At 43.3% G+C, this 237,496-nt stretch overlaps 3 protein-coding genes across 7 annotated transcripts; all 3 read right to left on the bottom strand.

The window, feature by feature from the left end:
• Window positions 1–6,843: 6,843 nt before the first annotated feature.
• Window positions 6,844–29,147, bottom strand: LOC118090129 (MARVEL domain-containing protein 3-like; the record flags this gene model as incomplete). Its single annotated transcript, XM_060278025.1, has 4 exons — window positions 6,844–9,265; window positions 21,958–22,124; window positions 24,977–25,110; window positions 28,689–29,147. Coding segments are annotated over 4 exons (1,446 nt in total), but the record flags the coding sequence as incomplete, so codon positions are not given.
• A 15,403-nt stretch (window positions 29,148–44,550) lies between these two features.
• Window positions 44,551–191,683, bottom strand: BCL2 (BCL2 apoptosis regulator). 5 transcript variants are annotated; one of them, XR_009558063.1, is made up of 5 exons: window positions 190,636–191,263; window positions 189,409–190,306; window positions 51,855–61,084; window positions 48,971–49,167; window positions 44,555–45,030 (listed from the first exon to the last, which is right to left on the bottom strand). XR_009558063.1 is itself a non-coding variant. In XM_035126345.2 (3 exons), exons 2-3 carry the CDS (start codon window positions 189,967–189,969, stop codon window positions 60,950–60,952), a joined length of 696 nt encoding a protein of 231 aa, XP_034982236.1. In that variant the 5' UTR covers window positions 189,970–190,306; window positions 190,636–191,263; the 3' UTR covers window positions 45,753–60,949. The 5 variants fall into 5 exon arrangements, 2 of the variants coding, with proteins under 2 accessions (XP_034982236.1, XP_034982235.1); XR_009558061.1 differs by having other exon boundaries at window positions 44,551–45,030; window positions 48,971–61,084; XR_009558062.1 differs by having other exon boundaries at window positions 44,551–44,975; window positions 48,971–61,084.
• Window positions 191,684–206,051: 14,368 nt separating this feature from the next.
• Window positions 206,052–228,772, bottom strand: KDSR (3-ketodihydrosphingosine reductase). The gene is made up of 10 exons (XM_035124974.2): window positions 228,535–228,772; window positions 224,733–224,822; window positions 222,295–222,351; window positions 218,455–218,520; window positions 218,216–218,311; window positions 215,865–216,056; window positions 213,263–213,346; window positions 210,674–210,757; window positions 209,309–209,410; window positions 206,052–207,692 (listed from the first exon to the last, which is right to left on the bottom strand). The coding sequence occupies exons 1-10, from the start codon at window positions 228,661–228,663 to the stop codon at window positions 207,582–207,584; spliced, it is 1,011 nt and encodes a 336-aa protein (XP_034980865.1). The 5' UTR covers window positions 228,664–228,772; the 3' UTR covers window positions 206,052–207,581.
• Between the last annotated feature and the right edge of the window lie 8,724 nt (window positions 228,773–237,496).

Raw genomic sequence — 237,496 nt, 5'->3', positions numbered from 1 at the left:
GAGTAACTGAAAGAGAGTTTTCAAAAATTAGGATGGTCCCAAAATGACGGGCGAAAGCCCTACAGACTCGGCAGTGGAAATTGGAGTTTGTACAACTGTGTGTGCGTAACGTATGCCAGGAAATGCTTGTATATCCACTAGGAGAGTTTGCGTTTAATCTTCTTTTCTTTTTGTAACGAGGATCACGGTTCTGTCTTGCTTGTTCTTCATAGACAACTATACAGTCACCGTGAAGGATTCTTGAGCTGTCTGTAGTTGCATCTCACTCTGGAGCCGGTTTTTTTCTGCCCGTTTCATCTTCCTCCTCACTGCAGCTGCTTGCACTGCTAAAGAGGCAATCTGCTCTTGGATTTATTGGGCCTCTGCCTCTTGTATAACCAGTGCTATTTTTCTAGAAAAAGAGGTGCTGGAACTAGCCACAAACACCTCCTTCGTTTGTTCTCTTAGAATGGCAATGGCACCCACCTGAGAGAACTGAAAGTTCTGGTTGGGGGGGAAAGCCCTGGTTCTACATGGCAGCCCAAGCATCAGTTTATTCAATCATCAGATTTTGTTTCCAGCAGCTACGTTCAGATGGTGGATTGTTTTGTTTTCCCGATGTTCCCTTACCTGATCATATTGTTTTATTTGTTTGTTTGCATGGCATAAAAGTCGTTTCTGCAAATCTAGTGGACTATGGTGGAGGTTCAGTGGTACTTCCCTTGTTAATTATTTCTGGGGGGGGGCAGGAATCTGATTGTAGGATTAAAGTGATGAAATCTGTGGCATCCCACCCTTTTCAATGTGTGGATCATGGGAGGAGCAGAACTGCACATGCACAGAAAGCACGTGGGAGGAAACACGTGCCAGTGACATTTGTTGGATGTCACTGTGCCCAATAGGTATGAAGGAAATTCGATGCGACGTACCAGTGGATTACTCAAAAAACTGTAGCCCCCTAACACAACAGTATGAAAAATTTGGACAAGAGTGCTGCCATTACAATCAGCAAGAAATGCCATGTCTGAATGCACAGTGTCTACCTCACTGTATCACAAACTATGGAGGCCCAATTTGAGATTCAGAAATGAACTTTGAAAAGCAGCTTCCTGCTTCTGCCTGTAGTGGAAACCTTCGAAGAAGCCTGCCGTTATGTTTCCCTTCAGATGAAAATGAACCAGTGAGTGCTGTCAAGCCTTGGGCCACAGCTGAAGAGCTTTTCACCCGTGCTGTACAAGTATTTTAAATCATCATCATACGCGTTCAGGTTTCAGAAGTCATTGGGAGGTGGGTGGAGGTGCATTGCTGAGCTGGAAGAAGCTGTTAAAAGCCCAGAGAAGCAAGCAGGTGGTGGAGACACTCGACTTGCATGCTCAGCCGTAAATCGAAGTGCTTGAATCCATTTCGTTTGTTTACAAGGAAGAGGTTGCATTTGCTAAAGCAAATTCTTCTTAAATGTATTCCTTAGTGGGTGATGGATCATAAGCACCCTGCCTGCGCACTCAAAAAATGTGACATACTAAAAAACCCATCAGCCTTTCGTTTGTAAGTAATGAAGTCATTTCCATCGCTTGACATGATTTATCACTCCCAGCAACAGCCAAATAAATCTTCCTAGAATTTATTGTGTTGCGGTAGCACTAATGAGAAACGTTATCGAGGCTTGGGCCTTTGCCAGTGTTTTCAGATCATTAATGTGGCCTAAGCGCCAGAGGTTTTTGCCACTTTCCACTTGCTTTTGTGTAAGGTTTGTTGCAAAGGCTTAATAACTACATTTTCATACACATTGAATAGGCAGGTGTCAAATAGTGATGCCCTATCTTATACATGCTGAAGTTTGTCAGCCTACCTGCTTACAGTTGGTTCTTCTTTTCTGGAGGGTGTATTTACATGTTGTTGTGCAATGGCTTTTCATTTACTGGTATTTTATAATAGCTGGCCCGGCCACGCGTTACTGTGGGTTATCCCTGTGACTCCCCACACCTTGTCCTGACCCATGAGCTATTCTGTCCCTTCCTCCCCTCACCCCCTGGTCCATCCCTGTGATTGTCCCCACCCTGTCCCTACCGATGAGGTATCGTTTTCCCCTCCCCACCCCACCCCGGTACATCCCTGTGAATGGTCCCAGTCCTCTCCCTGTACCCCCCCTCCCCTCCCCTCACCCTTCGGATCATCCCTTTGACCCGACCCCCCTGGTAGGCCTTGTTCTATAGACGGCGATGGCGGACAGTGGATCGGGGCGAGGGCTGGCTTTGTAGGTGGCGGAGGGGGGGATAGTGGATCGTGGCCTGGCCTTGGTCCGCAGTCGGTGGTGGCGGGTGGCGGATCTGGGCATGGGCAATACTTATTGGTAGAGAATTTTCCAATACTTGTTGGTAGAGATTTTTTTTTTCATCGGTTGTGATGGTTTTGTTGCTGCTGCTGTTGTGTATATTGTTGAAGATGCTCTGTATCCGGGTACGCATTGTTGTGGGTAAGTGTGTTAAAATTGTGCTTTGCCTCGCAGGGTTAGTTCGGTGGTGGTGGGGTTTGTTTTGTTTTGGGGGGGCAGGGACTGGCCTGCCCTGTGGTGTTTATGGTTTGTTGTCACTGTGGGGAAATGCAGAATTTTAATTTTAAAAAATTTATAATCGAGTAAGGGAGATTATTGTATATTATTGTTTGTTTAAGGCAGGGGACTCCATTTTGGGGGTTGGGGTTGGGGAATGAACGAATTCCTGTATGCTTTTTTATGTTTTGTTTTGTTTGGTTTGGTTTTTTTTTTGTTATGACTAAGTGTTATATGGAGTTGGGAAGGGGTTTGAATGTGGTTGTTGTGTTTGGTTGCATGGAGGTTTTTTAATTAGGTTTTTATATGTTTTGTTTTAGCTGGTTTCTTTTCTCTGGATTTTGGGGGGGTTGTGGGGGCTGGTGTTGGTGGGTGGTTTTGTGTGTACAGTGGTGTTTTTTGTGGTTTGTGGTTTTGCGGGAGCGGGTCCTGGCCTGTCGTGGGGTTGGTGGTCTGGCGGGGAGGTCTGGCTTATGGTGGCGGCAGCGGTGGGCCCGGGTCCTGGCCTGCCACCGGGTTGATGCTTTGGAGGTGAGGTCCTGCTTCAAGCGGCGGGGGCGGAGGGTCCTGCTTTGGCTGCCGTCGTTTTTTCACCGGTGGCAAGGTGGTTTTTTTGGCAGTCGGCAAGTGGTGCGGGGTTGGACTGTAGGGGGGCGTGGGCGGCGGCAGCAGCGTAGGCCGTGGGGTATGGCCTGCCTTGCGGAATTTTTGTTTCGATGGTGAGGTGCGGTTTGTGGGGGTGGCGAGGGGGGTGGGTTGTTTAATGGGGTGTTTGCGTCGGAGGTTCGGTTTGTGGGGGTGGCGACGGGGGTGTGGGTTGGCTAGTTGCTGGACTCAATGTATCTCCCGTCTGGCTTTGAGGGGTAATGGCCGTTTTGGCAGTTATAGCATGTCGGGGTGTGTGTGTGACGTCGTCCTGCCCTCAAAGACGCACCTTTTTTTCTATTGGATGTCTATTGGAGTCTTCAGAGTTTTTGCTGGTGACCTCTAATAGGGGCACCACTTTTTGCGTTTAATCATTATTTTAGGTATGATAGGTGTGGTTTTTTGGGAAAAAATTATGCCAGATCCCTCCCTGATGGGCATGGAACGTTGTGTTCTAATTTGATGCAACTCGGTTCAGCGGTTATGGAGGAAGGGTGTTACATCCGTGCACGCAGTGTGAACATTTCTTTATATATAGATTCTTTTAAGAAGATGTATAGGCTGCTTTACATTTTTTGCCCAAATTCCTAAATGGTTTACATAAATTATAAGATTAAAATACAATAAAATCTGAAGGCTGAAGTATAGAATCATAAAGTTAGAAAGGACCCTGAGGGTCATCCAGTTCAGTGGTGGCGATGAGACTGCAACCCCAAACCCACTTATTTATCGCAATGTGCCAACATGGCAATTTACCGTATTTTTTACATGTATAGCAGTTGTTGAGCTTTTTTGGGGAGGACTACCCAAAGTTGATGAGCTTTTTGGGGGGGAGGGTTGACCAAAGTTGTTGAGCTTTTGGGGGCGGGAATTTCCCGGGGTGGGGAGGTGCAGAAAATCACTAACCAAGAATGCTGAAAGTCGCTTGCGTTACCGTACGCTCATCATGCAGGTTTACACGAAATATTTAATCAGCAATGTATATGGTATTGTAATCTTCTCTCTCACAATACATGCATTTTTCTGCCCTGCAGCTGTTTTTTTTTATTTACATTCTCTGAAGCAGATTCCTCTCCAAGGAAAGGAGATGAAACACAAATTGGCATGTATCTGTGGAGCTGCTGCTGTTTCTTTGGCGATCACTTGTAGCTGAGTAAGATTGTCTTCCATGCGACTTGGGACCCTCGTACCTACGGGACCGCCTCTCCTGGTATGCCCCGCGGAGGACCTTAAGGTCCACAAATAATAATATTCTGGAGATCCCGAGTCATAAGATGGCTAGATTGGCCTCTACTAGAGCCAGGGCCTTTTCAGTACTGGCCCCAACCTGGTAGAACGCTCTTTCCCAGGAGACCAGGGCCCTGCGGGATTTGTCATCTTTCCGCAGGGCCTGCAACACAGAGCTGTTCCGCCTGGCCTTTGGGTTAGACTCAGCCTGACCCCTGTGTTTTCCTCCCTCATGGCTTGGATTTATGGCCTACTTGAAATGAGGCTGCACTTTAAATTTTAATACTGTATTTTAATCTGTATTTTAATTAATTGTTTTTATGTCTTATTGTGGTTCTGTTGGTGTCAGCCGCCCTGAGCCCAGTTTTTGACTGGGGAGGGCGGGGTATAAATAAAAATTTATTATTATTATTATTATTATTATTATTATGAACACGGTCTTAACAGTGAGTCTGTGGAGTGACTGTGGAGGCCAATTCTGGATCCACACATCCTTCCACAGTGGGGACATAGGTTTCTGGATGGGAGTTGATTACGGTGAGGGCTTGCCAAACGTGCCTCCCTCTTAGCACCTTTAATCCTGAGTTTGAGCATCAGGCACATATTGGCTAGTGCCCCTTCCCCCTTCCTTTGCAGCCCCAGAGCACTTTTTAACTTTATTTCCTATTTTTATAAGGTGAAGGATGAATACAGTAGGTAGGTAGGTAGTATGCATGTCTTTTTAATAATAGCAAAAAGAGGGTGGGCTGAACAATTCTCACACCTTTTCAATATTTTCCTTGTTAAAGCCAGTTTGTTATTCTACTAAAGAGTGTTTCTGCTGCTATCAGCCTTTGACTTACCAGCTCTTGAAACTGAAAAGCAAATCCCTTCCCTCCTATTTTCACCGTATGAAAGTCCAGCCAGGGAAGGTGGATTGGGCCAAAGGCAGTGATTGGGGCTACTTCCACAGTTGTTCCACAAAACCATTGTCTATGTATGGTCTTAGTGTCAATAGCATCTTCTATGAAATATAATGATGAGGCTCATCTTTTGCCTAGTTCATTGTAACTCCTCCTTTGGCATAACCTATTACTGCAAGCAGGCTAACAATGGGATGATCTTGCATAGGGGTTGGAGTTTTATTTATCCCTGGCAGAGAGTTTGAGAAGTTGTGTAAGAATTAGATGGTTTAATAGATTTATAAGGTTGTCTCTTTCCCATGGAATTGATGCCCTAGTAGTGTTTGACTAATGAGGGATGTTTGTCATGGCTGTCAGGAGCAATTGTGTTTCCAGCTGTCTGCCCTTGCTTGCCTGTGATTCCTTGAATCTTTTGGGGGTTTTTAAGATTCAGAAATCTTCTGTGTGTGCCATTCAGTAAATGCACGTTGCCTTCAAGCAGACCATGCCTGTCTCTCCCAAAATCATATGCCACAGGTGGGCTCTGATTCCTTAATAACAAAAATCAGGAAAGGTCAGCCTTCTGGAGCAGAGAGCCTGGCACTGCTGCTGCATAATCTAATTCAGGAGAGGGTGAATGAATGCAAATTGCAAGACACTGCTTCCATGCTGAGCTATGAATGATCCTCATGCATCGAGCAATTCTATACAGTGGTGCCTCGCTAGGCGAAATTAATTCGTTCCACAGGTCAATTCGTGTAATGAATTTTTCGTCTAGTGAGTCACGGTTTCCCATAGGAATGCATTGAAACTTAATCAATATGTTCCTATGGGCTCGGGGGAACTGGCGGCGGCGGAGCTTGCTCTCTTGGCTCGGGGAAGGCAGACAGGCGCTTGCTCTCTTGCCTGCTTGCCCTCCCTAAGCCAAGAGAGCAAGCGCTGCTGCTGCCAGTCCCCGAGCCGAAGCGCGAGGAACACAGCGGGGATGGGACGGGGCTTGAGAAGCCTCGTCCTCTCCCCGCTGTGTGACGGGGGGTAGCAGAGGAAAGATCCTGCGCTTTCCCCCCACCTCGCCTGCGCTTTGGCTTCCTCGGCGAAGGAAAGCGGGCAGACAGCCCGCCTGCTTGCCTTTGCTGAGGAAGCGGCAGCGGCGCTTTCTCGGCAAAGGCAAGTAGGCGGGCTGTCTGCCTGCTTCCCTTCACCGAGGAAGCGCCGTCCCATGCCGGCAGTGTGCGGCGAGGGAGAGAAGTGCTTCTCCCTCCCGCCTGTCTTCCCAGGCATGGGACGGGGCTTCGAAGAAGGTCTCCGAAGCCCCATCTCATGCCGGCTGTGTGCGGCGGTGTGGTGGCTCTGGGGGATGGAGCTGAAGCGCAGCGGGAGCTGCTTGCCCCTGCCTGTCTTCCCCGAGCCAAGGGCAGCCACCACACCGTCACACTTCGGCTCCGTCCCCCCTGGCAAAGGAAGATCAGCTGACAGCTGATCTTCCTTTGCCACTTTCTATGGCCGCGCTTCGCAAGACGAAGCGGCGCTCATAGAAAACCTTGTCGTCTTGTAAATGCCTCGCGCAACGCAAAACTCTTTCGTCTAGCAAGTTTTTCGTTGTGCGAGGCATTCGTCAAGCGAGGCACCACTGTACATGCAGGCAGAAGGATTTTATCTCAGTGGCAAAGAACATGCAATAGGTTTTTTGCTTCAATCCACAGCACCACCCAGCTTGGGCTGAGAAAGACATCTGGGGTCTTCAACGCCTGAGGAGCCACTGCTAAATAGTCCCAACAATACTGAGCTCGATGGGTAAATCCTATGTTCTGCGAGCCATTTTAATGATTCCCCGTCCTTTCTCTAGTTACAGGTTTGAATCCTTATTGGGAAGGGAGAAAAATATGCACTTATTTATTACAAACACCATTTAATCCTTCTTTTGGCCAAGGCACCAAAAAAATATATCAATAGAAACGTAAAAACAGCCAGTGAGCAGCAATGCATTAAACAGCAGCAATCAAAAACAACACGCAAATAGCAGTGGGGAGTCCTAAAACAACTTGGCAATAAAATCATAGTATTAAAAGATTTCAAAAGCGCAAGAGAGAACAATAAGAAACCCATGAACACAGGTTGAAAAGCATGGCAGAAGGGGAAAATCAGGGGGCGAAAAGTGTCTCCTTGTGGAGGGAGTTCCAAGGGTCTGCTCATGGTTACTCTAAAGTCCCTGCCCTTTTAGTTTAGTGTGCAGATAATCCCAGCTTCCATCTCTAGCAAACTTCCGGTAGGGTTGGAAAAGCTCATGGCTGCAATGCTGGACAGTCAAGTGTTGGATCAGGGATGGGGGGAAACCTGTGATGCTCTGGTTGCTGATGAACTCCCAACTCCTTGACCAGTGGCCGTGGTGGGTGGACCTGATAGGCATTGGAGAGTCCAGCAATATCTGGAGGATGCTAGATTGGAGAAGGCTGTTCTCCAATGTTAAATAACACGTGGTTAGCTAGTAAGCTGTTGGCAATGAATTTCAATCCCAAAAGGAAAGCAATGTCTCTCTCCTCAAGGAATCCATTGCTATGGGATCTTGAGATGGCTGCTAGCCATCTGCTTCCTTTTTATATATAAAAGGCAAATCTTGGGAGGGGAGGTAAAAGCCCATTAATTAAACTTGTGAGCAGTAGTATACCAATGAGTGATAGCTCCAAAAGCAGTATTCTCCCCTCCTTGTGCCATTTCTTAGGCCAGACTGACTACGCTTGGGGACAGAGGAATGAGCCTATAGCCAGAGACTGCATTGGGATTCTGATGAGTGGACCTGAAAGCCCACAATATTCAAAGCAATGTCATTGAGACTATTGCACTCGAGGCCTCCATTCTTCCTTCTCTCTTGGCCAGTGTGCTTTGTAGACCCCAACAGCCCCCTACCTGCTTACCTGCCTTCCTTCAACCCCATTTCCTTAAGTGATCAATTTCCAACCTCTTGTGGGAAGAAGCCCTGTTTCTCCTGCAGGTGCAGTCCGGACGCCTGTCGCAGGAAACCAGCGGTAGCATCACTGAGCCTAGTAAAAGCAGTCCTTATTAGACCAAGCCCCAGCAGCGATGCAATTAGCCCGTTTAAAAACAAGCCAATCAACACAGAAAGGAAATCTAGAATTACTTGCACAAACACTTCCTTTTTTGCACAAAAAATATATATATTATGCTGCCCGACTTAAAAATGCAGTTTGGCAACTGCGATTGATGGATAGTCTAGCTAACTTTCAGCTGCAGGAAAACAATCCATCCCAATGTGTTTCTTCACAGTGTCGTCCTAGCGTTGGCTACACCAGGGTGGCAAAGGTCCTAGCCCCGTCAATGCTTTCTGGCCTCTTGTAGGCCTTGTCTCCCTCGCTGTAGGTCCTTTCAAGGCTGTACTGCACCTTCGCCGCCTGCCTCTGGAACTCCCGTACGCTCCGAATGGTGAGGAAACAGACCACAGCGCTTGGGAAATACAGGCAAGCCACCAGGAGGCCAAAGAGAGCCACAGAAGCATCTCCGCCTTGCACGCTGCAGTTCATGGATGTGTAGCCTCGCCTGGCATAAAGCCTCTCTCTTTTCTTGCACACCTCCGTCGCATTGACTTGCAGGACAAAGTGGAGGTAGAGGCCCACAGCCACTATGTACGCCAGGCAAGCGAGGACATCGAAGACGCATTCCGTGACGAGAAAGCGGACCGAGAGGCGATGGACGGGCTTCCCTCCGGCGACGAGGAAGAGGATGGTAAGGCACAGCAGCGTTAGGCTGAAGGCCACGCCGCCGTAGACGCAAGGAGCTCTCATCTGGTTGAACTGCATGTCCAGGTCCCTCACCTCCTGCAACTCTACCCCTTCAAAGGGGCTGTAGGCGGAATTGATGTTGAAGGAGCCCAGGCCTCCCATGGAGGTGAAGCCGGAAATGGATGCCTGAGCTGCTCCTATGCAGACCAGCACCAAAATGTTAAGTGTGATTTCAACGAACTGCAAGATTCCTGCAGAGAAAGAGAGGGGAGAGTTAATATTCCTTGTATAAATCCATGAATAGTTTTGCTGCAGAAAAACTCATGTCTGTGTGTTTATTTATCGGCTGCCTTTAAGCGTCAAAGCCCTCCTGTAAAATAAAGGACGCAAGCAACGAGGCCATCCATGGGGTAACGTTAACACTAAATCCAAACCACACATAAGACTAAAACATAAATCCAGTTTGGTCAAATATCCCAGTGCCATCATGCAGACTATGGTTACCGATTGATAAAAACCCACCATTTTACCGGAGTGCACAAAGGTTTCTGGGATCTGCAGGGTAGCTGTGTCTCAGGCTTGGATTGCACTCACAGCTCATTGCATGGTAAAATTGTTCCTGACCTGTTGTACTAAAGTTGGAAGGGTTATTTTATAATGGAAAACTGCCCCATATTCTAAGCAAGGAAGATGGTTCTAGCCTAGCCTTCTCCCTGACATCATATGGGAGAAGAGACCTGCAATGGCATATAATTCAACCGGCTGAAGATAAGAAAAGGTAAAGGTAAAAAAAAAAAGGAAAAGGGCCCCTGGACGATTAAGTCCAGTCAAAGGCAATTATGGGGTGTGGCGCTCATCTCATTTTCAGGCTGAGGGAGCCAGCGTTTGTCCACAGACAGCTTTCCAGGTCAGGTGGCTAGCATGACTAAACCGCTTCTGGCACAACCGTGACGGAAACCAGAGCACATGGAAATGCCGTTTACGTTCCTGTCACAGCGATACCTATTTATCTACTTGCACTGGCATGCTTTCGAAGTGCTACCGGTAGGTTGACAGGAGCTGGGACTGAACAATGGGAGCTCACCCCGTCGTGGGGATTTGAACTGCCGACCTTCCGATCAGCAAGCCTAAGAGGCTCGGTGGTTTAGACCACAGCTGCTAGGTGACTATCCAGCCTCTGCTTAAAATCCTCTGCTGAAGGGGAGTTTGTTGCCTTACAGGGCAGGCTGCAGAGTGATGCTTTCTATTGGAAACCATTCAGCGATACAAAACTGCACAAGCCATGGAACAGCTTTACGACATAAGACACTCTTTGTCTTGGGGTCCTTCCTACGAGACCCATGCTGAGCCAAATCTGTAACAATAATGGTAGCTGTTGTCTAAATTTTCCATTCGTCCATCAACAGCCAACTAACTGCATTTAGTCATGCTATGTCTGCAGTTATCACAAGATAGCATGGGCATTTTGAAGCTTTCACCATAGGATAACTTATTTTTTTAATGGCTAAGCAGTTTTTATGTACTTTACTCCCGCACACCACACCACAGCATATTACAAACAAACCCAAATGCAATCACCAAAAGCAACCCAGTTTGCCATAATTAAACAATGGAACAGCAGAGAAAATGTAGATTGCAGACCCAGCCGCTTAAATAACATACAGCTCAGGTTGCTATGTGAAAAGTAACAAATACTAAAGACATAGCAAAAACAAAACAAAAAAGAGTTTTTGTAAGTGTTGAAAGGAGAGAAAGCATTGAGGTGAAGCTGCCTTGTGGTTCCACAGTGTGGATGCTGCCCCTGAAAAAGCTGCTCCATGAGCCCACCCATTGGTGGGATAGAGAATAGGGTCTTCTCAAAGGATCTTGACCAGTCATAGAATCATAGAGTTGGAAGGGACCTTGAGGGTCCTCTAGTCCAACCCGCTGTTATGCAGGAATCTCAACATGCAGTCCCTCATCCAATTTTAAGCGTTGCCAGGCCCTGCTTAGCTTTACAAATGTGCTAGCAGTTTTATTGCTGCACCACTGGGAGGAGTCAGGGTATTGTGTGGGAGAAGGCAACCCTTTAAATCCCTAACAGGTTGTGACTGGGAAAGTTAAAGGGACTGACTGGGCTCAGAAACAACCAGAAACCAATGTAGAGCTAATAATAGAATCGTAGACTTGGAAGGGATCTCAAGAGTTATCTAGTCCAATGCAGGAATTTCAACTAAAGCATCCATGACAGATGACCACCCAACCTCTGCTTAAAAACCTCCAAGGAAGGAAAGTCAACAACCTTCCAAGGGAGTCCGTCCATTCCACTGCCTGACCGCTCTTACTGTCAGAAAGTTCTTCCTGGTGTTTGGTCAGAATCTCCAGTAACTTGAAGCCACTGGTTCATGCCAAACCCTTCAGAGCAGGAGAAAACAAGCTTGTCCATGTGACAGCCCTTTAGATAGTTGAAGATGGCTATCAGCTCTGTCTCCTCATTTCCAGGCTAAATATACCCAACTCCCTCAACCGTTCCTCATAAGGTTTGGTTTCCAGACCCTTAATCATCTTGGTTGGCCTCCTCTGCACAGGTTCCAGCTTGTCAATATCCTTAAAATTGTAATATCGGTCATGTGCTCTGCAAAGCAGGCCTCTGTTGCTGCTCTGGGGACCAGATCCCCCTTCTGCAGGAACTGGAGCACCAGATAAATTTCCTGCCAACAGGATAGAAAATCAAGAGTATGACATTTTCAATGTGAACGGGGCATTTGGGGGTGTGTGTCTTGAATACCCTTTGTCATCCTCTGTAAATTATGCAATATTCACCAATGGTTACTAGCCATAATTGCCTATATGCTGCAAGGTTGCATGTCAGTCGCTGGTGTACAGCAACAAAAAAAGGGGGTTATTGCCTTCATCACGGCATGGTTGTGGGCTTCCCCCAAGGCATTGGTTTGACCACCGTAGGAGTCCAGATTAGGGTTTTAATGCTGTTAGGTTTGACTTCTTGAAATATTCCAGAGTCCAGATTCTCTTAAATGAGAGTGCTCCTACCACGAAACAAGACAAGAGGAGAGGAAGGGGAATCAAATTAGGTCTGCTCGCACACTGTACAGAATTTGAAGAGTCTAGTGTTGTCTGTTTGTCTGAAACAAATAGGCCTTTGCAACAGCCATTTGAAGCCTTTTTAGTACGAAGCTTACAATCCTCCCAGCTGCTAGAAGGGACTTGAGGCGGTTGCCATGCCTTTCAGTGGCAGAACTTCAGTAAAACAGGATGCATGGAGGACCTTCTGAAGTCATTTAAGAACTTCTTCCAAAACAATTTTTGGTGGGGTGAATGATCTCTGCCAGGAGTTCTGAATCAGCACCCACTGGGATTCCAAATGAGGCAAGAGTGTAAGGCCCAAATATTAAGCCATCTCCCCCCCCCCCAAACACTGATAAAACAGGCCTTGAGTACATTTGACCTACATTATTCCGAGGAGTGTTCTTAGTAAGTTATTTTTGTACTACTGTGCCAGAAAGAGTAAATCAGCGATGGGCGTTTGGGAAGGTGCTATAGCTTAGGCCTTGTGATGCTCGCACAATATAGGCTGGGGCTGCCAACATGGTGTGATTCAGATGCTGCTGCTGCTCCTCCTTTTACCTTAACCACCACCCTGTTCCAGAACTCGCCCTATTAAATACCTTCCAGGCCAACAACACACAAGCACACTACAAGGAACTCATAAGTCACTTACTTTCAGTAGCTAGAAATATCATAACTAGACACGGGAAGGGCCTATCAGTATGGGAAACCACCCTACTAGAAAACTTAACCAACAAACGCAAACTAGCACTGGAACAAGCTACAGCGGATGCCTTCACCCCAGTGTGGTTCCCCTTTATTACACACGCAGCACAACAGGGCAATGGCCTATTCCTTGCAACAGCATATGAATCAATACAACACAACCTTGGGACATAATATAAACACAACCAACCAAGCTTGGGAACCCCTAACCTCTCGCTATATCTACCTACCTACCTACCTACCTACCTACCTACCTACCTACCTACTGTGTATGTATGCATGTATACACACACACACACACAGAGAGAGAGAGAGAGAGAGAGAGGACCTACCATGTGATGCTGACACAACCCTCCCTACACTAAGAATAGACAATAGAACAAAAGAACAATATCCCCATTTCTACCCCTTTCCCCCAACTGAAAGTCGTCTATGACAATAATGTCTCTCACCAAACGTAAATGAACTGTGAAAAAGATTATGAACTGAAAGTGGAGAAAGTGTTTATCTGTTTGCTTTGTAACACAGAAACCCCCAATAAAAAACTTTTTTAAAACAACAACATTATGAACAAACCATGCTGTTGGGTAGAGTGACTGGCCCAAACTCGCCCACCGAGCTTCATGATTGCGTGGAGATTTAGCCCTGGTCTCGCCACATCTCAACTAGCACTCCCAACGGCTACACCAAACTGGCTCTCAGACCACGTTCTTTGACACTGGATATTTTTCCATTTAGGTTTAGTTGCAGAAATGCAGCTTGGTACTCCAGACACAATATCTGGTGTCAAAAAGGGGTTAGGTATACACACAAGTGCAATCTTTCCCCGTTAGTCTGGTATAATAAAGGCCTCTCTCTTAATGCAACTATCTACCTGTTGTGCAACCACATACGCTTAAACCTTTCTATCATAAAAATAGGGGTGCCCCATAGTGATTACTATTCATACCGCATACATCTTAATTGGTTTGCCCTAGCACTCTGGGTAGCTTCCAACATACATTAAATAATAGGGAAAAAAACTTTCCCTATACACGATAGTCTTCAGAAGGCTCAGGGTTGGATAACTCATGCTGGCCACGCCGGCTCCCTTGGCCAGTAAAGCAAGATGAGCGCCGCAACCCCAGAGTCGTCCGCGGCTGGACCTAACGGTCAGGGGTCCCTTTACCTTTAAGGAAAAGTGGGGACATTACAGGATCAAATCAGAAACCAGGATGGCTTCTCTAAATCAGGGACATCCCCGGAAAATAGGGACACTTGGAGGGTCTGCAACCAACTTAGAGACATAAAATATATATCATTAAAGAAGTGGGGAGGGGGAGGCAAGGAACCACTACCACTGTATTTAGAAGAAACACTCTCTAAAGAAACAAAGGTCTTGATTAATCTTCTGAATGTTGGTAGAAATGTGCCCAGGGAGACTTCACAACCTTGCAGTTTGGAAGTTGGAAAAGCCTGAGCAAAACCAGCAGAAAGTCCCTAGTGAGAAGAAAACAAACGAGTATGCTGTAAATTTGTATTGTGGAAAGCTAATTAACTTCTCTATGCCCCTCCTCAAATATAAAGGAAGACTCAATGGCTGCAGAAAGTAAGTTTTAAATGCAGTTATGCACAGTGCAAGTAAATGACCAAGGCTTCCCTAAAGCAATACCAATTACTTACTTAGCCACTTGGGGGCAGGTTATACTGCATAGTTTGATCTCCAGCACCACCTAACCGCCTTGTGTTCTGCTTCCTGTGGAGGAAGCCTCCCTTACTAGCAGGCGAGGCTCCCAAATACCTGCACGCTTGGGCGGAAAGTCTGCGCAGGTGGAATGACACAAGCAAGCAGAAGGCTGACTCCACTCAAAACTAGCCCAGAGTAAGGGGCATTTGGGTTGCAGCTTTAGTCTGGATCCAAGATTTTGTATACTTACAGGAATGCGTAGGCGATGCCAACAATCCCAAGCAATCTGAAATGACCCAAAATACAAAACCTGGCTTCCCTGAAGGCCTGCAGAGTTTGACCTCTCGCAGAGAGATTTTTAACAAAGTGCACCACCTAGAAGTTAACTGCCGGATGTACCTGCCTTCTGTTTTGCTTCCTGTGGAGGAAGCTTGGAAAACCTGTATTGTATTTATATGAGCTGCTGCAAAGTGAGAGGAGGCAGTCAGTTGCTTGGTTTGTTTTATCATATTAGGGCAATGTTTGTATTAGGCCTGCGTACCTTCATAGATGTGCCTGAGTTCTCTACAACTCGAGCAGTGGATGTTTTTATTTATTTTAAAAAGGGAAACTTTTTTAAAAAAATTATCCAGTTGGACTCCTTTCCTCCAGCTTAAGTTTCTACCCTCCCTTTTATACTTATCCTAAGTATAGACCAGGTCCAATCACCGCGCCCACTGCCTTAAGATGCATAAATATATATAGGTAAAGGTTAAGGGACCCCTGACCATTAGGTCCAGTTGCAGATGACTCTGGGATTGCGGCGCTCATCTCACTTTACTGGCCGAAGGAGCCGGCATACAGCTTTCGGATCATGTGGCCAGCATGACTAAGCTGCTTCTGGCGAACCAGAGCAGTGCACGGAAACGCCGTTTACCTTCCCGCCGGAGTGGTACCTATTTATCTAGTTGCACTTCGTGCTTTCGAACTGCTAGGTGGGCAGGAGCTGGGCCCGAGCAATGGGAGCTCACCCCCGTCACAGGGATTCAAACTGCTGACCTTCTGATCGGCAAGCCCTAGGCTCTGTGTTTTAACCCACAGCACCACCCACATCCCTTTTTTTTATTATATGCTTGAGTCCAAAACAGAGAAATTCTGGGTAGATGAGTCTGCAGGAATGTCAAGGTGCTAATATTACAGAGAAGGGTAGGTCTTCAGCCCATGTCCCTGTTGATCCTCCTTAGTTGCTTGGCAATACCTGCAAACACCTATCCAATACTGTGGTCGCAAAGCAGTAACGAAAATGTAAGCTAAGTTTGATATACAGTGGTACCTCGGTTTAAGTACACAATTGGTTCCGGAGGACTGTACTTAACCTGAAGCGTACTTAACCTGAAGCAAACTTTCCCATTGAAAGTAATGGAAAGTGGATTAATCCGTTCCAGACGGGTCCACGGAGTACTTAAACGGAAAGTACTCAAACCAAAGCGTACTTAAACCGAGGTATGACCGTACTTATTACTATTATTATATATATATAGCAGCACACTGAAGGGGGAGGATTTTTCCACTCTAAAAGCAGCCACGTGAATAAGGCTAAAGTGAGCATTCTAGCTAAATGCAAACCTAGCTGACCTCAGATATGTGCTGTTGCACGCGGCTGAGGTCATCTCCCAAACACCATCGTGGCCCTCAATGGGTTTATTGGGTCCCTTGGGACAGAAGTGACTTGGCCACTGTTCCCCATGCTCTGGTAGCCTCCAGGCTGGACTATCCCAATGCACTCTACGTGGGGCTGCCCCTGAAGACTTTTCAGAAGCTTCAACTGATCCAAAATGCAGCCACCAGATTATTGGTTGCTCACATAACCCCTGTTTTGAAACAGCCTGCACTGGTGGCCAGTGCATTTCACATTATGTAAGGTTTAAGGAAAATCTTAAAAATAAATTGTAGGAGGGTGGTAAGGGACGTGAGGCTACCAATAGCAGCCAGCCAGCATGTTGCCCTATCTTACTTCTTTGAGCCTCAGTTGAGAGGAAATGTGGTTCGGTTTTTCTTTTACCTGGAGTCCCAAGAGTTATGGGGTCTCCTCGACTTCTTCTACCCTGCCTGTTAGTCCTCGCCTCTTCTCACACTCCTGTAACTTTTCTCCGAAGGCCGATTCCCCAAAGAGGGCAACACAAAACTGAACAGCATCCCTTACTAGCAGGCAAGGCTTTCATCTACCTACACGTTTGGCCAGAAAGTCTGTACAGGTGAAGCAAGGAGAAGGAAGTCTCCACTCAAAACTAGCCCAGGCTAAGGGGCACTTGGATTGCAGCCTTGGTCTGGATCCAAGCCTGTCTCAGCTGTATTCTTACAGAAATTCTTACGATCCCAAGCAATCTGAAATGACCTAAACTACAAGACGATGCTAGCTTCCCTGAAGGTTACAGAATCCAACGGAAGGCTTCTTTGCTCCTCCAGCTCAAAATGAGTTCAACTAAGGCCTAAGCATGCCGTAACAATAGTTCCAATATTCACCCCACAGCGATTTTTATCGGTATCAAAACACTTGCCCGATTCATCAGAGAGAAGTAACAAAGATGCTGTGTACTATGAGGAGTGGAATTTAGAGGATTTTAAAGGGAAACCCGAAAGCGCTGAAGCTGTGGTTGTGAGGGAGGACCCTAGAGGAGCAGTGCTCAAAAGGAATGAAGGAAACAATATTTAGTTATTTTCACAATATCCTGGCTTTCCTCAGAAGACCTAAAGGCAGCATTCATGGGTCTCTCTCTGGCTCGGAGGACTTTCGTCACTGGAATTGAAGAAAGAAAGAAAATTCTCCATCCAAGAGCCCTTTCAATTCCCTTTTTAAAAAGCAGCTGAATTAGGCTAGTTGAATTATCTTTTTGCCCCTGAGCACTGTACTGGGATGAGGGTGTGTGTGTGCAATGGAAGACAAGATAGGAGAAGGTTGCGGAAATCTAGGAAAAAGATGTTCAGGGCATGGACCGTGGTTTTTGCTGAGATGATGGAAGAGGAAGAGCCGTATTTCTGCAGCTTTGTAAAGGGAGAAGGGGCATAAATCAGTAACAAAGGGAATACAGGAGACAAGGGGGAGAAAGTGGTCAAAGATAAAGCCAAGGCTACATGCCTATGAGAAAGTTACATTTCCATACCTCCTTTCATCAGAGAATAAAATAAAAATACAGTAACCATCTAGTACCCTATGAGGGTGGATCACAAATTAAACAAAACAAGGGAATAAGCACAACATGTATGTATATATATATATGTATATATATGTGTATGTGTGTATGTATATGTGTGTGTGTATATATATATATATATATATATATATATATATATATATATATGCTTTCTACATGCAGGGAAATATCTCCTAAGTTAGAAATATAGAGATGCTAGCATGTTTCCCTAACTCCATTAAAAAGCAAAGCAAAACCCTGAAACATAGATAAATGCATATTGTATTTATATGCACAGTCCATTCTCATATATTTGCAAGTCACAGAATTTGATTGTTTTTTTAAAGGCAGAGATCTGGTTCGTTTTGACGCAGCACCTTGATCCCAAAAATAAGGATGCACTTCTTCTTAGGACAGTATGACCTCTGTTCCAGTTCCTTTAAGATTCTGATTAAATGTTCTGGTTGTTGAGCGGGGACGGGGAAGAGTAGCTTTCAGACACACATGAATTTATGCTGGTTTATTAATGCATGAGCATATCCAGGGGGAAGGACCGGGATGGGGGGGGGGGAAGGAATCACTTTATAGCTATATCCTAATTTTATTTGCTGATGGGATTCAATTTAGTCTCTTGCTAATTTGCAAATGGGAAGTGCCCTTGTTGGAGGCACACAGGTGACACTGAAGACAGAAGGCAGGGGACAGCCGTGGTCAAGGAAGCAAGGTGCTTGCTTTGTGAAGGAAGAATGGCAAGGAAGCTGGCACATATGTGTGTGAGTGAATAATCTGGAAGTGCCATATTATTATTATTAACAACAACAACAACAGATGTCAGAGATTAAACATGGGGACTTCTGCATGCAAGGAAGGTCTTCCCCCAAGTCATTTCAGCGGGGGCATTCACACAACAGAATTATTCTATACACATTTATTCAAACTTAAGTTCCATTGAAATCAATGGCACTTACTCTCAGGTAAGCAGACACAGGACTGTAGCCTCAGAATCAGAAAATGTCTGCAGAACTGACTACAATTATTTGGCTAATGGTAACAATTTGGTCGTTTTGTAAAATGCCATCCTATTTCAGTGTTTAGCTCTCTCTGCAATCCTTTTCAAGACCAACTTTTACTCTTTCAAGATCACAATATTCCCTGAAGGCTATCCCCCCCCCTTTTTTCTGTCAAACTATTGAAAGAGTTCCATTTATTCTTGCCTTCCACCTGTAAAGCACACTCAAGTTTGTGCTCATTCTATCAAAAAGAGGTTCTCCGAGTAAACATAATTGACATATGCTTGACTTTATGAAACAATTAATCTCTCTCTCGGTAGATCTAGTTGTTCAAACATGGAAAGCAATGCACCATTTAAAACACACACACACTCCTACCTGTAGACTGAAATAGCTAAAAATGGTACTGAAAAACAGCAAGACCACTTTATCAAGTCCAGAGGTCCACCTCTAATAAGGTCTAGGCATACCACTGATGGAAAAATTTACTGGGTATTTTAGTATGCCAGATGAATTCATATTAGCCACAAAAAGGTCTTCTTACCCATTTGATATCTGATTGTATCCACAGGGAGAGCTATTTATTAGGTAGCTGGATAATGCGGATCCACAGCACAAGTCTATACAGGTGTGCTCAGAAGTAAACCCCATGTACTGCAGCCTACGACAAACATCACATTTCTGTATGGTCATGAGAACGTGATAATGCTTAGCAAATCAGATAACTCCTCTCTGGTTGCAGCTGCTCTCCAATGACATTAAGGGTGCTTCCAGGAGAACAGGTGTTTGATATTGCAGACAACTTATTTTATCAGATTTTCCACATAAAGGGTAAATCCGTATTGGGGAAGGAAAGACAGGCTGGTATTTAGATACCAATCACGTTTTTTAGGACGCTGCAAAAAACTTTCATGCAAGAAGGAGCACTGATCCCAAAATCCACTTCTGTGTGGAAGCACCCTAAGCAGCTACCATATCGCAAAAGGTTGCCAAATCCACACTTCAACTGCTTTTTGTTTTGCTTCAGGGCCAGGTAGGTCTGATTCAGACATTCATTCCTAAATACTCACAGGAGTTGTCCTCCCCAGTTGGTTGGAATTTCTAGGAATCCGATCCACCGCATTCTTAATATTCGACAGCGAAAAAGAAGCCAGCTTGTTTACCTTCACCCCCACCTTGTCCACTCTCCAGGAAGTGAGGAAGAAAGAGGAGAAGCTACCACCTACCTCTACCCAACAGTAAACAACCTTATGGGTGTTTCTTTAAAGCTCAATATTTGCATAGGCCGGCCCTGTCATTGGATAGAGTGAGGCATCTTCCCCAGGCAGCTGATATTGGGTGCCACGAGGGCAGTACATTTAAATAGTTATTTAATTTATTAATGGTGCATTGTTACCGCTAGCAAGGAATGTGGGGGAGAGGGGTTTGTGGGGTTTTTTTTCCATCAGGTCCCAGAATAACTCAATTGATCTTGGGGGTGTAGGTGCCATTTGCCGCAGGCAGCAAAATTTATTGGGCAGGCCCCGATACAGGATGATCACAAGAAGATAAATATGTACTTTTAAAAAAAGATGACCACAACTTCTGAGGACCCAAGCAAGAGCTTGATTGCGCTGGGGTGGGGGCAGGAAGCAGAAAACAGCTTGTAATTCTCTTTAGTTTCCTCCTGCCAAGTGAGCATGCTGGTTAGAAGCCAAGGCCACAAGCCTTTTTAGTTGGCAGTTCCATTGAACAAATGGAACCCACTTGTAAATAAATACAATAAAGCCCAAGAAGTGGGCAGCTCTTGCTTCCGTTGAGAAGGTCCAAGGGGAGAATTTGGGGAGAGGACAATAAATGCCTGAATGCCTGTTAATAAGCTCAGAATGAGCTGCAGGAAACTTCACTTTGCTGTATACAGCTTGAGATGCCTTGATGTCATATAACATTAACAAACTGACAAGGAAAAAGTAGCCACACACACAAAATGCCGACGTTCAGCTGCTGCCGGAAGCTGAACTTCACTTTGGCTGAGGTCACACTTCAAAAAGGGCAAAGGGAGTGGAAGGCTGAATTTAATGCATGAACTAAAAATAGCTGGCAAAATCCGAAGCTGAAAGGATTCTAGTGAGATATATTTAAAATAGTCCTATGAGGTGAATTTTTTTAAGAAGCTCGTGATGATTTATTTTGCTGAGGTGTGGGGTGGAGAATCAGTATCCTAAAGGTTCTCTCAAGCTTACAACTCGCGACACAATCTCATAAATTGCGTTATGTGCCGAGAATGAAACACAAGTCACGAAATGTTGAAATCTGGCTACTGTGCTGGAAACTGAATGTTGAGTAAATTTGGCCGTGCGTAATCCAAGGTAAGGGACCCAGGTGGCGCTGTGGTTAAACCACTGAGCCTAGGGCTTGCTGATCAGAAGGTCGGCGGTTCGAATCCCTGTGACGGGGTGAGCTCCCGTTGCTTGGTCCCAGCTCCTGCCAACCTAGCAGTTCGAAAGCACGTCAAAATGCAAGTAGATAAATAGGAACCGCTACAGCGGGAAGGTAAACGGCGTTTCCATGTGCTGCTCTGGTTTGCCAGAAGCGGCTTTGTCATGCTGGCCACATGACCTGGAAGCTATACACCGGCTCCCTCGGCCAATAATGCGAGATGAGCGCGCAACCCCAGAGTCGGTCACGACTGGACCTAATGGTCAGGGGTCCCTTTACCTTTACCTTTAATCCAAGGTAAGCATTTAAAGGTGTGCTTCATAGCTTCAGACTGAGCACCTGTTTCCAAGAAACGGAGCCAAATACACAACACTGTTAAAAAACAGGCTGTGATGGCCAAGGTATCATTCTCCATTGCCTTTACAACTTTTGGCTAGGAATTTGGGAAAGGGGACACATACTGTTATTTAATCCCAAGAAATGAAATCGGCCGAGTATCATGATTATCATCCTTTCAGCAAGGGCACTGAAACATGTAGTCATGCTGGATTCTCCAAATAATGGAAAAAACTGAAACATTTGACTCCTTGGGGTCACTAAAGATGTATGTGAAAACCTGTGGCTCTTTAAACCTTTATCAATAACTATTTGATATGCTAGGAGATTGCTAGCCAGGTGTGGTCAGTAAGTGCCCCCATTTGTTATAAAATTGGATTTGGCTGCAAGCTGTGAATTTAAATTACTTGATCTCCTCCTGTTCTTTTGTTCTGCCTGAGGAAGAGTTCAGAGGAAGCTGAAACCTCTTATTCTTTCTGCTCCCCCAACAAAAGATCCACTTATACTCCTCTTTAAAAAACTTTGTGGCTCAAAGGATGCAATTGAGTGGAGTAAGACAAATGTTTGCATACCTCTTCTTGAACACAGGTTTGAGCACTTCTCAGAAAAAGTCTCTTTTCGAGGATAAAACAATGGGGGTGAAGAATCAACGTATTCCTGAGCTGTTCCTGGGTTGTTTTGGTGAGGGTCTGCAAAAGCTGTGGGATATCTAGGGTTTCCCGTTGTTCCTTCTGATGACCTGCAGGTGGAGAGGAATAAAGAACTGATAGCTTAATCATTGCCTTCTTAAAACTTACTTTACTTAAAAGTGATTTCTATGCCACTTTTCAAGGTCACAGATTCTCCCATATGTTCCCAATACTCCCTGTATCGTTTGAAACCCTGCTCCGGAATCCTCTGCGGTCCAACACCGAGAGGACATCAGCAAAAGCGGGGACATCTCAGTGATGGCACCACACTGTGGAATGCCCTTTCAGTGGAGACTGGACACACCTGAAGACTTCTTATGGTTTTAAATAGTTGAAAAGGTAAAGGGCCCCTGGAGCAACTATGGGGTTGCGGCGCTCATCTCACTTTCAGGCTGAGGGAGCTAGCGTTTGTCTACAGACAGCTTTCCGGATCAGGTGGCCAGCATGACTAAACCGCTTCTGGCACAACGGAACACCGTGACAGAAACCAGAGCGCATGGAAACGCCGTTTACCTTCCCGCCTCAGCGGTACCTATTTATCTACCTGCACTGGCATGCCTTTTAATTGCTAGGTTGGCAGAAGCTGGGACAGAGCAACTGGAGCCCCCATCGCGTGGATTCGAACTGCCGACCTCCTGATCAGCAAGCCCAGGAGGTTCAGTGGCTTAGACCACACCGCCACCCGTGTCCCCTTTTAAATAGTGGTAGGCAACCCCTAACCCACCTAATTAGGGCTGGTAGACCCTACTTGGCCTGTGAGGCCATTTTTTTTTGCAAGCCATGCCCTGCAAACATGTCAGGTGTGGGTCAGTTGAAGACATGGCTCCCTGCTGAAAGATGAGTTTGCAGGCACTGCTGATAAGTGGTACCTGTAAATTCTTGTTTCTTTGCAAGCACTGACAATCGGCTGATCCCCAGCCCTTGCAAAGAGCTATGCCTTTGCTTGCATGGTTTGATTTAAATTGTTTCGACTGACATGATGTTGATGTCAGGTTGTTGACAAGCAGGTGGCCCCATCCACCTGTCTAAATATAATGTGGGACTTGGAAGGGGCTGAACCACCTGGCCTGCTTGTCTGGAAGCTGTTCTTCATCCAAGATTATGAGCACTTGGGTGATTTAAGGTGGTCTTCAGCAGTAAATAAATAAATCTCTCTCATTGTTATGAATATGTAAAGGCCATTTCCTTTTTGTGTGTCTTCACTTAGGTTTTGGGTTTTAACACGGAATATTAACAAGGCTCTGTGCATGGGGGGGGGGGGTAGTTCCCCATTATTTAAAAGGTACTATTAACAGCATTTTAGGTTCCATAACAGCTATCATGTTTGCCCTTGGTCATATAGGTTACTACAGCCCTGCAAACTTGTTTTCAAAGTTTACTGAATTACTGACCTTAACGCTGCCAGACTGTTACTGGCTTTCGCTTAATGTTCTTCGGATTTCTTATTTTAATTATTATTCCAACCCTAAGCCAGCATTTATTCACTCAATTAGATTTTCCAGTCCTAGCATCTTTTGCATTCATCTGTTCTCATTGGCAGAATTACAAGTACACCAATGCAACTGTAATCAGCAGACATTAATTACCGTGGTCCTGCATACGAGCTACACTGTCACCAATTAGAAGCATCACCCATTTTGCCACTGGCTTTTCTCTTCTAATGAATATGATCTATAGGAACAAATTAATCAATTGGTTGTAGGCATAGGTGCCAAGATGTTAAAGTCTGGCAAGGCAGTAACCCTTTCTCCCCACCCCACCCCTTGACCTTTAGGTTTTGTGTTTTGTGCACTGAACAGCTGTACAACGTAAGCTGTGTGATTTACAAGTCTTTCTACTAAACAGAGAGCAACAGCAATGCAGCTGCCTCCCTCTTTTAAACAAGCCACATGCCAGAAAATAAGAGTGACGGTGATCACAAATGTGAGCTCTGTCCCAACAACCATGGTGGTTGGCTGTTTTTCCAGAACCAAGTTGATCTGTCCTCTCTAGAGAAAAGAGTGTTCCAGGAAGACTTTGAAATTGCCTCATTTAAACGCTTGACCAAACTGCGGGAGGCAGTGGAAGACAGGAGTGCCTGGCATGCTATGGTCCATGGGGTCACGAAGAGCCGGACACGACTAAACGACTAAACAACAACAAATATTTGATGCTGATGCTGCTGCTGCTGCTGCTGCTGTGTGTGGTGTGTATGCTTTAGAACAGGCATCCCCAAACTCGGCCCTCCAGATGTTTTGGGACTACAGTTCCCATCATCCCTGACCACTGGTCTTGTTAGCTAGGGATGATGGGAGTTGTAGTGCTAAAACATCTGGAGTTTGGGGGTGCCTGCTTTAGAATAATGCAGCCTCATTAGTAGATTGTAAAGAGAGGGAGGGCATATTTTTAATGCAGTGTCCCTCCCCTCCCCCATGGAAGTATCTAAATGGACGCTCACATGAATATTAATAAGCCAGCAAAATATAACCATGACTTTGTATTGTGTTGCACTGGAATGTTCTCAAATGGCTCAGCTACTCCTTTATTAAAAGGAACCAAAAAATACGAGCGAGTGCCAATTTATGTGTGTGCACAGGACAGCAGCCTCAGTCACCTTCGTTCATAAGAATGCCATCCTTTCCTAGTACTCAGAACTATTGTAATGTCATGCATGGAAAGATACTGGAATGAGTTGTTACTCCCTGTCCCCATGGTGATGCCTTTTCTGACTTGGATATCATCCATGAAGATGGCGCCATCTGCAATACCCTTAACAAACTACAGCTCCCAGGATGCTTTGGGGGAAGCGACGGCTGTTTAAAGCGGCATGATGCACCCCAAAGAGTGGGAGAAATATGACATACTGTGCGTTATTTGGCTTTCTGCTTCCTGACTGTGTCCCGTTTTCATTTTTTAAACTTACCTTCCATTTGAAGGATACGGTTTCCTATTTCTTTCTTCAATATATCGGCTGGACCTTGGACTCTCCCTCTGTCTGTAATCTGTATCGTGACGAGGTCTCTCCGAGTGAGGCATCTTCTGCCTTGCTGAAGTTGTCTGCGGGTATAGAAAACACAAAATCTGTTGATTCAATTGGCTGAATGACTAGCGTTTGCAAAACAACATTACATTTACAGTCATACCTCGGTTTAAGTACGCTTCGGTTTGAGTACTTTCAGTTTAAGTACTCCGCAGACCCATCTGGAATGGATTGATCCACTTTCCATTACTTTCAATGGGAAAGTTCGCTTCAGGTTAAGTACGCTTCAGGTTAAGTACAGACTTCCGGAACCAATTGTGTACTTAATTATTATTTTATTTATTTATTTATTTATTTATTTATTTATTTATTTATTTATTTATTTATTCCCCGCCCATCTGGCTGGGTTTCCCCGGCCACTCTGGGCGGCTTTCAACAAATATAAAAATACATTAAAATATCACAGATTAAAAACTTCCCTAAACAGGGCTGCCTTTAGGTGTTTTCTAAATGTCAGGTAGTTGTTCATCTCCCTGACCTCCGATGGGAGGGCGTTCCACAGGGTGGGCGCCACTACCGAAAAGGCCCTCTGCCTGGTTCCCTGTAGCTTTGCTTCTCGCAGTGAGGGAACCGCCAGAAGGCCCTCGGCGCTGGATCTCAGTGTCCGGGCTGAACAATGGGGGTGGAGACGCTCCTTCAGGTATATAGGACCGAGGCCGTTTAGGGCTTTAAAGGTCAGCACCAACACTTTGAATTGTGCTCGGAAACGTACTTAAACCGAGGTACCACTGTATTAATAAGGAAGACAAAGGAGGTATATGTGGGGGTGGGGTGGGGCAGCTAATTCCATGTAAGCAAATTGCAACTGTAGTCTTTTTAAAGCTTGTGGTGTCATATGTGTTAAAGTGAGCAGAGAACCTACCAAGCCCTCAAAGGTAAAAAAACAACAACCCTCATATAGACTGAAGCTGTGAAAGTTAGGAAAAAGCTAATGGGGGAAAATAAAGAGAAATACTAAAAACAAATGGAGGGGGAAATCCTGCTTTATTTTAAGCATCAGCAAAACCCATACATGGAAATGAAATGAATAGAGAACTCTATACCCAGTTCCAAAATAATTCATTTAAAATGTGCAACCATCACAAACAATGATAAAAACCTACTGTATTTTTCTGTGTATAAGACGCCCCAATGTATAAGACATTTTTTAAAACCCAAAATTAAGAAGTTTAGCTTTTTGGGGGTGGGGGAGGTCACTTCTGCCAATTGCTCACCCGCCTGTCTGCCACTGACGATCGCTTGCCACAGCCACTGACGATCACACACCTCGCTGCAGCCGCCAATTGCCTGCCTGCTCACCGCCACCAACAGCCTACCCACCCACTTGCTGCAGCTGCGAATCGCCTGCCCAATTGCCACAGCCAATTGCCAGCAGGCCTTGCCGCAGCCACCAACCACCTGCCCAGTCGCTGCTGCGAATCTCCTGCTTGCTGCTGCCATTAATCGCACGTCCCCCCTCTGCATTCACTATCCATGTATAAGACGACACCCTATTTTTGCCTATTTTCAAGCAAAAACCATTGTCTTATACATGGGAAAATACAGTAATTCCCAGAACTGCAGCTTCTTTAATTCTGTACCTCCCCCCCCCCGAAAGTACAGCTCACCACCAGTTTACTTTCTTCAGCACAGCCAGCTAAAATCTTCTACAGACTGGTTCATACATGCACATCAATAACTTGACCGTCAGCTAAATTGCAGTTAAATGGGCGAAGCCATTCAGTTGAAAAGGGCCGTATCTGAGGTCACACAAGCTACTGTTTACAGTCTTCAAGGTAGAATGACTCGTTCACATATACAAGACATACATAAAACTCTTTTCTCATGGGCTCCACCAGGCAGAGGGCCTTCTTGGTAATGGCACCCACCCTGTGGAATGCCTTCTCATCAGATGTTAAGAAGATGAGTAATTATATACCAGTAACACTTAGTAAACATCTGAAGGCAGCCCTGTGTAGGGAAACTTTTTAAGGCTTAATGTTTCACTACGTTTTTATATATGCTAAAAGACGCCCAGAGTGGCTGGGGCAACCCAGTCAGATGGGTGGGGTATAAATAATAAATAAATCATCATCATCATCATCACATGGGGAGTTAAAGCCTGCTGCGCTTGCTGCTGTAGAAACTAAGGAATTGTTTTGTTTTGGGGTTTTCCATTAGTAACAAAAAGCATGCACTGTATCAGGGTAGTTGGATAGAAAGGACAGATGGAGGAGCCAGGGAGTTGGGTGGAGGAGCCAGGATTCCAACCAATGAAGTCTTCTTCCAGCCACTCCTGTTGTCACAGATCTCTGTCTTGCCTTATACCCCTCAGACAGACACGAGTTCACCCAAGGGCCTCTGTTATGGAGCTGCGGCTTTAAGCAAGGGCCCAAGTTCAAAAACGAGCAATTGCGACAGGAAAATAGGAAGCTGCTAATTATACAGAATCTAAGACTAAGTCAATTCTGTCCAAGCTGATCAGTAGTGATGCTCCAAGATCAATTCCTGGGTATTGAACTTGGGACTTTTTTTGCATGCAAAGCAGGTGCTCTGCACTGACCTATGGCCCTTCCCCCAATGATGGGAGAAGCTGCCTTCTTCCTTCTACGCAAGAGCTCCAAGAATGCTGCCCTGCCCTGCCCCTGGCAGTTCGGATTGCAGGCTTACCCCCCCCCCCCAAGTCTGCAAATAAGACTTCTTTGCAAAGTTGGGTTTGTTGAGTTTTAAGAGTGCAAAAAATAAATATGTAAATGCATCCAGTTTTGTGTTGTTTTTTTTGAGGGGGAGGAGCCGCTCTCTCCTTCTCATTCTCTGCAATCCAAAAGCCTACCCGAAACTCCCAAAAGAACTCTTCCCAGTTGCAGGAGGAGGGGGCACAATATTTAATGGGATCCCAGTTGTGTAGACACAGTGAAGTGTCAGGTGTCTATTGGCATGGGTAGGGCTGCTACCTTTGTTGTGGGAAAATACAGGACAGGGTGGGGCAGTTGGAGGGGAGATTCCCCCCCCCCAATCTGATGTTGAAGTGACTTCAAAGCAACCCATTACAATCTATCGCAGCCTAACAGGGTGGGCATGGGTGTAGTAAAGGGGGGTGTTGCCCCCCTAAATCGTAAAAAATCATTGAAAAGCATCAAAAATACTAAATTAACCGAGGTTCTAATCCTCCCCCTAGCAGAAGACTGTCCCCCCGCCGCCGCCGCACCCCCCAAAAGAAAACCTGCCTCCCTTAATGTCCTCTTTTATGGGGGATTTTTACCCGTGATCTCCCCCCCCCCCAAAAAAACTCACCTCAACTAATTTTGAGAGTGATCTCGTTTACTGTGTGTAACCTGTGCTGAAACCTTTCAAAAAACCTGCGTTTGGAGAGGACCCCTAACTTGCCAGAGACTGAGAGAGAGCTGAAACACAATACTGTTATCAATGCAGGACGCAGCATTTCACACTGAAATACAGGTGGCAACCCTAATAGCGGAGAGGAGGCTGGCATGAAATCCCCGAACCTCAAACTGGGAGGGAATTTGCAAAGGTTTTGGGGACCCGCCCGCCTGCTCTGAAACCACACTGGTTTCCACATGGTTTGGCGTATATCTCCCATTTCCCTGGGACTCACCTCTGCGCTGGGAACGAGATTCCTCTGCAAGGCCCTTCCAACAAGCTCAGGACCTTTGCGCCGTCGCTGGAGGCTCGTCGGAAGAGAATTCGGGCTGGAAGTGGGCGAAGGAGCCTCCTCTGTTTCCTCCCGAGAGGCTCTCCGGAGACCAGCAGGGCGGCATTTCCTTGTTTTCTTTGTGTGTGTGAGAGAGAAGGGGGGCAGAGAGAGAAAGAAAGGAGGGCGGCGGAGGGGGCTGGCGGGAAGGGGAGCGCGCGCAGGTAAGGAGCTCGCCCGGGTCCCGCCCCCCGGCTCTGCTTCTTCCTCAGGGGAGAGGCGGGTTTCGCTTGGCGCCGCCCGGAGTTTCACCGGCTCTCGAAGCTCCGAGAGGAGTGACCTGCGGAACCTGAAGGCAGCTGCGGGAGGGGGCGGGCCCAGGAGGACGGAGGGGCGCGGCCGGCGAGGGGCGAGCGGGTGGGGGCGGGGAAATCAGCCCCAGGAAAGGGAGCAGGTGCAGCAAAAGGGCGAGGCTCCTGTGCAGAAAGGGGGTTTGCAAGAAAGGCAATGCAGGTGGGGAACGCACCTGTGGGGAGAACGTGGCCCTCAGAGAGAGAGAGAGAGAGAGAGAGAGACGTCTGAGAGCAAAAAACCGAAGAGCTGATTTATGAATTGCTTCCCATAAAGCGATTTAACGCGGGGTGGGATTCGACATTGCAACGGCTCCATTTGCCCAAGCATTGTAGTTTGCTAGGTGCAATGATTCTCCACAACAAGCCATAAGTCCAGATCTTCAGGAAATGTTTTATGTTCCCTTGATACGTGTCATCTTCGAGACCCAACTGCATTTGTAAAAGGGCAAATTTAAGCATGCTAGAGATACACGGCACCGTAGGGACGTGGGTGGTGCTGTGGTCTAAACCACTGAGCCTCTTGGGCTTGCTGATCAGAAAGTTGGTGGTTCGGATCCCAGTGACAGGGTGAGCTCCGTTGCTCTGTCCCAATTCCTGCCAACCGAGCAGTTCAAAAGCATGCCAGCGCAAGTAGATAAATAGGTACTGCTGCAGCGGGAAGGTAAACGGCGTTTCCATGCACTCTGGTTTCCATCACGGTGTTTTGTTGTGCCAGAAGCAGTTTAGTCATGCTGGCCAAAGCTGTCTGTGGACAAAGGCCGGCTCCCTTGGCCTGAAAGCGAGATGAGCACATAGTCAAATTTGACTGGACTTAACTGTCCAGTGGTCCTTTACCTCTATATTTTGTATATGTGTGATTTTGGCTGGAAAGAGAGAGAACTGACCCCCTCAGCTGAAGCAGAGCAGAGACTGTGGTGTCTTTGTGATATATGGTTTATTTACACATATATTCAGCCCGACTGCCCGAGCCTGTGATGGAGGGGTTCAGAGCATCAACATTCCATGTGGTGTCAGCGTCGCCCATAAATGCAGCAACACCCTTGCTCAGCAGCTTGCCTTCCTTGCTCACATAATGGCCAGCTTAATCAACTTCCTAACCCACTAGTCTCTAAGTTTAGCTCTGCAGAGGGAGGGAGGGAGAACCCCCTTCATTTGCATATCAAACGGTTTCTTTGATCCTGTGTTGTGCTAACGGATGATTACCTCAAACGAAATTAGCCTGACTCAATTAACACTTACCACTCACGTTGATTCTCTAGGATTATCGTTGTCTAATACACACCTTAGGAAGTTTGCCTGGCTTAATTGCCTTTTAACACATGCTAATTAAAGGATTAGAAGCCTCTAGAACACAGCTCAAATATACACATGGATCTATCTTAAATACATACAAGTCTGGCTGTTTTAGATACATCTATCTATCTTAAATACACATGAGTCTGGCTATTTTAGATATATGGGTCTATCTTAAATACACACAAGTCTGGCTATTTCCCAGTTTAAATACTCCAGGGCTTTATTAATTCTAACACTATTGGTTCAGGGACTTTAGGGTGTCTTGCACCCTCTTCTCTTTGGTGATCACTCGTAGCTGAGTAAGATTGTCTTCCATAAACATGGTTTTAACAATGGGTCCGTAAGTGACTGTGGAGGCCAATTCTGGATCTACATGTCCTTCCACAGTGGGGACATTGGTTTCCAGGTGGGAGTTGATCATGGTGTGGATTTGCTAGGCGTGCCTTCCTCTTAGAACATTTCTCCCTTGCGTCCTGAGATCGAGTTTCTTCAAAGCCCATAACACCTTTGGTAAAGGCTGTTCTCCAATTGGAGCGCTCACAGGCCAGTGTTTTCCAGGTGTTGGTGTTTATACTACGCTTTTTAAGATTTACCTTGAGACAGTCTTTAAACCTCTTTTGTTGACCACCAGCATTACGCTTTCCATTTTTAAGTTCGGAATAGAGTAGGAGTAGAGCACCCATCGACTTATACCGGTAACAGTACCATTCCTAATAGTCACTAGGGCTACAGCCCCAAACCCACTTACCCACAGAGAAAGCGTCACTGAACTCCATAGGTCCAGTTTCTGAGTAAACACATGTAGCAGGTGTGGAGAACTTCAGACCCAGGGGCCAAACGTCCAGCCCGTTTTACTCTCCCTGAGCCATGCTTCTCACTGGCCCTGCTCTGCACCCATCTTGTGTGCTTATGCCTGGCTGGAATGTGCCCTTGAACTGTGCAAATGCCTTTTGCTTGCCTGGGTGGAGGATGTGCAGAAATTTCTCCCTTTGGCATAGCTGGAATGTACCAAGGTAAGAGTCACATCTATTGCTCTTGGCCTGAAAAAGGTCCCTCGCCCTTGATGGTGCAGGATTGAGCTGTTAGTAGACCAGTTTTACTATTTCCAGACCCCTTGGTTCCGCTTTTGAAATGCAGTTTACTAGAATATTAGCATTTTAAAACAGTCATTATATTTGTAAAATTAGACTACTGGTCACGCAGCCTGGCAATGGCTGCTGGATAAACTCCACCCCCCCCAAAAAAAACACCCTTGCTGTAATAGGGCATCAGAAAAATAGTGGATAATATGCTCAACTTCTCCATGGTCACAGTGCAGAGCTGTAAGTTCAATAGAATATCGTGGTTATCTTCCAGCTAAAATGGTAGAGGATAATTTAAATTGAAGAAGGATAAACACATTTCTCAGGATTCATTTGCTAATGTCAAACAGTTGTCAAATACACGAGCCTGCAGGATAGCTCAATTGAGCATGAAACTTGTAATCTCAGAGCTGTGGGTTCGAGCACCATGTTGGGCAAAAAAAAATTCCTGCATTGCTGGGGGTTGGAGTAGATGACCCTCATGGTCCCTTCCAACTCTACAACTCTGTGATTCTATCTCAAGGGACATTTAGCCAAAAAAGTTGACTCTCAGCCTATTTTCTAAATACTGGCTATTCACGCATTAAGTGGCTCAGCCAGTGTTTCTCAAACTTGGGTCTCCAGCTGTTGTTGGACTACGGCTCCCATGATCCCTAGCTAGCAGGACCACTGGTCAGGGATGATGGGAGTTTTTCTTTTATTACTTTTAAAATTGAATTTATATATCACCCTATACCTGCAGGTCTTAGGGTGGTTGTGGTTCACAGGATAAAATCAATATATGAAATCCCAAATACATAATCAAAACAACAACCCTATAACCCGCCCACCCCCAACAACAGCTAGGGACCCAAGTTTGAGAAACTTTAGCTGCAGTGGGCTCAGAAAAGCGAGGGAAAGCTGGTGCTAACTCAGCCGCAAATCTAATTTAGGGGAGAACTTCCCCTATCAGTGTAGACCAGGCACCCCAAACTCGGCCCTCCAGCTGTTTTGGGACTACAATTCCCATAATCTCTGACCACTGGTCCTGTTAGCTAGGGGTGATGGGAGTTGTAGTCCCAAAACAGCTGGAGGGCCGAGTTTGCCAATGCCTGGTGTAGACAGTACAGCACACCCTTCACATGTTTTAATGTGCTGCAGGCATTATAATACTCTCATTCCCATCTTACATGGGCTTAGATGTTCTTGAAACACTTGCTAAATTGGAGTTTCTGTGAAAGAGGCTTCAGATAGAATGAGGTACAGTCAGTACATGGTCCATACGTGATGCAGCTCTGAGCTAAGGTCAGTGCAAGGAATGCAAAATAAATTGGGTGATACTCAAGCCGCATTCAGAGAAGACCCATTGAAGTCATGGGACTTCAGTTGCTTTCTCATGCTACTTTATGACTAATATTGGATATCACCCATTTATTCTAGAGCAGTTGTTGTGGCTCATGGATACAAAAAACCCCAAACAAGCCCTATGGCATATAATAAGTTTAATGCAAACATGAACCCAACCTTATAGTTTGTAGAAGAAGCAGGGGTTAGGGAGAGAGAGAGAGAGAGAGAGAGAGAGAGAGAGAGAGAGAGAGAGAGAGATTCTGTGACTTCCTAATCCAGTATGCTTTCGTTCTAGCTTGGACTATAGACAAACGAAATACAATTCTGACATCTAGTGTCTTATGTGGCTCATAGCAATAATTAGTCCACTTTTCTTTCTATTTGTAAGGAAGTCTCGAGGTTTGGTTCATGCATACTCATCACTTGCGATGTCTTGCATGCATGAAAAGGCTGTCACAGATCTAATACCAGACAGAGAATTTCTCTGGCTCCTCACATCATCTCAAACTTCGGTGGAGTAAGTTAACACATTGAGCTGCAAGCCGTCAGGTTTTAGACAGCTCCAGTCATGTCTGCATATGCACAGATCAGCCCTTTAACCCATAATAAAAACTAGCTTATTCAAAAGTTTTCTTTTTACAAAGCTCCAGAATTCTTAACTTGCATCAATGTACCAATTATTCTAATAGGGCAAGATTTTTATGTTAGGATAAATGTTGCAATAAAGTTTAATCTCCCAGAATGAAGTACTTAACCCCTAAAGGATAATATTCATAACTCACTATTAGGTTAAACTGCTTCTGATTTACAGGCAAGAAAATTACACCCCGCTCTAATCTATTGCCCAAAATAACTGCTTTGGATTCTGGCAGGGATGAGATTTGAATCCAGTCTGAGCCTCTCTTCATTGCTATCAGCTCCAAGCATATGAGAGAAAGAGATAATGAGAAAAGTGATCATGGACAGGTGTGATGTGCTTCTTCTACCTGTCCAGGAGGGCTTAGGTCCAGGAGGGCTTCCAACCTTTGTGTTTGTGTGTGCATGAAATCAAAGAATTGCCAAGTTGGAAGGGAACCACAAGGGTCATTGAGTCAAACCACCTGCAATGCAGGAATCTTTTGCCCAATGTGGGACTTAAAACTCACGACCCTGCGTTTTTTGTCTCCTGCTGTACCGACTGAGCTATGCATGCTGGAACCCAGACAGATTGGAGCCTCAGCATCTACCCGGTATTTTTCTAAGAACTGACCACTGGGTTCTCTTGTTAAATATACTAAACTTGGTTGGGAAATTGATATGGCGTGGGGTTAATGTCAGAAGCAGAGCAGTTTGCCAAATATGAACAAACATACCCCTCAAGTCCACAGTACCTTTGCCGCCAGTAGGTGCACAGCTGGGCTGCATCCAACTAAGTGCTGCAGAAGAGAAGACCCATTGGAATGAATGGACCTATGTTAGTTAGGTGTGTTAATTCTAGTGGGTCTCCTCTGAGCAGGATTACTCTATGTCTCTCTGCGTTCTTCTCTTAGTTCCCTAGGGGTGCAGTTGCTGCCAAACATGTGCAGTGCATCCTGAATTGGGAACATCCCTTCTGACAAGTTGTAGCTGTTTGGGGATGCACACATAGAATAACAGAGTTGAAAGGGATCATACAGTCCCAACTGCTTGCAATGCAGCTGTCCCTTATAGGGATCGAACCTGAAACCTTGGTGCTGTTAGACCACACTCTAACCAACTGAGCTATCCAGCTGGAGTACACACAGCATGCTCTTTGGCAACAACCAGACGCTTCAGAGATCAGCCTTTCTCCAAGTAAATTATCTTAGTGAAGCTGCTGGGGAAGGCAGAGGGGCTCATGTCATGATGATGATTTCAGCTCTAGACGTGATACACCCAAATCACAGGGTAGACACATGCACCAGTGGAAGAACAATCAGTTGCACCCTGCTGGAAAGCTTAGCAGGGCATTTTCTCCATATTTGCTGCCATTCATAGTGTCAACACGAGGTGGCAGTGGGCTTGTATCTGGATGGAGGCAGCAGCTTCCTCGCCTTGCAAGAGTGAGATTTAATAAATTTATTTATTTAATAAATTTGTTTATTTAATAAATATTATAAACTCTGTAAATCAGGGGGAAAAAATCTTAACCCCTGTACATAAAACAGTAATATCATTATAATTTATATTCAGATGCAATCAGTAGAATTTTTTTTAAGTGCATATGACTAAATCATGTGTCTGCTGAAATAAAAATAAAATTATTACCAGGCATCTTGTTGTTGTTGTTGTTTAGTCATTTAGTCGTGTCCAACTCTTTGTGACCCCATGGACCATAGCACGCCAGGCACTCCTGTCTTGCACTGCCTCCCGCAGTTTGGTCAAACTCATGTTGGTAGCTTCGAGAACACTGTCCAACCATCTCGTCCTCTGTCATCCCCTTCTCCTAGTGCCCTCAATCTTTCCCAACATCAGGGTCTTTTCCAGGGAGTCTTCTCTTCTCATGGGGTGGCCAAAGTATTGGAGCCTCAGCTTCAGGATCTGTCCTTCCAGTGAGCACTCGGGGCTGATTTCCTTCAGAATGGATAGGTTTGATCTTCTTGCAGTCCATGGGACTCTCAAGAGTCTCCTCCAGCACCATAATTCAAAAGCATCAATTCTTCGGCGATCAGCCTTCTTTATGGTCCAGCTCTCACTTCCATACATCACTACTGGGAAAACCATAGCTTTAACTATACGGACCTTTGTAGGCAAGGTGATGTCTCTGCTTTTTAAGATGCTGTCTAGGTTTGTCATTGCTTTTCTCCCAAGAAGCAGGCGTCTTTTAATTTCGTGACTGCTGTCACCATCTGCAGTGATCAAGGAGCCCAAGAAGGTAAAATCTCTCACTGCCTCCATTTCCTCCCCTTCTATTTGCCAGGAGTTGATGGGACCAGTGGCCATGATCTTGGTTTTTTTGATGTTGAGCTTCAGACCATATTTTGCACTCTCCTCTTTCACCCTCATTAAGAGGTTCTTTAATTCCTCCTCACTTTCTGCTATCAAGGTTGTGTCATCTGCATACCTGAGGTTGTTGATATTTCTTCCGGCAAGCTTAATTCCGGCTTGGGATTCATCTAGTCCAGCCTTTCGCATGATGAATTCTGCATATAAGTTAAATAAGCAGGGAGGCAATATACAACCTTGTCGTACTCCTTTCCCAATTTTGAACCAATCAGTTGTTCCATATCCAGTTCCATATCCAGCCATCTAGAATAGTATAAAGAAGGTGTCTGCCTAATGTTAACACCACCAGCAACCTCTCAGAAAATTTGTTTCAATTTGGTTTCATAGGTTGATCTTACAGCAGAGATGGGGAACCTCTGGCTCTGCAGATGTTGCAGGACTACAACTGGCCATTGGCCATTGGCCAGATGTCTAATGACATCTGCTCCTCTATCCCTGCCTTAATAGTAAAGGGCCATCTGGTCAATTTGCACCTGGCTATCGGCCACTTGCAACCAAGTGAAGATGCCTGGGCACCAGGATGTCGCTGGACATCTCCGCCACCTGGAGTTGCGTGCCTGGGGATCCTTGGATCTTGACTGTTTTCACACATTAGAAACATATGCTGCAGAATTCTATCCATTATGTTTTATCTGCACAATCACAATGAATTTCAGGAACCAAAATGTAATATAGGGAAAAAAAAGACTTTTGAGGCATCTGTCCCCAAAATGTCAACCAGGCATTCCATTTTGGCAGCTACAATCCTGGATCAAGGAGCTATGTGGCACCTAACTCATATATCTGAGTTTCTAACATTGTTTCAGAGGTAAAGGTAAAGGACCCCTGGACGGTTAAGTCCAGTCAAAGGCGACTATGGGGGTGCGGTGCTCATGTTGCTTTCAGGCTGAAGGAGCCGGCATTTGTCCATAGCTTTCTGGGTCATGTGGCCAGCATGACGTAACCGCTTCTGGTGCAATGGAACACCGTGATGGAAGCCAGAGCGCATGGAAACGCCATCTACATTATTGTTTCAGAATAATGTACTAACAAACAAAAAAGTGTTTGCTTCTCCCGTAAAAAAATGCAAGTGCTGCTGTTATAGTATACAGTGTTTACTTCTGATAGCTAGGCACAGACACAACTGTTAAAGTCATAATTCTTCTCTTATCATATGATGGCTACTTGGTCTTTTTTAAAAAAAAAACACAGCTAAATATACGGATTAGATTCTGAAAGCAGTGTTCATCTTCTACAATTGTGTATATTACCATTTCATGAGGGTTTACATATATTTTTAGCCTGCTTCTACTTTGACTTTCTCTGTATGATCTATTTTCTTAAAATTTGCACATTTGCCAATCAGCGAAGCAGCATTCACCTTTGGAAACTGGTCATCCACTTCAATGCACTTATATCTGTGAGGGCAGAATTAATAGTACGCTTATCACAGCTTGTTGTTCATCCCCATGTAAAATTCAGTCTGTGATTTGGGACAGGAGAACACTGTTAACTGCTGGAGGAGAAAAATATGAAAGAGATTTGGAATGAATTTCTCATCCTTTGCCATAGTAGGAGGACTCCTAAATGATAGGAGTTAAGTGTCGTGCAGATAGTGCCAATATATGCTTTAGTCACCAGTTGGCCCTGGACTTATGAAGCCCGTTGTTTCTGGTTACTTCCTTCCTTCCAAGAGATGCTAAAGTTGTTGGCTAGCTTCCTGACTGGTTTAAATGGTAATGGCTATTGGCTTCAACATCTCTGAGTGAATTGACTTTAGTGAAGTCAGGGAGCATCATGGTCAGTATTAGTTGACCTGAATGCATCACCCGATTGCTTCTGTGTGCACCCAATGCAGCATGGATATGAATGAATCTTCACCCAACCATGGAGTTCAGGCCAGTTCACACACCAGCCTGGTTTGCAGATTTTACATGAAGTGGGGCATGGAAGAATGCCTTGGGCTTGTACATTTCTCCCCGTCATCTAGGAGTCATGTAGTATTCAAGGCTGTGTGTATTCCTGGGGTGTGGGACCCCAGTCCTTTATGCCTTACTGTTTGGTACCAGGAGACATCACCCTTGAGAGCTTTGGCCTAACTAAAATGTGACTTTGAACTCTAAAAATGTCATACATCTGATGGGGAGATGGATGGGGCGTTTCTGTAGAAATTTCCAAAGGTTTGCATGGCTGGAATGTAACCTACTGTACAAAGGCAAGAGCCACTTCCATTGCTTTGTCCTTTTTTGGCATCTGGCCTCACCAGCTACCGGAAGGTTGTCCACAAGGGAATGTGGCCCTCATAACCTGTCACATAACCTGTCATTAACAGGGGCAGGTGAGTGAATGATAGATGTGAGTTGCGCACATGCATGGATGGATAGATGCAAAGCATGACCTTCATGTAACAGGTCTACATAAGCCAAAGGATTTGCTCCCCTATTACTCCAGAGTGAGACTTTGTTTGCATTCCTGGTGCCTCTTTCTCTCCCTTGCTTAGCTTAGCTGATTCTGACTCTTCATGATGGCATGAAGCTGATGAAGAGCTGCTCTGGTTTTCTAGGTTTTGTAGTATCATATCAGATCTACTTCCTTTCTACTACTGGTTTTGTCCGGCTTCCTGTTTCCGCCATGGGCAACTAGATCCATAGCTGCCAAGTTTTCCCTTTTCTCGCGAGGAAGCCTATTCAGCATAAAAGAAAATCCCTTAAAAAAAGGGATAACTTGGCAGCTATGACTAGATCCTCTTGGGCAATAGTCTTCAGGCATGCCTGCTTCTGAGATGATATACAGCTCTCGTGATTAGTAGCTGTTGATAGCATTCAGTAATTGGTTGGCTTTGGGTTTTGTTTTGTTTGTTTTTTAAGTCCTCTGGAATCTTTATAGCAAAAAAGAATTTTATAGAAAAACTTTATAGAAAAACTCATTTCCAACTGGGGCGGGGATGGATGCATAGCAAGTTCTCCCTTTTTTTTAAGGGAAATTCCCTTATGCTGAATAGGCTTCCTCGCAAGAAAAGGGAAAACTTGACAGCTATGGATGGATGGCTTCCTAGCCAAGTTTTATTCCTTGGCCACCGAGATACAGCCTCTGTGTTTAAAACACCACCAGCTGAATGGGCGATGTGGCTGCTGAGCCTATTAATCCTACTCTGGAGGCTATAACAGCTGGGGATTATTTAAACAAAACAGTTCACATGCATGAAAGAAAAATTAGGGAAGAGACACTCTAGAGTAAACAAAAACTATATCACCCCCCACCCACCAAGCTCCTCTGTGACATAGAAAAAGTGGGTCACAGACAACCCTCCCCCCACTCCCCCAGATCCTGTCAGAGTGATTTGAACTTCTATTGAAAACATTACAATAGGAAAGTTGGTTCCCATGTTCACTAAGCAAAACTGGATTGTTTCTCGGACAAAAGCACCAGATGATTTTTGCACGTTAATGCAGCAGCGCTGTGCTGACTGCAGTGAGCAGGGGTGATCCAAGATGACGGTTTAATAGTTCACTTTGAATTTAATGGCAAGCTGCAGCTTCTGTTTGCTTTCCCTTTTCAGTTTCACACTAAGGTTAACCTTGCGGGATGACTTAATATCCCAAGCACTTGAGCAGAACAATGGGATTTTGCACAATGGGGAGCAAGGTATTGTCCACTTCTGTTACTTTTGCCAAAACTCCACACACAAAAAAAATTCTGCTCACAAAATGTTACCTTGATTTAAGGGCCTTCTTACTCAACTGCTTTGGGGTGCAATAGTCGCGGGGGAAAATCTTATACATGCAGGTTTATGATATTTATTTAGGCAATTTGTATACCAATCATAGAATCGTAGAGTTGGAAGGGACCCCATCGGTCATCTAGTCCAACCCCCTGCAATGCAGGAATCTCAGCTAAAGCATCCATGACAAAGGGCAGGCATCCCCAAACTTCGGGCCTCCAGATGTTTTGGACTAGAATTCCCATCTTCCCTGACCACTGGTCCTGTTAGCTAGGGATCATGGGAGTTGTAGGCCAAAACATCTGGAGGGCCGCAGTTTGGGGATGCCTGACAAAGGGCCATCCAACCTCTGCTTAAAAACCTCCAAGGAAGGACAGTCCACAACCTCCCGAGGGAGACGGTTTCACTCAGTTACAATAATCTCCAAGAGGTGCGCAAAAAACTCAATGCAATGGCAGTAATAAAAAAATAAAAACCAGTTAAAATTATGCCCGCTGGAATAAAAATAGAAATGTCTTTAGCGGGGCCAGAAGTTCAACAGAGAAGGGCTGTCTGATCTCAATGGGAAAGCAGTTCCAAGAAAATGGGGCCCACAAGCCTGAACAGACGAGCTCTGCACCCAAGCCATGGAGGACTACTAACAGTGATTCATCAGTGATCAGCCAGGGATATAAGGAATCAACCCCTTGAGGTAACCTGGACCCAAGCTGTTAAGGGCCTTACAAATAAATACAATAACCTAGAACTTGACCTGGTAGCATATTGGCAACAAGTGCAAGTTTTTAAGCACTGGAGTTACGTGCTGGTGATACGTCTGTCCCCATCAATAGTCTAGCTGCAGTGTTTTGTACCACATGGAGCCTGTGGAGCAGGCTCAAGGGTAGCCTCGCATGGAACACATTGCCATAATCGAGTCCTGAGATGACCAATGCATGATCTGCTAGCTGTGTGCATTGACTGCCATGCAAAGGATCCAGCTCTTGATATTCCACTCCAACTGTTGACACTGGTGATTCTATGCAAATAAATTGGCTTGTGGAAGATTTTCACGAGCTTCCCCCACAGCTCCCAGGCACTGCACCAGTGAGCTTTTTTGTTGCTAGGTCTCTGATGTACCTACACACAGTTTTTAACCAATAAAGCTTAAAAACAAAAAACAACACACCCTTTCTTAGCATCCAACTATGACACTCCTTCCTGATTGGTTGGCTTAGAATCAAGTTGACCCATTGATTTCAAGTGGTCTACTAGGTGGTCTGGATCCAACTTTCAGTGGGCAACAGCAGCACTGCATGGATTTCTGAACTGGTTCTTGTTTGGTTCAGTTGTGCAGCTCACGCTGTGTTCTCTCACAAAACTCCCATATTTCAGATACTGCAAGACCGTATTTGGGTTATGTTCTCCCCTGACCATTAAATTCTCCAATTGCACATTGTGAAAATCCACAGATCTCCTAAAGTTAGCTTTCAAGGCATGCACAATTTCTTCCCTAAGTCTTTCCATCTTGTATGAAGCCTGCCTGATCCATAGGTAGGATGCGGGCTCACATCTCCTTGATGTGTTGTCAGCACATTTGCAGGGATATTTCAATATAAGATATTCATTTCCATGTGCAGAGCTGAGACTGTACAATCCCAGGCAGGACTTGGCTCCATGGAGCTGGGCATGTTGCAATGTCTTGACCGTATCTCTAGATTCATCCAGATGGAGATAGAGAAATCGAACTGCAGCATATGTTTAGAGCCTTTCTAACAAATCATTTTATGAGGCCGAAAAAAAGAGATAAAAGTACAGTTGTTGATTATTTTTTGCATCCTTTGGATGAGAGCTAGCTACATTCTTCCGAGGAAGCATTTCTATTTGATAAACAAGTATATTTATCCCGCGCTGAAACTGCAGCACATTGTCAGACTAGGAAGGCTCTGTTCTTTCCCCCAGAAAGTGGAGCCACAGCTAAACTTCCATCCAAATGGAATGTACCGTATATGACTTTCCCATGCCTGAATACTTGTGGGAAGTCCTGTACATCAACAGACAGATAACAATGTGTGAAGGGTTAAGCTTTTTGTTAACTGCTAGGACCTAGGGTCTTAACAAGTCAGATTTGTTGAGAGTAACCTTGCTCTCCCATTTTCCAATAAAACCACATTTAACTAATCCATCTGGGTTCAGAAAGACATCAAAATCCTTTTAAACCGGGCAAGGGGAGGAAATGTGCAGAGATAACCCCCTACTGCTTGTTGAAACTCAGCAGCAGAATGGCAGTTCCCATCTTGCCATTAAAGTTTATCGCTAGCAATTTCTGCCCTTGGCAAATGCATTATCTCAAATAATCAAATTAGCGCATGCAGAAAATGGGTTTCTGACAGAATGCTATTTCTTAATAATAATGTGTGGACCCAAACACGCAGATGTGTAGACATAGAAAGTATATTTGCAATTAGCTTCTGCTCGAAAGTTGGATGAGACCTTTTTTGATTCACCAGAGGCTGGCAGCCAAATCAGTTATCTAATTGGATGGAAAACTCCTGCTTTCTTCAATTTGGACGACGTCTGCTTTTGCACAAACTCATTAAATGCAGCTGCGCTTAAATATATAACAGCAGCCGCAGTGAAAAACCCCCAAAACCCAACAGTCTGAAGTTAATAACTGGTCTGTCTTCTTCTCTCTGATCTTTCAGACCTCTTTGATTATGGTTGAAACGTGCCCAACTTTTGTTGAGTTTTTTTCTCTCCTCTCCTTGGCAATCCACCATCTTTCCCCTCCTTCCTTGCAAGCTGTCCTGTTTACTGTCAAGCTACAGTTTTTTTATTCCACACCGCCACCCCTACGCCTAGCTAAAGTGCACAGCACCTTTTTTGGAAAAAGATAAATTCCAATCAGTTAGCTGCATCTCTAATGACCTAAGCAGGCTTGAATGCTTTTTGTCCTCGTAAACATTTGGGAAGGACTGAGTGCAAAGGGGGTTTCTTTGCTTGTTTTTAAATGATGGGGTTTTGCGACTTTTGACCAGGGAGGCACGTGGATGGTCATATCCAAATCTGTGCCAGGAGGGTGAGAACAAACTGGAAGAAGAGGGAGCAGAAATCCAATGACTGGCAGATACTACTGTGTTGGCCAGGCCTCCATACAGGGGTATCTTACCCATAGAGGCTAGTGGCGCAGGGCACCAAATTCTGGAGGGTGCAAGGGAAGAGGCGGAGGCTGGACGCGCGCCTCCTGGCATCAGCTCGCCGCCCTCACCCACCTCCGCCATGCCGCGCCGGGAGTCTCCGTCTGCTGCGGCCACCGCGGCACAAAGCAGCCAGCTGAGCCGGGAGGCGCCGTGTCCAGCCTCCACCTCTTCCCCACTGGAGCCACCCTCCAGCCGCTGCCTGCCTCCTCCAGCCCCGCCGGCAGCGCCGTCCTCCCTAAAAAAAGGTAAACAACTCTGGGAAACCGGGGGGGGGCACCGGAAGGAACTTTGCACAATGGCGCCGGATATGCTTAAGACAGCCCTGCCTCCATACCCTCCACCACCCCACGGATCAAAATCGGGACGGTCATTTTTTTGGTCCCAAGCTCTCATGGGAGCTAGCTGACACATGTAAGAGTATGAGACAAAAAAGAAGAAGGTATTTTGGTTTGGTGAAAGTCTGCTGACTCTCCTGAGAGTGCTGGACCAAAAATCAGGACATTCCGGGATCCAATCAGAAGCCAGGATGGCTTTTGTAATTCTGGGATGTCCCACTCAAACTGGGATGGTTGATCGGTATGGGCCTGGGCAAATGCCAATCACCCAATTTTTACACCAACCTGGCCAATCCAGAGGTTTTATATTGGCTGCCAGTTGCAGGGTCTGATGTTGTGCACCCCAATTCCTTGACGTAAGCCCTTCAACTTTGCTTGCATATCATTCTTTTAGCCCCCACCAGATATTCTCAGCCATTTTGCAACTTATAAGCCTTGCAATGGAATAGCTGGTGAATACAAGTAAGTACTAGTGATGTATGGAAGTGAGAGCTGGACCATAAAGAAGGCTGATTGCCGAAGAATTGATGCTTTTGAATTATGGTGCTGAAGTAGACTCTTGAGAGTCCCATGGACTGCAAGAAGATCAAACCTATCCATTCTGAAGGAAATCAGCCCTGAATGCTCACTGGAAGGACAGATCGTGAAGCTGAGGCTCCAATACTTTGGCCACCTCATGAGAAGAGAAGACTCCCTGGAAAAGACCCTGATGTTGGGAAAGATGGAGGGCACTAGGAGAAGGGGACGACAGAGGATGAGATGGTTGGACAGTGTTCTCGAAGCTACCAACATGAGTTTGACCAAACTGCGGGAGGCAGTGGAAGACAGGAGTGCCTGGCGAGCTCTGGTCCATGGGGTCACGAAGAGTCGGACACGACTAAACAACAACAAATACCAATCTACCTCCTTAGGGGGTTGGACTAGATGATCCTAGGGATCCCTTCCAACTCTGTGATTCTATGATTGTCCTCCCTCCAGCCCTGTTTGCCTTAATAATTTTTGTGTACTGTATCTTGAAACAATTCTGGGGTGGAGGTTTTTTTTGGGGGGGGGCGGTGGAATCCACCAACAAGTTGGCCTAGTAAAAGGTATCACCTCAACCTGATTTCTGTTGCAGAGTTGTTCTCTTGTTAAATAAACCGGCCTTTTGACCTAAACACAAATGTGGCGGCTGCAACTCCAGTATAATTGGCAGTGATGACTCCCAGCTCCAGTTAAATACCAGATTCGATGCAAGAGACACGAGTCTGAGAAATTGTACTGCATTTGCAATTACATGTGTTTTCTGCATTTCCACCGGGAGGTTCTTCCAATAAAATAAAATAAAACAAAAATAAGAAAAGCACCGAATCCTGGTCTGGTCATACAGGCATGTCTGCACAGAATGCCACTGACTGGATAGTTTCTCTTATGCCTAGAAAACGGGGTGCTGTGTAGGCCTAACTGCAATGTTTTATTTTTAATTAATTAAAAAATTGTATCTCCCCTTTCCATTAAATTTTGTGCTCTCAGTAGCTCACTCTCCCGCCCTCCCACCACAACTAAACAACTATTTTAAAACTTTTTTAAAAAAAAGATTAAGATGTACTTAAAAGTTCTCCGTCTTTCCCCCTGGATATTTCTTTGGAAGCAAACTGGCAAGAGTGGCATGTGTCCCAATTCAGACTCTGAAAAGTCTGCGTTGTCTCTCCTAGTTTTGACCCTGCTAAGTTGTTTTCCTCTACAGAGACCTCTTCGGGGAGTTTGTGTCTCAGATTCCAAGTCCGGTGGATTTGGAGGCCATGATACCTATTGGGCAAACGGCCCCAGCTCAGAATTAGTCCTATGCTTACTTACCTGGGAGTAAGTCCCATTGAACTCAGTGCGGTTCAGTCTCCGAGTAGGGCATGTACATGGTTGCAGAAGCAGCTAGTACTGGAGTCACAATGGTAGGCCAATCTTTGTAAAATGACTGTTGCTGATGTATAATCCTCTATACGTCTACTCAGAAATAAAGAAACAGGCATAAGGTTGGTGCCTTATGTTATTTTCACAACTGAAAATAAAAATATATATATAGGGTTAGTGCAGGGGTCAGCAACCTTTTTCAGCCGTGGGCCGGTCCACCGTCTCTCAGACCATGTGATGGGCCGGACTATATTTTGATTTTTTTTTTTTAAATGAACGAATTCCTATGCCCCACAAATAACCCAGACATGCATTTTAAATAAAACAACACATTCTACTCAGGTAAAAACATGCTGATTTCAGGACCGTCCGTGGGCCAGATTTAGAAGGCGATTGGGCCACATCTGGCCCATGGGCCTTAGGTTGCCTACCCCTGGGTTAGTGTAAGGAGGGGAAAAAACAGTGTTTGGCCTGGCCAGTATCTTGAAGCCAGCCTGCTTGAGAATTCCACGTACAGGCATACCTCGGAGTATTGTATGCTCCGCCACATGGGATTGTATGGACCACCACAATAAAGCAAATATCACAATAAAGTGAGTCACACAATTTTTTGTTTTTTTGTTTCCCAGTGAAAAGTTATGCTAAAACTATACTGTAGTCTATTAGGCCAGCCCCCCTGGCTGCAGGGGTGAGAGGGGGGAAACCCGGATCCATCCCTAGCCATCTCCACTCCCCTTCCTCCACTTGGAAGTGTCCTGAGTGCCTGCAGTTGCACCTGCATCCTCATAAGGAGGCACAATAAAGTGAGGTATGCCTGTACAGTTGTACAGTGGTACCTCTACTTACGAATTTAATGCGTTCCGAATGCACATTTGTAAGTCGAAAAAAATTGTAAGTCGAATCCCTTAGGAATGCATTGGGAGAAAAAATTCTTAAGTCGAAGCAACCCTATCTAAAAATTCGTAAGTAGAAAAAATCTAAACTGCATCCAAGATGGCGGACGGAGCTCCATTCGTAAGTAGAAACATTCGTAAGTAGAGTTATTCGTAAATAGAGGTACCACTGTACAATGGTTTATGAACACAATTGGTTCTGGAAGTCTGTTCATAAACTGAAGCGTTCATAAACTGAAACAAACTTTCCCATTGAAAGTAATGGAAAGTGGATTAATCCGTTCCAGACGGGTCCGCGGAGTACTCAACCTGAAGCGTACTTAACCCGAAGCATGGGTGTAATTGGTTCTGGAAGTCTGTTCATAAACTGAAGCGTTCATAAACTGAAGCAAACTTTCCCATTGAAAGGAATGGGAAGTGAATTAATCCGTTCCAGATGGGTCCGCGGCGTTCGTAAACCGAAAATTCGTAAACCGAGGTGTTCATAAACCGAGATTCCACTGTACCTTGGATCCTGAACGCCTTGGTATTTGGACATTTTGGCTCCTGAATGCTGCAAACCTAGAAGTGATTGCGAACTTTCTTTTGGAACCGGAAATGTCTGACGGGGCTTCCATGGCTTCTGATTGGCTGCAGTAGCTTCCCGCAGCCAATCAGAAGCCGCACTTTGGTTTCCGAACGTTTTGGAAGTCGAACAGACTTCCGGAACGGATTCCGTTTGACTTCCAAGGTAAGACTGTTTATCACCCTTAGTGCGGAGGGCCATATGTTCCAAATGCAACAAACGAATGGATACACTTGTAATTTGGAATGTGCCAAACAACGAAATTGCTCTGTTTCAAGTAGCAGTGCTGCTGATCCGAAAACAAGGGATCGTGTTGGAGTGACTTGGCCTGAAGGCATATTTATAAAACAAACAAGAGCACAAGACACACTACATACATTCAAGGTGAAACCAGTTCTGCCCACAGTTTATTTAAAGACAAAGAAAGATTAGAGAGCAACGGGAAGGGAAGTCCTATCAGGGAAAGCCCAGGTGAGAATTTGTATCTGAAGGAGGTTCTTGAACATGATAACAGAAGAAGAGAGTTGGATGACCAGAGGAAGGAAATTCTGGTGCTAGGCAGCTGCAGCGGAAAAGCAATGTGCAGGAACAGGAAAGGTAATTTTAGATTTGTTTACTTAAAATATATGCCTATCCCCAAATTAGCTCAAAGCAGTGCATAAAAATAAAGTAATGCAATTTTAAGATTGCAAAATCCCACAAATGGAACATAAAAAATAGCATCCGCTGCTCAAAGTAAAAGAGAAGGAGGACTCAGGCAACTAAATACTAAGTGAGAAAAGAGGATCTTAGAGCTCTTCAGAAATCCTCATAAGAAGGGTAGTTTCTTAACCTCATCAGGTGATTCTGAATCTTTGGAGCCTTCACCAAAAAGGCCCTGCTCCCAATTGTCATCATCTCAACCAGGCTGTAGATTTAGGGCAGTGAAGCCTGCTTGATAGGACTGCCTAGGCAAGCTCTTTTAGGGATAAGAGTCCCAGGCTACGAAGGTCCCAGACCACAAATGGCTTTAAAGGTTAAAAGCACAGAACGAAGGTTTTGAGGAGGAACATGCGTTTTGGTCATCTCTCGAAAGGTCAAGTGGCCAAGCAAGCAACATTTCAGGGGTTTTATTCTGAGTCGTACACTGGGGGAATCCAAAGTAACTAGAACTACTGGTCCAAGGAATCTTCATATTTGCTGATAATCTGAACCTATACATTTGAAACTAAGGAGTATATCTCTCATCCAATAATCTAGAATAAAGAAGCTTGCATGTACTGAATGCAGCAATGGGCTGTATAGTCTTCCAGGGGACAAGATAGATTAATTTTCTCTGTAGACAACCTAATGGCTTCATCCTGCAAAACCTCAGCAATCTGCCTTTTGTCCCTTGACATTAAACTCAGGTAAGGTGACTTGCATTTCTGTAAAAACCATCCCATGCTGCAAAAGTCAGGTAGTTTGGTATTATTCTTTTTTTAAAGCCAACACTGAAGAAGACTAGCTATCCTATCAACAACCTCTGGTTTTCTCCCTTCTTAATCCACAGGAATAAAATGCGCAAAATGTCTATTTTTGCCTTGCATAGTTCCGGTTTGCTGGAGGGTGGTTGGGGGGGGGGGAAACGGGAACAATCTTCCCTTTTGTACTTATTTCCTATCCTTCTATCATGAGCAGAAATCAAAACTGCTTTCAGCCATGACCCTGATGGGATATCCCACATGACAAATCAGGGAGAGTTTTGGAAGTTTCGCAGCTGATCTGTTCCTATGCAGCTCTCACTGCTAAAACTGCACAGAAATCATAAATAAGAGGATTAGAGAAGAGAAGGTGTCTGTGCTCACTGGGAAGTACAATAACCATAATGAATCCAGCGGAGATTCCCGTGAAAAGCTGAGGAATGACCTGAATAGGTGGCAACATCTAAATCCAAAGGGTATTAAGCATAGTAGCCGGGAGGCTGAATGCTGCAGTAGTCGACTTGAGAAATAATAAAATTGTGTATTGAAAAGTTGGGAGTCTCTCTAAATAGAAAAGAGCAAATTCCTTGCTATATTGATTAGTTGAAAGTGGAAGGACTTCGCAACCAGATGGGACATATTGGGGGGGAAGAAGAAGTAAACAGTTTCTCAATATTTTGATCTTGAGAACAAAACAAAAACAAAAAACCCACAAACAAGTTAAAGTGATTCTGTTGAGAGAGGCTGAGGAACATGAAAACTCAGAATATTGGTTTTGGCAGAGTTTTCAAGGGAATTAGGCATACAATAGAAAGTTGGGTAAGTGAAGAGAGAGAAAGGTAAGAAATAGTAGTATTGTAAATCCTTAGCGCAAATGTGATATTGGAAGAAAATTAGTGGATAGCAAAAGCGAGAACATAAATAATATTTCATAGTGAAGGATGAGCCAGTCACTATAAGGTTAATTCTTTTCTTTTTCTTTTTACACTGAAATTCCATTCTCTTTGGAAATATCTATGCAGCTTACCTGGTGGTATTCAAGTCCACATTTGAAATCTGCTTAGCTTAAGAGCATCATACGCCCTCATACATTGAGCTGACTGGTGCAGCTGGTTTTGCCTACATTATTCCAGTCTTGAAAGAGGTTCGCCCTACCTGTTTGCTTTCAGGGTGCTGTTTGGTACTTACTTTCAAAGCCCTAGATGGCTTGTGACCCAGCTTTGTTGGTTAAGGAGTTATCTGTCAGTTTCATCTGGTGCTTTTATTCTGGTTGTGTTTTATTGTATTGTTCATTTTTTTCATGTTTGTACAACTGCTCAGAAATCTAGTACGATGAAGTGTGGTATGTAACCGTTTTAAACAAACGAATGACGATGTGCCGGAGGCTACATGGGAATAAAGACAGAGAATTCAGATGATTAAAGTTGCAAAACAAGTTCCATTATGGTGTTGTAACAAAATTATGTCAAATATACACCTTTCTCACGTCAAGCCATGTTTAAATGTTTAAAGTCTAAGAGCTTTTTGCGAGGGAAGCTGATGTGAGAAGCATTTGTGTTCTGTTAACAACTGAATTATACAATGGAAAGTGCATGGCGACCGGGTGGTTTTTTGGGGGGTGGGGTGGAGAGAATGTTCTTTTGGAGAAATAACAGCTGGTTTTGTGAACACAGAAAACTGACGAGTAAAGAAAACCTGCCTTGTAAAATTCAAGGGCTCGGACAGGAGGAAGTCAGTAATGAGGAGAGGATGTTAAGAAGGGAGAAAAAGCATCACCTGCTTTATCCATACATGTTGAGGGAATTCAAAAGTTTGGACTCCAGATGTTGAGCAAAACCCCAATTTGCAGGAGTTTCCTGTCAGTTTCCACTAGTAACGTTAATTTACAGCCACACGAGAGAGCACTTTGGTCCGTCGCCAGTTCTATCTTTGCATAACTGCAAATGGAAGGGAAGCTCTTGCAATCAAGCAATCCCTTCCAGACGAAGATTTTAGATTAGGAGATATCATCTGCCTGGTAGGATTAGTCAGCTCACACTGGCGGGAGCTGAAATGCAAAATTCTCCCTGCATCCAGCTAGTTTCCCATAAAATGGGGTTGAGTTAGGGCTCCATATTAAAGGAGATGGGTGGCAAGGGATGGGACCAGTTTTAAGCAAGTGGCTTTCATATTGGGGAGAAATGGTGGCACGGCGACAAGAACATATAGTTTGCATGCAGGTTCGATCCCTGGGATCTCCTTTAAAGGCTCAGCAGGCAAGACTGGTTGATAGATGGACTACTTCTGGGTCTGTAACCCGAAGCGTTTGTAACCCGAAGCGTTTGTAATCCGAGGTATCACTGTATAGAACAATGAAGGTGGCAGATGGGCCTCTGTGGGGAGAGAATTCCACAGCTTAAGGGCTGCCCACAGAGAATGTCCTGCCCTGGGTTGCCAGCCCCCAAACTGTGCCCAAGAACTTTTTACAACATGGCAAGGTTTTCAAGGTGGCCATGCAGGGCTCCCTCCAACAGCCAAGTTGACATGGGAAAGGCTCCCTCAGCATTTGAAAACCACTTTTCTGTGCTATTTATTCAGAGCAGATCCTGGTGACCAAAGGTTAAAGTAATTGTGGGAATGCCACAAAAAATTGCTTCCCCATGTAAGAGCTTTTACTGGGTTTTTTTTTATTACAAAAACCAACAACTTTTTTTTACACTAGCCTGATATTTTACACCAGCCTGATATTTTGTGAGAGGGCAGGTATATAAATACTTTTATACATGAACAAATAGTCCTTGACATTGGGCCTTGCGCCAGGGCCCACTTGTGCTGATGCCTCATCTGGGTCCTTGCTGGAACATACAGTATGTTTCAGAGGAACACTACAATGAGTGCTCCAATATATTGTGGGAACTTAAGATGGTGGCTTGCACGGTAGCTACTAGGCAAGTTTGTGTGTAGTGGGGTGGTGGTGTCCCATTGACAAAGGGTGTCCCTCAAAACTGCAGCCAGCCCTTACTGGTGTCTAGCGATATTTAGTGTGTGAAACTTTGCCATCACATAGTGAGTCTTCTTCATGTCTTGGCTGTACATTCCTAGTGACCTTTGGGGGTCATGAAAAAACTGTGTTAATTAGCCTTAAAAGGAGATCTTGGATTTACGGTATCCTGGATATTCTAGCAAAGGAGATGGTTATCTGCCACTGTAACTCCCATAGAAAACTCTCCTCCTCCTACGCTTGTAATGTCCCAATGTGCTATTTTTTTGCTCAGCCTGATTGCATCGCATGGGTAGCTGCTGCAGTTATATTTAAGGATGTTGCTGGCCAGCAGCCAGTGGGTGCTTTCACACAGCAGCTTGTTGTGGACTTTGTGCTGCTTATGTGCAGAACTCTTTCAGTGTGTCCACACGAGATCATCAAAATGCCCGCCTGCACTTTGTTTAATCTGGATTTTCTCTTACCATGCAAAATCTGATAAGTAAGCCTAACCAGTTGTACATTTGCAGTCACTCCTGGTATGGAATCTCTTGAGGACATTTTAGGGTTGTTTATGGAGGGGGGCATTTGTCATCCATGTGGTGATGTTTCAATGGGTGGCCTGTATGCTCCTCACGTGAGATTTGTGCAAGGCCTGTAATCATTTGGGCTGCTTAGTGCTCTGAGTCATATGTGTGTGAATCATTCTTTCTCAGTCTTCTTTCCCAGCTTTCTCCAGCTGATACTCAACTTCAGCTAAGGCACCCAGGGATCGAGGGGGGTGGATCAAATTAGGCTTGTGCCTCTTCTTGCTGTTTTTCCAAGCTTCCACAGGAGTAGTGATGGATAAATCTGTCCATTTTGGTTCTCAAAGTTTCCCATTTTTTCCAGGATTAAGTTCAGTTCTCCACATTTTTTTTCAGCTACTTGATTCTGGTGAACTCCTCATTGAAAATTCATCAGCATTTGAAGTGCAAATTTCTCCTAATAAACACATTTTTTTGTATGCAGCTTTAACTAATGTGCACTTCTTTTGCAAGCAATTTTCCCCAGTACATGTTATTTTCATTTAACATATGCTCTTTTATGCACACTTAAACCTAATATACGTACTTTTGCACATCGTCTTTGATTGGAGATGTGCAGAATTCAAAGGAAAGCTGTGTTTCGGTTTGCATATTGGTTTGAGAAGTGTGAGTTGGGTAGTTTCTGATTAAAATGCAAACAAACAAAAAAATCAAATCTCTTTTCCATCCCTACCCAAGAGTCCCCTGCAAAGCCCTGCTGCCCACAATCAAGTGAGAGGTAGCACCTCTGGTCCCCATCCTGCACTCCACCTTTGGTCCCCATCCTGCACTCAGCTCTCACCTATGGCTCCTAGAAGTTGTCAGTATATGACAGTGGCCACACCCCAGCTTTGACTGGCTGGCTAAACCAGGTGAGGGTCGCATATGGCTCTCAAACCCTCAGTGAGTTAGGGATTTGCCCTGCATATGAAGACAACCTCTGGGGGATCGAGTGATTGAGACCAGTAGTGGGTCCAATGGTCAAGAAGGCAGTTTCTGCAGGTGCTTAGAGGGGAGTGAGGGGCAGATGGGGCTCATCAACCTGGGAAGGTAGCCCATCTAGTAGGAGGAAGAGGCCAAGACCTCTATACACACTGCCCAGGCTTGCACCCTAGGGAGATCACTTTGGTGCTGTTATTGCAGTAGTTTGATTTCACCCCCGGAGTGGCACTCCATTGTATCTTGAGACTGTATAAGGAAATAAGAAAACTGACCAAAGCAGAGTGCAATATTAGTAATGCAATATATTTTCCACAGGTTCAAAAAAAAATATCTGATGATATTGCCAAGTGGAAATGGATGTTTTGGCCTCGCTTTAATTATTAGGCCACGGTCTATGGAAACAGCACGTTAATTTTCCAGTACTCGGAATCAAACCAAAAGCCGACATCTCACAGTGTGCTTTATTTTATTTCTCTCTCACACAAAATTAGCTGAAGACATGGAACGTTTAACGGCAGCATGATTTACGTCGACTTTAAAATAAAACGATGTGATTATTTTAATAAATGGTAATATACAGGCAAACAATTTTTTTTAAAAAAACAAAACCATTACATACAACATCCAAAACATGGAAATAAACTAGACCTGTGTATTACAGCAATGCTGGTGCTAATTAAAATCGAAACAGAAGAAAAATACGAGCACGGTCCACTTGCATGGCTAATTTGCACAGCTAACCTGCTTGCAGTGCAGTGGAAAAATGAGAAGTAGCAACTGTGCAAGAGGCTCCAATTTCATCATCAAGCCTTCCTCTCTGCTCAGTGCAAGTTACTTGTGCTTGCAAGTAAATGTTTGCAAGGTGCATAGAGGGATGGCTGGGTGGGGAGATGAGAGAAACATACATAATGTCCCATGATTGCTGCCTGCATGTGTGTGGATAGATGGAGAGGGAGGGAGGTGGTAGCAGGAGCCCTGCTTGGAAGAAGAAGAAGAGTTTGGATTTGATATCCCGCTTTATCACCACCCTAAGGAGTCGCAAAGCGGCTAACATTCTCCTTTCCCTTCCACCCCCACAACAGACACCCTGTGAGGTGGGTGGGGCTGAGAGACTTCAGAGAAGTGGGACTAGCCCAAGGTCACCCAGCAGCTGCATATGGACGAGCGGAGACGCGAACCCGGTTCCCCAGATTACGAGTCTACTGCTCTTAACCACTACACCACACTGGCTTGGAACATCTGTGTATCACTGTTGCGGCAGCCCTTATGAGTGGACCGTGCCCTTCCTTGATGGTTTAACTGAGGGAAAAGTACGTAGACACCTTTGCAGGATTAAGGGAGTGTTCCAGCGTGGCTGGAAGTTGTGTATGGATGAAGCTGCATTAACTTTAAGCATTTAAAAAACAAACAACCCCTTCCCCCTGCTAATTAAATTAACTCATCTTTTGTTTTCTCTCAGTCCAGTTAGAAAAGAAAATGTTGCTGCTTTCAGAAATGTTTCAGCCTTCCTACTGATGCAAACCCTGGTGGTTCTCTTTGTGGAATGAAGCCCTCTTGCGTCACCCACTGCCTCTGAACATGGAAGGTCTGTTTAACTTCTCCTGCTAGAACCCAAGCCATGTAGCACCACTGCATGCTGCTTCCATTTTGCTGCTGTTGTTGTTTAGCACTGGAAAGTAGTTAGTGGCTCATCATACCGCAATGCTCCGGGGTCAAATGGAACCTATTGAAAAGGGGCTTACATAAACCACAGCTGCATAGCCATTCGATATCTGCAGAAACAAATTCCCAGTGCCACGTCAGCAAACACTTCTGAGCTACACCGGAGGTCCAGGGTCAAGCTGTTTCTTCTTCTGCATAACGGCTCTGGCCTCGTGATCAGGAGGAGGACAGTGGTGCTCAGGGAAGGGGTGGTGGTGGTTAACTCTCCCCACCTGCCGTGTTCCCAATGGAAATCACTCCTCAAAATCTGCTAGTAGAGTTGGCAGGGAAGCTTCCATACATTGGCACTTAGTGGAAGCTTTCCTCCTGGGGAAAGCAGCTGTAGATAGGGGTGGGACAAGGCTGTCAGCTCTGATTTCCGTTTCTTCCTTTTCCAACCTTAAGTTCAGTATGTCACATTGATACATCTGAGATACTTTTAAAAGTCCTCGCAAATATTCACCAGCATTTTAGGGCACACTCCTCCTAATGTACATGTTTGTTTGCTTTCCCCTAACATTCTACATTTTGGTTGGAGACGTGTGAATTCTGAAGGATAGCTTGCGTTCCAGTTCCCGTATTGTTTGGGGAAGTGCAAATTAAAATGGAAAAAAGCAAAGGGGAGTTTCTCTCTCATCCTTAGCTGTGGGTTAGCTATTTTCATCAGAACCATGGAGGGGCAGGGAATGGTTCACTTTCCTCCCCATCCCAGTATCAATCAAAAATACCTATGTTAAATACATTCCAACAGTTAAGATCATTTATAGTTTGGTCCTTAGTAGCCTATATGGGGTGAAACAAAAACCTCCAAAAACAAAGTTGAAACCCAATGCACTCCGACCCACTTGTCGTTGAGAGCCGCTCTGCCATCTTTAGATGCTGGCTTTATTACACCTGAAACTGATGCAGAAGGGAAGAGGGGTGCCTGTGTATTTTGCTTGCAGCTCAGTGTTAATACTGGAGCAGCACAGCTTTGGAATATGAGCACGCGAAACCTAACCAAATTTGGGGGTGGGGTGCAGTCACTGAGGATTCCAGTGTGTGTGTGTGTGTGTGTGTGTGTGTGTGTGTGTGTGTGTATTTGGGCAGGATAGTTTGGTCCATCTCCCATAGCTCTTTTTTTCTTGGGGGATCTTCAATGCTTCCTAGGAAGCCTGCACACAATGTATTTGGCCATGGAGGACTGTTCTGGAGGCATTTTCTTACTTCTTCCCATTCACAGATACCGCAAAAGCTTCACTGTTAACTACCTCCCATCAGTTTCACATGGTAGGAGGACCTGTGGCACGGTTAGAGCATGGTGCTGATAACGCCAAGGTTGCAGGTTTGATCCCAGTATGGGACAGATGCATATTCCTGCAATTCTATGATTCCTTCTATGTGCAGTTATTTTCTCAGCACTCTCATTTTTTTAGAACTGGCCCCTCAGAACTGGGTTATTATGCACAAGGTTAATGAGAGCCAGCTTGGTTGAGTGTATAAGTATAAATGAGCACACAAGCAAGAGACTCCTGTGGAAACGTCAGTTCTGCTGTGGAATTATGGCATGGCCTAGGGGGAGTCACTTGAGTCTTGGTTCCTTGTGCAAGGGCAAAGTGCTACTGATTTGATGTTTTGCAGGGCTTCCCCACCCCTAAACCAAAACAATGTACCAGGTGAAACCAGGAAAGGCTGCCAGTCACAGTGAAAAAGCTCAGGGAAAGGGCAGTTTCAGGCTTTTATATACATTCAACCTTTCTAAATATGTTTAACATGACTATTAGCAGTATCAACTGTCCTTATAGCTAGTGCAGCCACAACACTGTACAATTCTGCAGCAAAGATGGGAAGAGGGAACACCGATGATCACCTGCATAAAATATAGACTACCAACAGCACACCTGACCTTCTCTGGCAAACACCTATTACGATATTGAGAAGCCCAGCGGACAGAGACACAATAAAACATCAATTGTCAGCATCTACCTAAATGCCTGTAACGTGACTACTTCAAATTACACCTAAAGCAGCTTTGAAAAGTCTCGGAACTGGGTGATGCCACAAAATAAAACTTTGTTCAAAGAATCATGGTTGAATAGCAGCACAGACATATAGTTCATTCTCATTACCATTTCATTTTGACAATTGTAAACCTTCAGCTAAAAAGGAAAAAAAAAAGACCCAATTCTTTGTTGCTGGTAATGTTTGAGGCCCGTAACCCACTATTTATGATGAGGAGTTTGCAGTTACCATTTGAAGCGTGCTAAATAGAGAGCTTGAACCTAGCTCCATGTTGCATTGCTTAGGGTCAGGCTGCCCAGCCTATTTGCTGGCTCAGAACAACGAAAGCTGCTGCCGTCTTGACCCATGCATAATGGTTGCCTTGCACAAGTTGGGAAGTATGGCACCAGATTCTCTGCCTGCCAAGCATGTTGCAACAGTTCAAGGGCAAGGGCGATCGGGAGAAAGTACAGATCTTGGACACAGGATGCCCTTTCTTCTCCCATGTCGTACTGCAACACGTCTCAGCAGGTTTAGGATATGGTGCAGTACTGGTTGTTCCCATGCTGCTATTGTTCCTCATCACGCCCTTGCGACCCCTGGGCACCATTCTAGGGCAGTGTCTTCAGCCCTGGGTCCCCAGATGTTGCTGCCGAATGGTCAAGAATGATGAGAGTTTTGTAATACAACAGTATCTAGGGACCCGAGATTGAAGGATGCTGTCCTAGGGTATGTTTGCACCGAGAGTTGAACGAAAGGGCTACTTCAAACACATATGACCATTACTTATTGGCTGTGACGATATATGTGCATACTCGCCACTGATAGAAATTTCACATCACTTGATGCCAACCCAAACAGTACTTTACAACAGAGACAGGTTGCATATTGAACGTGAAAGCCTCATCTTATGCAGAGTTAGGCATGCTTAAACCACTAAACGCACCTATCCTAGCATAGAACCCCTGGGCTGTGAGAGTTGCTAAGTACTAAGCAACCAAGTGAGGAAAGATCAAGTGATATGTGAACCAGCCCTTGGTGAAGTTATTGGAATAGAATAGAATAGCATGCAACACTGATGAAAATCATTTAATACTGCAGCTTCAATGGCGCATGGAAAGCTACCGTATGTGTTATGCAACACATAGGTACCTCCTTTGTAGCGTAGTTACTTGGGTTCTCAGAAGGGTGTGGTTTGTTAAACAATTGATTCCTACCCCCATATGTTGTTGTGTTGTTGTTTTTTACTCTTCGGACAACGCAGTAAATTTTAGAAATGTTTAAAGCCGTTGAGTCCCCTAGGATGAAGGTGTGCCTAGCTTCCTCTGAACTGCTCCTTATAAATGCACAGTTTTGACATTCATTCATAAGCATTTCAGCTTTTGCAAAGCTAAGCATTTCAACTTGGTGAAGTTAACCCATGGTATCTAAGGTACATAAGTTTGAACAAATGCCTTTATACATTTATTTCTGCCGTGAAGCATAAAAGCTTAGTTTACTGTCGCACCTGAAATGACGGGTACAAGTGCCATAACTGCAGAGTAGCTACAGCAATGCTGAGATGCATTAACACACTGGGCACACTCCCCAAGGAACTTTTCTCGCACACGCTCCATTTAAATGACTGGGAGCTGGACAAGAGTGGCTCCTTGGTGGATTCTGCCCATCTTTTAAAAAGCAGCTTTGAAGACATAATATAAACTACAGCCTTAAGCAATGAAAATATTACATTCCCTAGATTTTTTTTTGCATATAATGCCACAAAATTAAGATATTTCACTCAGATCTGATAAGCTGTCTTCTTTCTTTCTTTCTTTCTTTCTTTCTTTCTTTCTTTCTTTCTTTCTTTCTTTCTTTCGCTTTATTTATTTATCTAGCTATGTCATCTTAAGTGTTAAAGCAACTGTACTTCAGTCCAGATATTTATTATTGGATGCATATTAATGTATAAAATCCATTTCTGTACAGTTTTATAAACAGGGGAGGTTTTTTTAAAGATGGAAATTTTTACAGGAGTCAGACATGTCCATCACATCTAATTTAGATTTTGTTCCTTTGGGGCATGTATTGTTTAAATAAAATAAAAATAAAATAAAAAGCCCTCGCATTAATATGGCCCGAAACTCATTGACTGGATCCAAAGAACTAATGGAGAGTTGGCTTTTTGTATATGCTGAGACTTTTCTGGCTCCCCACAGCAACATCACAAAACTGCTCATGAGGGCTGGTGGGGCATCACCCCTCCCCCGCCCCGTGCAGAATCCCAGGGCAGATCTACACTCGTGGTTTATAATGTTAAAAATGTGTTATTAAAATGTGCCACCAGAGGGTGCTGCAGAGCAGTGAACCACTGGCAATGGAAAACTGCACTGAACATTACGTAACGTTATATTTAGTAACGTTTAACAGATCTTTGTAGATCCAGCCCTATGCTGTAATAAGAGCTGATGCTAGAGGCAAAAACTGTCCTGAGCATGCAGGAAAGCATTTGATGTACTGTATGTATGGGTTTCTTTTGACCCCTTGGCCTCCCCCCCCTTAATGTATTACACTGATATCAACAACTGGCCATTACGGCAAAGCATCCAATCTAGAGTTGCCTTTGTTAAAGTGGTAGATATATTTGAATACATGACCAGAGGTGCTTCTAGGCGGGAGCTTAATTTGCTAAATGTTATTGAGCTATCACAAACATGTCATTACCAACAGGTTTTCCCCCCCTCTCCTATTGGACTTTCCTCAGAAGGGGTAAATCTCTCTCTCTCTCTCTCTCTCTCTCTCTCTCTCTCTCTCTCTCTCTCTCTATATATATATATATATATATAGATGGGAGTGAATACAGACATGTTTGCATGCATGTTTGAGAAGCACTGAACCCACTGTAAGGACCCTCTTGGAAGCACTGGGGAAGAGACCACCCTGCCAGTTCTTTTACTTTAGGGGTTGAGTCCACCTCAGGCAACCCAACCCCATTCAGCTGTAACTTGCTCTTAAGTACCTTCAGCAATGAAGATTCTGCAACACCAGCCTCATTAACAGCTTGCCTGGTCAGTGTAGGTGACCAGGAATTCCCTATAAGCAAGTCAGTGGCCTGGCAAAACAAGGACAGCTCACTCCATCAATGGTCTACTTGGGAGAAGGCTATTCATTTTACTAGCTTGCTGACTGGCTAGTATAGCATATGACCCTCCCTCTGCAGCCAGCATGGAAGAATGGGCTACTAGCCCCTTTGTAAGCTAATGCTTTTTTATTTTTTGGCAGGCTAGTAACTTCTGTTATTTACAAAGCTGCAGTACACCAAGAAGCCCTCAAGGGACCCACATCTTTGAGGAAGCCTACCTCCTTCACCACTGCCCATTCAATTTCCACACACCTGCCCCAGAAGGAGAAGGCCAAGGGAAGCGAATGGTGCTTCTTTTTCTTCTGTTTGCACACTTGTGAGGACAGGTGAGCTCGCAGCAATAGCTAAGTATAGGGCCCGGGGGCTCTGGTGATCAGCAGTGGGTCATGGCAGGCTCTCAGCGATGCTCAACCACGATGGCAGCCGTGCTTCTAGCGATCTATCTCATGCTACGTGTTTAGGATTTTTTAAAAAATAAAATAAGGTACTCTCAGAAAAGTGGTCTTATTAAGTACTCTGCTTTCATCTTATTGAAAAGGATTAAAAACAAGGATTCCCCTCTCCCTCCCCTCTTCCTCCCCAGGTTTCCGTACAAAAGGCAATAGGCACCTTAGGGAACTGGATGATGTCTGTGAGCCTATGCAGATGGAGGCAATGGATGCATTCCTGATCCTTTTGAAGACGGCCTTAAAGAAATAACCAGGGCGCAATACTATTGAGGGGAATAAAGCTCCACTTAAGAGAAAAATAAAATGGAAAGAACTTAATTTGGGTGTGGTGTGTGTCTGTTTTGATAAAAAATGGCAGATCCGAGCTAATCTCTGTCACCTGATTTCAATTCTTGGGCCTCTCTTGGCTTCGAGATGCATTATTCAGCAACCAAAGTGAATTGCTTTTAAGACCACCACCCCAGCCCAGCCCAGCAAAGAAGAAATCAGAGAGTAAAAGCAGGATCAGCTGTGGGTAGACTCTTAGCTCCAGTGGGGATGCGAGCCAGAACATCCAGGCTCCAGGTCCTGCAAGGCAGGTGCAGGCACTTACGGTTTCCTGATGGCTGCGTGGTAAAAGTGAGGATTGAAGAATACACTCTATAAACAGAATATTTGTTCTGCAGTTCCGAAGTTATTTCAAATCGTTTCAAATCGTTGCTTTGAGGAGGCACAAACGGTATCCTCCCAACGATGACCTACGGTGGTGTCGAGTGGCACAAAACAGTACATATATCGGGATGCTTCACAAGTTGGGATGAAATCGTATTCCCAGATGTCAGCTTTGCGCCTGAGCTGATGAGCTACATGGGCTATATTACTGGCCTGAACCTCGCGTTGTTTCTTGCTCTGGATAGGTACCATGTCGAATTGCTATATCCCAAAGGCGTTACTGGCTTGAAATTGCTCCTATCTCATCCATGCTGCGATTTAGCTTCCTCCTTCAGTGGGCAGAGCGAAAAACTGCAAATTTACACCTCTGCAAGTAGCCCATTTACTGTCTTTCCTGCGGATGAAACACCTCGGTCTCTTGTGCCCTATAGTCCAATGTGATAAAAAATAGTCTTGTCCAGCGGCATTTTGCAAGAAAGCTGAAGATCTTTGGAGTGTCCTTGAACTTCCGTTGTAAAGATGCACATGGGTATAACTTGCAGAATTTCAGGAAAATAGCAGGTTAAATGTAAAATATCTTTAATAAATAATTCGTCTCCTGCATTGTAAAAAATAAATGAATATTCCCTTTGGCAGTAATAGCTGATTTAATATTTAGACAGAAAGATACTTGGCTCATAAAATAATAGCATTATGCTACAGGAAAAACAAAAGCAAAAAAAGCTCTCATGCTTTCTGATCCTCTCTTTTCAATTAAAAAAAAGACTTTTTCATCAGTTCGCCACAAGTTGGTTGAAGTCACTTATGCCCCAGATAAGCTCCAAGGGTGATGCAGGCGCCCACAACAGCCAGACTCAAGATTGTCTTCAGAGGCAGCCATGAGAAATCGAACAAAGGCCTCATGTTGTTGCTGTAGAGCTCCACAAAAGCATCCTAAAGTAAAAGAGAGAGAGGGCAGGATTATTTGTTTATTATTAATAGTCATAACATGACTTTTCACCCTGTAATCCCAGGGTGTGTTACCTGCTGGCACAACAGAGCAAGTTAAGTAATGGGCTATGTACAGTGGTACCTCGGTTTACAAACACAATTGGTTCCGGAAGTCTGTACTTAACCTGAAGCGAACTTTCCCATTGAAAGCAAATGGAAAGTGGATTAATCTGTTCCAGACGGGTCCATGGAGTACTCAACCTGAAGTGTACTTAACCCGAGGTATGAGCATAATTGGTTCCGGAAGTCCGTACTTAACCTGAAGCGTACTTAACCTGAAGTGAACTTTCCCATTGAAAGTAATGGAAGGTGGATTAATCCGTTCCAGACAGGTCCACGGAGTACTTAAACTGAAAATACACAAACCGAGGTGTACTTAAACCGAGGTATGACTGTATACAGAAACGGCAAAGCTGACAACAAAATCAAGAGACAAAAATGATGAACTTTTTAAACAGAAGAGTTGGAGGCCTTTGGTGAAGTATTTGGAAAAGTGGAATCGCAGGCAGGATCCGGGATATGAGCAGCGGAAGCAAGATGACAAAATGATTGCATTAGAGCAGGCATCCCCAAACTGCGGCCCTCCAGATGTTTTTGCCTACAACTCCCATGATCCCTAGCTAACAGGACCAGTGGTCAGGGATGATGGGAATTGTAGTCCAAAACATCTGGAGGGCCGAAGTCTGGGGATGCCTGCATTAGAGGCATTTTTAGTAATAAATAAGAGCTTGAGATACAATGCAGTAGCAAAAGGTTCAAATAAAAATGCTTCAGAGGTTTGGGTGGTTATTCAATATATGAAACAAAGATGTGTGATATATATATATATATATATATATATATATATATATATATATATATCAGCATATTGCAGGAAACTTCAATGAAAGCAGTAACTTAAAAAGCAATTGGAAATAACACCAGCTCTACAGAAGGAGAAGCATTCTGTTGAACTCCATTCTACAACCCCACCTTGCCCAAAGATCAGAAGGCCAGAATTCTAGAACAGAAAATGGTGCAAGCATCCACAACAAACCAAGGGATTCTTTGACATCAGCTGAACTATAAAACCAAACCTGTCATGAGGTGGACTGTTGCCTTGCCTCGGGATTGACTTTGATGTGAACCAACAAACTGAAGTTCAATCCAGGTAAGACTGAGGTACTTTTAGTGAGTGGTTCCTTAGACCAGATGGCTGGATGGGATGTTGCCTGCTCTTGACGGGGTTACACTTGCTCTGAAGGAGTCAGTGGGCAGCTTGGAGCTACTCCTGGATCCATCGCTGTGCCTTGAGGCTCAGGCAGCCTTGGTGATGCAGGGTGCCTTCAGCCCAGATGTTCCCCTACCTGGACAGGGATAGCCTAACTTCTGTTGTCTATGTTCTGGTAACCTCTAGGTTGCATTACTGCAACGTATTACACTGATCCTGGACTGACTGCACTGGCTGCCAATTAGGTTCTGGGCCCAACGCAAAATGCTGGTATTGACCTATAAAGCCTTAGATGGCTCAGGACTGCAATACCTCAAGGACAACTTCTCCACATATGAACTGACCTGGACCCTCCAATAGTATTCATCTCAATACTTTATTCGACCAATAGTCAGAAACAAAAAAACATTTCTCAATACAAAGATAAACATATAAAACTGAAGGCATCAGAGGGATACATAAAAATATAAAAATATAAAACTGAAGGCATCAGAGGGATACATAAATGGGGTATGACCGCGCTACTAAACCTCCTACAGATAACCCACATCAAGACATTCGATTATATGTTTCTGACACTTGAGCGCCAGAAAGAGGAATTTAGCCACTGAGAAGGTTATTTTCCCAGTGGGCTTGTTGAGCAAATATGCTGCCTGCCGTTCTCTTGGTCGGGAACTAAACTGAGATAAATACGGGTCTATAAGATGTTGCCTTAAATCATTATAAAAGGGACAACTCAGTAGAATGTGTTCTGTGGATTCTACCTCACCCAAGGCACAATGGCACATTCTCTGACCGTATGGGACTCCTCCAAATCTTCCCCTCAAAACCGCCAAATCAAGGACAAACCCTCCAATAATCCTCTGAAGCCCTTCTTCATGTGCCTCCTCTACAAGATATCTGGAGGGCGACAACATGAAAATGGGCTTTTTCTGGGGTGGCTCCCCGCCTGCTCGTGGAATGCTTTTCCCAGGGCGGCTCGCGTGGCCCCTTCATTACTTATCTTTAGGTACCAGGTGAAAACGTTTCTCTAGAACCAGGACTTGGGCTGATTAAACCATCTATGCCCTTTTAAATGTGTTTGTGGGAGGTAGGTTTCGTTTTGTACTTTGTGATCTCGTTTTGTATTTGTTGTTGTGAACTGCCCTGTATACAAATTCAATAAATAAATTAACAGTATAAGTTGCAAATGAAGCATTTTGGTAGAATCTTTTCCCTCTTCCCAGTCTAGAACTCTGGGCACGTTGGACTTCTGCACACGCACAGGGGTCTATCGCTACAGTGCCTCCCAAAAATGATGGGTGCTACAAATTCAGCTTACCCTGCCAAGCTACTCCCACCAGCAAGTTAAGGATTAGGAGGTGCAGAGCTTGGTTGTGTCACAGGTACAAAGTTATAAACCAGGCATAGGCAAACTTGGCCCTCCAGATGTTTTGGGACTGCAACTCCCATCATCCCTAGCTAACAGGACCAGTGGTCAGGGATGGTGGGAATTGTAGTCCCAAAACATCTGGAGGGCTGAGTTTGCCTGTGCCTGTTATAAACAATGGTTGAAGCCAGACATCTGATTCTGGATACAGCAATTATTGACACATCTAACATCTGACACAAGATGGCGCATTAGGCTTCTTACATTATGCAACTCAAATCCTGTTCAGCTGAGACAAACAGGGAAATAGTGTTAACTTCCACAATTTATTTTCTACAAAAAGACAGACAAACAAACAAACAAACAAAACAGACTGGCTTATATCCTATTGTTTCTATTATTATCCTTTTAACATAAGCAAGTACGAACTGCCTTTAATACAAAATATAAAAGTTATTCGCCACAGTCCTACACGTGAGTCTGCAGAAGTCAGGGTTAGATATCCTCAACTGAAAGAAACTGCTTCAAGGCTGCCTTATTTTTCTTTTGGATTACAAAGAAAAATGAACTGGCATAAAAGTTTTAATCTTTTGTACAGTATTTGGAATTAGTTAAATTACATTATGTTCCAGTTAGTTAAGATGTATCATTAATAAAAACAATCAAAAGAAGAAAATGTCTAAAATAGAGGAAAAAGCTAACAACACGTTTCTATACTAGCCCTTCATTTTATCTGCTGTCAGGTTGCAACCCAGAGTGTTGCTGAGTTGTCTTTGCCTGCGCATGTACAGACAGTATCAACAAGGCAGTGGACAGGTCATGGTTCAAAAGGCAGCAACCAGACTCTTGTCATCTCCTTGGTCTCCTCACCTTATGTTGGGGGGAAATGGTTAAACATGTGCTTCTAGAGTTACAAGGAAATAGCCTTTTAAATGTACAGGGTCTTGTATACTCCACTGGTCCCTAGCTTTCTCCTGAAATGTTGGGCAGGAGGGGAGATGAGGGACAACTGGGCATGGGAGAACCATCTACAGTGTTGATGAGCAATGGCTACAAGATGGCTGAAGTCTGGGCCACAAAGGGACTTGCTTGGTTAGATGTGCGCAGGTGCTTCGCATCTCCTCATAAAGGTGTGTAAGGACTTCGCCTCATATATCTTAGCTGTTATTGGAGATAAGGAGCTCATTCACACATGTGTGTTATTGGAGCATACTTGACAGCTATGGTGTTGAGGTGACCTGCATATGATCAGGTTTCCACATCACCTCAGACACCGGCTGTCCAATGGAATCTTTCCTCGTATTGATGAGCAAGTCATCACTGGTTACTGGGAGGCTTCCTGGTTCAAGTCAAGATGTTGCCTTTGACCCACAAAACCCTAAACGCCTTGGGTCCTGCGTTATTTCCAATTCAAAGGGACCTATGGTCCTACTTTTTAGAGGCGAGCCTGGCCTCTACAAGGATCACAGGTATGGACCATTTCTTCCACAGACTTTTTATGGACCTTCCTCTCAACAAGCAGGGTGAAGGGTTCCTAGTCCAACATGCCTTTGGTTGCTTGTTCGTTCTTTCAGTTTATTGATTTGCGTTGTTGTTTTTTAATGCCAATTAAATTGTTCTATGATTTTTAACTGCGTTGGAGCTGCTTTGTGAAAAGCCCTATTCAAGTCCGGGAAATAAATACATAATCAGTGAAGTGTTGAGCAATCTAGTGACAAACAGGACATGGGTAAAACTGCCCCAAAGAAAGTCCTTTTCAGGATGAGACAACCAAAGAAACCACCACAATTTTGTGTGTGTGTGTGTAACGATAGCCTTAATATTTGGCTGCACTAATGCTGGACTGTAAGTCATGTACTTTCCTGCACTATTTAACTAATTGAGTCACACACACACCCCAAAAACCCAACACTTCTGAATAGGTAAAGGTAAAGGGACCCCTGACCATTAGGTCCAGTTGTGACCGACTCTGGGGCTGCGCGCTCATCTCGCATTATTGGCCGAGGGAGCCGGCGTATAGCTTCCAGGTCATGTGGCCACCATGACAAAGCCGCTTCTGGGAAACCAGAGCAGCACATGGAAACGCTGTTTACCTTCCCGCTGTAGCGGTTCCTATTTATCTACTTGCATTTTGACATGCTTTCGAACTGCTAGGTTGGCAGGAGCTGGGACCAAGCAACGGGAGCTCACCCCAAAAAACCCAACACTTCTGAATACTATACAGTATATCAGCACTATAATGTGGACTGCAAGCAAACCTTGCAGAACTCTGATATCATTGCTGCAGAGTTTTCCTCTTGATCTTTTTAGCCAATGCTTTGCTTTGGGAACAGAGTAGACAAGTTGGATTAAAAAGAGACAGCCAAATGGCAACTGAGATGCAATTCCAATAAGGTTATTTTTAAAAAAATAAAGACAGAGGAAATGCAAGTATTGGTGCTCATCTATGGATTTCTAAAGCTACGGAAGTCAACAAGATGAAGTCATTGCAAAATTAGATTGACTTGTTTTCTGATTTGTCAGTTTTGCCTCCCCCCCCCTTTAATCTCATAGGTAGTGGGTTGTCTGTGCTAAGCATGAAAGAGGGCAGACCGAGCGAGGGTGGGCTACAGTGACACTGAGACAATGTTAAAGCTCTGAGTTATGGTGACGGGTAAAGAAACATCAGCAGAAAATGCACAGCGGGAAATCACTGTTCTTGTTGAGACTATGACAACAATAACATCAACGCCTACCTTATGGCGACTACGCCATATATTCTAAGTAACTGTTTTATGGGTCCTTTCCTTTCCTCTTTGGTGCTTTCTCAAACATCCTGATTAGACTTATTTCCGAAGCTTGTTTGAACAGCCTGTCACTATTTGTTTAAGTCTGAAAACCTGATTTAAACAAACACCCGGACCCATTTTACGCACTAAACCAACAGGGAAGCGGGAGGTGGGCAGCTGAAAAAGACCCACTGATTTGCATAGGTGATGTCTCACAGAGTCTTTGGGAGGGCAGGGTTGAGGAGGGAAATGTTTGGGGGAACAGATCAACCAGCTACACACTTGGTGTCTCCCTCTTCTGTCCCATGGAAGGAGAGGAAATGAGCAGACACAAACCATTGCTGACTTCCTAGACTGATCCCATCAGAACATATGAAGATGCTTTATATCAAGTGAGGTCATTGGTCCATCTAACTTGGTACTGCTCTTTTCTGATTGGCATTGGTTCTTCAAGGCCTTAGGCAGAGAGAAGGTTGATGTTAGCCGCCTTGAGCCCGACTTCGGCCAGGGAGGGCAGAATATTATTATTATTATTATTATTATTATTATTATTATTATTATTATTATTATTATGTTTAGTTCCAGACTTGAGATCCTTTAATGGGAGATACCATGGGCCCAACCTTGGGTTTTCTACATACTGTACAAAGCTTTCAGCATTGCAGGAATTGACAAACCTGTCCGTTTCTGTTTCTCATTATTTCCAGTCTCAGATTCAGTTCTCCACCTTTCCACATCAGTTTGCAATTAAAAAACCAAACTCACGAAAATTCATCAGCAGATTTCTCCTAATTTTGGTATGCATTTTTTGCCCAATATACATACACATATTTGCAAAGCAATTTCTCCAAACATAATATAAGGATATGATAGGATAGAATTAATAATAAAAAATAATCCACCCTTCACCCTATAGTGCTAGGGAGAGTTACAATAGTTAAAACACAATGATAAAAACCATTCATTTATAGCTTGCAGTAGCAAAAATAAGGCAGGTCCTAAAATGTCATCAACCAGGGCAGTTCCAATTCCATCATCAGACCTGAAGCCAGACTGGAATGAATCCAAGTAATAACATACTTTTTGTATGTTATTTATACTAATGTGTGCATTTTTATGCACACTTTATCCCTGTACAGGTATATGCCTTTTCTTTTGCACGCACAATTCTTGGCTGGATAACTGCATTGCAAGATTTAAAGAAGTGTGAATTTTGAAGGGTGGCTGTGCAACAGTTTGCACACTGTTTTGAAAAGTGTGAATGGGTAAGTTTGCCTTTAAATGCAAACTGAGTCTAATTTCTCCCCCATCCCTTGAGCTGTGGTCCACCACAACTATTTATGCTGCTGGAGCTGAGGAATATCTGGCGCAAATGTTTTGGCTTGAGTGCAAGCACAAAGCCTAAAGGCCCATGAGAGAGATGTGCATTACAGTCCTATGCTGCCTACTCAAAAGTAAGCCCCACTGAGTTCAACGGAGCAGCTTCAGATGTAAAAGATTTGTAGCTCTCCAACAGCTAACGGCATATTTGTTTCCTAAGTTTGGCTTGGCAAGCCAGCAGGGGCTTCGCAAGGGAAGGGTTATGGAACAGCTGAACGATGGCTCTGGGAAAGCCAGGAGAAAAGGTTTCGAAACGGCATTGCCTCTGGCCACCTAATTCATATGTTTGACAAATGGAATGTTCTAAAAAGGACAAGGTGTACAACCAATGCAGATCTGAGTCATGGTTCTGAGAGACCCAGCCCTCTCCTCTGTCTCCCAGGAGCCCCCCACCCCACCAGCCTCTAGCTTAGTTTTACATTGGCATTACGGTTAAGGTCAATTAATGAGGTTCCCTCTTAACTATGGAAGGAGCCTCAAATCCTGGTTTCAGATCTTGGTTAAGGGAGCCTTGGTTAAGCCTGACAGGAGAAATCCGAGCCAAATGGAAGGCGTATGCAAACCCACAGCTCCCAACCTTTAATTATTTGAGATGCTGCTTTTTTGTAAGCTGCTGTTGGTTTTTGGATGGTAGCTTTTCAGACTGTATTTTACTGATGTACGGGTTTGCATCCCTGTTCTTAAATATATTTACTCGGAAGCACAGGCACAATTTGATGTGGTGCCTTCCTCACGCATCACCACCATTAAAAAACTCTTTTCTGTTGAAGCCCTCTTATGCTAAGCATCACATTTAAAGGGTGATGGAGCTACATCGGTACAGGTTTGGGGGAAGGGATGTTTTACACGGCAGGTGTCACATCTAAAATTAGTCCCTATCCTCAATTATTTCCACACAATTTAGTTTTACTTAAATGAGGTGTCAAAAAAGAGAGACGTGCATGTTCTCTGTAGGCAGTTCAAACCCTGGCATCTCTGTTTGAAAATAGGCAATAAGCTTGGAAGACCTATGCCGATTGGAACAGACAGCAGAGGCATAGCGTGAGGAGGGCTAATGGGGCAATTGCCTCGGGTGCAAAAGAAAATTGGTTAGGGGCACACCTCTGCAGCTGCCATCCTGCCCACCTGCCTCACTTGAGCAGCACACCAAGCAAGAGCTGGGAGAGGATGGTCCCTGGCATCCATTGGCTGCACAGTGCCCCCCACCAGCAGGGGAGGTGAGCAGACAGCGGGACTCACGGTGGTGCCCCAGCCCAAGGAGGCACACATGCATGTCCTGCCGCTGCTACATCTGGCAACAGCAGCAGTGCCAAATGGAAGCACCCTTTAGGGGGGCACAATACTTGCCTTAGGGGGTGCAATACCGTATTCACTCGAATGTAATGTGCACCTCTTTTTGGCCAAATTACGTAACGGAAATTAGATTTGACGGCACATTTACATTCACCAGCAAATACTCTTTTTGGTTTCAAGGTTTTGCAAAATGAGGTGCACATTACATTCAAGTAAGTACAGTATTTTCCTTGCGAGGGGCACTGGCAACCCACACTATGCCACTGACAGGCAGCACTACAATAGATCAGTGGCAGCAGCGCCCTGTTCTGTACCATTGGCAACCATGGACTAAAATGCAGCTCCTATGCAGCAAAGACCTAGAACTTCCTATTTGCTCTAGTTCAGCGCTCTGTTATTGATCTGTGCTGCATATAAAATAGGGGAGTGAGTGGTGTCTTTGGTGCTGCACTTTGCATTGATGAGTGAGGGGGTGGTGGGCAGAGTGTACACCCAGAGGAAGTCGACTTCCTTTTTTCTCTTTCTCTCTACCTGAATCAAACAGCTGGTGAGGAAGTGATTTTATTTCCCTTGTTATCACTGGTCCAACAGGATATCCTCTTCAGCCACACTGCACTGAATGAAAAGCTGGCAAGTCTTCCCAAGGCTTGGCGGAGAGCAGCTACTCACCTTGCTGCTCTTTTATGCTGCCCTCTGCATGACTCAAGTCACAAAAGTAAATAATGCTAATGCCAGCTTTTGAGGAAACTCATGTGACGTGGCTCTAGCTCACTTCATAATAAGGCAGAACTAGTTGTGAGTGACAGAATAACAGCTTATGTCTCCTTCCTCTTTCCACCCTCTTCCTCCATAATTTCGTATAGGAGAAGCCTAATTATAAAAAATAATAATCTCTGATTGTGTGTAACTGCATTTGAGATGCTGCATGGTCTTTGAAAGCTACTGTTAGAACCCCCTGGGCCGGGAAGTTTTCAGTGTGTAATGTATTATGTTTTTACTATTTTTTTCTTGGGAGCTGCCCAGAGTAGCTGGGGCAACCCAGTCTGATGGGCAGCATATTATTATTATTATTATTATTATTATTATTATTATTATTATTATTATATCTAGCCCACTTCCCCCCACCTATCCTGATTGGCACCTGCTCTCCAAGGCCCTGCAGAAATCTTTGCTACTAGAGATGCTTTAAATTGGAGACCTAGAAAACTGAGCAGGACACCTTCTGCCAAGTGTGGTCCCTATCACTGAGCTGCAGTTGTGCCATTTTAGAAGCAAAAAATAAACAATACGAGCAGTGGGCCCACGTGACCTCCCCTCAAATAGTAAACGAGTTCAGAAATGCTTTTTGCTAGGCGGGAAAGCTAGCTTAGTAGGATGCTGCCTTTATGGGCCAAAACCTTGGTTACGTCACACCCTGAAAACGACACACTTGTACTGGGAGCCAAGTGTTGCTTTAAAAATAATTTTTTTAAAAAGCCTACGTGGTGTATGTGTGCATTTTTAAGGCAAATATACCCCTCAGACTTTGTGTCAATTAGGATCCGACTGCCTGACATTGTGTTGTGCTTGCTCTGGTGTCTCATAATTCTGATATTCACAGAGAACCGATTTGAGTCACACCTCAGTTACTCTGGATGCCAACACCTCAATTACTCGTTGGCATGTGTCTGTCTTGGGAGACCATGAAAGGAGCAGGGGGCATTTGGGCATCGTCCACTTTGAAAGTAAGTGAGGCATGCACGTGCGTACACACACACACAGAGTACATGTACCAAGTATGTATGCACACATGTTCCTTGTCCTTAAAGGATTTTTGAAAGACCTTTTTTTCAAAATGTTGCGGCTCCATAGAACAGGGTAAGTAGCTCTACTTAATATCAGTGTCTGCTTTATAGCTCAGATTTTGAACTAGCAGCTTTTTAGTTCACATACATTAGGGCAATGAAATTCAGCGAACAGGCCTTTGTTGTTGTTGTTGTTGTTGTTGTTGTTGTTGTTGTTGTTGTTGTTGTTCTGTTAGGTAAAGGTAAAGGGACCCCTGACCATTAGGTCCAGTCGTGACCGACTCTGGGGTTGCACGCTCATCTCGCATTATTGGCCGAGGGAGCCGGCGTATAGCTTCCAGGTCATGTGGCCAGCATGACAAAGCCGCTTCTAGCGAACCAGAGCAGCACATGGAAACGCCGTTTACCTTCCCGCTATAGCGGTTCCTATTTATCTACTTGCATTTTGATGTGCTTTCGAACTGCTAGGTTGGCAGGAACTGCTGCCAAAACATCAAAGCAACAAAGCAGTTTCTGTTTACAACTGCATTTTGATGCAACCCATCTTTTTAATTAAATATTGATCCAGATATTTAGAATGTCATTGATGTGGCTGATTGATGCATTCAGAAGAAGAAGAAAAAAGATGGTTTAGGCCTCCTGAGATTGTACCCCTCAGCATAAAACCAGAATATTAATAATTGGCAATTTTTAGCTATCTGGTTGACGCAAAGCAAAACTTCCATAGAATCATGGGGTTCTACAATTGAAAGGGATCTCAGAAGTCATCTAACACAACCCTCTGCTCAAATCAGGACTTGCAAAGAAATCCAAGTATAGATTCCTTGATAGTCATCTATCTCTGGCTTAAATACTTCCGATAAATGAGGATACACCTCTCCTCCAAAGACAAGTTGTTCCAGTGTTGAGCAACTGTCTGTCTCTGTCCCCTCTGGGCTTAATTAAAACCTTACAAGCTTCATATGATAGCAACCAACAAATGCTTTCACACTTTGTTATTCCACACCAGGGATAGGGGAGAAATCAGATTCAGTTCAGCTGAATCTATCAGATTTGCACTTTCCAAAACAACTGAAACACACCTGAGGGATAGTTCAGTCGGTAAAGCATAAGACTGTTTATCTCAGGGTCGTGGGTTCAAGTCCCAAGTCTGGAATACATGAATCCTTGTGGTTCCTTCCAACTCTACAATTCTGTGTTCTATGACAGAGGTGAGAGAGTGAAATCCATCCTTGGAATTTTGCACTCATCCAAATGTTGTGATTGCAGTTCTCCAACCAAACAAGGTTTGAAAAAATGCCTATGTTAGGAGGAAATTGCCAACCACAGAAAAATGCATCTATTAGTGAAAATTAGCACAGCAAAATGCATTTGATCAGGAGAAACTGCTTGCAGAAAATGTGGACAATAGTCAAAAGAAGTTATGATAAAATGGGCTCAGGATATTGGCCGTACGATAATGATAGATGAGTGGGAAACCCTCTGGAAGAACAACATGGAATTCACTGCATTGTATTCTATTAAAGAAAATATGTTCAAAATGTTTTACCGCTGGTAGATTGCGCCATCCAAACTTTCTAAAATGTACAAGAGTATATCAGATCGATGCTGGAGGTGTGGAGAAGCTAGAGGAGATTTGATACACATGTGGTGGGGATGCCCTATTATTAAAGAGTTTTGGAATTCAGTATACGAAGAAATGAAAAAGATCTTATGAACAACATTTATAAAAAGACCTGAGGCTTTTCTCCTAGGAATCTTGGGAAATGATATACCTGCCAAGTATAGGGAGATTTTCCGATATGCGACTGCCGCAGCCCGGTTGCTAATAGCTGCAAATTGGAAAGGGGATAAAACCCCAACAGTAAAAGAGTGGCAATTTTTTTTTTATTTTTTTTGTGGAATTGGTTCAACTTACAGATAACTTAAGGGGGAATACTAAACAGGCGTTTGCGAAAAAGTGGGATATGTTTAAAAAATATTTACACGAAAACAAAAACAATAATGTAGTTTCCATGGTAGCCTTGGAATGACTGGCTTATTGAGTAAATTCATAACTTATAAGAAAGGTTGGTTTTTGACGTACAAAAGAGAAAGTAAGAAGACGAAGAGGAAAGTATGTACATTAGCAACAAAGATGAGGCACACTTCAGGAGGTGACGGGAAGTCAAATTTTTATTTGGTTTTTTTGTGTTTGCTTTTGTTTTTGTTGTTTTTGTGTGTGTGTTTTTTACACACACACACACACACACACACACACACACACAATTTTACTTTTTATTCTTATTTAATTGATTAACTTTTATTCTTATTTAATTGATTAACTAAGAAAATTTGATCTATGTATGCATGATTCAATATTAAAATATGCGGTAAATATAACAAACGTCTATGGATATTTTTGGATACTGGAGTACTTATGTTTATGGTTATAAGACTGTATAAGAAATAACACAATAAAGATTATTTAGTCTCCTAAAAAAAAAGTGCATACAAAATGTGTTTATCAGGATAAAGGCTGGCATGCTAATAATAATAATAATAATAATAATAATAATAATAATAATAATAATAATATTGCACTAAAACACTGAATAAATTTCATGGGAATTTTTAAATAAAAAAATCACAAATTGCTGCAGAAATGTGCAGAACTGAATTTAAGCTTAGGGAAATGAGAACCTAAGAAAGCGGAAATTGACAGATCCTTCTACTTCATTGCCACTTGCGGCTTACAGCATCTCATTGGCAGCAGGTGCTGGTGAGCACCCTGCACCCAAGTGGGCTGACACATCTGGAGCACTGCTGCAAGGACATAGCTTTTTGGCAGAGCACTGCCATATTGAAGTATCTTTTGGAAAATTCTACATTGTTAGAACAAAGGAGCGGGGAACATTTGCATCATTTTATACAACACACACACACACACACACACACACACACAACAGCCAACATGCATAGCTGTGTCTCCATGTTTCCTGCCTTTCCTTCTAGCGCAACTGCATTATGAACCAAGAGCCGTGGGTTCCAGCCTACAACTACTACAAACTACAACTAATCCAGAATGCAGCAGCTAGACTGGTGACTGGGAGCAGCTGTCGAGACCACATAACACCAGTCTTGAAAGACCTACATTGGCTCCCAGTACGTTTCCGAGCACAATTTAAAGTGTTGGTGCTGACCTTTAAAGCCCTAAACAGTCTCAGTCCAGTATACCTGAAGGAGCATCTCCACCCCTATCCTTCTGCCCGGACACTGAGATCCAGTGCCGAAGGCCTTCTGGCGATTCCCTCACTGCGAGAAGCAAAGCTACAGGGAACCAGGCAGAGGGCCTTCTCAGTAGTGGCGCCCGCCCTGTGGAACACCCTCCCACCAGATGTCAAAGAGTAAAACAGCTACCAGACTTTTAGAAGACATCTGAAGGCAGCCCTGTTTAGGGAAGCTTTGAATGCTTAATAGATTATTGTATTTTAATATTCTGTTGGAAGCTGCCCAGAGTGGCTGTTGGAAGCTGCCCATCTGGCTGGGGTATAAATAAATTATTATTATTATTATTATTATTATTATTATTATTATTATTACTCTGGCCTTGTGTGAGGCAGGTCAGCTCCACTTGAAATGTGACCTCAGCCACAAGCTTGCACCATATTTCAGCTTCTACCTCCTTGCCTGCATTCAGAGGTTAACAGGAGTGTCATAGCAGAGCTACACCGATGTTATTTCGGTGTCTTGCCCCAATAACTCCATGTTGCCTGGGAGCTATCAGAAATTACCAGTGTGGTGGAAGCTTAAGTCATAGATTGGGAAACATTTGAAGCCTCTGGTCGCATGACAAGAGAGAACTCCTGACCTTGTTCCTTGGGAGCAATGCTGGAAGGCTCTGGGGTTGCGAGACTGGCAGGGAATGTCTGCAGGGACTGAAATACTTTCCCTTGATTAAGAGGCGGGGCTATTTATATGGCAGTCTGGGAACACCCGGTCCATTCTGGGGCTTGCTAAGCTTAGGCCCGCCTGGGAAACGTTATAGCAATTAGTCTTGGCGTCTCCGACTTAATTCACTTACACACTGTTTTGCAATAACGCAAAAGACAGCTCCTGTGGGGGTTGCTTTTTTCTTTTTGTCTCCATTCTTTGACAAGCCAACTCGAGAAATAAGGCTATGCATCTGACACCGGCGTAGCAGCTGCCAGTGGTGTTACAAAACCAGCAGTTAATCATGGTTGTCCGAGGATGAAAATTCGCTTTGGTGAAATCAGCATGAACCCTGGGGCAGAGTTTTACCCCAGGCGCACGTTTCGTCGCAGAACTTACACAGGAAAAGACCCACACCATAGTCCTTCCAGGACATTTTGTCACCTGCGCAGTAGTAACACAAGGCCATCAAATTTCAACCACTTGCCATTTTAAGTTTTCTTTCTGGAAGCAAAAAAAGAGGCCAGGATGTAAAACATCCTAAGAGATGTATTGCCTTTTGCCGTTGGGGTAATGTAAAGTATTGGGGTAAATAAAGAGGTGGTGGTGGGGACGACAAAAGAAAACAACCAATAACCTAATCCAGGGAAGCAGATTAAAGTACCCCACACAGAGTTTTATTTCAGAAAGCAAAAAAAGAGGTCAGGACATATTACATATGTTGTGCATTGAGTCAAAGGATTTTATATCTGCATTACTATTGTCTGTATGTGCTTTAGGGTAAAGTAACTGCCTTTTGGTTCCAGAAAGTACAGCTACTATTGGTTCATTAAGCTGCTGTATTTGGATCCTCTGTCTTATTGCTTTCCTCCAAAAGGCAGCACTGTGATTGCCTGATATTGTTCCCTCCCAAATATATCCCTTTCTAGCTAGTTCCCTGTCCCTATAAATGTAGCCTTCCTGTCCTCAGAGTCAGTCCTGTTTTGCCCTAAATAAAGAACTGTTCTCTTGAAGATGTGTATCTGGACTTCTTAAGCCACGACACAACAACATACCCAATAAATCTATTGATGTTTACCATTGGGAAGATTTTGTGCCCCAGCCAATGGAAAGTATTGGAGAAAAAGTAATGTCTCATGGAGTTTTTCAAACACAATTGATTCTGGGAACCCTCTAAATACTTCTCTTCTGACACCACACAGGAACAACATTTTGCTACCCTGAGATATCGGCTCAGGATAGCATAATACCCTCAAAACTGTTGTTGCATGAGTCAACTGCAACAACTACCATAACACACACACACACACACACACACACACACACACACACAGAGGGAGGGAGGGAGAGAGGGGGGGGGACCAAGACTGCACCACTAAAGATAATTTCCAAATCAATGCTGAAGTGTTCGTTTGGTTTCTTTTTTTCCAGATGAGGAAATGCAGGCAAAGTGTGAGAACCTTTCCTGCATTCTGTTGACCAAACACAGAATATATACACTCCGAGTGTCAGTGCCTAGTACTTTTAAACCATCATAAAATGATTTAATTTACAAAGCAATTTGAGAATTAGGGACTGAAGGCATCCATAACGGCAAATGCCCCAAAGGCTGATTGGATTCGATGTTGCCCCCAGTAGGCTGTTTCTACAGAAAAGGAAAAATATTCGTTAACTACATCCAGTATTTATATCAAGCGAATGGCTTCAACTGCAGACTATTCAATACCTGAGAGAAGAAAATAAAACCTTTGCAAGCCACCTTCATGGGGACTAGTGGCGTGCCCATGCAAATAATTTTTAGAATATTCTACTTAAAACAGAATTTTCTTCTATTTACGCATCTTTCTAGATTTCTATTTATTACATCTCACATCTGCAATATTAAAGCTTTCGGGCTTTTCATTTTGTAAAGCTATTGCAATCAAGACACAACTGTCCTACAATATATTTTCAAAATTTTGGAAGCTGTGGCATGTGAAACACCTGAACAAGTTGATGAGGCTGTGTTCCCAGGTACACCTGGCAGACAAGCTCCGGATTCTGCTCATTCCAACAACAGGGCACACATAATTGAAGTATAAGTGTCATCCCTACTCAACTAATGAATGGTTTGTGATCTGTGGACACAGAATAAGGTTTGATTAAAACAAAAAGAGAGGGAATACAAAATCAATGCAAAAGAAATCAGCGCCTTTTTTGGGTTCCTCATCGGAAATTGCTGAAATTGGACTCTGAGCCAGCACTAATAATACGGACAGTGTGGAACAGAAACAGTCTGAGCAGGAATGAATTATTAGCTGAGCAGCATGAAACTCCTGCCTTGCATTCTCTACCTCTTGATTCTCTGCGCTGCTCCGGTTAAATGTTTTCTCCTCTTGTACTCTGATGTGAGTTGCCTTGTGAAAGGGACAACTTCAACCCACCCCAACACTCTTGAGCAATAGGCCAACCCACAACTAGCTTTGAGACTCTGATTCAGAATATCCTGCTTCTCCTCTGTTGTTGCCTGCGGAAGTTGAACAATAAAATTTGTATCTCTGCCTTGGAAATATACCACCTGACTCTGCAATGATGAAAACCAAGACCATTCCAGAGATCACTTTAGGAGCTGTACAACTACCCACTCTTGAAGGTTTGTCACTGATATATTCATTTCTTCTATAATAGCCTGTCCTCTGCTAACTTAAACACCAGACAGTTAGTTAGTTAGTTAGTTAGTTAGTTAGTTAGTTAGTTAGTTGTAAAGATATATTGTAGGGCAGACATGTATTTTTTATATTAAGTATTTCCAAATTTTCTGAAGTTGTAGTATGTTATATGCTAGGCATGGTGCCTAAGGTTCATGCTGACAGTGCAACCTAGAAAACCCCTGGTTCATAGAATCATAGTTGGAAGAGATCCCAAGCATCATGTAGTCCGACCCCTGGCAATGCAGGAATATAAACATATCATCTTAGGAGCTATGAAGAATTTGCTAGTCACTATATTTTGGCCTCAGCATTCCCCACGTCTTTTCTGTAATATGGGGATAAAAGCACCAACCTAATTCATAGTGTGGTGTAAAAGTTAAGGTGTTGGACAATGACCCGGGAGACCAGGGTTCAGCCACGAAGCTCACTGGGTAACCTTGGGCCAGTCACCATCTCTGAGGCTAACCCACAACAACAACAACATTCTGAGGATTGTGAGAAATGTATGTGGAGTGCTTTGAACACTCTATAGAACTATATAAATATAAATATCACATGAACTAAATAAGTGCTTATTATTAATGTAATTCCGTTAAAGGATTCCGGGGGCGTTGCTTGGTCCTGAGCCTGGAGTTGCCTGGGCCGTAGGGCACGCCCTTTCGGTGGCCACAGGAGGAGCTCTAGTAGATCTACATCGCGGGGCTCCTTTCTGGTGGTTAACTTCTCAAGGACTCCAACACACGGGTTGGAGTCGGATATAGTCTGTTAGGTTCCAACGCCTAAGCCAATTCCGCTCAATATGCTTATCAATAAAGTTGTGGCCTTAACCACCCCAATTAAATCTTAAACTCTGTGTCACGAGTCTTGATTACGTGGGAAGGAGGGACATTGCCACACAAAGCCACTTCCGCGCCTGCGACGGAAGTGGCGTTGTGGGCCGACCGACTGCACCACCGCGTAGGGGCTGCGAGTTCAGCCCCTACGCGATGGTGGCTTCCCGCCTGCGTCATCCCCGACCGGCCAATGAGAACGGTCGGGGCGGAGCCAGCGGATTTAAAGCTCCCCGCAGGCGGGAAGCCGTCCTCTTTATTCCCTTGTTCGCCGGAGCGAACAGTTCACCCGCCCACCCACCCCTTAAAAAGAGGTAAGGGGACGCTGCTACGGACGGGAGTCGGTTGCCTGGTTAGTCAGCGGGCCGGGTAGGATTTTTCCCATACTGGGCTAGCCATGGTGGGTTTTTCGCCTACCCCGTAGCATGTCGTCACAACTTAGGTTAGGCGGTTAGGCGTTGGAAATTTGCATAACAATAAAGGAGGAGGGGCAGATTACGTCAACGGCTGCCCAATTTTGGAGAAGTAATTCCGTTAAAGGATTCCGGGGGCGTTGCTTGGTCCTGAGCCTGGAGTTGCCTGGGCCGTAGGGCACGCCCTTTCGGTGGCCACAGGAGGAGCTCTAGTAGATCTACATCGCGGGGCTCCTTTCTGGTGGTTAACTTCTCAAGGACTCCAACACACGGGTTGGAGTCGGATATAGTCTGTTAGGTTCCAACGCCTAAGCCAATTCCGCTCAATATGCTTATCAATAAAGTTGTGGCCTTAACCACCCCAATTAAATCTTAAACTCTGTGTCACGAGTCTTGATTACGTGGGAAGGAGGGACATTGCCACACAATCATCCTTCCTACTCTCCCCACCCCTTAAAAAACCGACATAATCTACATTTGAAGCTTCACCATTTAATTATTTAGCTTGTGGCCTGTGCTGCTCCTTTGGCTTTAAGGGGGCAAATGCATTTTTAATCTTTCATCTTTTAACATCAAACCCTGCCAAGTTACTGGTGCAACCTCCGTGGAAAAGCAAAGTTGCTCACTTGGCTGGTGAGCATCCCCAAAATTTGCTCTGACAATTCTATAGCCTGGAGTGAAACAGCTGAATGACCAGGCTATTGCATCAGGCACAGCGATACCTCCACACACCTTGCTTTTTGGATTGGTTGTGTGCAGGTTTTAACCCTACAGATGCAATTGTAGTTTCATTTCAAAGACATTTGTTATCCCTTGCTTCTTAAACAACAACAACAACAACAACAACAACAAAACAGATACCTGTAGTATCTGAAGAAGTGTGCATGCACATGAAAGCTCATACCTATGACAAACTTAGTTGGTCTCTAAGGTGCTACTGGAAGGATTTTTTTATTTTGTTTTGACTGCGTCAGACCAACACGGCTACCTACCTGTAACTTGTTACCTGTAGTTTGCCTTATGTGCCAACCTAACTGGAAAGGGTAATCTGAAACCCTAATTGATCTTTCCCCACCTGCCGCGTAGGAACAGAGCAGATTAGAGCTCACCTCTTCGTGGATTCACTTCCAGGTGCCTGTATGTTCTAACTGATTGTAAACATCGCTGTACCTCTGGAAAGCCACTAGACTGAGGTCATGTTTCACAATTTCCCCAGAACCAAACTCCAAAGGAATAGTTAGAGACAGAGCCTTCCTGACCTACTTTCCTGTTCTGGGTTATGATTATGATTCTCTAGCTCCAGGTAAAGATGTGATTGGGAGAGAAGCATTTGACTCTTCCCAAATGGATGGAAAGGAATGGCAAGAGGTGTGCTGAATAATTAAGTAAATTAAATGCAAAGGTAATGGACCGAGCAGTACTGGTAAAAAAAATATATTGTTTGCTAGAAAGGTGGAGCAAATCCTGCCCTGTCAGTCAGGAAACATACCAGGGGTGCCAACTTGAATAAAATACCGGTAGGCTACTGTATTGTGGGGACCCAAGTAAACCCCACCCTGCATAATTAATCACATGACGCAGTGTGCACACACCATTTGAATGAGAATGCCCAGTGCTTTCCCCCCTAAAAAATGTTTAGGGGTACTCTCATTTTCCTACTCATATTGAAATACTACCCCTCAATGATGCCAAACTTAGATTCACAAAATGTTTAGGGGTATGCGTACCCCTGCATCCCCCCACAAAAAAAGCACTGAGGAGGCCCATCAATATTTGGGGGGGCTTGGCCCCCTCAACCTAGAAGTTGGCTCCTATGCAACATACTGACCACATTGTGGTCACTACTGCCGCTCCTTGAGGATCGAAATACAGGATATAAATCTTCGAAGTAAATACCCTGTAATGTCAGAGTACAATAAACATGGAAAATGAGAAGTTTCAATTTGTTATTAAAATACTTCCAGTCATTCATCAGCACCTTGAATTGGTTAATCTGCATCTTGCACTGGTTATGACAGCTGGATGGATGCTCTCCAAGATGAGTGAGCTTTGAGCTCTGCTTCTGCATTTGCATTTGTTGGTCAGGAACAATACAGATTGTTCCTCAGTATTTACTCACTAGTCTTTCATACAATGAAATCTATTGAGTTTTTCCTCTATTATTTTTTGTGTGCCTTTTTTTTAACACCAGCACTCCAATCTAGCAGAGGAAATATGCAAGCAGCTTCTGTCTGCATTCAGACATAACAGAAAATCATAGTACAGTGGTACCACCTCCATCGTTCTGCCCGGACACTGAGGTCCAGTACTGAGGGCCTTTTGACGGTTCCCTTGTTGTGAGAAGCCAAGTTGCAGGGAACCAGGCAGAGGGCCTTCTCGGTGGTGGCGCCTGCCCTGTGGAACGCCCTCCCATCAGATGTCAAAGAGAAAAACAGCTACCAGATTTTTAGAAGACATCTGAAGGCAGCCCTGTTTAGGGAGGCTTTTAATGTTTAATTGTTTTATTTCATTTTTCTGTTGTAAGCCGCCCAGAGTGGCTGGGGAAACCCAGCCAGATGGGCGGGGTATAAATAATAAATTATTATTATTATTATTATTATTATTATTATTATTATTATTATTATTATCATTATTATCATTATTACTACCTCTGGTTACAGATGCTTCAGGTTACAGACGCTTCAGGTTACAGACTGCGCTAACCCAGAAATAGTACCTTGGGTAAAGAACTTTGCTTCAGGATGAGAACAAAAATCGCGTGGCAGTGGCGCGGTGGCAGTGGGAGGTCCCATTAGCTAAAGTGGTACCTCAGGTTAAAAACAGTTTCAGGTTAAGAACAGACCTCCAGAATGAATTAAGTTCTTGACCAAAGGTACCACCGTACAGTGCAACACAAAGAAGCCATGGGTTTTGGTGCTTCCCTTATCTTTTCATCCTCTGGTGCATCCACAGAATCATAGAACTGTAGAGCTGAAAGGTACACCAACTATCATCTAGTCCAACCCCCTGCAATGATGGGTTTAGAAGCATTTGCTTCCATTTTCAACTAACTACACTTTGTCAGTTTGTATGTTAGTTTTAACCGCAGTTCATCTAAATAAGCCAACTTTGAGTCCTGGTTTCTGATCCTGGCTTGTTTGGGTAAACCCCAGTTAAACCTAACCACAGTTTACCATGTTCAGACAAAATGGTAAACTGGGATTAGTTGAAAATGGAATTTGATGCTTCTGATCTTCTCCTTACGGTTGTGCCAGACGAGAGAGGTGGAAAAGGTTCAACTAGGTGCTGCTGCACAAATCCAAAAACATTAAACCATTCTGTATCCTTGTACTTTAATGATAAAAAAGATTCATATTTTAAGTGATAGTGAAGTTGAATATTGGGGTGGTGGTGACAGATTTTGTACTACTTTGAATGTTGTGATGCAGTTCTCAACAGTTTATACATGTCAAAATATGTGTGTGTGGTTTAACATACAGTGGTGCCTCGACTTACGAATTTAATTCGTTCTGAAGGCACCTTTGTAGGTCGAAAAAATTCGTAAGTCGAAAAGCGCCATTGAAAACGCGATTTCCCATAGGAATGCACTGTAAACGGAAAAATTCATAAGTCGAAGCAACCCCATCTAAAAATTCGTAAGTCGAAGCAACCCTATCTAAAACCGCCGCAGTTTCCATTCGGATGTCGAGAAATTCGTAAGCGTTTGCCCCACCCGTAAGTCAAAAAATTCGGTTGTCGAGTCGTTCGTAAGTCGAGGTACCACTGTACTTAAACACATTTTTAAATAGTATACAAATACATACTTTGAGATTTCCCCCTCTGCAGTTTTATGCAGAAGCAGAACCAAAGTACGGGGAAACAGATGAAAGTGAGACAGACAGAAAATATAGTCACCCATCCCAGGATAGAGGCAAGCTAACACCAATTGCATTGAAAGGCAGCTATCTGCATTACTCAATGCATACATATAGAGGTGTTACCAGAGCAGGCCTTTGGTGTTGATGCCCAGCAGAATGAGAAGGAAGGCCCCCAAATGGAGCAGAGTTGGCTTACCATATAATGAAGTAAGTGAAGTGAGACTCATTGCAATTAGAGAAGGATGAGTGTAAGGCCGTGAAGTCAAAAGTCTAAAATTTACCTAACTGCACTAAGGCATGCATGATTCTAATCCCTGGTTGAGGAAAGTGCAGTTCTGTACGAGAGACTACCTTCCTATGAATATAGTGCCTCTGCTTCTTAAAAAGTTGGGATAGCACTGACCGTCTTAATCATGGGTAGGCAAACTAAGGCCCGGGGGCCGGATCTGGCCCAATCGCCTTCTAAATTTGGCCCGCGGAAGGTCCAGGAATCAGCATGCTTTTACACGAGTAGAATGTGTCCTTTTATTTAACATGCATCTCTGGGTTATTTGTGGAGCCTGCCTGGTGTTTTTACATGAGTTGAAAGTGTGCTTTTATTTAAAATGCATCTGTGGGTTATTTGTGGGGCATAGAAATTTGTTCATTATTATTTTTTTCAAAATATAGTCCGGCCCCCCACAAGGTCTGAGGGACAGTGGACCGGCCCCCTGCTGAAAAGGTTTGCTGACCCCTGGACTCTTAATGGATGGGCCCTAAGTTAGGCCGTAAAGTGGCCAATTATACTGTATGGAGGATAATCCTCATATTAAAATGCTATGCCAACCTATGTCCTCTTTTTTCGTTGATGAATTTCTTCTTTTCTGACCATGTGTCCCCCTACTAGGCTGTCACAACGCTGGACAAAAAATGCTAGCTGTGAAATGGGGTCCTTGGCGAGACAAATCAGGGGGGGGGGATACATATAATATTATCTAAACCTGCCATTTCAGTTGACTTTAACTATCCTGTCGAGAGAACACGGCATAATTTATCTCATTTGTCTGGCTTCTACCACCGTGAATAAATGATTAATACTAGATATCAGATCAAAAAGAAGGCGAGACACAAAGAACCAAGAATAGCTCAAAAACCCAGCAATTAAAGAAATAGATATATGGCATGTATATCAACATAGTGTCAGATGCGGTTTCTGTACTACATGAACAAACACAACTTTACAATTTCAAGCCATCCATCAAGATACTTCAAGTGCTTCAAGTCTGCATAGCTAATTCCTATTTAACCTTAGTACCTTGTTCTCTCTCTCTCTCTCTCTCTCTCTCTCTCTCTCTCTCTCTCTCTCTCTCGTAATTTATAATGGGCACTAATCCACTGCATTGATTTCTATAGTATCCAATATATATTGTATACTACAGTATATATAAAGACAAACACATACCTGAATGTGTATCTCAGAAAATGCCAGCTGGAGTCTTGTAATGTAAGTCAGGCCCCAGAAGAAAAGCAAATTTTGATCAAGTGTGCCTGGGGCTGGGAGACTATTTTCAAAAGGGGCTATTTTGTGTGTAAGGTAAAGGTAAAGGGACCCCTGACCATTAGGTCCAGTCGTGACCGACTCTGGGGTTGCGGCGCTCATCTCGCGTTATTGGCCGAGGGAGCCGGCGTACAGCTTCCAGGTCATGTGGCCAGCATGACAAAGCCGCTTCTGGTGAACCAGAGCAGCACACGGAAACGCCGTTTACCTTCCTGCTGTAGCGGTACCTATTTATCTACTTGCACTTTGACGTGCTTTCAAACTGCTAGGTTGGCAGGAGCTTTGACTGAGCAACGGGAGCTCACCCCATCGCGGGGATTCGAACCGCCGACCTTCTGATCGGGAAGCCCTAGGCTTTGTGGTTAACCCACAGTGCCGGTTTATATAAAATACAGAAAACAGACAAGATTCAGGAGTTCCATTCTGCTCCAGCCTTGAGAGGTATCCTGCATTTTATTATTACTACTCTCTTTAGTTGGCCACTGTTGGAAACAGAACATTGAACCAAAACCAAACCGCTGTGTTGCAATAACAACTAATCACAACACTACAAACACAACACGTAGGCTAATAGTTAGTAGAAAATATATAATAGGATAATGATATCATGCAAATTATAGGAGTAAGCCAATCAAAGTTCATATATACAATACAGGTATAACAGAGTGGTAGCGAGGACTGTCAAGCCGTGTGTTCAAAACAGATGTAAGGACAGTCTCACAATAGTCTTTCAAAAGTATCAACAGAAGACGTCTCAAAAGTTTCAAAAGTTTCAGCAGAAGACGTCTCAAAAGCCTCAAAAGGACAGTGTCTCCGGAATGATACTACTATTTCATAATATTTTTCATCAGCCGATATTTTTCAACAGAATATGTAAGTAAGATTCATGCTGAGGATCAGTTCTCACTAGATAGTGTAATTTGAATGATATCATTATTCTATTCTATATTTTCTACTAACTATTAGCCTACGTGTTATTGTTGTGGAAACAGAATATTGGGATACATCAGGAATAGAAACCTATGGTCCCTGAATTCCCATCCTCTCTATTGGCTATGTTGTCTGGGGCTGGTGGAATTAAGAGCCCAGCGTTTGGAGGGCTACAGTTTACGCATCCCTGGACTGCATGGACGTTAGTCTGATTCAACAAGGCGATTCTCGGGTTTCTGATGCTCGCTGCGAATTTATTATAATGCCAAGTTTGTTCTTTGCAGTCCGCTATCAAGCATTCCATTCAATTAACTAATGTGTTTCGTATTTCACAAGGACAGAAAGCTATTTGTGAACTCAGATGGGCAGTGATATAATGGAAGCACTTCAGAATCTAATTTAGACAAGGAATAACAGTGGATACCTTAAAAGGAGGGGAAAAAATGATCTGCCTGGCAGCATTGTTCTGCACAACTTACAACAAAAGATGTGTTTGTTCTGCCAAGTCTTTCCCCCTCCGTTCGGCATTAATCATGGAAGCAAAATTCAAAACATTACACTCATTCTTTGCAGCTAATTAACCATTCATAAAGATGATTATATCACTGTCTGCTGTGCAAGCACCTGTAGAGACAGAAAACAACATCCACGGACAATAAATTTAGATTTGGTTTGGAGACTGGATAAAGATTTCTGCCCATTAAAAGCCATGCATGTCTGAAACATTTTCCGTAGAGATAGGAAGGCAAGGGAAGCAAAGAATCATTATGGCTTCACAAGACACAACTGGATTACTCTAGGAAAGACTTTTCTTTCTTTCATTTTTTTAATCTGGTGCCTACAAAAGCTCATGCCACAGTATATAGTTTGGGATAACTATGCCACGGAAGCTAAACAGGAGTTCTGCAGAATCAAACCCACCCCACCCCCCACTGAAAACAGCAGTATTCACAGGTGGCTAGATCACATGGAGATCAACAGCCCAAGTATGCGGCAAGTTTAACAGCAGTCTGATAAATTTGAGAAGAAAAAGGCAGAACTGATAGCATCACTGCAGGCTGGGGCATGTATCATGTGAATAAAGTGCTTTTGCCAGACAGAAGCAGCAGCACCAGGGGGGAAAGCTACTGCGGACTGGACCGCTGAAAGTTAAATTTATCACTTGCTTTGCATGTTGCAAATGAAAAGCTGGAGGGAAGGGGGATACTGTTCTAGAATTTCTGAAATGTGAGGCAGTCCCACTGAGGGCATCAGCATAACTCTTTTCACCTTCCTGGCCAAATGGAAATGTATTTTCGTGTAACCACCTGCTGAAAATAGGTACAGTATTTGTCAGCATACACAGATCTTTGTACGGTACGTCCTCTTCAGGGGTGCAGGGTTAGTCCAAGACGTTTTGCTGCTTGAGGCAAAGGACTAGATGATGCCTTCCCCCATTTGTGTTTATAGAACAGGTGAAATGCATATAGAATGCCAGGCAGATCACCAACTTTGTTAGTCTTGATAACAGCTAATTAATTTGGTGGTATACGGTATGCTGAATTAAGCCTCCTGCCTCCTTTCCCAAAGATGTAACTGTCAGCAATCATACATGCAAATCTTTGGATCGCTGCTTTTTCTCTACAGTTCCGTTAATCTGACCACTAAGTTACTTCACGGGCTGCTAGGAATGCTCATTTGTGCTTTATGATTTTATACAGACTAATAGGAATGCACACGGGAGCAGGTGTTGTACAGTTCCTAAGAGCCTCTGGCCAGCAACAGATTTTAAACAGAAGCCATATTTGAAATGAAGTAGGCCAAGGAGCAGCTTCATTGGCTGCTGCCACAGATGAACTCCCAAAATCTGAGACACTAAGAGGGATTGTAGTGCCCATGCTGTAGCCAATGCTTCCAGATAATTTGGACCACAACTGTCATCATCTGCAGCCAGCATGGTCACTGGTCACTGGATGATAGCAGGGTTTGCTAATCTTGGGTCTCCAGTTGCTGTTGGACTGTAGCTCCCATCATCCCTGACCAATGACAACAGCTGGAGACCCAAGATTGAGAAACAATGGATGATGGGAATTGTATACCCTACATCTGGAGGGTAGCAGGTTGGCTAGCCAGGTGGTATTTATAGTGGTATTTATTCAGACAACAGTCTCCTATGTTCCAAAGGACTCTTTGACCTTCTCCAGTGTAAACACCAGCAGAGACCTGGAAGAGCTCTTCCTTAAGGTACCTCAGCTTCCCACCGATGTTTTGGGTCTTTGCTTGCACACAGGAGAGAGTGGCAAAGGTGTGTAAAGGAAGGACTCTGGTGGAACCACTGGGGAAGGGGATTTCTTTAAAAAAAATGGCTGAGGTGCAGAATGGCATGGGTGACACTGGATCATGAGCTATGCTAGGGACTTCTGGCTATTGGGCAGCAGGGGAATATAACATCAGGTAGGTCTTTAGTTGCTCATCCCAAGTGAGTCAATAAATCCCTACCTCAATTTTCATTCCAGCCACATGAACTTAACTGGGTGGTCTTGGGCAGGTTTTTAAGTCAAACTCAGAACCTGCATCAATGTGGGGAGGATTATATCATCATCATCCAGCATCATCTCTATTATCATCATCTTAACTGAACTGTTGTCAGCATAACTGAGATAATGTATCTGCCTTGAATGTTTAAAAAGATGTTGCTTCAATGCTAAGGTGTTTGTTTTTTTTTAGCTAATTTAAAACCAAAGTCTGGTTTGAAGGGTGCTTATGACACCAAGCTGATTTTCCCACTCACAGGAGCAGGGCCGGTGCGTCCATAGAGGCGAGCTAGGCAACTGCCTAGAGCGCCGTCATCTGAGGGGCGCTGCCAGCCTGCCGCCCGCTCGCCGCTTGCCGCTTTCCCTCCTCCCGCTGCTTGCTGCTGGCTGCAGAGGGGCTTCCCTGCAATGCCCTGCAGGGGGCGCAGGGCCGTGCAGGCGGGGAGGCGGTGGAACCTGAGCGCGCGCCCAGCTCCTTCCCCTTCCTCTGGCCGCGCTCACTTCCTCTGGCCGCGCTCACTTCCTCCGAGTCCGAGGCGACGAGCAGCAGCTGCAGCAGCGACGACGACGCCCGCCTGGCCGAGCACCATGTGCCCAGGTGGGTTAGGTGTCTGGCTCCCCGACGGGGCGAACCCCGCACGCGGCACAATGCTCCCTTTCCGCAAAGCGCACCCAGGAAGAGGCGCACCCCACGGGGTCCAGGCACCTTTGCCCTCCCCAGGTGCCACTTAGGCGCTACAATGCCCAGGGCAGGATGCCCCGGGGCATGGGCAGAGTGCGCGCTGCTTCTGGGCATGTTAAAAACCAGTTACCAAATAAAGCAGAAAGCCAAACAAAGTTCAGATTATAGATAAGGGGAAAAAACCCAGCCCATTTTTATTTTTTAATTAATTGGGGGGGGGCGCCAGAAGGGCGCACAAAACCCTAGCACTGGCCCTGCACAGGAGAATGAGCCAGAACATGTGTTTGTTTAACCTGGATTTACGATTTGGGTCAGGAACTAGGGCGAGTGTTTCTGAGTAAACAGTGGGTGGTAGCAGGCAGCAACTCGCTGATAACAGGCACATCCAGATGGATGTGTTTTTATTCAATAAATACATTTGCCATATGCTAAGATGATGTATTTTAAACCTGCTCCAGTTTCACATTGCACTTTGTACTTTAACATGCGTTCATTATTATAGCATTATAACTGTTGTTGTTGTTGTTGTTGTTGTTGTTGTTGTTGTTGTTGTTTTTTTTTTTAAGGCTATGATCTGGTCAAAGTACTTTTAAGTTTCATTGACTTAAAAAGGCAAGCGATTCACAGGCCGGCATACTCTCCACTGTAATCAATGGGGCTTAATAGTGCTTAACTTTGCTCACCATGTTTTAAAGAAACGCAATATGTTGGAAAGAAACACCAGAAAGAAGCCCCCACCCCCTTTTTTTTACCAGAGTAGATCATGTTAATAAGTGATTTGTTTTTGTAGTGAAACCAGTGCAACAAGTAACCACGGTAAATTAGAGTATCTGAAAAAGGGGGATTTCCAGCAGCCACTTATATTAGCAGTCTTTCTAGTTTCAAAATGAGAGTATTTTAAAAGGCTGATTTGTCATTAAAAAGAAAGAAAGAAACTGCCTGAACTAATTTGCAAATTGCTGCATACCAACCTAGGGGATTCCCATGTCTGCAAACAAGCCTAAAAAAAAAGTCCCCCCCCCTCCCCTCTGGCCACAACAAACTATATTAACTGTTGCATTTGATTCCTTGTGTTTGCTTGCTCTCCCTTTCAGTGTATCTGACATGTTTGGGCTGATATAAGTTGCTTGAACCAGACTGGTTTGAAGGTTGCAACTCTTCCAATCGGCATGGGAAAGCACGGATGAGTAAGGGTTCCAAGGATTCATGTGGGATGGTTTGGTGATTGAGGACTTCAAGGAGACCACCGTGGGTTTCTTGAGTCAAAGAGGGAAGTGGTATTATTTTAGAATCCACGGTTGATGGATTCGCACTGAACTGGTAAACTTCCCAGTGTTGGGCGCCATGTGCATCTGAATACCAACGGCTGGGAATCGCAACTGGGGAGAGTGCTGCTGTATTCAGGTCTTGCTTTTGGGTTTCCCAAGAGACATCTGGTTTGCTACTGTGAGAACAGGATGCTGGACTAGATAGGTCTTGGGCCTTTTATGTTCTTACGCACTGATGCAAAATTCAGCTGTTGGTATATTTCAGAACTGCCTTAGCCAGTCATCCAGTCCTAATTTACACAGCTATGAGTCTTGCTCCCTTATAATTCAACTATTTAATTTATATAATATTTATATAATTCAACTGTATTTAAAACGGGGTGCTATCAATAAGCAAGCAGAAGTCATTCTTGGAGGCTACTCATGTCAAACATGAAGGGAGATTTTGTTCCTGTTTGGGTCACTTGTTTGAAATCTTTGGCTTGTATTCCACCTGGGATGTGCAGGAGACTATAAAGACTTATTGAGAAATTAGAATTGTGGGGGCACAGTAATCACATATGCATGGGTGAAATTGCATTATTCTCATGAGCTAAGCTTTAGGAAAGCTTTACATCAATCTCAAAGCACTTCCATGCTTCGCGAAGCTCTTGTGTTTGCCAGAGGTCCACACTGTTTCCTACAGTGAATACACGAAGTACGAATGAAAGGAACACTTCCGGAAATGCATGTACCCAAGACTGGATCATAGTTCCCTTCCACGTGTACACAAGTGCTTCAGGGTGTTTTTCTATTGTTCATGCTTTTATGATTCTGCTGTGAAAATTGTAATGCCCATTTCTTTGTGGCAAATGTGACTGCCATAGTGGAGAAAAAGATGACTAAGGAGAGATATGATAGAGCTTTATAAAATTGTAGGGATTGGTAGGGAGAAAGAACGCGTCCCCCCCTCTCAGCACCCACTGAAGTTCAGGATCACCCATTGAAACTGATTGTTAGTAGATTTGGTGGAAGGCAAAAATGGTACACATAAAATTAAGGAATTGGTTGTCATAAGATGTGGCGGTGGTCACTGCCTTCGCTGAATGTAAAGGGAGATGATACAGATCCACTGAAGGCTTGGGTTAGATGGCCATTATCCACAAAAGCGAAATATTCAGAGACAGAGTCCTTCTAAACACCAGTCATGCAGTGGAGGAGTCACAACAACAAAGAAGGACTGTTGCCCTCATGCCCTAGTTGTGGGGTCTCCAAAGGCATCTAGCTGGTCATTGCCGGAAATGGTGTGTGAAGACTGCTAGATGTTTCCTTGGTCTGATAAAGGTGTGCTTTTCTCATGTTATGTTTAAGCTGCTTGAGGGTCTCCTCTATGTGGAGACTGGCTTGAGGGTCCTCTGTGCATCAAACCCACCATGTGGTGTTGCCAGCTGAATCACCCCAACTGCAGATAAAGGAGGGGGATCACATGATGTAATGCTCCCCCCAGCTGCAAACCAACCCCTGAACATAAAAAGCATGCTAAGCACCTTCTTTTTTCCCACTCCTAAATCCAGCCTTCCAAGTTGTTTCACATACCTGCACATCATCTATTATTTGGCCCCACGATTTGAAAAATGAACAATAAAATTCATTCTTAGCATTCCCTAGAGCAGGTGTGGGAAACCTCCCCCCCCCACATTTGTTGCTGAACTACAACTTCCGTGATCCCCGAATCTTGCTGGGGAGTTGTAGTTTAGGAACATCTGGAGGGCCAAAGGTTCCCCACAGCTGCCCTAGAGGAAGTCTTCCCTTCCTTATTAAACTCTTTATTTATGAGAAGAAGGTTGCATTTCAGTGGCAGGGTATATGTGTTTCCTGCAAAAAGTTCCCCGGCATCTTCAGGTAAGGCTGGGGGGAAAACCTGCCTAAAGCCCCAAAAGAGCCACTGCCAGAAGTGAGACAGAACAAACAATGACCCGTAAGAAACCTTTCTGTGCTTCTTTGAGAGAAACCAGTATTGATTCTATGTCAAGGGGAGATTTAGATTTAGGGGAAGAACAAGGACCAGGTCTGCTGCAGAGAAAGACTACTACACACTGCAGCAACACATCTAAGCAAGGCAATGTCCTTGAGAAACCTTGCTCATGCTTCCTAGCCCAAGTCTCTCAGAAGAGCCCCTCAGGAACTTTTGGTGATCATAACAATGTGGTTTTCAAACGTGTTGCTTTGAAAGGTCAGCTTCATCATCAGCCACCCTCCACCCCTGAACATTGAAAGCATAGAGGACACACATTGACTCATACGTATTGTGCATTGTCTCATTTGCATTTGGTGAAATCCCTGCGTGGGCCCAATTTAGTAACCAAGTACCAATTATCTCCCTAGGCAATACGTACTTTCTAAATGCAGCTGCTGCTGCGCTTTTCTAAAACAAACACTCACCCCATTCTGCCTTGCTAAATCATCCATGGTGCGACTTTTGCTGTTATAAACATGTGGGTTAGCACACGTTCGGAAGAAAAAGAAGAAGGGGAGACAAGCAGCAGCAGATAACTGCCGGGCGAAAACATCCTTCTTCTCCCAGGCTTTTGGCTAATTAAGCAATCAATGGCCTTTTAAAGTGGGTAATGTTTTGTTTGTCATTATGTATTTTTGTGTTTTTATACTGTAAACTGCCCTGCAATCCTCCGCCGAAGGGAGGTATAAAATATACATAGAGACATTAGTCTCTGGTACATTTCTTTTCTTGCCTCCTCCCAATAGGAAATATAATCAGATAATCAGTAGTGAAAGGATGCTAATCTAACTGAAACACAAGGGAACAGCTGTTGCGTCATTTTAACAAATCCTTGCAAGCTCTCTATACTGAGCACTGAGCTGATGCCTCCACTGGCCTTTCATTCATGCTAAACTGATTTACCAAAACTGGGCACAACAGGGCTGGAGACCTATGACCCTGCAAGTATTGCTCGGCTGCTACAGCTCTGACCATCCATGGTAGGTTCCCTACCATACCAATTGAACTAAAGGGTCAGTACAAACAACTATTAGCCGGGTAACAGAGGGCATGTAACCGCTCGGTGTGCTGTCCATCCAAGCACAACCAGGCCACAATTTCACCACACACCTGCACCTCCTGTGAGCAGTGCTGGCCCACCCAATAGAAGAGGTGAATCCCTTGCCTCAGATGGTGGTTCAAGAGGAGCAGCAGATCCGTATCTCCTCGGCCTGTGCACCGTTGCCTAGCCTGCCCACAAAGATGCCCACTGCTGCAGCTGCCACTAACAGTGAAGCATTGTGGGCAAGGTGGCCTTAGTTGTCTTATACACAGTACTGAATCATTTTATTTTTATTGTTTTACATACTGTGGGTTGCATCTAATGTCATACAACCCACATGTCCATGAATTTGAGTGCATCTGCTTCCCCCCCCCCCCAACAAAAAGAGGTGCCAGGACTCACCATTAAGTTGTGACAGTAAGTGCCACACTTTTTAACAACAACAAAAAGAGAGGTGCCGGTACTGCCTACCCTTGAGTACCCACTGGGGGGAAAACCCACAGCATGTCATAGTCAGAGGAAGATGGACTGAAATTCCTGGACAGGTCTAACTTAGGTCCATTAAGTTCAATGGGTCCACTGTCTGCGGACGTTAGTTGGGTACAGCCATATACTGTCCAGTTTTGTTTCACTTTTCTTTATACAGCGCTTTGGGGGGGGGGAGCCATACAATTGCTTTACTCACTGATAACAATTTGTTATACACTTTAACATAGGCTAACACTAGAAGCTGTCTTAGATGTTCTTGTTGCTTCTCTGGGGACAGCACCTAATCGTGGGGAACTTTGTAGTTTTTTTTGAGATCCCATGATTAGCGGGGAAGCAGCACACACATATCTAGATTTGCAAATGACGCGTCTATGACCATTACACATTTCCCTCACCCGTTTCAGTCAGTTAGGAAAAGCATGAGGTTGCTTTGTGGTCCATAAACTCAGAACATAATGAGCGTTAGGGGAAAACAAATACATGAAACCCTCACCCGTATGTGGGGTGTGTGTCTGTGTCTGTGTGTGCATGCCATTCACAACAGAGCCCAAAGACAATACGATTTCAGGACAAGTGGTCCAATGTAAACTAAAAAAAAAACCCTACCGTATCTGTCAGCATCATGACAGTATCATTGAGGATCGGCTTTGCCTATTCCACAGAATGTTAAGGCTCTCAAAATGGGCAAAATCTAGGCAAATGTAAGCTCCCTTTCAACATGATGCTATCTATGACTTCTCAGATGTAACTCCCACTAAGCCAAATGAGACTCATGCCCAGGTAAATGTGCATAGGATTGCAGCAGTTGAGTCCCACTGATTTCAATGAAAATGTAAGCATGGGTTTGGGCTTCTCTCATTGAAATCAGTGGAGCTTTATCTGGGCTACATTGTGCAATGTGTTCTGAACAGGTGTCTTGAGAAAAGGAACAGATTGGATGGGGGCCAATAATCAGAATCTGAACAAGTTAAGAGATTTTGATGGTGAATTATGGTCTTGCAGAGGAACCCATAGAGGCAAGGCAGCACGAGAGTTAACAACTTGTTCTGACCAAGAATCGAGGTGGAGTGAAGCCTTTTGAGCTTCTGCATCCAGTCCATGTCTCCTGGGCTCCATACCTTTTTGAGAACTACAATATTTAAAGGGCCTACAGATGGGTACTTCTTCTGTGCTCCCTGTCTGGTGCACTTCCTGGTACAACTTAGTTGAATACCAGCCTCTGAGATTAATTTTAGGTGGTGTACTAAGTGGGAAGAGTCAATAGAACCTGAATTAGGTAGTGGTTGGATGGAATGTACCACCAATGCAGACCTTATGATTTAAATACCTCTCTATAACTCTTCTCCTCCCCACTCCCTGCTTTGCTTAACATCAACCCTTGTGAAGAATTCAAAAGAACTTAGAAGATTGCTCATTAGTTAGCCTAATAAAAGGCATTGGCCTACTATGAATTTTGGAATACTATGAATTTTGGAGGACAAATATCCCAATATTCTTGACGTAGGGAATGAGGGTTTGGGTCAGAGATAGCAGCTTTCCTAAGGACATGTTGTGGCTACTACGGCATAACATATTTGGTGTAAGAAAAGAAAAGAAAAAAGGTTAAACTAAAACCATGCACAAGCTAAGCTGCAGTAGAATGTGTGGGTTTGTATATATACAAAGTGTGTAGGAATGAGGAGCAAAGACAATTGTGAGTGTATTATATATAGCGTATTGTTTTGTAGAAGGGCATACCCATTCCCACAAGAATGGGAATGAGACAACATTTTATTGGATCCACATGTGGTTTAGCTACTTAAAATGCTACATTATGTCGAAGAGAGGAAGTGCCATTGTTAACAATATTCAGTCCAGTCAGCTGGACTCAATAAAATAAATTAAAGCAAAACCCCAACTTAAGCAATGTTTTTTAAGTGAATCAAATCCTTAAACATGAAAAGAATTCTTTCCAACTGGTTCATGATGTATTCCAAAGACACTGCGTTAAACCAGCAATGCTGTGCGGTACAAATTTTACAACCATGCAGGTCTTTCCTGACCAATGTTTTACTCGCAATCATGATTAGATATAAATTTATACAGTACTAAAGAACGTAAAATCTAGTCAACCGCTCTGATGAGCTGTACTTCCTGCGGTGTTCATGTGGAAGCTACTTACACATACGGGGTGCCCCATTTATGTCAACAAAGGGCAACTGGTTCCGTCATACAAAGGAGCGTCCATAGCTGCGCCCCCACTGGAATGAACAGAGCAGCCTTCACAGATGGGTGGTGCTCTAGACACACACCAGAGTCGCTGCACTGGGACGACTGCCTAACATTTCAATTTCATAAAAGTCCAATTTAGGAGCCATTCCTGTGAAGTCAATGAACTGAGAATCTTTAATGCATACCTTGAGCTTCAGGGATGTTGCAGATGGAGAGAGAATCCCTGCAAGACTCCAAATACCTAAGCTCAGTGGAGTCAAAGATTCATGCTTATTATTATTATTATTAATTGAATTCATATTGAGTAAAATGAAATCAAAAGAAGAAGCTGCTGTGAGCACTGCTTTTTCTGGTTCTGTTAGAATCAGGTTGGTGTTAGTAGACTCCTAACCAATCACATTTTCTTTGCCTGAAGTCTTGATCCCGAGGATGAAGGAAGAGGAAGAACCACATGCTAGCAGCTTGCATCCATTTTAGCTTTTATTTTGAACCACACATACAGGTCCCTTGGAGATCCAGTGTTTTTCTCACTACAAACAACTGGTAGGGGATGGGGGTTGAATTTAAACGAGAGGGACATAGAAAGCTGCCTTAGCAGGTGAGACTATTTGCCCACATAGCAGAATTGCCTGCCCTGATTGATAACAGCTCATCAGGGTCTCGGGCACTGGTTTTTTCCCCATTGTCTACTATTTGGTCCCTTTTTTGTTTGTTTCGTTTGTTTTAACACAAAAATGAGAAATAAAAGAAGTCAGAGGTTGAACCTGCAAGCCTTCTTTGTGCAAGAGAGCCCCTGATTCAATCCCTGGCGCCATCAGTATTATTATTATTATTATTATTATTATTATTATTATTATTATTACTACTACTATTATTTTATTTCTATTTCGAAAAGATCAGTTAATGGAGGGATGGAGAATTGGCAATTACAGAAGAGGACGTATACTTTAAGGTGGGCCAATCTCGAAGGCTTTCCTTACCGGTAGCAAACTACCATCGTGACACACTGTGTCTGAGACCAGAAGGCCATCAAATTTGGTACAATGTGTGTTTCTAGGGCAGCACCTCTTTGCTTCCTCTTACCCTATTGTGCTCTATCCTCACCCCCCCTTTTTTTGTATATATTCTGCCACAAAAAGAAATGCATCACTACCTACCGTGTTTCCCACATTTTAAGACACCGTCTTATATTTATTTTACCCAAGAAAACAAGCCTATGGCTTATTTTCGGGGGGTGTCTTTTTTTAAAAAAAAATACTGTACACGTTGCTGCTGCTGGGTCCCACGGACTCAGGGCTCAGGACGTGCAGCAAGCCTCCTTCTCCTTCTGCCACGTTGCTGCTGCTGGAGGCGGCCTGCCGGGTTGGCGCCCAGCTGCGCTGGCACTGGGCATGGGAGAGAGCAGGAGACTGATCAGCCACTGCGGCATTGCACTGCCAGAGACTTGCAGCCACTGAGGAGCTTGCGGCACTGGGGCTTGAGGGCGGCTCTCGCCTTGCCGCCCTTTCTCCCGCTCCAGGGGGAGACACGGCTTCCATCCCCCGTTGCCAAGGAAATGGCCCAGGGGAGAGACGCCAGAACGGAGGGGCCGCCCGGCTGTTGCCACCGCCGAAAACGGCAATGCTTAGGGCCGCCTCCTCCTCGCGCGAGATGAAGTAAGGCCCCTCGAGCGGTCTAGGGCTCGCTTCCGAATGCGCAGGGATAGGGCTGCGCCATTAAACTGCTTGCAAACTCCTTGGAAAAAAGAAACGTGTCCTGCAGAGCGCCAGATCAAGGAGGTGGCCTGTGGGGTTGTCGCCGCTCAGCACCGCGCAGAGCGCCGGATTGAGGAGCCGGTCTGCAGAGTCGGCGCCCAGCAGTGCGGCGCTGGATTGGGGAGGCGGTGCTTCATGCGGAGCTGCTGGGCGCCGACCCTGCAGACCGGCTCCTCAATCCGGCGGCCTGCCGGGTCGGCGCCCAGAAGCACCGCCCAGAGCACCGGATCGAGGAGCCGGTCTGCAGGGTCGGTGCCCAGCAGCTCCGCATGAAGCACCGCCTCCCCAATCCAGCGCCGCACTGCTGGGCGCCGACTCTGCAGACCGGCTCCTCAATCCGGCGCTCTGCGCGGTGCTGAGCGGCGACAACCCCACAGGCCACCTCCTTGATCTGGCGCTCTGCAGGACACGTTTCTTTTTTCCAAGGAGTTTGCAAGCAGTTTAATGGCGCAGCCCTATCCCTGCGCATTCGGAAGCGAGCCCTAGACCGCTCGAGGGGCCTTACTTCATCTCGCGCGAGGAGGAGGCGGCCCTAAGCATTGCCGTTTTCGGCGGTGGCAACAGCCGGGCGGCCCCTCCGCTCTGGCGTCTCTCCCCTGGGCCATTTCCTTGGCAACGGGGGATGGAAGCCGTGTCTCCCCCGGGAGCGGGAGAAAGGGCGGCAAGGCGAGAGCCGCCCTCAAGCCCCAGTGCCGCGAGCTCCTCAGTGGCTGCGAGTCTCTGGCAGCGCGATGCCGCAGTGGCTGATCAGTCTCCTGCTCTCTCCCATGCCCAGCGCTGGCAGGCGGCGGCATGGCTTATTTTCGGGGTATGGCTTAAATTTTACAAAAGCTTTCAAATCCTGCCATGGCTTATATTATGACTACGTCTTAAAAAGGGGGAAACACGGTAGTTCAGTGTATGTCTACATTTTCTCTGAAGAAAATTATCTGAAGAAGTGTGCATGCACACAAAAGCTCATACCAATGACAAACTTAGTTGGTCTCTAAGGTGCTACTGGAAGGTTTCTTTAAAAAAAATTGTTTCGACTACATAAGACCAACACGGCTACCTACCTGTAACTACATTTACCTACAGTTAACATCTTTCATATTATAACCATCCCACATACACAATGGGGGGGGGGAGGAAATGGCTTCTGATGTCAAGCAAAGCACGCACCCTCTTATGGAAACCAAAGAGGATTCAAACAAAGTGTCCAAAAGGGGGGGTTAAATAGCCCACTGATGTTTTTCTGTACTGTAGGATCCATTCAGTTCCTGTGTGTTGCTGGTGTGAACGAAAGAGATTCATTGCTCAGCAAACAGATAAGGCTGAGATTGCAGGAACTGATCAATACCTTGAGATAGGGCATGATGAGAATACCTAGCAACCTCTGCCTTTCTCAAGGCCTGGGAGATGAATGAATTAGGAGGGGGTGGAGGGATGTGTGTGTGTGTGTGTGTGTATGGCAGGTTAACATCCTGCTTTAATTTAGTACGTACTTAGTACAGCAGAGTTAAAGAGAATGAACTGTGAGCCAGGAAGTCTGTGGTTTTTTGAATCTCACCTCAGCCATGAATTCACTCAGTGGCCTTGGGGAAGTGGCTTTAGCACGCTTTATACATTTATGGCGCATACGGTGAATGAGCGTGAGGAGGGGAGAGGATCACAGTGCCAAGCCCTGCTCCCAACTCACATGCACTGGGGTTGGTTTTTTTTGGGGGGTGTGTGTGGAAATGCAGATGTCTTTACTGATGTTATTATTATAGTACAGTATTATGCTTCGTGTTGAACACCGCCTTGTTATATTTTTTTCTGAAAGTGTGATTCCTAAACATTTTAATAAATAAGTAAGCATTCGCTTATATGCATGTATAAACTGTAAAGACACATTCTGGTGTGCTCTTTTTTCTTTTGCTTCCCTTTTTAGCAACTCATAAAACCTGATGAATTTAGGGCAGTTGAAGTGAGGTCATTTCAAAATAGCATGATACAGCCATACAACAGGGATGTCTAAGTCAACTGCAGCCAGACATTGTTGGGAACTCCTCTCAGACCTAGCCAGCATGGTCAGTGGTCGTGATGGATAGCTCAGTCAGCAAAGCATGAGACTCTTAATCTCAGGGTCATGGGTTCAAGCCCCACGTTGGGCAAAAGACTCCTGCATTGCAGGTGGTTGGACCAGACAGGCGTTGTGGTCCCTTCCAACTCTACAGTTCTAGGATTCTGTAGTGGAATCTGTAGTACAACAACAAAGGGAGGACTAAAGGTTCCTCCTTCCTGCCCCCCAAGTGAGTAAAAAAGCAGCCGTTGAAACTACTACCTCACTCAAAGGCAAGATTAAACCAAACATTCCCCTATTACCAAGGCTACCAATCATGAATATGGTTCTCTTTTGATCACCCAACCTACTTGTCTCTCATTAAATAGAGATTCACTAACAATGAATGCGATCTTTATACCCACCAGCATAGGGGAAACTAGGACACCCATTTGGTTATAAAACAGCCTTTGATGAAGGAGCTAGTTTTGTTACCAGGGCTGTGTTGAATTGCCCTCTGTGTTTTATTTCATACAGAGGCTGAAAAGTTTAAAATAATAGAAGAAGAGGGCCTGTTTTTAGTGGAGACTGGAAACTAGACTCTACCTGAACGTTCTGTATCCTGGACTTGGCTTCATTTGTCTGTTTTTCTTAGCAAATCTAAACAAGCTTTTCCTGTTCCTCATGTTTGTGTATATAAAATAGGGGGGGATTCATTTTTTTATAAAGAAGAAGAAGAAGAAGAAGAAGAAGAAGAAGAAGAAGAAGAAGAAGAAGAAGAAGAAGAAGCTGACATCACAGAGAAAATATCTAGAATTACTGAGTTAAGAGTCATTTTTAATCCAGCAAACAGAAATGTATACAGGTCTGCTTTAAGACCCTTCTCTATTCTATATCATGAGTAGCTAACATAGTGCCCTCCAGACAATCTGGACTATAACTCCCATAAGCCCCAGCAAGCATGAGACAGGCAAAGTACCCCTTGTGACTGTCATTGGCTTAGTGTTCAAATCCCCCCTAAAGGCAACACAAGCAAAAGAAGAAAAGGGGAAGGAGAGGAAGCCACAGATCTGGGATGAGGGGGCTAGGAAAGGAAGGTTAGATCATGGCGCTAGAGGAGAAGGCTACAGAGGGGAAATGAATCTGGGAGGGCAAACAGGCAAAGGAGATGAGGTGTGTATGACCTGGAACTGCAGGGGGGAGGAGGACTAAAGTTCACAGATTGATTTGAAACACCTAGTGGAATTTTTGTTTGCAGGCCTCTCTCTTAAATCATGGATAACACCTCTGGTATAGGGCACTCACCTGATGCTATCTGTGAAAGGTTGCAACATTTGCTTTGGAGTTTGCTTTGGAGGTGCAATTTACTTTCGCACACAACTGGGCAGGTGGAAGATAGCCAGAGGTCACCAGGTCCAGGCCCATACAGTGCCTCCTTTATATCTATATCCAAATGGCACTAACAGAAAAGCCTCCTCCAGCATCGAGCTTGTAGTGCACCAGAATCAGAGAGTAAGAGTGTTGCTAGAGAAACTGGGTGGCAAAAGTGTGTTTAAAGAGAAAATACCTGCATGGCTTGTGCAAGAAACCCAGGGGCAAAGCCAGCAATAGAGGAGGCAGTTCTCAAGTCTGCAAAGAACATTGAATGACCCCACAAGACCATGCATGTTTAAACAATTCAGGATAAAGTGGATATCTTGTGTACACTTGCCTGTGGAGTAAGTCCCTTCTGTATTCAAAGAGGCTTGTGCTACATGCTGGTTGCACTTAGGTCCCATTGAAATCAAGGTCAAGAGCTAGTCCCAAGGCACACTGATTTCAATGGGAGCTGACTCATTTTGTCTGGATCCAACACTCCAGAAGCAACACAATTCCTTACCTTATTCTAGTTGCACCAGCTTGTGCCAATATCATGCCAGAGGCACAGGCCTCCTCCACGTATTCAAAAACCACAAGCCGGCTTCCCTCCTAAAAAATGAGGAAATTAAGGGTGCTTCCAGACATTGACTATTCAGTAGCCCTCAATCACTGCTGTTCTTCTTTTAGCTAGAAGTGGAGCATCAACTCCATTTCCAGATTTCTAATGGCCCATAGTAGGCTAGGTTACTTGAAAGACCGCCTTCTTCTATATGGGGACAGTTTTGGTGGCCCTGTTCCAAAATCACCAGCCAAATGAAGTAAGTCTGCTAACCACCAAGGAAAATGGCTTTTCAGTAGGGATATGCTGGTTTTTTGAAAAGTCTTCACTGAGGTCACCTGGCACCTTCATTCTGGTCTTAATGGCACCAGGTGATGAACTTTCTGTTCACCCACACCTTTTAAATAACTTATTTAGTATTGACCTCTCAGTATTTATGTCAAAACAAAATTTAAAAAATCCTTCCAGTAGCACCTTAGAGGCCAACTAAGTTTGTCATAGATATGAGCTTTCGTGTGCATGCACACTTCTTCAGATAGCTCATACCTATGACAAACTTAGTTGGTCTCTAAGGTGCTACTGGAAGGATTTTTTAAATTTTGTTTTGACTATGTCAGACCAACACGGCTACCTACCTGTAACTAGTATTTATGTCAGTGCTTTAACTTTGGGGTTGCAGTCAATTTTGTTTTCTTGTTGTATTTATACTGTTTATGATTTTACGGGTTTAAGCCACCCATCGATCTTTATGGAGTGGCATGCAACTACCTTTGCAAATCAAAAAATGAAGTAGGCAGCCCTCCTTTTCCCAGCCACATAAATATTGTGCGTGGGGAAAAGGATAAATATTGATGACACTCCCAGCCATATTCCCAAGCATTTTTTTTGTTTTGTTTTTGGTATGGATACATAGGCAATTCTATTTGGTAAGGGAAGGGTTAAAGGGATAGAAGTGATAGGTTAAAGCTGATTCCTAGAGAGGAGAGACAGGTCACAGAAAAGGAAATGGGTAGAGAAATCAGAACAGCAGCAAGAAAGGCCATCTGTACCTGGGGAAATTCCACAGATATGTCATTGAGCTAAAAAGAAACAAACAAAAGTCAGATTTTCTGAGCTCTGAAAAGGAAATGGAAGCTGAACAGGGAAAACGTGAGACGGGGAAGTTTTCTTCATGATATCACGCAGATGCCCACAAAAGGTAAGTGAACAAGGAGTAGCCATTCCTCTGTACATGCTGAGTGTGGAAGCAGCCTAGCATACAGAGAGTTGACTTTATTTGCCTTCTCATTTTTAAATGTTTCGCTTACACCTGGGTCAGGTTTTCCAAGTTTTTCTTGGCAACCATGAGGTCAAGGTTCTTAAAAGGGAAAAAAAGAAAGAAAACTCATAGTTCCACCCAATTATATAACTCCAGGAATTAAGGCTAAAAGAATAGCATTAAGCATCATGAGACTCAGGTTAAGATATTTGCCAGCACTGCTATTCCTTGGCAAATAACTTCAAAGTGTTTCAGATCTACCTATGACTACCATGAACTAGACTTCGGAGAGCTACACTGCCAAGTGTCACAACAACATCATTCACAGAGGCTCAAGGCAAAACCAAAAAGGGATTATCTTAACGACCTTGTGCAGGTTATTAACTGTACTGTCAGTGTGTGTTTGGATCTATGGGTGTGAAATCCCAACCTTATGACTTTTAGTCAACATAAGTTGAAACAACACAACCATAAGTCTTCCCCCTGCCTCCAGCAATACCAAACGCTTGGATTTAGTAGCGACCATTAGCTCTGAGATTTTACTATTGTCCCATTCTCATTTAGGGAACAATGACTGCCAGCTTGGTCAATGTTCTGGCAATTGCTTTGTGTCGCCATGTATCCAAGCAACAATGCCACACTGTGCAACAAGCAGTACACTACCAATGAGGTTTTAATGCTTTTAAGTTGCTACCCAGCATCTTGTATTTTTGCAAAAATGCACTTAGCTGCCTGAGAAAGCCCCGAGAATGAAGCTAGAAGCCAGATACCAAAAGCTAATGGTATAACCTTAGGCATATTTAATCAGAATTAAGTCTTACTACACTGGATGGTGCTTAAGGTTGCTAAGCCCCCTTTCACACATGATTCACACGAAGAGGCAAAGTATGTAGAAAGGGGCTTATGGGGTCATGCCTTGAGCCCTGCCACCAATTACACATGGCTCCATCTTGTCCCACCTGCATGTGCAGGTATGGTCACCTGAGGTGGGAAAACTTCAGTCACAGACCCTGGATCCCGAAACACTAGTCTTACTTTGACAACAGCAGTCCCGCAGTGAAATAAGCAAAATAACCTAGTGACTTCTTCTCTTTCCTCATGTGAAACATGGAATCTCCTCATAGTAGGGTGTCCATTGTGTCTCTGTCTGAGTCACTGAACTGATTGTGCCTCCTTTCACCCTGGAGGTGTGCCCAGGATCATGACTTATGCCAAATCACAGGGATGGTGTACTGGTTACAGTTTCAGACTAGGATCAGGGAGACCCAGATCTCCATTCAGCCACAAAGCTTGTTGACTGTCCTTGGGTCAGACACCATCTGTCAGCCTATGCTACCTCAAAGAATTGTTGTGAGGATTAAATAGGAAGGAAGATGAACTGTGCACACCACCATATTTTACATATACATATTTGGAGCTTTTTTTAGCTGGAGCTCACTGGAGCTCAGCTCCAGCACCTCTCAGGTGGGTGCCACTGCCATTCTAAGAGAACAATAGAGAAGTTCATGGTGAGCTCCAACACCTATTTTTCTAGAATTTTAGCATGCTCTATCTATCATCTATCTATCTATCTATCTATCTATCTATCTATCTATCTATCTATCTATCTATCATCTATCTGGGATGCGGGTGGTGCTGTGGTCTAAACCACAGAGCCTAGGGCTTGCCGATAAGAAGGTCGGCGGTTCGAATCCCTGTGATGGGGTGAGCTCCCGTTGCTTAGTCCCTGCTCCTGCCAACCTAGCAGTTCGAAAGCACGTGAAAGTACAAGTAGATAAATAGGTACCGCTCCAGCGGGAAGGTAAACGGTGTTTCCATGCACTGCTCTGGTTCGCCAGAAGCAGCTTAGTCATGCTGGCCACATGCTCGGCCTGTAAACTGAGATGAGCGCCGCAACCCCAGAGTCGTCCGCGACTGGAGCTAACGGTCAGGGGTCCCTTTACCTCTATCTATCTATCTATCTATCTATCTATCTATCTATCTATCTATCTATCTATCATCTATCTATCTATCTATCTATCTATCATCTATCATCTCTGTCTATCATCTCTCTATCATCTTACCACTACTCCCACACTAAAAGGTTTGTCTTTAGCATAAGAGTGAGCTATGCCTCCAATTTCACTTGAGGGGAAAAAACTGCCCTACAATTATAAGTTGTTTTGGAAATGCTACCATAAATAATATATAAAAGTGACATGATTTAGGAGCCAGGTTTCCTGCAGTTTATAGACTGGATCTATAAACAAGCCCCTTCTCTCTATATTTAAAGTCAGGGGTTGCCTTAAGTCAAGACACGCCAAACTGCAACTTATACTTGCCATACGTAACTTATGTTCCAGGTGCCATTGTTTTGCTGGAAACAAAATAGGTGGCAGCACATCAAAAATGGATATGTTAACGGCTGCTTTGTGTGCCTGACTTCAAGAGGGGGAGCAACAGGAAGAAGCTTGTCTCAAATGTTCCAACCTTCTCTACTAAAGAGAGAGAGAGAGAGAGACTCCCTAATCATTTTCTCCACCTATTAAATCATGCCCGGGCGAAGAAACGTCTGTGTCCTCCCCGAAAATACATTGCTTGCAGCAGTTTTGTTGAAAGCCCCTTGCTGCTCACACACCCAGTCAGGTCTGTAGTAAAGCCTGAAACTGTGCCTGTTTATAGTGGTTACCTTCCCTTCAAGTTGCATTTACCATGGCTGAAATGTATAATTGTGTAATAAAATTATAGTGCATTTAGGAAACATTGTAATTTTGACTCTTAACTTGCATCCATGGTGACGTTATTACTTACTTAGCCAAGAACACCACACTTAAGTGTGCAGTGGTACCTTGGTTTACGAACTTAATCCGTTCCGGAAGCCCGTTCTTAAACCGAAACTGTTCTTAAACTGAGTTGCGCTTTCCCTATCAAGGCCTCCCACTGCCAGTGCCCTTCCACCATTCGGATTCCGTTCTTGGACCGAGGTAAAGTTCGCAAACCAGGACATTACTTCTGGTTTTGCGGAGTTCATAAATTGAATACAGTACATACCTGCCAAGTTCCGGCCTGAGAAATAAGGGACTTGACCGGAAGTAGCAGACCGGAAGTAGCTCTGCCGCCATTTTGGAACTGGGCAGAGCATGCTCAGAAGCGACTTTTGATGCTGCTCTGCCCTGTTCCAAAATGGCCGCCGCACCAGAAGTCGCACTGCAGCCATTTTGGAACTGGGCAAAGCAGCATCAAAAGTCGCTTCTGAGCATGCTCCGCCCAGTTCCAAAATGGCCGCTGTGCCAGAATAAACCGGGGGGAAAGAAAAAAATCTGTTTTTTCGGCTGGGGACAGCCGGAAAAATGGGGGTTTCCCGGGGAATACGGGAGACTTGGCAGCTATGATACAGTAGTTCGTAAACAGGGCTGTTCTTAAACTGAGGTGGCACTGTACTGAAATGCACACTCACTATTTTTATTTGGCATGAATGTGTCCAGTGGTTAAATCAGAAGGCTGGTGTCTGAGCTGGGTTCTGATGAGATAGGTTCCATATCTCTGCTCATTATTTTGCATATATCTAGATACTGAGGTGGTTTACGTAGCTTCTGCAGCAAGAAGAACTATATAAAACTTTTTAAAAATCACTTTAAATAGCCTTTTTACTAAAGTTCCATGTTTACCTCAGAGGTGGATTATGGCAACTGTTTCCCTCCTCACAAGAAGAGGAGAGGGGAACCAAAAGTGATAGATAAAGCTAAAACAGAGACCTCTCAGCAGCCCAAATGGGAGCCATATAAACTAGCTGTTGAAAGAACAATGGCAACAAACAGAAAAGTTTTAAACAAAGAAACAATAGTCATTTGTTTCAAATCTAATTGCCGGGAAAGAACAGTGTTAATCCTACTGGCAAACTTTGGGCATAATCCAGTCGAAGTTAAACATTCTGATTTTACACATTGCCAAAAATATTCTGCTAAGAATGCAGCTGACTGATCCGCTGACAAATGACGCTGCAGGTTTTGTTGAATTGGAATTACAGTGGTACCTCTACTTACGAATTTAATGCGTTCCGAACGCACATCTGTAAGTCGAAAAAAATTGTAAGTTGAATCCCATAGGAATGCATTGGGAGAAAAAATTCGTAAGTAGAAGCAACCCTATCTAAAAATTCGTAAGTAGAAAAAATCCTATCTAAACCACATCCAAGATGGCGGACGGAGCTCCATTCGTAAGTAGAAACATTCGTAAGTAGAGTTATTCGTAAGTAGAGGTACCACTGTATAGTCTTGACAACAAAGTTTATAAATTCTTATTTCAAGATTTTGGTTGTTAAACTCTCTCTGTGCGTGTGTGTGCTTTGTGCATTGCCTTGGGCACTTGATAACAAGGAAAGGGGGTTTATACGTATTTAAAATGACTAAAATATATGACTGAAGTGAGAGAATGAGTTAAGCAGGAAAGCCAGTCATCCTGCCCAATGGAATGCCAGCTCAGGGTACGGACAGAAATACATCAGGGCACTCTGAATGCATGTTCTGAATATCACTCTCAGGCCCTAACAAACACCCTGGGAATGATCTTCATGCTTACCTGCTGAAACACCCTGAAAAACCAAGACTATCTCATTCCCTGAAATAGGACTGTTTGGATAATTCTTTTTATATTTTGCTCCTTGTTTTGCTACAGACACCTATAAAAATGCTGTCCTTAGCATGACTTAGACATTATTTTTATCCAGCTCTCTAATGTTTCCCCTTATGGCTGCCACAAAATGCAGCCTGTTCTTCTGATTTATTGATATATATATATTTTAAAAAAGAGAACCCATCACCAGATTGATCGAAAGCCTAGCTATGCATTCTCAAAACATATGGCTAATTTCACCCCCATAATTTCACTTCAGCACTTGATATCAAGCATTATCCCTCCCACCACACAGTTTTAAGTATGTGTTAGAACAGTGCATTAACAGTCTATTTTAGGTTCAAGCACTGCGGTATCGTCATGTGAAAGTTTCTGAGCCACCTATCTTCAGAACAGGTGATTATCTGGACATCCTGATAGTATCAAACACCACCCTTCTCCCTTTAGTCCAAAGTTTGTTACAGTATACAGTCATACCTCAGTTTAAGTACGCCTCGGTTTGTGTACTTTCAGTTTAAGTACTCCGCGGACCCGTCTGGAACGGATTAATCCACTTTCCATTACTTTCAATGGGAAAGTTCGCTTCAGGTTAAGTACGCTTCAGGTTAAGTACGGACTTCCGGAACCAATTACACTCAAACTTTGGGTTAAGTACGCTTCAGGTTGAGTACTCCGCGGACCCATCTGGAACAGATTAATCCACTTTCCATTACTTTCAATGGGAAAGTTCGCTTCAGGTTAAGTACGCTTCAGGTTAAGTACGGACTTCCAGAACCAATTACACTCAAACTTTGGGTTAAGTACGCTTCAGGTTGAGTACTCCGCGGACCCATCTGGGACAGATTAATCCACTTTCCAGTCCTTTCAATGGGAAAGTTCGCTTCAGGTTAAGTACAGACTTCCGGAACCAATTGTGTACAGTACTTAAACCGAGGTACCACTGTAATTCTTAACAACTTAAGACAAGCCAAAGCACCAAGTTAAAGGCATCTTTTGAGCTTCTATAACAAGCTTCCTCAACCTCAGCCCTCCAGATGTTTTGAGACTACAATACCCATCATCCCCGACCACTGGTCCTGCTAGCTAGGGATCATGGGAGTTGTAAGCCAAAAAGATATGGAGGGCTGAGGTTGAGGAAGCCTGTTCTATAATGTGCCATCCTATAAATCCAGCTGCTGGACTTCTGGGTAAAAAAAAGCAACCAGTGGGCACCTAAACACCTAAAAAAATGCATCTCATTATTCTTTTTTATTTATTATTTTATTTCTTCCAACAATTTATATACTGCTTAATTACAGTTGTCTCTAAGCAGTGCAAAAGAAACTCAAAACGAAGCAAATAAAAAAACAACACCCACTGTAAATTATTAAATTATAAAACCAGAATTCGGTTAAAATGCCTGCTGGAATATTTAAAAAGTCTTCAGTAGGCGCCAGAAGTTCAACAGGGAGGGGGCCTTTCTAACTTCAACTGGAAGGGAGTTCCTTAAAATTGGGCCCAAAATACTGAATGCAAAGTGGAAAGAACCATGTATCACAGTCATGGGGGACCACTAACAGTAAGTCCACATTGATCGGGCAAAGATATAAGGGATCAGGGATTTTTTTTTCTGTGAAAAGCAGGGACTGAAATGCAAAGTTCTTGAAAAATCTACTTTCACACATAGGAACACGGCACTTTATAAAATTAAACATATGTCAAGGATGACCTTTGTTCATATGTAGTGTTACAAATGACAAAGTGGGTAGAAACAAGAAACACTCATGGGGGGAAATGCTAAGGGAGGGAAAAAAGAAAACAATTGTAAGTGCAATGTGGAAACAATCTTTAATAGACGTTTCTGAGAACTATATTATTTTACTGTTTTCTTTTCCTTGCAATAAAATGCACACATTGAGCTAATAGATATGCACAGTATAGATTTTCTGCTTGTTCTTTATTGAAATGTTGGGGATCTGTTCACTTTTTTTCTTCTTCATATGATGTTATTGGCTTCTCTTGGCTTGAGAGGAGCGAAACATATACTTGACTTTGATTAGTTTATCTGGACCATTGACCTAGACCAGGCACCCCCAAACTGCGGCCCTCCAGGTGTTTTGGCCTACAACACCTATGATCCCTAGCTAACAGGACCAGTGGTCAGAGATGATGGGGATTGTAGTCCAAAACATCTGGAGGGCCGAAGTTTGGGGATGCCTGACCTAGACAGACCTAAAACAATGAAACCCAAGTTCTCTAATACATAATTAGATACAGGTGGAACCCCAACAAGCTACAGGAAGAGATAGGGAACCATTCTGGGCGACCTAGAAAGAGGTACTTAAATGGAAAGAGATGAAACCAACACACGTACCAAGAACTTAGAAAGCCATGTTGGCAAGATAGTTATTATATGTCTGGTCTAAGCAAATTCATCATTCCAGACCATGGAATCTTCCTTGTCTCCTGCTCAAAAAGCCTTGGCCACTGCTGAACTATTTCTCTGCTCTCCATTCTCTCCTCAAGCATCCTGTGTCTTGCTGGTTCTCTCCACAGCAGAGACCAGTGCCACAGGAGAGACCAGCGCAAGATGCTTGCTGCCTGAAGCGAAGGACCAGGTGGCATGGGGCGCCGGGGCGGCAGGGGGGCGCCGCGCGGCGGAGCCCCGTGGAAACCATGCTGCGCGCTGCACCCGCCCACCAGCCACGGGAAGAAATGGGGCGGGGCGGGGGCGCCAGAGCAATCTGCGCGCCAGGGCGCCCGACCTGCTTAAGACGGCCCTGACCCCCTGACCCTCCGGAGACCAGCAGCTGAAGCTCACTTCTACAATGGAGATGGATGCCAACGACTGCTACTATGACACTCTGTTTACATTTTAGAATCTTTAACCTAAGAAATTGACTGAGTGCAAACAGGCACATCACAGAGTGCAAGTTAAAGAACGCATTCATAGAAACTTCGCATCCTGTTATTGTATAGGTTGTTAGGCAAAGTGGGTTAACATTGCCATTGATCTCTCAGTAGTCCTTTGGGGATGACACAATACCAAAACACTATTGGTCTCTGGTTTAGATGCCCCTTGCTACCCCCCTAAAGGGGAATTTTAGTGGAATTTTCCTTCCCTGCGTTTTGTTTCTTTGTAAATTTGTAGCACCGTGTACGCATCTTGTAATTTGTTCTGAGTGGTTAATACGTGTTAGTTATGCAATTTTGCATTGCGTTCTTTTTGTACATTGTATGAAAATGCAAATAAAGAAATTTATTTATTTTTAAAAGGCAGCAGCCTCCAACCACACCTCAAAGTAGCAGGCTAGCTTGGTGTGTGTGTGTGTGTGTGTGTGTGTGTGTGTGTGTGTGTGTGTGTGTAACAGGTATCATGGATAGATGTGGTGTTGTTGTTGTTGCTGCTGCTGCTGCTGGGGCACTGGTTCATAAGGATGGAAGCACCCAAGGTGCCTCAGGAGGATCAGCCAGGGAGTGGGCTGCTGCCACCTTCTATAATCTTCAAAGTGAGGCAGCTGTTTCACTCTGCCTAATGATAGGATCGGCCCTGAAGATAACACATGTGCTCAATGTACTCAGGGCTCATCTGTTTCCAATGCCAGGGATCAATCCTTAGAATCTCTGAAATAAGCATAAATGAATGTGCCCCTGAGCAGGTACAGAGTGCATTCCCTCCAGTAACAATGGCTAAATGCATTGCCCAGCCATTTGAGATTAAGGGGAAGGGCTTCAAGGTCAAACGTTTGTGGTCACAGCCAGTCTTCGGTCCCATCATTTATATTTTCTAGAAATTAAACACCAGTCGGTTCACTTTTGCAATGAGTCTTTGGCTTAGGAGTATAGAAACAGAGCACAGACATGTGTTATCAGTTTCTGTCTTACTTAGACATTTTCTTTTTCTGTTTCTCTCCCCCACTTTTTTCTTTTTTTAAAGAGCAGGAAGCCTCAATAGATGTGGCAGGATGATTTAATTCTTAGAACGTAAATATACACCACTTGATTTAATTCCTAGAATGTAGATATGAACCACTACCGGTGTTCTTGGAGTTCAGAGTATTTCACTGAACAAATATTGTATAATGCAAGACACATTTTCCCTGGAACTGTAGTTTATACTCATTAATGCATTTTCCTTAGAGACAGGAATGAAATGTATCAGAGAGAGATCAACAGACAGTCAGCTACACGGGGATTTACTAATTTCGGCTGCATACAACATACAACATTCAATTTACGCTCGGGCACTCTGATTCGTTCTAACGTACTCTGAGATAAACAGGTTGTAGATTAATTGCAGCTTTTAAAATATAAAACTGTGAAGAACTGGGGGGGGGTTCTTAACTACCTCACTAACTCTGATCCTTTTGGGGGCTTTTCTGCAGAGCTCCACTACTTACCCCCCCAAAAAACTTAACAGAACTGCCGCCAAATCATCTTATAAAAATATCACACACTCCCTCAATATTTATGAGGAGTCCAAATGCAGGTAGCAAATGACCAAAGCAAGCATGGGTAGAACGAGGTATGGAAGGACCTGGGGAGCCAAGTTATAAATTTACTTAAAGAAAAATAGGAAGGGGATTTAAAAGTAATAGGGGAGAAAGCTTCTAAAAGATAAAACACAATATTTGCACTGTCTGCATAGCTGTTGGGCTACAGAGAGTCTCTTGAATGTGTGTATATGCACCCTCCCCCTTTATGAGCTGAAGCCTGTCACACAGCAAAATCATCCCACCCACTCCTATTAACCTGTTACTTAAATAATACTAACTCATTTAAATGCCCTGCAAATGGAACTTCTTTTTGCCTGGCGGTTATGTCCAGAGAGATGCAAAATGCCTGGTAGCCAGCACCCCTTAGTCAGATGAATGGCCAAGCCCCATGCAGTGCTCACTTCAGCTTCCTGCTCAGAAAGAAATAATCCTCCTCTCTGATTGGTTGGTATAAATAAGCCTTGCCTACCTCACTTTGGCTGACCCAGATTGGCTTAAATCAAAAGTGGGTTTCCCTATCAGATTATTTCTCTCTTTTCAAAGGTTGACCCGGGAATTTCAAAGAGAGTCTTTGTCTAGATGAATGACCTGCCTCTTCTTGCTTCTTTCTTCTGAGAGGACATGTGCTTGACTCTTTTTTTATTTTTATTTTTTAGAATGGAGTAAACAAACGAAAAATTTCTGCAACCAACCAAGGAAGCTGTGGAATTTCTTGGCAAGGTAAGAATTTGAGTCAGGTAATGTGGGAAATCTGCATTTAGATGCTTAAATACAATTGCCAATTCGACACCCCCATTCGCAGATAATATTGGTTTTTATTTCTTCTTTTTATGAAACATGTTTCTGGGTATGATAAATATCCATAATAGTGGCGGCGGCGGCGGCGGCGGGGGGGGGGTTATATGGGTTTTGAGCTCTGTGATAGCCAGGAATAAACTTGGGAGAAGGGGGGGGGAGATTTCAGGAGGGAAAGTTGTAACTTTGAACCTCCAGGTTTGTCACAGGAATAGAGGAAAAGAAGGAGAAAATAACTACCGGTATAGCTGGCCAAAAATACAGAAGCGGGACGGTGGAAGCAAGATACCTGAAAAATCTAGGTAATGATGGGCAAATGTGTATAAACGATGATACAACTGAGGAGGAGGGAAGCATACAAGTTTCCAATTTATAGCTGGATAGACAGAGCATCTTTAGGTCGGGCAAAGAGCTTACATTAAACCAGTAAAAAAGGAAACAATTCCACCTCCTCCTTCTTTTATTATTATTTATAAAGTGCCTAATACTTTGAGTGGTTTAAAAAACCAGGCAAAAGATTGTGAGTAAAATTGACTTATTTCACAAGGAGTTCTTTCGGAAATAAAAGTAAGAGGTTTATTGAAAGATTGCCCTTATGTATAAAATACTGAAATAACATTTTGTGTGTGTGTGTGTGTGAGTGAGAGAGAGAGAGAGAGAGAGAGAGAGAGAGAGAGAGAGAGAGAGATTTAATCCTTTATGTAGCACATTTATGAATGCAATAAAAAAATTAAAAATTATTAAAAATAAAATGCTTAATATTGAGATCATTGGGACACAGGGTTTTTGTTTATTTAATGTCCCTGCCTGTGACCTACAATTCTTAAGCAGCAAAATACAGAAGGGAGGAGACATGCTAAGGCATAAATAATGTGAATTTTCTATTTTAATTATTTTATGCTCCATGCTAAAATGCTTCACATTCGAGACACCTCTGAGGCTACAATTTTCTTCCCGCTTGCCCGAGAGCAAGCCCCACGAACTCTAATGGGTTGTATCCAACGAAGTTGTCCCATTTAGCACAAATTCCATTTCTGCAACAGAACATCCCCTCCTGTGCCTTCCTTAAATCTGCTCTGGAAGGTTGGGGGCAAATCCAGAACACATTTTGCAGGCAGGGGAAGGGGGAACTGGGCAACAAGGGCAGGGGAAGTTCAACTGCACAAATAGAAGTCCTTCCACTAAATAAACGACTTCATTGAATGCAACCCACTGGAACTTACTGAGTAGACTTGGATTAGATTGCACTGTAAGTTTCAGAAACAGCTTGTTTGTTTGTTTATTTGCTGCTTCCCATAAGGCACCCTGAAGCGATTTGACAATAAAAACACATGTAAAATGCGTTCAAGAGTATGGACTGGGATAAAAGTATTATCGGAAAGACTGAGGAAATAGTACTGCATCTGTCTGACAGGTAACAGGAGTTCCAAGCGTAGGTGTTGCCAGACTAATGGTCCGATTCCTAGGTACATCCTATGGAATGGGATTTCTGATGAGATTGCATTTGCAAGAGACCCCTCTCCTGCGGAGCACAGTGGTCAGCTGGGTACAGAAGGGGTGAGGCAATCTCTGAAGTCTCCTAATCCCAACCTGTATACATCTTTGTACATTAGAACCTATCCTGGTAACTAATTGGCTTCGAGGGATTTCAGCAGCAATGAAATTCTTCCCCCTGTGAACAGCTGAGCCGCTGCATTTTGCTGCATCAGAAATCAACCTCAGGGGGCAGCTCTACATGAGTGCATTGCAGTAGTCCATTCTCGAAGTTACCACCGCATGGATGGCAGCAATCAGGCTTCGCAGGTCCAGAAAGGGCCATAGTTTTCATCAGCCCAAACTGGTAAAAGACACTCCTGCCCACAGGCCACCTGGGCCTCTAGGAACAGAGAGGGGCGCAATATGGCAGCATGCATGGCAACTGCTGTGAAAAGAAAAGCAAGCTTAGAGACCTCTATGGCTAGCAAGACTAGTTTTATGGCCACTACGCTATTTAAACTTAGGCTTATATATGCGAAGAGAGGTTCAAAATTCTCCTTCTGGGAAAAAAAAGTCAAAGCAAGTTTAAATGTTGACCTCTCCTTGCCCCTTTCCCTGCTGGTGAGCGACAGAGATGCTGCTCTCAAGAGGCTACTGCTTGTGTCTCCACCCCACCAAGGCGAAACGCTTCTGCTGTTACGGATTGTTGACCTATTCAATGTTCTTACATAAAAAGTTTAGCGAACCCAGATCTAAACTTCGTCCACTTAATATTTAACTTGTTAGATCTCGGTCTGCTTCTTATCATGGGATGAATGTGGGCAATTCAACCACACACATACACATCAGAAACTAATTTTCCCTTGTTGGAAACAAACACAAACATTCTGGCAACACACATTTCTTTCTCTTAAATGGATATGATGTAACGGCATATACACCCTTTTATTTCCTGATTTCTCATCTGGAACTTTACCCTCCATAAATGCTGTTTAGTATCAATAGCGACTGGTTTTGCAGTTTATTAAAACATAACAAAAAACAGTGTCAGTTTCTCTCTTAGTCAAATGGTGTATATTTTTAAAGATGAGTAAGGGATTTTAAAAACTGTTTCATTCGGTCTGTGGTTTCAAATCAGCCAATTTATTTTCGCATGAAAATATGGTTTGTGTGTGTGTGAATAAAAAATACTGTGTGATTTCCCTGCAAAGCAAACGAAGCTGCGCAGCCCATTTCTGCTAAGAACAGAAAACGGAATGACCCACTTACTGGAAATAGGACAAGGGAATAGCAGGTATACAGATTTTTTGCTGACTTAATAAATGGAGGGGATTTATTATATTTTATTTTGTACCATAAACACATGGTGTTCATGCTCCCAAGCGGAAAGCTTGTCTGAGGGCCTCATTTACGGACCTAGAAGGACAAGTTAATCCCTTATCCTTGCTGCCAGTTTTAGCCACGCTTGCATTTTTCTTGGCATGTGCTCAAATGTAATGTTGGTGTCATGTGCTTAAATGCTGCTTCAGTCAATATAATTTCTGTCCGGGTCACCTGCAGTGTGAATTGAGGGACTGTTTGGCCTTATTACCACCAAACAGTTATTTTAAACCGTAATTCTCTCACAGCTGACAAACTGATAGAAATAGGCCTTTGGCAGCAGGAAGAGACCATATTCTTAGAAAAGCATCCTCCTCAGAAACTGATAAACCACAACAGCTACTGAGTTTAGATTACTCTGCACATTAAACCACAAGAATGGGATTGGTATACAACAAGGTCTGAAATCACACTCCCCCACCTTACTGCCCCCAGTTTAAGCCTCCATAAATCAGCTAAGAGCAACTTACATCCAGAATTCAACTCTTGCCCCATCCGTCTTCTTCTCAAAAGGCTCATCATCAATTACTCCAATAATGTTAGATTTGTCCTTCCGCTATTTAATGCCGCTGTCGTTTGTCATCATCATTACCGTTTGCTTAACAACCACACTAAGAAATCCCATTGGGGTATGTTCTCAGTCTAAAAGCATCTCAAAGGCCCCATGGTACTCCAATGAGCACATGGAAATCGCTGTAAACATGGAATTTATTGCATTTATTGCAATGTTTGCAGCACTTCCATGTGCTCAAAGGGAACAGCAGCACCCAGCTGGCACTGCACTGAAAGGAAAGCCCCAGGAGGAGCTCCTATAAACTCAAGGGTTCTTTCAAGTGGGAATAAATATGCAGACCAGATCTAGTATTCAAAGCCAGTGATAACTTCCTCTAGCAATTCTATACGTCTAAGGTATCAGGCAACAACTGCAGCATTCATCTGAATAAGATAAACTGTGTCCGCTCATGAGGACAACTATCAGTCCAGCCAGAGAGAATAAGCTTTTGCTCCCAATTTCATAGAGCCCAGGGAATAGACAAAAGGTACAGGATAAGCCCCATTAGTTGAAACTAACTCAATCTAGCCCAAACAGCGCCTCAGTAGCAAACTTCCTGGAGACCACATGTGGTCTGCTCAGTGCTTCTTGGAGGAAGAGTTGTGCATCATAATATACACTTTAACTCACACAAGTCACTCACACTCTGTTAACAGTTAAGCACTGTTGTGAAGATTATTTATAACAATGCTCATGCCTGAAAACCAAGAATAAGCAATATAAATGGAAAAGTATTGTGAAAACAATTTTGAATGACGTATTGATTTTTTATTTTGCATGATCCTAAAAATCAGCACAACCATAACTGCTTGCAGTGTTGCTGACAACAATTCCATAATTTTCTGAATACACATCAGTCCCAGTCAGCATGGCCAATGGCCAGAGATGAAGGGAATTATAGTCTAACAATATCTTGAAGGTCACAGGATCCTCCACATTGCACTATGTGGCTTCTGTTTGGCCTTTTAAAATAGTGGTGCAGGATATGACAGGCCATTAGCCTAATACCTCTCTTGGGTTAAATGAATGGAAAGCATTTTTTAACTTTGTTCAACATAAATAATGAACCTAGCCCAGGAAAAATGGCTTCTGCCTTCCCGAACTTTTAGAATATGTCAACAAGCAGGGAGATAGGTAGGCATTCTGCACCTGAACTTCCAAAAATCTTTCATCAAATTGAAGTAAACTTATTGCATAACTGTAAAGTTATGAATGGTCCTCTTGTGGATTGGTAAGTAGTTAAAGAACAGGAAGCAGAAAGTGGAAGAGTAGACAGCTTTCACAACGGAAGGGAAGGAAGCACTGAGATCTCCTAAGGATCTATACTGGGGCTAGTATTGTGACTAGTATTAAGTTTATCCCTCTTGGGACTGGTATTAAATTTATGCATATATTATCTGGAGGCGGCAGGGAGTTAGCAAAGTCTGCTGATGGCGTCAAATTTATTCAGATTGGTGAGAACCTAAGCAGCCTGCACAGTTCTTCCAAAAGCTTATCTTCAAAGTGAATGAGTGAGATCTAAAATTGGTTCAAGTAATTGTAAATCGATGCATATTGGGTATGTATGTGTGTCGGGTGGCGAGGGGGTGAATCCTAACTTCAGTCTCCAAATGCCAACTGGCAGCAATTGATCAGGAAAGATTTGGGATTGTGATGGCCAGCTCCATGAAAACACAAACTCCTTGCTAGGAGTTGATAGGGAAAAAACAAAGCAGCTGGTAACGTAATGTCATTATCAGCATCTATGGTGCAACCACATTCGGTATACTGTGTAAATATCTGATTGTCCCATTGCAAAGAAGGATGCTGTAGAGTTGGTGCAGCAAAGGTGCAGCAAGAGGGCAGCCAGTATTCCATTAACTGGAGCACTTTGACCACAAGGGAAAGCTAAATCATTTGCAGCTTTTTTTAGTTTAGGGGAAAAAAGATGACTGGAAGGGGACACAGATGGACATGATAGAGGTTTCTAAAATAAAAGGCTCTTTAAGTTAGGCGTGGACACTCCGCAGCCCTAGGGTTGTTTCAAAAAGTCCTCCGAAAGCTATCAGTTCAGACTTCTGGCAAGAGCAATTCATCCACTTCAGATGGCCAGCTGTGGGGTGAGGAAGAGAGAAAAGGGGTGACCCATCCACTTTCCACTCTGGCACTGCCCAAAGAAAGGTTGCCCACTCCTGCTTTAAGTGTTCCATGTATGCCCAATGTCTAGGCAATTTCGGTCAACATCCTACCAGCTGTAGGTCTCAGAGATTAGCCTTTTATTCACCCATGTATACTACTCATTTACATTTTCCATACTTAATTATATGTTAATCCTTCAAATAACCCTATCATTCTAATGCCTGCCTTTCTTTCTTTTTATTCCACCCCCCCCCTCCTTCACATAATGAATTTTGGAGCTCAAAATATTCCACTGGAAAATAGCTCCGGGCTTCTGCTGTTCATAGAATTAAGCTCTGAGCTTCTAAGCCAGACCTGTACAACTCGTGACCTACCAAGCCAAGCAAAGCCCACCAGCATGGAAGCTCAGTGGGGGCTCAATAAACCTCCTGGTTTTGCCCCCTACTTGGAATTGTAACACACACACACACACACACACACACACACACACACACACAGGTGTTGTTGTTGTGAAGCAGCACATTACATAGCTGGTAGGGTGCATTCAACCTGGTGGGTGCAGGCCGGTTCACAGCGATTCGCCCCATAAACTTTAGTTTTAATCAATGTCTGTTTAGTTTTAATCAACACCTGCACTTCTTACTTCAAACTTCTAAGGTGGCTTTGGAAAACTCAGAGGGGCTCTTACAGGAGCTCGATTAGTCATCCCAGGGGCTCCTGCCAGAATTCGCGCCTAGGTTTGATTAGAAAATTTCCATTAATTTGCAAAGTCTGTCTTTGACTCCATCTTAGGACACTGAAGAGGAGCGCTTCCACCTCCACCCCAGTAATTTTACTGGTTAGGAATCCTCGGACAGCTATTATTATTTGTTATTATTTTAAACAGAGATGTGGCTTGGATCTGCGGTGTTGAACGTTGAAAGAAAAGAAAAGAAATCCAGCTTCTTGCAACGGTTGCAATTCAAAATCCGTTACTTGGATTAAAAATTTAAAAACAAACACAAAAACGAAGTACAACCTACTCTACTTTGTACCAAAAGAACACATGCTTCAAGACTGTTCCCGGTGGCTCCCACCCCCACCCCGGCTTAAACAGTGAATGGCTGAGCTCCGAGTCTGAATAAACAGTGTGGGAGGTGACTGTTCTGTGAGGCCCATGTAAAGGATGCAATCATTCTTCTTACTTAAGTCTGTTCAGTATTAAATCATGTGAAACGAGCTCAATTACTACGTGTGACATTCACACCACCAGTGCATGGCCAACATAACAGGTATTGTTTCCTAAAGAAGTGGGGGTGGTGGGGTGGGGGTGTGCACACAAGGGGAGGGAAAAAGAAATCTTCTGTAGCAAATTCTCCCAGCTTCTGGTATTTAATTGTGTATAAAGTTCATTGACTTGCTGGTTGCTGTCAGATGATCTTGCTTAAAGCCTATGAAAACATCTCAGGAATGCAGTGATGTGGGTAGGAACGAAGTGAGTTCATGCCACAGGCGGCTTTAAATGAAACAAAAAGTCAACAAGCCAAACCCCCCCCCAACCCCCAAAGAGGGAATCTCACCAAAGAGAGGGCTGTGGGATAAGCACTGGTTTAACCTCAGTTAAATGCTCCAGAAGTTATTATAAACCAAATTTTACACACACACACACACACACACACAAAACCACTAGCTTTTTAGCGAACTGGCTGATGAACACATGAAGGAGTTCAGCTTCTAGGTAACCTGCATTTGGAAGGGTGTGTTTGTGGAAGGAGACCACCAGAAGGAAAATTGTAGAACGCATGGTTTGGAGAAGGTTAGCTTATGGTGAACTCGGAAGTTCCTACTACCGTACAAATCTCAACACATACACCCTGATGACCTCAGGCAAGTCAGCCTCTCTAAACCTCTTACTTCCACCTATAATATGGGAACGCCATCTATTGTTGTTGTTGTTGTTGTTGTTGTTGTTGTTGTTGTTGTTGTTGTTGTTTATATACTGCCCTATACCCGGAGGTCTCAAAGCGGTTCACAGAATGAAATCAAAATATAAAATCACAAAACACATAATCAGAATAAAAACAACAACCCAATAACCCCTCAACCCCCCCAAAAAAACAGATTTTAAAAACGGCATAGGATCCTCACAACATTTAAAGTAAGACAATTAACAAACCTGGACAAGAGCCACTCATTGGAAAGCGTGCATCTAATTGCATCCCACACCTCTGCCAATCTGTCTGCCCACCATTTGCTACCAAACCATGTTGCCAGCAGGCACAGTGTTATAATAACAAGCCACCCAGAGCCTACTAGGCTGTTTAGATTACTGAGGACTGAAAGAAGCTCTTTGAACTTTGTGTCAAGAGGCAATCCCACCAAGGCTGCTTCCCACTTTACTCCCTGGTACTCTAGGGAGCTGTGGGCAATGAAACAGGAAGCAGAATGACTGGAGCACAGATGGTGTGAGTCTCTGTCTGTAGGAACAGCAATTGGAACACATAAACCAAACACAGGCTATGGCACAAAAGTAGCTTCCGTTGCATCCTCAGGTAGCTGCCTGGAGCTTTTCCTAGGTGCCCCATGTCTTCCCTATCCCTTGTTGTATGTTTATATCACAAGTCCAATTTCATTATTACTTTGCATTTTTTATGCACGTCAGATATCCTGGCTTGCTTATTTTGCACATCTCTGTTCTACTAGATCAATGAAAATATGCATCCTGATGAAAGTGTTGTACATAAAACCCCCATAAAATTAAAAGTAAAAACATTAAAAACAACTATCAGAAGAACATGGGTCATATGCCAGTGTAATCCTGTGTAAATGAGTTTTTATTTACATTTATTCTGCCTTTGATACTGTGACCCCAAACACTTTAAAGTATATATGGGCTGTGGGATCGAGATGTTTTCCCTCATCAAAGCACTACTGTGCCACTCGCAAACTCATCATTATTTTCTACTGTGAGGAATTATGTTATTCTCCCTCCCAACTTGTGTGCCCTTTACTATCATGAATGCTCCATTGAATCTGTTTTCAGGAATATTTGGAATCCCTATTCAGTGGTGGCGTTCATGCTTTGCACCCAGGAAGTCCCACTAAAAAGGACCAGAAACCAGGCGATGCAAAAGACCAGCTGCCTGAGACCCTGGGGAGCTGCTGCCTGTCAAAGTTGGCAATACTGGGCTGCATGGACAAGCTGTCTGACCAGACAAGGCAGCTTCCACTGTACTAGGTGGTGCTTCTGACATCAGTAGTGAGGAGTGACATAAATTCTTCGGGGCTCACAGCACAACAAGGTCGGTTTTAGAGAGTCCTCTTTATTTATCTAGCAATGTTACTGCAGCAGTAACACCCCAGTGGAGAAGCACTTATCCAGCTCGTCTAAGGAACAAAGTGGCAAAACAAAAGCAGGAACCCTGCTACAGCAGCACTGCAGAATTTCGATGCCTCTCATCTCCAGCATCAAACACACATCAACACCGATTGTTGACAAATGTGCAAACAGCAGTACATGTACCTTCTCCCCACACTCAAGCATGGCTATTCTTTCTTCCACTATGTTCAGACTAGACACCATGCTATTGCCTTTCAGCCACTCTTTGTAGGAAAGTCCTGGAAGCCTAACACACAAGCTGAGTGATCATCCTCAAAATCTCAGTTTAGTTCCTTTGCTGCTCATTTATATGGCACATGTTGGTGGCTACAGTAGGCTTAGATTATAACTTCAACCATCTGGAACATAATCTTCTTCACAGACAGCTAAAACCAGATCACTGCCATATTAAATTTTAAATTGTGGTATATTAAATTATAAAACGTTGCTTCAAAATATGATCAGTTTAAGAAAAGCTGCAATATTAAAAAGTGTACTGGGAAAAAAATGCATTCTAGTTTCTTTCTCTTTAATCTGATCCACTTAGGGCAGACTACAATCATGTCCTTCATTTGTTTGTGTGTGTGGAATAATCTTTACCGTATTACATAGTCCATACATTACTGAAAATTCATTATGCTTTCCATTTCCACTGCTAACGCTACCTCATGGACATATGGAACAAGAACTGAAAATAAAACTTGTGAACTGCTGCTCCTTCCCCACAATTCAACAGCCTTAAAAAATAAATCCATTCCAAAACTTTTCTGCAGCTGAATTCACACTGGAAAGCAATGTACTGAGAACTAAAATGCATGTGATTCAAAGTTGCAAAAGCCTGAAAAGGTTGCAAAACCCAACAAGAACAGAGTATCTTCAAAACAGTACTTTCTGATACATGAAATAAAAAATGGAAATATTTGCACATCATAAACCTCAATCCTAAACACAGGGGGGAAAGTTACCAGTGTACCAATTACATAGAATTAAGTACCACATAGAATTAAGAAAATATGTGAGTGAAACATATTTTCCACATGTATCTGATGAAGAACAATGTTGCCTATGAATATTTGTTCAGTAGTAAACATCTATGGTACATTTTCAAATGTGCTTAGACATTAGTTCAATTGTCATTAACATGCCTAAGTCTCATAGATAGATAGATAGATAGATAGATAGATAGATAGATAGATAGATAGATAGATAGATAGATAGATAGATAGATATCACATCCTAAGGCTTCATTCACCCATTTTCAGAAATGCGTATGATCCCATTCCCCAACCCAACAGTAATTTTTAATAGCTTCCAAAGTCTGCCGTAAGAATGAACAGTTTGGAGAAATTCGTTGGGCTGATGTGGAAAATCTGTTTAAATGGTGTGATGTTCACATAGCTTCCTAGCCAATGCCTGCAGTCAGAGCAGGATCACAGGAAATATTAACATGGCTGAAAGAGTAAAAATTCACACTTTAGACCAAGAAGTTCCAGGCGCAAATACTTCACCACAGATTTCAGCCAACATGACAAGTTCAAACTAAAGTAAGACTTCAGTTCTGCTCAGACATACACTAAACTAAGCCATAGGATGATAGGAAGCAATTATTATTTTCTTTTTAAAAAAATGTTATTAAGGTTTATAGAGAAAAATAAAAACTTAATATACCCCCCCTTTTTTAAACCAAACCAAGATTTTTATCTAGATACAATAAAAACACAAAAAGGGGTTGAGAGAAATATAAAAAGAAAAAAGAGTGGAAGAGAGGTTAAAAGAGAGAGAAAACAAAGAACTTCTAATTCTTCATCTGTCCACTATAAAAAACAAGCTCACTTCGTGCAATCCAATATAACACCCAACAAAGCCACTTTCCTCAAATCCAGGTATCATTGTTTCTTTTTCACACAAAAAGTCCATGAGAGGTCTCCAATCCTTGACAAATGTTAACCATGACTTTTCTCTGATTAAACATGTCAGTTTCAAAATTGACACATTACTGTGCCAGACCATTGGTCCATGTAAGCTCAGTATTATGGCTGTGACTCTTGGATTTCATAAAGAAGTCTTTCACTGCCATACCTAGAGAGGCCAGGGATTGAACATGTGATCTTCTAAAGCTGAACATGGGAAAAAATAATGAGCCTGATCTATGTGGAAGATGTACTGCTATAATTGGCATTTGTCCCATGTAGCACTGCAGAAGAATCTATGCATGTCATTGTACATATGATGTACAATATGATGTACACTGTCTTGTTGTATTTTTATGAAAGTATAGAAATAATTGCTATGAAAGTATAGAAATATAAAGAGGTGATCATGTCTGGAGCCAGGCATGGGTTCCAAGGCCTCCCCACCCTCATTCCACAACAAGCTGGAGCTAGCAGCCCTTCTGAAAGACATTCTCTGAAGCTTCCCATGCTTGTCATGAGCTGCTAATATTATGGCTGCACAAACAGATATCAGAACCACTGAAAGTACAAAAAGGCTAACCTTCCATGCGTTGAGCTGCACTCTAGCAATGATGTTTCCTAACCTGAAACCGTATTTCTAGTTACAGGTAGGTAGCTGTGTTGGTCTGCCATAGTCGAAACAAAATTAAAAAATTCCTTCCAGTAGCACCTTAGAGACCAACTAAGTTTGTCACTGGTATGAGCTTTCATGTGCATGCACAATTTTTTTTATTTTGTTGAAACCATATTGTCCAGCATAGATATCTGATAAACTAAAAACAAGTATCGCTTTTTTAATAAACACAGATATGTCTAAGTTTCTGCTTTTACATTTTTGATCATGTGTAGTGTTACATGTGACATTGCTTCATATGCTTGTATGCATTACAATGGTTTCCATTATTATTCAAAGCTATATTTGTGTTTTATGAACCGTGATAAGAACTTCTCGCTTCATGTAAATCACTGTGTAATACAATGAAACACTGGGCAGTATTCAACTAAATAATTGCATGAGTTCCACTAGTGCACAGGGACTTTTCCACTTTCTCTTCCTCCAATGTTCCTTAAAGGTAAAGGGACCCCTGACCATAAGGTCTAGTCACGGACGACTCTGGGGTTGCAGCGCTCATCTCGCTTTACTGGCCAAGGAAGCCAGTGTAAAGCTTCCGGGTCATGTGGCCAGCATGACTAACCCGCTTTCTGGCGAACCAGAGCAGTGCACAGAAACGCCACTTACCTTCCCGCTGGAGTGCTACCTATTTATCTACTTGCACTTTGACATGCTTTTGAACTGCTAGGTTGGCAGGAGCTGGGACCGAGCAACGGGAGCTCACCCCGTCGTGGGAATTCGAACTGCCAACCTTCTGATCAGCAAGCCCTAGGGTCTGTGGTTTAACCCACAGTGCCACCCGCATCCCTCCCATGTTCCTTACACAGTCCTAAATCTGTTCTAGAGGTTTGGGGGGACTCCTTCAACAGATTTAGAGGGAGTGCAGGGGAAGGAGAAGGAGGAACTTTTGCATTAGGCTCTGTTGAATTCCACCCTTTATCATGTGTATGCAACTCCACAGGCCCTAATAACTGAAAATTATCAGAATGCATTCCTCAACCAGTTGTGTAAATTTGGTCCTTTTCTGAAAATGTGCATGACTGAACGGCTATGCCGCCATGCTAACATAATCCTTAATAGCACTATTCTGAAAATATCAATTTTCTTACTGTGTATATCTATCATGCAATCGGGAAATCTGGCCCATAAAGCAAAAAACAAACAAACCTGGACTTTCAATGAGCTTTTCTATTTAGACCGGATTACAAAGTTACAATTAACACGTGGGAAACGTGACAATATTTAAGAGAGTGAGAACATACAACTTTTGTCTGGCCCTCTGGTTTTAATCCATTTTCCAGGTCTGCGTAAAACGAATTGTGATGAAAACTTTATAGCGCTTAGGCTTTAAGCAGTCTTTTCCATTTTAAAGCAATACATCTTCTCTGCCTGAAACCTGCACTACACACGCACACTCAGACGTCAGTATACTCTCACATCTGAAAAGAAAAAAAAGAACACTTCCAAAGGGAAGAGAAACGATTAGGTATTTGAGACAGAGAAAGAGTAAAGATTAATTGAGCAAGAAGAAGGAATGATTAAATTGAAAGCCCTCCTCTGTATGTTTGCACCAAAGATTAAGTGTGTTTAATCTTTCTGAACTGGTACAGTGGAAAGAGTGATAAGAGAAGCCTAGCCTGGACTGGAAAATCTTACTGATTTTTCCTCCCAAATAAATTGGTCAGGGGAAAAAGAATACTTTCCATCTAACAACAATACTAGGACATAGGTCTTATATAGCAACTTCTATCGAGAGAATGCCGCACTCTGCTTCACGGTGAAGCATCTCTATTCTCTCTGTGTGCTTTTGCTAACCTAAGTGGCAGTTTGGATGCTAGAATAAGCAAGCCCAACAACTTCCATGTGCCTGGAGAAATATTTTTCCCCTCTGAACAGCAGATCCACCCCCTCACCTTTTCCTATAATGCATGTTGCTTTTGAAACTCCGGTCACTTTCAACAACTGTTCCGTTTATCATGCATCATGGGGAACTGTTGTCCAGGATACCAAGAGACAAAAATCCCTCTTGGCGTAATGGAGCTAATAGGAAGGAGCCTGCTGCCTGGCCATTATGGCTTCTATAAAGCTTACAAATAGCCCGTGTTGATGCAGGATTCCATGCATGAAAACAAAGTGAGGAATTCAACGTATCGTTAAGCAGGTCGCACCATCAGCACAGTATTTCTGCTTGTCTGATGGAACTATCTGCCCACTCCTCCCCCATCACGCAGTTCCGAGGTTCTTCTGACAACCCCCCCCCCGAAATTGGAAGGAGCACTCCGGGGCAGGAGAGGGGAGAAAGCCCTGTTGTGCCAGCAAAAGTCTTCATGTTGCCTTCAGCTGGTGGGGCGTTGGTTGAATCCTGCCCAAAGAGCTTACCGTAGTGGTAACATAGAAATGTAGAAATTACATGAATTTTCTTTTTTGCTACTGTTGACTTTGTATATGTTTAAATGCAAGTCTTTTAGCTGTTTTTAATTGATAATTTTAATGTTTTACTTTCTTATTTTTGTAAACCGCTTTGAGATTTTTGACTATCAAGCGGTATATAAATTTTGCTATATATATATATATATATATATATATATATATATATATATATATATATATATTCCACCACCCATTCTGCTAGCAGAGTTTTCCCTCCATGCACATCTTCCAGAGAGAAGTAGGTTAAGCTAATGAAAGCTTGAACTTGATCTGCTTCCTTCACATGGAATTTCTACCAATGTAGTTTTCTTGTGAGTTCAGCTCTGGGCTGTAGTAATCTCAACCTTAGCAGCCAACAAAGTCCAAAGATATAAAAAAGAAAAAGTCAAGCATAAGGATGACACTTCCCCACTCTGAATACCATAATCATATCAAGTACTTTCAAGTAGATTCTTTGCATGAACAAAGCAGAAAACTGCATTACAGTTCTGTTATAATTTGTCACAGGGAATGAAAGAACTCTCCCAGGCTATGATACCATTCAATCCTATACATAGATTGCAGGGAGCGTGACATCCTTTTAAAATAAAACAAACAAACAAACAAACAGATCAGATTGTTACAAATTATTCAGATCTTTTTTAAAAAAAAACAAAAATAAAATCAAGTATATTTTTAAAGAACCTGGTTTAAAAGGAAACTTGACTCTTAATTCCAAAACAAATATGTTAAAGCCAACGCTAATAACACATCTGAGATATCTTCAATCTTTCCAGACCCAGGACCCACTTTTAACCCAAACATAAATTGGAGGAGCCGTCTCTTAATCCTCTACTATAGATATTTGCATGGTTGTAGTGTTCCCATTCCAACCCACCTTGGATCAGGCTGTAGGATCCCAACTCACCAGCTGAAGACCAGTGATCTATCCAACACTGAGTTGCTTTTCTGTGTAACCCCATGCAATTCTCACTTAACCTTGGAACTAGAATGTCATCAGATGTCACAGATGTCCAAGAGAAGCCATGTTGTACCTGGCAAAGATTATCAACTAAGCCCAGATGAATGATCGTGTCCTCTTGATTCTATGGTCTCCAACTGCCTGACCAGCATTTAGTGCTATGTGTTTAGTTCTCAGACTATGGATATTTATAATTCTACTCACCAAATGCAGTGTGAAAACTATGTAGCTGCCATAGCTAAAGGTTTAGAATCATGCCTGTGTTGTATTAAGGCGCTCGTTAGTTGCAAGCCAATATGTTTTAAGTACTATAGCAACCTGTACTTATGTGTGTTTGCTGTGGAAATATATGACATCCAAAATGGAAAACTTTATTTGAATCAGCTAGAGTTATAGCAATACACTATATATCAGGTAGGAAACGAGAGAGGCCTTAGTGTTTATTTACATGTGCCCCAAGGAGAGAAAGGTGCTCTAACTGCACCAGCCTCCACAGTAAAAATAATTGCTTGGACCCAGAGTTCATGTGTACAGAATTCTGCTATTTAAAAAAAAACACCCTATTGGCTTGCAACTAAATAGAACCTTAATACAACCTAGGAGCATGATTCTAAACCTTTAGCCATGCAGCCAGAGATTTTTGCACTGGACCCAGGTGGCGCTGTGGGTTAAACCACAGAGTCTAGGGCTTGCTGATCAGAAGGTCGGCGGTTCGAATCCCTGCAATGGGGTGGGCTCCCGTTGCTCGGTCCCAGCTCCTGGGACTGCTCTGGCGGGAAGGTAAACGGCATTTCCGTGCACTGCTCTGGTTCGCCAGAAGCAGCTTTGTCATGCTGGCCACATGACCCAGAAGCTGTCTGCGGACAAACGCCGGCTCCCTCGGTCTATAGAGCGAGATGAGCGCCGCAACCCCAGAGTCGGACATGACTGGACCTGATGGTCAGGGGCCCCTTTACCCTTTTTATGCTGGAGAGAAAAGACTATTATCACTTGATTCCTCCTTTATCTGCTCTGGAGGGTCCAGAACAGTGTGGGAGTAGGGACTGGATAAAATCATCTCTCCCCCTTGTTTCAGTTTGAGCCTCCATAGAATCATAGTCCCATTATGTGTATGGAAAGAGTCCTTCCATTTGTGGGAGGGAAACTCGGGATCCAAACAATCTACTGGAATGGCTGTCCATTGTTATGGATTTTCAAACGTTTAGAACTGACTCATGCATAACACAAATTATCCTTACTATGCAGTGGGTAGGGAGCAAATAGCAAACATTTTTTGTGGTTAGCCCCCCAAAATTGGTCTTAACTTCTGCAATATTGTCTGGACTTTAAAACGGTGCAGCTATTGAAACATTACTTCTTTTGTGTGTTGAAATAGTTTCTGGGACAAGCGCCCTTTATTTCCTTTTTTTCTTTGCTACACAAAAATATAGCCTTTTGTGTAAACAGTTCGTGCCTCATTAGCCATTCATATAAGCCGCAACAGTGAATAAAATTCATTTAAAATGCAACATGTACTTTACAGTTTAGATTTCAACAGTCCAGCCTTCCTTTTCTGCCTCAGAAGAATATTCCTTTCCTTCCTCTGTGACATATATAGAACAAGAAAGTCTAACTTCTGCTTGGATGCAGTTCAGTTTTTCTACAAATGAATTCTGCTAAGACCATTTTCCATTTTATACATTCTGAAAGGAGAAACTAATTCTTTGGAACATAATCAACAGTTATATTTATATTCAGAACCAAGGATGCATATATAGCCATATCTCCACGATTTCACCACACAGATGTGGGACAAGAATACAGTGGTGCCTCGCTAGACGAAATTAATTCGTTCCACGCGTATTTTCTTATAGCGAAAAATTCGTCTCGCAAATCCCATAGGAATGCACTGAATTTCTTTTTTGAATTTTTTTTGCCCATAGGAACGCATTAATTGAATTTCAATGCATTCCTATCGGAAACCACGATTCGCTAGACGAATTTTTCGTAAAACGCATTCGTCTAGCGAGGCAACCTCCGTTCGAAAAATCCCTTCGTTGAGCGAAAATTTCGTTAAGCAGGGCATTCATCAAGCGAAGCACCACTGTATCTTCTTTCCATGTTTTTTTTGGGGGAGGGGCATTTTGTAGCCAATATATAGGGTTAAAATAGACTTCACTAACAAAATGCATATACAGTAAGCCTGCAACTTGCACGCACTTAGCTTGTGCGCATTCAGTGTTACATGTGTGGCAAAAAAATAAAAAAGGTGGTGGGATTCCAGGAAAAATGACTTGGGCAATCCCACCCGCCACTGAACCCAATGGATTTTTACTATATGCATAAGTTTTTGGTGTACTATATATGCATCCAGTCCTTTCTCCAGGAAATTCAGAGGCCATCCTAGGAACTGACAATAACACAGGAATATAGGAAGCTGACTTATGCTGAGTTAGACCAGTGGTCCATCTAGGTTAGTATTGACTGGCAGTGGCTATCCATGATTTCAGACAGTGTTCTCTCCCAGTCCTACCTGGATATGGACTTGATGCTAGGACCTTCTGCATGCAAAGCAGATGCTCTGTCACTGAGCTATGGCCTTCCTCCAATCTTATGACTCAGGTTTGGGTAAGAGACAGGGACTTTCCAGGACCACCTATTGAACTTCGGCACTGAGTAAGGATTTAAACCCAAGCTGCTTCCATTCAGACCCAACCAATATTCTGCACCGACAACACAAAACATGGACTGGATCCTAGCCGTCTTTTTGTGATCAGAACACAGTTCACACTCTCAGTGCAAGACTTTCCCACCTCTCCCAATCCCTCCTCAGTATCACCCTTTGGCATCTAAATGATTGTTCCTGGGGGATGGAGGAACCTTGGCAATGGCAGAGAAAATGGTTCAGAGGGCAAAAAGGGAAGGGGGAAGTAAGTGGAAATTCTCCTTCTTTATTTGAACAGAGGAACAGCTTAGGATCCTAGCCAATGTTTGATGAACGCCCAGAAACGAAAGGTGGAATTGGCAGGTGTCCAGCAGTGAAAAGGTTTGGGGCTTCTATGGCGTTCACTCCCAAAAGAGGCAGTGATGGCCACCAACTTGGATGGGTTTAAAAGAGGATTAGACAACGTCATGAAGGATAATGCCATTGATGGCTACTAAACCTGATGGCTTTGTTGTATTTCCACTATCAGAGACAGAATGCCCCTGAATGCCGGCTGCTGGAAACTGGGGAGAATGCTGTTGCACACAGCTTCTGCTTGTGGGCTTCCTCTAGACATCTGATTATCCACTGCAAGAATCAGATGTTGGACTAGATAGGTCATTGGCCTGATCCAGTTGAATCTTTTTATGGGGTTAGTACTGCATTGTCCTGCCACAACTGCTGCCCACCCAACTGCAATGTCCAAGTCCTTCCCTTTCTTTATTGCCATCATCTATTGTTAAAAATCAAACCCTTGAGAATTCTCCTAGAACTATTGACTCAGCTTCCTATGCTTGTGAACGATTGTGAGAAGAATAATTAGGAGAGAGTGGTAGCAATTCTCAGTTAATAGCAAATGCCCGTATTTTTCCACTTGCCTGTATTCCACTCACTCCTTTGGAGAGCAGCTTCATTCCCACGTCTCTCATCTAATGTGCACATCTGTACAGCAGACCGAAACCACTTTTAAACTTGTTTAACAGTCTTAACTTCCCCTAAAGAACTCTAGGAATTACAGTTTTGAGTAGTTGCTGAGAGTTCTCAATGCTATCACAGGGTTATAATTCCCAAGGTTCCTGAGGCAGGGGAGGGAGGGAGGGATCAAGACTATTTTAAAGTGATTTAAGCATGTAGTGTAGAATTTCCTCAGGCTCCGTGCAGCTAAGTGTTTGTGTTAATCAGGAACACGTGGAGGCATTTTACTTAGACTTGAAGTGTGTTATATACTTCTTGTACAAGAGGTTGAAGAGGACATACAGCCATTCATTTAGCAATACCTGGTGTTTGGCTCTACTGATCTTTGTATTATATGAAATTACTGGTAACATATGGGGGGGAGCCACAAGTACAAGATGTTCCATTTCCATCATCTGCTCCAAAAAACATGCTCAGTTGGGAAAGAGCACCAACAAATGAATAATATACATGTTCATAGTTATTTGATGGCATGTGTTCATGATTCCTACATATTGTTCATAACCATCTAAAAGATCCCCATAACCACAACCTCTTCTTTGGCCCTATATATATATGGATAGGCTCCCCATTGGTGGCTTACTGCACTGAGGGTGCTTTTGAGTTAATTTGACTCACCTCCATATTCTCATACTCTTTGAGAATACAGCATTGAACCAACGAGATCCCCAACGGAACTAATGCTTAAAAATCTGGCTGTGGGGTTGCGATTGCCGTCTTTCCAGTCCTCCCCTATCACGCACGAATTTCAACACTCATCCACACTTTCCCCAAATGTTTTCTTTCTTTCTGTGCCTCTGTCACCAGCTTAGGTTAAAATAGAATAAAGTATTACTCCTAAGCTCACTTTGAGAACACAGGTTTAACCAGTGTTTCCAAAGCAAGAAGAACCCCCATTCTTGACAAGACAACTGTGTTTGAACTGGGTACACCTGATATAGTCCACATGAAAAGTGTGAATGATGGGTATACACATATAAACATATGTACATGTACATACATATGCATCTCAGAGTTCCAAAAGATACCTAGATTCACTTTAAATCAAGTTGGCAGTAGTTGCATATAACTTCCCACCTGGGCAGAGGGAGCCAAGGGGAATATCTAAATAGCAGGAGATGGTTGGAGGAATGCTACAACCAATTCCATGGGCTGATCCTAATCACGAAACCCTGGTTTTGTACGTCTGCACCAAACCACAGGTATTCAGAAGTCTGCTTACTTGCACAGACTGAAATACTGTATTCATTTCCTTTCTCACTAACATCTTATGCATCAGGAAGTAATACAGAATAAACTGCTTATAGGGAATGAAAGTCAAGATTCTAGCCCGGCGGGATCAAGGCTTACCTACCAAGCGAAGCTACTAATTCTGTAAAATCATGCAGTTTTAAAATGTTGGCTGAGGCAATACAACCTCATTCTCACACGGATGTTCTGGTAGTTTGAGGCAATCACTCCCATCCTAGATGTTTTGAACTAAAACTTCCATTAGCACCAGCCAGTACAGCCATGCTTGCTGAGGCTAATGCAGTCTAAAACATTTGGAGGAACCAAGGTTGGAGAAGGTTGGTTCAAGGAATGGAAATCTGATAGGATGGTTTAAAGGAGCAAGGCTTGAATTAAGTCTCCCTCCCCCTGGGAAATGAAAAAAGTGTTTTATACAAGTTCAGCAGAAATCTATGGGTCAGTCTGAAATACCAGGTACAGCATGTTGTATGTAACCATTAGAAAGTTTAAAATGTTAACAAATTCATTGTGGGTTGTTATTAAGCATTCAGGAAATGTGATGTTATTAAACGGTTTCATGTCTGATGAAAAAGACTCATAAACAAAGAACATATGGGTACACAGTGTCTCTCTGCATCCTGCACTATGGAAGTGCACAAAGTATTATCTGGGCTAATGTTTCATCTGCTTTCAGGCATGAGGTGATCACTGCAGTTTTGCAAACCCACTTTGGGAATAACAACTGCATTGATCTTCTTCTTCTTTGGCGATTACTCATAGCCGAGTAAGATTGTCTTCCATAAACATGGTTTTAACAATGGGTCCGTAAGTGACTTTGGAGGCCAATTCTAGATCCACACGTCCTTCCACAGTGGGGACATTGGTTTCCAGGCGGGAATTGATCATGGTGTGGATTTGCCAAGCGTGCCTTCCTCTTAGCATGTTTCTCCCTGGGGTCCTGAGATCGAGTTTCTTCAAAGCCCATGACACCTTTGGTAAAGGCTGTTCTCCAACTGGAGCGCTCGCAGACCAGTGTTTCCCAGTTGTCAGTGTTTATACTACATTTTTAAAGATTTGCCTGGAGACAGTCTTTAAACCTCTTTTGTTGACCACCAGCGTTACACTTTCCATTTTTAAATTCGGAATAGAGTAGTTGTTTTGGAGGATGATAATCAGGCATCCATACAACATGACCAGTCCAATGAAGCTGATGTTGAAGAATCATTGCTTCAACACTGGTGATCTTTGCTTCTTCCAGTACACTGATATTAGTTTGCCTGTCTTCCCAAGTGATATGTAAAAATTTTCAGAGACACCGTTGATGGAATCTTCCAAGGAGTTGGAGATGGCGTTTCTAAGTGGTCCATGTTTCACAAGCATATAGTAAGGTTGGTAGTACAATAGCTTTGTAAACAAGCATTTTGGTTTCCCTGCAAATGTCCCGGTTCTCAATCACTCTGCGCTTCAATCAGGAGAAAGACGCACTCGCAGAGCTCAGGTGATGCTGGATTTCGGCATCAATGTTGGCCCTTGTGGAAAGGTACATTTCCGAGCACAATTCAAAGTGTTGGTGCTGACCTTTAAAGCCCTAAACGGCCTCGGTCCTGTATACATGAAGGAGTGTCTCCACCCCCATCGTTTAGCCCGGACACTGAGATCCAGCGCTGAGGGCCTTCTGGCAGTTCCCTCACTGCGAGAAGCAAAGCTACACGGAACCAGGCAGAGGGCCTTTTCAGTAGTGGCGCCCGCCCTGTGGAATGCCCTACCTGACATTTAGAAAACACCTAAAGGCATCACTGTTTAGGGAAGTTTTTAATTTGTGATATTTTAATGTATTTTGCTATTTGTTGGTATTTGTTGGAAGCCGCCCAGAGTGGTGGGGAAAACCCAGCCAGATGGGTGGGGTATAAATAATAAATAACAATAATAATAAAGGTAACTGCCTAGGTAGGAGAAGTGATCAACATTTTCCAACGTTACACTACTGAGTTGGATTTGTGGTGCTGCAGAGGGGTTATTTTGTACTTGCTGCAGTCTGCAATGTATTGTGGCAAAACGTTGATGTCCTTGCTGCGTGTGTTTGTGTTTGTATGGAGTGTTAATGGGCTTACTGATGATGATGATAATAATAATAATAATAATAATAATAATAATAATAATAATTTATTATTTATTATTTATACCCCGCCCATCTGGCTGGGTTTCCCCAGCCACTCTGGGCTGCTTCCAACAGAAAAATAAAACACAATAATCTATTAAACATTAAAAGCCTCCCTGAACAGGGCTGCCTTCAGATGTCTTCTAAAAGTCTGGTAGTTGTTTTCCTCATTGACATCTGTTGGGAGGGCGTTCCACAAGGCAGGCGCCACCACCGAGAAGGAGTGAGAGAACAAACCAGCCCTGCAGATGTCTCACCCAGATAATGACACAGGATTTTCCAGAGGTACGCATAATTTAGTATGCTACTATTAGTACACAAAGGGGAGTAAGCTGCTCACAAAGATAGGAAGCCCTAGCTGGCACTGTTGAAACATGCCTAGGGAGAGAAGAGAATTCAGTTCATACATTTCGCACCAAAGGGATGACGGTTTCACTTTAAAACTTGTGATTGCTGGGTTTCTATCATTAGCATTTACGTTCCTTTTGTATTTTAACTTTACATGGAGTGCCCTAGGAATTTTTATAGAAAGGCAGTATAAAATATGGTGAATAAATAAATACACACAGGAAATTACTAAGCTCTGTGAAAAATAGTCTTACATAAAATCAAATTGATATCTGACCTAAGTATACTCCTTGAACTGTCAAATGTTCACCTGAAAGGCAGAATCTGCTTAAAACAAAACGAAAACCAACCAACCCCAAAGAACAACAACAAAGGAAGCTGGCTTGGAATTTATTAACATCGGCCAATGTTTCGTTTATGCACAGATGGTGCAATTCTGGAGTTCTCACTCAATCCAAATGATCCAAAAGAGTGAAATTTACTGAATCTGTACAAAGAAAGGTCGGCAACATACCTAGACCCCTAATCTTCATCTGAGGCCCTCTTCCAGGTGCCTTCTCTGAGGGAGGTTTGAAGGACTGCAATGGGAGAGAGGGCCTTTCCAGTGGTGGTCTCCGCTTGTGGAATGCTCTCCCCAGAGAAGTCCACCTGGCACCATCATTAACACCTTTCCACCAGGTAACAACTTACCTTTTCTATTTATGGTGTGTTTCTGCAGTTAAAGTTTCTATAGCTGTTTTATTGGTGTGTGTTTTTAATAAGTCACTATACAGCTATCATTGAAATGCATTGCTCTTTTTATGTCAAGCGACTAATAAACTGAATTACTATTATTATTTTGCAAAAGTGTGATCTGTATCTGATAGTCCCCATTTGTTAATCGCTGGAGAGGAAAGCAAAACACGAAAGCTTTAATGGATACTGACCTTCGCGATTCTGAATTTGATGGTTATATTGCTCAATAGCAGATAAATTTAAGACCCTCTTTGTTCCACCAATTTCAGTGGAAGAGATTTGAGCATGTGCTCAAAATCATTGGGCTGAGAAAGGTTTGGCTTTAGCTAGGTTGTCCTCAAGGTTTAAAATGTCCTCTCTTTTTTATTCACTTCTTTTTTTTCTTCCCTCCTAAAACAATGTATAGATATGACCAGTGTACTCTCACCAGTGAACTAACCAAAATCTAAGGTTGTTGTTGTTTAGTCGTGTCCGACTCTTCGTGACCCCATGGACCAGAGCACGCCAGGCACTCCTGTCTTGCACTGCCTCCCGCAGTTTGGTCAAACTCATGTTCGTAGCTTCGAGAACACTGTCCAACCATCTCGTCCTCTGTCGTCCCCTTCTCCTAGTGCCCTCCATCTTTCCCAACATCAGGATCTTTTCCAAGGATTCTTCTCTTCTCATGAGGTGGCCAAAGTATTGGAGCCTCAGCTTCATGATCTGTCCTTCCAGTGAGCACTCAGGGCTGATTTCCTTCAGAATGGATAGGTTTGATCTTCTTGCAGTCCATGGGACTCTCAAGAGTCTCCTCCAGCACCATAATTCAAAAGCATCAATTCTTTATGCTACTGCTTTTAAATCTAAGGTAGGCAAGCATTTTTCCTCTTTCACACTGGAAGCCATCAAATAACTTCTGCCTCTTAGTACCCCAAATCTGTTCTTTAAAAAAAAACAAAAAAAACTTTCTCCCACACTTTGATTTTGTATGGTGCTAAACTCAAGCCACATGAAAGCCCCAAGAAATCCTACACATGTGAATCCAAGTTTAACCAAAGCTGGGGGAGGGAGAGAGCTCAGATTTTTATGATGTGAACTTTATTGGAACATTCCCTTCATGTCCCTCCATTCAGGAGAGAGTCTGGATTCAGTTACAGCTGCGCTGACTCTCACACATCTGCTTTCTTATTGTTAGAATTACCTTTCTCTTACTAGATACCTTCTTTAAAAATAATAAAGATCACCTTTAGATACATGATGTTGGAGATCAAACACTTGGGCTTCAGATGTTCCAGCAAAGATACATGACGATGTATATCAGCTATGCTTTGAAGCTGCTTCAATGTTTCTCATCTGATTTTGTTTGAAAACTAACAATGCCATGTAATTACTTTGTTTTGTCCTATCTGCCACAGAGGGCTGTGTGCAGGAATTCAAATTCTCCAGCAAAATTAATCCTTTGCATCACCACGGGAGGAGTATGAGGTGTTGCAGAGGATAATATTTGATGCACTGTGTTCTGTACAAATTATATTCCAATTGCTATGCGTTCAGAGTGTCCATCTACACAAACACATACAAATATGGCTGTTACTGCAAGTCTGCAAGTCATTTTCTACGAAAGCCTAGACTAGAGGTACCATGCAAGTTCCCTAGCAACATTCTTACAAACATAAAAATAAACCTTGATTTTCCAAGGTTCAAATTTGCAGCCTAGGTTGTTTCGCAGGCTGCACAACAGAAAGCAGCAGATATTCCAAACCTGAAATGCATTGATAGTTCAGTGCCATATGTGTCTACTCAGAAGTAAACGCCACTGAGTTCAATCAGACTTATTCACAGCTAAACAGTTTTATGAACCCCCCCCCCAAAAAAAACCCCTACATTCAGTGAAGGGTTAGAATTTGAGCAAACTTATAAATTCATGAATTCAACAAGGGCTGGAAATAATATTGGCTAACCTCCTCATGAAACCAGCCTGGCAACGGCTTGCTGGGGGGGTGGATGTTGAAGAAAAAGGCTGATAATGGCTTATTTTGTTTGAATTGCCAACAGCAAAGAGCTAAGCATCTAAAACTCTGTACAGTGGGGGGGGGGATGCTTCATATATGCAAACGGATAAGCCATTGTGGTACTCTGACATGAATGTTGGGTTTAAAAGCAGTAGCATAAAGCATTTGGATTTATGTACAGAGTATCTAAGAATAAGAATTACTGGTCCTTGCCCCCAGAGTAGTCTACTCTTTGTGTACACGACTCTGGCAGAGACACCAAAAGCAGCCATCTTGGTATAATCTTTTATCCACCCCACAGGAGGGGAAAACCAACAATGAAATTGTCTAAAGGATGGGGAGTAATTTCAACATAAGTGGAACAATCCAGCTGAAGTCAAATACCTTACGCCCCACTGGTTTTAGTGGGTGGGTTATATTACATGCGTAAAGCTCTCTTACTGAAATCTATGGAGCTTTAAAATATTTAATTCTGACTGAATTGTGTGGTTAGTTTCATGTACAACTGATCTAACAGCACTATTCTGTGCAAAAAAATACCCCCACCCCACTAATATCCCACATTTGCTTCTTCTAACATAGAATCCCTGGAAAAAGACCCTGATGTTGGGAAAGATGGAGGGCACAAGGAGAAGGGGATGACAGAGGATGAGATGGTTGGACTGTGTTCTCGAAGCTACGAACATGAGTTTGACCAAACTGCGGGAGGCAGTGGAAGACAGGAGTGCCTGGCGTGCTCTGGTCCATGGGGTCACGAAGAGTCGGACACGACTAAACGACTAAACAACAACAACAACAACATAGAATGCAGATTTTGAGAGCCAATGGGATTTAGCCAAAATGGGGCGCAGAGAGAGACAGAGTTGGAGAAAGGTATCCGTATGCAAAACAGATGGCGCAGGAGAACTCCTTTTAGAAGGAGGGCACACTGCAACATTTTATCAGTGCTATTATTCTAGAAAAAGAACTCACCATGAACTCCTCCCTTGTTCTCTTATAATGGCAGTGGCACTCACCTGAGAGGTACCTGAACTCGGTTCCGACAAGTTCCGGCTGAAAAAAGCCCTGCTTTTAGTCAAGAAGTCATGATTTACATCTGGGGTCTTCTGCATTCTCAGTGAATATTGTCAGATGTAGGCTGCTTTTTTGGTGCAAAATTTGGTTGTTATCTCACACTTTCTAGTGCAATTATCCCATCACCTTTCTAACCGCAAAAAGTCCAGTAAGAAAAGTAATGGAACGCTGCAATGGAAAGTGTGAGATAACAACCAGTAGCTGGCAGTGTTGTATAACCTGCACAACATACCAAGATGAATGCTCAATAAACAGGTGGTGTTGTATAACTTCTGCGCAGGTTTTTTTTGCAAACAGATACCCATGGTTGCTCAATAAATTGTTGCACTGGAAGCTCCCAGCCTGTACTCAAACACCAAACCATATCCCTTCTCTCGATGTCACAATTCCGCTAAAGATAAGCACATTTAAGACCCAATTATGTCAATAAAAAAGTGAAGCATGCACTCGAAGATCTGCCATTGAGCTAAAGAGAAACACAGAAGTGCCTAATGGAATGTACTCAAAGTAAAGGGAATCACAACAGTCTTTTCCAAGACACACACAAAAATTATTTTAAACAGTCATCTCTCTCTAACTTGTGATCCACTAGCAAATGTGCTAAAAATAACTGGTGGATTACATACAGCATTTGCCTCTCCTTCACTAAGAAGAAATGCAGCCAGCTCTGTACCAAATGCAGGCAATTCTTTCATACCAAGTACATTTTTATGTGTTGCTATAGTGCTTGGATTCGATTCCTCCCCCCCCCCTTTGTTTTAAGTCGTCATATTTCCATGGAAAGATACGATGATCCAATGTTATGGAATTCCTCCCACACTTCCTTCCTTTAGCCAGCAGTAGCAAGAGAGGGAACAAACAGTACGCCACTGTAAATCAATACTTCAATGTGGTTTGTTTCAGCTCTTAAGTTTTGGCCTCCATGCCAGCCCTCTTTGTCCTTTTAGCTATGATGCTGGAACATCCATCTGCCTCATCTCAGCTTGGGGAATCAGGGCCATAGCTTGGTATGGGAGCAACTGCTTTGCATGCAGAAGGTCTTAAATGGTGCCAACACAGGAGAAAACGGCTAGTATTAAAGTGCCCAAAGGTTCGGCACAGCTCTCAGTGGTTATTTTCGAACTCTCAGCAAGCAGCATTTGGGCCAAACACCAGTTTGCCATCCCTGTGCTATGGCGTTAGATTTTTAGAAAGGTTAAAAAACCACCATGACACAACCCTGGATGGGTCCCATCACCCAGATCCCAAATTTCAAATGAAAGTCTCCTCGGATACATCTGGCAGCAACCTGCGCCAGTGCATAAAACTGCTTGTGAGAGGCCTATGTATCCTTTTAAGCAGACTACATCGGTTTACATGTCCTCCTTCTGAGATCATCCCTAAACACTAGTCTGATGGAAGCTGGAAATGATCAAGGGAGATTGGAGAGTTCCATTAGTGCCCTACACAGTTACAGACTTCCTCTGCAGCACCAGACATTGGCCATGGATGAAAACAGATGGCAGGCTAGATAGCCCAGCTTGTTGTTGTTGTTTTTAATCAATTTACAGTCTGATCTGCAATATCTCAATGTGGAAGTTAAATGGAAACCGCTTCCTGGTAAGTACTGTTATAGATTGGAGGGGGAGGAGACCTCCCTAAACCCTAGAAGTTAATAAATGGTAGCATTTTTTATTATTTGGGATGTAAAGGGAGAAATATAAACTGCAGAGGAATTCCTGCGCTAGCCTATGCCAGGGGTCCCCAAACTAAGGCCCAGGGGCTGGATGCGGCCCAATCGCCTTCTAAATCCGGCCTGCGGACAGTCCAGGAATCAGCATGTTTTTACATGAGTAGAATGTGTCCTTTTATTTAAAATGCATCTCTGGGTTATTTGTGGGCCATAGGAATTTGTTCATTTTTTTCCTTCAAAATATAGTCCGGCCCCCACAAGATCTAAGGGACAGCGGACCGGCCCCCTGCTGAAAAAGTTTGCTGACCCCTGGCCTATGCAAAATGACCTCGCCAAGCTAGGGCCATTAAGAAACAACAAAGGGCCATTGAGGGCCATTGGGAATGCAAGGGAACTGTCCTTCTGCACCCACCCACTTGCCCTGAGATGTGAACAGAGAAATGGGTTTGAAAGGTTGCCAGGCTAACTATTTCTGAGGTGACAGGAAAAGGGAGACTGGTAGCAAGGGGTTCTGGGAAAGAGAAGGAAGAAGGTCTGGGATCCACCTTTGGGCAGGCTGGCTGCAGAGCTGACTGGGAGAGATGCCTTGGACTCCAGAACTGCACTGCTGTGGGGTACATGCCCGTCTTGAAATGACCATGCTGTCAGATCTGGCCTTCCTCCATGCAGACTGAAGCTGTAAATAGGTGAATAAACTCTATTTCTTAAAGCTATGAGTCTTCTCCAGGTCTCAGTTCTTGAAAGGAACACAGACCTTGGAACCCCCTGGGCTCTGCCAGCACTCAGCAGAGAGAGGGGGAGACACCCAACTTTTGTAACAGTACACTTAGGATTCCAACCAAATGCTTACTGGATAAATCTCAGAGGATAGCAATGTCGAGCCTCATAGTTTTCAAACCCAACAGACTGCCCTCCCCAGTGCTTTTTTTCTAGAAAAATAGGTGTCGGTACTCACCATGAAGTTGTTACAGAAAGTACCACACTTTTAAACAACAAAAATAGGTGCCAGTACGGCATACCCTTTAGGACCACACCCCCTGAAAAAAAAGCACTGGCCCTCCCCATAATGCTGTAATGAATTTCAGTATGAAAATAGGATGTTTTGGAGTGTTTGTCTCAAAACTCCCCCAATCCTAATCTCTAAATGTCAGTTTCCTGGTGTTTACCACCCTAATACAGCTTCTGCTTCAGCTCCAATTGCTTAAAAAGTTGGCTTTCTACTTCCTACATGATGCCAGTAGCTAACATCATTGAGGGGAAATGAAGCTACATCAAAGCCAAAATAACTGGCTTTCTCCTTCCTACATGATGCCACTAGCTAACATCGTTGAGGGCAAATGGAGCTATATGCCCATGGCTTCAATTTGCCCTTGATGACGATGTAATGTAGCCAAATCCGACTGGCTAATGAAGTCCCAATTTGTTTTTTAAATGGCATGGAAACTGTAGTTGGGTGCTGAAAATGTATTTTAAGAAGGTACCAGAAATGGGAGAAGGGAAAAGCTGTGGGCGACATGAGAATGGGTAACAAGCTGAAGTCAAGGGGCTTCCGGATTCAGCGCCAGCGTCGATCGGCGGGGTTTCGTCTCGTCTCCGAGACGGCCCGTCTCTGCTAGGAGTGGGGAGGGCAGCGAGAGCAACGCTGCGCCCCTTAGAACCTCGGGAAGGGCGTCCCGAGGGCAATTTGCTCGGCACAGACCCAATCCGGACTCCCCAACTCTTCGGTTAGCTCTAATAAGAGCTCCGGAGCGAGGAGGGTAGAAGTCGCGGGGGCCATTTTGAGCGGCAACGTTATTCTAGCAGGGAGAAGCTTCAAGCCGAAGGCGGAGAGCGCTGGATTCTTCCGAAAATAAAACGATTGGAAAAGACTGTAAGTAACCTCACGATTTGGATTATAAAACAATTTGGTCTGGGAGAGAGGGGAGAAAAGAGGAAGCCACCCCCCCCCACGGCAACAAAGAGACAGTAAATAGAAACCCGAAGCCATAAACAGAAGATTTGTAATTCAAAAGGATCCCTCAAAGGCATCAAAGAGAATATCCCCTTTGATGCAGGGTGAAAAGGGGAGAGAGACTGTGGTTTATGACTGCCCTGCAGCAATGAGGTAAAGCCTAAGAAAAACCTTTCTTTCCCTCGGGAGCCGGCAGCCTAGGCAATTCAGTGAGTTGATCAGGATTTATAAGTCAATTTTTACTTCACTTTGTATTTCTGGACTTTGTGGAATTTCTTTTTTGGCTTAAGTGCTTGTGAAATGTGAGTTCGAACTTTATTGTTAACAAGACTTGAAGAATGCAGCCAGCTTGTTAAAATGGAGTCGAGAAAATAAACTGTGATCATATTCCACCCCACGTGATAAGTTTTGACCTTGGCAGGACTGAAATATGTCAACAAAAAAGTGTTCCCCTGAGTTCCAGCGGTCTGTTTTGACCTTAATGTGGGAAACAAGAATAGAGTTATGTCAAGAGGAGACACGACGACAGGAGTTACAGCAGAAATTTCAGGAGGTGATGGCGGAATATGATTTTCTAGGAGATGAAGCTTTTGACACTGAAAAAGAGCAATGTGAGAATGACAATGATGGGGAAGGAAAAGATGAAGATGAGGACTGTGATGATTCAACACAAAATGAAACACACCATGAAAAAAATGATGACTCTACTCTACAAAAAGTTGGATGGAGTGCCCTGTCTTTGAGGGGGGCACGATTGGTATTATTGGAACTCCAGAACGCCCACAGGGAAGAAGGAAAAAATATGCAGAGAAGAGAAGAAATTCAGGGGTCCTGTATGGTGACCTGGATGGCAAGAGACTGTAAACAGGGGGTGGGGTGAAGGGAAAGTGATGTTGTGATTATAAGGATGGATTAACAGGTTTATAACTGGTCTGCTGATTTTGGAATTTGCTGGATTGGGGGGGGTGGAGCCGGTAATCGGGGATGTAAGGTTAAATTGAGAATAGTTATAGTTTTAAAAGTGAATGGATTTTGGAAAATGTGAAAATATGGAGGCTTATAGAGGGAGAAAAAAAAATTAGGCACGGGAAGAGAAAATGGGAGTTTGAATTTTCAGTGATTTGAATATTAGATGAAAATGTTAACAATTGATTTATAAGTTGTATAAGATACAAAGGTGTATTTTTATAAAGTAAGAAACTGTTGCAGATGATAAAAAAGGGATGAAAACCGGGGAAGGGGGGGAGGGGAAGCCCATAAAATATGGTTTTTCAACTATGAATGCAAGAAAAATTTTTCTGTTTTGTATTGTTTTTTTCTTTTTCTTTTTTTTCTTCGCCCTTTCTTTTCCCCCTTTTTTTCCTATTTCTATTTTTCTCTTTTTTTGGTATAACAATAGATGGTTGGATGGATGTCCTCCTGCGTACTGCCCTGGTTTGCTGGAGCTCCCTGGTGGCAGGGGGGGGCTTTGGGGTCAGGGGAGGGGGAGGAGGACAGAAATCCAAGCATAAAATGGACCATTTCTGACTGTTCACAAACATGGGATACTTCTGTGGCAGGGGAGGACCCATGTGGGTGGGTAGGAAGGAGGTGGAAAAGGGGTTTAAGTATGTACCGTTTTTTTGTTTTTTTGTATTTTGTAAAATTAATAAAAAGTATGTTTAAAAAAAAAAACAAGCTGAAGTCAAGGGGTGGCATTTTAGCTTCCCGTGCTCAAATTGTGCAACAAGGACAACACCCACTTCAACTTAACACTACAATATCCAAGCCCAGGGTTCTGCCACAGAACTGTCTCCCTTCAAGAGGAGTGAAGTGCACAGCCATACAAACTATAGATAATAGGGAACATGCTTTTCAATAAAAAATACTTGGACATTATTCTATTTCTGATTTGAGAGCTGGTGTAAGTCTAGATTCTAGAAGCTAAGAGTGTTTACACTGAGGAGAGTGTTCAAATCCCACCTCAGCCATGAACTCACTAAAGGATTAAGAGTTCCCTCCCCAATGCAAGGATTCTGATACTGGTCTACTTTGCTGGGCTCTTTGAAGGATTTGTGAGGCAACGTACTATTTCTTATACAGTGGTACCTTGGTTTTCGAACGTAATCCGTTCCGGAAGACCGTTCAAGTTCTCAAATGTTCGAAAACTCAACAGTCGACAGCTAGGCCTCAGGTTCTTGCACTCAGCAGAAGCCACGTGGCATGTTCGACTTCCGAGGCGTGTTCGAAAACCGAAGTATTTACTTCCAGGTTTACAGCATTTGGAAACCGAAATGTTCGTCAGTGGAGACCTTCGAAAACCGAGGTACCACTGTATTTGCACCCCACCCTTCTTCCAAGGAGATCCCTTCCTCCATTTTATCCTCACAAGATGCTGGTGAGGTTGTCTGGCACAAGGCCATCCTATAAATGTCTGGAGTCCCCTTATAACACATCTTTTAAAAAACAAAATGAATTCCAAGTGGCTTACAAATTAAAACAGAGAAGAGGAACCTGAGAGCCACCAGATGTTGTTGGATTCCATTACCCATCACCCCCAGTCAACAAAGTTAATGGTAAGGGAAGATGGGAGCTGTAGTTCAATGACTGCATCAGACCCAATGGTTCCCCCACCTCTGCATAAAAGCTGGCTTTCCTATATAAATGGTAGGTATTATTATTGACGGAAGGAAGCTCGCACAATTGCACCCAGATATTTAGCCCAGAATTCGCCATAGGTTGTTGCAGCTGACAAAGTGGGAAAGGCTAATAGAATCAAATTAAAATGTCATACAGCATTAATTTTACATATTAGAGCAGCAAGTAATTACCTTTTTTTCTACCACTTGATCTTCAGTTCTCACTGCTCTAAGCCAACTTCATCCCACCATGGTTAGTGCCAGAAAAGATAAATTTGGCATCTTTTTCATGTCTACTTACAAAAAAAGCTGTGCTATAATCTGTCAGCTAGTCAGGTTATTAGAAGATAAGTGCATTTTTTTCCTCTTGTAGTTGAACAATATTCCCACTGAGCTACTGTTCTCCGGCACAAAAAATGTTCTCATTTTGTATGAAATAAATCACACGCCTGCTCTATGGGATTAAATTTACACACCCAGAGTTAAATGTTCCTCCTGAAAATACAAAGTGATTTCCATTCCGAATGTGCATAATGCAAAGCAATTCAAACAAAAATCTATAGAATTATTCTTGTATAAAGACGTGCCTGCAATGGTTCCCCCCCATGCACGTGGGATATGTGCCAAAACTTATTAGGAACAGCTAATGCAGCCTGGCCTCATTCTGGGTTGTATGCCCGTACAATAGAGAGTCTTGCCAGATGAGATCTACATCCCTCTAGATCCATTTTATCCATTTCTGGTCTTACTGGAGGAAGTCAACATCCCGGCAATGTTCCATACAATGTCTAGATCTGGACATATATCATGCATAACATTGCTCCCTGCAAGTTTACTCTGTAAAACAGCAGGTAGGAATCCTTACCCATAGCTAGGCCTTCTCGCAGGTAGGCACTTTAGGTGTGGGTTGATATGTCTACCCACAAGAAGATCTACTCGCAAGTAAACCATTCAGCCTGCTTCATCAAGTGGCAAGACAGTGCACCTACCCACAGGCAGATTGATCTACAAATAAGTGTCGCTGGCATGCTGCAGGATGAAACAGCAGGATTGTGCATTGATCCTCAAGCTAAAACGGCAAGCTTGGTGCTAACTTGCACACACTTTGGTCCTGATTTTCATGCATGTGGACTGCACACGCGTAAACAGCAAAGCAGGAAATAGCTTCACTTTCTTTGCTACTTGTTCAAAAAATAACCAACTTATGGCATCAAAGCCATAAGGTGTGTTGGCGTCTAGTATCTCAGGTATTTCCCAACGTAGTGCCCTCTAGATATTTTGGATGACACCTCCGATCAACCCCAGTCAGGATGGCCAACATCTGGAGGGAACTAAATTGGAAAGGGTGGACTAGGCAGATTCCCTGTGGACAGGTTTAGAATCAATGATGAAAGCTAAGACGCAACTTAAAAAATTGAGATCCTGGGTACAAAACAACAGGGGACAGCTACCATCATAATTCCCTGACTGAAAGCTTCCAGAGGCTGCTTGCTTTGAAACAAAACTCTAGAGTAGGTGCACCCTGGTCTGGCTTAGCAGGGTATGACTTCAGGCATATCCTGTAAAAGCTAACTACAAAAGCCCTAAGACTTGCAGTTTTGGGGAATAATAATAATAATAATATAAAAATTGCTACATGTTGAAGTTTTAAGCCCACTTGTTTCAAAGTTCAGCTCTAATAAAATCAATTGAGCCTACTTCCCAATAAATGTGTCCTTCAGTCGTGTAAAACTGGGAGAAGGACTTGGCGGCCCCCAAATTCATACCATCTTGCCCAGCTGAGCACCTTTTACAAATAATTTATCAGAATAGCCCTCTTTTTATTATGACTTGTGACTTTTTTGCAATACTGTACGTTGTTATTATTACCTTTCCCACACAGTTTGTGTTTACTGTTTATTTTTTACAGTTTAGTAAAAAGTATATTCTTGAAGCATGGCGTTGATTCTGAATTATTTGAATCTCTATAAGACCACTTTTGTGTGTGTAGATTCCCTATGCATCATTCATTTGGTTTACCTTGAGATTCTGGTTCGTTTTCTCTTAGCATAAAAGCCCTGTAGGGTCAGACCAAAAGCTTGTAATCCAGTCCAGGAATCTCTGTGGACAACCAGAAGCTTGTGAGAAGATTACAAGGAGGCTAGGAAGACCAACAGCCCTAATCCAGGATCAGAAACCCACTGCTAACTGATTTCAAATCCTGGCTAAATTAGCTTTGTAGTTAATCATATACCCACAATAAGCCTTGATGCTGAAGAGCTGTTTGACAACAGCAAAGTGGGAGGGGAGTCTCTGGGCAGCAGAAGCATATTCCCAATGCTCTCAACTTGTCAACCACAGTTAGGAGGGAGCAAGCAGCATTATGTCTCAATTCCTAAGTGATGGTACACACTGTACGGTGCTTTCCAAACCTTCATATTGCTTCACATACATCATCTAATTGGAATCATAACAGCAACCTCATCACATAAGAGCATCTCTAAAGCTGGCTGAGAATGAGTTGTCTCGGGCCACCCAGAGAGCTCGCAGCAGAGACGAGATCTGAATAGAGACATCTTGATTCACGGCTCAATCTTATGATGCATTTGTACTGTTTTCTATTATTGTTCTATTATCAAAAACTGTTGGGGGGAATGGTTTGTTCAAAATACAGGCTGCCAGGGTGCTAACTGAGACCAGGTGATGGAAATGTGTATCTCACCAAGGATGAAAGGTTCCTGGTATATTTCTGGGCACAAGTTTGTGTGCTTGCTTTCAGTGCTCTACATCAAGCTTCCTCAACCTTGGCCCTCCAGATGTTTTTGGCCTACAACTCCCATGATCCCTAGCTACCAGGACCAGTGGTCAGGGATGATGGGAATTGTAGTCTCAAAACATCTGGAGGGCCGAGGTTGAGCAAGCCTGCTCTACATGGCCTGGGTTCCTACCATGAGCATCTCTGTACGCTGCAGTCATCTTAGGAGGAACCCCTGTATGACCTGAGGAAGATGGTGATGGGGGAAGTGGAGAGGGCCTTCTTTGTGGTGGTGCTCTGCTGTCAAGGCATTCTGATCTTCAACATTTCCACTGCATTATTTTATTCTTCTTTTATCCACTATTTTTGATGCTACTGTTTGTTGTCTATATTTTATAATTCTAACCTGTAAACTAACCTGAAAATTTGTGTATTAAAGGGTGTGGATATTAAAGGGTGTATTTTTAATACATATTTTTAATCAAGATTCTAAGACACAGCGCTTGTGCCAAACCGTGGCATTCAAGTATCAAATCTGTATGCATTAATCAAGCCAGCAGTCCAATGGGCTTTTGCTAAATATTTTGAGCGTTAAAGATTTAGAAATGAAAGTGCAAACAGAGGTGAAATTTGTTCATTTTGACCCAATCTCATAGGTTTGCAGTTCTACAACTGGTTGGTAGATGATGATGAAATAACAAAAAACTTTCAAACTCATTCTGCATGGTAGCATTTGACCATTAAATAAACCCCTTGACTCTATCAGACAGAGCTTATGTCTGTCAAAGCATATTAAATTTCCAATTACTTTCCTATGCCTAACGTTTAGGTTGGGAAGCTGGTTTTAGAGAAGTTATATTATTTCAAAATGAATCAAGAAAATGCATCCCCAAATGGCCACCCTTTCCCAAACTGCTGAATATAGTCCAAACCCCAATGGGCAGAACAATGAATTTTCTGTGTGAAGCTACCAGCAACCTAGGAGCTTATGTGAAGAGACATGAATGCAGGACACAATTCTTGAGTTATGGCAAGGTTGCCAGAAATCCACAGTGCAATGCCTTACGGATGAACAGAACTAGCAAAAGCGTGGAAGCAATTGCAGACGCTGGCTTCCCTAATATTTTCTGGTAGGTTCTGGGATTCAGAACAAAAACCCCTCTTCTCCAGCTCCCATAGAAATGGGCATAGAAATCATTAACATGAGCAGTTTAAATGTGATGGTGATGTTTAAATGGTGAGGTCTCCAAGAGTCAATTTTTTCAATCTGGCCTGGTGAACCAGTCTTATGAAAGCTCCAATGAAGTGTTTCAACTGTATTCCCTGGAAGAACCGCAGCGCTCCCACTGCCCCCCACCCCCGGTCCCCTTTCCTCCCTACCACTGATTTTCTCTTTAATTTGCAGGATTGGCCTGACCAGTAAACATTTTCCAATATAATGCAACTATTTTAGTGCAAACTATAAATATTTTCATGCATGACATCAGTGCTGTATGTTTTCCACTCATGTTTAGATCTTCTTAATTAGGATGGGGCCTTTGACACTCAAGACTTGGCAAGCGAATTTATCCTCTTTCAGTGCACTCCTCTTTTTCCTGCAGTACACATTTTCCTTTTCCCTTTTTCTTTTTGTTATTCACTGTCCTTGAGATTGGCCCCATCTTCTTTCAGGAGATCTGATTATCATGGGAAAAGGAAATAAAGCATCTTTTTTAAAAAAACCATTATGGAATTTATTTTACATCTCTGAGTCAGAAAGGCAGTGAAAATAACCAGAAGGATGAGATAAGTGGTAATTCTAATCTGAGTGATTTTAAAAAACCCAAAAAAACCACCACTTAAACCTTTAGTGATGATGATACTGCTCTGAACTGGAATTATTTATGACCTCTTATGGTGGAGTCTATGCTTAAGGCAGATGCTAATTATAAAACGAAAATAAAAACGCTTATCTTAAAGCATCTCTGTAACTTTGAAGCTCAGTTCCCAGAGAAACCAGTGGCAAAGCGCTACTGAAATCCATAAGAATATGGACAGATTACAGTGGTACCTTGGTTCTCGAACTTAATCCATCTCGGGAGTCCGTTTGACTCCCGAAACCGTTCGGAAACCAGGCACGGCTTCCGAATGGCTGCAGGAGCTTCCTGCACACAAGCAGAAGCAACATTTGCAAACCGGAACACTTACTTCCGGGTTTGCAGCGTTCAGGAGCCGATTCATTCGACAACTAAGGCGTTCGGGAACCAAGGTACCACTGTACTATGTCACCACAGCAATGTGGGGACCATGTCTCTGTAGCTTCTGCCCACACTGCTCTGATAGCATTTGGATATAGCAAACAGATGAGCATAGCAAGAGATGCAGCTCTTTCCCAAATGAGCTGCAACCATGGCTGAAGGGTCCATGTGGCCATCAAGAAACTCAACCTGCTCAGCACAGCTGCTCAGTGGGGCTTGCCTGGAAGAGGAGGAGGAGTAGTTTGGATTTGATATCCCACTTTATCACTACACGAAGGAGTCTTAAAGTGGCTAATATTCTCCTTTCCCTCCCTCCCCCACAACAAACACTCTATGAGGTGAGTGGGACTGAGAGACTTCAGAGCAGTGTGACCAGCCCAAGGCCACCCAGCAGCTGCATGTGGAGGAGCGGAGACGCGAACCCGGTTCCCCAGATTACAAGTCTACCGCTCTTAACCACTACACCACAGCACAAAGTCCCATTGGAATGAATGGAGGATGTACTCCCAAGCAAGCCATTTCCCAGACCATCTCTAGAGCAGAGCTTCATGACTCAAGCTTTGAGGAGATTAAGTAGGGAAAACCTTGCTGCAACCCATACGTCAATAAGTGCAATGTCTGGGTACTTTCCATAACCATTAATAAATCTATATTTTACCACTGCAGCTTAGTAAGAAATTATGTACAATTTAGGAAATGGTAGGGAAACCGGGGGGAAAGCCACAGTGGGGGATGTCCCGTGACAAGCACTAGCCTACAGTTCTGATTGCTCGTTTGCGCTCAAAACACATTATTAATCAAACTAAAGCCTGAAATGAGTCAGCACCTGAAAACACGGTAAGATGTTAATTGGAGTGAAAATACATCAATGAGAAAAGGAGGTGCAGCGTGCAGATGCAAACCCATTTTATAACGCAATGAGTCAAGGTCAGCTTGTCTCAGACCAAACTAATTTAAGGCTGTAAATCAAGACTCATCGCCAAGAAATGCTTTGACTAATCTAGGAGGACGTTTTAAGAGAAGTCCTAGAAACAGAAATGTACAGGTCAAGAGCAAACGCGGAGAGAATCATATTTCTTTTGGTAGAATCCTGTGAAGGTCTTTAATGATTGGCTGGGACTGAGTCCCAACAATACCTGAAAGCCCACAGGGTCAGCATCCCTATTTTAATTTCCCTTGAACTTTAAGGATTCCCACCATCACCTTTAAGAAAATGGTGGGTGTTAGTATACTGTTGCACTACTGAGAAAAAAGAGCTCCCATTGTAGTCAAGCCATGTATCAAAATGGGCTAACTTTTAGCATCTGGACCAACCTTTAGCAAACTGGACCAACCTTTTAGCATCTAAAACTGCTACACCACTGGGTTTAACTCAGCAGCCTTAGGGCAGAAGTCTGAACTAAGGGATTAGTTTACTTAACTGAGGTATTGGAAGCCTTTCCATTGGTTTTGTGTTCAGCAGAAGAGGTTTCTTTGAAATTACACTCAGTTAAATATTATTTGTTATGAATCCAGGCTGCCTGGCAACTTTTTGTAGGGTAGTAAAAAAGAAGAAGATATATTCATTTTTTGTATGCATCTGCACATGCACAAAATGAATGCTGTTCACCGATTCTATTTCATCAAATTCCCCTTCTTTTTAGAGTCTGGGCTGTCTTGGGGTGGATTATCACCCTCATTACTTTTTTATGATCTTGGATGAAGGCAGGAAATATTTTTTAGGAGACAATGAGAAATTGGATTGGGAAACCCTAATTGAAAAATGGTGGCCAAATTACATGTAATGCATGAAATACAATCTAAGAGGTTTTAATAGTTTCAGGAAAAAATAAAGATGACAAAAGCAGCTGGAAGGATGGGCAGATGAGCAGCACTGATAAATTGTTTAATCCTTTTATTCTGGAATTTAAAAGGGATTAAATAGTTTAGGCTGTCTGGTGCACTGTCTAAATTTTCTACAAATAAGTCTGGAATAGTATGTTCACTGACATTGATTAATATGGTTGGAAACAATATGCAATCCAGCCCATTTATTGGTGCTATTGTTACCATAAGACAGGGCATGCAGACCCAAATTCAATTTGTTTATTTTTCAGAGAAATATGAGTTTTCTGAATGAATATAAGATCTCTCTCTCTCTCGATCTCTTGATCTCTCTCTCTGTGTGTTGGGTGTGTTACACATAATTACTGTTGGTTATTGCAGGTAAATTAAATTTCCTTTCTTTTTCTTCTTCCAGTAACAGAGCATAGCAGTAAGTGTGAAACTGCAAAGAATGGAAATGGGAAAAATTGTAGGGAAAAGGGAGAAATGGAGAACACGGAAGATTGAACCAGGAACCTTTTGCATGCAAAACTCTTAACACTGAGCTGTAACCCTTCTCCACTCCCAGTGGCCTAAACAACACATGGAAGCTCATTCATCTGCCTTATAAATATAAAGCATTTAAAAGTGAGATAAGGTACACCCAGAATTGCGGGGCGGAGGGTGGGTGGAGTGTCTCAGTGTGCTAAGCAAAGTTGTCTGGGGAGAGGAAAAGGTACATGCTAAATACTAGATGCAGCAAAGGCAATTCTACAGTAACCCCAAGTACTTTAAAAAGTTTACGTCTGTTCAATAATAGCTTTGAAATAGCACAATTATCGCAAGTGTAGCCTGTTTCCTATCGCTTTTCCCCACCAAAACCCACCTTGTCCTTTATCATTCCTCAGGTATGGAAAGTTTTATTTACAAGGTTCCTCCATGGATCTATTTCTATATCTCAGGGGTGGCCAACTCCCAAGGGACTGCGATCTACTCACAGAGTTAAAAATCACTGGCAGTGACCTACCCCCTTTTGGGGGGTTCGGGTCAAAGTTGTTGAGCTTTTTTAGGGAGGTGGAAAGCCCCATTTTTAGCGGTTCAGGTCAAAGTAGTTGAGCTTTGGGGGGAGCCAGTGATCTACCAGTAGATCATGATCTATCTGTTGGATATGCCTGCTATATCTAAAATGCGTGTTCAGGATAGGCAACCTGTGGCCCTCCAGAGACTCTTGGGACAGTAACTCCCACTCACCCTTGTTCACTGCAGCTTATGGAAATTGAAGTCCAACATCTGGAGGGCCAAAGGTCTCTCACCTCTACTATATGTTCCAGGTCGGAAAGCTCAGTTGTTTACAGCGTGGTGCTAATAACGCCAAGGTTGCAGGTTCGATCCCCGTATGGGACAGCTGCCTATTCCTGCATTGCAGGGGGTTGGACTAAGATGATCCTCAGGGTCCTTTCGACAAATGTCTCCCAAAAGGACTGTGTTTTGTTGTTTACATATGAAACTACTCAAGTGTATTTTTCTTTCGTTGCTTTAAATAATAATAATAATAATAATAATAATGAAATGATTTAATAACTAAACCCTGGTGTTGCCCTCTCCTCTGTCCTCCTCACCACCCCAATTTTAACAAGCTTGCTGTGTTTTAGCAACACAGTATGGGTCACTAAAGACACAAGCATAGATTGGTTCTATGCTTGTGTCTTTAGTGACCCATACTGTGTTGCTAAAACACAGCAAGCTTGTTAAAATTGGGGTGGTGAGGAGGACAGAGGAGAGGGCAACACCAGGGTTTAGTTATTAAATCATTTCATTATTATTATTATTATTATTATTATTATTATTATTATTATTATTTAAAGCAACGAAAGAAAAATACACTTGAGTAGTTTCATATGTAAACAACAAAACACAGTCCTTTTGGGAGACATTTGTGCACGGTGCACAGAACAATATGTAGTTTTCCCTTATTGTTTTGTAGTTCCCAGCTTAGAATTTATCCAATTATATATCTATTGTGTGACGGGCCTGGCAAGAGGGATTCCATTTACAGGAAATATTTCTGAGATCACAAACACTCCAGGCTATATGCAAACACTGGAGCAGATGGTAACTGATTCAGTAGGACTGTGCCTTGGGGTTCTAGAAGGGGGAAAGTCTTGGAAAGTAAACTCTGCTGACAAAATAACCTTCTTATTATATAACAGGAGAAAATACAGCTTAATCAGGCCAGTCAGTGGTCAGGGACTCAATAACACAACAACACAGTTTTGCGAACTTCTTTTTCTGAAATATTCAGAAAATACAAGCAAATGTGAAAGGATGGACCTGCTCCTTTACACTGCAGAAGTTAAGTCCCATTGATCTAAGCAGAACTTACTATAACCATTGGGGAGTTTTTAAAGACTTTGTTACCTGGATGATAGGAATGAGGAGAGGAGAGGAAGTGTGAGCGAGTTGCACTTCCGGCTTTGCATGGCTCATATAAATGTTCCAAAAGGGAACATGCAGAGGAGAGGTGCACAAGATCTGGATGTGGAATCAGCTTGCACATCTCTGGCTGAAGTTCCTTTTTTAATGTTACACCAGCTGTATCCAGTAACATGAGAAGTCAACTCCAATGAACAGACTAAGGCTGCTTCAGTCCTATGAACTAGGAATGGCGAAGCTGGGGTCTTCCAGATGTTATTGGACCGCAACTTCCATCAGCCTTACTCAACATGGCTAATAGTTAGGAATGACAGGAGCTGTAGCCCAACAAGATACGGAGGGCCACGTTTCCCATCTTTGCTATACATACTTACCTGAGACTAAGCCCCATTGAACACAGGGCCCCTCCAGACTATAGAGTAGTGGATTTATAATGTGCAAAAAGCACATTAGTAGTAGATTTATAGTGGACTGTCCACACATCATTCTGCTTCCTTAGCTGTTTTGCAATCCTCTCCTAATGTTACCACAGTACCACCATCTGAAGGGTGCAACAAAAGAGGAATAATTGGGGAGAGCAGAACTTTCATTGATCAGGGAGGAAGCCAAGACTTTAGCAAATGCAAAACAGTATTAAAAATGGGGTCATGTATAACCACAATAACATCATGGACACAAATTATGATGAATACTCAAGAAAAAGGATGTCAGAAGGAGTCCATAGCGTGACCTTCTGAGTAAACATGCATATGGTTGTGCTGTAGTGCACTCCTTTCCATGTGGTCTCTTGCTGCTTTTCAGAAAAGCTAGCCAGATGCCTTACGTAAAAAAAGCTAAAAGGTAAAGGACCCCTGGACAGTTACGTCAGTCAAAGGCAACTATGGGGTTGTGGCGCTCATCTCATTTTCAGGCCGAGGGAGCCGGCGTTTGTCCACAGACAGCTTTCCAGGTCATGTGGCCAGCATGACCACACTTCTGGCGCAACTATGACGGAAACCAGAGCACACAGAAACACCGTTTACCTTCCTGCTGCAGCGGTACCTATTTATCTACTTGCACTGGTGTGCTTTCAAACTGCTAGGTTGGAGGAGCTGAAACAGAGCAATGGGAAATCACCCCATCACGGGGATTGGAACCACCAACCTTCTGACTGGCAATCTCAAGTAGCTCAGTGGTTTAGACCACAGCACCATCCACCATATGGCATGGGAAGGCCACAAGTAGGACATAAGCACAAGAGCACTCTCACCATTTCTGCTTCCCAGTGATTGTCATTCAGGGACATACCTCTTCTGATACTGGAAGGAATACACAGCCATAGTGGAGAGCAGCCATAGTATTTATCCTCCATGAATTGGTCTAAATGTCTTTTAAAGATATTCAGGTTGGTTGGTCATCACTACCTACATCCTGCGACAGCAAAGCTCACAATTTAATTATGCACTGTGTGAAGTACTTCCTTTCATCTATCCTGAATTTTCCAATGTTCAGACACACACACCCCGGGCCGTCTCTAGTTTTATAAGAGAAGGGAAACCTCTTTCTGTCCGCTTTCATCACATGCATTTTACACATCCATGGAGTGCTTGTGATGGACAAACTCGCAACTCCCTTACAAATGTTCCAAAATAATCCACCAGCATTACAATTCAGCAGCTGAGCCAATTTCAACCAACTGATGCCACTCACAAAAGATAGTAATAGGAAGAAGAAGAAGAAGAAGAAGAAGAAGAAGAAGAAGAAGAAGAAGAAGAAGAAGAAGAAGAAGAGGAGGAGGAGGAGGAGGAGGAGGAGGAGGAGGAGGAGGAGGAGGAGGAGGAAGAAGAAGAAGAAGAAGAAGGGCAGGGATGTCAGAATGTTGCCAGAGAGGCGTGCTGATGTAACCATGCAGTAATTCTGAACCCATCTCCCAACACAAATGTTTGTCCGCAGGCACTTTGCCTTGAAACTGAACTATGACTTTGTCCTATGCACAAAAGACTCCGTTCATGTACAATTATGATATCAGATTTAATGCACTCCATAGAACCAGTAGAGTCAAGGGGTGTGATCCAGTTCTGCTAAAATGATCCAACTGTGCACAACCCACCATCTATTTAATAAACTTGGCAAAATTCCCTTTTTGTTATATTTATCGCATTCGGATCCCACCCTTCCTCTAAGGAGCTCAAGGGAGTGTAGTGAGGTTATCTCATTTCATCCACACACTTTATCCTCATTGGCTAATAAGCGGTGACTTGGCCAAAAAACACTCAACGAGATTTTCGGCTAAGCGCGGATTTGAACCTTGAGTTGCTTCCACATTCAGACCTTTTCTCTGGGACTGATATCCTTCGTCCACTTACTTTTTGCGGGGAATTTACAGGATGTTGCTGTTAAATCACTGTGTTCCAATGTCTTCTGAGTTCTCTCACATGCTTTCATATGAGATTTCTGACACTTTCCCACAGATAAAGTGCAGCTACAGCAGCAGCCTGCCCACTAATGGTGTTATGACTTCTGCAGTGAATTGTTCCTTTAATTTGAAATCCACCTGTTTGCAGGTTCAGCCTATTGTACATAGCAGCACTAGTGAATCAGATCATTGGTCCATTTTGTTTACATTGGCAGGCAGTGGCTCTCTGTGGTTTCAGGCAGGGATCTCTCCCAGCCCAACCTAGAAATACTGGGGATGGATCCCAAGACATTTTTCATGTGAGACAGATAACTACCACTGAATCCTTGATCAGCATGGCTGGGAGATTAGAAGAGGGCAACCAAAATGGTCAAAGGCCTGGAAACGATGCCTTATGAGGAACGGCTTAGGGAGCTGGGTATGTTTAGCCTGGAGAAGAGAAGGTTAAGGGGTGATATGATAGCCATGTTCAAATATATGAAAGGATGTCATATGGAGGAGGGAGAAAGATTGTTTTCTGCTGCTCCAGAGAAGCGGACACGGAGCAATGGATTCAAACTGCAAGAAAGAAGATTCCACCTAAACTTTAGGAAGAACTTCCTGACAGTAAGAGCTGTTCAGCAGTGGAATTTGCTACCAAGGAGTGTGGTGGAGTCTCCTTCTTTGGAGGTCTTTAAGCAGAGGCTTGACAGGCATATGTCAAGAATGCTTTGATGGTGTTTCCTGCTTGGCAGGGGGTTGGACTGGATGGCCCTAGTGGTCTCTTCCAACTCTATGATTAGAGCTGAACTGTCCCTTAACCGAATTTTTGGTATAATGGAAACAGAAGAGGTAAAAAAAAGGGGGGGGAGATATGAGTCATTTAATAGTTTGCACTCACACACTAGCAATCCATGACTAAATAAGTGGAACTGACCAGGGAAGAAGTAAACAGGCTGAACCTGTAACTACAAAGCTTCAAATTACCATTCAAAAGGTTCTTTGCTGAACAGGACTTAATTGCAAATAGACCGTGGGATCCTAGTTAATGCAGTGGTTTGTTTAATGCTGTGAAGCGCCCCAGTGAACTGCAGAAAAAGCAGTGCCTCATCATTACTCCAGGGAACCTTGCTCTCCCATGTGCTCTTCTTCAGGCAGCTGCCCGTGATACTACCCTGTTTCTCATATTTTAAGACATACCCATAAAGTAAGCCATAGCAGCATTTTTAAGCATTCAAGGAATATAAGCCATACCCCGAAAATAAGACATAGTGATAGGCGCAGCAGCAATGCCGGCCGCGGCAGGAGGAGGAGGAAAAAAAATAAGACATCCCTTGAAAATAAGCCATAGTGTGTTTTTTTGAGGAAAAAATAAATATAAGACGTGTCTTATAATATGAGAAACACGGGTAGTGAAAATTGCAAGTATTGCCACAGACAGACTTTCGACTTCGGAAAGTATGGAAGAAAACGTGGCTGCAAAACAAGAATGTCTATGAGATTGTCTATGCTGGAAATGTCTATATATTGATTTGTGTATTAAAGCATCCAGGGTTCAGAGAGCCAGCGTGGAGCAGTGGCCAGAGCGCTGGGCTTTTAAAGGGAACAACACTATGCACAAGAAGCTGGTGTTAAGTTCAAGTTAAAGGTAAAGATAAAGGACCCCTGACAGTTAAGTCCAGTCACGGACAACTCTGGGGTTGCAGCGCTCATCTCACTTTACTGGCCGAGGGAGCCAGCGTACAGCTTCCAGGTCATGTGGCCAGCATGACAAAGCCACTTTCTGGTGAACCAGAGCAGCACATAGAAGCGCCGTTTATCTTCCCGCCGGTGGTACCTATTTATCTACTGCACTTGCACTTTGACATGCTTTCGAACTGCTAAGTTGGCAGGAGCTGGGACCGAACAACGGGAGCTCATCCCGTCACGGGGATTCGAACCACCAATCTTCTGATCAGCAAGCCCTAGGCTCTGTAGTTTAGACCACAGTGCCACCCGTGTTAAGCATGTGTAAAGTTGAACCCAATCCATACCCTGTTCAGCAGTGGGGATGCTCAGTGGCGGAGCTAGCTTGGAGAGACGCGTGGCTTGGGCACACTGCAGGCACCGCGGTAAATGCCACCCACCGTGGTGTGGCAGTGCACCTGTCCCCCCCCCCTCGCTATGCCTCTGGGGCTGCTGCTGCTATGCCTAAGCTTGGCAGAAGGAAAAGAAGCCTTTAATATAGCGATTTGTTCCATGTTTCCACATCAAGTGACCAAGCTAAATGGGTTTAGATGCTGCCTATGCCCATGCCGGCTGTGGTTCCACAATTGCCACACACCTTTTTTTGGGGGGGGGTTATGCTACCCTTGGCTTGGCCAGCTTTCGTTCAGCTGAGCCAGGATGAGCTGGTGTATCTTTGAGCTGGGGTTGGGGACTTAACACTGGCTGAACCAGAGATCTGCAGTACCCAGAGGAATCTTGCCATAGGATTGCCCCCTAGGACCTTGAAGACTAGGGTTGAAATTCCCACTCTGCCATGATGCTCACTGAGTGACCTTGAGCCAGTCATATCTCCCAGCCTAACCTCAAAGAGTTGTTCCGGGGATAAAATTGGGACAAGGGGAGAACCGTACACACTGCTTTGGAGAAAAGGTGAAATATAAATGCAAACATAAATAAACAAATATTTTTGCGTCTTATTTTAGTGCTTCCCCCTACCAAGTCCTTTAAAATAACCTATAATCTACAGAGCAATCCTATGTGCATTTACTTGGAAGAAAGCCCCACTGCGTTCAATAAGGCTTTCACCGGAGGTAGCGTGCTTAGGACTGCAGCTCTAATCTTCTATTTACTTAGATGATAGTTAAAAGCTGCAGAGAATCAACTATTTTTTGAAAATTGACCAGCACTTCTCACATTCTAATCTCCGTAGAGTGCTTTTAGAAGCGGAAAAATCACTCGGTGATTTTGTTGGCAACAGATTTACAGACGTGACAAAGAGCATGATATTCCGTATTCTATGTCTGATGTTCTATGCATATCTGGCACCAAAAAAAAAAAGCAAACCTTCTACAAACCTTCAGAAACACTAAAGACCCAGCTGATGATCTAGGAATAACAGGGGGGGAAGAACATTAAGTGAGCACTTCTGATGTTCTATTAGAGCAGAAGAACTGGGTAGATTCTGGTTTCTCACAAAAGGATGGCAAGCATCACATGAGAGCAAGATTGCTTGAAACTTCCGTTGCGTCACCTCTTTCCATCGTGAACATGTAATGCCCATTGATAAGGAGGGAAGCTAGCATGCAAATATCATCACATGAACCACTTGTTCCATCCATCCTCAGCAAGCGTGATCTGGCTATATACAATTAGCAGATCTGTTATTGTCCTCTTTAGGACTTATCAGCAAAACTTTTGCCTTGCTTTAACAGGGCAGCTCAATGAAATACGCACGTATGCAAACCAGTTTAGCAAACATCTCTGAAAGCCATCGGACAAGTTGTTTCATTACAACAATGACTGCAATTAAGTCTGTTGTGTACACATCGTAGCTTTGATACACAGGAATGGGTTTTTCATATTTTCTTTTCTAATTCCTACATATTGTTTACATCATGAAACCAACAACAACAAAGTATCAGCTTTTTAAAACAAACTCAATGGGGGTATTTCCCACTGAACACATCTAAGGGTTACTCCTGTATAAACTATATTATGAATTTAGATTGTGGCAGGGGAGAATAGTAGGTGTCCAAATAAATCACTATTATGAATGCATTTAAATGACACCTCTGATTTGCCTCCCCATCCTATCAAGCCACTTTTACGATCATGCATGATTATCTCTAGTAAAAAGGAAGTATGCTTCTAACCATTAGAGTCCATCTATAGCAGTGATACTGGGGATTAATGCCTCTCAGCTCACAGGTGAGGGAAACAAGAAATATTTCAGCCTGAACTGCTTTGAGATCCAGAAGATACAAAAAGGCCAGGGGAAGGAAGGGACCTTTGAGATCAGGAGCCAGGAAGATGGAGTAGCTTCTGTTTAGACTGCCATGGAAAGAGACAAAAGTGTATTCTCTATGTCAGGTTACAATCACAGGCTTCTTCCCAACTGAGAGGGGCCAGGAATCCATAGCCTGGACCTCACCTCCCCAATATATCCCCTAGCTTGGCACCCCTTGTTTGACAACTATCTGTCCTCCAAGCACAAAGTTTTCAAAGGATCCAAGTCATTATTATTTAACTGTGGTTAGTGTTAACTATTCTTTGTGAGCCGGGAAGTTGGCTTGTCTGGGCAAATGACTGTAAACACTAACCAGAGTTTGTCAGACTTAACAACACACCACGGTCAGTTTACAAACACAAAGTGAGTGCTTCTGATCTCCTCGCAGCTATGCCAGAGAAGGACTGGAGACGAAGGTGTGATAGCCCATAGGTTTCCCAGACTCATCCCTGAAGCGCTAGACTAGACTATGGCTTGGGGCTACAGCTATCTGCTCAGTGCCAGCTTCATCCTGCTTATGATGTCTGTTAAGAGGACTGTACAAGGGTTCACCAGCACTTAAGCAAATACAGCTTAGTTTATGAACAACTTAGATTAAGAACGCTGCAAACCCAGAAGTAGGTGTTTTGGTTTGTGGACTTTGCCTTGGAATGAGAACAGGTTTTGCTTCCTGATGAATGTCTTCCATTTGTAAATTGAGTCCTCCGCTGCTATGGGAAAGCACGCCTTGGTTTAAGAACGCTTTGGTTTAAGAACAGACTTCTGGAACGGATTAAGTTTGTAAACCATGGTACCACTGTAGAATGCCATTTGCAATGGGCCTGATTGGACAAGGAAGTCTGCTATGTGTTCATAAGAGAGGAATGGTATTTCCAAAACAAACTCTTCTAATGCATGTGATTTCCTTTAAGCATGTAGGGGGCAAATCACAAGAGCAAAGTACTCCTTTACCCTGTTGTTTCTACATCTATCAAAAATGTGTGACACAGAAGATGGAGTGCATCTTGTTGCGTGTGTTGCCCTGGGCTTCCTTTTCCCTCCTTCCCCTTGGGTAAGGCAAATGCCAAACAGTGTCTCACCTGCAGGCTTCTATGGAATCAGACAACAAGACAACAAAGGCTTCCTGAATTAAAAGCATGGAATGAGGCCTAACAACTGCGAGCTATTTTCAACTCAACAATAGGAGGAAAACAATCAACTTAATTGTTTCTTTGAAGACAGGCCATCCTTTTCCCTGCAGCAAATGAATGAGACGCCTACTCGTGACTCAACTGTCATCACTAGCAATGCATTTATCATGACTTAAAGCTGCCTTTCAAGCTGAATGTACATTTTCAATAAATGGCTTACAAACTGGGCAGGGGTGGTGATACCGGTACATGCATGCCTTTCCTTTCTCTGGTGGAAAACACACCAAGCATCTGATCTGAAAGATTTTACAACAAGACTGTTATGAGAGTAACTGGAGGACGCACATTCTCATCCAACATGTAATATAAACTCCAAATTTTAACGTAAATATATTCAAGACCACAGGCACTTTCATGGCAGCCATGAGAACTGCTGCAACCCATTTCTTAACCTGAGTGAGGACTGGTTGACTCCACGAGCAGCTAGGAGGCAAATGTGCCTGCTGGTCCCTTCTTCCTATGACCCTTGCCCACTTGAGCCAGTCCCAGCATGGCAGTTTTCATGGTGCTGGGCTATGCTTCTCCTGGCTGAGAGGAAAGGAGACAGGAGGGGGGAAGAGACAGAGGTGATATGAACAGGAGATGGCAACTATTCCCTCGCTATTAATTGCAAGGCTCTTTTAATGCACTCTGGTTCATTACAAGATGCCTGCAAATCAGTAAGCACATCTTCAGAATGCCAAACTATGACTTTAAAAATGCTAGGCATCCTTCCAGTTCCGATTAAGGCACAGGACGTTCTTGCTTGGTCTATGTTCTAAGCTGGAATCCCTTGATGTCCCTCAATGTGACAGTCTGGAGCTTCTTTTGAAAGAAATTGAGAGAGAGAGAGAGAGAGAGAGAGAGAGAGAGAGAGAGAGAGAGAAGAAGAAGAAGAAGAAGAAGAAGAAGAAGAAGAAGAAGAAGAAGAAGAAGAAGAAGAAGAAGAAGAAGAAGAAGAAGAAGAAGAAGAAAGAAAGAAAGAAAGAAAGAAAGAAAGAAAGAAAGAAAGAAAGAAAGAAAGAAAGAAAGAAAGAAAGAAAGAAAGCTGGTGCTATGGATATAGATTACAGTGAGTCAAAGGAAAACAAAGGAGGAGGGGTGTTGAGAAATGATGTTTTTCAATGCTGCTACTACCGGTACTTAAAAGTGGGAGAGAAACAGACAAAAATGTGGTGGTAGCTATTTCCACACTGGGGGTCCTGCCATGACAAAGACATAAGTGTTCACCAGCTGGTCTTTAGGCTAAGGGGCAGTGTGGTTTTTTTGTTCCCCCGTGGCTCTATCCCCTGGGATTGTAGAACATTAAGACATATTTGCAGGGAGGGAGCTGAAGATGTGGTTATTGCCCACAGTGGTATCACGCTACCTGCAGGAAAAGTGCAAAGCAAAGACAACAAAGAGCCTTGTGGCAATAATAAGGCATTGTGGCATAAACTTTCATAGACCGATAAATGTATTCGTCTTGAAGACTCTTTGCTGTTTTTGCTGCAACTGATCGTGACACTTACCTCTCTACAGATGGGAGAATATCCCATGTGATTTCACTGTTTTAGCATTATTCAAGGATGCAACGATCTCCAAACAAATGATAGAGCCTGAGCACAGGCAATCCCTATTCTAAGACTATTCAGGCCTAACGCTATTCAGAGACTTTAAAACCAAAATTCCAAGTTACAGGAACTCTACTCCTGCTTATTATTCAGCCAATTATCAGATTTCCTGTAAACTCCCATCTTGTTAATCTGGTTCATCCTGTAGTGTATCTATCTCTGCATATCTCTGGTTCATCCTGTAAGTATATCTCTACCTCATCATCGCCTCAGCCTATTTCATGCCTCTAATAAGAAATGTTTCCTACGAAAGGTTTTGTCACTCTACATCTAAAATACCACAGAACTTTTAGTCTCTCCACCCATAAGAGGGCTGCTTAATCTGACCAGTGACCCATCTAGTCTAGCATCCTGTACTCACAGAGGCCAACCAGATGTCCCCACAAACAGGACCCAATTGCACTCTCCCAAATTGAGGTTTCCAGCAGCTGGTATTTAAATGCTTGCAGCTTCTGACAGAAGTGGTAGAACATAAAATAATTAGCTAACACTAATGGCTAACACCCAAAGAGGCAAAGGCATATTTTTTAGAAATGTTTGTATGTTCAGCAATTTCACAGCAAAAACTTATCAAGTTTAAATCAGCGTTCCATCCAGCCAGTTTAAAGCACTTTTAAATCCCATTTATTTCTACTGGAATGTTTTAAGCACATACTTAACTCCCCAGCTAAATCAAACAGGAGTTTAAAAGTGCTTGACTTGGTTGGGTTCTGTCCAAACTCATAAACCTTTCTGGTATGAAATAGGGTGTCTGGAAATCAATTTTTGAATAAAAAATAAAAATGGAGAGAGCACCGCTATTTGTCTCAGAATCAGTTTGGAATAGGGCATGTCCACCAACACTAATGCTTCAACCTTGTGCCACCACCCTAAAATGGGGCTATAACCTCTATCCACCAGAGGGCAACAAGAACACACACGATACCTTACTATCAAACCATAGTTTGTGCAGTTACACTTCATCAAGAGATTGTAACTTTCTCAGCTGTGTTTGCTGCTATTTGGAACAAAGGGCTAAGGAGACTAGGACAGAGAATGATAGTACAGATTGCCTTTCTATCTTGGGAAAGTGCCCTCCAAAGGGTCACTCCTATGCTCTGGGTTCCCCCAGGTTTAGGGTGGTCAGACAAAACAGAGGACAAGGGGTCCTTCACCTTTAACTGTTGTCTTTATCAATGACTTGGATGATGGGCTTGAGGGCACCTTGAGCAAGTTTGCAGATGACACCAAATTGGGAGGGGTGGCTAATACCCCAGAGGAGAGGATCACACTACAAAATTACCTTAACAGATTAGACAACTGGGCCACAGCAAACAAGACGGATTTTAACAAGGAGAAATGTAAAGTACTACACTTGATGAGGTGTAGTACTTTACATTTGATAACATGATGAGACCTGGCCTGTCTAATTGGGTTGCAAACAGTTAAAGTTTGATGAGGCAGAGTTGGGAGGAAGTTGATTTCTTGATGCTACCTATATTCTCCAGAGAATAGATCTGTGGTTTTTCTCTTCCAAACAAGCACAAACCTTGGTTACAGCTTCTGATTTGTGTGGACAAAACCCATTCCTAGGTAAGAACATAAAGGAATGCAGCCGTTTTCTCCAACTGAAATTAGTGGAGCCTAAATATGCTTAGTTTTTGCTAGATTATATGCCCTATTTTAACACAGCTAGAAATTCATTTTAAATTCAAAGATCTGAGTTCAAATATGATGGCATTACAGTAGAATCTCGGTTTATTAACACCTCGGTTTACGAATTTTCGGTTTACAAACGCCACAGACCCATCTGGAACAGATTAATTCACTTTCCATTACTTTCAATGGGAAAGTTCGCTTCAGTTTATGAACGCTTCAGTTTATGAACAGACTTCCGGAACCAATTACACCCATGCTTCGGGTTAAGTACGCTTCAGGTTGAGTACTCCGCGGACCCGTCTGGAACGGATTAATCCACTTTCCATTACTTTCAATGGGAAAGTTCGCTTCAGTTTATGAACGCTTCAGTTTAAGTACTCCGCGGACCGTCTGGAACAGATTAATCCACTTTCCATTACTTTCAATGGGAAAGTTTGTTTCAGTTTATGAACGCATCAGTTTATGAAAAGACTTCCGGAACCAATTGTGTTCATAAACCGAGGTACCACTGTACTTAGTAGTCAGAAGAACTTAGTGGTGTGAACTGTGATGGGACAGAGACTCTGCTTGCCACAAGTGGGTGGTGGGATTCACTTGTGTTGCCCCACCTCCAGCCAGAGGAACCTTCAGAAGGGAGTTCCTGCCAGAAGAACAGCTGTGAGGGGTGAGAGACTCTGTGTTGGCCATTAGGCTGATCTCGGACTTCCTCAAGTTGGAATGGACCTATCAAGGGCAACTTGAGTGAGTTCCTCCTCAGTGGTGCCTGGGCAAGCTACCCAGAGCCAACATCCACCTTACCATCAGTGATAGGCCTTGAAAGGCCCACTGTTACCACCATGGACCACTACGTGTGGACTCCAGCATTTTGGCTGAGCTGGCTTAAAAACGGGCATTGTGTGTATGTGTATTTTAATGAAGTGAATAGAGTACAAGATTGGGGTGTGTAGAGTTGGTCTGCCAACAGGCCTGGTGCCTGAAGCCATTTTCTATGCAGTAGATGTCACTGAGAAAGGAGTGTGAACATGATGGGAATGTGGGCTTGGGAGAGCACGTCTTTGTTTAATACTCTTGTCCTGCCATGTGGTGCCCAGAATCTTCCTGACATGGCACATATGGAAGGCAGTGAGGTGTTGCACCTGGCGGTTGTGTAAGTTGCCCACAACTCACTTCCATAAAGCAGCGTGCTCAATACACAAGTCTGGAGGACCTCCATCTTGGTATTAGACATTCTGGATTATTGTACTGTAATGTGTCAGGTGCATTACAATAAATAGCCATGTCCTTCAATCCATATTCTCTGATTCCAGCAAAGCAAAGTAACAAGATGAAGAAGTTAAGAAAAAAGCAAGGAAGCAAAGAACACGGCATGTTTTGACAAACTTTCTTTCATCCCACGAAACATCTGAAGATGCTGCCTTTCTAGAACTGTCTGGAATTGCCACTTCATCTGTTCAGAATAAAAACAATATCCCTTAGTCATTACCAAAATGCCGCACCAAAGGATCGCTCAACACCCCTTCATTTTTATTCAGATTAAATTTACAAGGAATCTGACAGGCACCTCGAGGCCTTAGATCAAACATTGTCCTCCACAAGGCACCGCCTTCTTCAGCTGAGAATATCCCAGCATCCAGTCGCAATACAATGAAGGCCTCTCAGAAAAGCTGCCATGGGCACTAACTGAAACATGGCATGGGAAAAAAGGGCTTCCTGTAAACATTGGCAAGAACACACTGTGTCAAATGTGCTCTTTTGGGTAAGACGTTCCAGAGACACAGTTTGTTTCCCTTTCCTCTATCCCTCTTTTGGGACTTGGAACATGCAAAGCTAAGAGGGGGAAAACATATATCCTTGTTTAGCTACAGCTAGTTAATATTTTTCTTAATTCATCCATTAACATTCAAAAGGAAATTAAAAAGTACCAAGAGTGGGAAAGTAATGGCTTTTAGTCAACATCCCAGGCTGGAAAATAGTTGTCTTTATTGGCACATGTGCAAACTTTAAGGTCCAGGTTAAGAGCTGCATTAGCAGAAGCCATTCCTATACAGTTCCAAAATGAGGCCTATGTGCGTTTTTAAAAACACATTTCACTCATCCTGCTTTGGAGCTTGACATTAACTGCACTCACAAGTTACCCTTAGGAGGCCACCACTACGGGAATAAGCACAACGTTTTACTACATACCGTAATTATTACAATTTCACTGCCTCAAAATGCACCACTGGGATCTCTTGACTGTTTCTAGTCTGCCTCGTAGTAACTACCAGTGCCATATACGTATATCTAAATTGCTTCGACACATCTGAGCATTTCGATTTCTCTAGGGACTATGCTAAACATGGCATCGCTTCTAGACTGGTCCCTACATGGCCAGGGCAAAGAGACAAAACTTACTGAATTTTTAATGTAGTTTGAGAGAGGAAATGTCCTTGCTGACGAATCGCCACAACCCCCTGATCTAGAAGTAGCTGCAGATAAACAAGATCTTAATGGACATGTAAATGAAGTGTCCTAGGTAAGTGATGGGGATGTGCAATTGAATGCAGAAACTGCATTTTCCTTTCTCAGGTGCGCATTTCGAAGCATATCTGAAATGCCCATCTGATTTCTGCCCATGTTGAACATTCAATAAACTATATGTACAAAAAAAAAACCTGCACAAAAATAAATTCATGAACAAAATATTAAAACAAGAATGGAATACAAGAAAATGCAACACTCAGACTCAATTAAGCAAAGACCAGCAGAATATCCAGTGGAAAAATTCAACTGGAATTCCTTTTCCCCTACCTCTAAAAAAAGCCCTTTGATATTTAATTGCCTTCACTTGGTGCCTGAAAGCTCATGGGGGTGAAATTTCCCTTGGAGCTTTGACACAGTACAGCAAGTGATGTACTTGCATATTGCATTCGTCTGCCTGCATGCATGTGTCTCCTTATTTGGGTCAGGCAGCATGATATTACAATGTTCTGAACTGATAGTGGATCCTGATCCGGGACTAATATGTGGAGTGTATCCCAACCAAGTCACACTCAGAGTAGGCCCACTGAAACCAATTGACAAGTTAGTAGTGACTAGTTTAAGTCAATGGCTCTACTCCCTTGCCCACAATCTCATAGCTTCCTAGACTCCAGCCCTTGCCTGTCAACTTCATTCCTGCCCACAGCACTCAGCCTGTCTCTAGGCTCTGCATGAGATTTTTTAAAGCCTTCCCACTCCTCATGTCCTCATTGATATACAGCACAGTCCATATAAATTCTATTGTGCTTTATTCATTTTGATTCTAATTGGCTGCTTATCTTCCTATCTATGGCAAGACTGGGCTAAATAATATGGCATGCACAGTTGGCGGTAATTATCATTGCATTTTAACTACAGTACATCCATTAACAGCCCGAGCCATAATATGATCCGCTGTTGCAAATCCAATAAAATAAACAAATTCCTGGAGGACTGGATTCTTATTTGGCCCCTAACGTTAGCACAATAAACATATACATGATTGGGAAAGACAACTCAAATTAATGTTGTAGTCCAAGCTTACTGAACTGAATTTAACCTGAGTTCCACCCCAGCAAAAGGCAAAAATGGAACAATAAATTTTGCAGCTTGTTTGTTTTTAAATCCTGTTGAAACTGACTGGAGAGGATATTTCACTTGGCTTCTCATTAAGATCAAATTAATTCACTGTTTGAAAGTCATTCCAGGCCTAATCCAGAATCCCTTGGAGATTAGAGAAAGGTTCACATTGATTTAGTGGGCTATGAACTAAGCTACCAAGAAAGAACTTCTTGCAGGAAAAACTAAAAGCATAGCTTATAGCCTGCCATAATCTGTACAACCAGTCCTTCATGTAGTTAGTTTTGAATTCACATTCAAAACTGTTTTAAATAGAAAAGCACCTTGCCCATTTTGCTGGGTCACTGGCTGCAGGGGGGGGGGGGCTTCCAGAACACTTTTATTTGAGCACATACTTCTCCCTTGGCTACACACAGTTGCAGCTTTGGTCTTCTGAATCCCTTATTCTCAGACTTTATTATATATGGCCCAGGAGACTGCATACTTTTCTTCTATATTTGTGACAAACTGAAACATAAAACAGGGTGCAGGATACAAACCAACAAAATGCATGCGCCTAAACAATTGTGATTTCCTGGCTTGAAAGATCAATACTTAAAGCTTTCAGGTTCCCTCCCTCTGTGACCCAAGCCAGCATTTATTTATTTGTGCTCTAGTTATCTCCCGCTTGGACTACTGCAATGCGCTCTACATGGGACTGGTGACTGGGAGCGGCCGCCGAGACCACATAACACCAGTCTTGAAAGATCTACATTGGTTCCCAGTTCGTTTCTGAGCACAATTCAAAGTGTTGGTGCTGACCTTTTAAAGTCCTAAATGGCCTCGGTCCTGTATATTTGAAGGAGCGTCTCCACCCCCATCATTCTGCCCGGACACTGAGGTCCAGTACCGAGGGCCTTCTGGTGGTTCCCTCGTTGCGAGAAGCCAAGTTGCAGAGAACCAAGCAGAGGGCCTTCTCGGTGGTGGCGCCCGCCCTGTGGAACGCCCTCCCACCAGATGTCAAAGAGAAAAACAGCTACCAGGCAGCCCTGTTTAGGGAGGCTTTTAATGTTTAATAGATTATTTTATTTCATTTTTCTGTTGGAAGCCGCCTAGAGTGGCTGGGGAAACCCAGCCAGATGGGCGGGGTATAAATAAATTATTATTATTATTATTATTATTATTATTATTATTATTATTTATTGGGACCCAGGTGGCGCTGTGGTTAAATCACTGAGCCTAGGGCTTGCTGATCAGAAGGTCGGCGGTTCAAATCCCTGTGACGGGGTGAGCTCCCATTGCTTGGTCCCAGCTCCTGCCAACCTAGCAGTTCGAAAGCACGTCAAAATGCAAGTAGATAAATAGGAACCGCTACAGTGGGAAGGTAAACGGCGTTTCCATGCGCTGCTCTGGTTTGCCAGAAGCGGCTTTGTCATGCTGGCCACATGACCTGGAAGCTATACGCCGGCTCCCTCGGCCAATAATGCGAGATGAGCGTGCAACCCCAGAGTCGGTCACGACTGGACCTAATGGTCAGGGGTCCCTTTACCTTTACCTTTACAAGGGTTGCAGAGTACCACATACTTTAAAAACAGTAAGCAAGATGATAAGAATGCAATAGAAAGCATTAAAAGCACAGGAGCAACAGCCATGAAAATCAGTACAATCCAGCAGAATTATAGAAGCAAAATGAAAACGAGTTGTAAAAAAAAATGCTGGGAAGGGCTGGACAACAAAAAACACCAAATAAAGACATCAACACCAAAATACCACCAAAATAGACATCGGATTTGGTGACAGGTGAACTTCTTTGGGGAGGACATTCGAGATGTGAAGTGATACAATAACAGGACCTCTCCTCCCAATCATTATATGCCCCAGTCTAAGTGGTGGAAGGACCCAGAGGAGAACCTCCTGTGGGAAAGGACTGGAGCTCAGACGCAGAGTGACTGCTTCAGATGCAGGACGTCCCGGGTTCAGTTCTTCGGATGCTCAGAGGCATGGCAGGGAGAGACCTGTAGTTCTATGGATGGTCTCTGCTTAAAACCCATGTCAGTGTCTAGAAGGCCAATACTCTGAATAGAATCTATTGCCTCTGAAGAGAATGGGAGTATTCGACCACTTGATGATCCCACAATTTCAATTAAGTTATCTGATTCACATCCTAGTAGCAGGGAATCCTTTGGCTAATTTAGAACCAGAATTCTAAATACAGCTGCAACCTGTATTCCGGTTGGCACAACGATTTGAAATGTGCTGGCCCAAGGCGTGAGATCCCAACATTTTAAAAGTTGCATTCACACAGTATACTGGTGCCTGTTGGATCAAAAATCACCAAAGACTTGGTTCGGTGGTGCCATCTCGAAATCAGGTATGCAAGATTTAGAACTTAGGTCTGTTACTGGCTAGAGCCAACATAAAATTGTTTAAAAAGTAACATAGGTTAATCAGGGCTATGAAGCTCAATCCAATAAACAGGTGAATTAACCGATTAAAACACTTTTAAATTAACTACAGCACATCTCTGACAGGCAGCAGATTTAAAAGAGTAATACACAGAACTATTGATGAAACTAATGATAAAAACCTACAATGGCAAGCAACTTCTTAAAAGAGAAGTTCTCACTTCTCTTATACTGTACACCAGTCAGAGTAGAATGACTTTGCTACAACACATATGCAACAGTCTAAAACCAAGAATCCCCACACATCTCGTTTCAGAAATATTGATTTACACATGCAGTTTTAAAATAGAAAGATCTATGGACTCAAATATGGGAAGGATTCACATTTCTTTTTAGTCTCAATTTTAAGAATATCTGTTGTCTTACTGTTTTATACCTATTAAAAATGATTGTAACACAATCAACACAGGTCAGCCAGCCACCTTGCTTTCTTATGCCAAGTGATCTGTGTTTTGGTATCACCTCTGATAAATATTTCATTGTTGTAATCCAGATGCTACTGGATTACACCTCTCATCATTTCTTCTCATTGGCTGTTCCAGTGTTAGAAACTCAGGTATATAAGCTAGGCGCCATATGGCTCCTTAAACTAGGGTTACAGTTGCCAAAATGGAATGCCATGGTTGCCATTTTGGAGCCAGGCGGCTTGAAAGTTGTATTTTTCAATACAACTTTTTGGTTCCCGAGTTTCATCCTGATTGTACAGACAAAATATAATGGATATAATTCTACAGGATGTGTTGCTAGTGTGTGAAAACAGTAAAGATCTAAGAATCTCCCGACATGCACCTCCAGATGGTGGAGACGTCAGGCGCCATCCTGGCAATCTTCACTTGGTCACAAGTGGCCAATAGTTAGGTGCAAAATGTGCCTGGCATATTTTGAACTCTGGGCCATTCTGGCTGGGACAGATGGGACTTGTAGTCTCCAACATCTGGAGGGCACCGTATTGGTGACCACAATGGGCACTCTGTGTAGAGCCAGCGAGGTACTCCTGAGAAATAATTAGATGTTGTCCAAAAAGAGTTTTTTTAGACTGCGTATGCTATTTTCTCAAGGTATCAAAACTCTCTAAACTAAGACCATGGCATGCATATTAAACAACAGCTGTAGGTGAAACAGAAGTCTTAACATGATTTCTAGGAAATGATCAAATTAATCTCTAAGGGAAAGGAGTTCCACAGCTATGCAACAGAAGCAGCAGGAACAAAAAATAATGTTCTTTCCTGTTCATACTTGGCAGGTTACTCAAGAGGTCATTCTTGCCTGACTCTACGGATATAATGGGACATAAAGGAAAAAGCAGAAGAAACAAGAGGAGGAGGAGGAGGAGAAGCAGCAGAAGTTCAGATCAACGAATTAAACCTATGATGAAAACACGGCACATACACAGGAAAATACAACCCCATCAAATAAAACTGCGTAATTAAAAACTGAGACGCAGAAAGTGATAATAATCAAATCACTGAATAAAGTGGAGATAGGTGAGAAAGTACAGCCTTTGAGGGGAGGGGGAAGGGGAGATGGTTTATCAAATCAGGAGGAAGGTTTCACACAGATCCCTGAAGAGCTCCTGGGGGAGGGAAAATATCAAGGGTGACTTGCCAGCCCCAAAGGATGGTTCAGTGCCAATGATGGAAGCACAATCTGGAATGATCTTAGAAGAAAAAAGCAACCAAGACTCCTGTAGCAGGCGCAATGCTGGTAGGAGTGAAACAATGCAATGATATAATACTGAAGAAGGATGTGGAATGTATGGAATGGGAACCCTGCGTGAAATTTGGAATCATCTCAGAAGTGACCATGCCGCCTGCAGTACTATTGAAAAAAGAATGGAAATATAGGAAATGGAAAATTATAATCTTTCTAACTGACCAGGACAGAAGACCATTGCAAGAGGAAAGGGAATTGGAAAACATGGATACTTTTGGGGGGTGGGTGTTGTTGTTTAGTCGTTTCCGACTCTTCGTGACCCCATGGACCAGAGCACGCCAGGCACTCCTGTCTTCCACTGCCTCCCGCAGTTTGGTCAGACTCATGTTCGTAGCTTCGAGAACACTGTCCAACCATCTCATCCTCTGTCGTCCCCTTCTCCTTGTGCCCTCCATCTTTCCCAACATCAGGGTCTTTTCCAGGGAGTCTTCTCTTCTCATGAGGTGGCCAAAGTATTGGAGCCTCAGCTTCAGGATCTGTCCTTCCAGTGAGCACTCAGGGCTGATTTCCTTCAGAATGGATAGGTTTGATCTTCTTGTCTACATAATTCAGAATTAATGATGGATACTGTCCTATTATATAAACACAGCGAAGAATCTCGTGAGGAATAAATAAAAAGGACTGAACGTTGGTTTTTTTAAAATAATAATAATAATAATAATAATCTGGAGTTGTGAGGTTGGATTGGAGGAAGAGTAAGGCTGGTTCTTATAATGAAAATTGGAGAACCACTTCTGGACCTCTTGGAATGAAAGGAAAAAGAACGAACCAGAGATGCCAGGACTGAGCATTGGGAAAACATCAGCTAGCAGAGGGAGGAATAACTGGACACCACTGGATTGAACATTGGGTTATTGTGAGAACTCTTGCAGCTTCAACTGACAGAAGGATACTTGGAAGACACTTTTACTTATATCTCTTCCTTTTTTCTTTATTCTGTTATCTCTTTGCTTGCTTGCTCTTCTTTTCACTCTCCTCCTTTCTTCTTTTGTTTTTTTACTGTATGTTGAAAGGTCTCAATAAAATTGTAGTAAAAATTATTTAAAAATATAATAAAAATATAATAAAAAGCAGGCAAAATCAAAATTAAGCCACACCTGACTAGTAACAGATTCGACTATAAATACCACACCATAAATGTCTGCTTTAATAATAAAACCCTCCTGAACAGTGGCTCCGCAGATCTTTAACCAGAACATCTAAAGGCAGGAATATAACCTAAGAGAAAATTTCCATGTTACATTATCAGCTGTCAGAATCACTGGCACTCCTTTTAATCTGCACCATAAATGTAGCACCCACAGTGCTAACAGATGGGTCTTGTTCATGGTTAAATTCTTGTCATTTCAAAGCATGAATGTTAACTACAGACGAGGTCACTGGACATTGTAGTTACTGTACTCCCTCTTCCCAAGGAACCTCTATAACTGTAATTCCGTGAGGGAGACTAGTAAAGATGGCCTGGAAACGATGCCTTATGAGGAACGGCTTAGGGAGCTGGGTATGTTTAGCCTGGAGAAGAGAAGGTTAAGGGGTGATATGATAGCCATGTTCAAATATATGAAAGGATGTCATATAGAGGAGGGAGAAAGGTTGTTTTCTGCTGCTCCAGAGAAGCGGACACGGAGCAATGGATTCAAGCTACAAGAAAGAAGATTCCACCTAAACATTAGGAAGAACTTCCTGACAGTAAGAGCTGTTCGGCAGTGGAATTTGCTACCAAGGAGTGTGGTGGAGTCTCCTTCTTTGGAGGTCTTTAAGCAGAGGCTTGACAGGCATATGTCAAGAATGCTTTGATGGTGTTTCCTGCTTGGCAGGGGGTTGGACTGGATGGCCCTTGTGGTCTCTTCCAACTCTATGATTCTATGATTCTAAGATTTAGCAACATCCTCACTAAACTACAACTCCCAGGATTCTTTTGGGGCGGAAATGATGACAGTGAAACAAATATACACTCACTACCCTGTTTCTCATATTTTAAGACATACCCATAAAATAAGCCATAGCAGGATTTTTAAGCATTCAAGGAATATAAGCCATACCCCGAAAATAAGACATAGTGATAGGTGCAGCAGCAATGCCAGCCGCAGCAGGAGGAGGAGGAAAAAAATAAGACATCCCTTGAAAATAAGCCATAGTGTGTTTTTTTGAGGAAAAAATAAATATAAGACATGTCTTATAATATGAGAAACACGGTATAAATTCATAGTGGGGATTGTTGTTGTTGTTGTTGTTGTTGTTTTGTCCCAGTGCTTTAGATGTAGCATTTTCAAAGAGGATTAAGAAGCATACCGGTAAGTGTTCTTTGCACTTGCAACAAAGGGTCTGAATTGGTCCTGAGTTATTATGACTAATCTTGTATGCATTAGAGTGGATCCAAATTATTTTTTGCACTACAAAGTCTTAGTATTTCAACAACCCCATTATACTCAAGTTTAGGATTCTTCCCTTTTCCAGGGCTAAACTCAACAGAGTGGCTGGGGAAACCCAGCCAGATGGGCGGGGTATAAATAATAAATTATTGTTGTTGTTATTATTACAGTATTAACAGCTGATGCACCAAGATTCAGGTGCAAGCAAAAGTGGCCTGCACCTTTGCTTTCTGCCACCTTGAAGTCTATGGCTTGAGAAGATCGGGGCAAACTGCTTTCCTCATCTGAAAGCAGTGGGTGGGGGACAGTACTGTTTGCAAAGAAAAAAAACACCCAACAATATAATGAAAACCCATGAGGCATGTAACAGCTTAGTTGCAGATGTTTCAAACCTTAAGTCTTGATTGTTTAAAATGTGTCTAGGTTTTCCCTTCACAATTTAATTTCCTGGCAAATGTTTAAACTCACTTTCGACCTGCATGTCAAACATTGCAGGCATCCTGCTGCAAATGATTTTATGGAAATAGTACACTTTTATATGCCAATTCTGACCAAAATTAAACCAGGCAAAATGGAAATAATTCTGCTGGATAGGTGGGGATTACACGTGGTGCCTTTGTTTACGAACAGAGTAGCAGGATAAAAATAGACATCAGAATATTGTGAACAACATGTCTTTGGGCCTCTATGCACAGTGGAAAGAACATGAAGGGTGTGTCTAAAATAAGAAAACAGCCTCTTTTAGAGGTAAAACAAAAAATATCCCCCAACTTTAAACAAATGACAGCCTGCTTGAGCTGGTATTTGCATACACCCCGAAAAACTTCAAGATAGTTCAGCAATTCAATCTATTCATGTTTACAGTTTATTGCTCTGCTCAGTAGAAGGATAAAACAAACTGCTCTGTTGCTTATCTATTCCCAGTTCTCACAGTTCATTCTTCATGAATATTAAAGGATTTCTTTGCTCCATACTCTAAATCTTAAATGCAAATCACCAAGTGCTTGCTTGTAATTTATCATATGATAAACTCTGAACTTTGCAATACATTTCTATTATCAATAATCAAGTCAAGAAGCAACATAACACAGAACCACCCAAGTTCTATAACCTAAAAGCTAGGAAACCCAAAAAACCCAGCAGAATAAAAATGGTAAATGGTCATGGGTAAAAAGATTCCTGCTTTGCAGAGGATTGGACTAGATGACCCTTGTGGTCCCTTCCAACTCTATGCTTCTGTGAGTCTGTGAAAAAGCACATCAAAGCATGGGTGCCAGCCCTAAGGAGGCCCTTCGTTTCACTCTAGCAGTTGCCTTTATAGCAAGCAGAAACAATGAGGGAACGCATGAAGTCATTCCCAGATTCTAAAACTGTCCAAAGCTTGAGCATTTTATGGGACAAACAGAAATACTGCAACATGTTCATGGAAAAAAATATTTCAAGCAGGAAGACAAGAGCTCAAAAAACCAGATTAAGGAAAAATTCTGTAACCACAATTTTTAGCTTTCCTTTTACTTGCTTTTAGGGCCTTACATGCATTCATTAAACACAGCCTTAAATATTGAACGGGCTTTTGAAAGAACAATTCTTATGAATCTCAAAACCTCTGGATGAGAATTGAGGCACAGTTATGCAGTATTTAAAATATATACCACCGGCATGAGAATGCAGTTTAACTGTTTATAAGCTTATAAATCCATGCAATTCTTTCCTCAATTATACTTTTATTCATCCTTTACATAAAAGCACAGTTCTATCTAACGGTCTTATAAAATCCCCCATCACTGCAAAACTGTAGAGACATCGACTGAATAGGAGGAGGAAGGGGTGAGTGGGAATAAGAATTAGCAGGATCTAGCTAACATGAAATTCCCTGTAACATGGGATTCCTTTATATATTCAGTCCCTGACATGGTACAGTCTTCCCACGCGATGGTACTACATTGAATCGTCTATACCTGCTTTGGTTTGAAATAAACTCTACATCAAACACATGAACCTCAGGAGAAGCTTTACCATCACAAAAAGGTTTCATGTGGGGTATGCTTTTGATTAGATTAGTGCAAGAGAAGACTGTACCACATTCAAACAAATCAATAACCTTACAGAGTTTTTAAAAAACAAAAACAACAAAAACAAAGGCAAAGCCATCCATGAAAAGTGAGCAAATGGAATTCAATTCTAGCACCTTAACTATAGCTCCAAATCACCAATTGCAGCAATACAGTGCAATAGCAGAAAAGGGTAATCAAACCAATGCACCTTTACATTGACCATGGCAACTGTGAAAGTTGAGAGCACCCTAACTATTAGCATTCACCAACATCTGGCCGATTATATCTTTCTGTAGGCTGGACACCATAAAATCAGAAGTACTGTAATGTTTTTTTAGACAGTATATTTATGTGCTCAAGAATCCTTCATCTGACACCTCATGAGTATGTGGTTGCCCAGGAACATCATTTGTGGCAGGCTTACAATTTGGGGGTCAATTTGTTTTTGCTTGCTTGTTTTATCGTTCTTGTTCTTTCTTTTTCTATCAGATCACAAAAACAATTTCTAGAAGGAAATCTCTGCACTTTTCTTATTGGACACAGAAATGTAAGTTTCTAACAATTAATATTTTTTAAAGAATAATGTTTTTCTGCTGGAAGTGGGAACTGTTACCCAAAACTATTACTGTGAGCGGGCGGGATGACACTTGGAAAACCCGTAGATACATAAAGATAAATAGCATCTGTTTTGACATGTTCCTGCCTTGCTTGCGCCACAGAGCAGTGGAGGAAAGTCATATGGATCTATCTCATGATCATGAAGTATGGGTAAAAGGTCATCAGCTGATTATTAAGGACAAGGGGGAAAGACAACAAGCACAGTTAAGTCTGGAACATAAAATGGGTTGGATACAGACTTTGCTCCTGCCAGCAAGAATATCTCCTCTGGGGATGCTTATGCCAGTGGAAGGGATACTTTTTCCAATCACCCCTGCCCTCTCTGCAGCCCTGGCTTCACCAGCCACACTGTTCCAGAGGATTGGGAGGCTATCCAGATCTGTATGGGAGTGATGCTAGAGGTTGCAAGGGGGAAAGGAATCAGCAAAACTCTGCTGGATTGAAAACCTTCTGTAGATAGTAGGAGTCTTTTCATACGCCAGCAGTGAAGTCTATATCCATTCCCAAAGAAAGCAGCAATCTGAGTTATTCTATTAAAATCCCACAAACAAATAATTACCAATAATTTTCTGGAGGAGGTATGTGTCTCCCCCCCTTCCCCGAGCTTTAGGGAATCCAAACTATCAATTCGAGAGACAACAAACAATGCAACTTTTGCAATACAACTACATACCACAGGCCAATCCGTTCAAAATACTAAAATTCATTCAGTAGCACCTTAAAGACCAACTAAGTTTTTATTTTGGTATGAGCTTTCGTGTGCATGCACACTTCTTCAGAGCATGCACACGAAAGCTCATACCAAAATAAAAACTTAGTTGGTCTTTAAGGTGCTACTGAAGGAATTTTTCTATTTTGCTTCGACTCAGACCAACACGTCTACCTACCTGTTCAAAATACTATTACTGTCATTACTGCTAACATTATCATTTGCTTGCCCAGGCAATTCAAATATTTTAGTTAATAAGGAGGCAACATCTAAGGATACAGGGGATCTCCAATTCAGCCAGCTGACTCCCAGCTAAGCCAGGGTTAAGTCCCTAACCCCAGCTCAGCCGAATAAATGCCGGTGCAATTTGCTCAGCTAAGCTCAGCCTTATGCTGGCTGAGTCAAGGCCAGTGTAAGCCCTAAAAAGGGGACATTCTGGGGGTGTGGTTGGGCAGAACTACAGAGGGAGAACTTGGGCTGCATCCTAAGCTTGTTCAGCTCAGTCACACCACCTGGAAACCTGGTAGGATACTACAGTATTTTTAATGCCAGGCTTAGGTACAGCAGCAGCAGCCCCCGTGCTGAATGGGTTTTGGATCCGGTGCACTTTATGCTGGCTTAATTTATACCATCTTGCTTTACTCCAGCTGTCCAGTGTTCTGTGGCAGCTGTTACAATTGTTTGATGAAGGGTTTAGGGTTTTTATTGCTGTGCATTATACGATTTTTGTTTTATTTTATGCATTATATAGATGAAGGGCAGGTGATAATTTTTTTCAAAGAAATGACTAAATATTCTAATATAGTGTTACTGATGGTTAAGTAGCTTGGGGTCCTTCTTCCTTTGCATATTATTCTATTTCCAATGTCAAGGCCAGCGACAGATTCCCATTTAAAACAACGATCCATTCAAATACCATGAGCAGCTTTCCTCACTTGTAAAAGTGATCCGGCGTCGAAAAGTTGGCAGGACCAGGTTTTGCTTTTCATTCCAGAAGCTCAGAAACGTTGTTGCCTTGGTTTCATTCAGTCTAATTCTCAGGCTGCCTTTTTTTTACCCATCAGACTGTTTAAGCAGCCAGATTGCAAACCAGCAAAACATAAAAAGTAGGAAGTAATCAGAGTCGCTGCTTTCCATCTTTGCTTCATTCCATGAGCAGAATTTTTTATTCACTCACACCACAACTGCATCCAAAGTTAACAAATTTTTTTTAAAAAAAAAAGCAGAACACAACAGCTGGCGATATTCCCTTACACTTTTCCAGTACGTCACTATGGTATGGATTAATTTAAAGAAGTTAAAAGTGTAGTTGTGGCGTTTATATGCCACATTCTACATTTGGTCAGCCCTGTTGCTAAAGGACAATCCACTTCACCACCACTGTCCCATAGCTCATCCTTGGTCAGCCTGATGCCATCCAGTTGCTTTGGATGACAACTCCCTTTGGCATGGGCTAGCCAGGATCGATCTGAGTTGTAGCCCAAAACATCTGGACTCCTTTGATTATTTAATTTCCATATTCAAAAACATTTCTAAGTGACGGACAATTGACTGAAGCAGCAACAGACTTAACTTAAAACAAAATATTACAAAAATACACAGTTACATTTACAAATGTGACACTAATACAAAGTTACTAAAATATATCAATCAGTATCGATTCACTTCCCTTCTTGACATACCCTTCACCTCAGCCTCTGGGTTCTTAAGTCTCTAACTCTGGACTTGCTTTTTACAGGCGGACCCAAGGTGGATGGTGTTTCCTCAGGCTGCCAACAGGTGCGTCCCATTCAGCTGCTCTCCCCACACCCAGTTTCCCAGAGGGTCCAGAGGATGGGGAAAGGCTCCCCCTCCACTCACAACTCTTTCTTCACCATCAATCTTCCTCCTCTAGCTCCTATACCCAGTAGGTATAGGGTTGCAACCTTAAGCATTTAATGATCCACTGGTTTCTTATATTCCCTAAGGCAGAGGTTTTCAATCTGTGTGCCTTGGCACCCTTGGTTGATTGGGTCAGACGTAATTGGTCAGAAGAAGGGCTCTCCTTCTCTCTCTCCCTCTTCACGTCAACTGTACTGCCTGCATATCTGCAAATCTTTCTGTCTTGATCTGCCTGTCTCTTTTCTCCGGTCTGGCCTGAGTCCTGCTGCTCCCACTTAAATGCACACCAAAAACTGCACCAGAAAGGGGGTGGTTGTGGGCCAGAATGGGGGGCAAAGCGAGGTGGGACTGGTGCAGAACAAGGGAATCCCTGCTTAAACACGTGCTGTAATGGAACCCCAGTATACATGGCTCCCACACGGTCAAGGACATCAGCGTGGACTCAGAAAGGTTGAAAACCACTGCCCTAAGGTAAGAACTGCATGTTAAACTATCAAACATGTTTGTTGCTTGTATAGGCTATTTTGTTTTTTAATGTTTGATGTTTTGTTGTGTTTTTATATATGTTGTAAGCTGCCCAGAGTAGCTTGGGAAAGCCAGCAAGATGGGCGGGGTATAAATTAAAACATCAACTACTACTACTACTACTACTACTACTACTACCATTATGATTATTATGATTATTAATTATCCTAAATTTCCAATTTCCTCACACCAAGCTCTTTCTGGTCTCAAAGTCTGGTTAGGGGGAAACAATTTAAAAAACCCAGCCCTGTGTGGAAGCCAATTCCCAGGGAGATTTAACATTACAAGGGGGTAAGAATGTGTTTGCTTTGTAATACGTAATTCTGCCCTCAGGTGCAACTAATTTTCCTTGCATCATAGACTATAACTACACACTGCAAACCTTTTTATTTAAAATTTTGTAATTGTCACACTGGGTATCCTGTTAGACTGGTTAACTGTTAGTTACTCTATATAAACTTCTTCTGAGTCATAATCCATCCATAGGGCTCAGAGTGGATAACTACCATAGAACAAGGATTTAAATATTGTACCACACACATTGAGATACATTTGATGTAAAATCCAGAGTTCCTGTAGTTTGCAATTTGTTAAAAAGAAAAGAAAAGAAAAGATGTTTGAATAATAGCAACTGCGTTTTGAGAAGTGGGGGAAACTCAGAAAGTGCTTATCTTTCCTGACTTTGACATACAGGTTTTCAACATATTAAAGGCACCGCACACAAACCGGCAACTTGGCTATGTCACTCTCAGTAAAATCCCCCAAATTTCGGTTTCCAATTGCAATGTTTCTGCCATCAACATAAAGACAATTATGAGAAAGATTGTCAACAGAAAGTCATTTGGTATATATTACTGCACAAGGAAGGTAGCTTGAAAACTTAAAAAAACTGTTCCCCATGTCAGCTATGTGTTGGTCAAATGTGTTATTTCTGTATGACCATTTATCTATGACTTACACGGTATGTTATTGCCCTGTAATGTGACTAGCCTTAGAAGATGTTCTGAATCAGAGATGAAAAACTCTCCCCACCCCTTAAGATCGAATAGCAGTACAATTGTTTTCAAGGGAACCACTAGTTTAAGAAGGGTCTTTATTACATGTGCATCTCCTCTGAGAGTAATTTCCCCTCCCAAATTACACCCACAAAGGGGGAATGTGGCAGGGAGGGAGTAAGCTTTGATCAGAAACTGACAGTAAATAAATTTCTCATGTGAATAGCTTGGCTGAAATTGTTTCGGCCTTCACTGTTTGATTATTAACAATTCCGAGCAGGCAGATTTCTAAACATTTGTTTTTTGGAGTTGTCAGAGCGGCAGCCTGAAAACTCTTTTCCCCTTCAAAGCTGCCGACATGGCCACTGATGTGTTGGGTGGGAGGCAGGAGTCTTGGCTGCCACTGCTAAGCAAGAAGCTATGGAAGGCACCAAGTCCTCACTGGACAGCACTGAGAGGCAGATAGGGATGGAGGAGAAACCTGTTTCAAATGGATTCATATATAAAGGTTGGCACTTCCAACCTGATCAGGCTTTGACTGCATCAGACTGCCTCTTCCACTGAGCACCTGCTTATGTCTGAGGTGCTCATGCATTTTCCTTTTGGGGTGTGTGTGAGAGAGGGAGAGGGAGAGGGAGAGAAAGTCCAGCTAATTCTACGCAAAATTGTATGCAAAAAAATACAAACTTTATACATACCCAAGAGCTGATTCCTATACTTTCTGCAGCATAATTTTATTAGTATACATGAGTGTTAGTATTTTTATACAGATTTTATACACTGTTGTATGCACCTGTTTATATGCTAGTTACTTTAGGAAACCCTAAAGGGAATGCATGTATAATAGGAAACATGCATGATGTTGGCATCCATCTGTCTCAAGAGACAATGGAGTGTGCCTCCGGGGGTGAAAATGAGTATAATTCTCTGCACCCTGAGCCCCTCATCCGTCATCCCAGAGGATCTCACCATAAGATTGTCCCCTTAGTGGAGAATAGGGGGGGGGGGAATTCTATCATTGCTCTAGTCTAAAGCATTTCTATTCCTTCATTCATGGACACCAGTTAAATATTATTATTTGTCTCACAGGTACACCTACATTACAAATGTAAACTATTGTCCATATGGGATTCTCCTAAGAGAAAAGCTAGTTTCTGGAGACTGCTGAAAATGTTTTTTTATCCTTAGCCCATTGGGGGAGTTATAATAGTTAAAACAGATCTGAAACTGTTTTAAAATATATATTGTATACACTGCCAGTCTTTTACAGCTAGCTTAATGTATACAACTGCAGAAACCTGAATCAATCTTAAGAGTCACAACTTTGGTACTCTATTCAGCTAGTATGCTTAAATGTTCTTAACTAATACTGAAGCATTTGCCAATGGACTAGAGTCGATATGAGCTGAAACAAGTATTTCAAATAATTCAAATCACCTAGCCTTGATCCAGAGATATGTGTACTGTCTGTACACTACTTTCTGAATGCTGCCATATAGGTCTAGTCTCTGAAACTTTTGGCATTTAAAAAAAAAACCTGAACTCTTCAGATTCAGTGAAAATGAAGTTGTCTTGAACCATAGGTTGGATTCTGACTAACAGTGAAATCCTATACATGTCCATTCAGAAGTAAGTCTAGTTGGATGGCAATGACTCCCAAGTGAGGTTAGGATCACAGTCAAATAATTAATTCAACTTGGAAAAGTTGTCAAACTGTGTACACTTTCAGGAACCGAGTTCTAAAAATCAAATTGTTAATGAAATCAAAAGACAAATCCCTAATCCATCACCAACATCATTCTGCATTTGCCAAGTATTCCTATATGCTATTCCTGTTGTGGAGAAGATTTACAACTTCGTGAACCTCCATCTGTCATATTGTTATACACGGAATGAAAAACACTGTCCCAGAACTGCTCTCAGAAATATGTGTGCTGTGTTGCCAGTAAGCTCAACTCCCTTCTAACGGATACGGTATTTATTGCTGTTTGGCCACAGACCTCCAGAACCAGCATTTGCTGCATGGAGATATGAAGTGAAGCATAAACTTTCTTTCCCCATTTGTCTGAGAAAAGGAGGATATGTAGAACAGTTCAGGTCCCAGCTTGCAGAAAACAAAAGGAGGAATTTGTCGCTCGGGTTCAGTGTTTGATTGGTAAATGCCTACAAATAATTAGCAGACACTTTATGCCTGGGTGGTTAGATGCTCCTCTGTCCACTTTTCCTCGTGTTAAATAATCTGCCTGAAAACAAGTATTTGCTTTCAAGAGTCGCTTGCATTAAGCTGGAATCAATTGTTTTGAAGCAGCATGCATACCCTTGTTCCCATTGCAAACGAAACACTTTCTTCTTCAATGAGAAAGGTTCATTGCCTGGTCAAATACACCAGGATGAACCCACTACAAGCAATGTGTTTTCCAACCACTGAGATGAATTCAAGACAAAAAAACAATATGCAAGCAGCCCTCTTTATGCCTTTTGAAACAAGACCTCAGGCCTACGTCTCCTCTGCTGTATGCCAGTGTTAAACCTATTAGAGTCCTAATCATACCTGACAGTTATCTTTAAACCTTATACAATTCACCTCTGAAAGAAAAGGTGATAATAATAAACAATAATAGTATCATTCTGTTATTTCTGTACTGCTTTAGTTGCTCCTATTACATTTAGTAGCTCACCTTGAGATATGTACGCGGAAGGCGATTAATAAATAATGATAAGAGGAAGATAACGCAGCAAAGGCACCTGTATTTTCTTGAATTGTTGAAACACTTTCAAATGCATTGCAAGACTGCTCAACTTCAGATACAGGGTTCAAATGAAGAGTGTATTAAAATATATATTCAAGTCTTTAAACTCAGCAGTCCCACACATTGTGTGTGTGTGTGTGTGTGTGTACGCGCGCGCGCACTTGTGTGCAATTATCTAGCTACAATCTAAGATGGGGAAAAAGAAGAGGGGGGGAACTGATGTTACAGCTGCCGTTTCTGAAGGGTTTCTGGTACTCTGTGACCACTGACATTTAGGAGACTGGAACTGCGTGCGTCAGTGACTAGAAAGCACAACAGAAAGTTGGAGAGCACATTAGGCAGCCAGTCAACTGGAACAAAAAGAGAACTACAGTTTAGTAACAGCGGAATAAAAGCATGTAAAAACAGGCCAAACATAAAAGTCAGCAGGATCAGCATATGACTCTAAAAGGCACTTTTCCATCAGAGAGCTTCTCTCTCCCTCGCCCCCCCCACACCCATAAGCACATCCAAGCACAACCGTTGCTTATAAAAATGCATGTCTTTGTTAAAAGCCTAATTCCCTTTGATCAGAATGATCCCCAACATGGTGCCCTCCAGATGTTTTTTGGACCACAAAATGTGGCAGCCAGAATAGACAGTTTACTCACTGGAGCTGAAAAAATGGGATTGTGTGCCACAAGCCTTTAAAGCTCTGCACTGGTAGCCAGTTTGCTACTGCACCCAGTTCTATATAAAGCCCTACACAGTGGGGGGGACGGGACTGTTTGAATGGAGTACCTCTCCATTTCCTGCTGGTCTGGGGGAGAGGATCTGCTTGTAGCTCCATTGATAGCTGTAGTTTACTGACTGGCAGAGCAGGTCCCTTTCTACTATGGACCTCCCACCGGATGTGGAACTCCCTCCCATTGGAGATGCACCTGTCCCCAACATTACCTAAGTTAAAACACATTACTGTTTGTTTTTTCTTCAAGGCTTTGGAGATGGCCAATTTAAGAACTGGGCTTCCCCACCCCGACCTCGCTCCCAGGCTGCAACTTATAGTATCTATTGGTTCTGTGCCTTTTGCGTGATATTGCTGTGGTGCCAATAAATTGTTAATATCAATAAACTGTTTGTGTGCTGCTGCCCTGGGAACCTTCGGACTGAACTGCAAAGGTTATGAATAATATATAAAGAATACAACTCGCATCAGCTGCAGCCACCATGGCCAATGATCAGGGATCATGGGAATTGTGGTCCGAGACATCTGAAACAGACTGAGGGAAACCAAGGCATGGCTTCCAATGGGCTGCAGGAGCTTCCTGTGCTCTATCGGAAGCCACAGAAGTTGCGTCGGATACTCGGCTTCCGAAAAACGTTCGCAAAACGGAAAACTCATTTCCTGCTGTGCGGCATTATGAAGCCAATTTGTTCAGGAGCCAAGCTGTTTGAGAACCAAGGTACCACTGTACTATCTTCAAGTGGTTTACTAGTCACACTTTCTTCCCAGGAAACCTTGGAAGCAGTGATGTGGGATTTCTGGAAAACTTCTGAATTGGATTTGTTTTACCCACTGTACATAAATATATAGGAAATCTTCTGGTGTTCTGGAGAATAATCTAATTTAGCAAGTGGAAGCTGCCAGACTTGTCTGAAAATCATACATTGTTCCTAACGAAACATACAAAACTGAAAATTTTCTATGGAAAAGCCCCACATCACTGTTAGGAAACTGCAGTTTGAAAGGATCTTTAACATTCTCAGCACCTTCATCAACCTACAATTCCCAGGATTATTTTTTTTGGGGGGGGAGGACCGGGGACCGTAAATTCCTGTAGATATATCTCCTCAACGTGCCAAAATTCTATTCCAAAGACAGAATAGATGGTGGCTCTGGACACAGTATAGATGTTGGCTTTGTTGCTTAACTTATTCCATCAAGTTGTTGCTTGGTAAAAGAACTTTGCATTCACCAAAGTGCTACAAACAGCAAACAAGTGGTGCCTCCACCAAAATCTGTAGAGGGCTGTTCCAGCCAATCGATTCCAACTCCTGTTCCAGCATGCCCAGCCCTCATTGGGTTGTCTTTGGGATTCTTCCCACCTGAGTTGTTTGGGAATTTTTAAGTTTACAAGCCTTAGGGCAGGCATCCCCAAACTTCGGCCCTCCAGATGTTTTGGACTACAATTCCCATCTTCCCCGACCACTGGTCCTGTTAGCTCGGGATCATGGGAGTTGTAGGCCAAAACATCTGGAGGGCCGCAGTTTGGGGATGCCTGCCTTAGGGATTCCTGCAAACCAGCTGGCATTGTCCTCTTGTGCATGGATGATGCTATTTAAGGAGCAGTGTTAAAGAACTGAGGTGACTATCAGTAGATAAAAAAGATACCCCAATGAGATCTGAAACCAATAAAAGTAACCAACACTTTCTTGTTTCTGCTTGTGGGTTTCCCATAGGAACCTGGCTTCTCACTGTGTGAAAGGTGTTGGACTCAATAGGCCTTTGTCTGATCTGGCAGGGCTGTTTACTCACTAGTAGGTGTGTTATTAGTAAAGTATTAGGTACTCATGCAGTTATCTTCTAGCTAATATCTTCCAGCTAAGAAATATTCCAAAGACTATGCCATGTAGGCAAAAAACAACCCCCCCCCCCACAATGTAACAGGCTACTAATACAAATGTAGACTTGTTACTTAACTGCATCAATATGCTTAAATGTACTGTATATTCCTGCGTATAAGACTACTTTTTAACCCAGGAAAATCTTCTCAAAAGTTGGGGGTCGTATTTTTTATATGGCGAGTATATCCCAAACTCTATATTTTAACTGGAGAAGTTGGGAGTCGTCTTATACGCCCAGTCGTCTTATACGCCGGAATATACGGGTATTTCTGTGTTGGTTTTAAGGTTACTTCCCCCCCCCCTTTGAACACCTCAAACCCTTAAGAAGAGCCACATGCTGGGCTCTGAAGAGCAGCACTCAGAGAGTTGCCGACATGCAGTATACTCAAGCATCTCCACACTTGAGTTGCAGAGGAAAGCGTCTTCCAAGAAACATACAAGTTTGCCCAAAGGTAATCACCTTTCAGATCAAGTCAGATTCCTAATTCATGAACAGCTTGTCTGCTTTCATCACTTCAAAAGAAAGTCACTCTCTATTATAAGCATATTTGGGGGGTAGGGGGAGGCGGTAGACACTGGAAATTAAAATGAAACTGTCCGGTTGGGAAATGTACATTTACTGAATACAGGGAAAGCTACATATTAGTGCCTTGCACTCCATATTAAGTTTCTACTGTGATTTATGTCTTGTTTGCAAGAGCAATACTGTGGTATTATAACTGGCATGCAAATCATTTGTGTTCTCATGTGCCACCCAGAAAGTGAGTCACATGTTTCTCTTTCCTCTGGTGAATAATAACTAGTTTGGGGTGGAAGGAAGAATAAAAAGAAGAACTGCTCTCTAGGAGAAAAACATTTCCAGAATTTAGAGTTGAGGCATACTAAGTACTGTATAGCCGTTCTGGATACATTTAATTTAAAGGATCCTCTTTATTCCAGAACACATCAACCTTTCTTGAATAAGGGGAGTTTATTTTGAAAGAAGGCATTTATTTCAAAATTAGGGCACAGTCCAACATGCATGTATGTGTATCACTTGATTACTGTGCATCTGATGTTTGGCAGCTAAAGGTGCGAACCAAAGAGAATTGTGTTTGCGGGGATGTGAGGAGACAGCGAAGTGTCCTCTCTGGTGGCCTTTTCACACATAAGGTCAATGTTAGGTTCTACTCTGTTTTAAAATGATTTATATTTCTTTTTTATAATAATAGGAGACATTTGCAGAGCATATATCTTTGTCTCTCTCAACAACAGAAAATGGGGGTCTATACAATTAACATGGCTTGACTTTTTATGAAGCGTTAGTTCATAAACAAAGTATTGCCCACCCTTTGGTCTCAGTCTCATACACAAAAGTTGCCCGTCCTTTCCCTCTGTGTTTCTAGTTTTACTCTGTCTACAACCCCATTGTTTCTACCATGAGGACACCTCACTAGTGTGCAGCCCAACCCATCAGTTGGGAATCACTGGTTTAATCTGATGATGCAAAAAGATGAGACATACTGGTTAACTGATTCATAAAACAATTATGTGCACAGAGATGCTTGTTCGAGATGGGAAAGGATTAGGGTACATTGTTAAAGACAGGTGAAAAGACAGCATATGATCTTCATATGGCAGAGTTCACCCTTCCAGAACACTTCCACTTTCTCTGCCATCGCTAATTTCTATACATAGATTTCAATTTATTTAAGAACCACACTCAGTGACAACAAAAGTCCTACACTTTCCAAGAACTGGTCGTGAAAAAAACCTATTTGCAGATTTCCTAAAAGGTGTTCATTTCTTCTTTCTCCTTCAAAGAACTCTAGAGAATATTTTTTTTAGAAGAAAATAAATAAAAAACTTATTGCGTTATATCCGCTGTTATAAATATATATGTAAATATATCTTTCCTTCTTGTAAAAACTTTACCCATCAATACAAGTGCCACCTGCTTAAACTGACTGCGCACCATATGCAAAGATATCCATGTAGAATTTCATTTTTCTCCCAAATAGAAAGATAAACAATGGAAGTGTTGTGAGGGGTACGTGCAAAGGTTGTGGCAGGTGCGCACACACACACTTGTGCAAGCCATGGTCTAAAATAAACAAGGTGCAGATAATGAGGGTTCCACTGTGCTATGTAGTCATAATACAGTTTCAGTAGCATTTTTCCTCTTCAAGCACAACCAAGAAATAGGCCACACATGACGTGAATTAGCTGCCCCCTCATCATTAGTTTTCCTCTCTCATGCTTAAACTGTGACCTCATTTTACCAGCAAATTTCACACAACCTATGAATGACATCAGCGATTAAACCTTGATTGAAACAAGATGGGGAGTTCTCGGTGTAACCTGAGAGAGAGGAAAGCGCAACACAGTCACCGACAGGCTAGAGAGATTTATGGGAACTTTATCACTGCTGAAACACCTCACTTTTTAAACATCTACTTTTAACATGGCAACTGACTTTTAAAGTCTGGCGCACTGGAGATAGGAATGATGCAGTGTAGGGCCTCTTCTATCGAACACCTGGCAGGTCTATGATAAGCGGTTATCACAATTTGGGCCAGGATAAGCAAATTGCCAGAAACAATTGAGTACCAGAGTCTGTGAATTCTACTGGCGACAACCACGCTTGGAAAACAGCTAGCCAGGCAAGCTAACTTTGACCCCCACTGCAAACACATAGGTAAGGTGTAATATTGAAATAGTGGTAACGAATGCATTTGAAAATGGAAACACAGAGAAAAACATACCCAGCCTCCATTGTCCTGGATCCAGTTGTCCAGGTGCCTGTTCAGGTACTCAGTCATCCACACTGTGATATTGTCCACAAGGGGCGACATCTCCCGGCTGACGCTCTCCACGCACATCATGCCACCGAACTCAAAGAATGCCACAATCCTCCCCCAGTTCACCCCGTCTCGGAAGAGCTCTTCCACAACTGCCGCAAAGCGAGCTCTGGCAGTGACCGGGGTCAAGTGCAGCTGTCCCGACATCTGAGCAAAGTCCCTCCTGTAACGCCGCGAAAACTCATCCCCGGCTTGACGTAAAGTCGTGTGGACAACCTGTGGCACAGGGTGTGGTCCGTCAGCCGGGGCCACATTACTTACAGGCAGCTCGGAAGGATGAGATGCCAGCCTAGCAAGGTTAGGGAAGGTCTCTGCAGCAGCAGGAGGAGGAGGAGGAAGAGAAGAAAGGTCTTCTCTGTCTTCACTGGCAACCCAGTCATATCCTTTCTGCGACAGCTTGTAATGGATGTACCTCTGCACTATCTCTCTTGTGTCGTAACCTCTTATCCCAGTATGAGCCATCATTTATAACAAGGAGTAGGGGAAAGGAGGGGGGGAAGAAATGCAGAAGCTGATGGAGTGTGTCCCCCCTCCAGCCCCCCCAAAAATAAAGCAGCCAGTAATAGTAAGTGCCAGTGTTTATATATAATCCAGTTGTTTTATTCGATGCAGTTCCATTGGTTGAGGTGTGGGGGAGTCCTCAGGGTCTCAAAGGTATTTCCGCCTTCCCAGCGTTTCCCTCCTCAGTTTGTGATGCACGGTGAAAACCGGATTTAAAATGCAGCAAATGCTGTATTCCACATGTAATATTTATTATAAAGCCTATTTGCAGAGGCGTTCCGTCCTCTGTGTTGAAATGCATCTGAAATAAGAAAATCAGATGCTTATTCAAAGTCAGGTGCATTTACACACCCACACACACACACCCCCCTACATGCTGCTATAGACTACCGCACACATGAATGAAGGAGCCTGCTGGGCACACATTCCAAACAAAAACAAACAAACCCTGACATCCAATATGTGATTTACTAAGCAGAGCAACCTCTAATGCAAATTCATGCAAAGCACATTCAACTAAAGACCCTCAACCAGTGCTTAAAAGGGGGGGGAACCAAGCACCACCACCATGAAATGAAATAAAGTTACCCAAAGCAAATTGCCTGTGCAAAAACAAAACAAAACACTTACTTGAATTAAATCTACTTTTCTGTCAAGTTTCCTTTGCAGGGAAAATAAATAAATAAATCCAAACAGTTGCGGGTCCTCCAAAAGATGAAACTCAATACTGTAGTTTCTTTGATGATTCAAAAAAATAAAATGAGGGGGGGGAAGGGAAGAGTGTGGGTGATCTTCAGATACCGTTGAGTTACTATGATTTCCAGAAAGACTCACAAGGCTCCCGTTTGAATGACATTTCCAAAGCTATGCCCAAGTCTCAGCAATCCCTGCCGTTGAACTTCAGGAAAAGCCCCAGGACGAAACCGAGTAAATTTCTGAAAAACATCATAAAAAACCTCATGTTTAAATCCCTGCTGTTTAGATTTCTTTAAAAAAAAATAATGTTTCATTCAGACGCGGTTCTCCCTCCACTTGGACACCACACGCGCAAATCTGGAATGAACCACCTTTTCTACTGCTAAACTCCAGATGGGGAGAGGGCGCCGGGATAAAATACAGTACCCCCCCCCACAAAAAAAGCACAGGTTTTTTGTGTTGCGCGCGCGCGTGTGTAATATATAGGAGAGGAGGAAGAGAGATCCCAGGAGGCAAAGGGGCGTGTCTCAGAGGTATTAATTGATCCTGGCCACCCCTACCCCACCCCACCCCCCAGTGCCCTTGCTACCCTGGGCAGCCGTGCAACGCTTCCCAGTCACGAGGCGCCTCCTCCTTCTCCAGCGAGGGCTGCAGATTGGATGCGCTGGCTGAGCTGCCTGCGTTCGGCTCGGCGCTCCAGCGGCGACGGCGGCTGTTGGGGAGGTCCCGGGGGCAGGGGAAGCGCACTCAATGCAGGAGCACAAGGAGGCGGAGAGTCGAGGCGAGCCGCTCTCACGCTCCGGGGCTCAGCAAATGGGGCGGCTTTCCTCTGGCCCCACCTCGCCGTTCATTCAAGAAAAGGGGGGGAAGAGAGAAAGAGAGAAGGAAGAAACAAACAAACCAACCCATTTTTCTCATTGTGTTTGCACTCGCTCGCCTCCTCCGAGTTGCGTCTTGCTTTTGCACCCGCATTTTCGGGTGCATGTCGAGGAGGGGGGGGGGAGTCTGAGGGTGGGTGGTCCACGGTGGGGAAAAGGCGGCAAACCTGCTTTTTCCCGCGCGCACTCTCTGGATGTTTTTCTTTCTTTCCTCCCTCTTTCCCCGCCATTCATTTTTCTTCTTTTGTTTTCATGGGCTTTTTAATTTTTAATTTTTTTTAGGTTATTCAACGGCTCGCCTCGTCCCGTGCTCTAAGGCGCCCTTAAGAACCATTTTGAGAGAGAAATGGGGTTTCCGACTGAAGGGGGGGGGGAAGCGCCTTGCAATAAAATACTCGTTTACAGATGGGGAAACTGAGGCAGCAAAAGGATAGGGAGCCACCCAGAAAGCCCATGCATGAGGTGGAACTGAACAAAAATAATAATATAAAATTCAGCGTTGTGACAACCGCTGACCCACGGAAAGAAGGGAAACAGGATGGCGTACCCTTTTCCTCCTCTTATTTGGGGGGGGGGGAGACGTGAAACTGGATTTCTCCCTTCTGCCTTGGTTTAGGGAATTGTTTTGTGCATAAAAAAGAGGGACTTTTTTCAGTCCACCCACGGCCCGAGAAAATGTTGCTTCTTGCAAGTTCGAGGCAGAAGCAAGGCCGATTTTAAAAGCAACCGCGTCACCTACAGTTTCATTCTGCAAGATCTCATGCCACGCCGCGGGGGGCGAGCAGCCAACTTGCCCGGGGGTTTTAGCCCGTTTCCCGCCAAGAGCCTTCGGGCACCCCCTGGCTCCCCATGTAGAAGTGGGGTTTTTTAAATAAATAATTTTTTAAAAAAAACTTCCCGCTTAGGTGGTCAAAATTGAAGGGACCAGCACCAGGCCATTCATTGCCCGGGTGATGTGTCTGAGAGCGCGTGTCTGAGGGAGCCTTAGAAGTGGTGTGTGTCTCTGGGTATTTAAAAGAAAAGTGGGGGGCTTACACTTCTGGCGGCAAGGCTGCCCCCCCCCCGACTTGCAACTTGGACGGCTCCACGCGAGCCTGTGGAGCAATTTCCGCGTTCTGCATCCTGAAGACGATTTATTCCCGCCTCTAGAAAGCGCCACTCGAGGGCTCATGGCGCGCTGGTGAAGGGGAGAGAAGCGGCTCAAAAGTCCCGTCCCGTCCCCTTCCTCATCCGGGGTCAGGGGCAAGTTGAGAGTCGGTTGTGTAGCCTCGTTTACCCGCTTTCTGCCTTTTAAGAGGTTATTTTGCTTCTTTTTTTTGTCTGGTCTGTGCACAAATTCATTTTTATTTTTTTACAACATGCAAAACGCCCGTTCTCAAAACACCTCAGTTCTCAGGACTGAACACCCTCCAACGAAAATAGGGACACCGTATTCTTCTATTATTATTATTATTATTATTATTATTATTATTATTATTATTATTAGCTTTTTTGAGTAGGAACGATAAAACTAAATAATAATAGTTACAGGTAGGTAGCCGTGTTGGTCTGCCGTAGTCGAAACAAAATAAAAATCCTTCCAGTAGCACCAACTAAGTTTGTCAATGGTATGAGCTTTCGTGAAGAAGTGTGCATGCACATGAAAGCTCTCCTACCAATGACAAACTTAGTTGGTCTCTAAGGTGCTTCTGGAAGGCTTTTTAAAATTTTGTTTCTAAATAATAATAATAATAATTTTTTTCTGGTGGGTCTGGAACAAATTTCTGAGCCAGAAATCCACCTATATCTTTAATCAATAAAGTTGTGGCCATTTCTAATCCAGATCATTGTATGCTTGAGTTTATTAATCACATCTTACATTTAGCCACTGCTTGGGGGTGGAGATTACATGCAGCGCCGCAACTGGGCTCACAAGAAATAAAACAAACTTCATGGTGAGTTCCCCTATTTTGTCACAGAAAAAGCACTTCTTCTTCTTCTTATTATTATTATTATTATTATTATTATTATTATTATTATTATTATTTTCCATCTGACTTGGTTGCCCCAGTCACTCTGGACAGCTTCCAACATATATATAGAAACATAATTTAACATTTAAAAAACTTCCCTATACAGGGCTGTCCCAGATTAGTCTGGGGTCGCATAACTCCATACCCGGCCCAAAGCATCTCTGGATACCATGTTGTCTTACATTGAACGTAACCAAAAGTCTTTATAATCTGAACAACAAAGAAAGACATTACATGTTCTTTTGTAATTCGTGAAAATCTTTAGACAAAATTTTTAACCTTAAAATAGGGTCATCCTACCATAACCTCCAACAAATCTTTGAAGAAAATAGGGACACCCTAAAGAAAAGCGAGACATTCCGGGATCAAATCAGAAACCGGGACAAGCTTCTGTAAATCCAGGACTGTCCCTGGAAAATAGGGACACCTGGAGGGTCTGAGGACTTCACCACCATTACATATTGCTGGCTCCCCAATTCCTCGGGTCTATTCTGCTGCAGAATGCCTAATTTGTCTTGCTCTATTTTTGATAGAAGCATTGTTTATATTCTATGGAAGTTGCCTGATTCCAAACTTTCGTTTGAAAAAATAAAACAAACTTCCTAATGTTTGTAGAACTTGACAAGCATACTGTATATCTATCTATACAGGATCAACAGATTTTGACCTTTGTTTTCCTCCACTTCCAATGTTTAGTTTTAAAAGGTAATATTGTTGTGATTGCATTTTTTTATTGTAAGCTTTAAAAACAGTTTTAATGTTGTGTTTTAAATAACTGTAACCTGCCTTTGTGACCTTAGGGTGAGGGGTGGGTAATAAATTAAATTAAAATAATGCTGCTGGTAAGGATATAAAGTGTCTCTAGACCGAGCAAATAGAATGCCCTATCTTGAAACAGCATATGGTAAATACACAAAACTCAAAAATATTATTATTTTTTTGCCTATCATGAGGTTTCGTGTAATTCAAAAGTTTGCTTTTACTGGTAAGTATGAGTCTTATAAAAATAAGATATGAGTGAAATAAAATATGCAGCTTTGTTAAGGATGCTGGGAATCATAACTCTGTGAGGGGGGGAGCTCCAGTTCTCATGACTTTTTAAGGGAAGTCATGTGTTTTAAATGTGTGTGTGCTTTAAATGTGTGTTGTGAATCTGTAATATCAAAAGCTTGCTGCATTAAGCAAACTTTTGAGCCATTTTTAATCAAATGTTGGACTTTTGGTCCAGTAATATGCTTAGAAGCATTGGGAAAGTAACTACCGGTAACCCTGTCTGACAGAATGGTTAAAATCAATTCATTCAAGAACTGTCAGAAAGAGGGCATACCAAAATCCCAGTCATTAATACAGTTATCCTAGAGAGATGACACTGAAACATTTTTTTAAAAAAATAGATTGGATAGATTGGATTCCAAAGCACTGTTGGAACATAAGGTACCGTAGATTGCACCCATGATATGAGTGCATTATCTCTACCTACTTTAAAACAAATGTTCCCGAGGTAGCTTATAAAGTTCAGAAGTTTTACGCCTCAGGCTTACATGTTAAAAGCCACAACACCATAAAAATAAATGGGCAGGGATACTGTACAGCTGATATTAAAAAAATATGTTGATAAAGGCAAAAGATAGGATGGAGCAACAGGAATAATACTTGCATCCAGAAAGAAAATGTGGATACTTTATTCAGAAACTTGTCTTCAAATCATTTTTCCAGTAGTGCAAATATTAAAGGAGGAATCCCAGGCATAAGAAAAAGCAGGCATAAAGCAAGCCAGTGTAAGCTAAGCTGTTGTAAAGTTGCACCAGATCCGAAGGGGCTACCAGGGGCGTACCCAGAATCAAAACCAAGGGGGGCAAGGGCAGGGCTAAGGCACGGGAGGGGAGGGGCCACAAAGTGGGGCCACAAAGTTGGGAAGAGCGGCCAACTCAACTAAGAGCCGCTGCTGTCGGCAAAACTTTTTTATTATTTTTCACAGGTACGAGAGGAGAGCGTGGGACTTCCTGCCTGCGCCACGGAGGTCCCAACCAAGTGCAGGGTCCCCGCGGCGCTTTCCCACCAAGAGCCCTCCCCACCCCACCCAAACTAAGCGCAGCCGATCACCTCATTTCGGCATGTGCGCGAGGCGAGGCCGCCCCACCTGAAAAAAAGAAGCTCCCTCCGCGACGTGTCTCCTCCTTCCAGGACTGAGGCGGCGAGGGAGTCCCGACGCGGAGCCAAAGCGCTGCCCGGCGGGAACTTGATCTGCTTGCCCACCCCAGCCCCCAGCCCTCCTCCTCCTCACCGCTCCATGAGCCCAGCGTCACCGCAGTACCTTCGGCCCCACTCCGCTGCCCTTAGCGTCGCCTCCCTGAGTGGCGAAAGGCGAGGCTGCCTCCCCACGGGCGCATGGCCAGATGGCGCCACGGCCGTTGTCAAGCGGCAGCAGCCGCTTGGATTTTCATGCAAAGGGCTGAACCCTGGCGCCGGAGCAGAGGCACACCTGGGGCCGCCTCCGCTGCGCCTCTCGTGGCCTGGTGCCCTGCGCCACCGGACCCGAGCCTAGAGATGGCCCTGCCCTCCTCTCGCGCCGCACGGTGGCTGACTGCAAGTTGCACAGCGCTACTGCTCCGCCACCGGGCTCTCCCGTGCGCAGCGGAGAGGTCCAGGCCGGCTTCTAGGGGGGCAGCAGCCCCCCCTGCCCCGTGGTGGGTACGCCTATGGCTACTGCTACTCTGCCAAAGCCTGGATTGCAGAAAACAAGCCTTTGAACTGCTATTCTGTGTTGGTATATATAACTGAGCTCAATGGGTTTAGGATTCAGCCTAAGGCCCCGTATGGTCACACCACACCCAGAATGCCCCTTTTGGGGGCTTAATCCATCCTTAGCTCAACCAGATTCAGCCCAGCCAGCTGCACTAGGTTGAGCAAGTTACAATGGCGTATTGGGGCTTAGTCAGGGTTGGGAACTTAGAATCATAGAATTGTAGAGTTGCAGGGGAGGTATCTTTTGCCCAATTAACTGGGTAGCAACACACATGCACTTATAAAACTGCAATTGGTAGCACCTTCTTAACGTGGTATTCCCTCTTTTTTTCTCACAGAGAATAATATATATACGGTATATTTTTCTAAGAGGTTGCCTACTATGACACGTTTGCACCTGAAAACATTCATATGAATTTATGCATCTTGGCTGATTTAAACTAAGATTTCTTGATTACTCTAGACAAGGCTCATTTCAATGTTGGTCAGGAAGCTGAAATAAATTAAACTGAGTGGCCATTCTCACAGTTTTTACCTTGCTAGTCACCAATTAACACACTGATCACTTTGCCGGAAAAAGTACGGTAATATGAAATCCCTACAAAACCAAGGGAGGAAATCTGCCACTTATGCCATTTCTGCATTTATCTGTTTATGGTGCTCTCATCAATGAGGTTGATGCAGTGGGGCAGGGAATGCTAATTGTTCGAAGTTTTGGGGACCAAATAAGTATGGGCAAATCTGTCAATTTAAGTTTCTCTTTTTTCTGTGATATTCAGTTTAGTTCTCCGTTTGCCCATCAGTTGCAGTTCTGTTTAAGTCCTTATGAAAATTCACCAGCAAATTTATCCTAATACAGTATACATGTGTTTGCATGCACATTTACCTAATATGCACATTTTTACAAAGCAATTATCTCTTCATATAATACATTTTCAACCTATGTGCATTCTTATGCACACGTTACCTTTCCATATGCATTTTTTTCATACACATTACTTGACTGGTGAAGTGCACTGCAAAATTTGAAAAAGTGCAAATTCCAAAGGCTGGTTACATTTTGATTCATTTACCATCTTGAAAAGTATGAATTAGGTTGGAGGAACTGTAAATGCAAACTGCATCAAATTTCTAACCCATCCTACAGCCAAGCCATGTACCTGATCCCCACACCCTTACGTTAGCCAGCTTGCCTCCAGCCTCAGTGGAGGAAGCTGCCGTATCACCAGTGTTGAAGAGTGATTCAATTGCCAGACCAATTAAACCAAACAAATTATTAAAGCAGAAATTGTCCCTCATTTTCCTGAGCCCTGACCAGACACTGAAATTAGAATCAGGACGAAGATTCATTGCCAAACTGTTTTTAAGATTTGGGGAATTCATTGATAATCTATGCAACCTCCAAACCATTTTTAGAAGTGTGTTCCAAGAAGTTAGAAATATGCTTCATAAAGTTGGGTGTGGGCAGTGTGACATGTTTTAATTCTACAGGTGTGTGTGTGTGTGTGTGTGTGTGTGTGTGTGTGTGTGAGAGAGAGAGAGAGAGAGAGAGAGAGAGAGAGAGAGAGAAAGAGAAAGAGAGAAAGTGAACAGGCAATTAACAATGCAATCCTATGCATTCCCATTCGTGAGTATGTCCCAATGTTCAGTGCAGCTTAATTTCAAGTAGTGGGTGTAGGATTGTCCTCTAAAAACAGTATTAAGTGTGTGTGGGGGGGGGAGACTTAAAAAAAAGTGTGATCATCTTGCCTCCTCCCCTCCTCAGAAATATTTGAATGAAGCAGGTATTGTGTCATTGAATTAGGCTAATTGAGCCACTTTTAGTGCTTCACTGTAGAAATTTACTAAGCAGAAAGGGACGGTGGCAATTTTCTTGTTAAATCTGAAGCTGTGCACACACACACACACACACACCCGACCTATTTAGATTGCTACAAAACCCTTCTCTTGCTACATGTTACCACCTAGTGGCACTTCCTAATTTTGCAGTTTGCATGGATTTGGATTTTTCTACTCATAAGCAAGGACTCACCTCTCAACGTGCATCCTTAGCCCCCAAGTGGAAAGGTCAGAGCCCATAAGCGCTGGCCATGACCCCCATGGGGCGGGTGGGGAAGGAAGGGAAGAAATCACTCTCCTCCAGTCTTTTCACGCTGCTATATATAGGACATTATCTTAAGTCTCGGGGGCGGGGGATATAACTTAAAAACAAAACAAAAATCTAACCTTTAAATATTTCCCCCCCTACTAATCATCAGTTAAGTGCCATCAAAACACATTGTCTGAGTAATCACCCTTTATTAAAGTACTACTTCAGCTCAGCTGCAAATTCAAGCCCTTACAGGGGATAGGCAAAAAATGGGAAAGGTTTTCCCAAACCTCCAGAGTGAATTAAAGAGGTGCCAGGGGAGAAGGTGGGGAGATTCCATTGCACAGCTAAAAGTCCTTGCACTAGCACAGGGGTCAGAAAACTTTTTCAGCAGGGGGCCGGTCCACTGTCTCTCAGACTTGGGGGGGGGGCTGGACTATATATTTTTTTGGGGGGGGATGAACACATTTCTATGCCCTACAAATAACCCAGAGATGCATTTTAAATAAAAACACACATTCTACTCATGTAAAAACATGCTGATTCCTGGACCGTCCACGGGCTGGATTCAGAAGGCGATTGGGCCGGATCCGCCCCCGGGCCTTAGGTTGCCTACCCATGCACTAGCATAACGGTTTAGCTGGATCCTGTCCCATGTTTTTTATTAAAGATTAGCCTCCTGCTGACCTGAGTTGTAGTGCTTTCCCAGACAAGTAAAGGGACCCCTGTACGGTTAAGTCCAGTCAAAGGTGACTATGGGGTGCAGCGCTCATCTTGCTTTTCAGGCCGAGGGAGCCGGCGTTTGTCCGCAGACAGTTTTCCAGGTCACGTGGCCAGCATGACTAAACCACCGTTTACCTTCCCCACCGCAGCGGTAACCTATTTATCTACTCGCGGTGGTGTGCTTTTGAACTGCTAGATTGGCAGGAGCTGGGACAGAGCAATGGGAGCTCACCCCGCCATGCGGATTTGAACTAACAACCTTCCAACTGGCAAGCCCTTTCCCAGCCAAGAGAGGAGGAAAGACCCATTAGTCAGGTGCTTTAAAATTATAATTTCCCATTATTTTTGGTGTATGAACTAATTTGTAACTGCTTTTGCTCAAACCAAAGATAGCTTAAGCCTAGGATTTATTATCAATTAAATGAGTGGCAGAATCTGAAATTGGTTTCTGTACGTCTAATACTTCAAGCAGCTTCTAGAAGGCAGGTGGGGATTTCTTAAGTCCTATGCTAAGGCACTTCCCCCTTCCTGCCCCACCCCGTCCCTGATTTTGGGAGCACGCAAGGGAAAGAACTGCTGTTGCACGAACACTTTCTCTGGAAGCCCTGAGAGAGATTTGGAGTACAAAGGAAAGCACGTTTTGGGTTGCATCTCCCCACCTGTAAAATGCTCTCACCTCTGCTTGGCACAATCATTAACATTGTTTCAGTGCCAAGTTAAAACCTTTCTCCCAGGCACGTTCTCCCAACCTATAAGTTGGCTGATGGCGTACTTGTTGGAAATGCTCTTGCTGCTAAAGTTCTTGTTCTTTATCACATAAGTTATTGAAATTGTTTGAGTGTAACATATTGTTTTGATTACATGCTATGCTTTTTTTCTCTTTTTCTGGCTCTTAATCAGTTGCAAGTCACTTAAAGACTTTGTTGTGCTAAGTGACAAATAGTCAGCACCACTGGACATGACCCAGACATTCCACGTGCTGACTGAAACATCGTATTATTTCAGGGATTTGTCCTCCTACTCGTGTTAAGTGGAAATCTGTTTTTATGTCAACAAATGAGGCAGTTGTATTACCTGATTTGCACATGCTTCCAATTTCCTTCCAGCTCTTCTCCCACATAATGTTCCGCTTCAGGTATGACACTGCTCTTTATGAGCACAAGCAGTTGCCTTACAAATAAATCAATCTGTTTAGTTGAGTATTGTTTACACTGCCTGGCAGTGACTCTCTGCAATTCAGGAGAGTGTAGATGTTCTGTGCTTGTTGCAGCTTCTGAACCATCTCTAAGAGCAGCTCCACGTAGAGCACATTGTCCAATCTGGAAGTTAGCAAACTGTGGGTCATTGTAGCCAAGATATCCCTGTCCAGGAACAGTAACAGTTGGTGAACCAGCCAAAGTTGGAAACAGACACACAGAGCTACCCAGGCCGCCTGGGACTCAAGAGACATAGATGGACTAAGGAACATGCAACTAGGTAAACCCTGCCTTTCAGGGCAGTGCAACCTTATCCAGCACAAGCTGTCTTTACTTCCCAGACACAAGGACCTTTAACACAGTGTCTACATCTTGTCTCAATTCAGTTTCAATTGCTCCACATCCAGATCATTACCACTTCCAGGCAACAGTGAAGCACCTGAACTGCCTCATCTGGTTAAGATGGAAGGAGAGCTTGTTGTCCTCTGAAGATGACACCTCACTCCAAATCCCCTGATATTTGCCAAAAGCTTCATATATATTCTAATGAGCATAGCGAACAAGAGGAACACATGAGGAACCCCACCGGTTAACTCTCAAGGTGCCATGCAATATTGCAACTTTTCAAAAGTGGCCTTAACAGCACAGTTCCCTCAATTCCCAACCTTTGAACCAATTCAATTGTATCAAAAGCCACTGAGAGATCAGGGAGAACCAAGGAGGCTACACTCCTGAAATAAAGAACATCAACCAGGGTGATCACAGCAGCTTTAGTGTTGTCTTTAGACTTTAAGCAGCTTAATCGTCTGGGCAGTTCCTATGAAGCAAGCAGGTTTGCAAACTCTGCGTGCATTGCTTGCAATTTCTGGGCAGGATTAACAAAACCACCCCCACCAAATTGAAAGCCCTGGGTGCCTGGAATGGATCTCAAATTCTTCTTAATTCTCTGTGGAATGTACATATACATCAACATTTAGAATCATCTATCTTTCTCTTCCACTACAGAATTTGTGGAAGCAGATATAGCTAATCCATTCATTATTTTTTGTTTGCCATGTGAATTCTGATTCAGCTATAGCATTACAGCCAAATACTTATTTAAAATACAGCCGTACCTTGTAAATCGAACGGAATCCGTTGTGCAAGTCCGTTCAACTTCCAAATCGTTCAGAAACCAAAGTGTTGCTTCTAATTGGCTGCAGGAAGCTCCCGCAGTCAATCAGAAACACCGGAAGCTCCATCAGACGTTCAGGTTCAAAAGAACGTTTGTTCGGGAGCCAAAACTTTACAAATAGGTGAATATTTTACTCAGTTTCCAGAAGTTGCAGCAAACAGGTCTCTATCCGTTGGCAGTAAAATAAAGATGAAAAAAGTTCCAAACTACTTAAAAATCAAAGTACTTGGTTTCCTTATAAAAAGGATCACGCAATTTTCGGATTAGCAAAGATGCAGCCTTGAAAATCTCCTGTTAGAGATTCAGTTCATGTGTAAACAACTATGGACACATGGCTTCTTGAAGCACACAAAAAAGCGGGGAGCAGAGGCTGCTGAGAGCCTCCCAAGCCATACCTACTTGCAACCTGAACTCAGGCAAACCCTTTCATGCACACAAGTATCCTATATAATAATGTCCATGTTGTCCCTGCGTCCAGATGTCCCGTGTGTCCCTGGGTCACTGCGCATGTGCCCCAGGGATACAGGGATTGGACAGCAGAGACTGCGCGCGCGCACTCTCCCCCCACTCTGCCTCCTCCAACCGCCGCTCCCGCCGGGGTGGAGGCCGGCGAAGGCCTCCTCACAACCCTCCCTGGCCGTGAGGAGCGGCGGTTGGAGGAGGCGGGGGGGGGGAGAGTGCGCGCGTCCTTCCTGTCGGCGGCTGGGGGAGAGGAAGGAAGGAGGAGAAAGCGCCGCTTTCTCCTCCTCCGTTCCTGTCCCCCTGCCGCCGACAGCAAGGACGGGTCCCAGGGTTCGGAGAAGCGCTGCGCAAGCGCTTCTCCGAACCCTGGGATGTCTGCTTCCTGTCGGCGGCTGCGGGAGAGGAACGGAGAAGGAGAAAGCAGCGCTTTCTCCTCCTCCGTTCCTGTCCCCCTGCCGCCGACAGCAAGGACGGGTCCCAGGGTTCGGAGAAGCGCTGCGCAAGCGCTTCTCCGAACCCTGGGATGTCTGCTTCCTGTCGGCGGCTGCGGGAGAGGAACGGAGGAGGAGAAAGCAGCGCTTTCTCCTCCTTCGTTCCTGTCCCCCTGCCGCCGATAGCAAGGACAGGTCCCAGGGTTCAGAGAAGCGCTGTGCAAGCGCTTCTCCGAACTCTGGGATGTCTGCTTCCTGTCGGTGGCTGCAGGAGAGGAACGGAGGAGGAGAAAGCAGCGCTTTCTCCTCCTTCGTTCCTGTCCCCCTGCCGCTGACAGCAAGGACAGGTCCCAGGGTTCGAAGAAGCGCTGCGCAAGCGCTTCTCCGAACCCTGGGATGTCTGCTTCCTGTCGGCGGCTGCGGGAGAGGAACGGAGAAGGAGAAAGCAGCGCTTTCTCCTCCTCCGTTCCTGTCCCCCTGCCGCCGACAGCAAGGACGGGTCCCAGGGTTCGGAGAAGCGCTGCGCAAGCGCTTCTCCGAACCCTGGGATGTCTGCTTCCTGTCGGCGGCTGCGGGAGAGGAACGGAGAAGGAGAAAGCAGCGCTTTCTCCTCCTCCGTTCCTGTCCCCCTGCCTCCGACAGCAAGGACGGGTCCCAGGGTTCGGAGAAGCGCTGCACAAGCGCTTCTCCGAACCATGGGATGTCTGCTTCCTGTCGGCGGCTGCGGGAGAGGAACGGAGGAGGAGAAAGCAGCGCTTTCTCCTCCTTCGTTCCTGTCCCCCTGCCGCCGATAGCAAGGACAGGTCCCAGGGTTCAGAGAAGCGCTGTGCAAGCGCTTCTCCGAACTCTGGGATGTCTGCTTCCTGTCGGTGGCTGCAGGAGAGGAACGGAGGAGGAGAAAGCAGCGCTTTCTCCTCCTTCGTTCCTGTCCCCCTGCCGCTGACAGCAAGGACAGGTCCCAGGGTTCGAAGAAGCGCTGCGCAAGCGCTTCTCCGAACCCTGGGAGTTCTGCTTCCTGTCGGCGGCTGCGGGAGAGGAACGGAGGAGGAGAAAGCAGCGCTTTCTCCTCCTCCGTTCCTGTCCCCCTGCCGCCGACAACAATGACAGGTCCCAGGGTTCGGAGAAGCGCTGTGCAAGCGCTTCTCCGAACCCTGGGAGGTGTCCTTGCTGTCGGCGGCTGCGGGAGAGGAACGGAGGAGGAGAAAGCATCGCTTTCTCCTCCTCCGTTCCTGTCCCCTTGCCGCCGACAGCAATGACAGGTCCCAGGGTTCGGAGAAGCGCTGCGCAAGCGCTTCTCCGAACCCCAGGATGTTCTAGAGCCCGTTATTGAACGGGCTGAAATACACTAGTAAGTCAATAACTGTGCATTACAAATTATTGCATAACATATAACACACAACTCTAAGGGACAAGAAGCTCCCAATCATTTCTACTCAGTGTGTGTGTGGGGGTATTTCCTATAGCAGTGTTTCTCAACCTTTTTTGGGCCACGGCACACTTGTTCCATGAAAAAAATCACGAGGCACACCACCATTAAAAAAGTTAAAAAATTTAACTCTGTGGCGCCCTATATTATAATTATAACTGTAAGAAACACTTGCCAAATATTGCTTTCCGGTGGGTCAGTGATGTGTATTGGCGGCCGCCAGGCTCGTTTGCACTGAGCTTTGGGAAAGAGGAGGAGAAATATTGCTTTCCGGCGGGTCAGTGCTGTATATTGGCGGCCTCCAGGCACGTGACAATGCAAATCGCCCTTCTTGTCGCCGCACATCGCGGCACACCAGCCAGCGTCTCGCGGCACACTAATGTGCCGCGGAACAGCGGTTGAGAAACGCTGTCCTATAGCTTAGTTTCAGATTAATAGGTCTTTCTCCCTGCTCTATCTAAAGAAATACGGTTGTTTTAGTTTGGGCGTTATTATTTAAAATGTTCAGGTTATCTATGCGCTGACTTCAGTATATTATTGAATTTTTTTATTGTTTACTTGGTTCTGTGGTTCCATAATTTGAAAACTAATAAATTTATAACAAGTATCTTCATTGATTTACCCCTTCCTACCTTCTTCTTCCTTGCTCTCTTCACTCACCGACTACAATCTTAGGTCAAGATTTTAACCTTACATTTTCCTTGAATGCCCCACTCTTTTTTACCACCAAGAAGCAACTGAAAACTACTCCATTTACTCACGTCTTTCCCAGTATGATTTTGCTTCTTATACCTCTTATGTTTTGTTCTCACTTATTAAATTGCCTTTTTAAAATTGAAGCCTATTACAAAGATAGGGATTGCTTATCTTTGTTAAGCTATGTTGTCTTTCCCCCCAAAGGCTTAAAAAGTACCTACAAACAGTGGCTATATTTGGTTTTACTGGCCATGAGGTTTAATGTGGCTTTATTCAAAAGGTCCCCTAATGGAGGTATGGACTTCGAGGGTCCAAGCAGGGTGCCCTCAATGGGGTCCCCTGGTATTCTGTGGGCTTCTCTGATAGCTTGCAGGCAACTTCAGGTCGGGCAGTTTTCAGCGGGAAAATGATCAAAGGGTTAACATCATTTCTTGGAAGACAGGAACCCTCGATCCTCCACCCTCACCCCTTGAAACTTCACAGGCCTCTATTTACAAGCTATTTTACAAATATTTTATAAATCCTTAGTACTGTGACAAGAATTAGAAATAAATTTACTCAGCAAGACCAGGAACAGTCATTCTGAAGAAATATACAGACAAAAGTTAAATGTAATTTTCATTTATTTGGTGAATACAAAATATTAAAATTTAGTATTCTGGTACAACACTTCATGAAACAGCAAGCATAAACGAGCTATGAGTTTTAGATTCATTCAATATTAACATTTAAAAGTGCCTAAAGTTTTTCACAGTATACATTTGTAAGCTAGTTTACCCACTTCCATTTGTTCTGTAGCATACTATTATATCTATTTGAGTCAAATGAGCGATAATGCTCCATAACATTAGAATTTTTAGTTTTAGTTCAAGACACTTAAGAAACAGAGGGCATAATCCATCCACAGATAAGCACACTAAAGGCGCAGAATGAACAGGAAAGTTAACATGTCATTAAGCACATGTAGAAGAGATTCCTTCTTCTTTAAACTGTTGATTATTTGGCATGTCCAAATTGCTTTAAAGGATCTAGAATTTATTATTTGAACTAAGTGCGTTGGCCAGCTTGAAGATCCTAGCAGGTCTAGAAAACCAAAGCATTATGGCAAACAGGGACAGCAAATGCTACTTCCAACAGTTCCCATTAAAACAGTAGCAAGACATACATGCAAAGATACTTTTTGTGACTCAGTTACTAACTGGAATGATACGAAGCAAGTTTTTATGCTTTTGCAACAACACCAAGCCCAGTTTATCCATTATTATTTCTACATTATTTTCATCCTTCCCTTCTAACTGGCAATCCTCTCAGCCTCTCAAAACGCCCAATGCTCCTAGTGCTTTTGTTTGGATTGGCACTTTCTAGGTTCATTTACAAAACAGCTGAGTAACTGTACCAAGAACAAGTAAACATAACTACAATAGTATTCATTTCAAGCAGTTGGTATTGTGATTTCATCTATTTTGAGAATCTAAAAATCTATTAAAGTTGGAAGCCTATAATTGAACCAGAAGCTGCTGGACTTGATTTGAATAATGTTCTCCAAAGGGTAGTTTAAAAAGTGTTTCCCTTTTTATTTTATTTTTTTAAAGAAAATCTCGGCTAACCAACAAACTGGCAAGTAGAGTCCCTTAACAGTCTTTTAGGTACTTGGAAAATGACAACGGGTAGCAGGAATTTTTATGAACCAGTTCAACACTGGGGTTCAGCGTATCTGCAACCAATGGGAACCTCTCAATTTATACACAGCAAATATATTCCCAAAAACCACTCAGGGACTTTGTGTAAGTCCAGATTGCATGTAGGTAATAAGATTGGCATGGTGTGAATGAAACCTTAGAGACAATAGATAGCTTTGCAAGCTCCACTGCACCATCATAGTAAGGACCTAGGCACTTCCTTGTGCTACATTTAGTTCTCTCTAGCACCCTATTCTCTCCTTCAGTTTCTACAGTGTTAAACCCATCTGTCTTTTACAGAGCTGGCAAAGATAAACATGAACGTGTTACAGATAATGAAAAAATGGACAACTTCTCTTTTGCTTATAGTCCTCTCCTAGTATCTCAGTAAGGATTGGGGGTCCTTGATCTCCGCTGAAGATCTACAACTATTTAAAGCATATGTCATCGCTCCTGCAGAGATCATATGCGTAAAGCTCTGCCATCAAGAAATGTCTTAATATAGCATTTAACACATTAACAAAACTCACCACATACTCATGTGTCGAGTGGAATGTCAAAATGATCAGTTTTAAACTGGACCCAACAATCTGGTGGGAGAAATGAGGTTTATCAAGAGCCAGTTCAAATATTGATTCTCCAATTTGGTAATCTCCACATGCAAATATCACCTCCTATCTCAAGGAGGGGGCAGCTCATTTAAAGAGAACTCTCCCCTCAACAAATTAATATGCTATATTTAAAAACTGCTTCTTCACAAAAGACTTTGGCCCAATTCATGTATTATCCCAGAGCTGAAATATTTCATCTTTGGATAGTTTTTGCTGTTTTGACTAGACTTTGCACAGCCATTTGAACCAACTCATGCAGAACAGGGCCTACAAGGTCCAGCTCTCTGGCAGAAACTATGTAATAAAGATAATACACAAGCTGGGCCTTCTGTAGGAGAGCTGAGGTGTTACTGCTGTGTGGGAGGAATTTACCAAATCAGAGAATGTGTGTTCAAACCAGTCCTCAGATTAAGAAGTAGATAACAGAATTAACTCTTTCATCACTGCTAACAATTAATATTGGTCCAGAATTACCATCAAAATAGGACACTCTTAAGTTCTACTCTTCTCAAAAAGCTTACTTCTAAGGCAACAATCTGGTTATTCCTTCAAATCACAGAAAAGCAACAACAACCAATAAAACCCAGTTTTCTTCATTAGCACCTTTGCACAGTCTCTTTTTCTAGAGTAGTTCAGTTTCCTTCTTTCACCACCGAAGATATCACCTCTTCCACATTTCTGTGAGACATACTCAGGCCATAGATACAGTCCCATTTAGCAGCAAACTGTCCAACTTTTTAAATAGCACCCATTCTGTTTCAGTCCGTCTTTTCAGATTTCTCTTTTTTTGCCATGCAACGACGAACTATGCTGTCAAAACCTGCTATATAATACAGGCCAAGCAAGCGGAAAAGGCCCAGGAAAATAAGCTGTAAAGGGAGAGGAGGAGAGATCTTATTCAACATACTTCTGCTTAGTGGTCATTTAATATTTTCTCTCATCAGATTTGATTGATCAGAAGTGTGGTTCACCAAGCACTCAATTATTATGTGAAAAAGGACTGTTCTATTAAAGATTAGTCTTATTTAAACAAGGCTTATGAGATGTATATTTTGTTCTCTAATTAAAATAAATTAATGAGTTATTTGAAAGTACTATGAAATATAGTCATATGGTTGGAAGGGACCTTATTTTAATAATTTAATATTTTTTCTTTGGAAGCTAGTGAATGAATCACCTGCCCCATGTATCTGCACAACAATCTACCTGAAGCAGAAACAATGCAAAAGACTACAGAATGACTAGTGTTGTTTTAAATTTGTAGAAGAGAACATGATTTAGGGTTGCATTGCTCCCTGGAGAATAATAATGGGTAACCAGTAGAAAAGTCACAGGCGAACAATGTGGAACAACCTTATGATGAACAGATTCAATGAATGTTTAGCAGGCCCAGCAAGGCTGAGGAGACATTTGCCAGATGGGTAGCAACAGTCCAATTTAACATAGGCATATAATTGCAAGCTGCTTGATCTCAAGATCAAGTCCAAATTGTATAATTTCCAGTTTTACTTGTATGAGTTCAGTAGTTTAGCTATGCATCTGGTTATCCTTTCTGAAATACATGGCAATTTCTGCAGGTAAACATTAAGGAGATGTGAGACATTCACATATGCCAAACTATGGCTTGGTGATATAAGAGCAAGCTCTGTGCTCACATGCTCTCCCTTTCACATCTGACTTTCTGTTTAGATGGTTCCTGGTTTGCTGCAACAGACACACTCCAGTTTGCACATAACCTCCATTCTAGGATACAAGCCTACCATAAACCAGTCTTTCAGTTTGGACAAAACAGCACATTCTTTGCCACAAACCAGGAACTAAGCATGGGAGGGGAAGAAGTAGAACCATTGTTTGGTACTTCATGTGAACCAATTCACATGAAGTTGGAGATGTGTTCTTGTTAACAAAACAGATGTTGCTATGAACAAAAGGCAGCCGATTACTAAAGCTTAATTCAGGTATTGCTGGTCAGAGATTCTGATGATCTGACAAAGTATTATTATTCTGGATGGAACTATAATCCTGAAGCAGCACGTGTGCAGCTTGTGTGTGTTTGTGGTACTTACTGACATGGATTTATGGTTGGGAGGTTATCTCATACCAGCTTGAGCCTGTTTGGCAGCTGCAATGCTTCCTGGATAAGATGGACCTAACCCCAGTTATCCATCTCCCAGATAATAGGGGTGTGCACTGGCTCTGGTCTAACTGAACAACAAGGTGATTAGGGGGGGGGGTCTCTTATTACTGATTTGGACTGCACCATTAACAAGGTGTGCCAAGGCATATCAGGGTGTACCTTTTGCTGCCAAGAAGCAGAATACTTCCTGATCACTCTTTACTTTAGTAAGCTTACTGCACTGAAGAGATCTGTTGCACAAAGACTAGATTTTGAATTACATTGAACCAATAAATGTCAGTGTACCACAGCAATAAAAGAACCCAACAGATTTTGAACTTCATCATTTGATAGTACTTTGTTACATACCGCCTGTAGGGCTTCAGCAAGAGAAGAGATAGGCGACATTCCACCAGTCAATATTGTTAACATGTAACCATCTGTGCCAACAGAACTGGCAAATTTTCCTTGCTGGGTGGGTGGGGGGAAATGGAGAAAGTAGTCAGGTGGTTTCCAAACAACTTTATTAAAATAGGATAAGTTTCTTACCAAGGGGCAAGAAGAGTTTAATACTTAAAAAAATACTTTTAAAAAAGTCAGGAATTTTATTTGACTTCTGATCTTAAAGGTACTGTACGTGTTTCTGTTTAAGCATGCACAAGACCAGGCTTCCTCAACCTCGGCTCTCCAGATGTTTTGAGATTACAATTCCCATCATCCCTGACCACTGGTCCTGCTAGCTAGGGATCATGGGAGTTGTAGGCCAAAAACATCTGGAGGGCCGAGGTTGAGGAAGCCTGGACAAGACTGTAACTGTAGTCTGATTTTATAATAATTTTTTTTTTGCATCATCTTATATCCCAAAGTGGTTAAGGCAGACACATGCTTTAAAATTTTTTTAATGTGAAATAAAATGCCTGCGGTACATAAACAGCTATCTTTATATTCCACCCTTTAGAAAGCTAGGAATCACCAATACCACTATTATTTATACTGTGCTTGTTGGCCAAGATTGGCTCCCAAAGCAGTTTATGATTAAAAGGCACCATGTGCCAAACTTGAATCAGGCGATTTATGTCAACCTGTGTAGAAACAGGGCATCCTGTTTCATATCAACTCTACTAATTAAAAATTTGAAATGCATTTTTAATCTGTGCCCCATGTTATAATATTTCAACATTTGCAAAGGGAGAGTATATATTAACTAAAAAAAGTGAAGTGACCTTGAATTAAGAAACACAAAAGAACAAAAAGAGTAAATGACAACATAATTGAAAATCCATTTTAAAAAGTCAGAACAAAATCCATCTTTCAAAGCAAGCATGCAGTTCAGGTAGAGGGACAATTTGTAACTAGAACCAATTACATTGAAGGGCAACTGCCACTTTCATCCCTCCCCAGTTTTATTTGGTGTCTGCTTTAGATTTCTAACCTTGGGAGAAGGGCCCTTTCTAATTTTGCCTATGCAAAGGTCCAAGGGGTAACGATGGCACTGTTTACAACAGTGCAATCCTAGACATGTCTACTTAGAAATAAGTCCTATTGAATTGAATGGGACTTATTCCCACGCAAGTGGACTTAGGATCGTATCTGAAGGCTCTCTTGTATATAAAGATTCTAATATTCAGAAAAGATAGTAGACAAACACAGACCTTTCCCCTTATAATAAACTAGCAAGTTACCCATGTTTTCCACCCACAAAAGCATTTTATACAAATATTGCATTTCACTTACAATGGCATCTTTAACAAGTATTCTGGCCACATGATCAGATTTGCAGACCGGTGATGTTTCTGAAATAAGCTTGGTCTCTAAAATCTTGAGCAAAAGTAAATGCAGAGATTACATACATATAACAGCAGATGAAATGTTACCAAGTATAACCACAGTTCACCCCACATCAGTTAAGAAACATAAGACCATCTGAACATTTTTTTTTACAAAACAAAATATTCAAGTCAAGAGTGTGTTTATAGTTGCATTTGTTGATATTATATTTATCATTAGATTACAAGTGAATGCAAATTCTAAGTTAAAAGTTGATTATTATTATTTTCTTTAATAATAGGAAGAGTGAAACTAGAATTAGTGCAACATTTTAGATGCAACATTCTGCTGGTCGCTTTCATAAACAAATCTGTATGTGGAGGCACAGTTTTCTCATATTCAGCAGGTATCTCTGACACAAATATTACAGAAAAATAAATTGATACTATGCTCCCAGGAGAATTGGCTCTAACTCTTTTATACATGATTTCCATGATTTGTAAATTCTTGCTGCCTAAATAGCCTGCTTATAAATCTTCGCTTCAAGGAATGGATTGTTGCCTATGATCTTGTAGAAATGTCGAGAAAAGATAAAAATGTGAGCTATATTCATTATTGCATTAAGCCTGATACCGCAGAGTTCTAGTGCCTTTTTCATCCTGTCAAAGTGTTTCCTCTTAGAAAACACTGAGCTAATTAGTATCTGTCAATGTGATTAAGGTATTGGTATTGGTTCATTTGAATCACCTGATTCAGTCCTCTCTGGAAGAGTAAAGAAAGGGCTTAAAGGGGCTTATGAGGCAGGAATTTAGTTAAGTTAGTATTGTTAAATATCACTTGCTAACACAGGATCAATATTAAATGGAAATATTTTGGAGTTTGAGGTTCACAAGTAGGGCTCTCATACCTGCCCTAAAGTCAAGTGGAAAGTCATTGTTTGACTAAATCCTGAGATGTAGTTAGCAAAAACTGGCCTCTGGACAATTCATTACTCAAGAGTAATAAAAGCAAAGATGTTTTGTCATCCTAAACTGCTTCATATTCAATTGTTAATACTTTGAAACATTTAACAGATTTTTAAAAATGATTGGGGGGGGAACATTCTTTAGGGTTACAGACCATTAACGCTTGTTTTTTTTACAAAAGGATAGTCTTCTTTCATGTTTTCAAACCAGCTTTCTATAACTATTACCGTAGGAAGTGAAACAAGGATTGTGAAAGAATGTGGAGCTCAGTAGTATGTATATGGCTATCCTACCACCAATTCAAAAGCAAGATTAAAGGCAAACTCAAAAACTTTCATTACATTGGCCGACTAAGAGCAATCTGAAGATCTCCTGTAGGAGGGTTTTGTTTGGTAATTTTTATTGCTGTATGATTGTTAAATGTGCAACAAAAATGCTCAGGGCAATACAGTAAAAGATTGATGCAACACCTGACTATTAATGCAAAACCAGTTGACACTTAACACAATATTCTTCCTGTTTCATCCACCCACATCAACCTACATTAAGCTTTAATTTAAATATGTAACATCAAAATAAACGAAGGTGGTGCAATAGAGACAACATTTTATAAAAAGACAGGAAATCCAGGTTCAGATTATTAATCAGACCTGAATTTTAGGACAAACAAATAAGCCTCATCTGAAATTACTTGGTAAGATTTCTATGGTGATCTTATGCCCTAACTATAGCCCATCAGAAAAGACAGGTGGGGGGGGGAGGTTTTGAGGAGACATTTCCTGTGCAGAATATTTGATTAAGAAGAAACAGAGAACCTGCTGGAGGATTTTCCTTCAAATTCTACCTAATGCTACCCTGTGGATGGATAAGACAAGAAATTAGGCAAATGAATTAATAACGTTAGTCCTGTATCAAGCAAAGTGTGAGTTGAGTGTAAATATTTTTGTCCTACACGTTCACTGTTGGTTTCTATCTTGCTTATGCAGCATTTTAGTAAGAATGGAATATTAAACCAATTCAATGTGGTATCGTGCAGAAGTGGATAATAACTGCACTTAATTGCTTTTTTAAAAACCCCAAAAGTAACTCAAAGCAACTTACAGAATAATACGAGATGAAAACCAGCAGACAGTATAGAATCAGTTAAAGCAAAAGAAAAAAAAGAGTTATATCAAAATAGTGTTATATGAATATTTTCAAGATAGGTTTTGTTTTTTAAAACCTAAAAAGCCATATATATGGATGAAGTTAACTTTTTGGAATATTCCATCTCTTAAGATTTAAAAGTTTTTCTGCTAATTTATATAAAATTTATTTTACCAAATGAAAGTAAAAAAATGTTCAATATGGTTCTAGAGGCAGGTGCTGAACCCTGGAAGAAAAAGTCCCTCCTATGAGTGATCTGGTGACAATGAGCAAGATCATATGGTATATCTGTCATAGACCAGGAAAATGTAAAAGCTAACAAATGCAAACAAGAATGAAGAATGTTTAAGCACATCATGGGATCATTTTTTTTTGTTTCGTACCTATCGATCCTTTTACTTTATGTAAGTATTTTGCAAGACAATAAAAAGGAACAAAAAATTACCTTTGTCTGACTTTCCTCTGCATAGCCAGGTGTGTCTGTATCTGGAGGATAGGCAACTGTTATGTAGATATTATAGGGCTTTACCTGTTACATTGAGAAAAATATTTAGTTCACGTTATAATATATTGAGCTTTCCCATGCTTACTTGTTTTCACAAAGATATACAACGTAATATGCACAAAGAGGCATATAGTGGGATTGTATTTTACAGATATTTTACTTGCGCACAGGGGTGTCATCCCTGAGGGGGGGTGACAAAAAGGCACACCACGGGGGCTTGCCCCACCCCGCCCCCGTGCGCGGTGGATGCCCCCACCCCCGAGTGCACGGCATGGGCTCTGGACACCCATGCAGCTAACTCCGCCACTCTCCCTGCCTTAGCTGGAGACGGACAAGAGGGGGGAGAACAGGACCCTTTGGTTTGATCAGGCAAGGCTATTCTTACGTAGCAGGGATATTTGCAATAAAGCTACCAAGACGTTCCCCCACCCTGCTTTTCTATGTCCATATGATTATTGCGGTCCATGTATACCAGGTATTCAGGAACTATACAGTAATAACAAACAAACAAACAAACATGTCTTTCAAACACAGAAGCTGGATGATGCGTTCTCAGTTTGATTATGCCAAGAGATACATCAGTGCCTCCTAACACCCCAAAGAAACACAAGTTAAGATTCATACATCAACATTGCAGGAGAGAATTAATATAAGAATGTATTCACGTTAGCATGAAAATTGTTTCTCATTGTTCAGTGAGCTGCTGAGACGCTGCTTAAGCAACTGTGCCCTCCTTTGCATGTCTACTTAGAAGTACCGTAATCTGCACTGAGTTCCATGGGAATTCTTCCCAGGAAAGCAGGTGTAAAACAGCAGCCTAAGAACATCAGTTTCTTTTTGAAATGGTCCATTTAATTAAAACAACAGCCCAATAGTTGAAGTTGAACAAACTTTTTTGGACTAACTCAAATGTCTCAAAAGAATGAGCAAGCATTTCAGTTGCAGAGCGGCTCAGGGCAGATACTAAGAAAAAACACAAGGGGGAGGGACAGGGAAATGGCCCTTTGAAAGGGACTTGTGCTTCTGATATGGTGCATTACACGGTCAGCTTCAAAACAAGGGCTGAGGGGCTAGCCTGTGTCCCTCCAGATGTTGCTGGACTACGTCCCCCACTGGTCCCAGCTAGTATGGCCAATAGGAATGATGGGAGTTGTAGTCCAGCAACATCTGGAGGGACACAGATTAGCCACCTGTTTTAAACGGCATTGTAAAAATTAAGGGAGCTGCACCGAACCATAAGGAAAACACACATCCTTATTAAGGCAATTCCATTATTAGGCCTTTCTACTGCAAAATAGTGTGCAAAGTTCAAGTTCTACCAGTTCACTAGATCGTGAACAGAGGAATGGGGTGGTGGGTTAAAAGAAACCCCTGCAGCCACAGAGTCTGCAGGGGTTTTAAGTGCTTATGCTCACAATGTTAAGTAAATAAACCAGAAAATAACACTTGCAACTTATTTTCTTATTTTCCCTTCTTTTAATAAATTTCAATGGGGGGGGGAGTGACAATTTTTTTCGCACCGGGTGCCACCTGTCCTTCCTACGCTTCTGCTTGAACAAATTCAACTTTATGCTCTTGGCTGCAGCCTCTATATTTATCTTGAGCAGAAAGCCAAGGAGATAACTTGCCCTTTTAAAATAGCATTCCTGCCCTGGTGAAGAAGGCCTCCCTGCAAAGCTACATGTTGTTTGCAAGCAAGGGGAGCAATGACCCCCTGCCCCAGCCACCCCACCAGCCGCTACTGGGAGGGAGCTTCTCATTGGGATCTCAGGAGATATGTGGCAGGAAGAGGATCAAATGAAGTGTAGCAGGGGGAGGAACAAGCAAACCTGGGTAAGACAACCCATGCCTTGCACGCATTGCTGTCATCTCGGGCTCTTGCCTCCTCCTGGGGCCAGAGACTACTACGTGTGCATGGTGGTTCTGCAGGTGCCAGCTGGTCAGAATAAGGTGCCAGTCCCTCAGCTTGGCTGGATTGCTCCACGTTGTCAGCTGCCTTTCTAGAGCTCCAGCTGGGCAGGAAGGTGGCGATCCTGGGGATTCTTGGCTCTATGCGATTTTGTATATGCAGGCTCTGCCCAAAACCTAACATAAGATACGACCTGACTGTACTGCCTAGCTGCTAGGGCAGATGTTCAGATCTACAATATCTGAGAGTACAGCAGCTCAATACACTGCCTGCACTATTACTTCTCATTTTGATCCGGTGGACAACTAACCCTACTAAATGAACAGTATTGCAAATCATACAATACAGACCTTCTGAGCCGTAAGGTGTCATGCACTCTGGAATACTGTACCACTTATTGCAACAAAATAGCTAAGTCTATGCCTTGTAACCAGTGTTGAATGTTGCTGAGCCTGCTTGTGTACTTTTTGGGCAACACTATATTGTACAATATTCTTATATAATACTATTAATGTTTAATTTATTCTTTAATTAATTTCCTCCTATGATTTTAGCTATTTTTGTTTATATTTGTTGTTGTTGTTATACAAAGAAACTATAAGATACATGCAGGTAAGGAACAGAGAATCATACCTCCATTTGCAAAGCTTCAGCTAGTCCTCGAAGAGCAAACTTTGTTGAAGAATAAGCAGAATAACCAAACAATCCAACTTGTCCAGCCTGGGATGACACAAACACAATCCTTCCCCTCCTCCGTTCCTTCATAGTGGTAACTACTGCCCGAGTTGGGTAGACACTACCCAGATAGTTGATAGCCATCAATTGCTGTAGACAAACATACAAGTCGGAGGCCTAGTTAACAGATTTTCTATTAACAAAGTGTAATATTAATGTAAATGAAATGAAATAACGAAGTGTGATTGCTGGTCTGCTACTTTAAACTTAAGGCATCAGCAATATTAATATTCATCACCAACAGGTACAATAAAGTGCAAAATTCCTACTATGGATGCTGCTGCTTCTTGTTACAAATTGAGTTTACAAGCTGTAAAATGCTGTGTTATATTCCATTAACATGCTGGAAGGCAACCACTTGGGTGTTCCTTTGATGATGAGCAGTAACCTTTGTGATGTGGTTGCTGTTTTGATTTCCTGTGTAACTCCTGCTGGGAGGACAAGGGTGGCCAAACTTTTAAACTGGGAAAGATTGTAGCTAAGTGGTAAAATACATGTTTTACCTGCAGAATATCCCAAATTTGCTCCCCAGCATCTCCAGGATTGAACCCAACTAAGAAGGGATGGCTAATCTGTGGCCTTCCATATGCTGCTGGACTCCACTTCCACTGGTCCAGCTAGCATGCATGGCTTGTAAGGAATGATGGGAACTGGAGGGCAACAACATACAGCAGGCCATACAGCAGGAGAACACTGAGCAAGCATGGGTGCAAACAGTTAATATATACCATGTTTCTCATATTATAAGACACGTCTTATATTTATTTTTTCCTTAAAAAAACACACTATGGCTTATTTTCAAGGGATGTCTTATTTTTTTCCTCCTCCTGCCGCGGCCGGCATTGCTGCTGCGCCTATCACTATGTCTTATTTTCGGCGTATGGCTTATATTCATTGAATGCTTAAAAATCCTGCTATGGCTTATTTTATGGGTATGTCTTAAAATATGAGAAACAGGGTATAAAGCAATGGAATTAAACCACTGAGCCTAGGGCTTGCCGCTCAGAAGGTTGGCGGCTCGAATCCCCGCGATGGGGTGAGTTCCCGTTGCTCAGTTCCTGCTCCTGCCAACCTAGCAGTTTGAAAGCATGTCAAAGTGCAAGTAGATAAATAGGTACTGCTACAGCGGGAAGGTAAACGGCGTTTCCGTGTGCTGCTCTGGTTCACCAGAAGCGGCTTTGTCATGTTGGCCACATGACCTGGAAGCTGTACGCTGGCTCCCTCAGCCAATAAAAATTATAAGACACAACAGTTTACAAATTACATAATTTGCACCAAGTAGAGAACTAGTAGAAAATGACATTTGCAACTGCTCTAATTTTATAAAATCACTTCTCTGTTTTCCTCCTCTGAAGCCAATTAACAGCCTGGTTTACGTTACATTAAACCATGGTTTATAATGAAAACTGCCCTGGGATCTTTGGATAAAGGGCGGTATAAAAACTATTATTACTATTACTAATATTATTATAAAACAAATAATGATTTAATAATGTGAATAAGCAGTGTGCTGGCACATGCTGCTGAAATTATGAGCAGTTTGCATCTCCCCTGTCCCTGATATGCCAAGGAGAAAATGAGTCATAGCCTAGTTAATCTTTATGTGAACTGTTTACAAGTCAACATTTATAATCATAGCAGCCACTGAAGAGACTTTATGGATCAACGTCAACATGAAGCAAACATTTCATTTGAGATGGACTGAATTAGGGAGCCCCACTTTTGCTGTTGTTATTATTATTTATTAAATTTGTATACACCTTTGCAGTTATAGGAGTATTCAAGAGAAAGTATTATTCCCACATACTTGTTTATTCTTCATGCTGTGAAATACTCTTCTTTCATGTTTATGTGATGGTTCACGCAAACATTACCCAAGGAATGAAAGTTATGTAACAATAGCGTACAAAGAACTTCTTTTTCACAACATATATTAAAGGCCTTTCATAATAGATGTTTAAAGGCAGCAAACATTTTTATAGACATGATAAATATCTAGTAAGAATTATTGTGTCTATGACACAGATAGAAAACATTCAACATAGTGGAAAACTATGGGGGGGGATTATAAAAAAAACCTATTAGGTCATTTATTAGAAATGGACAATAAAATGTGCTGCTACAAGTTAGGTAAATTTTATATATAATTTTATCATTCAAAAACATTTCTCAAACTGGTGAGATTTTCTAGGTGCCGTTGAACTGGTATACCAGTACATATTCAAACAGGAGAAGTCAGGCTCACTTACTTCAAATTTACTGATGTCAATATCTTCAAACTTTCCATTAATTGATGTTCCAGCACAATTTACAAGCATGTCAACTGGACCCAACTTCTCTTGAGCCTGGAGAGAAAAAAATAGCAGGTGAGGTAACACATTTGTGTCCACAAGTATCGCTACTGTCAGAAGAACATTTCTGCAATAAACACTTGCAATTGAAAAATTGGGGGAGGGAGCCAGCCATGTAAAAGCCAGTATTTCCTTACCTGTTTTAGGGCCCTTTCCACATTTGCAGCATCTTTGGAAACATCAAGAGGGATAGAATGCACAACCTATGTGAACAGAAAAGAAGGACCATATCATTTGATTTGTACAGTGTAAAATGGACAAATTTTTAATTCAACAAGTAAACTATTTTTGCAACACAGGTAGGATACATATTTCAACGTGTGCATTGTATGTTTCTCTGTCTTTCTCTCTTACCGTTGAGAAGAGTGTAGAGTTCCTGTTTTCTACATAAAGTACTGGGATATTATATTGCTTTGGCGTTTGAAAAGAACCAATTAATATCCCAAAGCAATAATATTTAGCTCAGACTTTTCAGATGAGCTTTGAATTATCAAATTTAATCCTACTAAGTCAGGATGTGCATGACTTTTTCATGCACTCAGTGAAGTGTCCCTTTGCTCCCTTACTTCATGTAAATGGGGAAGCAAACCTAGCAGTTGCAATTAAACATCACCCCAGGACTAGAGCAATGACACTTTGCTATAATTCGTCTAAGGCAGGCTTCCTCAACCTTGGCCCTCCATATGTTTTTGGCCTACAACTCCCATTATCCCTAGCTAGCAGGACCAGTGGTCAGGGATGATGGGAATTGTAGTCTCTAAACATCTGGAGGGCCGAGACTGAGGAAGCCTGGTCTAAGGTCTGCAGACATCTGTAGCCTGAACAACCTGTTTAGTCCTTAATAATTCAGCTTCCAATGAATGCTGAAGACGCACCTCTTTACCCTGCCTTTAACACATGAGGTGTATATTTTTAGGACCCACCTTATTTTTGTGTTTTAATATTGTGCTTAATGTTGTAACCTGCCATTGGAGCTTAGGGTGAAGGGCAGGTAATAACAACAATAATTCCATGTGGATGCCTATACAATTGAGCTCAATGGGTGGAACTTGTCTAACAAGTGCCATTAGGTAGAAGCTCTGTGCAAGAACATTCACTTGTGCAATGGGGTTTTCCTCCCACTCCTGCCCCGCTATGCACCCCCTGAAATTAAGTGCACAGGAGAGGAGGTGGGTATTGCTCCAACTGGCAAGCTGGAAAGCTAGTACTTATGGAATATACAACAACACCAAATTCTTTCTTAAAGTGCTCTTCTTCCTCTTCTTCTTTTGAATTGAAGTGGTGCAATCATTAATGGACACTTTCGCAATATAAGCTGCTTAGAAGCACATTAGCTAGCTTATTAGATTTGGAAGGATATGACAACAGATTTGGTTGGCATGCATATCTTTGGTATGATAAAAAAAGAGTTCATAAAGGATTTACAAATCATGTGATACGGAGGTCTTTATATGAGGTGTGGGGAAGAAATAAACCGCTGTTAGAAACTAAGACCCCATGGTGGATCTTACCAGTGGAGGTGTTGACAGTTAAAAAGATAAATATGGAAGGGAGGAGGGCCACTTACGAGGAAATATTGAGGAAATCAGAAAGGGAATGGAAGCTGAAACCTTATGATGAAATTAAAGAATTTCTGACTGGATGGCTGCAATATCACCAAGTAAATGATGTGTTTATAAATGATAAAAAAAAGGTTTTGAAGATAAAAGGTCCAAATTTCAAATAGAATTGTTGGAAGGTAGAACAAAATTGTTGTCAAAAATGTATGATTTGTTGTTAGAATGGTTTACAAAAGATGAATTGACAAAAGATGTGAAGATAAAATGGGCAAAAGATTTTGGGTATAATATTGAATATGATGCATGGTTGAAATTGTGGAATCAAACATTGAAGTTTACTGCATGTACTGCACTGAAAGAGAATGTCTTGAAGATGATGTATAGATGGTATTTAACACCAGTAAAACTAGCTAAGATGTATAGGATGAGTAGTAAAAAATGCTGGAAATGTAAAGAGAAGGATGGTGAATTTTATCATATGTGCGAAAAAATTAAAAGATTTTGGGAAATGATATATAACGAATTGAAAAAGATTCTTAAATATACCTTTCCCAAAAAACCTGAAGCTTTTCTATTAGGACTTATAGGACAGGAGATTGTGAAAGAAGATCAAGTATTATTTATGTATGCGACAACCGTGGGTAGGACTTTGTTAGCCCAAAAATGGAAAACTCAGGAGTTACCGACGATTGAAGAGTGGCAGACAAAAATGATGGGCTATGCAGAACTAGCAAGACTGACTAGCAGGATCCGAAACCAGGGAGAGTCAAAGTTCCAAAAGGACTGGAGTAAATTTGTGGATTATATGGAGAAGAACTGTAGAAGTTTAAAGACACTTGCAGGACTGAAATAAATCCTACGAATTGACTTTAGATAGAAGGAATAAAGAAACTGCAAGATAGGAATGGATAAAAAAAACGACTGGGGGGAGGGAGGGAAGTCAAAGCTCGGCAGAGCAAAGAAAATTGTAATAATTGATAAGATGTTTAGAAGAAAAATTCTGTGTTTATTATGTTCATGTGATGTTGTGTTTGTTGTTGTTTGTTTTGTTATTGTTTAAATGTGTTTAATTGGAAAATTTAATAAAATGTCTTCTAAAAAAATATAGAAGCACATTAGCTAACCACACTGTGCTGCTCATCCTTGTTGATGGTTGCTATAGAAAAGATTGTAGTCTCATATGAAATTCTTTTTCTTTTCTCTACCGCCACTTAACTCTTTCTTTTCCAAAAAAAAGCATGCATGACATGCCAGGGAAAGAAGCAGTATAGAATCTGCTTTGCATGTAGAACATCAATCCCTCAGATTTCCCAGTAGGGCTGAGAGAAATCCTATATCAGATTCTAGAACAGATCCCGGTGAGTTAGCATATGCAATACTGAGCTAGATGGACCAATGGTATGCTTTCAAGTATGGCAGCTTCCTATGCTTCTATTAAACAGAACCTAAGACAAAATTAAAGGCTGATGAAGTGAAATGTTTAACAACCGCAAGACATTACAAAAGCAAGAGAGAAAGGCACAGGAGAAGACAACGCCTGGGGCTTGCTCCTGTGAGGCTAATTTTGTATATTTTTTTAATTGTGTATATTTTTGACACATTCATTACATTTTATTAAGTACCAGGAACGGCTCTGAAGACTTCAGTTAAAAAGTACAATATAAATTCATAAAATAAATTGCCAAAGACCCATTCAAATATTGATCTTTAGGGCTTACATGAAATCATCCCTGTGCAAAAATTAGCCTTATTTTAAAAGGCAGGTAGCAAAGTCACCAAGAAAAAGATACTGATATCTCAATAAATTAAGATTGAGTCAGGGAAAATTCATATAACTGGCATGGTATTTTAGTCATATTTAACTGTAGCTAGCACAGAACTTTAAAATGCACTCCTACACCTACTTGGGTTACATGAAATGATTTTACATTGTTGCCAATGACTACTGATAACACCCCAGAGACAAGACAAACTTCTTCTGAAGCAGGAATTATTCTTTTAGAAAAAAAGAGCCCATTAAATATTGTACATCGAGTACATTTTCAGCCTTCTATATTGCAAGTCATGTCACTTTCATGCTTTGTTTAAGTTTTTATATAAAAGAACTGACCCCACCTTTTTCTTAAATTGCAATCAAAGTATTAGCATTATAGCTCACAACACAATAGTACCCGAAGGAGGCATTTGACTGCAGGATGTGTCTAAGATTACTTAGAATTCTTTAAAACAGAATTTTCAGTTTATCTATGGCATGACTATACAGGGCACAATATGCTACTCAACTTTCTCGTATCTACACATTTACTCCATAACTTGTAATTCAAGTACTGCTGCTCTATGAATGCTATATTAAGTCAGAGAAAGAATATGCATTTTCTTAACACATTTGAGAGACCTGGTAGAAGATAGTCATCTTACCTGCTTATCATTAACTGAGAACTTCTCAATTTCTTTCTTTGCTTCCAATAGCCGGCACTGGAATTAAACAAGCACATTTGGAACATTCTGCTAAAACAATCAAGATAGACAGAACGAAGATCTTCCAAATTTTTTTGCAGTATAGCAGCAAACATTTAGGTGCTTTATGCATTTAGGAATTGCCATCTTACTTGGTCAATTTATTGCCAATTCTATAAATATTTACAACATTCTGCTTTAGCCAACATGAATTAAATCTACTGTTATACTTTATTTTCAGAAGTTTGCTTTGGCTTTGCCTATATGACATATGCAGTACCATCCTGTGTATATCTAATTAAGGGGTAAAGCCTTACTATATTCAATGAGTCTCACTCCTACAGAAGTGTGTATATGACTGTAGACAACAGGCTGTATACAATAGTTATCCTGCGCAAAGACTTCTGCCTGAACAATGTGACTTCCACTCCCCCTCCCTGTACCCTGTAAGAGGGGTGGGCCCAACCCTCCAGCTGGAAGTCCTGTTGCAGAAGAGATGCAGAAGTCCTGTTGCACAGGTGGGAATCCTTGCATTAATGGGATGACTTCACTGGATACAACACTTAGTTCTTAATCTAGCACATCCCAAAATACTAAGTGTATTGTATTAAAGGTAAAGGTAAAGGGGCCCCTGACCATCAGGTCCCGTCGTGTCCGACTCTGGGGTTGCGGCGCTCATCTCGCTCTATAGGCCGAGGGAGCCGGCGTTTGTCCGCAGACAGCTTCCGGGTCATGTGGCCAGCATGACAAAGCTGCTTCTGGCGAACCAGAGCAGCGCACGGAAACGCTGTTTACCTTCCCGCCGGAGCAGTCCCTATTTATCTACTTGCACTTTGATGTGCTTTCGAACTGCTAGGTGAGCAGAAGCTGGGACCGAGCAATGGGAGCTCACCCCGTTGCAGGGACTCGAACCGCCGACCTTCTGATCAGCAAGTCCTAGACTCTGTGCTTTAACCCACAGCGCCACCTGGGTCCCTGTATTGGGAAGTTTTACTAATCTTTACTTACCTTGTAATACAAGTGTATTGTATTACAAGGTAAGTAAAGATTAGTAAAACTTCCCAATACACACATGTACTAGTTACAAGAATTCAGGCAGGTAACTGAATTCTTTTAACAAAAAAACATTTGTCAGCCTACGGCTAACACCACACCCTACCATGGGACTCTATGCAAACTCCTGTTAAGAAATGGAAGAACTGCAATTCTAGCTATCACTGCTCAAGACAATTCCCCACATACCATTTTAACTCCACACACACAGCCTTGAAGACCAAACTCCAGTTAAGTGTTCTACTGTGGTGGAATTTTTTAGTTGAGCCTTTTGATAGGCTCTTAGGTTATCTGCTGGTTTCTATTATTTCTTTCTTTTACTGCTGCTTGAAAACTAACCAGACAATAAAACAATTTAAATTTTAATGACTTCTATTTTATTTGTAAACTGCTTTGCATTTGATTTTATCATAGAAAGGTGGGCTATAAATGCTTCGAATAAATTAAAAAATGGCAGCTTATAAGCAGCACATCCTCAATCAAAACAATATAGAGAAAGAGAAGATATTTCAACTTACCAACAAAAATTTTATGTATCAGCTAACTGCAAGACTTAAATATTAATCTTGCTTTAAAGCTTGTTGTTTCTCCCAATTCCAAAGACTGGAATTTTATATTTTGTACTCTGTTATACTAGACTTTAGAAACAAACCAAGGATGGCTTTGAGTGTATTAAGCAGAAGAGAGTGGATATGCAAGTAAATTCCCCTTTCATATGTTCACAGTAGAAAAGAGTGCAAAAAGTGAGAGTATCACTCTCTGCTTTGGTGCAATATCCAAGATACTAGCAAAGCAGAAAACAATTTTTAAAACATGAATGCTGCTCATATCCCACTTTCCTGAAGAAATGGTTAGAGTGCCTCTGAATCTACAGGCCAGGTGTGGGGAAACTTTGGTGCTCCAGATGTTGTTGACGACACCTCCCTTTATCCCAGGGCCATTGCCCATGCTTGCTGGAATAGGAGTTGTCATTCAACTACATCTGGAGAGCAAAAGGTTCCCCACACTCACCATAGGTAAATGGTTATAAATGGAATAGCCAATAGAATAAGCAGCTTGGCTTTGGCTTAATATTCTCGCTAACTCAAAGGTTGTATTCAAACTCAAACAGCCATTTATTTATTCTGGAGAAACAAATGGGCCCCAATCCGGATAAAATTAGTATAGTAATCACTAATTTAAGCCCTGTAGAATTCAAATTTGGTGAACTTTAGTGGGAATGGAGCCAAGGATTTTAACTATTTAATTAAATACTAGGGCTTTAGTTATAATTATTGTTGCTTCAAACCCTTTCATTAACAGCTTCAGGGCATCATAACTGTTAAATAAGCATGCTAGAAATTTACCTCATTTCTTGCAATAAGTGTTATAAAAGCCCCTTGCTTAAAGCATTCGATGGCAACGCTTTTCCCAATGCCACTGGAACCACCGGTTACCTTTTAAGAGAAGGGGGGAAGCATATAGATTAAATTGATAAACTTGACAGCAGTTATTATAACTGTAAGCCTTTAAGAGAAGAGAGTGGGTCAAACTCTGGGCCTGTTCACATGTGTGCAATAGTGTTTCCCCTCCGTAAGTAATGAGATGCCTCCTGGTGTCATGTGGACAGCTTCTAATGTTACGACGGTCCACAACTATTGCTATGAAATTGCCACCACAATCACAAAGCTGCAAGCTGTCTATGGACATCCCAGCTCACTTTCAGCATGGTAACACAGTAAGGATTACTTTTGGGGTGAGGAAGAGAAATAGCTGCATCTATGAACAAACTCTTACCCCTTCAGTTCCAGTATATTACTGTACAGTACTATACCAAGATAATAAATTAGGTAAATTGGCAATTTAATGAACTCACCTAAGTTAAAGCACAGGCAGCATAACTTCTACTACTTTTGGATACTTGTTTGCTATGCATCTGGACAGCTCCTAAAATATTGTAATCCATTTTTGCATATTGGTTCCTGAGATCAATGTACAGATTCTCATCTATGTTTGCATACAATTGGATGCAATTTCAAATAAGATGGCAGAATGAACCTTTCAAAACTGCGCTGGTTTGTTGTTGTCATTTCTTAGAATGCCCAAGCAATGCCAGATTTGAGGCTCCTAGTTCAGTGTGTACTTCTTGATCCAGTTTTGCACATGCTAATTAGCAATTCCTGTACGATGTCCAAAACATCATAGAACATGGTACAGTATAGGCAACTTCTAGGATAAAAAATGTTCTTCACCCAATGGAAAATCCAATAAAAAATGCACAAGTGGCAAAATCTTTCAGTCCTGTCAACAAGCAGCCTTTCAGTATCGTCTCTCAAGGAGTCCTCTTCCCCCTCACTATTCAAGTCTTTTTTTAAAAAATTATTTTCCTCATTTCAAAGGCAGTACATTTGTTATTTTGAATTTTATTTTAAAAGTATATACTGCTTAATCTTTTGAAGAAATCCACCAGTAGCCTCACAGGCTAAAGCCATAAGAACAAATGACATCCATTGCTGGAGTCCTCCTTATGGGAAGAATTGTGTGACTAGAAAGATCTCACTCGTACAACTGCTTTAGAAGAGCTTGTATGTGGATACGAGGTGAATTAGTCAGAATTAGGAATGCTTGGCTAGAAGTACAAACAATGTTTCTTCTGCTGTGACTGCCATGATGAGGGTTTGTTAGTGCGATTTGGTGCAGGAATACAGAAGGAGGATGTCAAAAATGTGCCATTAAAATACAAATATGAAGTTTGTTACAGAGCAATTCTTTCATACACAGACAAGAAGTTCCAGTTTATTTCCACCACACCTCCTAGTGGCAATAGCGGTGTTGATGTTGCTGGTAAGAAGGGAGTGCAGTTTTATGTCCACAAAAGAAGATAAGTGGTTGCAGGGCCAGTTCCATCCCTTACAAAAGGCAGTGGAAGTCTTACAGGATATAGAATGAAGGAATGAGAGACAGTGCCTGGGAAGGTGCATGAGAAACTGACTTTCATTGTGAACCCTTTGGATAGATGGATTATGGATAAAGATCTACCTTTAAACATGACCACAATCAAGTTCTGATTGATGTACGGCTTATTTGCTATTAGGCAACTTTATCACAAATGATTCTTCTTCTTTGGCAATCACTCATAGCCGAGTACGATTGTCTTCCATAAACAGGGTCTTAACAAGTGAGTCCGTAAGTGACTGTGGAGGCCAATTCTGGATCCACACGTCCTTCCACAGTGGGGACATAGGTTTCCGGGCGGGAGTTGATCACAGTGAGGGTTTGCCAAGCATGCCTTCCTCTTAGCATGTTTCTGCCTTTCATCCTGAGTACCATATGTCTAATCATAATATCATATGATTAGACATACAATATTAGTACGTAAGCTGCTCTGCATGCTAAATAATTCTTCAAATCAACAAAAAATCCTGCATATTCTTTTATCAGCTTACTTATGCAATAACTCCACGTCAAGACTTTATATGCATACCAGTAATTAGCAAAGGTCAACTCAGAATCCCTATTCTTCAATTTAGCAAAGACAATATTCTCCTGTGACATCAGATTCTTCCATTGCACACATGGAACAAAATTCCTCAGAAAGAGAGAAAATAGAAAGATAGGCACAAGAAAGGAGAAATTCAGTTAAGCGCCCACACACAGCCAAACCTAAAATGGAGAAGACCTGCTATAAAATGTTTAAATTGCTTGGCTTAAAATCCACTATTTATATCATTTACATAAGTTTCGTGAACAACATGCTTCACACCATCATTTGTGCACATTATAAACAAAGAATTGGAACCAAGAATGAATTTGACTCAGATTAAGCAATTGCCCCAACATCAAGAATCTCTGCACATGCCTCCATCTTCATAACATGATGTGATTTGTCTACTCATGGAATTGTTACTCTTAAAATAAATAGGACATGATTCATATATAGAGCTTCATTTTAGGTATGTGATTGCTGGGAAGTGATATGTACCCACTTCTCTACTGTCCAGAGAAGGTACCAGCTTACGTATCTGTATGAGGTATGAATTATGGTGCCAAGCTCCCCTTGGATCCTCTCCACTTTAAAGGAGGAGAATATAAAAATATAATTTAGGTATCTTCTGTAAATTCTGTAATCTAATTTAAATTTTGCTATCTTGCTTTGCAGTGCTATGGTCTAAAGCAATAAAATGTATTCTATGGTGGCCAAAGAGGCACAGGGCACAACTAAGAGCAACTGCTGGGGGGAGGAACTGGCTTGAACCCAGACTTTCAACTACATTAGGGTGGACATCTGTATCTGTTGCCCTCCAAATGCTTTTGGACTCCAGTTTTCATCAGTCTATATATATATATATATATATATATATATATATATATATATATATATATATAAATCTATATATATAAAAATGTAAAAGGTCCATGTTTGTTAGGCTCGCTTTTCTGCAATGCAGGGGGTTGAACTAGATGATCCTCAGAGGTCCCTTCCAACTCTATGATTCTATGAAATGTATATGGTACTGATTCCAAGCAGCAGCATTCTTTTTTTTTAAAAAAAAATGCCATTCAGTTTGCAGTACACACTATTAAACCCATAGGTTGAGATTACGCCCTGTTTAAATCAGGATTTCCAGCCCACAGTTCTTTTCCCAGGAGATAAAAGCAGATGAATGAAAGAGAGGGAGATCTAATTTAACGATTTTTTTGGGGGGGTGCAACTAGTCTGCTTCTAAACAGGAGCCTCTATAGACAGGAAGGGGAGATCTAAAAGAAAACCCAGCTCGTTCCTAATATTCCCCAATTGTAAACAATGGCAACCCCCCCTCAAAAAACAAAACAAAAAACCCACTTCTTTTGCTTCAGGCTAAACATAACCCAGACCTTCCACACCCTTTTCTAATTACTAGTCAAGCGATAGATCCCTGGAACCCCCTTTTTGGCGGGGGGGAGGAGGAGACATCTCTCCTCAGCAACGGTGTTAATTTTGCTTGCGCACTTTGAAAGGGGAAGAGGGGTTTGGGGGGGGGAGGGAAGGGAGCTGCTGTTTCCCTCTACAGAGATACATAGATCAGCTTATGGAAATAAAGGTTTCGAAGGGCAGAAGGATGTCGCATTTTTATACTCCCTGCCCTCATCCCCGCAAACCGCTCCAGGAAACCTCGCCTGGGCTCTCACCACGACATGGGCGCCGGACAGCGGCAAGGTCTTCGGGCTGCTAAACGGCAGCACTATGTAGAGCAGCAGCAGGAAGGCCAGGACGACGGCGACCCCGGCGGCCGCCGCCAGCAGAACCGCCCCGGACATCGCTGGGAGAAGGAGCACAGCGGGAAAGAAACGAGCGACGGAGGAGAGAAAGGAACACGCCAACCTCCTCCGCCGACAGCCTGCAGCCAACTGACTTGCTAACCCTTTTCACAGCATGAAGGGGAGGGGAGGGGAGAATCCAGGACAGCGGGAGCAATTGGACAGCGGGAGCGAAGGCTCGGCGACGATTGGATGCCTGGCGCCGAGAGGCGAGCCAGCATGCGGGTGACGTCTTCGGTCGGGGATTGGCCTTCGGGACCTTGGTTGAAGGATGGGCCGGCGAACCGTTGAAGGGCGGGCGGGCGCGCGCGCGGGAGGGAGGGAGCGAGTGGTAGGGAGGGAGAGAAACGGCGTTTGGTCGTACGGTCTTCTTCTTCTTCTCCCGCTCGCTGTTGTTTACCTCGCCGTTGGCTCGGTTTCCCGCCGGCGCAGCTGCGTGGAGATGTACAAAGCGTCCGCGGCCCGCCCTGCTAAATTATCATCATCTTCATTAATAATAATAATATTTGTATAATGCCGCCCTCCACCCGAAAATTACAGGGCGTTAAAAAAAAGGGGGCAATATTGGAACGCAGATTACCTCGTAATAAAAAGCAATAAAAAGCCAATAACACACACTCCCACACATACACGTTTAAAAGGGCATACAAGCTCTGTTACTCAGGTGCAGAATTGGGCCCCGGTACTCACCTCAGCCCGAAACTGATTACTGTATATTCATGACAACAACGTCATAGGTTGTCATCTATGTCGGGTGCATGAGGTGGCAGCTAGCCCTGGGCTGTTTTGCCTCGTGATTCAGCACCGGAGGCATCCAGGTCTCCATGTGCCTCCTGTCAGGCCATGTCCCCAGTAATGATGGGTCGTTAACAGGTGAGGCCAGGTGAGGCAACTGCCTCAGACGGCAGGATCCGCTGGGCCAGCAGATCCTGATGTAGGTCCTTGCCACCACATGAATTCTTTCCTGCAACCCCCCCCCCCCCGCCATTCCCCTGCAAAGTGGTTCTGGGTAAATATAAATAGCAGGCAGAACTTCCTCTAACAACTAGTACTTTACTTCATATCTGAAATATACCGGGGGGGGGGGGGGGGAGCGGACGCGTGTAAACAACGACAAGCAGGTGACAACCTCAGCACACCATGACTAAGCCTGCGCAGAAAACTTCACATCTCCGTCACTCCTCCCTGGCAATAAGTTTATTAAATTTTTGTATGCTGCCCTTCGTCAAAAGATTACAGGTGTTTTGGAACATAAAAATACAAAACGAGATGAAATACATGATACAACCGAAACAAACCAATAACCCGCCTCCCCCCGCCACTGTGGCCAACACACAAGCGCTATTGAAAGACCAGAGATTGTTTAATCGGCACAAGAGCTGGTTACAGAGAAATATGTTTGCTTAGCGCCTAAATAAATAAAAAACCCGCAACTATTTGTTTATTTATATATTTATTTATTCTATGATTCCCATAACTGACTGCCTATAGGGCAGGCCCTGTGAGTTGCACAACCCTCTTTCATATACAGGGTGAGTCCTTTAAAAGAGGCCCTGCGGATACAGAGCACACATGTTCCATGGGGCCATGATTGCTTCGCTATCAAAAGCAATCTTGTGAAGCTCCTGTCAGAAGACCCTACTGGCATTAATGAGCGACTTTCAACCCTTCGAATAAAACTCACCAAAACCCAACAGGCTCTTATGCACCACCACTGGACGCCAATGAAGACATTTGTTGTGTAGTGGGTCTTCAGTGATTTCAGCTCAGTGCAAATAAGAAACAGGAGGAGAGGACCTGGTACAACATCTCTTTACTTCAAAGAACAGGTAAGAGCCAGAACACAGGGAATGGGGAAAACTGGGGCTTATATAGTAACAGAGAACTAGCAGGGAAAAGACTCCCCCGTAGCTGCTGAGGTCCTCTCACGAATTCCGCACAACCAAGTTAGAGATAAGCTTGCAGTATCTCCAAATCTGGGAGAGTTGTGTACAGCTATTAACCAAATGAAAAACAACAAAGCCAGTGGACCTGATGGGATACCCGCCGATGTCTTCAAAGTGGGTGGAACTGAACTTTCATAACAACTTCACAAGCTCATCGAAAAGATCTGGGAGAGAGAATAGATCCCAGCAGACTTTAGGGATGCCAAAATTATCAATCTCTTTAAAAAAGGTGACAGAACTGATTGTGGAAACTATTGAGGCAACTCACTATTAGCTGTGGCCAGCAAAATTCTTGCAAGGATCTTAGCAAATCATCTCTAAACAATATCCGAGGTGACCCTTCCTGAATCCCAAAATGGTTTTCTGCCTTCTAGGGGGACAGTGGACATGATTTTCACCACTCAAAAGCTGCAAGATAAATGCAGAGAGCAAAACCAACCCCTGTATATGGCATTTATTGATCTGACTAAGGCTTTCAACACTGTAAATTGTAATGCCCTGGGACTGTCCTTTTGAAAATTGGCTGCCCAGATAAATTTGTGAACATCAATCAGTTCCTCCATGATAATATGACAGCAACAATCGCATATAATATACAGCAACAATCGCATATATAATATATATCGCATATAATAACAATCGCATATAATCTCCTGGCTGCCCAGGAGGACTCCCCTGTCGTGAGTGCCTGCAGGTCCCGCATATATAATATATATCACATATAATAACAATCGCATATAATCTCCTGGCTGCCCAGGAGGACTCCCCTGTCGTGAGTGCCTGCAGGTCCTGTCCCTGCCTCTCACCACCTGGCCTAGGGCGGGGCCTGGCAGGCCTCAAATAGGTCTGCTGCTTCCACTGCTGCTGCTGCCCAGGAGGACTCCCCTGTCGTGAGTGCCTGCAGGTCCTGGCCCTGCCTCTCACCACCTGGCCTAGGGCGGGGCCTGGCAGGCCTCAAATAGGTCTGCTGCTTCCACTGCTGCTGCTGCCCAGGAGGACTCCCCTGTCGTGAGTGCCTGCAGGTCCTGTCCCTGCCTCTCACCACCTGGCCTAGGGCGGGGCCTGGCAGGCCTCAAATAGGTCTGCTGCTTCCACTGCTGCTGCTGCCCAGGAGGACTCCCCTGTCGTGAGTGCCTGCAGGTCCTGTCCCTGCCTCTCACCACCTGGCCTAGGGCGGGGCCTGGCAGGACTCAAATAGGTCTGCTGCTTCCACTGCTGCTGCTGCCCAGGAGGACTCCCCTGTCGTGAGTGCCTGCAGGTCCTGGCCCTGCCTCTCACCACCTGGCCTAGGGCGGGGCCTGGCAGGCCTCAAATAGGTCTGCTGCTTCCACTGCTGCTGCTGCCCAGGAGGACTCCCCTGTCGTGAGTGCCTGCAGGTCCTGGCCCTGCCTCTCACCACCTGGCCTAGGGCGGGGCCTGGCAGGCCTCAAATAGGTCTGCTGCTTCCACTGCTGCTGCTGCCCAGGAGGACTCCCCTGTCGTGAGTGCCTGCAGGTCCTGGCCCTGCCTCTCACCACCTGGCCTAGGGCGGGGCCTGGCAGGCCTCAAATAGGTCTGCTGCTTCCACTGCTGCTGCTGCCCAGGAGGACTCCCCTGTGGTGAGTGCCTGCAGGTCCTGTCCCTGCCTCTCACCACCTGGCCTAGGGCGGGGCCTGGCAGGACTCAAATAGGTCTGCTGCTTCCACTGCTGCTGCTGCCCAGGAGGACTCCCCTGTCGTGAGTGCCTGCAGGTCCTGGCCCTGCCTCTCACCACCTGGCCTAGGGCGGGGCCTGGCAGGCCTCAAATAGGTCTGCTGCTTCCACTGCTGCTGCTGCCCAGGAGGACTCCCCTGTCGTGAGTGCCTGCAGGTCCTGGCCCTGCCTCTCACCACCTGGCCTAGGGCGGGGCCTGACAGGCCTCAAATAGGTCTGCTGCTTCCACTGCTGCTGCTGCCCAGGAGGACTCCCCTGTCGTGAGTGCCTGCAGGTCCTGGCCCTGCCTCTCACCACCTGGCCTAGGGCGGGGCCTGGCAGGCCTCAAATAGGTCTGCTGCTTCCACTGCTGCTGCTGCCCAGGAGGACTCCCCTGTCGTGAGTGCCTGCAGGTCCTGTCCCTGCCTCTCACCACCTGGCCTAGGGCGGGGCCTGGCGGCCCTGCTGGGGATTGTTGCCCCCAGCGCTGTTGCTGTCCAGGAGGACTCTGAACTGTGCAGAGTTCTTTTAAAAATGTTTTAAATTCTCCTTTTATCATTTTAAACACATTATGTTGGGGGGTTGGTTATTTACTTGGGTCTGGGAATTTTTTAAATTTTGTTACTTCTGTGATTTTTGTTTCTTGGTTAGTATTGTCTTATTGTGTTTTTTGTGTGGTGGGTGCTGCCCAGGACACTCTCCTGCTGTGAGTGCCCACAGGCCCTGTCCCTGCCTCCTTCCACCTGGTCTAGGGCGGGGCCTGGAGGGCCTCATAAGGACTGCCGCCGCTGCTCTGCTGCTGGTGCTGCCCAGGGGAACTTAAAACAGCACAGAGTTCTTTTTAAAATGCTTTTTAAAGAATTTTTATGTTTTTATTTTCTTGGGGTGGTAGGTGGGAGGGTATTTTCTTTGGGGTGGTAGGTGGGAGGGATTTTTAGTTGGGTGTGGGAATATGTTAAATTTTGGTGTATTGTAATTTTTATTGTTTTTTGTTTTATTGCTTTATTGTGTTTTTTGTGTTTTTCTTTTTTTCCGTTCTTGCTGTTTTTTACAGAGGTTTTATTTTGTTTTTAAGGGGAGGGGTCAGGGCTGCCCGGGAGGGGGTCCCAGCAAGCAAAATGGCTGGGGCAGATTCCACAGGGGGGGATGCACTGGGACAACCGATCTCAGTGGTCACGGGTAGGAGGAGGAGTTACGCTAAGACCAGACCATGTCATTACCGAGGAGGCAGACTTAGTCGTTGTCTGAAGACTATCCCTGCCTCCGGGTCTGGTCCTGACCGGACGGATATTGGAATCAGCAAGGGATACCCACATGACCTGAAGGTGCTGCTGTGCAATGCCAGGTCGATGATGAATAAGACCACTGCCATTCACGACCTGATTGTGGATGGAGGATTTGACCTGGCATGTGTGACAGAGACCTGGTTGGATGAAGCCGATGGGCCCGTTCTTGGCGCTGCTTGTCCAACAGGTTTCTCTTATGCACAGCAACCCAGGCCATCTGGGCGGGGAGGGGGGGTTGCAGTGATTTTTAGGAAGTCATTAGTTTGCACCAGGCGTTCTATTGGTAAGATGGAGTTTTCTGAGTGTATGTTCTGGAAGTTGGGCAATAGGGGCAGTACAGGATTCCTTTTGGTGTACCGACCTCCCCGCTGCACCAAGGATTCCCTGCCCGAGCTGCTTCAGGTCGTGTCGGATGTGCTCCTGGAGACACCTAGCTTGGTTGTCTTGGGGGATTTTAACATCCATGCCGACACGACCTTACAAGGAGCCGCTCGGGACTTCGTGGAAAGCATGGCCACCATGGGGCTGTCCCTGAATAAGTCTGGCCCAACTCATAGCCGCGGACATGCCTTGGACTTGGTGTTTACCTCTATGGATGTTGGTGATCTGACATTAAGTAAAAGTGAAACAAAAGAAGTGCCATGGTCAGATCACTTTCTGGTGCAACTGGACTTCTCCGCAACCCTTCCCCTCTGCAGGGAGGTGGGACCGATTCGGATGGTCCGCCCCCGCTACTTAATGGATCCAATTGGCTTCCAGAGAGTGGTAGGGGATGTTTTATCCCATGTCGATGGCCTTTCAGCTGATTCCCTGGTGGCCCGCTGGAATGCGGAGTTAACCAGCGCTATTGACTGTCTGGCTCCGAAGCGCCCTCTCAGATTGCATGGAGCCCGGACAGCCCCGTGGTTTTCCCCGGCGCTGAGGGTGATGAAACAGTCATTGAGACGGCTAGAGCGCCGGTGGCGGAAAACTCATTTTGAATCAGACCGGACACGGGCTAGAGCTCAACTTCGAGCCTACCAAGTGGCAATGGCGACGGCGAAGAGGACCTTCTTCACCGTCTCCATCGCATCTGCAGAAAACAGCAGCAGGAGACTCTTCCAGGTGGCTCACAATTTAGCGGAACCACCTGCTCCATCCGGGCCCAGTATGGGCCACATGATCTCCTGCAATGATTTTGCAAAGTTTTTTGCAGATAAAGTCGCTCAGATTCGGGAAGAGGTAGACTCCACCGTGGGAGCAGGGCCGGGGCGGGGGAGTGCTAGAGTCCTGTCTAGTCAAGCTTTGTGGGATCAATTTCAATCTGTTACCTCCGAGGATGTGGACAGGCTGCTTGGACGAGTGAAACCAACCACCTGTCTCCTTGATCCTTGCCCATCCTGGCTTATAAAAGCTAGCCGGGAAGGGCTGGGCGATGGGCTTCGCGGGTTGGTAAATGCTTCTCTCCATGAGGGAGCCTTCCCAGACCCGCTGAAAGAGGCGGTTATTAAACCGCTTCTTAAAAAACCATCTTTAGATCCGGCCAATATGGCCAACTATCGCCCAGTCTCAAATCTTTCATTCTTGGGCAAGGTGATTGAGCGAGTGGTTGCTGAACAACTCCAGGCACGCCTGGAAGAAGCGGACCATTTGGATCCCTTCCAGTCAGGATTCAGGCCTCATCATGGGACTGAAACTGCCTTGGTCGCACTGGTCGATGATCTCCGGCGGGCTAGGGACAAAGGTAAGAGCTGTTTCCTTGTTCTGCTGGATCTCTCAGCGGCTTTTGACACCATCGACCATAACATCCTTCTGGACCGTCTAGAGGGCTTGGGAGCTGGGGGCACTGTTATGCAGTGGTTCCGCTCCTTCCTCCTGGGCCGTGTTCAGAAAGTGGTGGTGGGGGATGAGTGTTCAGACCCCTGGGCTCTCACTTGTGGGGTGCCTCAGGGTTCTGTCCTCTCCCCCATGCTTTTTAACATCTATATGCAGCCGCTGGGAGAGATCATCAGGGGGTTTGGGCTGGGTGTCCATCAGTATGCTGATGATACCCAGCTCTACCTCTCTTTTAAATCAGAACCAGTGAAGGCGGTGAAGGTCCTGTGTGAGTGCTTGGAGGCGGTTGGAGGATGGATGGCGGCTAACAGATTGAGATTGAATCCTGACAAGACAGAAGTACTGTTTGTGGGGGACAGGAGGCGGGCGGGTGTGGAGGACTCCCTGGTCCTGAATAGGGTAACTGTGCCCCTGAAAGACCAGGTGCGCAGCCTGGGAGTCATTCTAGACTCACAGTTGTCCATGGAGGCACAGGTCAACTCTGTGTCCAAGGCAGCTGTTTATCAGCTCCACCTGGTACGCAGGCTGAGTCCCTACCTGCCCACTGACTGTCTCTCCAGAGTGGTGCATGCTCTAGTTATCTCCTGCTTGGACTACTGCAATGCGCTCTACGTGGGGCTACCTTTGAAGGTGACCTGGAAACTACAACTAATCCAGAATGCGGCAGCTAGACTGGTGACTGGGAGCGGCCGCCGAGACCACATAACACCGGTCCTGAAAGACCTACATTGGCTCCCAGTACGTTTCCGAGCACAATTCAAAGTGTTGGTGTTGACCTTTAAAGCCCTAAACGGCCTCGGTCCGGTATACCTGAAGGAGCGTCTCCACCCCCATCGTTCTGCCCGGACACTGAGGTCCAGCTCCGAGGGCCTTCTGGCTGTTCCCTCACTACGAGAAGCCAAGTTACAGGGAACCAGGCAGAGGGCCTTTTCGGTAGTGGCTCCCACCCTGTGGAATGCCTTCCCACTAGAGGTCAAAGAGAACAACAATTACCAGACCTTTAGAAGGCATCTCAAGGCAGCCCTGTTTAGGGAAGCTTTTAATGTTTGATGGATCTCTGTATTTTAATGTTTGATGGATTTCTGTATTTTAGAATTTCTGTTTTGTTGGAAGCCGCCCAGAGTGGCTGGGGGAACCCGGCCAGATGGGCGGGGTATAAATAATAAATTATTATTATTATTATTATTATTATTATTATTATTATTATTATTATATAACAATAGCTCTCAAAGTGAACCATTCACAGTGGGATCAGGTGTTAAACAGGGTCGTGTTATTGCCCCAACTCTATTATTTTCATTGTCATTATCCTATACTTTGTTGAAGGGAAACTCCCCACTGGAGAAGAAATCATATATCGAACACATGGAAAGCTCTTTAATCTGAGCAGGCTGAAAGCAAAGAGTAAGGTTACCATAATTTCCATCATAGAGCTTCAGTATGCTGATGACAATGTAGTGTGTGCACGCTCAGAGGATGACCTCCAAACCATCCTAAATATCTTTGCAGAAACTTACGAAAAGTTTGGCCTATCGCTCAACATCCAAAAAACATCCAAAAATCAAGTGCTGCACCAACAAGTACAAAATAATCCCTCTGCAGAGCCACAAATCCAACACAATGGTGTAATGTTGGAAAATGTCAATCACTTCTCTTACCTCTTCTCTTACCTCTTATCTTTCCACAAGGGCCGACATTGTTGCCAAAATCCAGCATTGTCTGAGCTCTGCGAGTGCAGCTTTCTCCCGATTGACGTGCAGAGTGTTTGAGGACCGGGACATTCGCAGGGAAACCAAAATGCTTGTTTACAAAGCTATTGTCTCAAGGCAATTTTTTAAAAAAATGTAGTATAAAGAATTGGGAAACACTTGCCTGTGAGCGCTCCAATTGGAGAACAACCTTTACCAAAAGTGTCATGGGTTTTGAAGAGACTCGAACTCAGGACGCAAGGGAGAAACATGCTAAGAGGCAGGCACACTTGGCAAATTCACACCGTGATCAACTCCCATCCAGAAATCAATCTCCCCACTGTGGAAGGACGTGTGGATCCAGAATTGGCCTCCACAGTCACTTACGGACTCATTGTTAAAACCGTGTTTATGGAAGGCAATCTTA

Source organism: Zootoca vivipara, chromosome 8 (genome assembly GCF_963506605.1).
Source record: "Zootoca vivipara chromosome 8, rZooViv1.1, whole genome shotgun sequence".
Classification (NCBI taxonomy): domain Eukaryota; kingdom Metazoa; phylum Chordata; class Lepidosauria; order Squamata; family Lacertidae; genus Zootoca; species Zootoca vivipara.
This window is presented reverse-complemented; position numbering and strand designations above follow the sequence as displayed.

Excerpts from the sequence above, each read along its gene's own strand:
- BCL2 (XM_035126344.2), bottom strand. The coding sequence starts at position 189,969 with ATGATGGCTCATACTGGGATAAGAGGTTACGACACAAGAGAGATAGTG.
- KDSR (XM_035124974.2), bottom strand. The coding sequence starts at position 228,663 with ATGTCCGGGGCGGTTCTGCTGGCGGCGGCCGCCGGGGTCGCCGTCGTC. Across the intron at positions 218,521-222,294 it reads TCTCAGTTAATGATAAGCAG|GTTGTGCATTCTATCCCTCT; the intron begins GTAAGATGACTA and ends CTGTTCACATAG. Across the intron at positions 210,758-213,262 it reads CAGAGGAAAGTCAGACAAAG|ATTTTAGAGACCAAGCTTAT; the intron begins GTAATTTTTTGT and ends CTTTTGCTCAAG.